Here is a 288358-nt window from a genome sequence, read left to right on the forward strand (position 1 = left end):
ACATTGTGATTAAATTAAGCAAGAGGTAGGGTCAAATGAGAAGGATCAGAAAAAGGCCATTGCAAAGCAGCAATAATAAAAGTGCACAAATAGGATTAGCAATAAGATTAATGCAGACTGGAATTCAACTAAAGTGACAGGCAGATTGAGGCAAGATTAGGGACAAGGATAAATACTACGTAAGTGAATAGGAACTGAAGCATGGTTCAGACCCCATTTACAGATAAGCTCCAGGCATGGGTTGTAATTCTAAGGTGATTGTGGATAAAGATTAGAAGTACCAGAGTTTGTCTTTACTTTGGAGAGAAGTATGGAGGGTGAGCTGGAGTAAAGATGGGGAGTAAGGGATGGAGACTGTGGAGTGGGAGGCCTACTCAGGGACTACTGCTATTCCTAGATCTGTGCTCAGGGGTCACTCCTGGCAGTACTTGGAGAGATGAGAAGTGGTATCCAGGGTTGATCTAGAGACAACTGCTTCCAAGGCAAACAAATCCTCTATATTCTTTTTCTGTATTCTCTGTATTAATTATTTAAAATTTAACATTTTAATTGCAAAAGTCTTTCCACATCATTTCTGTCCACATATTTATTTAAAGGCTCTTAAGTTCTTAAAGTGATCCTCATTCACCCAGGTTCATCTTCATAAATATGACTAATACTAGAGCTAATTTTTAGAGAATGAAAAATATAATCACTAAGAGAACAATACCAATTTTCTTTTTTTTGGTTTGTTTGTTTTTGGTTTTTTGGTTTGTTTTTGCTTGTTTTGGGGCCACACGTTGAAGCACTCAGGAGTTACTCTTGGCTTTGCTCTCAAGAATCACTCCTGTCATAGTTGGGGAACCGTATGGGATATAGAGGATCAAACCTGAGTTGGCAGCATGGAAAGCATGCAAGGAAAATGCCCTACCTGCTGTGCTATCACTCTGGCTCCAAAGCCCAGTTTTCTAAAGGTACCTGAAAATTTCTATATGGAGTTTGTATTTTAGAACTCCCAAGAGTTGGGCTTTTGACTAGAATAACAATAACTGTGTCCTTTCATACTAACTAAAATGTACAGTCTCTAGATCTTGTGTAATTGCAGATATATACAAAATGTCTGCCTGTCTCTCTCTCCCTCTCTCTCTCTCTCTCTCTCTCTCTCTCTCTCTCTCTCTCTCTGTGTGTGTGTCTTTCTCTCTGTGTTTTTCTCTCTTTTTCTCTGTCTCATACTCTTAAACTCTAGAGTAGTGTTTCTTGAGCTTTTCAAGTTGTGACCCCATTCTAACCTGCTTCCTTCCTGTTGTGTATGTAAACATTTTTATGGGATTATGTTACTGACCCTACCCTGATTGGTGATTGTGCCCTACCCTAGGGTGTGACCTGGCATTCTGCTCCCACCATTGGGTGGTATCTGATCCCACCATTGGGTGGTACCTGATTCTGGGGCATAAAAGAAAGAGTCTGTGGAAGGTGAATGGGCTTTTTTCTGGGGCCTATTCTTAGGCCTTTTGGCTTCGTCCTCTTCACGGAATAAAGAGCTGTTTTCTTCAAACCTCAGAACCTCCAGCTGAACAAAGTAACAGACTCCTGGTCCAAGCTGGAGAAGAAAGGCCTCACCCTCCATCCCTCCATCAGTCAACCTTACCAGGGGCTGATTTGCAACACCTTCCTATGACCCTTTTCCTATGAATAAAACCCAGTCTTGTGCCAATGGCTCCCCATTTACGTGATTTTTATCTGGAGTCCTCTTGCAATATCCTAGGGGCCCATAGAAAAAGATGGTCTAGTTGAGAGACTCTATATAGAGGGTTCAGATCTCATTTCACTATTTGCTTTTTTCTCAGTAGTAGATAAAGAGGAAGAGAAGAAATATGTGTTGGAATAAAAGAGATTTAGTAGTAGAAAGAGGTCTGAGTTTCCTTTATTTTTAAACATGGTGACTAGTTAGTTTTCCCAGCATTATTTGTCGAAGAAAAACTTTCTTTGTTCCACTTCATTCTTTCTCTCCTTTATTGGATATTAATTTACATATACCTGTGGATCTATCTCTGGACTTTTCATATCTATTCCACTGATTTGAGTCTATCCTTATTCAAATACCATGCCTATTCAATTACTATCAATTTATAGTATAATTTAAAATTGCGGAAGAAAGGGCTGCCATCATCTTTCCCTAAGATTACTTTGACTATTCTTGAAATATAATTTCAACATATATTTAATTTATAATTATAATATTTAAAAACTACCATGGACATGTTAGCACCAGGTCATATTTAAAGATGCACTCGTTTCTCAAAAGAGATATAAACTCAACTGCTAAAAATCATGGGAACTGGGCCCGGAGAGATAGCAACAGCAGCGTTTGCCTTGCAAGAGCAGCCAATCCAAGACCAAAGGTGGTTGGTTCGATCCCGGTGGTCCCATATGGTCCCCCGTGCCTGCCCAGGAGCTATTCTGAGCAAACAGCCAGGAGTAACCCCTGAGCACCGCCGGGTGTGGCCCAAAAACTAGAAAAAAAAAATCATGGGAAATCTGGCCATGCAGCTAAAAGCTGGCAATCTCAGGAGGAGAGGATGAGACAAGGGCAAGCCAAGACCTTGCCCTACCAAAGTCACATCTGCTGCATTCATCACCACAATTGCCACTTTGCCAATGGCCCTACTTCACTACTCCTCTACAATTCTCTGAAGAGACACCAATCTGACCCATCCCAGATATGCCAGTATTTGGGCTAATATCACTAGAGTTGTTTTTGGAGTGAATGTGGGCACCCTCCCCTTCCACATTCTCCTACTTCTGAGAGATCTGGCAGTTGAGAGAACATGCCCAACAAAAGCTCCAGTATCAGTAACAGTGCTTTATATTCCTGGACAATTTCATTTGTTTGATGCTGTCATCCCCATAGGAACATGCCTGTTTAGATGCTACTATGTAGCAGAGGTCACTAAATATTTGAAAACAAATGAAATAACAGAATGGTCTGCTAGCAACTAGAGCCTACTAAACCTTCTGCCAATGTCTTCATTACCTCATTGGATAAATAATAATTTTCTCAAATGTGCTTGTCACTGTATTTCTTCTTTTAAATTTTTCTTTCCTCTATTCCTTTTTATTTTTCATTTCTATTCTTTTAAAAAGTTTTGCTCTCATTTATATGTAAACAGATGTATTAAAGTCAATTATATTAACTATGGGATGCATATGCTTTAAATAAAATCAATATAAATAAATAATACTTTCTACATTTAAAAGTTGCTAACAGAAATATAGCATGCTTAAAACATAAAATTTAACATTATTACTTTTAGCATTACTACCATATAAATTTTAACCATTACTACTATATACCCTCAATAAAATTAATGAAATGTCACTAAAAGAGTAGATATAAGAAGCTCTCATCACAAGAAAAAATGTAACTATGTGTGACGACATATATTAATTAGACTTACTATAATGATCATTTTGTAACTATGCATATGTCAGAGCATTATTTTAATACATAAAATTAATGTTATCTGATGATTATATCTCAATAAAAATATTTTTGACAAACTTCCATGGATATGTTTATAGTTATTGCATTGAATCTGTATAGTGCTTTGAGCAAGACCATCATTTCAACAATATTAATCCTTCCAAACCATGAACAAGAGACATGTTTCCATTTCCTAGTGTCCTTCTTTATTTCTTTTAGTAGTGTTTATGGTTTTCTTTATATAAGCCTTTCACCCCTTTTGGTTTGGATTTTTGTTTGTTTGTTTTGTTTTATTTTGTGTCACACCTGGCAGCGGAGTCTGTCCAGGGTTGGCCGCATGCAAGGCAAACGCCTTACTGCTGGTGCCATTACGCCAGCCCTTCACCTTTTTTGTTAAACTCATTTCCCAGGTACTTGATTTTTCTAGGCATAAAAGTAAAATCAGGGGCCAGCGAGGTGGAGCTAGAGGTAAGGTGTCTGCCTTGCAAGTGCTAGCCAAGGAAGGACTGCGGCTCAATCCCCCGGCGTCCCATATGGTCCCCCCAAGCCAGGGGCAATTTCTGAGCGCTTAGCCAGGAGTAACCCCTGAGCATCAACGGGTGTGGGCCTGATAAAAAAAAAAAGTAAAATTAAAATGGAATAAAAACCTAGATTTAAACCTGAATCTTTAAAATTACATTGAGGTAGCATAGCAGAATACTATCATGGCATTGAAGCGAGCAGTATTGTCAAATCATTGATTAGCAAACAGGACAGAGAATTACAAATGAGACTAGATTGACTAAAAAGGCTTCAGTTACTAGCACAAAAGAAATTTGTGGCCAGAATAAGAAGACACCCCCAAAGACTGGGAGAATATATTTGCTCACTATTTATCAAGTAAAGGTTGATGTTCTGCATTAATTATCATCTGCATTGCTTAAATGCAAATCAAAAAACAAGAAGCTATCACTTCACACTTGTGAGACTGGCACTCATAACAAAGAACAAAAACAACCAATGCTGGCCCAGATATCTCCAGAACAACAGGACTGGAGCAGCCTGGCATCTTCAGGTCCTCACACTGAACTACTGGCCCAGGGGTTCAATGATCACCAATGGGTCTCATGACTCTGCCTCCTGAGTAGAATTTAGGAACCCATGCCACCACCCCCCCCCCACACACACACACGAAAGGAGTGATGCAGGTGGGTAGAGTGCTTAATAATTAGTATGCCTTGGTACTGCGGTTTATCTACTTCCAAATTATTTCCCATTTGCAGGTCATCGGCCTCTTGATAATTCAATTAGATTTTTTTTTAATTAGAGGGACTGCAAAGAGCTTGGGTCTGTAGGTAAAAGGTCTTTTATAGGGGCCGGAGAGATAGCATGGAGGTAAGGCATTTGCCTTTCATGCAGAAGGTCATCGGTTCGAATTCTGGTGTCCCATGTGTCCCCCGTGCCTGCCAGGAGCAATTTCTGAGCATGAAGCCAAGAATAACCCCTGAGCACTGCCGGGTGTGACCCAAAAACCACAAAAAAAAAAAAAAAAGGTCTTTTATATTGCTTTTATATTGCTATCATTTAGATCTTCTTGGCCCCTGAATCAGACACTTAATTTTCTTTTTTTCCTTATTATTATTTTTATTTTTGGGACACACCTGGCAACACACTGGGTTACTCCTGGTTCTGTGCTCAAAAATCACTCCTGGCAGGCTGGGGGAACCAAATGGGATGCAGGGATAGAATCCAGGTTGGGTTGGCCACGTACAAAGCAAATGCCCTCCTTTCTCCTTTAAATAACTGTTGAATTTATCATCTTAACAATACTAACACCACTATAATAAAATGCTAAAAAAATTTATAATAAAAATTGGTAATATCTTGATAGAAGGTAGTATCTTAGAGTAAATTAGTTTACCCAAACCAAAAGAAACCATCAATATTACCATAAATCAGTGTGATGTGCTTAATTTTAATATCTAACCATATTTTAATTACTGTACAATTTCTCTCCAGATTGGAAAAAAAGTGTGCAGACTTCATAACAAATAGTTTAAGTGTGCAGACTTCATAACAAATAGTTTTTTTCATGTAAAGATCAAATAATGGTCAAGTCATAACAATGCAGCAGGCAGAGGATTAAAAAATAATTCATACCCATCAGGTACTGAAAACAAGTGCTAATCAGGACAAAGTAAGGCAGGATTTTAGGGGAGGGGCATTGAACGGATGGGCTTGCTGAGAGAAATTAAGAAAAACCCAGTTTGGGGGCAGAAAGATAAAACAGTAGGTAGAGCATTTGTTTTGCATGTGGCTTACTCAGGTTTGATCCTCAGCATCCTATATGGTATTTTGAGCACCTCCAGAAGTAACCTCTACACATCATTGGCTATGATCTGGAAAAATAAAAAAAGAAAAGGAAGACCCAGATAATGGAGAGATATTCCTAAATCATGAATTAATTAATTTAGTGTGATTGAGATGTCACTGTTATCTTGTTTTTGTTTGTTTTTAGGGCCAAACCAGGCAGGGCCTACTCTTTGCTCTGCAATCAAGAATTACTTCTTGGGGCCGGAGACATAGCACAGCGGTGTTTGCCTTGCTAGCAGCCGATCCAGGACCTAACGTGGTTGGTTCAAATCCCGGTGTCCCATATGGTCCCCCGTGCCTGTCAGGAGCTATTTCTGAGCAGATAGCCAGGAGTAACCCCTGAGCGCTGCCAGGTGTGGCCCAAAAAAACAAAAACAAAAACAAACAAACAAAAAAAGAATTACTTCTTGAGGTGCTTGGGGAACCATATGGGATGCTGAGGATTAAACCTGGGTACACAGCATGCAAAAAAAAAAAACAAAAAACAACCACCTTATCTGCTGTGCTATCTCTCCTCCCTTCCTCCAATGTTATTTGTAATCAAAATCTATGTGAGCTTTATTGTCTCAAGCAACAAGTTAATCTTAAAATTTATATGTAAATGTAAAATACATAGAATGATTATATCATATTTGATAAAGAACAAAGTTGGAGGATTCACACAATCTGATTTCAAGATTTTTTTAAGCTTTAGTGATTAAGTCAGTGGTATCATAAAGATAAATAAATAGGTAGGCTAAATATGGAGTTCAAAATAGACCCCCACACACACACATAGACAACTTGCTTTTGATAAAAGTGCACAAAGGCAATTCAGTAGAAAGATAATTATTTGAACAGATGTTGCTGAACAGTTGACTACAAAATTCCCAAATTGTAAACAGCCTTTATAAATCAATGTAATATTATTAAAGTCTTGAATTGGTAAAACCTTAATTTCAATAGAGAGAATCATTAAATAAAGTGTTTTACCTATAGATAGATAACTATCACCAGAATACTGTGTCATTAAAAGCTAAGGACTTAGCTCAAAAGATTGGAGTGAACGTCCTGTGCCCAGGCTACAATTTTCCCTACATTACATGGTCTTCCTAGCACCACTGGATGTAGTCTTGGTGGCCCTTAGCACTCCTGAGAGCCCCCAGATGAAAAGAAAACATGTCTGTCATTGAGCTGTATATGTTCTGACATGAAAAGATATTTATAATATGGTGAATTTTTTTTAAAAGTCAATTTTCACATGATTATGTGTAAGTCAATTTTAAAATTACTTTGTAAAAATATCCTGGAAGTACATACATCAGAGTCTTAACAATAACTTTTCTAAGACATGAAATAATAGGTAGAATTTTCTAGCTCTGAATTTTTGTATTGCTTGATTTTTCTAATAAAAAGCATTATTGCTTGATTTTACCATCATAATTATTACATAAAGTATTACTCATCATACTTTATTATTAAAAGACTATTATTCTAGGTGTTATTAAAGTTTTAAAGCGCTAAATAACAGTAAAAAAAGTTTCCATTCAGAGTAAAATTAACCAGTAAATTTATTTAATCAGAAATCTTTATAATAAAGCTATGAAAAAGCCATTCGTACCTAGGTTTTAATTTGTTCTAATTTGTTCGTTGAAAGTTTTCAGAAAGTTTCTTCTGCCAAAAGGTCATGAATAATATTTCTGGATTGGAATTTCTAAATAGTTACAGGCAATGGTTCCTAAGCAGCTTTGAGTATATGAAAAGTACAAGATGTTGGACTTGTATAACCAGTCTGAGTAAAATACATCCATCATCACTTGGTAAGATGACTTCCTACTAAACAAACACCTGGGCAAAGAAAATTAATGGATAAACCAATATTGCAAAGCCTGGGCTACATTCATATATATTGGATTAGTTTTCATTCACATCATTTTTTCTTGTTGAAAAAGTATTCCATTAAAGCAGTTTAAAATTCATTTTTCACAATATATTGTCACATTGTAATATATACTGGAAAAACTATGAATAATGTTATCACAAAAAACTAGGGTTGCCTAGAATCAGTTTTGAAAAGATACAACTATAATAAACGTAAAGTTGCAAAAACACATATAAGGAAATACTAATTCAATTACAAAAAATGTGTCTCAAAATAAGCTATAGTTACGATTTAAGAACTTTATGGAATAATAAGACTGGGACAATAGTACAGCAGTAAGGCACTGGACTTGAACCACAGCTGGACCTGGGTTCAATCCCCAGCATTCCATATTAGTCCCCTGGAGTAACTCTTGAGTGCATTCAGGAGTAATCCCCCTGAGCATCGCTGGATGTGGTGATGTAAAACAAGTATTTTACATAAAAATATTGGGAAGATCAAGAAATAATTAAAATAATAATTTAAATGAATTACTTACATGCAACAAATGTTATCACTATTGTCTAAAACCAATTAAACAAAAATCCCTAAACAATTATGAATTGCACCCTTACACATGTGATCAAACAAAAACATCTATAATTAAATTAAAGCAAGAGTAGAGATTTATTAGTTTGTAGCTGTTCCTGTTTATTTGAATTTTTTTGTTCAGTAGCATAATCATTCAAGAGCACATTTCAGTCTTGGGCAAATAGATTAAATAATTACTAAAGTGACCTGAGAAAGAATGTACTAAATCAGAATTTCAGGACAAAGCAAAATGTTGTCAGGTATTACATTTGATTCAAGAATACAAATATTGCTCAGTCTTTGCCATGATCTAGAAATTTTGCTACGTATAGGAGGCATAGTAACATTGAAAGTAATCATATGGAAATAGGGGCAACATAGAGCAAAAGGGATAAGATTTATGACCTTCAATTATTTTTGCTAAAAACGCTACTCAGGGCACAGGCACATAATATATTGTATTTTCCATTACCTTGTGTAAATGTAAAGTATATCCAAAAAGCACATTTCATGTATATAACATATTAAAAGAATAAGTTGAATATCAATGCATAACTTGACAGATGGGCTGTCTTTTAACAAAGTTGTACATTAGTTAACAAAAACCTAATATCATAATATCCAATTTTATAGAAGTGGTCAAATTGGAAAAAGTTTTCCAGTAAGATATAATAGATTTGTTTACTAGTCTGATGTAGCAAAATAGCTAAATTTATGCAAATTTAATCCACATATAATATTTCAATAATACTTAAAATGTCAACTACTGGTAGAAAATTTAAAACTATGATCTTAATTATCCCCCTTTACTAGGAATTGATTTTTTTTTTTGGACAAGTTTACTGGTACTTTATGAATTGACTCATAAAATTTTTCAGCATATTGTCCTCAGTTTATTATTACCATCCTTACTGTTTATTAAGACTAGTATCTTTTCATCAACACCAGCTGTGAAGCAAACCCAAGTGACAGAGTAGATTCATGATGAATCATAGAAAAGAAAGCAAATTAGAGCGACATAAATTTAATTTCATTACACTTTGACATCGAAAGCCACATTTTATGTCTCACTGACCACAAATGACTTCTCTATTATAAAACAATCGATCTATGCAAGTCTAGTAACAACACTCACCAAATGAATGGTCATTTTAGTTTAAGGACTTAATGTTTCCTAAAATAAATTTAACAGCATCAGAATATATAAGAAAGTGATTTATTCCTTTTATTTTATTTTATTTTTGCTAATTTGCTTTTGTAGGTGTTTTTCTGCTAAAATCTCTTTATCTAATGTTCAAAGGGGAGGAACTAAAGAGAAAAGAAAACTTTCAGCCTGTCAGGTTTGAATCAAAACATCAGCCTAACAATTACTTGGTTCTTGGGGCAGAAGTCGGTAAGGTCGCAAAAACATTGCTTTAAACCTTTAGAAGCCACATTGTAGGAAAACATAAGATAGTAATGCTAGAGCATTAAATAGCCCGTCTCTGTTTGAAAGGAGCTATAATAACCTTTTTTTTAAAAAACAAAGGAGCTATAATTTCTTGATGAAAGCAATGAAGCTTTCACTTCTGAAATCTGTTTTCAGAAATAATTGTATAAAACTTGAGGAGTGAATTTACATGTTTTTTGTTTAAAACTTACAAATTCCACCTCCTTTGAGAAGCTAACTCATTCCATACCAATATCATATGACTTCTTTTTCCAGTTGTCTTATATATGCTAATTCAGAACCCTCTCACTGGATTTTGTGTTCTTTGAAAGCAAAGAACAGGTCTTAAATGTCCTCTTATTCCCTTTATAAGCAGAGCTTTAAGCACATAATATGTACTCAATAAATACTTGATTATGAAACTCTAGCAATGTTTATCTGCTAAAAAATCTAGATGTATTTTTACCCCTAAAATTCAATTTTATTAGAAAAATCTGCCTGCCTCTTCTTTATAAATTATGTAAGCTTCATTTTTTTCCTCCATTCTACTTGTTCCACCCCGTTTCCCCTTTCTCCCTTTACTCCTAATCCATCCTACAGTAAGCATTATCACATTCTTACAGAAATCTTAAACTTGAGGATTTTAGGATATATTCTAAGGTCTGCAGCTCAATGATAGAACTTTTCATGTGTGAGCTTCCCTGGGTGTGATCCCCAGCACAGCTAAAAAGAGCCAAAAACATTATAAGTTTATGTAATTTATGACTTTTAGTTTTATGAATAAGTAGATTACTTCCTTCCTATTTTATGCTTTAATAAAAATTAATAATTATTTCTAAAGTTGTCTTAAATTTATCTTTCTCACTGAAATCTCTGGCTCTCCCTTCTATCAATTGGCCTATCATTGTTTAAAACAGCAGTAATTTCATTCACACATCATAGTTGCTTTTAATAAAATATTTACTTTTGCTCATTCCTTGGAAACAGTTTGTGCTGTATTTGCTTATCATATTTTTGAGATATATGATCATTTAAGTGAAAGAAAGAATATTTAATATAATAACTCATGCACAAATGCCAAACTTAGTAACTTGGAACCAGAAATCAAAATTTAGTTCCTGTTCTTTAAAATATAAAACTTCATTGCTGCTCACTATTGTTGTAAAACTTGCATGGTGTCATTTATATGGTGTCATTTCTTTTTTTTGTTTGTTTGTTTTTGTTTTTGTTTTTGGGCCACACCCGGCCGATGCTCAGGAGTTAATCCTGGCTGTCTGCTCAGAAATAGCTTCTGGCAGGCACAGGGGACCATACGGGACACCGGGATTCGAACCAACCACCTTTGGTCCTGGATCGGCTGCTTGCAAGGCAAACACCGCTATGCTATCTCTCCGGGCCCATGGTGTCATTTCTTAAGGAAATCTATTTTCCATTGGAAGCAATGTTAACAAAAGGATAAATAAGATCTAATAATGTAACACATTGTGATATAATGCAATTATTATATTATCATTAAGGCATCATTTTATAGAAAATTTTATTTAAATAATTTTAATTATATGGATAGGCAAGTTGAACATATTGACTTATGAGATGCCAATGATAATATTTGAACCTGTAACCTATTGAAAAGTAAATTGTTTGTGTTAGCAAACTGCAGTGACATGGATATTATAAACACAAAACTAATTATAACATTTTTAATATTATTTTATTCTCTCTTATTCTTTTGTTTGTTTTTGGGCCACACCATTGGCACTCTGCCACTCAGGAGTTACTCCTGGCTCTGCACTCCGAAGACGCTCCTGGAAGGCTCAGGGGATCATATGTGATGCTGAGAATCAAACCCAGGTCCAGCCAGGTCGGCCACATGCAAGGCAAATGCCTTACCACTGTGCTATAGCTCTGACCCCTAATTATAACATTTTATAGAGGATCAAAACTGCGTATTTCAAGTTATCTGAATGGTGTTTGGCATTTACTTACAAAACTTTGTACAAGCTTTGGCTCTTTAAAAATATAAAACAACCAAGATGCCCTTCAACAGATGAATGGCTAAAGAAACTGTGGTATGGGGCCCGGAGAAAATAGCACAGTGGCGTTTGCCTTGCAAGCAGCCGATCCAGGACCAAAGGTGGTTGGTTTGAATTCCGGTGTCCCATATGGTCCCCCGTGCCTGCCAGGAGCTATTTTTGAGCAGACAGCCAGGAGTAACCCCTGAGCACCACTGGGTGTGACCCAAAAACCAAAAAAAAAAAAAAAAAAAAGAAAAGAAAAGAAAAGAAAAGAAAAAAAGAAAAAAAAGAAACTGTGGTACATATACACAATGGAATATTATGCAGCCATCAGGAGAGATGAAGTCATGAAATTTTCCTATACATAGATGTACATGGAATCTATTATGCTGAGTAAAATAAGTCAGAGAGAGAGGTAGACACAGAATAGTCTCACTGATCTATGGATTTTAAGAAAAATGAAAGACATTAATGTAATAAGGCCTAGAGACAATAGAGTTAAGACAATTTGAAGCTCACCACAAAGAGTAGTGAGCGCTGTTAAGGAAATAACTACACTAACAACTAGCATGACATGTTAAAGAATGAAAGAAGGGGCTGGAGCGGTGGTACTAGTGGCAAGGCATCTGCCTTGCAAGCGCTAACCTAGGACGGATCAAGGTTCAATCCCCCAGCGTCCCATATGGTTCCCAACGCAAGGAGTGATTTCTGAGTGCACAACCAGGAGTAACCCCTGAGCATCACAGGGTGTGGCCCCAAAACAAAACAAAACAAAAAGAAATGAAAGAAGTAGAATGCCTGTCGCGATACAGGCAAGGGTGAGGCATTGGTGGTGGGAATGTTGCATTGGTGAAGGGGGGTATTCTGTTTTGACTAAAACCCAACTTAATCATGGTGCTTAAATAAAGATTTATATATATATATATATAAAACATGGGCCCGGAGAGATAGCACAGTGGCGTTTGCCTTGCAAGCAGCCGATCCAGGACCAAAGGTGGTTGGCTCAAAACCCGGTGTCCCATATGGTCCCCCATGCCTGCCAGGAGCTATTTCTGAGCAGACAGCCAGGAGTAACCCCTGAGCCCCGCAGGGTGTGGCCCAAAAACAAAAAAAATTAGATAGATAGATAGATAGATAGATAGATAGATAGATAGATAGATAGATAGATAAAACTTAAGTCAGATTTCTTTTCTTGATTTGGTCTCAAATGAATAGCCAGATATTATATATGTGATATATATAATATTATTATATTATATATTATATAATTTTTAATCAACTTTAAGTGTGGATGAATAAAGAAAAGAAACTATAATTCCCACATTTCTAACCAGTATGTCTGCTATTAAAATATTATGATATCTGCATAAAAATTCCACGAAACTTATTTTCCTAAGTGTTTTGCTGGTTGTGATCTCAATGACAAATATTTATGATTATAAGCCTTATAAAAAAGCAATGTGGTAAAATTAAAAGTTAAAAAATAATAATTGTCCTTGGTTTAAGCACAGAGTTTTAAGATCCTTTGAAGTTTCTCTTTTTTTTTTCTTTTTGGTTTTTGGGCCACACCCGGTGACACTCAGGGATTACTTCTGGCTATGTGCTCAGAAATCCTCTTGGCTTGGGGGATCATATGGGATGCTGGGGGATCGAATCGCCGTCTACCCTAGGCACACCTTATGCCCTGTGCCACCACTCCATCTTGATGATAGGACTATCCTGATTAAAATACTGAGGTTCGGGGCTGGAGAGATAGCATGGAGGTAAAGTGTTTGCCTTTCATGCAGAAGGTCATCGGTTCAAATCCTGGCGTCCCATATGGTCTCCCATGCCTGCCAGGAGCAATTTCTGAGCATGGAGCCAGAAGTAACCCCTGAGCACTGCCGGTGTGACCCGAAAACCACACACAAAAAAATACTGAGGTTCATGAGGCTGTAGTGATGGTGCAGCTACTAGTAGGGTGTTTGCCTTGCACACGGCTGACCCAGGATGGACCTAGGTTCAATCCCCAGTGTCCCATATGGTCCCCCAAGCCAGGAGCCATTTCTGAGGGTATAGCCAGGAGTAACCTCTGACCATCACCAGGTGTGGCCCAAAAATCTAAATAAATAAATAAATAGATAAATAAATAAAATAATTCGGTTCTGAGGTTGGGTGTTAGTTGTCCGTCATCATGACGAAAGAGTTGAGACTTTGGGCCAGACTAATCTTGAAAGCTCAATCCCAGTTGTCTACAATTCTGGCCTATGTGAGAAAACAATCAGAATATTTATTAGATCCAAGAGAGCTTTTGGGATTTTGAAAACATAGTGCTTTCCAGGTGGTATACCCTGCACCCAAGGGACAAAAACTCCTGCACTCTTCCAGACCTTGCTCTGTTTCTTCAAGTGACAGTTCGTTGCATCCTTTAAAAATAAAATAGCAGGCCCGGAGAGATAGCACAGCAGTGTTTGCCTTGCAAGCAGCCGATCCAGGACCAAAGGTGGTTGGTTCGAATCCCGGTGTCCCATATGGTCCCCCGTGCCTGCCAGGAGCTATTTCTGAGCAGACAGCCAGAGTAACCCCTGAGCACCGCTGGGTGTGGCCCAAAAACAAAAAACAAAACAAAACAAAAATAGCAATTATAAGCAGACCATTTCCCTAAATTCTGTGTCATTCCAGTAAATCAAACCTGAGGAAAGCCTTAAATGTCTCATTGGCAGGGTGCTAAAGATGTGTCATGCATCTGGAGTGGGGGCAGTTTTATAAAGAACTTCCTCCTAAGCTTGTGGGGTGTCAAAATTGAAATGAATTGTACAACATGCCGGATAATTGATATTAGAATACAGCAACGCTTTTTTTTTGGTCTAAAAAACAGAAAATAGAGTAAACTTTAGATTATTTCTAACCTCCCCTATAATATATAAAAGCAATTTAAGTATTTTATTTTGGGGGAGGGGCCACACCCAGCAGCACTCAAGGGTTACTCCTGGCTCTTTGCTCAGAAATCACTCCTGGAAGTCTTAGGAGACCATATGGGATGCTGGGGATTGAACCTGGGTCCGTCCAGGTCAGCTGTGTGCAAAGCAAATGCCCTACCACTGTGCTATCACTCTGGCCTGATTTAAGTATTTTTTTCTTTTGGGGGGGGCACACCCAAAAATCGCTCAGGGGTTACTCCTGGCTCTTTGCTCAGAAATCACTCCTGGAAGGCTCAGGAGACGATATGGGATGCTGGGGATCGAACCTGGGCTCGTCCCGGGTCGGCTGTGTGAAAGGCAAATGCCCTACCACTGTGCTATCACTCTGGCACGATTTAAGTTTTTGTTTGTTTGATTGTTTTTGTTTTGGGGCCACACCCAAAAAACGCTAAGGGGTTACTCCTGGCTATGCGTTCAGAAATCGCTTCTGGCTTGGGGGACCATATGTGAAGCCGGGATTGAACAAAGTTTGTCCTGGACCTGGGTCAGTAGCGTGCAAGGCAAATGCCCTTCCACTGTGCAAGCGCTCAGGCCACCGATTTAAGTATTCTTAAAAGATGCTAAAGGATTAGCACAGCCATTACCCTAGCTGTTTTTCTAAATGTTATTTCCATCTTAATTAAAAAGTAACAACAAGGGCCCGGAGAGATAGCACAGTGGCGTTTGCCTTGCAAGCAGCCGATCCAGGACCAAAGGTGGTTGGTTCGAATCCCGGTGTCCCATATGGTCCCCCGTGCCTGCCAGGAGCTATTTCTGAGCAGACAGCCAGGAGTAACCCCTGAGCACCGCCGGGTGTGGCCCAAAAACCAAAAAAAAAAAAAAAAAAAAAAAAAGTAACAACAATAAAAACCCCAACAATTACCTATGACATAAATAAAATGCACAGAATATCAATTATAATAATTTTTTCTTTAATTTTTTAGGCCATGCTCGATGGTGATCAGTGTTGACTCCTGGCTCTGTGTTCAGGAATCACTCCTGGCAGGTTCAGAAGGCCATAGGAAATGCCAGGGATCATACCTAGTTTGGCTACATTCAAGGCAAACACCCTACCTGCTACACTATTATTCTGGCCCTAATTATAATGATTTTATAGAGTCCAAAAGTATTATCAAATGAACTTGATTTAACAGAACAGCAAGAACCATGCAAGAAGTACAAACACTAGGGAAAAATTAAATTATTTAAAGTAAAATTTCATTAAATCCTAGAGAAAAAGCACTCTGCTTGGGGTTTAGGAAGATTGGAGAGTTGGTATCAGGCAGTGCTCAGGGGGGCGCATAAGTGATGCTCAGCTCACCAGGTCAGATAGTCCAGCTCACTTGTTGTTGATGTGGCACTGCTCATAATCTGGCATTTCTAGAGGCACCAGTCCTGGAGGTTTCTAGGGCCACACCTGGCAGAACACAGGTGCCATTTTGTGTTAGAATTCAGACAGATTCCTGAGCACTCAAGGCATACATCCCAGATCATAGAAAATCCTCCCTGCCCCCTAATTTTTTGGAAAAAGAAAAAAAGAATAGTCATTAAAATTATAAGACAACTCAGGTATAAAACTATACTGACAAAAGAAGTCTTGGTAAATATTGGTGAATGTCATGTGTTTCAAAGAATTATCAATTTTAGAAATTGATGAGAAACAGATGAAGTATCCCTTAAAACTGCCACAAGGGCTAAGTGAAATTCCTGGCCACTATTTTTATGCACATTTAATAGTCCATAACTCTACAACATTTGTTAAATGTCCTTGAAAGATGAAGGATGTGAAGAGTTAACTTATAAAGAGAAAATGCAAAAAAAATTCAGAGAGATGTCAATTTCTTTATGCTGCACTGTTTTTCACAATTAAATAATTCATCGGATGGTAAAATCTGAACTATACATCTCTAGCACACCATATCCACTTATCATAGTACGGGAAATAAGTGAATTTCAATTTGGTGATTTAACTGTAGCTTTAAATCTTTACTAAACAAAGTTGAAATTCCAAACTTTAATCATGAAAAGGCCATAACTGAAATGATGTCAACCCTGAAGCTGAATCTCTTACTAACACAATGAAAGCCCTACTTGTAGAGCTGCACCTCTGCTTAGCAGCTGCATTTTTGTTTTAATAAAAGGAGAAAGGGTGCCAGCACACCAATGCAATCCAAGACTTCATTGCTACATAAGTTGTAGAATTAATTGCTTTTCCAGAAAGCTGGAGCAAACTCTCCTTCCACTGTCCCATCAGGATCAGCTTCCATAAAATGAGTGTAATAAGATAATGTATTACATACGCTAGTAACTCCTACCAGCAGTATTCAGCGGAACAAAGTCATCCATATTTATACCAATCAATAAAAACTTCATTGTTACTTATATATCAGACATTGCATTTTAGCTATAGTTTTAAGATAGAGATAAGGTAGGTAAAAAGAGAAAAAAGAAAAATATATAAGAAAAGTAAGCCAAGATGTATGTCTTTACTTCCTGATGGATCTGTCCTTTTTTTAATATCTTTCTTGGCTAATGAAATGAGAAAAAAAAAAACATGTATTAGGGATTCAGAAAAATAACTACCAATATGAAGTGTCTTATTCGCACATAAAGAACTATAAACATTTTAATTGGGCCAAAATGGTCATATTATGCATGATGAGTGTGATTTTAAAAAGAGATTTTAGAGAGATAATTTGATTAGTTCTCAGATGGCCACGAAAGACACATAGTTGAAATATATCTTGATGACTTTATTGGCTAACACTATCCTTTCCAAGTGAGCAAAAATGGAGAATATTATTTCTCAATTTAAGAAAAGCACAAAAGGAAACATGACAAAGGTCACACTCCAACCAGAAAAAAGAACTCTTTTCTTCTGGTTGTACAGTCTGGAGCATATCCACTAAATCATTTGGATTTCCAGACCACAATCTAAATGTGCCTACTCATGGCTATATATAGGATAATCAAATGATCTTTCCAAAACTCATCAATCATTTTGGAAACTATTAAAGGCTAAAAAAACATAGGTTCAAGTCTGCTTTAATGGCACAAAGTTCTGACTTATGTTTAAATGTTTTGACTATTTATGAAAATGATATACTGTCAGAACCTAAACTTTTCCCTTATTTTTTTAAATCCCAAAGATAGGTCTTTAGTAGATGACTGTCATCTAATGATGTCTAAATTAAATCTAAGAAAGTCTCTTTCTTCGAATGGATGCTGTTTATCGAAATTATATAAAGTATAATTTAGATCTCTGCTTCAAATTTTGGTAAGAAACAAAAGCAAAATTATGGTACTAAATTAAATATTTTTCATCTTCCATGTCTTCTTAACCTATGAGTTCACATGTGTATAATATGCATGCAATGTTGAAAATAGGTAAAAAGTAAAATTCTCTACTTAGAAATATCCTATGATATTTAAGGAACAAGAAGATGTAGAATAATGTCATTTTCAGAACAAGTTGTCACATGCTTAGAATGTTTTAACAACATCAACCTGGCAGTTCCTAAATTCTTAATAAAATAATTTTTGTAGCCTTTACCTATCCGGAGAAGAAATACAGTACTATCATCCTTTATTACGATGTCTCTGATGACTTCCAAATGTTTCTTTGCTATGCAGCAGAAGTATATGATTTCTGATCCAGATGCTTTAAAAAGCAATTCTAACAAAGAAACTTAATCTGAGCTGAACTTGGCACAGATTCTAAAAATCTATAGGATGATGTTTTGGAAGCTGCTCAAACAAAAGCTAAAAGAGAAATATGCATCCACAATCATATATCCCTGGCTGGTAGTAATAAATGAAGGATGCAGACTTTTTCCATAAGTGTGGATGAATAAAAGTTAATGCTTATGAAACACAGTGTAAGTACCAAAACAGTATTTGAGATGGATGCTTCTTTTCTTAAAGCCAAACATCCATTTAATTCACTGGAAGATATAAGTCAAAGATAGATGATATCTATTCTTTAGAACATTATTTGTATGGTATGCATCTTAAGTAGGGAGTGCTTTTTTGATATGCAATAACATGGCATTCTAAAAATATTAACATAAAGGAGTTAATTTGATTCCGTTTCTCACAGTAAGCATGGAATAAGTTGGGTGCAGAATTCCTGAGTTTGCTTTTTAATTCTGTAAGAAGAGGGAGATAATAGGAAATCGAGGAGAGAGGTGACAATTTTCCAAAAGCTATCAAAATACGCACTCAAAAACCACTATATCTTTTCAGGAATAACAAGTACATTGAAAAGGTACTACAGAAGCATCCTAACAAAAGTACTAAAAAACTGAAGACAATAAAAATCATAGAGATAACCAGAAAAAAGAAGGGACAAATGGCTTTTCAATAAAAACAGTGCAAGTTCGAAGACAATAATAAATTGATATTTTCTGAGAGATTAAAGGAAATAACTCCAATTGAGAATCCTATACCCAATGATAATATCCTTCAAAAACAAATGTGAGAGGCTGGAGCGATAGTACAATGAATAAGGTTGCATGCAGCTAACCCAGGCTTGATTCTTGGCACCCCATATATCCTCCTGAGCCCCACCAGGTATAATTCCTAATCATCACTGGCTGTGGCTCAAAAATAACAACAGAAACAAGTAAAAGAAAAACTTGTGACTCTAAACAGTATAAATAATTCACTAATTAACACTTAAAAGTGCTACTATAGGCTGTCACCATGTCTGCACCCAGCCAGCTCTAGACTCACTTTGTTCTTGAAAAATATGTAAATCAAAATGTGAAAAATTATGAGTACACAGGATACACATAGCTGAAAGCAACAATCTCAGAAGAGGGTGGGCCACAAAAGTTGCAGTATCTGCTATGGTATTTGGAATTCCTGAACAGCTCCATTTTTGTTTAATACTGTCATCCTCATAGGAGCGCACCAATTAGATACCAATGTGTAGCTGAAATTACTTAATGTTCAAAAACAAATAAAGTAAAAGAATGGTTAGCTAGCAGTAAGAGCTTACTAAACCTTCTGACAATGACTTTATGACTTCCTTGAAGGTACAATAATTTTCTCAAACTTGCTTGTTGCTATACCTCATTTTATTTATTTTTATTCTCTTCCTTCTTTTGGATTTTGGGTCACACCAAGCAGCACTCAGGGGTTACCCCTAGTTTTGCACTCAGAAGTCATTCCTGGCAGGCTTGGGGGACCATATGGGATGCCAGGATTCGAACTGTGATCCATCCTGTGTTGGCTGTGTGCAAGGATAGCACTGCTGTACTATCGCTCTGCGCCCCCCCCTTCCTTCTCTTTTTTTTTTAAAAGTAATTTTGCTCCCACTTATATGGAAACAAATGTGTTATGAATCAACTATGTCAACTATGTGATACATGTTCTTTAAATAAAGTAAATTTTGGAAATATTACTACGTAATGTAATGTTTACTTTTTACTTAGACCTTATATCCTGGAAACATTTTAGATAAAAAATTTTTTTCCTAGTAACCTCTTTTGGCAGGTTATTTAGAATTTTCTACATTCTCATCATAGAGTCTATAAATTTAAGGTTTTACTTATTTCTTTACAATATTCATGTCTTTATGTCTCCCCTCTTTTCTTTTCTTTTTTATTAATATATTTATTTAAACACCTTGATTTACAAACATGATTGTAGTTGGGTTTCAGTCATGTAAAGAATACCTCCCTTCACCAGTACAAGATTCCCATACTATTGTCCCAAATCTCCCTCCTCCCCACCCCACCCCTGCCTGTACTCTAGACAGGCTTTCTACTTCCCTCATTCATTCACATTGTTATGATAGTTTTCAATGCATTTATTCCTCTAACTGCACTCATCACTCTTTGTGGTGAGCTTCATATAGTGAGCTGGAACTTCCAGCTCCCCTCTATTTCATGGAGTTTTGGCTTCCAGTATAATGTTGAATGATAGTGGTGAGAGCATATATATCCTTATTTGTTTCTGACCTTGGGAGTGAAAATTAATCTTTCACCTTGAATACTGTTGGGATCATTTAAAAATATATGTAGTTAGGGCTGGAGAGATAGCACAGTGGTAGGGCATTTTCCTTGCACACAGCTGACCCAGGACCTCTGGTAGTTCAATTGCCGGCATGCCATATGATCTCCTGAGCCTGCCAGGAGCGATTTCTGAGCAAAGACTCAGGAGTAATCCCTGAGCACCACCAAGTGTGACCCAGAAACAACAACAACAACAAAAGTATATGTAGAGACTATTTACTTATAGTTTAGGTAGTTTATGGTATAAATATACAAAATCTCTATACCCCCTTACCACCAAAGTGCCCACATACTCCACCACTGTCCCTGTGTTACTTCTAGTTTGGTTTTCTTTCTTCCTTTCCCTCTTCCCTCTTACCATTGTTTACTGTTGCCATGGTTTGGTAATTTTATTTTTGTATTCCAATGACCCAGGTTTGTTCAATACTGTATTTACTCTTGCCTTGACTCTCTCTATTCCACAAATAAGTGAGATCACCCTGACTCCAGGCCTTCCCTGGGTGTCAGCTCAGATGGCCAGAAGTGGGTTCAGGTGGACTCTTAGTGGTCCTCAGGTTCCCCCTCCCTCCATACTCCAGGGGGGAGGTGCATGGGGAGGAGGGCAGACATCTGGCTTCCGGTTTCCTCTTTGATTCTGGAGACCAGCTCTTGCCAGGTATGGGGTTTGGGGAGGCCCCATACCAGAGCCTTTCTCCCTAGCCTGGGGAGTGCTGGGAGGCTTGGCAGGCCCCCAGCCGTGCTTGTCTTTTCCCCCTGACTCCAGGCCTTCCCTGGGTGCCAGCTCAAATGGCCAGAAGTGGGTTCAGGTGGACTCTTAGTGGTCCTCAGACTTCCCCCCTCCCTCTGTACTCCAGGGGGGAGGTGCATGGGGAGGAGGGCGGGCAGCTATTTGGCTTCCAGTTTCCTCCTTGATTCTGGAGACCAGCTCTTGCCAGGTACAGGGTTTTTCTCCCCTGGACTTCAGTCTTTCCCTGGGCACTGGTCTAGGTGGACTCTATAGGGGTCAACAGGCTTTTCCCCTATCTCTCCCTACACTAATGGCAATGTGCTCTGGAAGGAGGGCAGGCTGTTCTAGCACTGGTTTATTTTGGGACAGTCAGTGGAAATTTTTTCTCTTTGTTTTCATATTGATAGTATTGTGTGCATATATTTTATATATCCATAATATTCATCTTGTATTGGGACCTTGATACTACCCTACAAAGCTCATTTCTAATATTTTACTGCCTCAGTCCCAACCCTTACATCCCCCCACCTTCCCATGTAGGTGCAGCTAATGACATGAAGCTCACCACATAGAGTGATAAGTGCAGTTAGAGAAATAACTACACTGAAAACTATCATAACAATGTGAATGAATGAGGGAAAAAGAAAGCCTGTCTCGAGTACAAGTGTGGGTGGGGTGGGGAGTAGGTAGATCTGGGAAATTGGTGGTGGGAATCCTGCACTGGTGAAGGGGGGGTGTTCTTTACATGACTGTAATCATACAACTACAATTATATTTGTAATCACGGTGTTTAAATAAAGATAATTAAAAATATTTAAAAAATTAAGTGAGATCACTAATATTTATCATTAAAGACTTTGGGCCACACCCAAAGTGTGTGCTTAGGTGTTACTCCTGGCTGTCTTAGGTGTTACTATGTGCTTAGGTGTTACTCCTAAGTTACTCCTGGCTGTCTGCTGTGCTATCTCTCCAGGCCCATTTAAAGACCTTCTGATTTGGGGTTTGGGCCACACCTTGGTGATGCTCAGGTTGTACTCCTGTCTCTGAGCTCAGGAATGACTCCTAGTGGTACTCTGGAGACTAAACAGCATGCAGAGGATTGAACATTAGTTGGCTACTTGCAAGGCAAATATCCTGCTCACTGTACTATCTTTCTGATTATTTTGCATTTTTTACAACTTTATGTAATTTTTCACTCATATGTGTAAAGTACTTATCTGTAGACTCAAATTGAACTCTCATAAAATGATCACAAGAGTTCTCATAGTCGTTCACTACTAAATCAATGAAAGACATAAATTGGAAACATAACTTGTATGTTAGCAATACAAGTAAGTGTAAAAAAAGCTAGCATCTCTATTAATATATAAAGAACTCTTACAAACCAATAAGAAATATTTACCTATGTAGATATACGTATAGAGAGATCTGAATAGTCACTTCCCCAGAGAGAAATTCAAATAGCCACTAAAACCTAGGGAAAGGTGTTCAAACTCATTTGTCATTATGAATATACAAGTTAAAACCACAAATTACATACCACCACATACACGGAAGAAATACCTAAAATTAACAGGCTGGCAATGCCAGCTATATAGGTGAGAATACAGAGCAACCAAACTTTCACTCACTATTTGTGGGAGTATAAATAGAAGCACTCTGCATTTTGGTATATTCATTGAAATTCAACATATCTTATAGATCAGAATTCTTTATCTACAAAAATATCCAAATTAAATTTATAAACACATTAAAATGTTAGAACTGCATCACATGTAATGTTTAAAAAGCTACAAATAACACAGATATCCATCAGAATAAAAAATGGATAAGAAAGTGATATAGTCATATTAAAATATATGCAGAAATAAAATAGATGAATTCCTAATTTATACAAGAAGATAAAAAAATTTACAAACATAGTCTTGGATGAAAGCCAAGCACTAAAGATTACATACTGAATCACTCCATTTATGTAAAGTTTAAATTTTTAAATAGAGCTCTGGCTTATAGTTACCCTTTATGGAAAAGAAAAGACAAGAGTGACTCGGAGGAAACATGTTGATAAAGGGGAGGGTTGTTCTGGAATGCTGGCTATATTCAAGATTGCCTATTATTGTGTACTTATTTAATTTAATTCATTTAATGCTTACACTAAAGCATGTCAATATACCTATAATTTAAAAGTTCTAAAAAGCTTTTATTGTGTTCTCTATTTAAAGTGTGATGTATTGATAAACATCAGCACAAAAGTTGTAACAACTGGATTCACTCCTTCCTCACACCTGCAACCCCCTGAGACTTTCTGTTCAGAAATGAAAAATGGAACAAAAAGCATTCACAGACTGAAGGTATTGATACTGTTAAAATGATTATACTACCCAAAACATTACACCAATTTGATGTTACCCATGTAAATAAAAATCCTAATGGCCTTCTTCAAGGACAAATACTACTAAAATTCATAAGGAACCATAAAACCTACTTAATAGTCAAAGCAATTTTGAGAAAGAATATGTTAGACACTGCTTTCCCTGACTTTATACTATAAAACTACAGTAATCAAACAATGTGGTACTAGAATAAAAGCAGATACTCAAACCAAAGAAATAGAATTGAGAATCTTGAAGCAAGCTCTCAAATCTGTTAGTTAAGACAAAGAATCCAAGAGCATAAGTTGGAGAAAGGAAAAAGCCTTTTCCACAAATGGTAAAAACTGATTAGCCATATAGAAAGAAAGGAAAGAAGGAAGGAAGGAAGGAAGGAAGGAAGGAAGGAAGGAAGGAAGGAAGGAAGGAAGGAAGGAAGGAAGGAAGGAAGGAAGGAAGGAAGGAAGGAAGGAAGGAAGGAAGGAAGGAGGGAGGGAGCAAGGAAAGAAGAAAGGAAGGAAAGAAGGAAGGAAGAAGGAAGGAGGGAGGAAGGAAGGAAGGCAGGAAGAAAAGAAAAAAAGAAAGAAAGAAAGAAAGAAAGAAAGAAAGAAAGAAAGAAAGAAAGAAAGAAAGAAAGAAAGAAAGAAAGAAAGAAAGAAAGAAGAAAGAGAGAGAGAAAAAGAAAGAAAGAAAGAAAGAAAGAAAGAAAGAAAGAAAGAAAGAAAGAAAGAAAGAAAGAAAGAAAGAAAGAAAGAAAGAAAGAAAGAAAGAAAGAAAGAAAGAAAGAAAGAAAGAAAGAAAGAAAGAAAGAAAGAAAGAAAAAGAAATTTGACTACTATCTCAAGTAAGCACAAAGGTGCACTGGAGAATGGTGTTACACATCGTATGACTAAAACTAAATCCTGGACAACTTTGTAATCATGAATCTTATGATAATTCAACTAAATAATTTATTTATATAAAAATATTTTTCCTAAACTCATTGATCAGAAAATAGAAAGGACAAATGCCCAAATCAGTAAAGCCAGTTAATACATTAAGACCATCTAAACTCATAATGGGTGAGGATTTCATTTCAAAGGCTGCCATAAATTCATATGCGGCCAAGTCCCAGCTCTTGGAGCAGACAGATTATCAAAAATGTTCTGGAGATCAGTATGAAGCACATTCTACTTAAACCAATTAAGATGTACCCCTGAAAACACAGCTAATTGCCAATTGCAGCATTCTTATCGAGCAAATTTACTTGATCATAATAGTAACATAAGTAAAGTAAAAATAATATCACTTTATATATATTTCTTTTGGGAGAAATCAAAACAGATTAACATTTTATAATAGAATTCTAAGAGTTAGCAAAAAATTACTTAAAAAAATTTTTTTTTGTTTGTTTTTTTTTTTTGGGGGGGGGGCCATACCCGGCGGTGCTCAGGGATTACTCCTGGCTGTCTGCTCAGAAATAGCTCCTGGCAGGCACGGAGGACCATATGGGACACCGGGATTCGAACCAACCACCTTAGGTCCTGGATCGGCTGCTTGCAAGGCAAACGCCGCTGTGCTATCTCTCCGGGCCCACTTTAAAATTATTTTAAGAAAAAATGTAATAAAAATAAAATGTTATGAGGAAAAGTAGATTTATGAACATATTGTTTAAAAATTACTATACTTCCGGGCCCAGAGAGATAGCACAATGGCGTTTGCCTTGCAAGCATCCGATCCAGGACCAAAGGTGGTTGGTTCGAATCCCGGTGTCCCATATGGTCCCCGTGCCTGCCAGGAGCTATTTCTGAGCAGATAGCCAGGAGTAACCCCTGAGCACCGCCGGGTATGTCCCCCCCCCAAAAAAAAATTATACTTCCAGGAGCTGGAGAGATAGGATGGAGGTAAGACTTTTGCCTTTCATGCAGAAGGACGGTGGTTCGAATCCCAGCATCCCAAATGGTCCCCTGTGCCTGCCAGGGGCGATTTCTGAGCATAGAACCAGGAGTAACCCCTGAGCACTGCCGGGTGTGACCCAAAAACCAAAAAAAAAAAAAAAAATTATAATTACAGAGTCAGAAAGAGAGCTCAGAAAACTGGAACACATGCTTTGCATGCTGGAGCCATAAGTTTGAGCCATATCATGGTTCCCTGAGCTCCATCCAGTGTAGCCCCCAAATAAAGCAAGACGAGAATAACACTTTAATCATTATTTTCTATTTGTTTCTCTTATTTTCTTTAGGGAAAATTATTATATAAATTTAAGTAGCTTGTTCAGTACTTTTTTTGCCCAAATGGTGCCATTTCATTAATAAAAGTGGATAGTAAAATATATTAATATAATATAATATATATTATATATAATATAATGATGCTTAGAAATGGCTCATTTTTTGTACATTTTTTCAACTCAAGAATTTTGAATGGCATGCCATACATAATATATACAAAAATAATTAACTTAATTAGCAATTATTTCATTCATCCTTCAGCATAAAAGCCTAAACTAAGTGGAGTTCATAATGAGCTTTTTCTAAGACAGTTCCTTATAATGTGTTTGCATAATAATGAGGACCAATCTGTTAGAAAACAAGTAAAGAGCAAATTATTAAGGTCACGATTTTGGTCTAATAATTCTTAATGCAATTTTGGCAATCTGCTCAGGACAAAACGTGGCCACTCAGACATAACCAATTATGCATTTGTGTGGCAGATGAAATCTTTAATGATGGATCTGATTAACATTCAATAATAAACATAAAGACTAGAAATGACTGAGCTACTGCCTGCAAACATCAACTAAGGCTTTGGTCAGATTGAGGTCAGACTGGTATTTCAGAAAGGCGTATTAAGATAAAAGTTTATCAAATGTTAACAAGGATCCCCTTAAAAAAAAAAAAACAACAGTACAAAATCCCTATTACAGAAAGGTCACCTTTTCAGTAGCTACTTGAGGGAAATAATAGACCGAACTTTTTTATTCTGATTCTTTGTTTGATCTCTACTCTTGAAAACATGATAATATGGCACAAGAGATTTCACAGATTCATTGTTTTTCTAATAACTTGCTGTTCTTCAAGGTCATTCTTGTCTAAATAAGTACTAATCAATAAAGTATGGGACAGGTTAGATGAAGATATCATAGACTGTATTTTGAAAACTTTTTATTGAAGAAAATATATTGGCCTGGAGAGCATGCCTTTCATGTGGGAATTCCAGGTTTAATTCCTAACACAAGAATGGTCCTGAGCATTGCTGAGAGGTCCCAACCATCAATCTGGAAGTAGACCCAATACTACTGGATCTATTCTCTCCTCAAAATATTTAATAAAGGGCCTGGAGAGATAGCACAGCAGTGTTTGCCTTGCAAGCAGCCGAGCCAGGACCTAAGGTGGTTGGTTCGAATCCCGGTGTCCCATATGGTCCCCCGTGCCTGCCAGGAGCTATTTCTGAGCAGACAGTCAGGAGTAACCCCTGAGCACCACCGGGTGTGGCCCAAAAACCAAAAACCAAAAAAAAAAAAAAACAAAAATTTAATTAAAAGGAATGATATCTATAAAAATATTAAAGTAAGAGTTCAGTGAATTTTTACAAAATAAACAAACCCATCAACCAATAAGCAGATTTAAAAAAGCATCAAAAAACAGCATCAAAGAAGCCCCTTTTAAGCCTTGGTCTCTCTTCATCAGTCTATTCATTTGATTTTAGCCACTGTATATTAGTTTTGTGTGTCTCTGAATTTGTGCCTGCTATTCCCAACATTGTGAGATTTTTCAATGCTTTTGACTGAATTTATAGTTCACCTATTCTCTTTGTGTGAACATACTAAAATATACATTCTTCTACTGCTGATAAAGATTTTGAATTATTTATCCATTCAAATAATAGATCAATTATTCTATTACTGTTACCACTTTATGGCTCCTATGAATCATGCTGCTACAAACTTGGATGAACAAACTTTTGGTGAACAAATGTACGTATTTTTTTTCTGGCTGTGCAAATATCTTGGAATATTTCTGAGACTTGGGATAGACATATGTTCAGTTATCAGATACAGTTACCAGTATCTTAGAATTTTACACCAAATTCAAGCTAAGGTATAAAGAAAGTACTGAGTACTTAATATGTTTACTATTATTTCTGTTAACGTTGAAGCCATTCTGAAGGTGTAGAGTAGTATTGTATTATGCAGTCCTCTGTGGTTTCTGAAGTATATGTCTTCATACAAATGTATTGGCCATTTGAATACCCTTCCTTTTGAAGAAATTATTCATCTTTGGTTGACATTTTATCTCACGAGACAAATTGTATCACCCTCTAAAAGTGGTCAAATTTACCATAATGTAACTAAACTTTGAATTTATAGCCTATTTTTAAATATAGAAGGAATGTACTATCTTTGGGAATGTTTCCCAAGGAGTATTTTGGATGATGGCCCAGGGATCAATCTGAGCTATCTTTAGTCAAGCTATATGGACATGATGGTTCTATATTGAGGGCCACTATAATCATGATGGATAGTAGTCTGGGGCCAGTACCGTGTGGTATTCAAGGGGCAAATAGTGCCAGGTTAGCTTAAGGCCTGATGCATCCAACCCTCTTTGAGCTAACTCCCCACTCTAGAAAGATATTTTTTCCTTTAAAATTAATTTATAATTGGTTTTAGAATATTATAGGATTTCAGAGGTATAGCTAAAGACCCCCTCCCAAAAGCATACAGGGCTCACTGTACTCACCACCAAAGTTCCACTGTCATCCCCACAAAAAAATACCTTCTTTGTCAATTCCTGTGGCCTCTCCTTACATTTCCCCTATAACTATTATGTCTTTTTTTCTTTTTTTTACTGAGTTTAAGAGTCAGTTTTGTTAGTATTTGTCTGTTTATTTGCTTTAGGTATTTATATCCTACCTATAAACAAAACCATCTGGTTTCATTTCCTTATTTCACTTAATGTAATCACCTCAAGTTTTATTCATTTTTCCCCACAAGGTATGATTTTATCTTTTTTCACAGCAGAATAGTATTTTATTGAAAATACATACCACTTGGGGCTGATGAGGTGGCACTAGGGTGTCTGCCTTGCAAGCGCTAGCCAAGGAAGGACCGCGGTTCGATCCCCCAGCATCCCATATGGTCCCCCCAAGCCAAGGGCAATTTCTGAGCGCTTAGCCAGGAATAACCCCTGAGCATCAAATGGGTGTGGCCCAAATAAAGAAAAAAGAAAAAGAAAAAAAGAAAATATATATCATAACTTCTTGATCCAGGCCATGTGCCAGTGGGCAGTTAGGTAAATATATTGTGACTATTAAGAATAATGCTCTGGGCCTGGAGAGATAGCACAGAGGGGGGCATTTGCCTTGCAAGCAGCCAATCCAGGACCAAAGGTGGTTGGTTCGAATCCCGGTGTCCCATATGGTCCCCTGTGCCTGCCAGGAGCTATTTCTGAGCAGACAGCCAGGAGAAACCCCTGAGCAACGCCAGGTGTGGCCCAAAAACCAAAAGAAAAAAAGAAAAAAAAAAAGAATAATACTCTATTGTCGGGGCCGGCGAGGTGGCGCTAGAGGTAAGGTATCTGCCTTGCAAGCGCTAGCCAAGGAAGGATGGTGGTTCGATCCCCCAGCATCTCATATGGTCTCCCCAAGCCAGGGTCAATTTCTGAGTGCTTAACCTGGAGTAACCCCTGATCATCAAACGGGTGTGGCCCGAAAAATAATAATGCTCTATTGTCAAAGGAGTTAATATATCTTTTTTTTGTTTGCTTTGTTATTTTGTTTTTGGGTCACACCTGGCAGCACTCAGAGGTTACTCCTGGCTCTACGCTCAGAAACCGCCCCTGGCAGGCACAGGGGACCATATGGGATGCCGGGATTCGAACCACCGTCCTTCTGCATGAAAGGCAAACGCCTTACCTCCATGCTATCTCTCCGGTCCCATTAATAAATCTTCTGAATTATTATTTTCATAGCCTTCAGATAAATACCAAGGAACAGGATCATAAGATATTTTCATTTTATTTTTTAAAAGAATCTCCACATTGGTTTCACAGAGACAGCACCAATTTAGGCATACTGCAGTTCCTTTTTCTCTACACCTCACCAACATTTTTTTCTCCCAATCCTTTTGTTCTTTCGTTTGTTTGGGGGGCTTCACTCAGCAAGACTCAGGGGCTGCTCCTGGCTCTGTGCTGGGGATAGGGATAGGAAAATGGTGTCCATGAGTTGCTGATGAGGAGTACAATTAGATAAATATAAAACCTCACAATAAAATTAGTTATCCATTTTTTCTAGCCAGTACATCATATCCAGGTTTTTTAAAAATTTACTAAACACACTAATAGGACTTACTACATTGATGCTGCTCTGAAATCTGCTCTTAGTTAAAACATATTCAAGTGTAAGAAATTGGTGATGTGTGCCAGTATCGTTGTGTTTAAACACACACACACACACACACAAACACAAACATTTGGGTTTGGAAAGACAGTTTAAGAATTGAGGCACTTGCTTTGCATGTGGTCAACACCAGTTCGATCCTTGGCACAACATGGTCTCTAGAACACAGCTGGTAAGTAGCTCCTAAGCATTTCCAGGTATGGCTCAACCGCCCACCCCCAACCCCCCTCAATGTAAAAACTAAAGAAAGTCAAAACATTTGAAGAGACAGCATCACAAGCAAACTCACATAAGGCAGTGATATTGAAATTATCATATGGGAAACTTAGAATATATACTAATAACTATGGTGAGGGTCCCAATGTAAAAGTAAACACCATGCAAGAATGAAAAATAGGGGGCCGGAGAGATAGCATGGAGGTAGGTTATTTGCCTTGCATGCAGAAGGACGGTGGTTTGAATCCCAGCATCCCATATGGTCCCCTGAGCCTGCCAGGAGCCATTTCTGAGCATAGAGCAAGGAGTAACCCCTGAATGCTACCAGGTGTGACCCCAAAAAAACAAAATCAAACAAAAAAGAATGAATAAATAGGACTGGAGTGATAGTACAGTGGTAGTATCTTTTTTTTTTTTTTTTTTTTTTTTTTTTTGCCTTTAATGTGGCTGGCCTACTTGAGTTCAATCCCTGAGCACTACCAATATTAATTCTTGAGTGTAGTCAGGAATAAACACAGTTGGGTGAGGCCCAGAAAAACAAACAAACAAAAAAAGACGATGAATAATTTAAGTAGCAAGATTAACATGATGGTGTGGTATTGAAATTATGCCCATGAGAAACCATTATTAATAGTATTGTAAACCAAAAAAAATTTAAATGAAGTTTAAAAAAACTACTGGATAAATAAACATGTTATATAAAATATCAAAATGAAATGCCAGAAATTATAAATGTTATGACCCCAGGTCAGCTTAGTGGTTTAGACCAATTGTTTTGCAAGTATTAGTTTGGGGATTCAAGCTCTGGTGTCAAGACATGAGTTAAGTGAGTTCTTGTGGTTATGTTCTTAGTAACTGACAGCTCTGCTCCTGTAATCCCTATAGTTGCAAATGAGGTTCTGGGCACACCACTGTCATGTTAATTGGATGTTTTTTACACCACAAAGATTTCTTTTTTAAAATCATACAGTCAAACATTTAGGGTGTTGACCTTGCATGCAGCTGACCTGGGTTTAAAACCCAGCACATTATATGGTCCCCAGGAACAGTCAGGAATGATCCCTGAGCACAGACGGGTATGCTATCCCTCCACAAATATTAAAAATTATTTTTTGCACTAAGATATATTTTTAAAGTTCATCAGGACCTACCTTCCTGAAACACCACCAAGACTGAACAATCCCTGAATGCAGAGCCAGAGTTGAGGCCACAAGCTTACAACAGTGTTGGTATTTATGCTTTGGGTAAAAAGTTACTGTTCCATCACCATACCAAAGTGCCCCCCCCCAAAAAAAAACCCTTTATCAATACCTTTATGGTATTGATATACAAATTTATTACACCCACCACCAGCAAAGTGTCTTTGACCCTCCACTACTGTCTGTTCATCTCTTCTAGTCTGGTTCTTTCCCCTCCCTTCCTTGTCACTGCTCCCTTTTGGTAATTGTATTTTTTTTAATATAATTTTTATTTTGATCATAGTGGCTTACATATTGTTGACAATAATATTTTAGGTACATATTTACATAAAATCAGGGGGGATTCCCAACACCAAATTGTCCTCCCTACACCTCCGTTTTTGTCCTACCTCCCATATCCTCTTCCCTCACCCCCAGGGTTGCTAGAATATGTGGTCTCCTCTGTATCTAGCCTATTGCTTAGTAGTCTTGCACCTGTTTGGTAGTGGTATTTTTAACTTTAGTTTCTACATATTTATTACAAGTATATAGAAAAATAGTACATTTTAATGTTTACTTTATACTTTCTGGACCTGTAGAATGGTTTTTGTTGTTGTTGTTTTTGGATCATGCCTGGTAGATTACTCCTGGCTCTGTTCTCAGAAATCACTCTTGGCAGATTCAAGGAACCATATGGGATGCTGGGGATTGAACTCATGTCAGTAGCATGCAAGGCAAATGCCTTACCTGCTGTGTGATCTTTCCAGCTCTGCCCCCTATTTCTTTTCTTTTTTAACCATTATTAATGTAAGTCATTTTTCAGCCCCTGTGCTTCTTTTCTCTTAGGATTTTCATTATACACCTGTTGTTCTATTCAATGATGCTAAATTGGTTTCAAGTCTCTGTTAATTTTCTTTATTCTTTTTGTTTTCATCCTAGAATCTATTATCTAGGACCTAGATAATCTTTATTGCTTCATCTCCATGTTTGCAGATTCTTTCTCCTGCCAACTCAGATTTACTATTAAGTCCCTCTAGTGAATTATTCAACTTACTGTTCTTTTCAACTCCAAAGTTTAAATTTTATCTTTAAAAAAAATATGAGCAGGATATATAGTACACAGGTAAGGTGCTTTCCTTGTATCTTATCTGGTCCCCCCAAACACTGCCAGAAGTGGTCCCTGAGCACTTAGCCCAGGAATAAGTCTTGAGTTTAGTCAGGTGTGGTTCAGCACCACCAATAAAAATATAACAATAATAATAATAATACTTTGGGCAGGGAATTTGTGGGATAAAAAAAGAAACATATTGGGGCTGGAGCGATAGCAGAGTAGTAAGTCGATTTGCCTTGTATGCAGCCAACACAGGATGAATGGTGGTTCAATTCCCGGAAATCCATATGGTCCCCTGAGCCAGCCAGGAGTGATTTCTGAGTGCAGAGCATTTTCCTCTGCATGTGTTTCAAAACTCACCTTATAAAATCCATAGCAGCATAGCATTTCTATAGCTAAGGGACTATGGTACTACTTCATGATGTGAAAACAAGAAAACCTTGCTATCATCAAACAGTTTAAATACTGAAATGGGGGGCCAGAAAGATAGCATGGAGGTAAGGCATTTGCCTTTCATGCAGGTCACTGTTTCGAATCCTGGCACCCCATATTGTCCCCCGAACCTGCCAGGAGTGATTTCTGAGCGTGGAGCCAGGAGTAACCCCTGAGCACTGCCGGGTATGACCCAAAAGCAAAAATAAATAAATAAATAAGGAAATGGATAAAATGCATTTATAAATGCATATATAAATTGCATTTAATATTGGGATAATGAATGATCTTCTACTTTGGGGGCTGGTCATACCTGGTTGTGCTCAGGGCTTACTCTTGGCTCTGCACTCAGAGAACACTCTTAGTGGGAATTGGGGAATCATATGGGGTTCCAGGAACCTAACCTGAGTCAGCTTATTATAAGGTACCGTATGTGCCGGCGTATAAAACGATCGAGCGTATAAGATGACCCCCTAATTTTGTAGTTAAAGCATAGGTTTAGGCCTATATTCGCTGTATCAGACAGAACGTTCCTGTGCTGCAACTGTATGTACCACAGTGAGCCAATCACAACAAGCAAAGGTTCAAAGGTTATACTGTAGTAGACTTCCTCTCTGACTCTGGCCCATCTGAACAGGCTTTTGACAGTGTAGATTCGGTACAGAACATTGTCTAATTTGCATGCATAAAAAGCCTGCTTGGATTTTACCTTCGTACATGATGTTAGCTGGGGGTCTAAGTTCAATTTTTTGCAAGTGGCTACCCAGTTGTGCCAACACCACTTGTTGAAGAGGCTTTCTTTGTTCCATTTAGGATTTTTTGCTCCTTTATCAAAAATTAGGTGATTGTATGTCTGGGGAACATTCTCTGAGTATTCAAGCTTATTCCACTGATCTGAGGGCCTGTCCTTATTCCAATACCATGCTGTTTTGATAACTATTGCTTTGTAGTAAAGTTTAAAGTTGGGGAAAGTAATTCCTCCCATATTCTTTTTCCCAATGATTGCTTTAGCTATTCGAGGGTGTTTATTGTTCCAAATAAATTTCAAAAGTGCCTGGTCCACTTCTTTGAAGAATGTCATGGGTATCTTTAGGGGGATCGCATTAAATCTGTACAGTGCTTTGGGGAGTATTGCCATTTTAATGATGTTAATCCTGCCAATCCATGAGCAGGGTATGTGCTTCCATTTCCGCGTGTCCTCTCTTTTTTCTTGGAGCAGAGTTTTATAGTTTTCCTTGTATAGGTCCTTCACATTTTTAGTCAAGTTGATTCCAAGATATTTGAGTTTGTATGACACTATAGTGAATGGAGTTGTTTTCTTAATGTCCATTTCTTCCTTATTAGTATTGGTGTATAGAAAGGCCATTGATTTTTGTGTGTTAATTTTGTAGCCTGCCACCTTGCTATATGAGTCTATTGTTTCTAGAAGCTTTTTGGTAGAGTCTTTGGGGTTTTCTAAGTAGAGTATCATGTCATCTGCAAACAGTGAGAGCTTGACTTCTTCCTTTCCTATCTGGATTCCCTTGATATCCTTTTCTTGCCTAATCGCTATAGCGAGTACTTCCAGTGCTATGTTAAATAGGAGTGGTGAGAGAGGACAGCCTTGTCTTGTGCCAGAATTTAGAGGAAAGGCTTTCAGTTTTTCTCCATTGAGGACAATATTTGCCTCTGGCTTGTGGTAGATGGCCTTAACTATATTGAGAAAGGTTCCTTCCATTCCCATCTTGCTGAGAGTTTTGATCAAGAATGGGTGTTGGACCTTGTCAAATGCTTTCTCTGCATCGATTGATATGATCATGAAATTTTTATTTTTCTTGCTGTTGATGTTGTGTATTATGTTGATAGATTTACGGATGTTAAACCAGCCTTGCATTCCTGGAATGAAACCTACTTGATCGTAGTGGATGATCTTCTTAATGAGGCATTGAATCCTATTTGCCAGGATTTTGTTGAAGATCTTTGCATCTGCATTCATCAGCGATATTGGTCTGTAATTTTCTTTTTTCGTAGCATCTCTGTCTGGTTTAGGTATCAAGGTAATGTTGGCTTCATAAAAGCTATTTGGAAGTTTTCCTGTTTTTTCAATTTCATGAAAGAGTCTTGCCAGGATTGGTAGTAGTTCCTCTTGAAAGGTTTGAAAGAATTCATTAGTAAATCCATCTGGGCCTGGGCTTTTGTTTTTGGGCAGACATTTGATTACTTTCTTAATTTCCTCAATAGTAATGGGTGTGTTTAGATATGCTACATCCTCTTCATTCAATCGTGGAAGATTATAAGATTCCAAAAATTTATCCATTTCTTCCAGGTTTTCATTTTTAGTGGCATAGAGTTTCTCAAAGTAGTTTCTGATTACCCTTTGAATCTCTACCATATCAGTAGTGATCTCTCCTTTTTCATTCCTAATACGAGTTATCAAGTTTCTCTCTCTTTCTTTCTTTGTTAGTTTTGCCAGTGGTCTATCAATCTTGTTTATTTTTTCAAAGAACCAACTTCTGCTTTCGTTGATCTTTTGGATGGTTTTTCTGGTTTCCACTTCATTGATTTCTGCTCTCAGCTTTGTTATTTCCTTCTGCCTTCCTATTTTTGGATCCTTTTGTTGAGCACTTTCTAATTCTATGAGCTGCGTCATTAAGCTATTCAGGTATGCCCCTTCTTCTTTCCTGATGTGTGCTTGCAAAGCTATAAATTTTCCTCTCAGTACTGCTTTTGCTGTGTCCCATAGGTTCTGATAATTTGTGTCTCCATTGTCATTTGTTTTCAGGAAGGTTTTGATTTCCTCTTTGATTTCATCTCGGACCCACTGATTATTCAGTATGAGGCTATTTAACTTCCAGGTGTTAAAATTTTTCTTCTGTGTCCCTTTGTAGTTTATATATAATTTCAGGGCTTTGTGGTCAGCAAAGGCAGCCTGCAAAATTTCTCGATATCAGCCCCAAAACCATAAGATATATAGAACAATACGTAGGTAAAACACTCCAGGACATTGAGGCTAAAGGCATCTTCAAGGAAGAAACTGCACTCTCCAAGCAAGTGAAAGCAGAAATTAACAGATGGGAATATATTAAGCTGAGAAGCTTCTGCACCTCAAAGGAAATAGTGCCCAAGATACAAGAGCCACCCACTGAGTGGGAGAAACTATTCACCCAATACCCATCAGATAAGGGGCTAATCTCCAAAATATACAAGGCACTGACAGAACTTTACAAGAAAAAAACATCTAATCCCATCAAAAAATGGGGAGAAGAAATGAACAGACACTTTGACAAAGAAGAAATACAGATGGCCAAAAGACACATGAAAAAGTGCTCCACATCACTAATCATCAGGGAGATGCAAATCAAAACAACGATGAGATACCACCTCACACCACAGAGAATGGCACACATCACAAAGAATGAGAATAAACAGTGTTGGCGGGGATGTGGGGAGAAAAGAACTCTTATCCACTGCTGGTGGGAATGCCGTCTAGTTCAACCTTTATGGAAAGCGATATGGAGATTCCTCCAAAAACTGGAAATCGAGCTCCCATACGATCCAGCTATACCACTCCTAGGAATATACCCTAGGAACACAAAAATACAATACAAAAACCCCTTCCTTACACCTATATTCATTGCAGCACTATTTACCATAGCAAGACTCTGGAAACAACCAAGATGCCCTTCAACAGACGAATGGCTAAAGAAACTGTGGTACATATACACAATGGAATATTATGCAGCTGTCAGGAGAGATGAAGTCATGAAATTTTCCTATACATGGATGTACATGGAATCTATTATGCTGAGTGAAATAAGTCAGAGAGAGAGAGAAAAACGCAGAATGGTCTCACACATTTATGGGTTTTAAGAAAAATGAAAGACATTCTTGCAATAATAACTTTCAGACACAAAAGAGAAAAGAGCTGGAAGTTCCAGCTCACCTCAGGAAGCTCATCACAAAGAGTGATGAGTTTAGTTGGATAAATAACTACATTTTGAACTGTCCTAATAATGAGAATGTATGAGGGAAATTGAGAACCTGTTTAGAGTACAGGCGGGGGTCGGGTGGAGGGGAGGGAGACTTGGGACATTGGTGATGGGAATGTTGCACTGGTGATGGGTGGTGTAAAAAAGGAGAAGAAGAAAAAAAAAGAGAGAAAAAAAAAAAAGCCTGCTTGGATTGGCTGAGTTAGAGAGGCGGTCCGAGCAGCCTTGCACTGATTGGTGCAGGATGGAGTTGGAAAATTCGTTTTGTGGCAATATTCAGACAATTTTCGTTTAGCGGCATATTGAAATATTTTTCAGGATATACTCAGCGTATAAGATGACCCCTGATTTTCCGTTGACTTTTTATTTTGTTTCAAAAGTCGTCTTATATGCAGGAAAATATGGTAATCAATCACCTTGCCTGCTCTACTATCTCTCCATCCTCTAATCTTGTGCTTTAAATTTTTTTCTACTCCCACTCTGTTCTTGTGCCTTTTAAAACCAAGATCTAACTGAAGAGACTTACTATTAAGAAAAACATAGGGCCCGGAGAGATAGCACAGCGGTGTTTGCCTTGCAAGCAGCCGATCCAGGACCAAAGGTGGTTGGTTAGAATCCCGGTATCCCATATGGTCCCCCGTGCCTGCCAGGAGCTATTTCTGAGCAGACAGCCAGGAGTAACCCTGAGCATCGCCGGGTATGGCCCAAAAACAAAAACAAAAACAAAAAAAAGAAAAGAAAAACATAGCATTATATCATTATTATTGTTCCATAAGCTCTTCATCATACCAGGCATTATCCTGAGATTTATAAAAATTAACTCATTCAGTCAGGAGAAAGACAGACGTAGAATGATCACACTCATTTTACTGCTATAAAGAAACATTGTAGGAGAATAATGCCCAAAGACAGTAGAAATGAAAAGCAGAAGAACTGACCTTTTGTAGACAATATACCACAGTTGGGGAGAGGGGTTAGGACAGGAAAGAGACATTGGTGGAGGGAAGACCACACTGGAGAATAGATTGGTGCCCAATTATTGTATGCCTGAAACTCAAACATGAATAATTTTGTAACTTGGTAATTCACAGTGATTCAATACATTTTTTAAAAAAGAATTAAACTAATTTAATTTTCATAACAAACAACACTATAAGTTAAAATATTATTTCTTAAAAAAATAAAATATTTTTTAATGCAAAACTAAACCAAAAGCACGGAGAAGTTAAGTAATTTGATCTAAGGTCACAGACCTATAGATGAGACAGAGTAGATTCTAATATGTAACCAGTCTCACTGAAACTTTCCCACTTACCCACCATAATATATTTCACTGAGTTAACATTTTCTCACATATTATACTGTTCATTTAGTTGGCACTTGATTTTTTTAAATAGTGTTATTCTAATTACCAAGAATATGCTGTCTTATTCATTGAACATATCTGCTGAAAATAGTATCATTCTCTGATGAAACTGTATTCATTATCAAATTGTTTACATTTCCATTATAATATTAAATATCTTGTTTTAGGGATATGCATTAACAGTTTACATTGAGTTAGAAATCTGATCCTTATTTTACAAGGATAATTTTGGGTCCTGGAAAAAATAAAAAACAAAGAGATAAAACAATACAATGCAATGCAAGTTTTTAAAAGTATAATTTCACTGCAGTGTGGAAGCATAAAACAATGTCTAATTTTTTAATGCTGGCACACTAAACAGTTTTTTAATTCTGACTCCAATACTTCAGGATTAGTGCTAAACTTACTAGAGCTTGGCAAAATATCTAGAAATAGTTATTCGTTAATAACATATTCTTTTTTATATCAAGTCTGGCAGTATAAATCATATTTATCTGTATAAAAGCAATTAACTGTACAACTTCATAAAAAGTTATACTAGCTCCATATTAAATGTGAAGTACAATGTACATAAACTTACCTTTGATTCAGCAATTTTCTAGGGTCACTTATGTCAGCCCCAAATAAGAAACATGGCAAAGTGGGGGAGCAGAGAGATAGCACAGTAGTAGGGCGTTTGCCTGCAAGCAGCCAACCCAGGACTCGCATTGGTTCGAATCCCGACATCCCATATGGTTCCCCGTGCCAACCAGGAGTGATTTCTGAGCCCTAAGAGCCGCCAGGAGTGCCCCTCTCCCCCCCAAAAAAACCCATGGGAAAGAGACTAGTTGACACATTTTCTACAGTATACATAGCTGATTAAAGAACATTCTTTCATAGTCCAGATGGCATCTAAAGATAAACGAGTCTCCAAGCCTACAAAAAAATGAGGCCTTTCATAAACCCTGAACTACCAAATTGAACATCTCATTTTCACTTATAAAGCTCTAATAGAAAGTGGATTAGATGTTAAAGCTGGATAATGTTTTTGAAAGCCATTCATTTAATATATTTAAAGAAAAAATAGAAAATTCTAAAGTTATTAGTTTTTATTTTAACAGAAAAATAAGTATAGGGAACAATACACTTATTTGCTAATGCCTATATACCTTTACTATTTCATTTTACTCTTATTGAGCAACTCTATGAGGCATTGTTCTCATTTTATGAATGAGGAAACAGAATTTAGGGAATAGAAGTTTAAAGGGGGGAAAAGTAGCAAACTAGAATTTAAAAATGTTCAAACCCCAACTAATACTTTCCTCTAGTCCCTTGGTTACTGTCATCCTGAGACTCAAAATTATTTTCAAAAGAAACATATAAGTCTTTATTTGTAAGTAAAATTATGTATAATTGAAAACCTTTCAAAAGTTTAACATTTAATTTTCAAACAAATTTGATTTTATATAAAATCATGAAAATATCATCTTTCCCACCATTTAGAGATTAAAAAAGGAATTAATGAAAGATTAAAGTTCTTTTTGGGGGTGTTTGGACCATACCCAGCAATGCTCAGACATTACTCATGGCTCTTCACTCAAGTGAAGTGTAGCTTAGCGGACAATATGGGATGCTGGGGCTGGAATCCAGGGCATCTGTGTACAAGGTAAACACCTTACCTGATGTACAATTGTTCTGATCCTGGAAGATTTACATTCTAAGGCTAGTTTTTAAAAATGTAAATGTTTCCTCAGTAATTAGAAGTTCTCAAAGTAATTGTGATCTCAAAGTAATTAGTACTTATAGTGTGAGAGCTTGAGCACAATCACTGAGAATTTCTAATTACTGTGGAAACATTTATATTTTTAAAATGGTTTCAGGAGAGAGCCCGGAGAGATAGCACAGCAGCGTTTGCCTTGCAAGCAGCTGATCCAGGACCAAAAGGTGGTTGGTTCGAATCCCGGTGTCCCATATGGTCTCCCGTGCCTGCCAGGAGCTATTTCTGAGCAGATAGCCAGGAGTAACCCCTGAGCACCGCTGGGTGTGACCCAAAAAACAAAACAAACAAACAAAATGGTTTCAGGAGAGAAAGAAAACTTCCATGTTCTCTCGTTGAAAAGACCACCAAATCAACATCAAATATGCAAGATTTTCCTTTCTTTGTTTTGACTTTTGTATAAAATGAATAAACTCTAAGTTTTCATGTAAGAAACGAGAATACCAGGTGTTGAATGAGCACTAGTTACATTCTGTAGAAATTAATGGTTTTATAAGCAGAGGTGCTCACTTGTGGCAGAGGGAAGACGAAAGACCAAGAGATAATCTTTTACACTTCCTCACCAACAACCCCCTGGTCTTCAACCTCCTCTGGGATTGAACTGTATTTATACTTCGAAGTCTGTAAGAAGTGGAGAGAAAACTCAGAACAAGGAAACATTGGATGATGCTGCTCAGGGGGGAATAAAATGACACCTAAGTCTTCAAGTTCAAGGGTATACAGTTGAAACAGAAGAATCTCTGTAATAATAATAACAACACATATATTGCAAAGTTGTGGGTCACAAGAAACCTAAAAAGGCACCTTAAAGGCACATTTTCTTTTTTGATAAATGAGTGAACTCCTACAAGAATTTCCATTGGTAGCACACACACACACACACACACACACACACACACACATTTTCTCTCTCTCTCTCTCTCTCTCTCTCTCTCTCTCTCTCAAAAACCTTAGAGTGGTTGATACTGTAAAGTACAAAAGAGAACATTATTAGAACCATTAGACTGAACCATCTGTTCATTCAGACAAGTGTAAACAAAGTAAACATTCAGGATTGTCATGAATGGCCCACTCTTCAGGGAGTAGCAGCAGAAAAAAAATTATAGTTTGAGGCACCTTTTATACCTTAGTAATGAATAATAAATATTATCATAAAACTTACTACCCTCAAGCTTTTAAATGGGTAGAAAAAGATTTGAATGAACTATTAATATTGCAAATAGGAAAAGAATAGATGCTGAGTATTTTATGTTAGTCATTTGGAACATAAGTAATATTCTTCTCAGTCATACTTGCACTGAAAGTATCTGGAAAATTGCAAAAAGGAGAAAATAAAAGGCACAAGGTAACCTAAGATCAACTCACGCAAAGGAAAAAAGACTTGAGCTTGTAGGTCATGTTAGAACCTAATAACCCATTGACTTACATTAAAAAAAAACAACAATAGATTTTAAGAATACCTGCTAAATTTAGTTCCCTTTTTCCTGTATACAAGTATACAGCCTAACTTTGCTCAAGTCAGGTCTGCTATAGCATGAGATTTGGATTTGCCCTCTTTGGAAATGTTTATTTTTTTTAGAGGTCAACTCCTCATTTATCCCAATGTAGCATTTCTTATTTATATACAACTTTGTTTTGAACAAATTGAGTTTGAGATTCACTTTCATTTGTAGTAATTTAACAAGACGTGCTTATATATGTATAAATATATAGAAACACACATATATGAGTAATTCTTTACAGAATTGTCAAACAATATAACTTGATAGAGAATTATTGTACATAGTAACAACATAAAACAAGCAAATATATTATTTAGGGGGTTCCATAGTGATGCTTAGGAGGCCATACAGTGCCAAGGATCAAATAGAACACTGAGCATGCCAGGCACACAATTACAGACCTTTGAGCTCTCTCCTTAGCCCCTAATCAAGTAAAGATATTTTAATATTAATTCTTGCCAACATGTATTGCTTTTCACAATAAACTCAGTCATCATATCTAGTTGCAAAGACTATGATTGAGAGGCTTTTATAATGATCTTATTTCACTAACTCTTGGTAACTAAAATTATATTTCTTTCAGAATGCCTTGATAAAGAGACTGAGCCAAGTTAATGTGAACTGAACTACATTTAAAATAGTATGATGTGTTGCTAGCAATTTGACCTTGATGTAGTCACTAAATCTCTCTGGGTTCCAGTTACCTCATACTTAATTTAAGAGTAGATGACTTCTAGAGTTTCTTCTACTTATGTAGTAATAAACAAAAAATACATAAATCAAAGCAGCTTAAGTAAAACTAATCAGTTTCAAAAAAGCATGGTTCAGTTCAATTTTTGGAACAGAATAGAGAAATATATTGGGTGCTTACTATCTTAAAAGTATGTATCAAACCCAAATGTCCAGGGATGAAGAGATAGTACAAAGCTTACAGCCCTTGCCTAACAACTGGCAGAGTTGTAATCCCTGACACCACTCGGTTCTCCAGGACCACAGGAGTGTCATGAACAAAACTAGGCATTTCCCTGAGCACTGCTGGAAATAGCCTCTTAATATTCTCTCCATACCCCCAAAGAAACTCACCAAAAGCCAGAATCTATCTTTATATAAACTTATAGCTGTGATACATAAAATAGCACCCACAAGCAATATGTTGCAGTTCTATGTTGACAATATGCAGTGGGGTGAGGGAGGGGCAAGAAATGTCAATGAAGTAGTTATTGTAGATGTGAAGGCAGTAAGTTTTCAGAGGAATAATACCTTACTTTAATTTCTGAGGATAAGCGGAAGTTAAAGGTGAGGAAGGAAAATAAGCTCTAAAGGAAGAGCATTGGCAAAGGCATTAAAGCAAAACAGGGTCTTATTTTAAACTGTTCTTACCTATAAAGTGAGCACAGTCACAAGAAATGAAGTTGAAGTTTCAAAAACCAGTTCACGCAAAACCTGATATGTCTTCCTGCAGGACTTTTTTTTTTTTTTTTGGAAGTAAAAACAAGTTTTATTGGAAAGTATGGAGGAAGGGCAGAAGAGGATAAGAAAGGGGGAGCATAGAGTAGAGTAGAGTAACATATTTGAGAATTGCAGGCTTCTCCAAAGATGGAGAGCCCTTGTAAACAAATCAGCATGAAAATAGTTAAGTACATATCTCAAAAGGGGAGATGCAGGCAACATGTGCCATCCTATGCAGGCAGGTGAAATGGTCAATTTGTATTTTAGACTCACTGGCATAAAAGTGGAAGATTACAGGCAGTAATCAATAATTAACATTTGTCTAGGCTAGAGAAATAGTAAAGCGGGTAGGGCATGTACCTTGCACACCACTGACTGGTTCAATCTCCAGCATCCCATATGGTCCCCTGAGCCTGCCAGAAGAGAGTTCTGACCAGTAGAGCCAGGAGTAACCCCTGAGCACTGCCAGGTGTGACCTCCCACCCCCCCAAAAAAAAAAGTAGTTTCATGAGAGATGAACTCCAGTTCAGATCTGTCAAATAAAAGGCTTTGTTGACAAATACAAAAACTGTACTCTTGGCTAATGATTCTATCAAATGAAAACATAAAGTGGGTGCCAGAAAAATAAGGTGTTTTCCTTGCATGTAGCTGACCCAGGTTTGAGCCCAAGCACCCCAGATAGTCTCCTGAACCTGCCAGGAGTAACTCTGAGCCTGGAGCAAGGAGTATCCCTGAGCAAAGCTAAGCGTGTCCCAAACTTCCCTCCAAGTCACCCCCCAAAAAATATATAAATAAGCTTAGGTCATTTATATTTTTATTTTCTGCAGTGATGCTCTTTCATTTGTTTATTATTTGCAGATATTTCATGTTACAGTTGTATTCTTAGACATTCATTGATGTAATCATAAATGTTTGTATTATGAAAAATTCAATATGAATACTGCCTTCCATTTATAAATACTGACTGCATTTTCTCAAGGAACCCTTGCTCCCAAAAAGACCAATTCCATAAATTTACAAAGGTTAAGATAGAATCTTGAGCAACTCATTGATATATCTGAAGTTAAAGAGCATGAGCAAAAATAATTAAATAGTAACAAAATATTAAAAAGATGTTATTATTTAGGGGCCGGCGAGGTGGCGCTAGAGGTAAGGTGTTTGCCATACAAGCAGTTCGATCCCCCAGCGTCCCATATGATCCCCCACAAGCCAGGGGCAATTTCTGAGCGCTTAGCCAGGAGTAACCCCTGAGCATCAAATGGGTGTGGCCCGAAAAACAAAACAAAAAAAAAAAAGATGTTATCATTTAGAGATTTATACTACAATAACCAGTGCTTCAAATGGTTTTACAACAGGCAATTTGGTTTTGTGATTTCATAAACTTTTATAAGCAATCCTAAATAACTATATACTTTGGAGCTGGAAATATGGCTCAAATGATTGAAGTGCATGCTCTGCATGTGAGAGCCCTGGCTTTCATTCTGACACCACATGGTTTTCCACCACCACAAATAATAGACTCTGAACACTGACAGGTGAGACCCAACACCATCCCCGACCCCCAAAAATATTTTGAATGTTTTACTATGAAAAGCATCATAACAGTCTTATTGTAGACAAACAGTATGGGAAAGTCTTTTAAAGTGTCCTAGATAGGGGCCGGAGAGATAGCACAGCAGTAGGGCATTTCCCTTGCATGTAGATGGATGGTGGTTTGAATTCTGGCATCCCATATGGTCCCCCGAATCCACCAAGGGCTATTTCTAAACACAGAGCCAGGAGTAACCCCTGAACACCACCGGGTGTGACCCAACAACAACAACAACAACAAAAAATTCACCATATCATAAATATCTTTCCATGTCAGAACATATATACAGCTCAATGACAGACATAAAGTTAAAAGGGATATGAGTGAATTTTTTTTTTGGTCTGTTTGTTTTATTTTGGTTTCTGGGTCACATCTAGTGGTGGTGCTCAAGGCTTACTCCTGGCTCTGTACTAAGGAATCATTCCTGGTAGTGGTCAGGAGACCAAAAGCAGTGCATGGAATCAAATTCAGATAAAATGAGTATAAGGCAAGAACCTTATCCACTGTACTATCTCTTTGGCCACACAGGATTTACAAGCTTTTAAACCATCTGATCTTGCTTTTCACCAATACAACAGACACTTTTATTGTCAACATGACAGCAAGTTAGTTTAGAGCCAAAAATAGTCGTTTCTCTTGCATTCCTCTTACCTGTGGATTAAAAACTGCATCAGAAATGAGAAATGTTTTCAGCCCTTTCAAAACTTTCTAAGTTAGTGCTTGTAACTACTCACATATCAACTGAAATTTATACTAAGTAGGATCTAATATGAATGACTTTTTTTAACTGGTAAAGTATTAAGTTCCTTGAACTATGCTTAGAGTTGTAATATTCAAATCAATTGAAACAAACTGTTTTCAATCTAAAAACCATTAAAATCAAAGTAAACCTATATATTTACAATCAATCTATCCAAATGACTATAAAATATTGGAAATTTTGACTTAAAAATATGAAACCACATCTACATCTAGAATAGGCCATAGATCACTCACAACATACCTATCCATAAAATAATGTTTCTTAGAAAAAGAACAGGTGGGGGTGTTCTTTACATGATTGAAACCTAATCACAATCATATTTGTAATCAAGATGTTTAAATAAAGATATTATAAAAAAAGAAAAAGAACAGGAAATGCCTTAAGTGAATGATATCAAAGAAGAGCAACTTTTATAAATATTTTGATCAGAAATAATTCACAAATAACTTAAATAAAAATTAAATAAAAACTTAATTCACAAATAATCAACACAGAAAGACTTACTCAGTTACATAATAACATTTTATTTTATTTTGGGTCTCCCAAACAGTACTCAAGAGCTCCTAGGGCTACCTGGCCTGGCTATGCAGGTCTGAAGATTCAGTGTTCAGTGAGCAATGCAATGCTGTTAGTCCAGCAGTGCCAAGGGACCAGTAGAGTTACACTCAGCATTGCTTGGGGGACTAAGTTATTCTGAAGGGTCAAGTATGAGTTCTCTACATGCAAAGCATGTTCTCCAGTCCTTTCTTGGTGGTATTTCCCTGGTCCTTGGGCAACATTTTAAAACCACAATTGTATATTTAGATTTTCCTAATGAACTTATATAATAACTTTTCAATTTTATCTCAATTCTTTTTGGTTTTGGGGCCACACGATATAATGTCAGTGATTCAAACTGGGGCAAGGCGATCAATCACCTTACCCACTGTCTTTCTGACCCCAACTTTTCTATCTTAATAATTTCATAATTACTTTATGCTAGACGATCTCATACTTTTTTCAAACAGGACTTAACTCCTAGCTCTTGTTCATGGATTCTAAGTAATTAGAATAGAAAATCTGATACTTTCCTGACAGAATTTTATTTTAAATGTTGAGGCTGGAGAGATAGTACAGCAGAAGGCACTTGCTTTGCACATGACTGACCTGGGTTCAATCCCCCAGAATCTCATATGGTCCTTAGAGCACTAAAGGAGAAATTCCTGTGAGCAAAGCCAGGAGTAACACCTGAGCATCTCTGGGTGTGACCCAAAATCCATAACCAAACTAAAAATACTATTTAATTTTATTTAATAAAAATAAAATCCCAATTAGAAATCATGCAGACTTCTTCTTTAATTTCTAAAAAAAAAAATCCCAGATAGAACTGAAGAAAAATCTAAAGTGAAACACAACTGAACTGTAACCACAGTTCATCAAACCAAATGGAAAAGGGTCATAAAACACAAATATTTATATAAAATTGGTCCAGAAGGCAAAAGTATTCATATTGGATGCAGCTGGCTTGAGTTCAATCTTCACTACTGCATATGGTCCCCCACGTACTGCCAGAAGTGATCCATGAACAAGAGCGAGGAGTTAAGTCCTGTGCATCACATGTGGCCCCAAACCCAAAAGAGAATTCTAGGAAACTTATTTTTCATGGTGATTACATTTAAATTTTATTTATCTAAGGAAGATTTGTTGTAGAAGATAACTTTTTTTATTTTGGTTTTGGGGCCATACCTGGCAATGCTCAGAGCTTATTCTAGGCAGACTTGGGTGAACATATGGGATGATGGGGATCCAATCCAGGTTGCCTGTGTGCAAGGCAAATGCCTTACCCATTATACTAACGCTCTGATTCTGGAGAAAATATTATGGTATACTTTACTTTATCAGCACTAAGAATAGTAAAAATGAACTTTCTATCTGAAAGAAACTATTAAAAGTCTGATAGGCTGAGGTATGGATTATCAGTGGCAGAGTACATGCCTTCCATGTTTGAGTCTCCTTGATTACACAGTGAACATTGTCTTGAAAAAACTAAAGGTAAAGAATTACAGTGAAAAATAAATCTCAAATTAAAATAAACTAAAATCCATATTAATGTACAAATTAGTATAGTCACTAAAAGTATACATATTTTTAATAGCTGAAACAACATCAGAGAACACATCTTTATTTTTTGGGAGGTTTATTTTTATTTATTTGGTTTTTGGGCCACACCCAGTGACGCTCAAGGGTTACTCCTGGCTATGGCTCAGAAATCGTTCCTGGCTTGGGAGACCATCTGGGATACAGGACCGCTGTCCAGCCTACATTAGCCATGTGCAAGACAAAAGCCCTACCACTTGCGCCACTGCTCCGGCCCCTATTTTTGGAAGATTTCTTCAAAAGTTTTTGATATTCAATCTCATAGGTTTTTCTTAGTTCTAATTATGTGTTGCTTTTACATTACTAACAATGTCATTCATTTTAATATCCTTACTATGCACCACACTCTTCAATCTTCTGTTTGTGCATTCCTCAGCTTTAACTTCTCTGAATTCCCTTTCTTCCTCATTCAAAGAGATCTTCAACCAAAATACAATTTGAATTATTTGGTGATTTTTCGTCATTGTCAGTTCCAATGAGTTCATTTTTTTCTTCATTTGTATCGATAGGATCATAAAGTTCAGGTGTAAAATAGATAGATTCATCTTCTGCGTTAGAGTCAAAAGATCCCCTGGAAGTGGAAAGAGAGTCTTCTTCATGTACTAGAGGCAATTCAATGCCAGCATTCAGGACTTCTTCACTGCAGAGCTGTTGACCAGAATGATTCTCTTTGGGAAGAGAAGCATCAGTTTTTATTAATGGAATGGTTTCTGGTTGAGAACATGGTTCAAAGGATGTGTTTTCTGTCAGAGCTGAGGATTCACATTTATCAGTGACAGATAAAACAGTTTCACATCCCTTTTCTATTTCGGAAGGAAAAGTAAAATCCCCTGATGCTGTAGATGTTGTAGAAAGAATTTTACCAGTAAAATATGGTCCTGAAGAATTAAACTTAGTCCATTTGAATCTTTTTAATCCTTTCTCAAATGTTGGGCTTGTGGATCGGGAAATCACAATTTTTTCTGCTTTCATTGCTAGGGTAGACTCTTCCACTAAGTCTGGATCATCTATGAATGTAAAAAAATTTTTTAAAGAATTTTAACTTTCTACTCCTAATAAATATAAGAATGGCTACTTTAAAATTAACTTACTAGAATACCTAAATAACTGGGTACATGATTAGATCTATAATTTAGAGCTTCCATCTTATAAGACTTCCATCTTATAATGTAAAGCACAAAATGAGAGAAATCATATGTTTCTATTGATTCCAAGACCAAGTTGTAATGCTGTCAGTTAAACTATCAAAGTGGTGGGAGAGTGGGAGGGAAACTATGGATATTGGTGGCAGAAAAAGTGCACTGGTGAAGGGTGGTATTCATTCTATGACAGAAACTCAATCATGAACAACTTTGTAACAACAGTGCTTAAATAAAGTAATTATAAAAATAAACTGTCAACTTTCACATCAGGTGAAAGAAGAGAGGGAAAAGGAGAAAATGGACTACAAAAACTTGCCTTGAAAACCCACTAACTAAACCCACAAACTCATCAATGAGATAGAGAAAAACTGACCTACACAAATTTCAGTAAAAAAACTTAACCACGAAAGTTACTATTTATATAAAGTTATAAAACTAGACCTGAACTAAAATCTAGGCTTCTTTTTTGTTTGTTTGTTTGGTTTTGGTTTTTTTTTTTTTTTGGTCACACCGGCAGCACTCAGGGGTTACTCCTGGCTCTGCACTCAGGAATCACTCCCGGCAGGCACGGGGGACCATATGGGATGCCGGGATTCAAACCTCTATCCTTCCTGGATATGCTGCTTGCAAGGCAAACGCCCTACCACTGTGCTATCTCTCTGACCCCCTAGGCGTCTGATTATCAGTAATAATGTCTTTATTTCACAGTGACATTTATTTAAGATTAAAACACAATTAAAATATTTAAAACTTGATGTATTAACTTGTCACAATATATGAACTAAAAACAATTAAAATTATATAGACAGAACAACACCAATCACAGTTTGGCATTTTTTCCCTAATAGCCCAAGCAAATATTTTAGGCTTTGTGTGTGTCATGCCCTGTCTGTTATAACTAGTCAGTTATACTGTTTTAGTGCAACACAACTCAACGTGTATAATAGGTACATGACTAGGCATGAATGTATCCCATTAAATATTATTGATAAAAATAAAAAGCAAACAAAATTTGATCTATAGGCCAGTTTGTCAACCCTTGATATAGACCATTATATTAAAATAAACCAAAATTATATCTAAGGCTATTAATCTAAAGAACATGATTTCATTATCACATACATATATAATTAAGTATATAAAATAACAAAAATGCAAATATGTATTAATAATTCTTAACAAAACTTTTCTATTAGATGTAAATGAGCAGAGATTGACATACTTTTTTCCTCTCTAGAGTTGATGCCACTTGGTGGTGACAGACTTCCCATGGTAGGACAATGCAGTTCTTGGACACACATTTTTGTTTCATTTTCCTTTGGGTTTTCTAATGACAAATGACATTCTGCTTCTAATAAACAAGTTGAGGTACTGTCCTTTAAACAGGCCGCTTCAAATGTAGACTCACTGTCTTCTTTGGATACATCAATGATCTTTTGGTGCTTTTTGGAAAATTTAGCCAAGGAATGTAGTGCACTGTCAAAGGTTGAATAGTGATGAATCTGCTGCCTTACCCATTTAGAAAGTCCTAAGAGAAAAAGTAAAACCAGGGAAAGAATTTTGGTTACTTAGTTAAGGTAATACCAAGTTTAAAAAGAAAAAAAAAACACTTTTTAAATAATACTTTTTCTAATCAAGTAAGCTACATGGATTTCAGATATATCAAATGTTTCTGCTTCCTGGTTTTTACCTTCACAAGTACAATATGCTCAGGTATCAGCAGTATTTCTCTTCACATGCAATGCTTATCAAATAGAATGAAGGGGCAATAGAAAGGAGGAAAATAATTATAATCAAAATAAAAATTATAAAAAAAAGAAAGGAGAAAAATAGTAAAGTTATTTTAATAAACTAAGGGGAAGAATGCTGGGAACAGGGGTGGAGGGAGGTCAACACTGGTGATGGGAATTGCCCTAGTTCACTGTCACTGTGTACCTTAAATATAACTGTGAAATAACCTTTCACATTTATATTTAATTTACATTGGTCTCAATAAAAATTATTTTAAATAAAAGGGGGGAGGCTGGATAGATAGCACAGCAGTAGAGCATTTCCTTGCATGCTGCTGACCCTGGAAGGACCCGGTTCGATTGCTGGCATTCCATATGGTCTCCCAGCCTGCAAGGGTAATTTCTGGGTGCAGAGATGGGATTAACCCTTGAGCGCTGACAGGTGTGGCCCAAAACTAAATCAATCAATCAATCAATAAAGTTTAAAAAATTATTTAAAAAGTATATAGGAATGGAGCTAAAAAAAGAATTTAAATTAAATATTTTAATTAAAATTAATGCTTAAAATAATCAGCATAATTTCTCACAAAAAACTGCCAATCAGGGCAAGAGAGATAGCATGAAGGTAAGGTGTTTGCCTTGCATGCAGAAGGATAGTGGTTCGAATCCAGGCATCCCATATGGTCCCTTGAGCCTGCCAGGAGCGATTTCTGAGCATGGAGACAGAAGTGACCCCTGAGCGCTGCCAAGTGTGACCCAAAAACCAAAAAATAAAAAAAATCACCAATCTTTTAAATATAGGAAAAGCTGCAAATAATACAACCTTTCTATATACTTCATAAACTAACTCACTGTGAGATAGTTACAAAATTGTGATTTTGTTTAAGTTATACCCATTCCTTTCCAAGTGCGCATTTCCCACCACCAATGTCACCAGTTGCCCTCTGGCTCCCTGCCTGCCTCTATGGCAGATAATCTCTCTCTCTCTCTCTCTCTCTCTCTCTCTCTCTCTCTCTCTCTCTCTCTCTCTCTCTCTCTGTCTCTGTGTCTCTCTCTTTCTCTGTGTCTCTTTCTCTCTGTGTCTCTCTCTCTCTCTCCCTCCCTCCCCCTTTTTCCCCTCTTCCCCCTCTCCCTCCCCCTTTCCCTCATACACACATTTCTTTGAGTTCTTTATTTTGGTTTGCTTGCAGCCAAAATAATCATACCAAATTAAAACTTTTCAAAGCTAAAAAATTACTAATTGTCTCTTTTATTTAGGCCATTTTACAATCAAAGAAAGCCTTTTTCTGTAAAATGCTATTATATATATTTGCTTTCGAAAACTTGAAGGAATCTGAGATTCACGTGCTGACTAAATATTAACACTTTTTTTTGTTTTGTTTTTGTTTTTGGGTCACACCCAGCAGCGCTCAGTGGTTAGTCCTGGCTCTACTCTCAGAAATCGCCTCTGGCAGGCTCAGGAAACCATCGTCCTTCTGTATGTAAAACAAATGCCCTACCTCCATGCTATCTCTCCGGTCCCAATATTAGCACTTTTTAAGAGATTTTGCTTTTAGGGTCCAAAGCAATAGCACAGTGGTTAGGTAGGGCATTTGCCTTGCATGTGGCCAACCCAGGTTTGATCCGAGTATCCAATATGGTTCCCCAAGTCTGCTGGAGTAATTTCTGAGTAAACAGCTAAGAGTAAACCCTGAGCACTGGTAGGTGTGGACCAAAGAACAAAAACAAATAAATATAAATAAATAAATTAGATTTTGCTTTTAGTTATGGCTTTTTATTTTATTTTTTATATTTATTTTTGGACCTCACCCAATGGTGCTTAGGGGTTACTTGTGGCTCAGCACTTAGGAATCATTCCTGGTGGACTTAGGGAACCACATGTGATGATGGGGATCAAACCTGGGTCAGCCACGTGCAAGAAAAATGCCCTAGCCTCTGTACTATCACTCTAGCAATAATATAATATCTTTTTTTTTTTTTTTTTTTTTTTTTTGGTTTTTGGGTTCCACCCAGCAGCGCTCAGGGGTTACTCCTGGCTCTACGCTAAGAAGTTGCTCCTAGCAGGCTCAGGGACCATATGGGATGCTGGATTCAAACCACTGTCCTTCTGCATGAAAGGCAAATGCCTTACCTCCATGCTATCTCTCTGGCCCCAATAAAACAATATCATGTCCTAAATGCCCCAGCTTCTTTTACATGGAAAGGCAAAACTAATAAAGGAGTATTTAATGCTTAATCTAGATGAATACATTTTAATACAAAACCAAGCCTAATTCAATTCTGAAGTGGAAAAAGTACATACCCATAGACAGCTAATCTGAAACAAATGTGCAATTAACATATTTTTATTACAGTATGGCATACACTTTTTAGATTTATTTACTTATTGGACCTCCCAAATAGTGCAGAGGAGGCCCAGAACCCACCCTTCACCTTGTCTCTGGTGATTCTTGCCAAATTGTTCAATGTGAGGACTCCAGGACACTGTGATAATAAATCCTGAATTAATTCTGAAAGGACTGTTATTTCTGTTTATCTCTCTGGGGCCTGGGAGGTAGTACAGAGGATTAGGGCACTTGCCTTACACGTAATCTTCGGCATCCCATTGTCTCCACCTCCAGCACTGCCAAGAGTAATTTCTTAGTGCAGAGCCAGGAGTAACCCCTGAGTATCACCAACTGTGGTTAAAAAACAACAACAACAAAAAAAAAACAAACCCACAAACAATACCCTCATTCAAAAAAAAAATCCACTATAATTGCATCTTTGCTTACTTTGATAGTTAAAAAAAAAAGATCATTTACTTGATCTTGCAGCACACAGTATTTTTTTTTCCCTAGTTCTCTCCCCTCTACTTTTTACATTGACCATAGCCATACAAATGCTTAGTTGGGATCCTTGTAAATATGGTTTGGGGGCCAGAGCAATAGCACAATGGGCAGGGTGCTTGTCTTGCACACCGTCAACATTGGGTTTGATCTCTGGCATCTCACATAGTCCCCCAAGCCCACTAGGAGTGAATCCTAAGTGCAGAGCTTGGGCTAACCCGTGAGCATTGCCAGATATGGTCCAAAAACCAAAAAAGAAATAAAATATGGTTTGCTTCTTGCAAAGGGCTCTACTCTTAAAGTGTCTGTACACTGAGCATGACACACTGGACAGAGCTCCACACTTCAGTTGTAGTATTCGAAAACTGACTCTGAGGTATCAAAGATTGCACACTTTGCTGGGGCTTACAGGGGCAATTTTAAGAAGCAAAGCTACTGGCTGCTGTCTGAATACAGATGGCACCATGGGTAGAACTTGCTCTTCATGCAGCATGGCAGGTATTTTTTGTCATTGAGTCATTCCTGGGCTCCCTATTTGTCTTCTTATAGAAAATACGAGCTCTGAATACTTATACTCTTGAAATTGAACAACTGAAGCATATGCAAACAAGCAAACATCAACATAAATCAAAATGAAAGATAAGGAATCCCAAGGTACCGAGGAAATATACTTAAAATATAAAACTTTGATTTCATTTTTAATTAAAAAAGTTTGGGCCGGGCGGTGGCGCTGGAGGTAAGGTGCCTGCCTTGCCTGCGCTAGGACGGACCGCGGTTCGATCCCCCGGTGTCCCATATGGTCCCCCAAGAAGCCAGGAGCAACTTCTGAGCGCATAGCCAGGAGTAACCCCTGAGCGTCACAGGGTGTGGCCCAAAAACCAAAAAAAAAAAAAAAAAAAAAAAAAAAGTTTGGTAAGAGTGACCCCAAGCAATCCTCAGGGGGCCTGGAGATGGGGGGTGTTACTCTTGGTGATACTCAGCTAAGGGAACTAAAGGTTCTGTGCTAGGGTCCAAGGATGTGGTGCTGTTTGGAATCTGTTGGACTGGGGACCAACAGAGCCAGCATGGTAGTACTTGAGGACATCCCGGTGCTAGGAAGGCTATATATGCCGGGAATCTAACCTATGTTGGAAGCATGCAAGGCATACACTCTAATTCCTTGTACTATCTCTCTAGTCCCTAATATTTCTTGGTAAATTCATTTCTGTGGAAGAACCTTTTCCTCTACAACATTATGTACTTGCTGTTATTAAATCATATCTCGTATTCCATGAAAATAAAGGATCTGGATTAACACTTTGTTAGTGGGGCCGACGAGATAGCATGGAGGTAAAGTGTTTGCCTTGCATGCAGAAGGATAGTGGTTCGAATCCCGGCATCCCATATGGTCCCCCGAGCCTGCCAGGAGTAATTTCTGAGTGTAGAGCTAGGAGTAACCCCTGAGCGCTGCCAGGTGTGATCCAAAAACCAAAAAACAAACAAAAAAAACCTAACAAACAAACAAACAAAAAAGCACTATGTTAGCAACTAACAAACATGAATATTTTTGTGAAAACAGAGCATTAGAAATAAAATGTTATAGTGAATGTTAATTTTTCTTTATTTCGTTTTCATTCCTACTCTTTCCCTTTCCCTTTCTCATCACGGTGATTGATGATATTGCACTGATGGCCAGGGGTAGCACACATGCCTGGCTCTAGTGCTAACGCATTTTTTCAGGCTCTAGGGTTCCCTAGGGTGGGGGTGGGGGAGCCTGCAGTGATGTTCTCATACTTGGTCTTTGTGCTTAGTAATGTTCAAATCCTTTAGTTGTAGTGCAAGCAAACATGCTTGCTGAGGGTCACACTCTTTTTTTTTTTTTAAGAAACTTTATGATTGATTGATTGATTGGTTGTTGGGCCACATTTAGCAGTGCTCAAGGGTTACTCCTGGCTCTGCACTCAGATCACCCCTGGCAAACTGGGGGACCATATAGTATACTGGGGGGACCATATAGGATACTGGGAAATGAACTGGGTCACTCCTGGGTCAGCTGCATGCAAGGCAAATGCCCTATTGCTGTGCTATCTCTCCAGCCCCTGAGAGTCACACTCTTAGTTGAAGCACACAAGTATGGCTCACAATATGTGAGTCCAAGCAGGACTCACAATACTCTTCTGAGGTTGTACATTTTCTGGCTGTGGTGCTCACATATCATTTTTTATTGTGGTAGTGTTCTCTGGAGGTTCCACCCCTTACACCTTGGTGTGGTGTGGCCAGAAATCACTTCTGGCACCAGGGATTAGAACTGCCAAGCTTGCACTCAGCAAGTACACCGGATTGTGATCTGAAGTAATGACTACATGTTTAGAGGCATGTGCTGTTAGCCTTTTTGCTAGTCTGCCAGATCCCAGCATACACCTTATTGTTTGCTTTGGGAATTTAAACTCTGTGTCCAATACTTTGTCTTAAAACTTCATTAAGCACCCAAAATAATTTGTCAATGATTTTTCACTCTAGGTTCAACTGAGAATCTTACCAGATATATAGCGATCTGGGTTACTCCTGAAGCGGTCATCCACTAGAATAAGAGCTCCCCAGTCATTTTTGTGTCGAATGCATCTATTTAAAAATTAGGGAGAAAGAAAATAATTTTAAAATAAGCACATTTCAAGTGGAACAGAGAGGGCTGAGAAAATCAATATGTCAATTATGCAGTTCTTAATTGAACTTGTGGTAGAAAAATATAAGATGGCAGAAGCAATTCAATATGATGTACCTAAATGGGTGTGTGAAAAAAAAAAACTCTTGCTGGTGCTGGAGATACTTTAGTAGGTAGGCATTTGCTTTGCAAATGACCAATTCAATTTTATCCATGGCATCAGAGCGTATGCCCCATCAGGAGAGATCACTGAAACAACTGGATTTAGTCATTCTTCTTCTTCATCTTCTTTTTTTTTTCTTTTTAAGATTTCTACTTTCAAGGGCCGTTGAGGTGGCGCTAGTGTCTGCCTTGCAAGTGCTAGCCAAGGTTAAATCCCCCAGCATCCCATATAGTACCCCCAAGCCAGGGGCGATTTCTGAACGCTTAGCCAGGAGTAACCCCTGAGCATCAAATGGGTGTGGCCCGAAAAACCAAAAAAGAAAAAAGAAAAAGATTTCTACTTTCCTTTTTTGAAAAATTAATTACTTTATTTTAAACAAGTGGGTACAAAGTTGTTCATAATACAGTTGTTATTTTCCCACAGATACAAAGTTATTCATCACTGAGTTTCAGTCATACAATGAACACCACCCTTCACCAGTGCACATTTCCCACTCCAGTTTCCATCCTTCCTCTCCACAGCCTGCCTCTGACAATAATAGTTGAAAATTATCTTTCTGTCTTTTTCCTACATACTTAAGGTAGAAGGCTGAATTTTTGTTTTGTTTTGGGGTTACACCTTACCCACTGTGATATCACTCTAGCCCCCAGAAGACTGAGATATTGACTGTATGTTTTCCTTTCTTTTCTTTTTCTTTTTTTTTTTTTTTGGGGGGGGCCACACCTGGCAATGCTTTGGCAGGCTTGGGGGACCATATGGAATGCCAAGGATCAAACCTGGGTCAGCCACATGCAAGGCCCTACCTACGGTGCTATCACTCTGGACCTGATTGTAGATTTTTCTTATTTTTTCTAACATGAGCATTTTCTTTATGCATTCATTATGTCCTCAAAAAATTTTAATGCCTTTTATTATCAAATGTAAGTAATTTCCCTTGTAATTTCTTATATAATTCAGTGGTTTATAAGTTTTTCATTTCTACCTTTGTTATTGATGTCTAGTATCAATACAATTATATTAAAAATATTTTTATCATTTAACCACATAAAATTTACTGGCTTCATAAAGGGGTTTCTATGAAGTAAATTTGGGGAATTTCCCACTTTAATGCCTCATTAAAAATTTCCCAGATATGGAGGGAGGTCAATACTGGTGGTGGGAAAGGCCCTAATTCACTGTCACTATGTAACTGAACTACACCTGTGAGAGACGTGTAATTCACATTGTCCTCAACTAAAAATCAATCCCCAAATATGTAAGCATATAGATTCATTTACTAAAACTGCAAAGGAGACTATACTTAATAGTTATTGCAATTTCCTATATATTTCGGTGAAGGAAAGTGCTTTCAAGAAAATTATTTACATAAAGTTTTAAAAACATAACTTTTCACATATATTGGTATTATATAATGTTATAGATATCATATAGTCTTTTCTTTTTTGGTTTTTGAGCCACACCCAGCTGTGTTTAGGGGTTACTCCTGGTTCTGAGCTCAGGAATCACTTATTGCAAGATGTAAGGGCCCATATGGGATGCTGGGGATTGAACTGAGTTTAAATGAGCAAGACAAGCATCCTACCTGGTGTACTATTGCTACAAAACAAAAAATGTACCTAATGTCCTAAAAAGCAATTTTTGCCTTCAAGTCTCTTGTGTCTGTTACTAGTGTAATCAGTCATACCCTCTTTTAGTTACTTTTTGCAGGTGCATCTTATCCCAACTATTTACCATACCTGTATGGTTTTATTTGTTTATCAGTAGTGATCAGAGGGGCTACTCCATATGGTGTTGTGGGAAGTTAAGAGTGATGTGGAGGGGCTGGAGAGATAGCACAGCAGAGTTTGCCCTGCAAGCAGCCGACCCAGGACCTAAGGTGGTTGGTTTGAATCCCCGCATCCCATATGGTCCCCGTGCCTGCCAGGAGCTATTTCTGAGCTGATAGCCAGGAGTAACCCCCTGAGCACCGCCAGGTGTGGCCCCCTCACCCCAAAAAAAACCAAACCAAAACAAAACAAAAAAAAGGTGATGTGGATGGAGTGTTGTATCAAACTTGAGCCTTCAGTATGCACAATAGCCCTTTGAAGTTAAATTTTGTTTTGTTTTGCTTTTTGGGCCATACCCTGTGATGCTCTTGGTTGAAATGTTTAACTCTATTTACACTTAATGTTATTGTTAAGTAAGGTCGTATTTACTTAGCTATTATGTAAATATGCACTCCCATTCATTTGCCCTTTCCCTTGTCTCTTCATTATTGCTTTCTTCCATATGCAAGAGATATTTTAATGTACCATATTAATTATTTTGTCATTCCTTATTTTACTAAATAAGTTATTGTGAGGTCACTCTAGAAAATACACAGGAATCCTACTCCAAGTGATGCTTGCGGACTAGTAAATAGACGAAGCCAGGCAGTGTTCAGAGGCTAACACAATCACACCCAGCAGTACTTATAAGTCAGCAAAAACTACACCCAGTAGTACCATGCAGTGTTAGGGATCCAATTTAAGGCCTCACATGCAAGGTAGGTGCTTTAAAACTGAATCACAACCCCCACATTCCCATGGTTCTTTTATTTCATTTACTATACTTTAAAGTTATTATACGCATGGTAGGTTTCTTCACACATAGTAGGTATACTCTACCACTTGAGCTATCATCGATGGTCTTTCCTTTTTTTTTAGTTTAGGGACCATACTGATGGTGCTTCAGGGCTTATTTCTGTCTCTGTGCTCACAGGGGCCATAGGTGGTTCTGAGGATCAAACTCAGATCAGTGCCTACAATGCAAATAAATAAATCCTCAGTAATTTTGTGACCCTAAGTCCTTGACTTTTAAATGGTGCATTTCTTGGCCACAAGTTGCTACTTGTTGATATTGTTTTCCTGGAAATTAGTAGAAGACTAATTAGGCTATCCATTTTACTTATTTTTATTTAATGAAATGCTAAATTTATAATATTATATGTCAATATTACAAACATGAGTTTTATGAGACTCCTGAAAAAGTATTTAAGTCTCTAGAAGTTCACTGGCCAATATGGTACATTGAGAAACTCAGTATTCTTTATTATTTCAACAAACATTTGTTTATTGTGCATCTATGCCCCAGGAGTGACAGAGTTAGTTGTTGAGGATGCAAAAATGTATATGAAATATTTAGGAAGGGACCTGAACAGGTAGAACAGGTAGGGGATTTGCCTTATATTTGTGTTCCAGTTTGATCCCTGAGCACCAGGAGTAATTCCCGAGTGTAGAGCCAGGAGTAATCCCTGAGAGTCACCAGGTGTAGCACAAAAAAAAGAACAAAAATGTTCAGGGAAGGAGATTAAGAGATATAAACAGGCTACTCAACACAATGTGGTGGATATAATATATATGCTATATATATCATCAACATCATAGTAAAATTATATCTGAGGCATATACTACCGTAAGAATGTGTATGGTATCATCATCGTCGTCATAGTAATAATAAAACTGTTATGAGTTTCTTGTGGAATGAATTTATTTGAAAAGAAATGTTTAAGTCTTCATAATGAGGTTTTGGTTGAAATTTGTCAAATAAACTGTGTTTAGGCCAAGTCAGAAAGTAGTGAGAAAAAATCATATATTTAATAGACTAAAAGTAAGATACTACTGTTTAATAGTGAGAACTTATTGGATAAAGTTAGGGGTAAAGATGAAAAAGCAAACTTTAAGTGACTGGAAGTCAAGAATCTTAAATATGTAATCTGTCTCCCCTAGAATTATGTTATATTAAAATTATATTAAATTATATTAAAATCCAATTAAACACAATAAAATGGGTCACTCAGTAGGCAGAGAGAAAGTTACCAGAAGAAATGCTTCAAGAACAGTTTGTTGAAGCAATGGGATGCTAAACGTTCTTTCTAGGCAAAGAGGCCTTAGTTTAACCACATCAACAGATAAAGTTAGAACTGGAACATTTCAGTTTGAGGAGAAACACATGTAGAAAGATCCTTGCAGGTTATATTTTATTTGTTAGTTTTGGGACCAGACACAGTAATGCTGGGTTATACTCCGGGTGATGCTTAGCGACTGCCTATGTGGTGCTCTGAATTGAACCAAGTGTTTCAGTAAGCAAAATATGTTTCAGTCTCTGATCCATCTCTTTGGCCCCATATTCTAGGGTTTTTTATTTTTTGTTTTGTTTTGTTTTGAGGTCACAGCTGGCAGCGCTCAGGGGACCATATGGGATACTGAGAATCGAACCCGATTCCATCCAAGGCTTGGTGCATGCAAAGCAAATGCCCTACTGCTGTGCTATCGCTCTGGCCCCGCCTTTAAACTCACTTTCATGCCATTAACGGTATAACAATCTGAACTCAAGTCATCTCATGTGTAGATGAACTAATGTGAGTGAAAAGAGAGTTGATAAAAGTCTAATTCTGAATTGTGACTGATCAGATGATCCTTAACTATGGGTCTTTAGCTAAACTGAAGATATGTCAAATGGTCTTGTTGGGCTGTATTGCCAGTATGGAATCTAGGGCTTCACACATGAAAGGCAAATGCTCCACTGCTGACCTACAATTCTGGACCCAAATGGTCAGACTTTTATGATTTTTACTGTTAACCTGTGTTCTTTTCTTTTTGAATTATCTGAATTCTTTAATACTTCACAAGGAATTACTACTTGGCTAAAAAATTCAATTTCATAAAAAGGATATAAAATTGCATATTAAAGGATAAAAATATAGTGTTATAAGCTGATAATCTACAATATGAAATTATGGTGTAAAGTAGTCATTTAAAACTAGTGCTAAAAGCACAAATCTTTTTTAAAAAAATTTCTCACAAGCCAAATCTCAATGGATTAAAAATCCTTTTTAGTTTTTTTAGAAAGGAGTATTACAATTAAAATTTACTCTTAGTTGTTATTCATTCTTTAGTACCATGAGCATAATTTTTTAGTATGTGTATGGGGAAAGGGTTTGAACCATATCTGGCTGTGTTGAGTTCTTATTCCTGTCTGCTTCAGATCATTACTAGTGGGCTTTGGGAAGCTAGATGTGATTCCGAGGATCAAATCCATGTTGGCCACATGCAAGGCAAGCGCCTTGATAATATTTCTCCAATCCCAAGCATAATTTTCTTTGTTTTGTTTTGGTTTGAGCTACACTTGACAGTATTCTGATCTTACTCTTGGTTCTGTGCTCAGGAATTACTCCTGGTAGAGCTCAAGAGACTGACTCTTATGAAAAGTCAGGTATTAAAATCAGGTTAGCCATGTGCAAGGCAAATACCCTACTCTCTGAACTATATATCTCTGGCTCTCCAAGCATGATTTTCATAAGCTCTTCTTTATTCATCTGTAACTATAAAATTTTGAGATATCCTATAAGAGAAAAAATTTAAGCTTCATAAGACTTCCATAAACATTTACTGAACACCTTTGTATGAGTCTCATTCTTTGACCATCATACTTAAATCTTTAAACTTTAGCAAATTTAGGGTTTCATTTATTCTACTGATACTTTAATATTCACTGTGATGTCTGTCATTGAAATGATGCCAGTTTTTAAAGCTCTAGTGAATAAAATTTTACTAAATTAGTTGCAAAGGTAAAGTAGCAGAACTGGCTATACACAGCTGTAGTCACAGCTATTACATTGCATTAAATTTCATTCCACTTACCTACCCAGGGCCTGGTTCAAGGCCCTATACGCTTGAATTTCATACCAGTGACGGCCAGGTAAAAGACCTCTTGATTTTGAATGCTGATCATTATACTGTCGCTTCAGCTCAACCTACAATTTAAAAATATGTTCAAAATATGGTAGACAAAGCGCACTTACAAAATTATATTAACTTCTAACATGTGAAGCATCATTTTATTAAGATATAAAGGCTGGGGCCCGGAGAGATAGCACAGCGGCGTTTGCCTTGCAAGCAGCCGATCCAGGACCAATGGTGGTTGGTTCGAATCCCGGTGTCCCATATGGTCCCCCGTGCCTGCCAGGAGCTATTTCTGAGCAGACAGCCAGGAGTAACCCCTGAGCAATGCCGGGTGTGGCCCAAAAAAAACCAAAAAAAAAAAAAAAAAAAGATATAAATGCTGTTTTCAGTATGATCTTTTTCAATTCATTTAAAACATACCTAATTATATATATTCTGTAAAATCACTCCAAATGCATTAAGTTAGCTGTGCATATCAACATTTGTTTTGGAAAATTATTACTAAGATGAGCATCTGAACTGTCTCAGTTGAGACTAGACTATAGGGTTAAAAACTCGGACTCTGGGCACGGAGAGATAGCACAGCGGCGCTTGCCTTGCAAGCAGCCGATCCAGGACCAAAGGTGGTTGGTTCGAATCCCGGCGTCCCATATGGTCCCCCGTGCCTGCCGGGAGCTATTTCTGAGCAGACAGCCAGGAGTAACCCCTGACCACCGCCGGGTGTGGCCCCAAAACCAAAAAAACAAAAAATAACTCGGACTCTTTTTGGAATGGAGATAGGATGAGCCCCCCTACACCAACCCCACCAACAGAAAACCCAGCAGCCTCCACCCACACCTGCCATACTCCCAGGGAAAAAAAGGCCCAAGAAGATGGTGGGTCCTCCACCAAGCTTCAAAAAAAAAATATAGGTTACTAATACTTCCCAGATAGTTGGTTTGGGCTGATGCCTCTGTGGAATTCTCAGAATGAGTGGAGGCAAATTCTCCTTTCTGCAGAAACCACAGCAGCCTAGTACCACACCCTATATTCTCTGACAGAAACAGCCCAGCTCCTGGATTTAACATTATCAAGCCAAGCCACTAAATTTGTTTCAGATCAATAAATCCTGGACCACATGGCTGCAAGAATGTCAGTCCAGTAGTACCACAGGAAATATGATGAAAAAATAACATAGTAATTCACCGAGCTCCATGAGCCTAAACAGTAATACAGAAGGCTCAACTAGCACAAGTAAAACCTTAAGACACTGACTTTAGTAACCCCCACGAAGAGATAACAATTATTGTTGATCAAATTTTGATAATTCTACTTGCCTTTGAGTTGTAACAAAGAATATGAAGTAAATCTGTGTTGCAAAGAGAGAGGCTAGGGTGATGGAAAATTGGGGCACTGTTGAAGAGAAGCTCATACTAGCGGTAAGATTGGTATTTCAGTATTTAATGCCTGAAACAACTGTATTATGAATGATTGGTAAATCATGGTGTTATAAAAATTTTAAGTACACACACTCATATATATTGATTGCAAAAAGAGTTAACTCTGATGCAAAAATAGCAACTCAGTTTTAAAAATTTGAAAAATTACATAAAAAGTCTCAAATAAAAAGATAAAAAGCCTCTTCAATAAAGCTTATAAGAGGTTATTTTGGGAAATAGTATAGAGATAGTATAGGGGTTAAGGCACTTGCCTTGCATATGGTCAACCCTGTTTGAACCTCTTCAGACTGCCAAATATGTCTCCATAAATTAATTTTGCCTCAAAATAATCTGTTTAAATTTTGTTCATTTGCTTCTGGGCCAAATCCAGTGGTACTCAAGGCTTAAACCTGGGTTTATATGCAGAAATTACAGCTGGAGGACTTGGAAAACCCTATGGAATGCCAGGGATTGAGTTCAGGTTGGCTATGTGCAAGGTAAATGTCCTACCCGCTGCACTATTGTTTCAGCTTTTCAATTTTTTATTAAAACTTTGTAACTGAAATATGAAAAAACTGACCTTTCTTTTTATTGGTAATTTTCCCCTTTTATCTAAATACCACAATCACAAAGTTGTTCATGATTTTCAGTCTTACAATGTACACCATCCTTCACCCATGAACATTTCCTACCACCAATGTCCTTGCTTTCCTCCCCCTACCTACCTACCTCTGGAATAAACATCTAACTCCTCTCTCTCCCTCTCTCTTAATTTTTCTTTTTAAACACTGTGGTTTGCACTATCATTAATGGAAGGGTACTGTGCATATCATATTATCTCTGTCCAACACCCAGTTATTGTCCAGAGTTATCAGTTATAACTATCATTGTCATAGTGGTCCCTTATCTAACGTAACTGCACTGCTTAACTATTTGTGGCAAGCTTCCCACCATGGACTGTTCCTCTTGGCACTCCTCTCTATTGTCTCTGGATATCATTACCATACTATCTTTTATTTTTCTTAGATCCCATAAGTGTGATTATCCTATGTCTACTCTTCTCCCTTTGACTCATTTCACTCAGCATAATACTCTCCATATCCATCCAAGAATAAGCAAATTTCCTGACTTTATTTTTCTAATAGTATTCCATTGATTAGATGTGCCATAGTCTTTCGCCACTCTGTCCTCAGGCACTTAGATTACTAGATTTTGGCTATTATTAGTAGTGCTGCGATGAACATAGGAGTACAGAGAGCTTTTTTTTTTTTTGTATTGTTCTGTGTTCCTAGGGTATATCCCTAGGAGGAGTACCGCTAGATCATATGAGAGATCAATTTCTAAAAAATCTGACCTTTCTTTTTTTTTAATGTCTTTATTTATACAATTTGATTACAAACATGATTGTAGTTGGGTTTCAGTCATATAAAGAACACCCATCTTCACCAGTGCAACATTCCCATCACCAATGCTCCAAATCTCCAACCTCCCGCCTGTATTTGAGACAGGCTTTCTACTTTCCTCACTCATTCACATTGTTATGATAGTTGTCAGTGTAGTTATTTCTCTAACTGCACTCACGACTCTTTGTGGTGAGCTTCATATCGTGAACTGGACCTTCCAGTCCTTATTCCTATTGTCTCTGAGAATTATTACAAAAATGTCTTTTATTTTTCTTAAAACCCATATATGTGGTAGTATTTTGTGTCTATCTCCCTCTGGCTTATTTCACTCAGCATAATAGATTCCATGTACATCCATATATAGGAAAATTTCATGACTTCATCTCTCCTGATGGCTGCATGATAATCCATTGTGTATATATACCACATTTTCTTTAGCCTTTCATCTATTGAAGGGCATCTTGGTTGTTTCCAAAGTCTGGCTATTGTAAATAGCACTGCAATGAATATTGGTGTGAAAAAGGGATTTTTGAATTGTATTTTAAGTAAAAAAAATTTTTTTTTTTTTGGTTTTTGGGCCACACCCGGCGGTGCTCAGGGATTACTCCTGGCTGTCTGCTCAGAAGTAGCTCCTGGCAGGCACGGGGGACCATATGGGACACCGGGATTCGAACCAACCACCTTTGGTCCTGGATTGGCTGCTTGCAAGGCAAGCACCGCTGTGCTATCTCTCTGGGCCCAGTAAAATTATTTTTTATTGAGCTACATCTGGCTGGACTTAGGACTTATTCCTGGCTTTGTGCCCATTGCTTAAGGGATCATATGCTATGCTGAGGAACACACTGGATTTGGTGTCACACAAGGCAAGTACACCATACTATTTCTTTCTAAATTATGATTTTTTTAAAAGCGGGTTTTGGGAGGAGTGGTACTGGGAACCAAAGGCCTCACACATGCAAAGCAAGTGCTCTATCAATGAGGTAAATACATTACCACTGAGCTACATCCCAGCCCAAATGTTACGTTTCTGAAAGCAATAAATAGCGAGTAACATGGCATTATAGGAAATATTAGATAATATGTTTACAAAATTCAACAAAAGTTTAACATTTAGATATCAAAAGAAAGATCTAAAGCTGAGAAAAACACACAATGGCTACTCCTCATAATATAATTAAATCAGTTTCTCCCTCCCTTTTAAACATTTGCTTGCCTTATTACCTGGGGGGGGGGGGGTGCATGCTCCAAAGTAGTGCTCAGGAGGCACAGAGCCTCTCAAATAATTCTTTGCCAACTGGACCAGTTTCTCAATGGGAGAGTCTGAGGATGTGGTGCTACTTAGACCCCACTGTGCCAGAAATGACCATGACATCTTGGAAATGTTTGAACACCCACACATGGTAGTGCTTGGGGGCCTCCAGAGCTGCAACAGGTAATGCTGCAGGGACAATGTGGTGCTGGAGATCTGACTGGGGTTGGCTTTGTGCAAAGTATATACCATAATACTTATACTATCTCTCTAGCTCCTCTATATTTTTAAGTAATATTTCACTTATAAAATTTGGCATTCTTTGTCAGACATAATAAGTCTTAAAAAAAAAAGCCAAAATCCTACACTATATTCAAACAAGTACTCAATGATTTTAAATGATTTGGGGTGGGTGTACATCTGGCAGTGTTCAGATGCTGCTCCTGGCTCAGTGCTGTGGGCCATGCAATACTATATATGAAACCCAGGGTTCCCATATGCAGACTGTGTTCCAGCCCTTCATATTATCTTGGCCCTCAAATAAATGCTTGACGATGATCATTCTTTCTATGGTAACAGTTGCTCTATGAAAAATTCATTATATTTACAGATAATGTAGCAACCTTTAGATTTAAATATGCAAGATGGTCATGCTTTTACTTTTATTTATTTTGAGGGTAGTTTGGGCCACACTTGGCAGTGCTTAGGGGTTACTAAGAGATTTTGCGGCAAAAGCTGGCTCCCTGTGTGTGACACCAGGCGGGGAAAATCCGCGAAAGTACACCGGCCCAGTGGGGCTCAGCTGTGAAAGACTGTGAGTGTGACCTGTCTATGTCTGTCTACTGTCCTCTTGCGTGAAACTCTTGCGAGTGGGGCAAAAAGAGGCTCAGAGGAGCACGGCCGCTCCACTTCGCTACGCGGCCGTGCACTCTTTCTAAGGAAAGAACTCCATTGCAACAAGAAGGAAAAATCACACTAAGAACGGTGCTATATCACAGAAGCAAACATTTCTCTCCAGACTGTCTTCTCTACTGCGTGCTCGGGCCTAAGATTTGACCCAGTGTGAGGCTTCATCCACGGAGGACTCCCCTCCCTTAGAGGCAAGTCAGCCCATCCAGAAAGGGAGGAGCCAGAGGAGTGTGCTGCCTACATCATATAGACAATGAATACCACTACAACACGTAGAAAAACCCACAATACAAGTGTGACAATGGGGAAACAACGCAGGCCAGCATCAGACATAGAGAATGAAGATGACAATTCTGAGGACCAGATAATGACTGAACAACTAATCAACCTCTCAGATAAGGACTTTAGACTAGCAATATGGAAGGTGCTCAACAGACTCCAAGAAACCATGGATCGAGTTGAACAGAACACTAATAAGAACCAAGAAAATATGAAGGCAGAAATGACAAAACTCCAAACTGAAATAACATGTCAACTAACAGGACTGAAAAAGTCAGTAAACGAAGTGAATGACAAAATGGATAAGCTCTGGGACAGGGTATCAGAAGCTGAGAATAGACTTGGTGCTGTGGAAGATGAGATACATAACAATTCCATACAGCAGGAGAGATTGGACAAAAAACTTAAAGCAAATGAGCAGACAATGGAAAAATTAGTCAAAAAATGGGAACAGACGAAAATAGAAGTCTATGATAAGATCAACAGAAACAACTTAAGAATCATTGGAGTCCCAGAGACCCAGGAAGAAAATTTCCAGCAAGAATCAATGGTCAAGAACATCATTAAAGAGAAACTTCCAGAGCTAAAGAATATATGTGATCAAATCCTGCATGCCCGAAGAGTACCAACCAAAAGAGACCACAGAAAAACCACCCCAAGACACATCCTAGTCACAATGACAAATCCCACAGACAGAGACAGAATTCTGAAAACAGCAAGATCAAAAGGGGAAATCATGTTCAAGCAAGCTTCCCTGAGATTTACAGCAGACCTGTCACCAGAAACGCTCAATGCCAGAAAGCAGTGGTGGGATATTGTGACAAGACTGAATGAAATGAATGCTTCACCCAGAATACTATACCCAGCAAAACTCACTTTCCGGTTTGATGGAAGAATACATGGTTTCACAGACAAAAAACAGCTCAGAAACTTCACAGACACAAAACCAGTCTTAAGAGAAAAACTGAAAGACCTAATCTAAGACAAGACTACCCAAAAGACACACCAAATTTTGAAATAAAGATGGCGTTAAATCCCAGGACAATTCTTTCTCTCAACGTCAATGGACTAAATGCACCAGTTAAGAGACACAGAGTGGCTAAATGGATCAAAAAACTCAATCCAACCTTCTGCTGCCTACAAGAAACGCACCTGAATAGTCAGAACAAACATAGACTCAAAATAAAAGGCTGGAGAAAAGTTATCCAAACAAACAACACCCATAAAAAAGCTGGAGTGGCCATACTAATATCAGATAATGCAAACTTTATACTCAGGAAGGTTGTAAGGGACAAAGACGGACATTTTATATTAATCAAGGGGTACGTAGAGCAGGAAGAATTCACTCTCCTAAACATATATGCACCGAATGAGGGGCCAGCAAAATATTTAATACAACTGTTGACAAATCTGAAAAATAGTATCAACAACAACACAATAATTGTGGGGGACCTTAACACGGCTTTGTCAACACTGGACAGGTCAACCAGACTGAAACCCAACAAGAATATACTAGACCTGAGGAGAGAAATGGAAGAAAGAGGCCTAGTGGATATATATAGGACACTCCATCCCCAGAAACCTGGATACACATTCTTCTCCAATGTACATGGGACATTCTCCAGGATAGACTACATGCTGGCACATAAAACATACCTCCATAAGATCAAGAGGATAGAAATTTTGCAGACTACCTTCGCTGACCACAAGGCTCTGAAATTATTTGTGAACTCCAAAGGGACTCAGAAGAAACACTTTAACACCTGGAAGTTAAACAGCCTCATGCTCAATAACCAGTGGGTCCGAGATGAAATCAAGGAGGAAATCAAAAGGTTCCTGGAAACAAATGACAATCAAGACACAAACTCTCAGAACTTATGGGACACAGCAAAAGCAGTACTGAGAGGAAAATTTATAGCTTTGCAAGCACACATCAGGAAGGAAGAAGGAGCTTACCTGAGTAGCTTAATGACACAGCTAATAGAACTAGAAAATGCTCAACAAAAGGACCCAAGAATAGGAAGACAGAAGGAAATAACAAAGCTGAGAGCAGAAATCAACGAAGTGGAAACTCAAAAAACAATCCGAAAGATCAACGAAAGCAGAAGTTGGTTCTTTGAAAAAATAAACAAGATTGATAGACCACTGGCAAACCTAACAAAGAAAGAGAGAGAGAGAAACTTGATAACTCGTATCAGGAATGAAAAAGGAGAGATCACTACTGATATGACAGAGATTCAAAGGGTAATCAGAAACTACTTTGAAAAACTCTACGCCACTAAAAATGAGAACCTGGAAGAAATGGATAAATTCTTGGACTCTTATAATCTTCCACGGTTGAAGGAAGAGGATGTAGCATATCTAAACACCCCCATCACCATTGATGAAATTAAAACAGTAATCAAATGTCTGCCGAAAAACAAAAGCCCAGGTCCAGATGGATTCACTAATGAATTCTATCAAACTTTCCAAGAGGAACTACTGCCAATCTTGGCAAGACTCTTTCATGAAATTGAACAAACAGAAACACTTCCAAATAGCTTTTATGAAGCCAACATCACCTTGATACCTAAACCAGACAGAGACGCTACCAAAAAAGAAAATTACAGACCAATATCACTGATGAATGCAGATGCAAAGATCCTCAACAAAATCCTGGCAAATAGGATTCAATGCCTCGTTAAGAAGATCATCCACTACGATCAAGTAGGTTTCATCCCAGGAATGCAAGGCTGGTTTAACATCCGTAAATCTATCAACATAATACACAACATCAATAACAAGAAAAATAAAAACCACATGATCATATCAATAGATGCAGAGAAAGCATTTGATAAGGTCCAACACCCATTCTTGATCAAAACTCTCAGCAAGATGGGAATGGAGGGAACCTTTCTCAATATAGTGAAGGCCATCTACCACAAGCCAGTGGCAAATATTATCCTCAATGGAGAAAAACTGAAAGCCTTCCCTCTAAATTCTGGCACAAGACAAGGCTGTCCTCTCTCACCACTCCTATTCAACATAGCACTGGAAGTACTTGCTATAGCGATTAGGCAAGAAAAGGATATCAAGGGAATCCAGATAGGAAAGGAAGAAGTCAAGCTCTCACTGTTTGCAGATGACATGATACTCTACTTAGAAAACCCTAAAGACTCTATCAAAAAGCTTCTAGAAACAATAGACTCATATAGCAAGGTGGCAGGCTACAAAATTAACACACAAAAATCAATGGCCTTTCTATATACCAATAGTAATAAGGATGAAATGGACATTAAGAAAACAACCCCATTCACAATAGCACCACACAAACTCAAATATCTTGGAATCAACTTGACTAAATATGTGAAGGACCGGGGCCGGGAAGGTGGCGCTAGAGGTAAGGTGTCTGCCTTACAAGCGCTAGCCAAGGAACGGACCGCGGTTCGATCCCCCGGCATCCCATATGGTCCCCCCAAGCCAGGGGCGATTTCTGAGCACATAGCCAGGAGTAACCCCTGAGCATCAAACGGGTGTGGCCCAAAAACCAAAAAAAAAAAAAAAAAATATGTGAAGGACCTATACAAAGAAAACTATAAAACTCTGCTCCAAGAAATAAGAGAGGACACACGGAAATGGAAACACATACCCTGCTCATGGATTGGCAGGATTAACATCATCAAAATGTCAATACTCCCCAAGGCATTATACAGATTTAATGCCATCCCTCTAAAGATACCCATGACATTCTTCAAAGAAGTGGATCAGACACTTTTGAAATTCATTTGGAACAATAAACACCCTCGAATAGCTAAAGCAATCATTGGGAAAAAGAATATGGGAGGAATTACTTTTCCCAACTTTAAACTGTACTACAAAGCAACAGTTATCAAAACAGCATGGTATTGGAATAAGGATAGGTCCTCAGATCAGTGGAATAGGCTTGAATACTCAGAAAATGTTCCCCAGAGATACAACCATCTAATTTTTGATAAAGGAGCAGGAAATCCTAAATGGAGCAGGGAAAGCCTCTTCAACAAGTGGTGTTGGCACAATTGGATAGCCACTTGCAAAAAATTAAACTTAGACCCCCAGCTAACATCATGTACAAAGGTAAAATCCAAATGTTTAATCCATATAAGACCTCGATATCAGCCCCAAAACCATAAGATATATAGAACAGCACATAGGCAAAACACTCCAGGACATTACAGGCATCTTCAAGGAGGAAACTGCACTCTCCAAGCAAGTGAAAGCAGAGATTAACAGATGGGAATATATTAAGCTGAGAAGCTTCTGCACCTCAAAGGAAATAGTGCCCAGGATACAAGAGCCACCCACTGAGTGGGAGAAACTATTCACCCAATACCCATCAGATAAGGGGCTAATCTCCAAAATATACAAGGCACTGACAGAACTTTACAAGAAAAAAACATCTAACCCCATCAAAAAATGGGGAGAAGAAATGAACAGACACTTTGACAAAGAAGAAATACGCATGGCCAAAAGACACATGAAAAAATGTTCCACATCACTAATCATCAGGGAGATGCAAATCAAAACAACGATGAGATACCACCTCACACCCCAGAGAATGGCACACATCACAAAGAATGAGAATAAACAGTGTTGGCGGGGATGTGGAGAGAAAGGAACTCTTATCCACTGCTGGTGGGAATGCTGTCTAGTTCAACCTTTATGGAAAGCGATATGGAGATTCCTCCAAAAACTGGAAATCGAGCTCCCATACGATCCAGCTATACCACTCCTAGGAATATACCCTAGGAACACAAAAATACAATACAAAAACCCCTTCCTTACACCTATATTCATTGCAGCTCTATTTACCATAGCAAGACTCTGGAAACAGCCAAGATGCCCTTCAACAGATGAATGGCTAAAGAAACTGTGGTACATATACACAATGGAATATTATGCAGCTGTCAGGAGAGATGAAGTCATGAAATTTTCCTATACATGGATGTACATGGAATCTATTATGCTGAGTGAAATAAGTCAGAGAGAGAGAGAAAAACGCAGAATGGTCTCACTCATCTATGGGTTTTAAGAAAAATGAAAGACACCCTTGTAATAATAATTTTCAGACACAAAAGAGAAAAGAGCTGGAAGTTCCAGCTCACCTCAGGAAGCTCACCACAAAGAGTGATGAGTTTAGTTAGAGAAATAACTACATTTTGAACTGTCCTAATATTGAGAATGTATGAGGGAAATGTAGAGCCTGTTTAGGGTACAGGCGGGGGTTGGGTGGGGAGGAGGGAGATTTGGGACTTGGGTGATGGGAATGTTGCACTGGTGATGGGTGGTGTTCCTTTTATGACTGAAACCCAAACACAATCATGTATGTAATCAAGGTGTTTAAATAAAAAAAAAAAAAAGAGATTTTGCATTCAGGTATCAGTCAGGTGGACTCAGGGGGATCATATGAGACACTGGAGATAGAACCCAATTCAACTGCTGCACGTAATATAAACACTCTATTTGCTGTCTCTCAAACTCCTATCTTTTTTTTTTTTTTTTTTTGTGGTTTTTGGGTCACACCCGGCAGTGCTCAGGGGTTACTCCTGGCTTCATGCTCAGAAATTGCTCCTGGCAGGCATGGGGGACCATATGGGATGCCGGGATTCGAACCGATGACCTGCATGAAAGGCCTTACCTCCATGCTATCCCTCCGGCCCCCTATCTTTTATTTTTAATTAAATCAATAAACTTTACCCAGCACCTTGGGGGTAGGCCCCCCAAACAAAAGCACATGCATTAACTTATATGGCGACATGATTGGAATATCTTGTGAATTTTCAAGTATTTCTTACAATGTAAATGACTATAACATACTGTCAATATTAAACAAAACACAAACATATAAAACAAAGAAAATAAATAAATCACCAGTATTTCTTTTTTTTTTTTTTTTTTTTTTTTTTTTAATTTTTTTTTTATTTAAACACCTTGATTACATACATGATTGTGTTTGGGTTTCAGTCATAAAAGGAACACCACCCATCACCAGTGCAACATTCCCATCACCCAAGTCCCAAATCACCCTCCTCCCCACCCAACCCCCGCCTGTACCCTAAACAGGCTCTACATTTCCCTCATACATTCTCAATATTAGGACAGTTCAAAATGTAGTTATTTCTCTAACTAAACTCATCACTCTTTGTGGTGAGCTTCCTGAGGTGAGCTGGAACTTCCAGCTCTTTTCTCTTTTGTGTCTGAAAATTATTATTACAAGGGTGTCTTTCATTTTTCTTAAAACCCATAGATGAGTGAGACCATTCTGCGTTTTTCTCTCTCTCTCTGACTTATTTCACTCAGCATAATAGATTCCATGTACATCCATGTATAGGAAAATTTCATGACTTCATCTCTCCTGACAGCTGCATAATATTCCATTGTGTATATGTACCACAGTTTCTTTAGCCATTCATCTGTTGAAGGGCATCTTGGTTGTTTCCAGAGTCTTGCTATGGTAAATAGAGCTGCAATGAATATAGGTGTAAGGAAGGGGTTTTTGTATTGTATTTTTGTGTTCCTAGGGTATATTCCTAGGAGTGGTATAGCTGGATCGTATGGGAGCTCGATTTCCAGTTTTTGGAGGAATCTCCATATCGCTTTCCATAAAGGTTGAACTAGACAGCATTCCCACCAGCAGTGGATAAGAGTTCCTTTCTCTCCACATCCCCGCCAACACTGTTTATTCTCATTCTTTGTGATGTGTGCCATTCTCTGGGGTGTGAGGTGGTATCTCATCGTTGTTTTGATTTGCATCTCCCTGATGATTAGTGATGTGGAACATTTTTTCATGTGTCTTTTGGCCATGCGTATTTCTTCTTTGTCAAAGTGTCTGTTCATTTCTTCTCCCCATTTTTTGATGGGGTTAGATGTTTTTTTCTTGTAAAGTTCTGTCAGTGCCTTGTATATTTTGGAGATTAGCCCCTTATCTGATGGGTATTGGGTGAATAGTTTCTCCCACTCAGTGGGTGGCTCTTGTATCCTGGGCACTATTTCCTTTGAGGTGCAGAAGCTTCTCAGCTTAATATATTCCCATCTGTTAATCTCTGCTTTCACTTGCTTGGAGAGTGCAGTTTCCTCCTTGAAGATGCCTGTAATGTCCTGGAGTGTTTTGCCTATGTGCTGTTCTATATATCTTATGGTTTTGGGGCTGATATCGAGGTCTTTAATCCATTTGGATTTTACCTTTGTACATGATGTTAGCTGGGGGTCTAAGTTTAATTTTTTGCAAGTGGCTATCCAATTGTGCCAACACCACTTGTTGAAGAGGCTTTCCCTGCTCCATTTAGGATTTCCTGCTCCTTTATCAAAAATTAGATGGTTGTATCTCTGGGGAACATTTTCTGAGTATTCAAGCCTATTCCACTGATCTGAGGACCTATCCTTATTCCAATACCATGCTGTTTTGATAACTGTTGCTTTGTAGTACAGTTTAAAGTTGGGAAAAGTAATTCCTCCCATATTCTTTTTCCCAATGATTGCTTTAGCTATTCGAGGGTGTTTATTGTTCCAAATGAATTTCAAAAGTGTCTGATCCACTTCTTTGAAGAATGTCATGGGTATCTTTAGAGGGATGGCATTAAATCTGTATAATGCCTTGGGGAGTATTGACATTTTGATGATGTTAATCCTGCCAATCCATGAGCAGGGTATGTGTTTCCATTTCCGTGTGTCCTCTCTTATTTCTTGGAGCAGAGTTTTATAGTTTTCTTTGTATAGGTCCTTCACATATTTAGTCAAGTTGATTCCAAGATATTTGAGTTTGTGTGGTACTATTGTGAATGGGGTTGTTTTCTTAATGTCCATTTCTTCTTTATTACTGTTGGTGTATAGAAAGGCCATTGATTTTTGTGTGTTAATTTTGTAGCCTGCCACCTTGCTATATGAGTCTATTGTTTCTAGAAGCTTTTTGATAGAGTCTTTAGGGTTTTCTAAGTAGAGTATCATGTCATCTGCAAACAGTGAGAGCTTGACTTCTTCCTTTCCTATCTGGATTCCCTTGATATCCTTTTCTTGCTACCAAAAAAGAAAATTACAGACCAATATCACTGATGAATGCAGATGCAAAGATCCTCAACAAAATCCTGGCAAATAGGATTCAATGCCTCATTAAGAAGATCATCCACTACGATCAAGTAGGTTTCATCCCAGGAATGCAAGGCTGGTTTAACATCCGTAAATCTATCAACATAATACACAACATCAATAACAAGAAAAATAAAAACCACATGATCATATCAATAGATGCAGAGAAAGCATTTGATAAGGACCAGTATTTCTTAAGGGTTCCAGGACCAAACAGTCGTATGAACATTGAGTGGAAGTAAAAAATAATCAGATTCAAATACCAAACCCAAAGTCAAGGACAACAGAATCGATACCCAATCCACAGCAAGCTGCACACAGAGCGGAGCAGTTACACTAGCATTCCGGGAGCAAATGAGGGAGATATGGGATGCATGCTGGCTGGGATCAGGAGTGGAGGGAGGACAATGCTGGTGGTGGGAATGGCCCTGATTCATTGTCGCTATGTACCTTAAATATTACTGTGAAAAATTTGTTATTCACTTTGGTTACAATAAAAATTATTTAAAAAATATATTACCAATATTTATAGTAATTATTTTAGATAAAAAGGAAACAAGTTGGGGCCGGGCGGTGGCGCTGGAGGTAAGGTGCCTGCCTTACCTGCGCTAGCCTAGGAGACGGACCGCGGTTCGATCCCCCGGCGTCCCATATGGTCCCCCAAGCCAGGAGCGACTTCTGAGCGCATAGCCAGGAGTAACCCCTGAGCGTTACCGGGTGTGGCCCAAAAACCAAAAAAAAAAAAAAACCAAAAAAAAAAGGAAACAAGTTGAACGCTTATAAAAGTTAATTTTTACATATTTCATTATATGAAGAAACAGATTACTTTAATAAAAATGAAAGTTCTCTTTAGGGAATACTTTTAAACAGGGCAAACTGAAGCAAACTGAAGGTTAAGGCTGAACACTTACCTTAATTTAGTAATATCAGAAAAGATTAAGTAAGCAGTTTATTAATATTTATTATATTCTAATTTATTAGATTTATAAATGTTATTTTTTAATTTATTATATTCTAACTTCTTAGAATATAACAAATTCAAGAATATTTAACATTTGGGAATCACCTAGCATTAAAACTAATATCCAATTTAAAATGATATAAAGCCTATATAAAAAAGCCAGTTTCTCCTACCAGCAAATAGCCTAAATGTTAAGTAAACCAAAGACTGAAAGAATTCATTGAAATGTCAGAAGATAATCTTTTACTTTTACCTGTTCATTCTTAAAAATACAATCTCATACCCCAGGCATAATTTCCAAATAAACAGCTTCAATGTGTAGCAGCTAAAGGCCCATGGCAATTTTGCCATCTTATAACTGACAAAGAGATTAGTCTTTGATCTATTTGGGAGGTCATATCCACATTCACAGTAAATATAAGGCCTAACCACACTATACCTGTTGACTTGTTTAAAGCCAAACTAGATAGATACTGGTCCTCAAACTATGGCTCGCGGGCCACATATTGTATTTGTATCTGTTTTGTTTCTTCATTGTAAAATAAGATATATGCAGTGTGCATAAGAATTCGTTCACAAGTTTTGTTTTTACTATAGTCAGACCCTCCAATGGTCTGAGGGACAGTAAACTGGCCCTCTGTTTAAAAAGTTTGAGGACCCCTACGAGTGTTTTCTCTAAATCTTGACATAAAGTAAACACCATAAATTGAGCCCAAGTACATATGAAAAGATGATCTTTCAGATTTGTTAATAATACTTTTCAAATACATTTTACAAATCTTTACCAATATAGAAAGCAATTTTACACTCTGAAATGCATTTAAAACACTTTCTTTCTCCATTTCCCCAACTTAATGTACGTGCAGGGTTAAAGATGTAGCTCAGGCCGGAGAAAAAGCACAGCCCACCCAGGACCTAAGTGGTTGGTTCGAATTCCAGCGTCCCATAGGGTCCCCCGTGCCTGCCAGGAGCAACTTCTGAGCAGATAGCCAGGAGTAACCCCTGAGCGCCTCGGGGTGTGGCCCAAAAACAAAACAAAACAAAAAAAAGATGTAGCTCAATGGTAGAGAATTTGCCTTGCATAAGTAAGGCTCAGGGTTTAATTCCTGGCATTTCAAAAACAAAAAACAAAAAACCTAGTTGATTAATGTTTATATGTATAATTTTGGAGGAGTATGTGAACAGCAGATAGAAGCAACAGAGGATACAAATTGAAGGTCCAAAATTGTGCTTTGTGTGGCCTTAACTGCAGCTTAAATAATTTTATTTATCAACTTTCAACTAACTGACCTTTTATATTATTTACAGGAAATATAAACTAATCCATTTCCCCTATAGGAGCATGAGGCTGCAACCTTCTGGTTCAGATACTGCCCTGACTTAGAAAATACTTCTTTGATAATTGGAGTTTAAAGGTTACACAATATGAAAAACATTTTAATGTGGTAGTTTCTAGACAAATTAAAATATGTCTGCATCAAAGCTAACCTGAATAAAATTAAAAGAGATGTGAAGAGCAAAGATAGTCAAGAGTGGTACAGAATTTCTATGAAACACCCAGAGAGCCATGCATGCTGAAATTTTAAGTTTTAGATTCCGACTTTACCATTACAACTCACTTGAGATCAAACAGAAAGTTTCTTAAGCCCACCACCGACAGCTTTACTAGAGACATTTTAAGTGTATCTACTAATAGCAATACTCTCTTGCTCGCTCATTCTCTCTATATATATATACACACACATATACACATATATAAAATAAGTGAAAGGATTATGTTGTATATGTCAGCAAGAAAGTTAAGTCACAACTTTGAACTTTAGATTATTTTTCAACTTAGTAAACCTAACAATGTTGCCTTTAAATAGTTCTGTACAAAGGAGCCTTTAATAATTTTCAGAAGTAGCTTCTGAAGAAATAAATGGTGTGATAAATATGAAAGGAACCATAAATGAAATGTACTGAAGCATGTGAAAAGTGATGAAACTGTTTTCAATTTGTATAAATGTATATTATGACTTCAATAATACCTTCCTAAAGGTAATTAACGAGCAGAATATTCTTTTTATCTTATATATAAGCTTTACGACAAAAGTTTTAACCTTAAAATAAAATTAAGTACAAACAACTGGCGAAAATTACTAATAAAAATATTAAAAACTTTGCCTTACAAAAATAAACACATTTGTCTAGCAAACACTCAAGAAAAGTTTTATCTCCAGCCAAAGTATAGAACCTAAAATATAAACATTTATAGCAAACCAAATGTGGAAGACAAAGACTGTGCATTAGAGACATTTGCTGCTCTATATCATCACAGTATAAACATTTTTAATCCTGGTATCACAATATAAATTCCAATGATTAGAATTCTGAACTTAGCATAAGATGTTGTATGTGAAATATTTTAACTAGATAAAAGGAATATCACTGGTTTTTATTTCATCTGGAATATTTTCAAGATTTCTAAAACACCAATTTAACCAACTATAGTATACATATTTTTAGTGGGTAAAAATGTGCTTATGCCAAGAGTTAATAAGTCATGCTCCCTTTTAGATTAAAAAAAAAAAGACACATTAGAAAAGACTTCTTAATTGTTACTTGCATTAGATATTGACTACAATAATCTACCAAGAAATAAGTATCAAGACACAGCAAGAAAAGATAATAAAAATGCCTGGGAATAAAAATAAATTTTGTATTACAGAGTAAAAAGTGTTAATACTTTAAGAAATGCAAGAAAATTTAAGATGTAACGTGTTTATTCAGTAAAGATTTTATTAATAGGTTTTTGGGACTTTAGCAAGTCACAGCACAGCCACTTAACTACCCTGCCAATATTTTCTTAGAGAAGGCAAGGAAAACAAATGACAATGACTACAAAAAAGCAAGGACCGGGGCTGGAGAGATAGCATGGAGGTAAGGCATTTGCCTTGCATGCAGAAGGACGGTGGTTCAAATCCTGGCATCCCATATGGTCCCCTGAGCCTGCCAGGAGCGATTTCTGAGCGTAGAGCCAGGAGTAAGCCCTGAGCACAGCTGGGTGTGACCCAAAAACCAAAAAAAAAAAAAAAAAAGCAAGGACCATATATTAGAGGTAGGTGTGTTAGAGGGTCATTATTATTCATTATCCATATTTTAAAACTCAGTATAGGTTTAGGTAGACATTACATTTTTCTTACTAATATTGTAGGAAGTATTTGGGAAAAGACAGAATTAACAGGTAAAATGTATGCTATCTACAATAATTATCTGTTTTGCTCAAATCAGGATCTTCAACAATTATATCAGGTATTTAGAGTGATAGAACAATGAGCAGGGGGCTTGCTTTGTATATGACTGAAAATGGATTGGATCCTTGACCTCCACATGTAGTTCCCTGAGCCTGCCAGTGATCTGTCTTGCAAGCAGAAGCTTTGAGCACCACTGTATGTTGACCCAAAACAAAACAATCAAAAACAAAAAATAAAAACAAACAGATCACTCTCAACACATTTAACTTTTACTATATAATAGGAACATTATTTTTGGTGACAATATTTAGGAGTGGCTGATTCTTCCATAGAATATCAATGAAAACTTATATTGGCATGACACAGAGACCAGCATTCATTTTTGAAATATAACCTTCTAAATAATTTCTATAATTAATCAGAGAATTATAGTATTAGCATTCTTTAATATCTTTATTTTATATATATAATATATATAGGTTTTTGGGCCACACCCGGTGACGCTCAGGGGTTACTCCTGGCTATGCGCTCAGAAATGGCTCCTGGCTCAAGGGACCATAGGGGATGCTGGGGACTGAACCTAGCTCTGTTCTGGATCATCTCTGCGTAAGGCAAACACCCTACCACTGTGTTATCACTCTGGCCTCGATATAATGTATTTTTATCATTTTTCATCTATGAGCAGTGTTTGAAAGCAGAACTACATTCAAAGTTAGTAGTAAGATCTAAAGAATGAAAGCATAATTGATTCCCTACTAGTCTAAATATTGTTTCATTTATACATCTTAGAATCAATGTAGACAATATTGCCACATGAGCTGTGCCACAAAGATCCAGGGAGGTAGTAATAATCTCTAGCACACGAGGAGTGACTTTCACTTAAAGAAGGGCTTCACAGGAAGATGTTCAATAATATTTTTTATTTCAGAAAAGGGAGCGATGAGTGGATATCTTTGGGAACCTCTGAATACAACTACCTTTGTTAAAGTTTTCTTAAAAATAACAACAAACAAAATTATTATTTTACATAAGCAATATTTAAAAAGAATTCCAGACTGTTTTTGTCTTGTTTTGGTTTTAGATCACATCAGTGATGTTCAGGAATTACTCCTGACAGTGTTCAGGGGACCATATGTATTTATTGCCAAGAATGGAACCTGGGTCAGTCACATGCAAAGCAAGAGACCTACCTCCCTGCCAATTGTACTGTCTCTCTGGACACAAATTTCCATATTCCTAATGGAAGAAAATACTATTCAGAGGCTTTATTATGTGAACTTAGTGGTTCATTCAGCAAGTGACAGAGATCTGAATCTATTCCTATATAATTATGGAAGGAGACAAGCTCTGTCATAGAAAAGGACTACGAATGCTAAAAGATACAATATTCAGTACTACACATGGTCCTAGCAAAGATGAAGGAAGGTGGCAATGGCAGACATAGAGCAGGAATTACACGCTCAGCTCACACAACTACGATCTGCTACATTTAAAAATAAATATATGGGGCCCGGAGAGATAGCACAGCGGCGTTTGCCTTGCAAGCAGCCGATTCAGGACCAAAGGTGGTTGGTTCGAATCCTGGTGTCCCATATGGTTCCCCGTGCCTGCCAGGAGCTATTTCTGAGCAGCCAGCCAGAAGTAACACCTGAGCATCTCTGGGTGTGGTCCAAAAACCAAAAAAAAAAAAAAAAAGAAAAAAAGAAAAAGAAATATATGAGGCTGAGTGAAAGTACAGTGGGTAGGGTGCTTGCCTTGCAAGTAACCAACCTGGTTTTGTTTTGCTTTGTTTTGTTTTGTTTTGTTTTGTTTTGGGCCACACCCAGCGTTGCTCAGTGGTTACTCCTGGCTATCTGCTCAGAAATAGCTCCTGGCAGGAACGGGGGACCAAATGAGATGCTGGGATTTGAACCAACCACCTTTGGTCCTGAGACGGCTGCTTGCAAGGCAAATGCTGCTGTGCTATCTCTCCGGTCCCAACCAACCTGGTTTTGATCCCTGATATCCCATTCAGTCTCCCAAGCTCTGCCAGGACATGTCTACATGTCAGTAGAAATTATGACTTTCCACTTTTACAATATTACTTAGAGAAATCTGATTCAGAACTTAAGGTTTTCTGGGAACACAGAACTATAAAGTCTCATGCTTTATCTTGAAAAGTAATAAAGGCTTCTATATTTCGAAAGGAAAAAAGAAAAAAAAAAGATGTTTCTCATCTTTCAAAACTGTCCTCAAATTAAAAAACAAATGAGGAAGTTTCCATCCTTGATTATACTAAGAATAATCTTATATCAAGCCCAAATATGATTATAAAAAACACATAAATAAGGGTAAAAGTTTAAATATAAGTATACATAGAACTACTGATGAGAAAAGGTCTATCTATTACTCTGTTAGTTTACATAAGCCCAAAGAGGCTGAAAGGATAGCACAAGTGGATAGTGTGCTTGCCTTGCATGTAGCCAACCTGGATTCGATCTGTGGCATGGTATATGATCCCCTGAGCACCACCGGGACAAATTCCGAGTGCAGAACCAGGGTTACCCCCTGAGCATTGCCAGGTGTGCCCCTCCCTCCCAAAAAAAAAAAAAAAACACAACAGAAACAAAACAAACCAAAAAAAGAACACAGAGAAACATAGGAAATGGAGGCAGAGGGAAGTCGGAGGCTACGCAATACAAAGAAGAAACAGTAAGCAAAAACAATGACACAGGAAACTTGGAAGCTAACACAGAAGACAGGTAAAACTCAGATTTACAGGGCTTAAAAAGCAACTTAGTTCTGAGAAGTAATCAACAGGCTCCAGAAAGGGTGTTTTCAGGAGGGGACAAAATAAACTGATGAACTGACAAAAATCTGTATTAAGAGACACTGTTCAGGGGATGGGGGGGGTGGGGGAGGATGAGATTTTATTCAGATTTATGGTTGGATAACAGAATATTTACTTCAATATAATTTTTTAGTTTCCCTGTTTTGAGGCCACACCTGGGTTTGCACTCAGAGATCAGTAGACTCAGGGAACTATATGAAGTGTATGGAATCTAACTCAAATTGGAAGTATCAAGTATTAAACTTATTATTAAACTTAAAAGAAACTAAAATGCCACTCTTAACATTTTGCAGGGGCGAACATACCCAGCACCACCCACTCATGGCAAGATTAGGAGCATGGAGGTAATCAGAGATAGCATCAAGATTTTTAAAATATAAAAATTCTAGTCACATGTCACAGCTTTATGAGATTTTCCATAAAGGAATAAAATATGTATGATGAAAGAATATTTTTTTGTTTTGTTTTTGGGCCATATCTGACTGTGCTCAGGGAACCAAATGTTGCTAGAGATCAAATCCAGCCTCCTCACATTGAAAACATTACATTCTAAGTCCTTTGAGTTATCTTTTAAAGAAGATGTGGGGGGATGGCAGGTGGCATACCAGGTGACACTCAGAGGTTATTTCTAGCTATGCACTCAGAAATTGCTCCTGGCTAGGAGGACCATATAGGATGACGCGGATCGAACCAGATCCCTCCTGGATTTGCGCATACAAGGCAAACGCTCTACTGCTGTGCTATCATTCCGGCCCCTAAGCAAGATATTTTTTTTTATTGTAAGAATTTATTCAAGAGACAAAACTGATTAACATATTGAGGTAAACTGACATAATATAGTAACATAACATAAAATTAATATAATAATACATGTAAGTCAAAGAACATTTCTAAATAAAACACAATTTTTTATCATAATGACTTACATATCTTTCACAGTAGTATATTAGGTACATATTAACATTGAATCAGGGGAATATCCATCAACCCCAGTGTTGTCCTCCCTTCATCCCTGTTCCCAAGCATATATCCCTTTCTTCCTCCTTTATTCCCCAGAATGCTAGTTTAACTAAAAGCATATATGTTAACACTAATGTAAACCATCTTTTTTGCAGTTCCAGATATTTTTACTAGTGGTTTCTTAATGGTTTAGAGTCAAAGGAGCACTGTATAAATAATGTTAGAGTGGCAATTATCATTTGCATGGGCCCACCAAAGTATGGGAGTCTAAGTACAAGGAGACCTTATCCCTCAAGTTTCCTGACATAAGACTATTTCTAGGCTCCAGGCGAAATAGTTTGTCCAATCCTGGTCATTGTCTGTAGTGCCCATACAGTTATATTTTTCACAGTCTCTGTTGTTGGTATCCTGTTTCTGTATTTAAGGTCCTGGAATCTGTATATCCTACACTGAAGTCAGGATGGTGCAGAGCGGCATCTAATTTCAACTCAGAATTAAAGGGCAATGCAGAAAGCCCTGTCCAGTACACAGGTCATTGTTGTTGTTTAAATCTTCTCAGTGTCAAGGGAAGACTCTTTTGAGTAAATCGATGTCAGAGCAGCAGTAGGGTCTTCCCTGGTAGAGAATTGCTTCCAGGTGATGACTTAGACAACTTTGGATGTTTCATAGATGGCTTCCCTGGTTCAGGGGTGACTGGAAAATGCCCAAACCTCTGCGGCCTGTACTAGGTCATCATGTCAATGTTCAGGGTGTAAGGTCCATTGCACCACTAGATTTGTGTGTTCCTATCTCTATTAGATAAGAACTTATTTGTATGTATAGTATTTTCCATTTTAATGTGCCCATGCAAGGAATAATGCCACCTGGCGTTATCAGCGTATAAGGGGGCCGCAGGAACAAGTCCAATAATCCCCGTGACCTGGTTCAAACATAAGCATTAAACTGGGGGACTCTTTCACCGCATTCCTCATTGAACAGTTCACAAAGAGAAAAAAAGAAAAAAAAAAGAGAAAAAAAAGAAAGTGGGGAAAATAAAGACAGTGGGGAAAACTTAAGACAGTGGACACAATTGTCACTGTTTAAGAAAATTTGTGTGTTCCTATCTCTATAAGAACGTGTTTGTATATAATTTCCCATTTTAATGTGCCTATGCAAAGGGAGAACAGTATCACATGGCAAGATTGGTGCCTATGGGGATGCTAGAACAAGTCCAACAATCCAATTGACTTGATTCTTATATAAACATTAAATGGAGGGACACTTCTACAAACTTCCTTATTTAACAAATAACAAAGGGAAGGAAAGATGGAGAGGGACTCTTTCACCAAAATACCTTATTGAACAGTTCACAAAGAAAAAAAAAAGATAAAGAGTGGGGAAAATAAACAATCTAGCTTAAGACAGTGGACTCAATTGTCACCGTTTATAGGAACTAATCAGAAACCTAGTATGGTAGCAACCACAGTTACACAATAAAAGAAGGAAGAGGCCAAGAGGCCGTTGAGAGTAAATAAGTAGGTAGAGTCCTGGCCTGAGTCCATCCTCTCATTTTTATCTTGAAAATATATGGTACCCCCACCCGAAATGGTCTCTTCCCAAACTAAAAGTCTATCTTCCCATTTTATTTTAAATATATATGATATTTTTGAAATGGAGACCAATGAGAAAAAAAATACCAGTGAATGTCACGACGTAATGTCCTGTGCTGCATCGGCCACCATCCACCCCATGTGTCCCCCACTTAGTGTCAGGAGAGAAAGGGGGAAAGCCTACGGACCACGATTGAGTTCACCCTTCTCCCACTCTACTCCCTCTCTCCCCTCCCTCCGTCTCTTCTCCTTTCCCCTCCCTCCCTCTCTTCTCCTTTCCCCTCCCCCTCCCTCTTTTCTCTATCCTTTCCCTCTCTTCCTCTCCCTCTAAATAAATAAATAAATAAAAACCAAGAGGCAGAGCAATAACATAGTGGGCAGAACATTTGCCTTACACACAGCCAACCTGGGTTTGATGCCCTACATCCCATATGGTATCCCGAGCCTGCCAGGAGTAATTTCTAAGCTCAGAGCCAGGAGTAACACCTGAGTGCTGCCAGGTGTGGTCCAAAAACCAAACCAAAACAAATAAACAAATGAAAAGAAAACCAAAAACCTAATAAACACAATGAAAATTCTATATATACAGATTATATCTATGCCACAAATTCGAAATATGGAGACTTGAATTACAAAGTTAAAGGCCTCTGTAGATTTTATTTTTAGAGGAGGGACTGACCAAATGATTTACTTTAGATGTCTATTAAACAGACTTGTTACACTACAATTTAAATAGGTTAAAAGAAAAACACTTTTCTTTTAGTTATACCTATATACTGACATCTAATCATATAAATCATATTTACTTACAGAAAGTTGTCTTCTTAGCTATTACATGATTAAGTATGTCCTTATGAATGACCAGAAGCACCTGGGAAAGGTGGAAGTGAAAAAATACTCTCGCTGGGAAAGTTAGCTTAATGCTTGGCCCTCAGAGTGGCCCATTATCAACATTTCATAGTGGGTTTCTTTATTTCAGGTCCCTGAAGTATGTGCAATAAATTATGACTTGAACTAAACAAGTCACACTTGGCTCCAAAATGAAATTTTCCTACCTTCAACTTTCTAATCCCTAAGGTGAAAAGAGGAAATCCTGGTCACAGCCAAAGAAGTCATATTTTTGGCTCTAATATACATTTCCCTGCTTTTCTAAAAGCCAAACACTACAGTTGAGACAAAAGTCTTAAGTTAGTATTTAAATTTTTACTTTCATAATCCATGTCAGAAATTTAAAGAAAAATTAGCATTATAAAAATCAATGTCATTGCCCTCTTTTTAACACTCAAATCACTTCTCTAACACATATATCAATCATATCTTTTTAAAATATTAATCAGAAAAGCAGGAAAACAACATATAGAACTAGATGGTTTCATTTTCCATAAGACAGAATGTTTAAAGTTTTCATTTTATATATAAATTTTATTTATTCCAGGTGATAGAATGAGTATGATGTAAAAGAAAATTTTAAGGGGCTGTAGAGGTGGCACAGTGGTAGGGTGTTTGCCTTGCATGTGTCTGACCTAGAACGGACCACGATTTGATCCTCCAGTGTCTCTTATGGTCCCCCAACCTAGGAGCATTTTCTGAGTGCATAGGCAGGAGTAACCCCTGAGCATCACTGGGTATGGCCCAAAAAACAAACAAACAAACAAACAAACAAACAAAAACAAAACAGAAAATTTTAAGGTCCTAAACTATGGTCTAGTAACTTAAACCAATTTTAGTTTTGAAGTTTTTTCTAGTAATTTTAGTTTTTAATAGTCCTCGATGTAAGTAACTTCTTTTTCTTTTTTTGGGAGGGATTTTGGGAGGGATCTCGCACTCAGGGATTACTCCTGGCTCTATGCTCAGAAATCACTCCTGGCTTGAAGGGCCATATTGGAATCAGGGACTCGAACCAACATCTGTCCTGGGTCAGCTGCATGCAGGGCAAACACACTACTGCTGTGCTACCACTCCAGCTAAGAAGTAATTTTTTTTATCATCTCACTTAGAAATAATTTTATTGTTTTATTGTTTTTTATGAATGTCATTAGGGTTAACAATTAATTTTATCAACAGGAGGACCACTACTGAGGAATGTCAGATTAGGTCAACAGGTATCTTTTTTGATACCAGAGAGATAGAACAGTGGGGTAAGGCACTTGCCTTGCATGTGGACGAGGGTTCAATCACAGAGATGCATATAATCCCCCAAGCAAGCACTGCCAGGAGTATTCCCTTAGTAGAGAGCCAGCAGTCAGTCCTGAATTCTACCATATGTGGTCCAGACACACACTCACATACATACACAAGCAAGTATATATATTTTTTGTATAACAGAATGAGATTTTGCTTTGTAATAACTAATCTGAGGGGAAAAATTAAGAACTTAAGATTGATATAATAACAAAACCCAGAACACAGTTGAGCAGTTAAGACAATGACTATAGAAGGCAAATGTAAATTTTCTTTATGAGTAACAATTTATTGGATTTTAAAAAATTTTCAAAGTATAATAATAATAAAAACATCCATGTTCTCAGTTTCCTTGAAAGTCATTTTTAGCTAAAGTATAATAGAAAATGCTAATTCCTTTGACTACCAACCTCCAATATCATTTTCTCTTTTCCTCATATGAAAGTACTATTATGAGCTTGATATGAATCAGGCCTTGTTACTTTGAAGTGCTGTATTTAGTAAACCTATTGTTAAACATAAAGCTGTCTTTTTCTTGGGGAAAGGCCACACTCAGCAGTGCTCAGGGATTACTCCTGGCTCTGCACTCGGGAATTACTACTGGTGATGCTCAGAGGATCATATGGGATGCCAGGTATGAATGTAAGTCTGTTGCATACAAGGCAAATGCCCTACTCACTGTACTATCACTCCAGTTCCAAAGCTCATATATTTAAATATCACCAGGTCTCATATATATATATATATATTTTTTTTTTTTTTTTTGGATTTTTTTGGGTCACACCCGGCAGCGCTCAGGGGTTTTTCCTGGCTCCAGGCTCAGAAATTGCTCCTGGCAGGCACGGGGGACCATATGGGGCGCCGGGATTCGAACCAATGACCTCCTGCATGAAAGGCAAACGCCTTACCTCCATGCTATCTCTCCGGCCCCCATGGTCTCATATATTTAAATCCAAAAAAAGATTCACAATACGAGCAAAAATTTAAGAAGACCTAGTATAGGGAGGAAACAATTCTATTTTAAATATAAATATAAAATTTTTATTTTGGATATATAATACAGCAGTACACACATCATATAGAGTCAAAGTAAAAATAGTAATATATCAAATGAGAAAGTACTACTACCCAAAGTGAAACAGTCAGCAGCAGCACTTAACTGCAATGGAAAGCAGCACTAATACTGCTGGTAGGAAATCGAACAGTATTTTTTTGGGGGGATTGGGTTTTTGGGTTTTTGGTTCACACCCAGCAGCGCTCACGGGTTACCCTGGCTCTATGCTCAGAAATCGCTCCTGGCAGGCTCAGGGGACCATATGAAATGCCAGGATTCGAACCACTGTCCTTCTGCATGCAAGGCAAATGCCTTGCCTCCATGCTATCTCTCCGGCCCCCCAACAGTATTTTTAAGTAGACATCAACTATTTCATCAGTAGCAGAAGTGAGAATGAGCATTTGCTATTTAGAATAGGACTTCTAAGCATGTTCACACAATTATGGGTCCAGAAACCAGTATTCATTAGTGGCACTGGTGATTTGAGGGAGTAGAAGTCACCAAAGGTACTTGTGGATTTTCAGGAATCTTGAAGAGGTCCAGAGTTTAAAAAAGAGAGACTATTCAGAGAATGATACATATTTCTGTAAATCTTATATCATTCATAATGTCTAGTGCTAACAATAAAGAAGACAATCATCTAGTGAAGGAATTCCTACTCTGATATGAGATCCTAACAGGTTGTATCATGAGAGAAGAGATAGAAATTACAAATATCCAATGGAGAAAGTTCAGTGGCCACAAATTTTCAAGTATTAATTAGTCTTCAATTGCTAGAAAATTCAAATGTGTCTAGAAAATAAATAAAAATCCTCCCTAATGTAACATAATATTATTTTAGGCTTTACATTATTTCAGTAAATATTTTCTTCAAGTATAATGTTTAGCACACTACCAGTGTTCATAAAGCAACACTCCTACTTCTGGCCACATCAGAATAACTGGCTTTTTGAAACTATCACTCCACTATTAAGTAACTGTAAAACTGAAAAATATAGATTTAAAAAGCTACTTGTGAAGATTAAAAACCTAACAACATATAATGTCATAGTCAATGACATAACCATAATCACTGAAACTTAACCAAAATCATAACTGAAATCATAACAACCAAAATCACAGAAACTTCATTCAATGAGCACTATGACTGTTCCTTGTTCCTAAGTTCCCTTCCTTGTCCTAATTTCTTTTCTTTTTTTGTACTAATTTCTTTTTTTGTTTGTTTTTTTGGTTTTTGGGCCACAACCAGTGGTGCTCAGGGGTTACTCCTGGCTGTCTGCTCAGAAATAGCTCCTGGCAGGCACGGGGGACCATATGGGACACCGGGATTCGAACCAACCACCTTTGATCCTGGATTGGCTGCTTGCAAGGCAAACGCTGCTGTGCTATCTCTCCGGGCCCTGTCCTAATTTCTTAACAAGGGCACAGTACACTATCCTTGCAATGTTTGAAGATCCTGATAAAATGATGTGGAAGATATTACAAAGTGGAATAAAGCAATGTAGAGAAAATGGAAACATGAAAATCCCTGAAATAGAGAAGTGTGTATTTCTAGCAAATACTCAGATAATACTGTTACTGACCCCAGACCACACTTGAAAATTATTTGTTGAGCAAAAGACCTACTTAAGTTAAAAACTATGAAAAAAAAAAAAAGAATTAATCAGCCTCATAATTTGAGGGGGGGGAAATGGATGATACCAAGACCAGACAATCATATGTTCATTTGGTGGAAACAAAAACATGAATATCAAATCCAAAGTCAATGACAACAGAATCAATATCCAATGTACAACAAGCTGTACGAGGGGGGAACAGTTGTACTAGCATTAAGGAGGGAGATATGGGATGCATGCTGGGAATAGGGTTGGAGGGAGGACAACACTGGTGATGGGAATTCCCCTCATTCATTGTCACTATTTGCCTCAAATATTACTGTGAAAGAATTGTAATTCACTTTGACCACAATAAAAATTACAAAAACAAAAAATAAAACTAAACGAGGGAGCCGAAGAGATAACATGGAGGTAGGTCATTTGCCTTGCATGCAGAAGGACGGTGGTTCAAAATCCTGACATCCTATATAGCTCCCCAAGCCTGCCAGGAGCGATTTCTGAGCGTAGAGCCAGGAGTAACCCCTGAGCACTGCTGTGTGTGACCCAAAAATCAAACAACAACAACAACAACAAAAACCCTAAACAAATATCTATTTAAATCTTTCTCACTCTTAGTTAACAAATAATTAAAATAAAAATATCTAAAGATACAAGAAAAACATATACTTAAGAAAAACTTTATATGATGAATAAAATGTCTAGGCTTTGATGGCCTACCTGTAAATCTTTCACATTTGGGAAAGGAATTCCTATCGTTATGACAGCACGGGCATTGTCATCTGAGAAATCCAGACCCTCGCTCACTTTACCACGACAAACTGCTATCAAGAGGGCTCCATCTTAAGAAAGAGAAAAATAGGGATTTTTAAAAGCACATTCAAAATTCTCAAAAATTGCTTACTCTTGTCATTTGGAAAATCTGATTAAGTAATGATAGCAAATTTGAAAAAAAAATCAAAATAAAATTAATTTTTACAGTTTAAAAAGCTATAATTTTATAGCTTTCATAAGATAGTTTTAAAAGCCCATTACTTTTATATATAGAAAATAAAATTCTATTTACATGTAACATCGTAATAAACCAATTTACAAATTGTATATATCCTTTTATTGCTATCCAGCAGTAAAATCACATCAAAGAATTAACTTAAATATAAACTAAGCAGCTGTGAATTAACTGTTTTATCATTAAAATTTGTTCATTATTTATTTAAATTTCTTTTCATTATTGGAGCTGGCGAGATATTATAGTAGGTAGTTGCTTGCCTTGCATATAGCTAACCCGGGTTTGAACCCAAGCATACCATATGGCCCCCTGAACATTTCCAGGAGTGATTCCTGAGTGCAAACCAGGAGTGAACCCTGACCATCATTAGGTGTGACCCAAAAACTTAAAAAAATTTATTGCGACTATTACCTTAAAAACTAGATGTAAAATGTGGGGGCCGGGCGGTGGCGCTAGAGGTAAGGTGCCTGCCTTGCCTGCGCTAGCCTAGGACGGACCGTGGTTCGATCCCCCGGTGTCCCATATGGTCCCCCAAGCCAGGAGCGACTTCTGAGCACATAGCCAGGAGTAACCCCTGAGCGTCACCGGGTGTGGCCCAAAAACAAAAACAAAAAAAAAAAAAACTAGATGTAAAATGTTCAAGATGACCTAAATGAATTTATTTATATCCTATTTAAACTATCAAAGACTTAAAAACATATGAAACACTATAATATTATACAAAACATTGACAAGTATATTGTAGCACCTTTATGATGATACAATGACCATAAATTACTGAGTCCTTCCTATAAACACATTGTATAGATATTCTCAAACTTTGAAATTGAGTCATTGGTTATGCTTTACAAATCAAATTTATTTTATGTAGCGAATATTAAGGACAAAGTACTTATTTGAACTAATGTAGGATTCATTTGACTAATAAGGAGAATATTTTTGTTCATTTGACCTACGTTCATCCACAATATAAGAAGACTGAAACTGCATGCTGTTTTTTAAAGTTAAATTGTTATTCAAAAAAGAATAACTGAATGTAATAATTACCTTATTTAAATCATTCTCTTTTCATAAGATTATAAAATATTTTTCCTGTACGTATAATGAATTTACAAAGAGACCACAAAAAACTCTATCAGTAACAACTTCTTACATTACAGTAAAAAGGAATTTGACCATCAAATAATATCCAGTTACCTTTCCCTCCTTTATACTTGATTGCATCATAGTATACCTGCAGTAATTCATCAAAATCTGTTTTCTCTCCTCCTTGTGGTTCAACAATGACTGTCTTCACCAATTCCAGATTATGCCATAAACCAGTGTAGAACCAACGGTCTTTTAATTTTTCTAATAACTGAAAATGGAAAATTAAAAAATATTAATTTTGTGTGAACAGCTCAAAAGACTTACCTTGGTTTGTTTCAAGTCAATATGATTATAGGAGTCAGAGAGACAGTACAGAGATTAAAATGTCTGCCTTGCATGCCAATTGATTCCCAGGCACCTCATGACTCCAAAGCACCGCTGGAAGCAACCTCTGAACACAGAGCTAGGAACAGACTCTGAACACTGCCAGGGATGGCCCCCCCCCAAAAAAACGAATAAATAATAAAGCCAATAGTGTGATGATGTCATAGTGAAACTCCAGTTGAAATGACAAGATCACTGATAAAGATAATAATATTTAGAATTATTTATTTGATCTTGGGTATACAATGATATATTATTTTCTATCATTTGAAAAGATAACATTTCATCTTTGATTGCTTAATCATGAGAAAACAATAACTTTTTGTTGTTGTGTTTTGGTCAAACCTGATGGTATTCGGGGCTTACTCCTGGCTCTGTACTGAAGAATCACTCTTGGCTAGATTCACAGGGACCATATGTGATGCTTGAGATAGAACCCGAATCTGCTGCATGCCAGGCAAGCACACTGATCACTATACTATCTCTTTGGCCCTGAAAAAATAATAAAAATATGTTTTGAACTTGCCCTCAAATAAAATTCCTCAAGTTTAAGAAATAATAGGAAAAAACTGGTTCAATGCCCCAAATTTCTCTCCAAAGAAATTCAGTAAATATTTTCCCCATTATATAGAAATAATATATCAAATATATAATTTAGAAAACAACTAAAATTGGACTTTGTTGGGGCTGGCGAGGTGGCGCTAGATGTAAGGTGTCTATCTTGCAGGCGCTAGCCAAGGAAGGACCACGGTTCGATCCCCCGGCATCCCATATGGTCCACCCAAGCCAGGGGCAACTTCTGAGTGCTTAGCCAGGAGTAACCCCTGAGAATCAAAAGGGTGTGGCCCAAAAAACCAAAGGAAAAAAAAAAGACTAAGAATATTTAATGTGATTATTTGAAAATGTGTTACATTAGATAAAGAAAAAAATTTTTCTTTTGTCTTTCAGGCCACAACTGGCGGTGCTCAGGGGTTACTCTTGGCTCTTCACCCAGGAATCACTCCTGGCAGGCTCAGGAGACCATATGGGATGCTGGAGATCAAACCTGGGTCAGTCATATGCAAGCACCCTACACACTGTACTATTATTGCTCTAGCCCAAAGAAAGTATTTTTTCCACTGATATTTGGACTATAAGAGTTTTAGAAATGTAAAGACAATGGCAACAGTCACAGATTTATAAATGAGTAATGAGTATTATAGTTTTATGTTAAATAGGAAACTTTTGGACAGTTCACTAGAAATTAAAAAAATGGTAACTGGTTGCTGGGAAAATTTTTAGCACCCCTGCTCCCCATTCCTCAGGGAGGAGATGAAATTGGTTCTGAGTAAATTGCCAATAATCAAACTTTCATCAAATACATCTCCATAATTTTTATGAAGTCCCCATTTTAAAAAAGTAGAGTTTAGAGAGCTACTTAATTTGTAAATGCATTCATATGCCAGAAAGTAATATATTCAAGTTTGATGGAAACTGAATCTCCTGTGCTTGATTCTTCTAAAACTTACCTTAAATTTTACAACTGGCTGCTCCTCTGTGTCCCTTGAGACAGTGGTTTTGAATCTTTCTATACCTACATAATAGTGGTTGAAAACCAATGCCCTATAATATCCTTTATAATAAATACAAAAGCAAAAATATATTCTCTGTATTCTATGAAATGCTCTAGCAAATTAATGAGATATGAGAAGGGAACTTAAAGTATCTCCAATGTATAGCAGTCAGGTAACAAAACTGGATCTGAGATTAGTAGTCATGTAGGACAGACCCTTAAACTGTAAGATCTGATATTATTTCTAGATTTGAGCTGAGTTAAGCTAGGAAAACATCCAAAAGTTGCTAACATATAGAAACCCATTCATATATTATCCAAAATGTTTTGTAAAAAAGTATTGTCACATGACTTACTTTTTTTTATTTATTGAGTCTCCCTAGTAGTTTAAGAGGGCCTATCAGTGTTTTTTTTTGGTTTGTTTGTTTTGGCTATTCTAGCTGACAATTCAGTGAAAGGGCCAAGGATATGATGTTGCTTGAGCCATATAGTCCACGAATACCTGAGTCAGTCTCGTGATATTGGGGGCTTCCAGGCTCAAGGACCTCCACTGGAACCTGGTGATGGTCCAGGAACCATGGGCTATTGCTATATGTACTGAATTGTATGTCTGTATTGAAATGTCTTTTTACCTGACCCATTCATGTAAGTTATTAAGGATCCATACTCATGAGGTTAATTTCCCATGCAAAAATCAGCACAATCCAAGGACAAGAGCAATAGTACAGTGAGTAGGGCTTTGGATACAGCCAACCTGGATTCAATCCCTGATGTCACATAAAGTCCCCTGAGCTCCGCAGAAGTGACTTCTGAGTGCAGAGACAGGAGTGACCCCTGACCATTGCTGGATGTGGCCCAAAGAACAAACAAACAAAAAGAAGTCAGCACAATTCTTTTTTAAAACTAAGTTTAGGCTGAGAGTGATAGTACAGGAGGTAAGGTATTTACCTGGCTTGCAGAGAACCTCAATTTAATCAGAGAGCTGCATATGGTTCCCCCAAGCATTAAGACAGAGCCAAGAAAAATCCTCAAGCACATCAGGGTGTATATCACCCCCTTGCCAAATTTAAATGAAAAAAAAATAGTAAGTTTAAAACCATCAATGGCTTCCTATTGCTTTTAAAAAACCCATATTCTTACTTTGGCATGATTTTGCTCCAGCTCCTTCGATTATTTCTTTCATCAGACCTATACTGGGCTACAACCACAGCAGTCTCTTGAGAGGCACCTTCCTACCTCAAGATTCCTTTATCTAAACATCCCCTCAAAAGAGTTTGCCTCTCCACTCCATTTGGGCCTTTATTTAATATCACCTTCTTTGCTAGGTCTTCCAGAGATACCAGATAGAACACTTTCTCCCAATTTCTGGTTGCCACTTCTCTGCTCAATTTTTCTATTGCAGCACTTAGATTTAGTCCTGGTAAAGAAGTACAGGCTAAATATGTAGGAATTGAGTGACTATGAGAAGATCTTTCCATAAAATACAATTTACTTATTTTAATCTTTTTAGTGAATGTTTCATTAAGTTTTGCTTGTTTGGGGGCCACACCTCACAGTGCTCAGGCTTTACTCCTGGTGGTGCCCAGGGGACCAATCGTATGGGATACCAGAGATGGAATCCAGGGTAGCCACATACAAGACAAACACCCTATTCTCAGTACTATTGCTCTGGGCCCTAGGGGAGGCTTTTTAAGTATCTTAAAAATCTTTCCTTAGTGTGCAAACAGCTGACCTAGGACGAACCGGTGGTTCAAATCTCAGCACCCCATATGGTCCCCCAAGCCTGCCAGGAGCAACTTCTGAGTGCAGAGCCAAGAGTAACCCCTAAGCGATGTCGAGTGTGACCCAAAAACCAAAAACCAAACCAAAACAAAAAAAATCTTTCCTTAATGATTAAATAAAAAAAAAAAAAAAGGCATGAAAATGTGCTAGAGCAAAAATGGACTATTGGACTATTTCGATGAAAATTATCAAAAGCAAATTTCAGGGCCCGGAGAGATAGCACAGCGGCGTTTGCCTTGCAAGCAGCCGATCCAGGACCAAAGGTGGTTGGTTCGAATCCCGGTGTCCCATATGGTCCCCCGTGCCTGCCAGGAGCTATTTCTGAGCAGACAGCCAGGAGTAACCCCTGAGCACCGCTGGGTGTGGCCCAAAAACCAAAAAAAAAAAAAAAAAAAAAAGCAAATTTCAAATTTTAGATAACAGAATACTTAGGTATATGTCTTTCCCATTCTCACTGCAGGTGACCTCACTGTATATCTTATATCCCCATGTCAGAGAAATCATACAATTGAACCACACATATAACTCACATTTTATGCTATCTTAAACATCCCAATTACACAACTAAAAATAAAATTACTTAGAACTATACTCACACTGAGCCATCTCTTAAGTTTTAATAAACACAACTGGAAAATGTGAGATATCAGTTATAAAACAGTTTTATAAGTTTCTAAGGAACAAATACTATCATATGTAGAGACTAGTCCATGACAGTGAGAAAGATGATTTGGTTTGTTATTACTAATTAAGTCACATCTCTTGGATATAGTAGCTGTTCTAAGTTATTTTTCAGTCTCAGAAATTAAAGAACAATTGATATGTTTTTATGCCTTATCTGGACACTGTCATTTTACTTTTTCAAACTTCTTAAAACTGGTATCTCACTGGAGAAGCAATAAGTTTGAATGCAAACTAGTGAAGAAATTCTGCATTTGCTCAATGTCTACAGCTTTTACATAGTTCCAGATGTTCAGTACATTAATAATGCTCTAACTCAAAGCCTCTTTTTGAAACTTTAGAAAGTGAAAATTGCATTAAAACCTCTTTGCCCTCATTAATGGTATTGTTACAATCCTAGTCCTCTGGAAAATGTTTTTTGGCATGTGTTTAACTTTATAATATTGCCATTTACTCACTTTAATAGCCAGTACTTGAGTCTTAATGCTTTTAATAGGCTTGCATAAATAGACTACCATCTTTCATGAATCTTATTCACATAATTTATTTCATAGTAAAACTTGTCTTATGTTTCTATCTGAAGATTCTTTACTCTTCATTTCATGAGGTATTAATATTTAAGAAATGCTTCTTTCATTTGACTGATATGTACTTATAAGTGGCATATGTTAATGATAAAATGTCATAGCTTTTAAACAGTAATAAAAATGAATAATTAAGTATCAATGTGTTTTATAACCTTAAAGTTACAGTAAAATGAAAATATCCTTAATTCTTTAATATTTCACATTCAAATGTGAAATACAAAAAAATAAAATGCTAATTTCTATTGAAACAACTACTCACAATTCTAATAACAATATTTTTCTAGCAACATATTCCAAATAGTATTCCAAATAGTTTACTCTGCTGATATCTGACTAAGCATCTTTAATTAAGGAGGCTGAGTCAAAATATTTCTGGGTCAAAATTTTAGCAAATATAGATGCAAATCAGCCAGAACAACTAAAAGAAAATAAGACAGAAATTCTGTCCTGAGGTAGAAATATTAGCACTTGTAATAAAGGGAAATGTAAGGCCCAACAGTGTCTGAAAAGGAGTATTCCCTCTAATGAGCATGTTGAAAGATTGAGGACTTAGAAACCTAGGCAAAGAATCCTAAATATCAGGGCTGGGAAGACAATTCAACAATTAAGGAACTAGCCTTGCCCTTGCTCACAACCAACCAGGGTTTGATCCCTGGCTACAATATGGTCCTCCAATCCCCACTAGAAACAATTTCAGAGCACAGATCCAGGAGTAAACCCTAAGGTCCACTGGGTGTGGCTCAAAAACAAACAAAACTCAAAATGAATGCCAAATGTGTTTGTCTTTTCTTTAACGTGAAAATATATAGTAAATTAATCATAAGTTCAAATTACCATATTTTTCATATCATAAGACTCACTTTTTTTCCTCCAAAAGTGTGTCTTATGGAGCAAATGCCACCTAGAGCTGAAGCCTGAGTGCAAGGGAGGAGAGCATCTAAAAACTATGTGCATCATATGGTCAGGTGTGTCTTATATAGCAAAAAATATGGTCATTAAAATAAGGGTGCTGGAGAGAGTACAGCAGGAAGGGCAAAACCCTGTCAGGAGTGACTCCTAAGCACAGAGGTAAGACTAAGTCTTAAGTACCACTGCGTGTGATTCTCCCAAAAGATATTAAAATAAGGAAGAACCCATGAGATAGAGGTTAAGAGAACTACCTTGCATGTAGTCAACCCTAGCCGAATTGTAGCAGTGCATAGTTCTCCAACTTCCACAAAGAGTGACCAAGTAAAGAACCAGGACAGTAGGGCCGGAGAGATAGCATGGAGGTAAGGCGTTTACCTTTCATGCAGAAGGTCATTGGTTCGAATCCCGGCGTCCCATATGGTCCCCCGTGCCTGCCAGGAGCAATTTCTGAGCACGAAGCCAGGAAAAAACCCTGAGCACTGCCGGGTGTGACCCAAAAACCAAAAAAAAAAAAAAAAAAAAAAAAAAGAACCAGGACAGTAGAGAACAGTCTCTGTGCACTGCTAGATGTAGTCCAAATCCCATCACCAAAAGTTAAATCTCTAATTTATAGAAGATTCAACCAACTAAATAAGAAAAAAGTCTTAAATAAAATTACATGGTTTAAATGTAAAATAATACCATTTAAATATGAGAAAATATAACAAAATAAAAGTTGCAAGCAATTCCCAACATAAAAATACATTTAAATACCCATAAAAATTACAACTTAAGACTAAACAGAAACATTTTAATTTTATTCCTTTACTGATATTCATTAGTAAATGCAAAATGTTTCCTTAGAAAAAAATGTATGCACTTTACTTAAAAGGTGTAAAAGAAAATCCATCTTCAATGTACAAATTAAAAATTTCAAGTTACTACGTTAGCACTCGTCTCTTTTCAAAATAATTTAATTTAATAGAAACTTTTCTGTCCATAAAAAGGCTTTAGAAAGTCTTCTATCCATAAAAATGGAGTCTCAGTTTCAAAGTAATGACACTTCTAATCAAATAACAATAGAAAGTCAAAATCAAATTTATCTTAGTGGAGGGGCAGTATTCTTCATGAAACGACTACAATTTCTAGTAATTTTTCTCTGAAAGAAATGTGCGGGAAAACCGAGAAAGTACTTTCGCACTTTTATCTTTACAAAAACTCTCCTGGTTATAAGAAAAGGAAATTAGTATCATTTTTCTCACTAAAGAATTTTGATTAAATCTAGACATTCTAATTATCTAGATATACAGAAGAAAAATCTACTGAAATGTGTGGTTTGAAAATTTTAGACTTATATGTTTCATTTATTGTTGTTTCTATTAGTGGTTTCAGGATTCGCACGTAGCAGTGCTTAAGTACCAGCCACTCCAGATGATACTTGGAGTTTTCCCTTGTGCTTGGAAGTCACCAGAGCTACTCCGGGTAGTGCTTTGGAGTTCATGGAGTGCCAGGGATTGAGCCCATAGATTCACATGCTACATATGAATTCACTATGTTTCTTTTTTTTTTTTTTTTTTTTTTTTTTAATTTTTTTTTTATTTAAACACCTTGATTACATACATGATTGTGTTTGGGTTTCAGTCATAAAAGGAACACCACCCATCACCAGTGCAACATTCCCATCACCCAAGTCCCAAATCACCCTCCTCCCCACCCAACCCCCGCCTGTACCCTAAACAGGCTCTACATTTCCCTCATACATTCTCAATATTAGGACAGTTCAAAATGTAGTTATTTCTCTAACTAAACTCATCACTCTTTGTGGTGAGCTTCCTGAGGTGAGCTGGAACTTCCAGCTCTTTTCTCTTTTGTGTCTGAAAATTATTATTACAAGGGTGTCTTTCATTTTTCTTAAAACCCATAGATGAGTGAGACCATTCTGCGTTTTTCTCTCTCTCTCTGACTTATTTCACTCAGCATAATAGATTCCATGTACATCCATGTATAGGAAAATTTCATGACTTCATCTCTCCTGACAGCTGCATAATATTCCATTGTGTATATGTACCACAGTTTCTTTAGCCATTCATCTGTTGAAGGGCATCTTGGTTGTTTCCAGAGTCTTGCTATGGTAAATAGAGCTGCAATGAATATAGGTGTAAGGAAGGGGTTTTTGTATTGTATTTTTGTGTTCCTAGGGTATATTCCTAGGAGTGGTATAGCTGGATCACTATGTTTCTTTAATGAAATTCTGCAACCTCTAGTTTGATCTTTGTATTAAATTCTTTCATGCAAGATATGCTGAACTCCCTGATTAAAATTATTTCCTAAACACTGTAGAAAGAATTAAATATGGGGCCAGAGAGATAGATAGTGCAGCTGGTAGAGAGCTTACATGTGGTCAACCTGGGTTCAATCCCTGCAAACATTAATCCCTCAAGTCCTGCCAGGAATGATTCCTGAGTACAGAGCAAGGAGTAAACCCTGCGCACCACTAGCTATAGCACAAGGAAAAAAAAAATGAAATCTTAAGACTGGAGAGAATACATAGCATGTAGGCACCTGCCTTGTATATGACCAACCCATTCAATTTCCGGCACCCTCTATGATCCTAAGTCTTACCAAGAATGGTCATCAAGAGGATTCCTGAATACAGAGCCAGGAGTGAGCCTTAAGCACTGTAGGGAAGGGTAGTTTTAATTTACTTAGGTAAAAGTCCTTAAAGATAAGCGATCCCAGGGCCGGGCGGTGGCGCTGGAGGTAAGGTGCCTGCCTTGCCTGCGCTAGCCTAGGACGGACCGCGGTTCGATCCCCCGGAGTCCCATATGGTCCCCCAAGAGGCCAGGAGCAACTTCTGAGCGCATAGCCAGGAGTAACCCCTGAGCGTCACAGGGTGTGGCCCAAAAAACAAAAACAAACAAACAAACAAACAAAAAAAAAAAAAGATAAGCGATCCCTTCCTGAAGATACTTTGTTGACTTGAAAGAAGTGAGCTGCTACATTGAAAGAACTGTCTAATTAGAATCTGAGAAGAAATAAAAATCATCTCTAGCCAAAATTGGTAAGAAACTGAGTCCTACCACTAAAGGACATTCTACCTAACACAAAGAGAACCAGTCCCAGTCCCAGATGAACCTTAAAAACCCTAAAAACACTGTAAAGTTTGGAAGTAAAAACCCAGTTAAGCTAAGCCTAGATAACAGACTCACCTGAAGAATGAGATATGTATGTGCTGTTTTAGGGTGCTAGATTTGTGTTAATTTGACACACAACAATAGAAAACTTTAAATAGTTCTTTTACATTTCCATCCTTGTCTCAAATTTTCCCCTGAAAAAAAAATTAATGTAAGCTCTCAGATCTTCTACAAGTTTGTTCAATGTTAAACTCTTCAACACAGTTGAAAGAAGTAAACAGAAAAATTAAGAGAAGTAAATAAAATTTAAAAATACTTGGTGCTGGACAGATAGCACAGTGGTAAGGCGTTTGCCTTGCATGCAGAAGGATGGACGGTGGTTCGAATCCCAGCATCCCATATGGTCCCCCGTGCCTGCCAGGGGCAATTTCTGAGTATAGAGCCAGGAGTAACCCCTGAGCGCTGCCGGCAAAAATCTGCATTCTGAAGCAGCCCAGAGAGCGAGTGAGTAAGAATTGGCTGGCTGTGGGGGTTGCCAGGCAGAGTGCTGATCGCTCTACCTGTGGAGACTCTGCCCTGCTGTGCTTCTTCTGAGGACCCTGAGGACCTTAAGGGAACCCTTTCCTGTGCTTCTCTGTCTTTCCTGAATTCTTGAAGCTCTCCTCAGAGGCCTGGGAAGTGAACCCCCAAAAAACTGTCACCTAGAGGCCCCAGAAGAGCGCGGCCACTCCGCTTCACTTCGTGGCTGCGCACTCTTTCTAACCAAAGAACCCCACCATAAGACGCAGAAAAAAATCACACTACAAGCTTGACAATAGGGAAACCTCGCAGGCAAACACCATGCACAGAGAATGAAGACGATAGCTCGAATGACCCAAAAAATTCCAACCATCTGATTAACCTCTCAGATAAGGAGCTTAGAATAGAAATATGGAAGATGTTCGTAGAACTCAAAGAAAGCATAGATCGATCTGAACAGAACACAAAGACAGAAATCAGAAAACTAAACTGAAATAACAGATCTGAAAAACACAGTAGCTCAACTGAAAAACTCAGTGGATAACCTCTCCAGCAGGTTATCAGAAGCTGAGGACAGAATCAACGTGCTGGAAGATGAGATGCAGAAAAACTCAACACAGCAGAAGAAATTGGCAAAGAACCTTAAGACAAACGATCAGGCAATGAAAAAAGTACTCAAGGAATGTGAACAGATGAAAATAGAAGTCTTTGATAAACTCAACAGAAACAACATAAGAATCATTGGAGTCCCAGAGGCCCATGAAGGAGATCCCCAGGAAGAATCAACTGTCAAAAACATCATCAAAGAGATACTCCCAGAGTTAAAGACTACATGCAATCAAATCCTGCATGCCCAAAGAGTACTGGCTAAAAGAGACCCAAAGAAAAACATCCCAAGACACATCCTTGTTACAATGACAAATCCCACAGATAGAGACAGAATACTGAAAGCAGCAAGATCAAAAAGGAAAATACATTCAAAGGAGCATCCTTAAGACTCACAGCAGACATGTCACAAGAAACTCTCAAGGCCAGAAGACAGTGGTGGGATATTGTGACAAGACTGAATGAAATGGATGCCTCACCGAGAATACTGCACCCAGCCCGACTCACATTCAGGTTTGAAGGAAGGATACATAGCTTCATGAATAAACAACAGCTCAGAAACTTCACAGATGAAAAACCAGCCTTAAAGGAAAAACTGAAAGGTCTACTTTAAGACAAGAGAGACCAACAAACACAGCAAACTTATCTACAAAGATGACATTAAATCCTATGACAATCACCTCCCTCAATGTCAATAGACTAAATTCACCAATTAAAAAACACAGAGTGGCAAAATGGGTCAAAAAGATGAATCCAACCTTCTTCTGCCTACAAGAAACACACCTGAATAATCAGACTGAATAATAGACTCAAAATCAAAGGCTGGAGGAAAATCATCCAAGCAAACAATAACCTTAAAAAAGCTGGGGTGGCCATATTAATATCTGATGACACCATCTTTATACTCAGAAAAGTGGTAAGGGACAAAGATGGACACTTTTTACTAATCAAAGGATATGTACAAGAAGAAGAAATCAGACTATTAAACATATATGCACCCAATGAGATTAACAAATCTGAAAGAAGACATCAATAATAACACAATAATTGTGGGAGACCTCAACACGGCCATGTAAACACTTGATAGATCAATCAGACTGAAACTCAAAAAAAAACATACTAGCCATGAAAAGAGTAATGGAAGAAAGAGGACTAGTAGATATATATAGGACACTCCACCCCAAAAAACTTGGATATACATTCTTCTCCAATGTACATGGGTCATTCTCCAGGATAGACCACATGCTGACACATAAAATATACCTTCATAAAATCAAGAGGATAGAAATCTTGCAGGCTACCTTTGCTGACCACAGGCTCTGAAATTAGATGTGAACTACAAAGGGACACAGAAGAAAAACTTTAACAATTGGAAATTAAACAGCCTGCTACTGAACAACCAGTGGGTCCAAGATGAAATCAAAAAGGAAATCAAAACTTTCCTGGAAACAAATGATAATGAAGACACAAACTGCCAGAATCTATGGGACACAGCAAAAGTGGTCCTGAGAGGAAAATTTATAGCTTTGCAAGCACACACCAGGAAAGAAGGGGCATACCTGAATAACTTAATGACGCAGCTCATAAAATTAGAAAATGACCAACAAAATGAACCAAAAATAGGGAGAGAGAAGGAAATAACAAAGCTGAAAGCAGGGGCCGGGTAGGTGGCGCTGGAGGTAAGGTGTCTGCCTTGCAAGCGCTAGCCAAGGAAGGACCGCGGTTCGATCCCCCGGCGTTCCATATGGTCCCCCCAAGCCAGGGGCGACTTCTGAGCACATAGCCAGGAGTAACCCCTGAGCGTCAAACGGGTGTGGCCCAAAAACCAAAAAAAAAAAAAAAAAAAAAAAAAAAAAAAAAAAAAAAGCTGAAAGCAGAAATCAATGAAGTGGAAACCCAAAAATCAATCCGAAAGATCAACAAAAGCAGAAGTTGGTTCTTTGAAAAAATAAACAAGATTGATAGACCATTGGCAAAATTCACAAAGAGAGAGAGAGAAACCTGATAACCCGTATTAGAAATGAAAAGGGGGAAATCACGACAGATATTGCAGAGATCCAAAGGGTAATCAGAAACTACTTTGAGAAACTTTGTGCTACTAAACATGAGAACCTAGAAGAAATGGATAAATTCTTGGACACTTATAACCTTCCACAGTTAAGTAAGGAGGATGTATCATATCTAAATACCCTCATCACTATGGAGGAAATTGAAACTGTAATCAAACGTCTGCCTAAAAAGAAAAGCCCAGGCCCAGATGGATTTACTAATGAATTCTTTCAAACCTTTCAAGAGGAGCTACTACCAATCCTAGCCAAGCTCTTCATGAAATTGAAAAAACAGGAACACTCCCAAACAGCTTTTATGAAGCCAACATCACCTTGATACCAAAACCAGACAGAGATGCTGCCAAAAAAGAAAATTACAGACCAATATCACTGATGAATGAAGATAAAAAGATCTTCAACAAAATTCTGGCAAATAGGATCCAATGCATCATCAAGAAGATCATACACTATGACCAAGTAGTTTCATCCCAAGAATGCAAGGATGGTTTAACATCCGTAAATCTATCAACATAATACAAAACATCAACAACAAAAAAAATAAAAATCACATGATCAGGGGCCGGAGAGATAGCATGGAGGGTAAGGTGTTTGCCTTTCATGCAGAAGGTCATCGGTTCAAATCCTGGCACCCCATATGGTCCCCTGAACCTGCCAGGAGCGATTTCTGAGCATAGAGCCAGGAGTAACCCCTGAGCGATGCCGGGTGTGACCCAAAAACAAACAAACAAAAAAAAAATATCACATGATCATATCAACAGACGCAGAGAAAGCATTTGATAAGGTCCAACACCCATTCTTGGTCAAAACTCTCAGCAAGATGGGAATGAAAGAACCTTTCTCAATCTAGTTGAAGCCATCTACCACAAGCCAATGGCAAATATTATCCTCAATGGAGAAAAATTAAAAGCCTTTCCTCTAAATTCTGGTACAAGACAAGGCTGTCACCACTGGAAGTACTTGCTATAGCGATGAGGCAAGAAAAAGACATCAAGGGAATCCAGATAGGAAAGGAAGAAGTCAAGCTCTCATTGTTTGCAGATGACATGATACTCTACTTAGAAAACCCTAAAGACTCTACCAAAAAGCTTCTAGAAACAGTAGATTCATATAGCAAGGTGGCAGGCTACAAAATTAACACACAGAAATCAATGGCCTTTTTATACACCAATAATGGTAGAGAAGAGATGGACGTTAAGAAGGCAATTCCATTCACATTAGTGCCACACAAACTCAAATATCTTGGAGTCAACTTGACCAAAGATGTGAAGGACCTATACAAAGAAAACTACAAAGCCCTGCTCCAAGAAATAAGAGAAGACACACAGAAATGGAAACATATACTCTGCTCATGGATTGGCAGATTAACATCATTAAAATGGCAATACTCCCCAAAGCATTATACAGATTTAATGTGATCCCTCTAAAGACACCCATGACATTCTTCAAAGAAGTGGATTAAACACTTATGAAGTTCATCTGGAACAATAAACACCCTCAAATAGCTAAAGCACTCCTAGGGAAAAGGAATATTGGAGGCATTACTTTCCCCAACTTTAAACTGTACTACAAAGCAATAGTTATCAAAACAGCATGGTATTGGAATAAAGACAGACCCTCAGATCAGTGGAATAGGCTTGAGTTCTCAGAAAATGTTTCCCATTCATACAATTACCTAATTTTTAACAAAGGAGCAAGAAATCCTAAGTGGAGCAGGAAAAACTTCTTCAACAAGTGGTGCTGGCAGAACTGGTTAGCCACTTGCAAAAAAGCGAACATAGACCCCAAGTTAACATCATGTATGAAGGTAAAATCCAAATAGATTAAAGACCTTGATATCAGGCCTGATACCATAAGGTATATAGAACAACACGTAGGTAAAACACTCCATGACACTGAAACTAAAGGCATCTTCAGGGAGGAAACTGCACTTTCCAAACAAGTGGAAGCAGAGATAAACATGTGGGAATACATGAAGCTGAGAAGCTTCTACACCTCAAAAGAAATGTGCCCAGAGTATATAAGCCACCCACCATGTGGGAGAAGCTGTTCACCCAATACCCCTCAGATAAGGGGCTAATATCCAAAATATACAGGGCACTGACAAAACTTTACAAGAAAAAAAAACTTTACAAAAAAAATCCCATCAAAAAATGGGGAGAAGAAATGAACAGACACTTTGATAAAAAAGAAATACAAATGGCCAAAAGGCACATGAAAAAATGCTCCTCATCACTAATCATCAGGGAGATGCAAATCAAAACAACGATGAGATACCATCTCACAATACAAAGATTGGCACACATCACAAAGAATGAGAACAATCAGTGCTGGCGGGGATGTGGAGAGAAAGGAACTCTTATCCACTGCTGGTAGGAATGCCGTCTAGTACAACCTCTATGGAAAGCGATATGAAGATTCCTCCAAAATTGGAAATTGAGCTTCCATTCCACTTCTAGGGATATACCCTAGGAACACAAGAATACAATACAAAAATCCCTTCCTCACACCTATATTTATTGCAGCACTATTCATAATAGCCAGGCTCTGGAAACAACCAAGATGCCCTTCAACAGACGAATGGCTAAAGAAACTGTGATACATATACACAATGGAATATTATGAAGCTGTCAGGAGAGATGAAGTCATAAAATTTTCCTATACATGAATGTACATGGAATCTATCATGCTGAGTGAAATAAGTCAGAGGGAGAGAGATAGACGCAGAATAGTGTCACTCATCTATGGGTTTTAAGAAAAATAACAGTCACTTTTGCAACAATCTTCAGAGACAATGAGAGGAGGGTTGGAACTTCCAGCTCACTTCATGAAGCTCACCACAAAGAGTGGTGAGTGCAGTTATAGAAATAACTACACAGAGAACTACCATAATCATGTGAATGAATGAGGGAAGTAGAAAGCCTGTCTAGAGTACAGGCGGGGGTGGGGAGGGGAGGAGGGAGATTTGGGACATTGGTAGTGGGAATGTTGCACTGGTGAAGGGGTTGTTCTTTACATGACTGAAACCTAATCACAATCATATTTGTATTCAAGATATTTAAATAAAGATATAATAAAAAAATACACACATATCATTGATAAAACTAAGAGCTATTTTTTTTATCATTCTGGAGAAGCATGTGTTCTCTACTGAACTCATCCTCTTTCTCTTTGTCTTTTTTAAGTTCCAATAAAAACAAACAAACAAACAAAAACAATACAAGAGGCCGGGCGGTGGCGCTGAAGGTAAGGTGCCTGCCTTGCCTGCGCTAGCCTAGGACGGACCGCGGTTCGATCCCCCGGCGTCCCATATGGTCCCCCAAGAAGCCAGGAGTAACCCCTGAGCGTCACAGGGTGTGGCCCCCCCAAAAAAAAAAATCTATTTTGGGCCGGGCGGTGGCGCTAAAGGTAAGGTGCCTGCCTTGCCTGCGCTAGCCTTGGACGGACCGCGGTTCGATCCCCCGGTGTCCCATATGGTCCCCCAAGCCAGGAGCAACTTCTGAGCACATAGCCAGGAGTAACCCCTGAGCGTTACCGGGTGTGGCCCAAAAACCAAAAAAAAAAAAAAAAAAAAAAAAAACAATACAAGAGCTGGTTTTTGAATAAAAAGTGAAATAATCCAGTATTTGAATTTTTCCTGCTGATAATCCCCTCAAGTTCAGTCCATGTTGTTTGAAGATGATAATATTTTATATTTATAGATGTAGATTGCATATTCCTCTATTGAGATAACTACTGGTGAAGAATTAGGATGCAATTTTTTGCTTATTTAAATAATACTGCTATGAACACAAGGGTGAAATATTAATTTTATTTTAGTGTGTCCCTATTTTTTGAACAAATCAACTTTGAATTAACATTTTTGGATGGTATAAGGTATGGTGCCCAAAAAATTAGGGAGGGAGTGATGGTGGAGGGATGTGGCTATCAAGTTTTCAAGTACCATTTGTTGAAAAGGCTTTCTCCCTTTTTCTACTTCATATACTGAGCTCCTTTGTAATAGGTTAACTCTCCATATAGATGAGGTTTTACTTCTGAGTTCTCAACTCTATTCCATTAGTCCAGGAGTCTATCCTTATTTTAGTACCATAATGTTTGGTACTATAGTTTGATTAAAAATCAGGGAGTGTGATGCCTATTAACTTATTTTTCTAAGAATTGCTTTGGCTATACAGCTAAAATGTTTTTTATGGCAAAGGAAACGCAGGCTACAATTAAGACATGCTACTGAATCAATTGGAGAAAATATTTGTATATAATACATAAAATTAAGGGCTAATATTCACAATATATAAAGCACTCAAAAGCTCAAAAGCTAACAAAAAATATCCCTATCAAAACATGGAAAGGGGAAATGAACAGAACTGTCCTATTCATCTGAAGAGGACATATGATCTGCTAGTAGATCTATGAAAAATGTTCATCAGCAGAGTAAGTCAGAGGGAGGAGATATGTAGATATATGTAGATATATGTAGATATGTATATATCATATGATCTCACTCATCTGTGATCATGGAGAAACATTAGAAGGAAGTATACAATATCAAATGAGGATAAATTTTGTCTTTTGTTTGCAAAACTGAGATTACATACCAGATAGTAAGAAGAAGGAGGAAGGAAGAAGCCTAGGAGTTAAACAAAGGCAGTGGTGGAGGATCTTAGGCACTTTAGTGGTGATCAAGCACAGTAACTGTTCATCAAGACCATTATTATAACCATGTCACCTACATTACAATAAAAATATTTTAAAAATATTTTTTCAACTATGAAAATATTGAGTTGTCTTTAAGAATAAAAGATCATATATGCACAAATAAACCTTTTTATAGTTAATACTACTTGAAGATTGTTAGTCTCTTAGACTTTCAAGTAGAAGAAGAAAAACTAGGCAGTATGTTAATCAATAAGTAAAACCATATATGTGGAGAAAACTTTAAAATCACTGTGTTTTTAAAAGTAAGAAGCTTCTTATAATAATCACATAATCTTTTAAAGTAAAAATAGCATTAAACGGGGGCCGGGCGGTGGCGCTGGAGGTAAGGTGCCTGCCTTGCCTGCGCTAGCCTAGGACGGACCGCGGTTCGATCCCCCGGCGTCCCATATGGTCCCCCAAGAAGCCAGGAGCAACTTCTGAGCGCATAGCCAGGAGTAACCCCTGAGCGTCACAGGGTGTGGCCCAAAAACCAAAAAAAAAAAAAAAAAATAGCATTAAACAGGGCCTGGGAGATAGCATGGAGGTAGAGCATTTGCCTTGCATGCAGAAGGACAGTGATTCAAATCCCGGCATCCCATATGGTCCCCTGAGCCTTCCAGGAGCGATTTCTGAGCATAGAGCCAGGGGTAACCCCTGAGCACTGCTGAGTGTGACCCAAAAACCAATAAATAAATAACAGTAAACATTTCCTTACCTTGTAAGATGGCAAGAAACACAAAATTCCTTGGCTCACAGTCTGGCAAACAGATAACAGAAGTGCTCCCACTTCATCTTGGAACTCAAAGGTTTCCGTGTGTTTGAAGGTAGCACAGAGATTCCGACCCTTAGGGCCTGTCCCAATGGTGCCAACCCAAACCTATAATAAAGTATGACTGAACTAAGAGATATATCTAAATAAGCATGCAAATTTGCAATTAGTCAGCTACCTCGTTATGTACACACAGAAGGAAGATCAAGTTTAGAGGAAATCTAATTATTCAGTTATTTCTTCCTAATTAATTATAGATTTATTTTCTTGAAGTTTAGACAAATGAATTTGTGAGTCACTAAAATGAATACTAAACCAGAAATTATTCCAAAAATTTTAAGTGAAGGCAGAATTATCTACAAGCAGTAAGTTTAAGTTGAGTTTAAGATTCAACTATATAGGAACTACTCATTTATAAATTTATTGATTCTCAAACATCTCTAGGGATAGAAAAATAAGACCACTAAAATTTAGTTCTTTAAAGTTTTGCTGCATTCAGAGAAACTCAGTACATTTAGTTACTTTGACTAAGAGAAATACCAACTTTTCTAAAGATAAGACAATATGACACAATGTTTAAACTGAGTAATCCTGAATTTTGCCAGAAATATGATATTGAGGTGTATTTTTGTGAGATAATATCTGAGGAATATTACATAGATCAACTTTAAATTAAATGATTGATTAGTAATCAGATTTTTTTTCGGGGAGGGGGGTCCACACCCGGCATTGCTCAGGGGTTACTCCTGGCTGTCTGCTCAGAAATAGCTCCTGGCAGGCAAGGGGGATCATATGGGACACCGGGATTCGAACCAACCACCTTTGATCCTGGATCGGCTGCTTGAAAGTCAAACGCTGCTGTGCTATCTCTTCGGGCCCCTAGTAATCAGATATTATATATTTCCTGATAAGATGTGATATGAAGAAATAGCATCTGTATAATAATGCTTATCAACAGTTTAAGTCCTTTTTGTTTCTTTTGTCTTGTTTTGTTTTGGAGCCACGCCTGCCTGTGCTTGGGTTACTCCTGGCTCTGTGCTCAGAAATCACTCCCGCAGGCTTGAGGGATCATAGGGGAAGTTGTGTATCAAGCATGGGTCAATACTGAACACAGGTCAGTTGCATGCAAGGCAAACACCCAACAAACATGGGTCCATGTTGAAACCAGGTCAGCTGCATGCAAGGCAAACACTTAACCCGTTGTGCTATTGCTCTAGCTCCTAACCTAAATCTTTTAAAGAAACAATTACACAAATCCAGCTTATATGACATACCTCAAGGGGACCAGAGCAATAACACAGAGGTCTAGGGCATTTGCCTTGCATATAGCCAACTCAGGACTGACCCAGGTTTGAACCCCAGCATCCCATGTAGTCTCCTGACCCTGCCAGGAGTGATTTATGAGCACAGAGCCAGGAGTAACCCCTGAGTGCCACCAGGTGTGGCCCAATGCCCTCCCCAAAAGGCATATCTCAAAAAAACTGGTTTGAATTTGAATTTTATTTATTCATCCATTTATTTTAATAGAGACCACATAAAGTAGAGCTCAAGGAGGGAACACTCATAGGCCATTCCCAGTGATACTGGTTTAGTGTTTAGGGCTCAGTAATACTGGGGGCGACCAGGGCTAACACTGGGCCACAGAAATACTACAAGAATGATATTTCTATCAGTTTCTACCTGGTTGTTGGTACTTCAAGTGGTTTTTAATTTGTTTCTACAGATTTATACTGAAGTAGGAAGATGAATAACTGTTAAAATTAATCTAACCTGTGAGTCATTAATGACATGATTAGCTTCCAGTTGGATAGTAAATGTAACACCAAGTTCTGAAGAGAAGGATTTCATTGGTGATAACGTGCCAGATGTTAAAACAATTGTCCGAACTTTTCCATTAATATCTGAAAAGGCCTATAAGAAAACAACATTAAGTATATAAAATCATCTTTAAAGGAGTCTAACACATTCATTTAATTGTTAGTACTGACAGAGGTAGAGCAAAAGTACAGCGGGAAGGGCATTTGCCTTGCATGTGGACAGCCTGATTTTGATCCCTGGCATCCTATATCACACCAGGAGTGATCCCTACATGTAGAGTCAGGGGTAAAGCACTGACTGAGCTCAGCTGGAAGTGGTCCCATTAAAAAAAAAAAACAACAAAAAAAAAAAAAACACCTCAAATAATTGTTCATATTGAGCAATGAAAAGCTTACCACAGCTGGATTTAAGCACCAGAAGTTTAACACATGAACTGCAGTTTTCTGTCGTGAACGTTTTTTATTTTTTGGTACAACGAAAAACCCATTTTTATCTGAAGTATCATACTGGTTTGTCCAACAGTAAGTTTGTTGAATAGCAACTTTATAATCATCTGCAAATCTAGAGAAAAATAAAATGCAAATTAAGTTAAAAAATTTATAATGTAGGGAGAGAGATAGACGCTGTATAGTCTCACTCATCTATGAGTTTTAAGAGTAACGAAAGACATTTTTGCAATAATTCTCAGAGACAAAAGAGAGGAGAGTTGGAAGGTCCAGCTCACGACATGAAACTCACCACAAAGAGTGATGAGTGCTGTTAGAGAAATAACTACATTGAGAACTATCTTAACAATGTGAATGAATGAGGAAAGTATAAAGCCTGTCTCATGAACAGGCGGAGGTGGGTGGGGAGGAGGGATATTTGGGACATTGGTGATGGGAATGTTGCACTGGTGAAGGGGAGTGTTCTTTACATGATTGAAACCCAACTATAATCATATTTGTAGTCATGGTTTTTAAATAAAGATATATATATATAAATTTATAATGTATAACATCTAATATAAAATTTGATTATATAAAAATGAGTTGAGGGAGCCAGAGAAATAATGGGTTGTTGAGGAAGGGTTTAAGGTTCTTGCCTTGCTTAAAACTATTAGAAATTTCAACACTACTCTTTTCACCTCCTGATAAATAAACTACACTAAAACTCAGAAAGGAAATGGCTTTCAAGAAAGAAATGAATGAGAGGGGCTTAATATAGAGAGAGAGCTTTTCATCCCCAAAAGCCTAATACACATTCTTCTCCAATGCACATGAGACATTCTCCAAGGTAGATCACATGCTTACTTAGAAATATGTGTTCAGGGGCCAGAGAGATAGCATGGAGGTAAGGCATTTGCCTTTCATGCAGAAGGTCATTGAATCCCGGCATCCTATATGGTCCCCTAAGCCTGCCAGGAGCGATTTGTGAGTGTGGAGCCAGGAGTAACCTCTGAGCACTGCTGGGTGTGACCCAAAAAAAAAAAAACATGTGTTCAATAGAGAACACAGGCTTCTCTAGAGTGAAAATAGGTAGTAAAGAAACATAGAGACAAGCAAAGGAGATACATGTGCTAGGGAGAACACAGGCTTGCAGAGTAAGCTTGTGCCTGATTTAAGAAGGACAGATATAGAATGATTCCACTGATATGTGGGGGATATAAAGAAACATAATTGGCAAATAACTGAAGTCCAAAGGCAAATGGAAATGAAGAGCAAGAGAACTGATCTTAAGTAGGAAGCTTGCTTCGAAGAGTGGGGAGGAATGGGAGGTGGAACAGGTCAGGGAGGGAACCATAACAATGAGAGAGGAAAGTGGTCACTCTGAACCAGGACTAGGTAGTGAAGGAGATAAAGTGGCATGCATGATACCCTGTAAGTAACAATACTAAAACCACAGTGCCTAAGTGGTGGTGGGGGGAGGGAGAAGTGTCTGTCTTTAGAAGCCATCTAGAGAGAGAGAGTAGAAGGTAAACTGGGAACAAGGGTAGAAGAAAGTAGATACTGGTGAAAAGATTGGTGTAGAACATTGTATGCTGGAAACAAAATCATGGTTAACTTTTTTTAACTTTTTAATTCAATGAAATTTTAATTTTTATGTATGTGGATTCTACCATAAGAAACAGTGAGGGGCTGGAGTGATAACACAGTGGTAAGGCATTTGCCTTGCATGCGGCCGACCTGGGATGGAGCCTGGTTCGATCCCGGGCATCCCATATGGTCCTCCAAGCCCGCCAGGAACAATTTCTGAGCACAGAGCCAGGAGTAACCCCTAAGTGCCACGGGGTATGAACCAAAAACAAACGGGAGGAAGGGAGGGAGGGAGGGAGGGAGGGAGGGAGGGAGGGAGGGAGGGAGGAAGGGAGGGAGGAAGGAAGGAAGGAAGGGAGGGAGGGAGGGAGGGAGGGAGCAAGGAAGGAAGGAAGGGAGGGAGGGAGGGAGGGAGGGAGGGAGGGAGGGAGGGAGGGGAGGGAGGGAGGGGAGGAAGGAAAGAAGGAAGGGAAGGAAGGAAGGGAGGGAGGGAGGGAGGGAGGGAGGGAGGGAGGGAGGGAGGAAGGAAGGAAGGAAGGAAGGAAGGAAGGAAGGAAGGAAGGAAGGAAGGAAGGAAGGAAGGAGGGAGGAAGGAAGGAAGGGGAGGGGAGGGGAGGGGAGGGGAGGGAAGGGAAGAGAAGGGAAGAGAAGGGAAGGGAAGGAGGGAGGGAGAGAGGAGGGGAAAGAAAGAAAGAAAGAAAGAAAGAAAGAAAGAAAGAAAGAAAGAAAGAAAGAAAGAAAGAAAGAAAGAAAGAAAGAAAGAAAGAAGAAAGAAAGAAGAGAGAGAGAGAGAGAGAGAGAGAGAGAGAAGAAAGAGAAAGAAAGAAAGAAAGAAAGAAAAAGAAAGAAAGAAAGAAAGAAAAAAGAAAGAAAAGAAGAAAAGAAAGAAAAAAAAGAAAGAAAGAAAAGAAAGAAAGAGAGAGAAGAAGAGAGAGAGAAAAGGAAGGAAGGAAGGAAGAGAGAGAAAGAAAAAAAGAAAGAAAGAAAGAAAGAAAGAATAAAGAAAGAAAGAGAAAAGAAAGAAAGAAAGAAAGAAAGAATGAAAGAAAGAAAGAAAGAAAGAAAGAAAGAAAGAAAGAAAGAAAGAAAGAAAGAAAGAAAGAAAGAAAGAAAGAAAGAAAGAAAGAAAGAAAGAAAGAGAAACAGAGTAAAACATGACCAAGAGTAGAATATAGGGAATTAATTACCTTCCAGTTTCATATTATCTAAGTAGATACAATGCAATAGGAAAGAAACTTTCTGACATTGAGTATGAGGAGACAGCTCAAGGGGTAAGAGCATATACTTAGTATGTACAATGTTCTTAGTTTGATCTGTAGCATTTCTGGGTATAGCCCTTAATTAATTTTTTATAAAAAGCTTAAGTATAGTTCTAGAACATTATAAACTTAATGCTGAATTAAATAATCATTTTAATTAAAATATTTTTATTTAAAGTTTGTGATTTGGGGCAGAAAGATAGCACTGTGGTAGGGCAGTTTGCCTTGAATGTAGCCAACCCGGAAAGGACCGGGTTTTAATTCCCGGCATCCATATGGTCCTCCCAGCCTGCCAGGAGCTATTCTGAGCACAGAACCCGGAATATACCTCTGAGTGAAGCTGGGTGTGGCCCCAAGCCTCAAAATTAAATAAATAAATAGTTTATGACTTACTAAGATATAGACATGCAATATTATATTTCAGCACCAATCCTACCACCAGTGCCAACCTTTTTCCACCAATGTTTCCCAGAGTCCTTCCCAAACCTTCTCTCCCACTCCTCAATCCTGCTATCATAACAGAATACCTTTTTAAGTTTGGCTGTTAAAGTTTGGGGTCTTATGATTTCATTGTCATTGACTCAGAGGTTTGGTTTTGGGGCCACACCCGGTGACGCTCAGGGGTACTCCTGGCTATAAGCTCAGAAATCGCGCCTGGCTTGGGGGACCATATGGGACGCCGGGGGGGATCGAACCACAGTCCATCCTAGGCTAGCGCACAAAAGGCCCCAATTCTTTCTTAACACCATCTATGTACCTGAATCACCTTGGCTCATGTCCCCCATTATTTCACATATGTCTTTTTCCTCCTCTTCTGAATTTCTTTCAATCTTCTCACAACAATTTGGGTACAAGAGTGTTCTAAACAAACCCCATTTAAAGCATTGCTACCCTCATGCAGTTATTCTAAATGCCATAACCATTTGCTAATTTCAATACTCATTTTCATTAATAAAACTATTTTCAATGGATCTGAGTCTGATTTAATAAGTAAAAGCAATATTTATGCCACTTGTTAATGATTTTCCTAAGTGCTTTCACTAAGTTAGTATTATGAAACAAACATCTAATAAATATAATATCTCTAATATCCTTAGAGAAAAAATACAGATCTGATACGTTTACCTACCTGCTATTTTGCCTAAAGAGATAATCGAGCACCATGAAGAGTCCTTTGAGCATTATCTGAGTAGAAGCACTAATAATTGGAACTTCTCTTGACTCTTCTTTACCATAAATTGGAAAGATTTTTTCTTCTTTTTGAAGTACAGCAGAAAAATGTCCCTACACAAAATCATAACACTAAGATCAATGAAAGCCAGTAGTTGGCAGGATTCCAGAGGAGAAAGAAGTGTGTTGATGAAATGAAAAGATTTTTAAAACAATGAAAGTATCTTGCTGATTATTGTCATATTCTAAAATGTATTATTTTATGCTTTTATTAAATTTCATAGAACCAGGAGGCACAGGGATAGTATGATTTCACAAATTTCAGTTCAGCTAATGCCCCACAGACAGTTTAATTCTGGTGGCAGTGCCAATGTGATCCCAAGGACCACAAGCCAAGTGTGAGATCCCTGTCACTGTACAATAACAATAAAGGAAAGAGTGGACATGGGAAGGGAATGGAGGGAAAAGAAGTCTTTTGGAAGCAGGCAACACAGAATGAGCACTAATGTAAACTATGGACTCAGTCAACAATGATGTAAAGATATTAGTTCACCAATTACAACAATTGAACTACACTACCACCAGATATTAATGAAATGATAGAATGCATGTATATGTATGCATGTGAGTGGGGGTGGGTATAATAGAATTCTATTATTTCTACTAAATTTTTCTGTAAACCTAAATAAAATCACTCTTTTAAAAAAAATCTATAAATTAATTTGGGTTATAGAGGTGTGAACCACATCCAGGAGTAATCAAGGGCTATTTCTGTGTCTGAGCTCAGGAGTAACCCTGGTAGTAATCAAAAGGACCATATGTGGTGCCAGGAATCAAGATGGGATCCATGAGTTATCTCTGTGCTATTGCCTTAACTAAAATTATAGATGCTGGACTGGAGAGATAGCACGGTGGTAGGGAGTTTGCCTTGCAAGCAGCCGATCCAGAACAGATGGTGGTTCGAATCCTGGCATCCCATATGGTCCCCCGAGCCTGGCAAGAGCAATTTCTGAGCTCAGAGCTAAGAGTAACCCCTGAGCACCGCTGGGCATGACCCAAAAACAAACAAACTAAAAAGAAGTTATAGGTGTCACGTCCAGTAGAGGAGGGATATTGAGGTCACTCACCCCAATGGTTGATCAGGTGGTATGTGCCTAATATTTCAGTGTTACTTGGGCCCAGGGCTGCTTGAATGCCACTAGAATCATTTTGGCAATGTTATCACAGGGTGTGGAGACAAGTGCTAGAAATCCAATTCAGGGCCAAAGTGATAGCACAGCGGGTTTGCCTTGCATGTAGCCAACCCAGGTTTGATCCCCAGCATCCCATATGATTGGTTCCCCGAGCCTGCCAGAAGCAATTTCTGAATGCAGAGCAAGGAATAACACCTGAGCACTGCTGGCTGTAACCCAAAAACTTTAAAAAAATAATCTAATTCAATGCCTCACATAGGCTAATCATGTACTCTACCATATGAGCCATCGCCTCATAAAAAATAAAACACTCATCTGCATAAAACAAAACTGAAAAAGTTCTTTGAGATATGGTTGTGAAATCTCTCCAGATATGTACAAGAGCAGATATTTAAAATCTAAATAGCATTTCAAAAAGTTTATAGTAGTCCATAGAATACTCACATCTCTAAACACCCAAGTTTACAAATAGTAAATTATGAAAATATGAATCTCCTTTTTTATTTTATTTTTTATTTTTTATTTTTTTTGGTTTTTGGGCCACACCTGGTGGTGCTCAGCGGTTACTCCTGGCTGTCTGCTCAGAAATAGCTCCTGGCAGGCACGGGGGACCATATGGGTGGGACGCCGGAATTCGAACCAACCACCTTTGGTCCTGATCGGCTTGCTTGCAAGGCAAACGCTGCTGTGCTATCTATCTCTCCAGGCCCTAATTTTTAACTTTTATGATTAAGAATTACTTGAAACCTAAAATTACTGACAGCTTTAAAAAAATAATCCCTTGAGTTCTATTTCCTTCATAATGTTACTTTTACATTGACAATTTACAGCAAACATAACAAAATTAAAGTTTACAATTAAAGTGCAACATTAGTTTTTTTCACAGGATAAACTTTTTCATGATTACATTACTAAATGAATTTCACAAGTGAAAAAAATCTTACCTGCAAAATGGGAAAGGTAGCAGTGGTAATGCCCATTTTGTGAAAATATAAGAGCATTTCACTTCCACTCCATATTTTACAGGATGACTCATAATCCCTTTCTACAAGATGTTCAGAATTTGCTTCTAACCAACTGTAATAAGTTAAAACAATACCATCAATCAATATCATCTTTCTATGTACTACGTCAACAGAAAAAATATCACTAACCTGGACTAATCTATTTTTTAAACATTTAGCTATTTCTCAAGTAGCCTAGTCAAAACTTTTAAAATAGTCTAGCATAATCAATGTTTTAATTTAATAATTTTTTGTGGTGGTTAGGAATTTGAACCCAAATCATTCACACTGACCCACACCCCCAGTCTCACAAACATGTTTCTTAATAAACAGCAACTGAGAGGCAAATCATCTTACTTAATGAGGCTATAGCACACAGCTTGTAAGGGTCCATGGTCTTTTTTCCTTATATTATTGTTGACCATTACTATTCCAGTTCATCTCGAGCAAACCGAAGCTGAACTTCTGTTATAGTGAAACTTGCTGACTCGCGAGCACACTCCTCAATGTTATGGGCTTCATCTAAAATGACAACCTGTTCTTTCAGATTGATATCCATCTACAAGAGAAAATAGTTTTCCTGTAAAGCATTTCAACAAAATGGATTCAATAACAGTAAGAAGTAGGCAAGATATTTCATTTTAAAATTCATACTAGTGGACGATATTACCAATGTATTATATAAGCAACTGATTCTAATCAATCTCTTAAATAAAACTGAAGTGGGAAGGCCAACCAAATATCAGCTCTACATAACAGAGTGTGACATTTTTTACTCCTAAAGCTTTGCAAATTTATCAACCAAAATAATTCTTGTTAAGTCATCCAATATCAACGTATGGTTGACCATACGAAGACATATAAAAATTCCCAGTATAAAGGAAACTTTTAAACTTTTAAACCCTTAAAAGTAGATTTAAAAGTTAAAAATAAAATAATAACAGATTTAAAACATTGTCAAAACAGCAACACTGTATTTAGCTGTTTTATCTAAGTTACCTTTTTGAGATTTGCTCTTGTCTAACTCACATGTGACAGTGGGAATATTGTTATCAAAAGATGTCACTATTCCTACCACAAGAGCTGACTTAAAATACAGACCCATAGGGCCTGGAGAGATAGCATGGAGGTAAGGCATTTGCCTCTCATGCAAAAGGTCGGTGGTTCAAATCCCAGCATCCCATATGGTCCCTGAGCCTGCCAGTAGTGATTTCTGAGCATAGAGCCAGGAGTAAACCCTGAGCACTGCCGGGTGTGACCCAAAAACAAAAACAAAAACAAAAAACAGGCTCATAGAGCAATTTCATCTCTTTGCAGCTTCAGTGAATGAAATGCATAATCCTGGCTAGGGCCATTCAGAGAATTTAGAGGAAGAGAGAAGCATGAATATGAAATCATGCTATCTTCCCCAGTTTAGTTAACTAATTATGATTATATTTATTTTCCCAGGAAAATCTGCTAAAAATAAAATCATTACAATGAAGAATGAATCAAATATTTTTTAAGTTCTTAAGTTTCTGTCACTTGCAATTCAGAGTTCTGATAGAAAATGCCAAAGAGTTATTATGAAGAAGTAATAATATATCAATAATACATAATAATATAAAATATAATATATGAAGATAGCTGGAAAAATAACCAAGAATAGGGTAAATAATTGTAATTTAAAAAATTAATAGGATCAGGGCCAGAGCGGTAGCACAAGCGATAAAGGCATTTGCCTTGTGCACGCTAGCTAGGATAGACCGCAGTTCGATCCCTCGACGTTCCAAATGGTCCCCCAAGCCAGAAATGATTTCTGAGCGCACAGCTAGGAGTATCCCCTGAGCGTCTCTGGGTGTGGCCCAAAAACCAAAATAATAATAATAATAATAATAATAATAATAATAATAGGATCTAACTCTAGATAAAGTATAACATATTTAACAGAAGTGTCATATATTCAGAGATGTAGGAAAGGAACAAAGTATATCCAGGGTCAATTATGTAACTTTTGAAGGGTGAAGTTGAGAGTTTGTGGCAGAAAAATTGAAACTACATATAATATGGGTCAGACTAACAAGCATCTTGAGGGACTTAAGTAAGGCGCTATTCTAATCCAGGTTCATTCCCTGCACCACATATAGTTCCAAGTACAGTAAAGAGTGACCCTGAGCATAGCTGGGTGTAGCTCCCCAATACCCCAAATAAAATTAAATAGGTGTCTTGAGTGCAAGCTTAACAAATATAGATGTTTTCCTATGAGCAAAGAGAACCATGCAAGATTTTTAGAGATCAGAGAGATGAATAGTGATTGCCTTGCATGTAGCCCAACCAGACTCAATCCCAGGCATCCCATATGATTCTCTGCGCTTCCTAGGAGCCAAGTTGGTGTCTCTAAGAACACAGAAATAAACACAAATGCTGCCTACATAAAGTAATTAACAACATGCTATGCATATTTCCCCAATATAACTTAAAAATAGATACTTTAAAAAATTTTATTTAGGGGCCGGGCGGTGGCGCTAAAGGTAAGGTGCCTGCCTTGCCTGCGCTAGCCTAGGACGGACCATGGTTCGATCCCCCGGTGTCCCATATGGTCCCCCAAGCCAGGAGCGACTCCTGAGCACATAGCCAGGAGTAACCCCTGAGTGTCACCGGGTGTGGCCCAAAAACCAAAAAAAAAAAAAATTTTATTTAAACACTGCGATTACAAGGTTGTTGTATTTCTTTTTTCACATAAAGTTGTTCATGATTGAAAATTTCCCACCCCCACTGAGAGAGAGAGAGAGAGAGAGAGAGAGAGAGAGAGAGAGAGAGAGAGAGAGAGAGAGAGAGCAGGGAAAATGGATGGGAGGGAAATTGGGGACATTGATGGTGGGAAATGTGCATTGTACAGCAAACCAAAGTGTCTAAAGGAAAAAGGGGGGGAGAGAGAGAGAGAGAGAGAGAGAGTTTCCCTGTCACCCTTCTAGATGCTCACTCTCCTTCCTGTCTCTCTTTCCTGTCACCCTTCTAGATGCCCTCTCTCTTTCCTGTCTCTTTTCCCTGTCACCCTTCTAGATGCCCTTTCTCCTTCCTGTCTCTGGAGCATACATTTTTCTTCTCTCTCTCTCTCTCTCTCTCTCTCTCTCTCTCTCTCTCTCTCTCTCTCTCTCTCTCTCTCCCCTTTTTTCCTTTAGACACTTTGGTTTGCTGTACAATGCACATTTCCCACCATCAATGTCCCCAATTTCCCTCCCATCCATTTTCCCTGCTCTCTCTCTCTCTCTCTCTCTCTCTCTCTCTCTCTCTCTCTCTCTCTCTCTCTCTCTCTCTCTCTCTCTCTCTCTCTCTCTCCCCCTTCTCTCAATACTGGTTTGCATTATTGTTAATGAAAGGGGTGCCATGCATGTCATATTTTTATATTTTATCTAAACATTGTGGTTTATTATTTTATTTTTAATTTTTACATTTTTACAATTATTTTATTGTCACCGTTGAATGTTTTTAAGTAATTCTGACTATTCAAAAACAGAGAGAGTGATAGCTATTTCTCAAATGGAGACAATTTGCCCTCCCTCATGGAATATTTGGCTAAGACTGAAATATTTTTATTTTAAACATAGGGTGCTACTGGCATCTAGTGGATAAAAAAGAGACACTACTAATATCCTACAAAGCACAAAACAGTCCACCAAAGAATTTATCCAGCCTATAATACCATCATTATTCACAGCTAGAAACTCTTCTAAAATCCCATGTTAGTATCAGGTCCTTGAAAGTACTTATTGCCTTTAATTGCATTTACATCTAATGGCATTTTTTATTTTAATACTTTATATAAAAATGATAAATTCTGTGTAATCATTATATATGTCCTGAATTAACTTTATTCTCATATATGCAAAATAGATCTTATAAAACTTTGGACAGATAGCTTCTGTTAATCTATATGACTATTATAGCATAGATAAATGTAATAAATTTTAATTGATAAATTCCAATTTTGTTTTTATAAACCTTCAAATGTACTTTCAGTTCTATAAATAACACAAGGACTAAATATAAATCTAAATAAAATGCATTATGGGGCCAGTGAGGTGGTGCTAGAGGTAAGGTGTCTGCCTTGCAAGCGCTAGCCAAGGAAGGACCGTGGTTCGATCCCCCAGTGTCCCATATGGTCCCCCCAAGCCAGGGGCAATTTCTGAGCGCTTAGCCAGGAGTAACCCCTGAGCATCAAACGGCTGTGGCCTGAAAAACCAATAAATAAATAAATAAATAAATAAATAAATAAATAAATAAATAAAATGCATTAAAATATCCTGAAGGTTTTAAAATTATCAATTACATCACAAAAATGGGGAGAAAACAGTTATTCTGATTTTTCACATATTTACTCACAGTTTCCCTTATCTGTGCATCAAGAAGATAGTTGTATGGACAAAAAATTATATCAGCAGTTTCTGTTAGTTCTCGTGCTGTGTAATATGGGCATGCTTTTAATTTTTTTCCTAAGCTGACGAGTTCTTCTATATCCCATGCCTTATGCATCCCATGGAGATTCTGTAATGTGTACTGATCACTAATTTTATGAATTCCATGATAAAGATAGCAGGATTTGCCCTAAAAAACAAATAGGAAAAACTGAAATGTGACTGCTGAAATAAAAAGAATCAAAATAGCTATTTCAAAATGTTAAAACATTTTAATTTTGTCATAAGGTAAAACTTTTTCAAAAGGAGACATCTTTTACTGTATCTATAATCACAGCCTTTTTTTTTTTTTTTTTTTTTTTTTTTTTGTGGTTTTGGGTCACACCCGGCAGTGCTCAGGGGTTATTCCTGGCTCCAGGCTCAGAAATTGCTCCTGGCAGGCACAGGGGATATGGGGCGCCGGGATTCGAACCAATGACCTCCTGCATGAAAGGCAAACAAACGCCTTACCTCCATGCTATCTCTCCGGCCCCATAATCACAGCCATTTTAATCAAACCACATTAACTGATTTAAGTGGAACAACAGATCAACAGAGTTCCAGATAACTCAAGTTAGGACCAGGTATGTCAGTGGTGAAAACTTATAACATAATCACCTTAAGACTAAAGCAAGGAGAAGGCCCCAAGTATCATTGAGTGTGACCAACAAACGAAAAAGCAGGTTTCACCAAATTAACTTGCTTTATATATTTTTTAAATTATGTTTATTGTACCTTTCTCTCCAAATAAAACTAACAATAATAAGTTACTTTATTTCCAAATAAGTAACAATAAGTTCTGGAAGGACATACAAAAGCAAGATGAGAACTTATGAGTTGGGAAAGAAATGAAAATAACTTTTTCTCTATACATCATTTTGTACCTTTACAATTTAGGCCATGGAAAGTATTACTAAAACAAAATTAAAGAAGGAAGATAAAAAGGCAGAAAAAAATGGGGAAGATGAAGAGTAAAGGTAAGAAGAATGGAAGAGGGGCCGGAAAGATAGCATGGAGGTAAGGCGTTTGCCTTTCATGCAGGAGGTCATCGGTTCAAATCCCGGCACCCCATATGGTCCCCCGTGCCTGCCAGGAGCAATTTCTGAGCCTGGAGCCAGGAATAACCCCTGAGCACTGCCGGGTGTGACCCAAAAAAAAAAAAAAAAAAAAAAAAAAGAAGAATGGAAGAAGAAAAAAACAGAAAGGAAAAATGAAAGGGAGCAAGAGAACAAATGTCTTGGAAGGGGGCAATATAGTTCACTAAAAAGTATTAAAAATATACAAAACACACAAAAAAAGAACACCAAAACTTAAATTGTATAGAATTATCACACAAAGAATATACTATTAATATTCTGATTAATTTTATTTTGTATTTCTTTTGCTTGTTTTGGGTTTTGAGCCACACCTGGCAATGTTCAGGGCTACTCCTGGTAAGCTCAGAGAACCATATGGGATACCAGGGGTTTAACCCAAAGCAAGCCCCTGACCCAGTACTATCACTATGACCATTATTTCTTTTACACATATATAATTATAACGTGGCCACATAATTTTATGATTACAAAGTTTTTCCCTGAAAGGAAGGTTTTAGCCATAATACATTTTACAAAAGAAGAATCATATTTCCCCTCTAGAGCTCTATTTTTTATTATTATTTTATTTTATTGAAGCAATTATGATCTACAGTCCTTCATAGTCGAATTTCAGATATACAATGAGTCAGGGCCCTTCCCACCACCAGCGTCAACCACCAATGAACTCACACTGCACCCTATACCAGCACTCTTTGCCCCCTGGCCTACCAGTAAAACAGGCCCTTTAAGTTTAGATGGTTATGGTTTAGGTTTTTGATTAGTTCTGTCCTTATTTATTTCCCCACCAAGAACACTTGGCCCCTGGCCCCCCAGCCTTTCTTTATTCCTTTCTTCTTAGTTTTATAGATAAATGTGGGAATATATGGTAAAATAATCCCTGTTCCAAGGTTCTATGAAAAAGGTGGGAGCCCCCAATTTAAAAGATAAGAGAAAAATACAATAAATAAAAAATTTTAAGAAGGTGTATGTATTGTTTTATTTTGTTTTTAGCTCTTCTATTAAAAATCCTACCAAGGGCCAGATCAATAGCGATAGCACAGCCTTCCTGGTTTTGATCTCCATACGGTCCCCAAAGTCTACTAGGAATAATTTCTTAGCACAGAGCCAGGAGTAACCCCTGAACACTACCAGGAGTGGTTCGAAAACAAACTACCAGGAGTGATCCAAAAACAAAAACAAAAATCCTACCAAAAACATTTTTTATATTACTAGTATATTTTCATTGTTGCCCATATATATGAACTGAATAAACCATAGCTGATGAACCTGCTTCATTATTTAAAGTGATCATTTAAGATTATATTATCTCTTGTCTTATAAATGTTCATAATAATTTTTGCCAATTCTAAATACTTAAATTGAAAAGTAATCTGTAATTATGTATCTCTGAGATAATTTACAGTACCAACATACTTATTTTTATTTTCTGAATCTTTGTTACCAGTAAAATACCACATTAGTCTCAATTTTAGAAATGATATAATAAAATAAGAGAAAGTTTCTTAAAAACTACAAATTGGGGGCCCGGAGAGATAGCACAGCGGTGTTTGCCTTGCAAGCAGCTGATCCAGGACCAAAGGTGGTTGGTTCGAATCCCTGTGTCCCATATGGTCCCCTGTGCCTGCCAGGAGCTATTTCTGAGCAGACAGCCAGGAGTAACCCCTGAACAATGCCGGGTGTGGCCCAAAAATAAAAAACAAACAAAAAACAAAAAAACAACAAAGGCGTTTGCCTTTCATGCAGAAGGACATCAGTTCGAATCCCATGTGTAACCCCTGAGCAATGCTGGGTGTGACCCAAAAACAAACAAACAAACAAACAACTACAAATTATCCTTCAAAAAATGTTTTTTGACACCTGTATCAACTTAATATCTTCTGATTTTAAAAAGAGTAAGAAATAGAATCTTATTTTGTTTTGTTCTTCTCTAGCAAGATTTAACACCATATTATATGAACATTTACCAAGTTTCCATAGTAACTTACATTTCTTCTTTCATATATTATACATTAATATGTTCTATATTATATTACTAAGAGTAAAAGACTTTATAAACAATAATTAATTAACTAAAAAAGTGTTTGATAAAATCCAGTTCCAGCAAGAGTATATACTACTAAAAAATGTATAAAATTAATATAAATATAAATAAATTGTAAGTAAACTATTGAAAATATCAAATTATACTTGTATAATGCAATTTAGTCCATGGCTATAAGAATTTGTAATTTCACTATTAATGTGAAAATTCACACTATCACAATAAAAAATAGGAAACAAATAAGATAACTTTGTTAAATTCATACAAAACATATAATGCTTATAGAATAATACTAATCTGAATTCTGTATTTAAGCTTTAGAGAATATATATATACATATTCAAAGAAAATACCTATTTGATCTGTTTTGGAAGAATACACATAAATTTCATAGCAGTTTCATTGATGGATTAAGAGGATTAGGGGAGTTGAAAAGAAAGAGCTTCTCCATTTTATGACTTTCTGTAACTCTGAGTCTTCTAACCACACAGATGTCATCTTTTACTTTCTTTTTCAATTGTCATTTTGGACTACGTGATGAAATAATGGGCCATTTTTATTTTCATCAAATCTATGTATTCATACAAAAAGTGACTCTGAAAATCCAAGTATTTATCTTTCCTAGTTACTGTCCTTAACAAGTGAGAAACAATTAAATAAAAACCAAGTGTGTTTTTAATCTTTTAACTTATACAAATTATTTAACCTACAAATTTTAATCTTTTATCCTACAAATTACTTTATGACATCTAAAAAGAGAATTTTTTCAAACAGTATATGCATCAATCACATACACAAATGTACCTAGAAATTGTTAGAAATGAGGTAAGTGTAAAAAGTTCATAACCTATAAAAGAATGTAAACAAATGAAAGAATAAGGGTACTATTTCTTTCCTTTTTTGCTAATTAGTTGTGTGACATTGGGAAAACTTTTTTCTCCTGACTAGGCATCAAAGGCGTGGCTAGCCAGAAACCTTTTAAAATTCCTTTAACTTGGGGTCCGAGAAATAGCATGGAGGTAAGGCGTTTGCCTTGCATGCAGAAGGACTGTGGTTAAAATCCCGGCATCCCATATGGCCCCCTGAGCCTGCCAGGGGCAATTTCTGAGTGTAGAGCCAGAAGTAGCCCCTGGGTGCTACCCGGTGTGGCCCAAAACCAAAAAAAAAAATTCCTTTAACTGACTATACCATATCTTAGACTCTACTTTAAAATTCTGATTCATGGCTAGAGTCAAGTGAAGATGTGTGTCAAGTATCTTTCATACTGAGCTTGATACAGACTGGACTTAATAATATGAAATTCACATTTCTTTATTTCAAGTATCTGACCTGCACAATTACTAAAAGTTCATATTTGTACAAAAGCCTAAAACACCTTTAAAATCTCTCATTGTAAACTGTTAATCTCATTTTAACAAAAACTGGTGTTTTTGTATACCTAATAATTTTTACTTATTTCTGGAGTTAGTTAGGATTATGTGTTCTTAATTAAAATAGTAACTTTTAACAAAATAGTTAAATTATGTTTTTTCCTAGATAGGAGCATTTTAGTAAAAGAAACCTTTAAAAAAAAAAATCCACACACAATTGTTCCTTGCGATCAAGCCAAAAAATCAGAAAGTTTACACTTTAAGGGCACTCAGAATGACACTCCAGTATAGGCTGATAGCAAAACCAGAAAAAGCTCATCCATTTCAGCAGTGTAATACAACCCTGAAGGGAGTCTGTCAGTGCAGCGTTATCACACTTTAAACTCTTTTTCACTCAAACTGTCAGCTATCTATTTATCATTTCACTTTGGTAATTCAGCCACAGTAAACATAGACACCTCTGGTGACTTTGTAATTGGCCCTCATTACAATACCAAATTACCCTGAGGGACTGGGAACAAGAAAAAGAATGATCTGGTCTGCCTAGGAACTCGGCAGTGAGGCACAATTCCATTCAAGACAAACAACTACAAGCAAAAGTCATCTATTAAATGAATATTCAAAAATTAAATAAATTGTTACTTTAAGCAGAAATGAAAAACAATAAAAATTCTGAGCATTCAATAAATGTGTTAACTTTATTTTTACAAGATTCAGATTTATAACTATCAAAAAGAACTAGCAATGGGGGCTGAAGTGATAGCACAGCGGTCAGGCATGTGCCTTGCACGCAGCCAATCTAGGTTCAATTTTCACCATCCTATATGGTTGCCTGGGGCAATTTCTGAGCGCAGAGCCAGGAGTAACTCCTGAACGCCACTGGGTATGGTTCCCCCACAAAACAACAACAACAACAAAAGAACTAGTAATGGAGAAATTCTAGAAAATTTCATAAAATAGGACTATTTAAATATACAATCTTAAACTTTAAAACTGATTCTACCAGTGAAATTACAAAAAAACAGAAATAAATCACATGACTTTCCCAAAGACAAATTGTAAAATGTTAATGACAACCTAGCATAAATTACATAATACCCAAAAATTTAATTTCAAGAGTTCAAAGGACTCTTTCTAAACATGAAGCCATGTGTTCAATCCCCAGTACTGCAAGTACTGTAGTCCTGAAGATATTTAAGTATCAGTAGGTATGACCCAGTGTTATTCAATCAGATTGGTCAAGTATCACTGCAAGTAACAATCAGGTCCCTCAAACTTGGATTAAGACTCCCAAATAAATCCAACATCAAGCCTTTGAAAAACTTGATATAATGGTTGGCCACTTAGGAAAAGAAGTTTCTTTAAACACAGATTTATAAAGTTTTATCAGTCTTTTCTATTTTATTATTTTGCAACATTTAACTTTTTACATATTTTTATCTTTTAAAGAAGAGAATTTTAAAACATACAGAGTTGGGCCAGGGATGTGGATTAGTGGTAAACCACAGTCTTACATCTAGAGAACTTGGATTTGATTCCTAGCAACACAAAATAAAAAATATACTGAGTGGAGCCAGAGCGGTATCTACTGAGTGGAGCCAAAGAGGTAGTATAGCAGGAAAGGAACCTGTCTTGCACACAGTCAACCGGGGTTTGATGTTCAGTCCTCCATTTGGTCTCCTGAGAGCTGCCAGGAATGACCAGAGCCAGGAGTAAGCCTTGAATACCACCGGGTGTGGCTCAAAATCAAACAGAAAACCAACAACGATAACAATACAAATTTGTTATTGTATGCACATATGTACTTAGTGAAGGGATACCACAGGTTCTCACACAGTTAAAATTAACACATACATCATAATCTGATGAGTGACTATCTAGCAAACTATATTTTTAACTTCCCTAAATAAGGTTTAAATCAATTTCTCTCTAACAACGAAAAGCATTGAGAAAAGCATAACAGAAAATAATGTATTCACATTACATGGTAGAAGGACATACACAATAAAATAAAATTCTACAAACTATAACTTAAATCATTTTTTTTCTTTTTTTTTTTGGGGGGGGGGGCCACACCCGGCGTTGCTCAGGGGTTACTCCTGGCTGTCTGCACAGAAATAGCTCCTGGCAGGCACGGGGGACCATATGGGACACCGGGATTCGAACCAACCACCTTACCTCCTGGATCGGCTGTTTGCAAGACAAACACCGCTGTGCTATCTCCCCGGGCCCTAACTTAAATCATTTTGTAGAACCAATCCTGTTAGACAAAAATACTACTAAAAGAAAATCTTCTAAAATATAATATTATCTGTTATTTTATGTAGCAACTTATGATTCACTGATAGGTTTCTGGTTATAATACCAGGCTTATAAGTCATTCTTAGAGTGAATTAATTATTAAATTGACATGGAAATTAGTAAATGAATACTGTCAAAGATCATCTAAAAATCATGTTTCTAGTAAAGAATACTTCTCATTCCATTTTCACCTAATCCAAATTCATATTTAGATTTCTCTAGAAACTTCCAAAACACCAATATCATATGATTGAATTTAATACTTTAAATTTTAAAGAGAGGTTTGAACTAACCAAACTTATAAGAATAATCATATTTCTTATTTAATTAAAAACTTTTCTTAGTTACTCACAAACTTTTGGATTTTATGATCAATGAGTAGTTACCAAAAAGGAACAGGGCGGGGCCGGGCGGTGGCGCAAGAGGTAAGGTGCCTGCCTTGCCTGCGCTAGCCTTGGACGGACCACAGTTCGATCCCCCGGCGTCCCATATGGTCCCCCAAGCCAGGAGCAACTTCTGAGCGCATAGCCAGGAGTAACCCCTGAGCGTTACCGGGTGTGGCCCAAAAACCAAAAAAAAAAAAAAAAAAAAAAAAAAAAAAAAAAAAAGGAACAGGGCAATGGAGAAGAATAAATAGAAACAAAAAGATTGATTTTCAGTGATGCACACCAAAAATAGTAAGTCCAATAATAAGTAAAAATATCTAAATGAGACTTGCTACTTTAAATTTTTTAAATACGGGCCCGGAGAGATAGCACAGCGGCGTTTGCCTTGCAAGCAGCCGATCCAGGACCAAAGGTGTTTGGTTCGAATCCCGGTGTCCCATATGGTCCCCCGTGCCTGCCAGGAGCTATTCCTGAGCAGACAGCCAGGAGTAACCCCTGAGCACCGCCGGGTGTGACCCAAAAAAAAAAAAAAAAAAAACCCAAAAAAAATAAAGTAATTCTCTAAAAAAAAAAAAAAAAAAAAAAAAATTTTTTTAAATACAAAAAATATGATTGTTAAATCTGATTAAACTGACTTTTCTATTCAGATACCATTTATTTTGGACAATTTTTGGTAAAGGATTTAAAAGAAGATAAAAAAGATAACAGACTTAAACTTAAATAAAGTTTATTTCAGTAAATTAAATATCCCAACATTTTATGATCAAAACCTGTAATTTTAAACTTGAATTAAGATTTTCTCTTAATATAATTATTTTTGTTAAAAATCGATAGCAGCAAGTAATCTGATTTTCCTGTGAACTGACATAACTAGAAATGTACATATAAATATAATTAAGATATGAAAGTAAAGCAATTTTTATTTCAACCTTTTGTCTTCTAAAACAAAGCAAAACCATTTTACTCACATTTTTTCCATCCAGAAATTCCATACACTTTTCATTTCTGTTAAAGTTACCTACTACTTCAGGGTGAATACAGGTATGATCTCTGCTGGAAAGAATAGTCATTGGGACCCCTGAGTATGCTGTCTTCCGGAGCTCCCTAGTAATCTGAGCAATCTGCTTGTGCGTGCGAGTCCCAAAATATATTTTGGGTATCTTGGATTTCCCCCCTTGGTCCTTTTTAATGGTATCTGAAGAATCTTGACTGTTTCCTTGTTTAGTAGAACAATGGCAGCTAGAACAGATACCAGAAGGCTGTAACAAAGAAAAGAAAAGAGAACTAATGTCAGGACTACCAAAAAAATCTTATCACACCTCACATAAAATAAAAATCTAAAATAATGAATCAAAACTATCAAATAAAAAGAAATTTCAAGATATTAGTTACCGAAACTCTTATCAACAGAAAAGTAAACCCCATATCAAATTAGTTCTTTCCCACTCTTGTTATAAATTTATGCTTTCTTATGTGTTTTCTAGCAAACCACTCCAATCCTCAAATTCCAAATGTTTTAAATACATTTGACTCTTCTCTTTCCTAAGTTATAAAAATGTCAGGACAAAATGGAAGACAATTTTAAGTTTTTTGGTTATATCTCCAAGTAATATTATAGTTTAAAGTTGATAGGTACAATATTTGTTTACAGCATAGCCCATTCAAATATTTCATGATAAACCAATGCTTAAAAGAACATTTAAAATACAGCTTACAAAAGAAATAAAGTTGAATCTTAAATATTACTAATAAACAAGCGGGGAAAATCATTCTCTACAAAAGGCTGAAAATGAATGCAAATTAGAAGACAGGGTTACTTGTGCGGAATATACATATCTGAAATTCAATTACCAATCTTTAAATGCAAATCCATCAGTTAAATTATAATTTGGAAAACCTTTCCTGGAAGATTTGATTTGTAATTCAGTTTCATAATTTAAATAGATGAATGCATCCTTAAATATCCCACATACTAACAGAAATATAGTTTAGCATTTACCTGATTTTTCTCTATTTCCAAACTCTCAGAAAAACCTAATGCTATATATTAGGATCCATAAGCTCTTAACTACTCCCTTCTCAACTTCAATTACTGTACAGAATGCAGCCTCATTTTTTTTTAAATGCTGTAAAATTGTTTATAGTAGTTACTGATGGCAAGGGTAGGGAGGAGGCTAAAAGCGCAGTAGCATAAGGGAATTTGTACTGGAGAGTTTTAATTTAATAGAACAAACACACCATTTAACTTTAGATTTTTTAAAATTATAATCAGTAAGATTAGCCTTCATAAACAAAAGCTAAGTCATAGTATGTTACACCACAACACTGGGTATCAAGCTGTCTTTTAGCCTCAACTCCGTGGAAAAGCAAGTTCAAATTACTCCCAGTCTCGCTCAACCTTGTCCACCATTAAATATTACAATACTTGATAGAATGGATGTAAATGTGACCCTTCTGGAGCTGTCACTCACTGGGATAAAAGGTTCACTGATGTGCCAAATAAACAGTCGGTCAAAGCAGATGAAGTTACAGCCATGCTGGAATTGTTACATTCCCCTCTCAGGTTGCCAGTAACAGCAGATTTCATTACAGAGTGCTGCCACATTAAATAGCCAGTTCCAAATATCCTGCCTTCTATATTGAATAATTACTTATTCACTGAAAGGATAAAAAGAAGAGTTATGAATGGGGCTCTTGTCAACAGTGAGGCAGGAAACAGCTGACATGTGGTTTATGTTACATATGTTGCAATATCTAACAATTTATGGTCACAGAAAATGGAATGCAAATTATATAATGATATTTTTTACTAAATCCCTTTTGGGGCTTTCACAAAGTTCACATAATTAATAAACGATAATTAAAAAATTAAGAAAACTCCAGGTAGCAAAATTACTCTTCAAACCTTCAATCTTTGAAATAAAACTTTCTTTTAATTTCATACATTCTGATTAGAATGCCAAGCCCAATATAATAATATTGAGATAAATACATGGCCAGGTATAAAGTAATTCAATAAAGAAGTTTTCCGCAAGACCTATAAAACTATTTATTTTTGTTTGTTTTTCTGCTACACCTGGCTGTTCTCAGGACTGCTCTATTCTTGGGGGTCTCTTCTAGTGGGTCTCAGGGGACTATGATATGAGGTACTAAGGATCAAATCCAGGTAACTGCATGCAAGGCAATATAATATAATATAATAATAATGCTATATAATTCTCCCCAACCCCTAAAACTACTTTCTAATGTCATACTTTTCTTTTTTTTTGATGTCATACTTTTCAATACCAATTCCACCTAAAAACTTTCCACTGTAATCCCTTTATTTTAATTCCACTTCTTTCCTAACCAAAAATTCAAATACAGAAATATACAAGTCAACCACAAATAATGTAGAATTCAAACATATACAAATATTTCTTCACTACAACATGATACAATATTTTTGTTTGTTCTTGGGCCCACCCAGTGACGCTCAGTTATTCCTGGCTAGGCGTTCAGAAATCATTTCTGGCTTGGGGGACCATATGGGATGCCGGAGAATGAACCGGTCCATCCTAGGCTAATGCGTGCAAGGCAGATGCTTTACCCCTTGTGCCATGGCACCAGCCCCAACATGATACAATTTTTAAAAGTATAACTTACCGGGCCCGGAGAGATAGCACAGTGGTGTTTGCCTTGCAAGCAGCCAATCCAGGACCAAAGGTGGCTGGTTTAAATCCCGGTGTCCCATATGGTCCCCCGTGCCTGCAAGGAGCTATTTCTGAGCAGACAGCCAGAAGTAACCCCTGAGCATCGCCGGGTGTGGCCCAAAAACCAAAAAAAAAAAAAAAACAAAAAAAAAAACAAACAAACAAAAAAGTATAACTTACTGCTTTGTATTCCAAATTTAAATTTTTTTTATTTTCTTTTTTTGCAGTGCTGGCAGTTAAATTCAGGACCTCACATCTGAGAGGCATGTGCTCTACTCCTAAGCCATATCCCTTGCTACTCAAACTTCATAGTTTTATTTAAAAATTTATTAAAAGGGATCTGAGAGATAATACAGCAGGTAGGGCATTTACCCAGGAAGTGGCTGACATGGATTCGATCCCCAGCATCCTATATGGTTCCCTAGAGCACAAAGCCAGGAGTAACCACTAAATACTGTCAGGTATCTCCCCACCCAATAATAAGAACAAAAAAAATAAAGAAAGAAAGTTTATTTTTTCCTTTACAATATTACAGAAAATTTATTCAGAAGTGATCTTTTGTGGTTTCTACTGAGAGATTTGATAAAAGCTCATGTGGAAGACTGGAAGACTGAAAACAATGAATATGGCAATAAAATAGACTTCAAAAATATATCAATTCAATAACAAAACAGAATAATTCATTAAAAATGATAGTACAGGGCCCGGAGAGATAGCACAGTGGCGTTTGCCTTGCAAGCAGCCGATCCAGGACCACAGGTGGTTGGTTCGAATTCCTGTGTCCCATATGGTCCCCTGTGCCTGCCGGGAGCTATTTCTGAGCAGATAGCCAGGAGTAACCCCTGAGCACCACCGGGTGTGACCCAAAAAAAACCAAAACCAAAACCAAAACCAAAAACAAAAAAATGATAGTACAGTGGGGAGGGCACTTGTCTTGCATGTAACCAACCTAAATTTAATCTCTAGTATCCCATATGGCCCCTTGAGCACTACCAAGAGTGATTCCTGAGTGCAGAGCCAGGAGTCACCCGGGAGCACCGGCAAGTGTGGCCCAAAACAGAAAAGGAGAGAGAAAAAATCCTCAACATACAAGACAGCAATCCCCAACAAGAAATATTCTCCAATACAATAAGCTAACACTTTTTGTCTTCTCTATGAGTCCTTTTGATATAGAGGTCTTGAAACAGATGAACAAATCAAATAATGGTGTATATTACATTAAGTATTTCTTCTGCAAATAAATGATCAAGTTTGCCTTTCAGAGAAATGATTTCTTTTTTTCATTTGCTCCTTAAAATTACAGACTGTATTAAGAAGCTGGAATATAAAATGTAATTATTTACTATATCTGAATGTCAAGAAAAATAAAACACATGGACTTCCTTTAACCTCATAAGACTGGAAATGAGTTGGTTCAAGGGCTGTGTGTTATTGTTAAGCTGTTTAACATTGTCTCCTGCTCACACCCAAATTTGACTAACTGGGAAAAAAAAAAAGACCGGAAATGGAGGGGGCAGAGCGATAGCACAGCAGTAGGGCGTTTGCCTTGCACAAGGCCAACACAGGACGGACCTGATTCAATTCCTGGACCTGATTCAATTCCTGGCATCCCATATGGTCCCCCGAGCCTGCCAGCAGCAATTTCTGAGCCAGGAGTAACCCCTGAGCATTGCCAGGTGTGACTCAAAAACCAAAACAAACAAAGACTGGAAATGGCCACACTGCGTGGTAGAATCAGGAGCCACAAACACAGATCTGCCCTACAACTGCTACCACACAATGGCCCAGCTTCACCTCTTCACCACTTCTCCACTCATCTCTGCAAAGACTCCTAGCCACAAAACACTCAAGGTATACCAGTTTTGTGGCGGACATCTCCAGGGAGCTTTAGAACCAGGTCTGGTCACATCCCCTCTCCACCCTGTCCACACCCCACCACTGGTCTCTATTTCCAGAAGCCCATGGAAGCCACTACCATGAACCAGAGCCTTCCAACATGTGTGCACAAGCAGTCAATGCCACAGACTCATGGAACTTTCGAAGGAGAGACCCAACTAGCAGGAAAAACTCATGGACATACCGGCCTCACAGCTGATTGCGCTGGGTCCCTCTTAAGTGGCAAACCACTGCTGTGGCCATAAAAGCTCATCAACCCAGTGCTGCAGATCCTCAAATTTATGGCCACTTATGTAATTTTAGTTCTGATTTGCCAGTAGTAACATACAAAATATTAAGTAAATTATTCCTACCTGCCAAAGGGTAGGCTTCAAGGAGGTTGAAAATTTGACGATCAAATTGGAGGGAATGTTACATTAGTGGTAAAATATTAAATGCCAGAAATAACTGTATTATGAACAACTCTGTAAACCACATGTCTAAAATATTATTTAAAAATAAGCATAAAAAATACATGTGGACATGCCAGTTGTATTATTTTCATATGCAGCTATCAACTGTTTAAAAATATTTTAATAGCCTGTAACTACCAAATGAATAATAACAAAAACTTAGCTTAACAACCAAAGATTTTCTTAACTTATTGAACCATTCCTGAAATAAAAAATTACTATTCCTAATTACTTGAAATATAAAAATGAGCAGGTAGTTAAAAGTTTGTAAGAAAAAATAATAATGTTCTGTTCAGAGCTATTTCATCATCAGAAAAGTTTCCTTTTTTTTTAACTTTATTTAATTATTGATTGATTGGTTTTGGGGCCAACCTGGCGGCACTCCAGGGCTACTCCTGGCTCTGCACTCAGAAATCATCCCTGGCAGTATGGGGGACCACATGGGATGCCAGGAACCAAACTAGGTCCCTCTCAGGTCAGCAGCATGCAAGGCAAATGCCCTATCAGTGTGCTATCTATCTCTCCAGCCCCAAAGAATTTTTTTCTAATTCACAAATCCAGGGAGTTTCTTGAAGCTATAAAGTGTGTGAGCACTGAAACCTATGCAACCTTCAGTAATCATAAGCACGGCAATAAAGAAAAAGGGGAATTTTAGAGGTATAGGACCACACTGGTGATGGTCAAGGGTTACTCCTGGCTCTACACTCAGGAATTACTCTTGGTGTTGCTCAGGTGATCACATAGGTGCTGGAAATTGAAGCCAGGTTAGCCATGTACAGAGCAAATGCCATACCCACTACTAATCTCTCCGTGTCCAAGAAGTTTTTAAATTAAAAATAAAATGAGGGCCCGGAGAGATAGCACAGCGGTGTTTGCCTTGCAAGCAGCCAATCCAGGACCTAAGGTGGTTGGTTCGAATCCCGGTGTCCCATATGGTCCCCCGTACCTGCCAGGAGCTATTTCTGAGAAGACAGCCAGGAGTAACCCCTGAGCACTGCTGGGTGTGGCCCAAAAACCAAAATAATAATAATAATAAAATGAGGTTCTAAATTAAATTCTGGATAAATCAACCATAAAAGGATACATTTAATATGAAAAATAAATATATAGGAAAAGATAACCAAAAAGAGGCTTATTTATTTAAAATAAAGAGGAAACTAGGTCAATTAAAATATAAAATACTTTTTAAGTAACTGTCCACATATGCATGTGTTATCATCCAACCATGCTGCAAATTCCAGGAGGAGGTAATGACTCACATTTCTTTATGTAACTCACTTATTGATTTAACTATAACTTAATTTTTTTCATTGATGGATTATAACTAATGCCATAATTGCCCTAATTTAAAGTTCTTCACGTATCAGAAAGTTACTTATGAAAAAAAAAAAAAAAGAGGGTCACTTTTGAGGCTAGAAAACATTTAGGGTGTGAAGATTCATGCTCACATACCTTAGAAGTGGCAGATCTGGTTAGATCCCTGGTACCATGATCTCCCTGAGCATCACTGGTCTGGAAATCTCCAAGCACCACCATGGCGGCTTTGGTGATCTAGGCACCAAAGTACCCAAGCAGCTCTGCACCCTTAGACCCTTGCATTGAACCACCAGTCCACTAGGATGAGAATTGCTGAGTGACACCCACACACACACAACACCTCCTGAGCACTGCTTGGGAGACCCAATCAGTCAATGAATCAATAGGATAAAATTAAAGGGATACTTTAAAGAAGTATGGGACATTTTGTTATTTTCAAGGCCCAAATGAAAAATCATCTTACTATGCTAATATCTGAACTACTTATTTTATTCATTATTAATGCTAATAATTATTAAAATTGCCTGGGTGCAAAGCACTTTGCATGTGCTATCTCATTCATTTGTTCTCTCATTTACTAAAATAAATTGGAATTTTTGATAAACGATGTCAAAAAAGGTTTCCTCCTTTCATTAACTCAGTGTTTTTACTCTTTAGTCCATGAAGTATAATTCTGAGAGTTTAAAGTACCAATTGTGCTCATCTAAAGAACTATTTATAGGGGCCGGAGAGATAGCATGGAGGTAAGGCGTTTGCCTTTCATGCAGAAGGTCATCGGTTCAAATCCCGGCATCCCATATGGTCCCCCGTGCCTGCCAGGAGCAATTTCAGAGCATGGAGCCAGGAGTAACCCCTGAGCACTGCCGGGTGTGACCCAAAAACCACACACACACACACACACACACACACACAAAGAACTATTTATAGCTGGGGTTCTAGGTATATTATTTTCTGAATGAAATTTACTCCTAGCGTAAGCTATAAATTTTAATTTAAAAAAAAACTATGTTTTTAGTATTAGTAGACAGTAGATAAAAAAAATCTTCCAATAACATTCTTATTAGAGGGGGCTGGAGCGATAGCACAGCAGATAGGATATTTGCCTTGCATGTGGCCAACGTAGGCTCAATCCCCAGCATCCCATATGATCCCCTGACCTTGCCAGTAGTAATTCTGAGCACAGAGCAGGAGTAACCACTGAGCCACTGGGTGTGGCCCAAAAAACAAAAACAAGATTCACATTCCATTCCATGAAGAAAATAAAATAAAACAGAAAAAAAAAAAAAAAAAACCTGGGCCCGGAGAGATAGCAACCCCTGAGCACCACCGGGTGTGGCCCAAAAACCAAAAAAAAAAAAAAAAAAAAAACTCTAAATTAAAGAATCTTTAGAACAAGTCATCAACAAACTTTTCCTGCAACGGGCCAGAGAATATTTTAGTTTTTAGTTTTTGTGGGCCATAATCTCTCTCTACACAGGGTATTTTATAACATGACCCTAAAGAAGAAAAGAATTTCTTTAAAATATATCAAAATAGGGGCTGGAGAGATAGCATGGAGGTAAGGTGTTTGCCTTTCATGCAGAAGGTCATTGGTTCAAATCCCGGCATTCCATATGGTCCCCCAAGCATGCCAGGAGTGATTTCTGAGCTTGGAGCTAGGAGTAACCCCTGAGCGCTGCCAGTGTGACCCAAAAAACAAAAATAAATAAATAAATAAATAATAATAATAAAATATACCAAAATAAAAATGATAATTTAATTAAAGTGTTAAATTTCTTCAAACCAGTAGTACAGTGAGTAAGATGATTGCCTTGCTTTCTTTTCTTTTTTTTTGGACCACACCCAGTGGTGCTCAGGGGTTACTCCTAGCTCTGTGCCCAGAAATCGCTCCTGGCAGGCAGAGGGACCATAAGGATCGGCAGCATGCAGGGCAAATGCCCTACCTCTGTGCTATCTCTCTGACTCCTACTTTCTTTTCTTTTTTGATTTTGGGCCACACTCAGCTTTGCTCAGGGCTTACTCAGAGTAGTTCCAAGCTCAGGCTTTTTGCAGTGTTAAGGGATTAAACCCAGACAAGCTATATGCAAGACAAACAACTTACCCACTGTACTACCTCTCCAGGCCCATATTTTCTTTATGTTGTTTTTTGACCATACCCTGCACTGCTTGGGTGTTACTCTAAGCTTTGCACTCAGGAAATCACTCCTGGCAGACTCGGAGAACTGTATGGATCAACTATGTGCAAGGCAAGTACCCTACTTACTGTACTATCTCTCTAGCTCTCATGCAGGTCCTTGTTTGCTTCTTTCTTATTAGATCATATCCATTGGTGCTAAAGGGCTTGGGGACCACTCCTAGTAGAATTCAGTAACTATACGATCAGTGCCAATAATTTAACCTGGTTTCACCCTGTTGAGCAATCTCTCCAGACCACAAAGCAAAAGCACTATTTAGAAAGATAATCTCCTTAAAAATGGGAGGCATGGGGATAGAAGCAATCAACAGAGGTTAGTACTGAAACATATTAAAATTATAATAAAATTATAATATATGTAAATACATTATATTATCATAAATAAATTATAATAAATCCGGGGCCAAAGCAATAGCACAGTGGTAAGGTGTTTGCAAACCCGGGTTCGATCCCCGGCATCCCATATGGTCCCCCAGCCTGTAAGGAGCAATTTCTGAGTGCAGAGCCAGGAGAGACCCCTGAGCACCACCCAGTGTGGCCCAAAAGCAAAAACAAACAAAGAACTATAACAAATCTATTTCAAACTCAATCAATGGCTAAGAAGAAGAAAAAAGATAAAGGCCAACTAACATATGAAAAAGATGTGTATCCCAGCGGTGTTTGCCTTGCAAGCGGCAGATCCAGGACCAAAGGTGGTTGGTTCGAATCCCGGTGTCCCATATGGTCTCCCGTGCCTGCCAGGAGCTATTTCTGAGCAGACAGCCAGGAGTAACCCCTGAGCACCGCCAGGTGTGGCCCAAAAAACAAACAAACAAAAAAACAAAAACAAACAAACAAAAAAAAAAAAGATGTGTATCCTACTACTCAAGACTAACTAGGAAAATGCAAATAACCGTAACTATGGGGGTGGAGAGATAGCATGGAGGTAAGGCGTTTGCTTTTCATGCAGAAGGACTGTGGTTCAAATCCAGACATCCCATATGTTCCCCTTGCCTGCCAGGGGCGATTTCTGAGCATAGAGCCAGGAATAACCCCTGAGCTCTGCCAAAAACCAAAAAAATTTAAGAAAATTTAAAAAAATTAAAAATAAAAAACCATAACTACATTTCATTTCACAAACATTAGAGCAAGTATTAGAGAAGATTAGGAAGCAATTTTCATACATTGTGTATCCAAAAAGTGAAACATCCACTTTGGAGAGCAAAATGGTGCTCTTAGAAATTAGGTATGTTGGCTCTTTAAGTCCAACTGTGAGGTCCCCCGTGCCTGCCAGGAGCCATTTCTGAGCATGGAGCTAGGAGTAACCCCTGAGCGCTTGCCGGGTGTGACCCAAAAACCAAAAAAAAAAAAAAAAAAAAAAGAAAAAGAAAAAAAAGAAACACAGAACCTGTCCGAGAAATAGCACAATGGTAGGGAGTTTGCCTTGCCTCCGACCCAGGATAGATGTTGGTTCAATCCCCGGCATCCCAGCTAGCCCCCCAAGCCTGCCAGGAGCAATTTCTGAGTGCAAAGCCAGGAGTAAGTAACCCCTGAGCACTGCTGGGTGTAACCAAAAACAGAAAAAAAAAAACAAAAAAAAACCATAGAACCAAAAATATACTCTATTTTGTTTCATCCTCCATTATTTACTATTAGCATAATAGCTTTCACTTTAATCCCTCCTGATCAATTTTTTAGACCTAATTTGGTATGACAGTCTTATTTAGAGCCCTATATTATTACAGATGGTTTAAAATCAACCAGAAACTACAGACATATTTTTATGTGTTTCCAAAAAATAAGTTTGTAACTTTCATAAAGTGCTCAAAGAAAATGGTAACATATTTGGGAGAGGGCTTTATTCCAGAATTTATTTTTAATTTTATAATAAAAACAAATGAAAAGCCACTTTTTTATAACTAACAGCCAAACACATTTATCCCGTAAAGGAATAGACAAGTCAACTGTGCAAAGAAGATAATTTTATAAAGATTATTTCTGTGATTACAAGCTTTTATTAATTACCAAATATCATAGTTCTAAAATAGTTGACAAATGTTTATTTCTAACTCCATTTTACAGATGAAAAGTAATGGAATCCTTCAAATTGCAACAAAATAAGTGAAAAATGTGTTGCAAAGTTGGAATTCCTAACTTGAAGTCTTAACATTTTAACAGGATCATTTTCACCTTCCACTTAATTTGGCCAAAAAAGAAAAAAACAGAAAATACTACTCTTTAAAAATGATATGCAGATAAAGAGCTACTAAAAAAAAAGTCATAAGCATATAGTAATATTACCATCTTTGAGACATTAAAAAAAGGAGGCATCATTGTTAATTTTTATCGACTTGTTGTTGTCCAAGTCATCTAAACAGGTAATGAAAGCCTGTTGTGCAAAATCTCGCATAAGCACACACTCTAGCAAGATAGCAAAAGCGACAAAACTATACCTTTTCAACTACTCTTTTTAAAAATTTCAAACAGTAGTAGTTGTCTACCGCCACCGTTTCATGATTAAGCTGCACAAAGCAGCTGTTTATCCACTCACAGCAACCAGCAGGTGAACCTGATTCAATATTTATCACAGGCTTTCACAGATCACTGCTAACCAAGCAAACGTTTTAATTAAGCTGGAACTTGCTTCAAAGAGCTCATTCAAGATGTCAATCAGCAGGTAAGGGATCAGATACAGTGTCAGGTGAGAGTCTGTAATACAAATCCACAACTTTCTTCATCCCATCGCTGTAAATTAGCCTGCTCTAAAGTTCAGACTCTGATTGTAACAGACTGCCAGTCTCCTGGAATGTGTAACTGAAGTCACTCAAATTCTATTGTGAAGGTTGTAAGCAATATGTTAAACTGCAATGGGCTAGCACATTAAGACAGATCCTTTTCACGGTTGTTTTTTGATACCATAAGTGTTTGTTACCCTACTCTCCACTTACTGTTTACTTTCTTGCCTCGTATAAATGGGAATTCCTTAGCACAGTTGCCCCAGTTTCTAAAAAGTTTGTGTTCGGTAAATTATAAGGACCCCAAATGGTATAATTTTTATCTAAATGAATACAAGAATCTTACTCTATAAGAATTCTGTTTAGAAAAAAACATATTGTAAAGATGAGGAACTTGCTAAGAAACAAAAATTCTCCACTTGACACAGATGTGACGGTATTAATGAGTCTCAAAATGTGTGTGATGAATCATACAAGTTATAGGAAATACCTGGGGTGTTTACAACAATAGCAACAATAAAAACAAGAAAGAATTCATGGAGAACACAGGGGATTTGGGTGGAGGAAAGGTCTTTACGAGAAGCATGCTAGCTAAAAATTATAAATGGAATGACAAGATTTTAAATAAGTTGGGCAAAAAGTTACAGAATAAAATAGTCTTAGCCTCCAAGTATTACCCATCTTATAAGTAATAAGATCATTATCTTATGAGGTTAACAATTACCAAAAAAAAAAGGGGGGGAGACATAGTACTCACATGATTTTAAGTAGTCTGAGTTATTAATAACAGTAATGAGACAAGTAGGTAGCATGTGATAACTATATTGTTGGATTACTGGTTCCTACCCTACTCATTAGTCATTCTCCACCTTAGAGTGTGATCTGGCGATTGGATTACTGCATTACTACATTACTGTATCACATTTACTTCCAGACTCTAGTTTTGGAGCCTGAGGCTTCCTTCACTATATCATCTTCGTTAACAAACCTACATGATTATGACAACCAAACTATCAAGATATCAGTCATAAAGAACTCAAGAATAAAAAAAGTGTTGCAACTAAAACGATAGTACTGATAGAGGGTAAGGAGCTTGTTTAACATGTGGCCAACTAAGATTTACTCCCTAGTACCCCATATGGTCCCTTACTGATCCCTGAGCAGAGCCAGGAGCAAGACCAGATGTAGCCAAAAGAAAAAGAAAAAAAAAAGACAAAGTTAAAAAAGAATAAAGATATGATAAAAGAGACAGTTGTGTATTAGTTGGTGACATTGACTCATATATGCACTGTATATTGTATTTCATGAAAGCCTTTTAAAAAACTTATCTCGGGCCCGGAGAGATAGCACAGTGGTGTTTGCCTTGCAAGCAGCCGATCCAGGACCAAAGGTGGTTGGTTCGAATCCCGGTGTCCCATTTGGTCCCCCGTGCCTGCCAGGAGCTATTTCTGAGCAGATAGCCAGGAGTAACTCCTGAGTAACGCCGGGTGTGGCCCAAAAACCAAAAAAAAAAAAAAAGAAGGAATTCACTTTAAAAAAAAAAAAAAAAAAAACTTATCTCTGAAGACTAGGAATATGCATGTTTTGCATGTATGTGGCCCTGAATTCAATCCCTAGCATGGAAAGTGGAAAGAGGAGGGGAGGGGAAGGGAAGAGAAGGGGGGGAGGAAGGAAGGAAGAAAGGAAGGAAGGAAGGAAGGAAGGAAGGAAGGAAGGAAGGAAGGAAGGAAGGAAGGAAGGAAGGAAGGAAGGAAGGAAGGAGGGAGGGAGGGAGGGAGGGAGGGAGGGAGGGAGGGAGGGAGGGAGGGGAGGGGAGGAGGAGGGAGGGGAGGGAGGGGAGGGGAGGGGAGGGAGGGGAGGGGAGGGAGGGAGAAAGGAAGGAAGGAATCCCTTTGCCTGCATGTTTTAATTTTCTGGTATTTTACTATTTTTCAAGCTTGCTTCAGCAATCTTTTTGTTTTGTTTTGTTTTGTTTTGTTTTTCGGGCCACACCCTTTTGATGCTCAAGGGTTACTCCTGGCTAAGTGCTCAGAAATTGCCCCTGGCTTGGGGGGACTATATGGGATGCCGGGGGATCGAACCGCATCCTTCCTTTGCTAGCGCTTGTAAGGCAGACACCTTACTTCTAGGGCCACCTCACCGGCCCCACTTCAGCAACCTTTAAATGAGAAAGCTGTTCTGAGATTATCTCTTCCCCATATAAACCAAAATATTTTACTTTTTTGTGTGTGTGTGTGTGTGTGTGGTTTTTGGGTCACATCCGGCAATGCTCAGAGGAAACTTCTGGCTCCATGCTCAGAAATTGCTCCTGGCAGGCACAGGGGACCATATGGGATGCCAGGATTCGAACTGATGACCTTCTGCATGAAAGGAAAATGCCTTACCTCCATGCTATCTCTCCGGCCCCAAACCAAAATATTTTAAATAAAACCTATATAAATAGAGGTTTGTGTTTCTTTTACAGACATTACAAATTAAACAAGGCTGTTGTCAATATAAAATATTCTGAGCAAGTACTACACAAAAGAATTAGGGGGGTATTCTTTATATGACTGAAACCCAACTACAATCATGTCTATAATCAAGGTGCTTAAATAAAGATGGGGAAGGGGCCGGAACAATAGTGCAGCAGTAGGGCATTTGCCTTGCACGTGGCTGACCCAGGATGGACCTGTGTTCAATCCCCGACATCCTATATGGTCCCCCAAGCCAGGAGCGATTTCTGAGCGCATAGCCAGGAGTAACCCCAGAGTGTCACTGGGTGTGGCCAAAACAAAAACAAAAACAAAAACAAGAATTGTGTTGTGTGTGCAATGATGAACTGTTCTATATTCACATTAGCCAATCCACATGGCTAAAGTCACTAGTGACTACTGACCAAAGGAAATGTGATTAGTGTAAGTGAGGAATGATCTTGTCAGGCAGCATAGTTTTAAAATATGAAAATTACTAAAATTAATTGGGAAATTGAATAACAAATGTTTATATTTTATTATAGTTTAGGTAGTATGGTTACAAAAATGTTTTAAGTTTAGAATATTACTGTACAAAGTCAAACCACCACCAAAGTGCCCATGACTTTCTCCACCACTGTCCTTATACCAACTGTGGTCTGATCTTCATTTCTTCACACTCCTTTCCTTTTGGATCCCAATCACTTCTTTGTTTTCTTTGTGAATCCACAAAGAGCTCCCAGAATGAGAAATTGATTCCCATCCCCTTGTCCCCTTTTGGGGGGAAATCTTGGTAATATTTATCCGCAGCAAATAATCTACACAGACAGGAGGGTTAAGGGGTAAAAGGTTGGGCGAAGAGACTCCTTTGTCAGCCTGCTGCTAGCTTCAAAACATACCTCGAGCCAGCCAGCCAACTCTGGCAAAAGACTCTAAACGCCTAGTACCCAAGCTATTTATCTGGCTCTCAACAGCGCCTCCACCTGGAAGGTCAAGGTGGGACAATAGGCAAAGGATAATCTTATGGAAATATTTTCATATACAACACTTTCCCATGCTTGTTAATGAGTTTTGGAATCGAAGGCCAAGGGTTTTATATCATAGTTTGTTATTTGTTTATTCCGATTTTGTCACTATATATATTTTGGTTTTGTGGCAACACCCAGTGGAGCCCAGGAGTTACTCCTGGCTTTGCATCAGAAATAGTTCCTAGCAGGCTTCGGGAAACATATGGGATGCCAAGGATCATACCCAGTCCATCCCGTGTCAGCCACTTGCAAGGCAAATCGCTCTGGTCACTCTTTATTCTAAAAATGAATGAAATCATCTGGTTTTTGTTCTTCCCCCTCTGATTTACTCAGTTTAACCTGATACCCTCACAAAAAAATAGGGACAAGAATGAATTATATTCAAATCTACAATAATTTAATATATAACTAAGTACTTCATTAGACATATGTCTAGCCACTTATTTTTTAAAATAACTCATCACTGAAATTCCTGCTGAAAAATATGAACTTGATATCTACATTACATGATCATGCCCAAACACACTCCCAAGCATAGAAAAAAATTATATTCACTTTCTAAGAATTTGTTTTTTTTATTTTTTTTTTTTTGGTTTTTGGGCCACACCCGGTGACGCTCAGGGGTTACTCCTGGCTATGTGCTCAGAAGTCGCTCCTGGCTTGGGGGACCATATGGGACACCGGGGGATCGAACCGCAGTCCGTCCAAGGCTAGCGCAGGCAAGGCAGGCACCTTACCTCTAGCGCCACCGCCTGGCCCCCAATTTTTTTGTTTTTTTTTGGGGTTTTTTTTGGCTTTCTAAGAATTTATATTTGCAATATTTAGACAGAGAACATACCAGAACATTTCAAAGACTTTTGAGAATATTCCCATTTTGAGAAGTCTTGTATAGTAATACAAAAGTGGAAAACATTTTTAAAAAATTCAGTTGGGAAAAAAATGCAAGAATTCTATAGAAAAATTAAAAATAATAAAAATGAGATTCTAAAAAAAATAGAAGCTGCCTAAAAACTTTTGAATTTCAGTAAAGGCAGTTTCTGGGTTGGAAAGCAGGTAGGGAGTTTGCTTTGAACGCAGCTGACCCAGATCTGATCCCCGGCATCTAATGTGGTCCCCCAAGCCTGCCAGGAATGATTTCTGAGTACGGAGCCAGGAGTAACTCCTGAGCATCACCAGGTTTGTCCCCAAAAACAAAAACAAAATAAAGACAGTTGTATTTCCTGTTTTATCTTCCTTTGTGTTTGTCTCTTCAAAAGCAAATCACTCCTGATTAAGTCAAGTGGCCTGAGGTCTCAAACTGGAAGCCCACCACAAATCGCTAATCATATTTTGAATGGCTACACAGTTTTATAAAGTTGAACAACTTTAAATGAAGAAATAAGGGGCCAGAGCAATAGTACAGAAAATTTGCCTTACACACAGCCAACTCGGTTTCAATCCTAGCATCCCATATGGCTCCTAAACCCTAACAAGAGTGATCCCTGATCATAGAGCCATAAGTAAGCCCTGAGCATCACCATGTGTGACCCAACATTCCCCTCGCCCCGCCTTCCACTGAAATGATTATAGTTCTGGCTTCTTGGGGCCGAAGAGATAGCATGGAGGTAAAGCATTTGCCCTTCATGCAGAAGATCATCGGTTCGAATCCTGGCATCCCATATGGTCCCTGAGCCTGCCAGGAGCGATTTCTGAGCGTGGAGCCAGGAGTAACCCCTGAGCGATGCCGGGTGTAACCCAAACTCCCCCCCCAAAAAATAGTTCTGGCTTCTTTTGGAAAGATGCACAATGATTCATATTGCGTCTACATTTCTATAGAGCAGCAATCAATATTCAGAAAGCTGCCATAATTATTTCTATAATTATAAGCTAAAAGTGATACAAATATAAAATTGAATGACTTTTATATTAATTTAACATATAACTTGCACATTTATAAATTTTATATATACATGTAAATATTTTACATATAATTTTGAAATATCAGTATCATGCATAATGAGAAAAACACTAGAAACATTCTCAGCAAATCTCAAAACAAAACAAGGCTATATTTCCAGTGTGCCTGGAACAATCCCCGATTATATCTGCTGTTTCAACTTAATAATAATGCCCACCGAAAAAGAAACTGTGGCACTGGAATGTTGCTAGTGCTAGTAGTATCCATATAGGTATGTGAAACTAAACACCTGGGATTCTATAATACAATAAACTAAGCATAAATTAAAAAATTAAAAATAAGTGGCTGGGGAATCAGGTTGGCAGACAGATTAAAGTGTTAAAAACTTGGAAAAAAATAAAAAATAAGGAAGTACAGCAGAAGGGCATTAGACTTGCATGCAGCTGACCCAAATTCAATCCTCAGAACCTTCTATGGTTTCCTAAGCCCACCATGAGTGATTCCTGAGTGCAGAGCCAGGAGTAACCCCTGAGCATTGGTGGGTGTGGCCCCCATAAAAAATAAAATTAAAAATATGTTTTCAGAGGAAAAAAAAAACGGACTAACTAGCCCTGTTGGGGGCACTGTCAGCAATGGGGAGACATCCTTCCCAAAATTAGAAAAACTAAAATACTACTAGTGGCAAAAGGAAGAAAAAGGGGTATGGTATAAAATAAACAACATAACATAATCATAAAGAACAAGTATAAAAAAATCAATTCTCAAGACCAGAGAAACAACTCAAGAGACTGAACAGTATACTTTGTATGTGAGAGTCCCAGATTAGATCACTAAAAATATGGTCCCCCAATATTCCCAGAATGGTCCTCAAACACTGCACTAGCAGTGGCTCAAGCATCACCAGAGTATTCCAATATATTTTAAAAATAAGAATAAGTCGGGGCTGGAGAGATAGCATGGAGGTAAGGCATTTGCCTTTCATGCAGGAGGTCATCGGTTCGAATCCCAGCGCCCCATATGGTCCCCTGTGCCTGCCAGGAGCAATTTCTGAGCCTGGAGCCAGAAATAACCCCTGAGCACTGCCGGGTGTGACCCAAAAAACCACAAAAAAAAAAATAATAAGAATAAGTGGGGCTGGAGCGGTGGCACAAGTGGTAAGGCATCTGCCTTGCGTGCACTACCCTAAGAGGGAATGCCATTCGATTCATCCCCCCCCCCTACGTCCCATATGGTCCCCCAAGCCAGGGCCGATTTCTTAACACATAGCCAGGAATAACCCCTGAGTGTCACAGGGTGGGTCCCCAAAACAAACAAACAAATAAATAAATAAGAATGAGAGAGGCACCACAATGTCTGCAACTGGTCAGCTCCATAAACTCATTTTATTCTAGAAAGAGATGAAAACCAAGCTGCAAAAACTTGTGGTTACACTGGCTTCATAGCTGAAAACTGGGGCACTCTCAGGAGGAGAGGCAAGCCAAGTTCCCACCCATCCTGCCAAAGCCTCACCAGCTGCACCCACTATCCACAATCATAGCTTAGCCAATGGCCCAATTTCACTACTTTACTACTGATCTCTGCAGAGATCAACCAAATTCCAGGTAAGCTGCTATTTGGGCTAAGATCACCAAGATTTTGTCAGAGTGAGTAAAGATATCCTCTTCCCCACCCCCACCTTCATCTTCTCATATTTCTGGAAGATCAGGCACATACCATACAGCCACTGCTGTTACCAGTGACAGAGCTTGGAATTCCGAGATCATGCAGCCGTATATGCAGCCATGACATCTCCAAATTTTTTAATATTCTTATCCCAGTAGGAACACACCAAATTAAATGTCAAAATGGCATAGAAGTCACTAAACATTAAGAAACAAAACAAGGGGGCCGGAGAGATAGCATGGAGGTAAGGCGTTTGCCTTTCATGCAGGAGGTCATCGGTTCAAATCCCGGCGTCCCATATGGTCCCCCGTGCCTGCCAGGAACAATTTCTGAGCCTGGAGCCAGGAATAATCCCTGAGCACTGCCGGGTGTGACCCAAAAACCACAAAAAAAAAAAAAAAAAAAAAAAAAAAAGAAACAAAACAAGAGGGCCGAAGAGATGGCATGGAGGTAGGGTGTTTGCCTTGCATACTGAAGGACAGTGATTTGAATCCCGGCATCCCACATAGTCCCCCAAACCTGCCAGGAGCGATTTCTGAGTGTAGAGCTAGGGGTAACCCCTGAGCACTGCCGGTGTGACCCCCCCCCAAAAAAAAAAAAAAAGAAAGAAAGATCAACTAGCAACAAATACCCTAGTAAACCTTCTGACAATTACTAAATGACCTTATTGCTAGCTCTTTTTTTTTTTTTTTTTTGGTTTTGGGGTCACACCCGGCAGCACTCAGGGGTTACTCCTGGCTCTATGCTCAGAAATCGCTCCTGGCAGGCTTAGGGGACCATATGGGATGCCGGGATTTGAAACACCAACCTTCTGATTGCAAGGCAAATGCCTTACCTCCATGCTATCTCTCCGGCCCCTAAATGACCATATTGTGAGATATAACAATTTTCACAAATTTTCTTTTGCTGTACTTTTTTCCTTAATAATTTTATCACCACTTACCTGTAAATAAACAACATAAAATATATCATTCCCCCCCAAAAAAGGAGGGGGGCCAGAGAGTTAGCACAGCAGTAGGACATTTGCCTTAGCTTAGACACAGTAGGATGGTGGCTTGAATCCTGCAGTCCCATATGGTCCTCCGAGCCTGCCAGGAATGATTTCTGAGCTTAGAGCCAGGAGTAACTCCTGAGTGCAGCTGGGTGTGACCCAAAAACAAACAAAACAAAACAAAACAAAAATAATATAAAACAAAATAAATAAATAAATAAATAAAACAAAAAATAACATATGTATATAATTTTGTGCTTGCCAAAGGGGCATGCTGGTGGAAATTCAGGTACAATGGTGGAGGGAATTTTATACTGGTGGTGGATTGGTGTTGGAATATGCAATAACAGAGACAAATGTATTATGAACAACTATGCAAATCAGTGTTTAAATAAAGTAATTTAAAAAATAATAAAAAATTTTAAATATTAGTAGTCAATTCTCTTCCATATACTATCATGGATTTTTAAACTAAACAATTGTAAAATATACATGTATATTTAAAAGAGCAAAATAGTACAAATATTTTTAAATAAGGAAGAACTAGGCATGTAAAATATTAATGATCAATAATATACAAAACTGTATAGGTCAACAAAAAATAAAGTCTAGAAATAGAAATTCATTCATTAAGAAATTTAATTTTGGGGTTTTTCCAGAGTTCAGGGGTTACATCTAACCTTGCACTCCTGAGTCACTCCTGATGGTACTCAGGGGACCATGTGGAATTGAGCACAGGTCAGTCTTGTGCAAGGCAAGCACCCTGCTATACTATCTCTCCAGCCCTTTGACTTTTTTTTTTTTTTTTTGGTGATGATGGGGAGATTTTAGGGTCACCCAGTGGATCTTAGGACTTATTTCTAGCTCTGTGCTCAGGGATTACTACTAATGGGCTTGAAGAAACCATATGAGGTCCTGGGGATTGAACCCAGGTTAGCCATGTATATGACAAGCATCCTAATCACTGTAATATTCCACCAGTCCCATATTAAGGAATTTAGAAAATTATAAAAGCATAATGATCATCTCTCAAATAAATATGGAAAAATGTAATCAATTAGTGATGTTGAACAACTGGGTGATAATACTGAGGAAAAATTATATGTCCATAATAAAAAATTATGTGTTCAAAATTTATTTATATACATTTAGAAGTTTTACTAAATGTGGCTGAATCCCAAATGTAAAAATAACTCAGAAATCTAATAACATTAAATCAAAACTTTTGGTGCCAGACCAACAGTACAATAGGTACACCACTTGCCTTGCACAAACCCAAGGATTCATTCCTAGAATCCCATATGGTCTTTATGCCCACCAGGAATGATCCCAGAGGGCAGAGCCAGGAGTAATAAACCCTGAGCACAGCAAGCGTACCCCCTACTCCACCAAAAAAAAAAAAAAAAAGGCAAAACCTTTTACATAATAAAAATCATTATTATGGATCAAGTGGACATTTGCCTTGCATTTGGATGATCAGGGATCAATCCCAGCATCTTATATGATCCCCAGAGTCCACAAGGAGTGATTCCTGAGTACAGAGACAGGAGTAACCATTGAGCAGGATGTGCCCCCTGCAAAAAAAAAAATCATTATCAACCAATCTAAATACCAATAACTAGTAGAGAAAAATGTTTACTATGTATTTGTATATTTAAGGTTGTGGGGCACCAGGGGCAATTCTGTGCTTACTCTTGGCGTTGTATTCAGGGATCACACCTGGAATACCTGGGAAACCATATGGGATGGAACCAGGGTTGGCCATGTGCAAAGCAAGCACATTATCCTCTGAAAAATGGCTCTGACCTAAGTTTTTACAATTTATAACACAAATATGGCACTAATACTAAAGAACCCATGTGAGAAGCTGAGGTGAGAATTCAGCAAGTAGGGCAAACACCTTGCACACGGTCAATCTGGGTTCTCTCCCCAGCAACCTGTATGTTCCCCCAAGTGCCACCAGGAGTGATTCCTGAGTGCAAAGCCAGGAGTAACTCCTGAGCATTGTGGAGTGTGACCCTCCCCCAACAAGAATTTATGAAATAAGAAAATAACCAACATCTACCCGGCAAAAAATACACTTCATTCAAAATAAAAATAAATAAAAGTTCAACTGGATAGCATTTTTTTTTTTTTTTTTGGTTTTTAAGCCACACCCGGTAACGCTCAGGGGTTACTCCTGGCTATGCGCTCAGAAGTTGCTCCTGGCTTGGGGGACCATATGGGACACCGGGGGGATCGAACCGCGGTCCGTCCAAGGCAGCGCTGGCAAGGCAGGCACCTTACCTTTAGCGCCACCGCCCGGCCCCAACTGGATAGCATTTTTAACCAAGATCAAAAGTTCAAAGATTCCAATAACACATCTACTTGTTAGAAGCAGGGGAAAGTAGTATTCGTGTATGTATAGATAGATGCACATGTGCGTGTGCATCATATATTAAAAAAGGAATGCAGACTTAGATAGTTTTCTAATTTGATGGAAACTAAAACCCCACAAATCCAAGAAATTCTATGAAATCCAAGGACTGTAAACACACATGCAAGTACACACAAATGCCAAGATATCTCTTAATTGATACCTGAAAGCTAAACAAAGATAAAATCTTAAAAGCTATAACACAAGGTCCTCTTTAGAAGCTTACAAAATAGGAAAAAAAAATCCCAACTTTTAAATACTACATGAAAGAAAATATAATCTAAATATAAATATTTGTGCAGTCTTTCAAAACTAAATGTTATAATCCATATCAAAATTACTAAAACATTTCTTGCAGAAATTTAAAAAAAATTCCATTCTAAGACTCTTGGAATGTCAAGGGATCCTGAACAGTTAAAATAGCCTTAAAAACAAAGTTAGTTGAGGCCGGAGACATAGCACAGTGGTAGGGCATTTGCCTTGCAAGCGGAAGCCGACCTAGGACCAACGGTGGTTTGAATCCCGGCATACCATATGGTCCCCCAGGCCTGCCAGGAGTGACTTCTGAGCAGAGAGCGCCTGGGAAACCATATGAGATGCATGGGATGGAACCTGGGTTGGCCATGTGCAAAGCAAGCACATTATCCTCTGAAATATGGCTCTGACCTAAGTTTTTGCAAGTTTTATAAATTTATAAAATTTATAATTTATAAAAAGCGCCGCCGGGTATGTACCAAAAGCAAAAGAACAAAAACAACAATAACAACAACAAAGTTAGTGGTCTTTCAGTTCCTGATCTCAAACTGTACTGATATTTCAGAGTACATACAAGCATATAACCCCAAAAGAAGAGGAAGAAAAAAATTCTACAAATATAGTATGATTACTCTTGACCAGAATGCTAAGACCATTCAATGTGGAATCATCTTTTTAACAAATGGTCATATATCTTGGAAAGATATATGTTTACAAGTAAAACTGGACTGTAGCCTTATACTATATGCAATAACAAACTAAAAATAAATCAGAGATAAAACTATAAAAACTACTTCAAGGACCAGAGCAGTGGCGCAGCGGTAGGGCATTTTCCTTGCACATGGCTGACCTAGGACAGACCTCGATTCAATCCCCAGTATCCTATATTGGTCCCCCGAACCAGGAGTGATGGCACCCATATGGTCCCCTAAGCCAAGAGCGATTTCTAAGCACATAGCCAGGAATAACCCGAGTGTCACCAAGTGTGGCCCCCCTCCAAAAAAACTAATTAGCAAAAAAACTACATTGAGAACTATCCTAACAATGTGAATGTATGAGGGAAATAGAAAGCCTGCCTAGAGTACAGGCAGGGGTGGGGTGGGGAGGAGGGAGAATTGGGACACTGGTGATGAGAATGCTGCACTGGTGATGGGGGTGTTCTTTACATGACAGAAACCCAACCACAATCATGTTTGTAATCAAGGTGTTTAAATTAAAAAAAAGTGGTAACGCTCAGAGGTTACGCCTGGCTATGCGCTCAGAAGTCACTCCTGGCTTGGGGGACCATATGGGATGCCGGGGAATCGAACCACGGTCTGTCCTAGGCTAACGCTGGCAAGGCAGACACCTTACTTCTAGCGCCACCACACCGGCCCCAAATAAAATATTTAAAAAAAAACTTTTAATGATTAACCTTGTGAATATTTAAAATGTGGTCCTTTGACTAGAATGATGTGCATTAAGCATAATAAAATATACATTTAAAGGGACATAAACATACAGTAAAAAAAACTACTTCAAAACAATGGCAACAGGGGCTGGCACGGTGGCACTAGAGGTAAGGTGTCTGCCTTGCCAGTGCTAGCCTAGGACGAACCAGGGTTCAATCCCCTGGAGTCCCATATGGTCCCCCAAGCCAGGAGCGACTTCTGAGCGCATAGCCAGGAGTAACCCCTGAGCGTCACCAGGTGTGGCTCAAAACCAAAAAAAAAAAAAAAAAGGCAACAAAAGTAAATATTTTAAATTATCCTATGAAAATTAAAAATTTTTGTCAAAAGATACCATAAAACCAAAGAAAAATGAAAATTCATAAAATTGAAAAATATTTTCAAATAACATATACATTTAATAAGAGACATATCCAGAATATATAAGGAACACCTATAATGCAATAACAACAAAATAACCCTACCCAAAAAAAAGGCTAAGAATGTTTTAAATAAACAAATATTAAAAAGTCAATAAAAACATAAAAACATTGATAATCATTAGAAATTTTTTTTTTGGGCCCAGAGAGATAGCACAGCGTTGTTTGCCTTGCAAGCAGCCGATCCAGGACCAAAGGTGGTTGGTTCGAATCCCGGTGTCCCATATGGTCCCCCGTGCCTGCCAGGAGCTATTTCTGAGCAGACAGCCAGGAGTAACCCCTGAGCAACGCCGGGTGTGGCCCAAAAAAAAAAAATTTTTTTTTTTTGAAAAGTCAAACACAGGACCAAGAGATAGCTCAGTAGAAAAAAAGAAAAAGTCCTGCCTCACATATGATCCTTGCCCATATGCACAAAGTACACTCTCAGCAATTCTATTGGTCAGGGTCTCTGTTCCTGTAACAATGTATATCAGGCACACAGCACTCATCTTTAAGTAAGCACTTGGAGTGTCTTTACCATTCAGCTATTTGAATATACATTCTCATCCTTAATACTTGTCATATACATGGATCATACTGGAGTTGTGCTGCTTGCAATTAATGTTTGGGGTGTCACATTCCTTTCATTGTGATTTTTGTACCCATTCTGATTGTTAGTGCTTGTGGGGCTGGGATCATGGTAGTGCTCACACGTTCTCAACAAGGGTTTGCACTCCTGGCTGAGAAGCTTGCCTACATTTTAGTTATGGAATTTTCTAGGGATTTATGGTCTTTAGTCTTTTTTCTTTTAATGCATAATTTTTTTTTATTTAAACACCTTGATTACATACATGATTGTGTTTGGGTTTCAGTCATAAAAGGAACACCACCCATCACCAGTGCAACATTCCCATCACCCAAGTCCCAAATCTCCCTCCTCCCCACCCAACCCCCGCCTGTACCCTAAACAGGCTCTACATTTCCCTCATACATTCTCAATATTAGGACAGTTCAAAATGTAGTTATTTCTCTAACTAAACTCATCACTCTTTGTGGTGAGCTTCCTGAGGTGAGCTGGAACTTCCAGCTCTTTTCTCTTTTGTGTCTGAAAATTATTATTACAAGGGTGTCTTTCATTTTTCTTAAAACCCATAGATGAGTGAGACCATTCTGCGTTTTTCTCTCTCTCTCTGACTTATTTCACTCAGCATAATAGATTCCATGTACATCCATGTATAGGAAAATTTCATGACTTCATCTCTCCTGACAGCTGCATAATATTCCATTGTGTATATGTACCACAGTTTCTTTAGCCATTCGTCTGTTGAAGGGCATCTTGGTTGTTTCCAGAGTCTTGCTATGGTAAATAGAGCTGCAATGAATATAGGTGTAAGGAAGGGGTTTTTGTATTGTATTTTTGTGTTCCTAGGGTATATTCCTAGGAGTGGTATAGCTGGATCGTATGGGAGCTCGATTTCCAGTTTTTGGAGGAATCTCCATATCGCTTTCCATAAAGGTTGAACTAGACAGCATTCCCACCAGCAGTGGATAAGAGTTCCTTTCTCTCCACATCCCCGCCAACACTGTTTATTCTCATTTTTTGTGATGTGTGCCATTCTCTGGGGTGTGAGGTGGTATCTCATCGTTGTTTTGATTTGCATCTCCCTGATGATTAGTGATGTGGAAAAAGAATATGGGAGGAATTACTTTTCCCAACTTTAAACTGTACTACAAAGCAACAGTTATCAAAACAGCATGGTATTGGAATAAGGATAGGTCCTCAGATCAGTGGAATAGGCTTGAATACTCAGAAAATGTTCCCCAGAGATACAACCATCTAATTTTTGATAAAGGAGCAGGAAATCCTAAATGGAGCAGGGAAAGCCTCTTCAACAAGTGGTGTTGGCACAATTGGATAGCCACTTGCAAAAAATTAAACTTAGACCCCCAGCTAACATCATGTACAAAGGTAAAATCCAAATGGATTAAAGACCTCGATATCAGCCCCAAAACCATAAGATATATAGAACAGCACATAGGCAAAACACTCCAGGACATTACAGGCATCTTCAAGGAGGAAACTGCACTCTCCAAGCAAGTGAAAGCAGAGATTAACAGATGGGAATATATTAAGCTGAGAAGCTTCTGCACCTCAAAGGAAATAGTGCCCAGGATACAAGAGCCACCCACTGAGTGGGAGAAACTATTCACCCAATACCCATCAGATAAGGGGCTAATCTCCAAAATATACAAGGCACTGACAGAACTTTACAAGAAAAAAACATCTAACCCCATCAAAAAATGGGGAGAAGAAATGAACAGACACTTTGACAAAGAAGAAATACACATGGTCTTTAGTCTTGGTGCTTGCACATAACTGCTGTGTGCCTGAAATACATCCACAACAACAAAAATATAGTTAAAATGGTACATTTTGTTACATATGTTAAGGCACAATTTTCTCCCTTTCCTTCTCCTAGTATTACTACTAGGAGGGCCATATAGATATCTATATGCTTTAGTTGTAGTGCTCACCAGTGACCACATGGGCAGTACTTACTGGAGGTGGCATACTTTAGTTGTGATGCATTTACAAACTTGATTGTGGTGTACTGGAAATCACACACTTTGTTGGGTCCTAGTTTGGGGATCACACTCAGCATGTGCGATAATGCTAGAGGGCAAACTCTCAACCTCATGCATAAAGGCAGGAATTTTTCTTCTGTATCCTATCCCATGGCCCCGTATGACTTTATTATTATTTGAAATAAGATGGGTAGGATGATTGGTAACTCTTTTGCTTTTAAAATCCCTTTGGTCACATCTAGTGTTGCTCTGGACTTATTCCTATCTTCATTCCTATATTGATGCTGGGGAGGCTGTTGTGCCAGAGATCAAACTTAGTACCTCACACATGCAAAGTAAGTACTCTACCACTAAGTCACAACAGCCCAGTAACAGTTCGGTTTTAAAGATAAAACTTTAGGGACAGAGTGATAGCACAGCGGTAGGGCATTTGCCTTGCATGCAGCCAACCCAGGATGAACCCAAGTTCAATCCCAGGCATCCCATTTGGTCCCCCGTGCCTGCCAGGAGGGATTTCTAAGCACAGAGCCAGGAGTAACCCCTGAGTGTCACTGGGTGTGGCCCCAAAACAAAACAAAGCAAACAAAAAAGAGATAAAACTATAGCAGAGAACATGTGTTACCTGCATTATAACAGTTGAATATTGAAGTTCTTAAAGCTGAAGAAAAATGTATACAAGATAGAAAATAAAATCAATAAAAAATTGAAAGACATCAGTAGCTTAAAAAACAAAACAAAACAGGGGGCTGAAGCAGTGTTGCTAGAGGTAAGGTGTCTGCCTTATAAGTGCTAGACTAGAATGAACCTTGGTTTGATCCGCTGGCGTGCCATATGGTCCCCCCAAGCCAGGAGCTATTTCTTTTTTTTTTTTTTTTTTGGTTTTTGGGCCACACCCATTGACGCTCAGGGGTTACTCCTGGCTATGCGCTCAGAAGTTGCTCCTGGCTTCTTGGGGGACCATATGGGACGCCGGGGGATCGAACCGCGGTCCGTCCTAGGCTAGCGCAGGCAAGGCAGGCACCTTACCTCCAGCGCCACCGCCCGGCCCCCAGGAGCTATTTCTGAGCTCATAGCCAGAAGTAACCCCTGAGCGTCATGGGTGTGGCCAAAAAAGAAAAACCAGGAACAAGAAATTATTTTCTGACTTTTTTAATCTCTAAGAGGTAGCCAAAGCTGACTCCAGTTTCCACTTCCAAATCTAAGCAACTTGGAAGTCACCGTTGAATCCTAGAAAATTAAATGGAGAAAAACTGACAGCATCTCTTGGGTTCACAAGTGAGAGAAGAGGCAACACAGGGAACCAATGAGCCCAATATTGGAGAGACATGCAGATGAATATGGGAAATAATTTATAGGAACTAAAAGACATGGAAACCAATAAAGGAACCAGTGACAGGCTGGGAAAACTTGAACTGTAAGTGAAAAACTACAGAGGGCTCAACATACACAACGCTTAGAGTTAAAAATTCCAGGGATACTCCTGAGGAAACCCCGATAATATGAGATTTACCTCCTGGAGCCAGATTCTCACACACACACACACACACACACACACAAAAAAAAATCGCAGGAGAAATGGGAAGGATGGGAAAGACCCATTTTGAAACATGCCAGAGCATTCTACTTAACAAAATCTACCCTCGGGAAAACAAATCAACGGGAACCTAACCTGCTGGAGTGTAGTGTGAACTCAGCAAGTTGAGGAAATACCCAACTCTAGCACTTCTGGCCTTCTACAAGAGAAGAGAAACAACAACTCCAGTCCACTCTAGCCATCCTGAGCCATTAGGGCTGGGGGATGGGGTGGGGTAGGAGACTGAGAAAATCTTGTAAAGTTTACAAACCAGAGATGAAGGATCATTAAAAGACTATGGAGGATTAGCAGACAATTCCCTTTGTACTGGACTACTCACCATCAAATTACTAAGGACCTACTGGCACTGTTTACTTTATCCACTGTATTATGTCTGGTTATCAAAATGTGGTTTCAGTACTCGTCCTTTCTCCAGCCTTGTCAACATTCATTCTATTTTTTTTTTCCTCTATGGGTTTGACTATTGTACATATAAGTAGAACCGTTCAGTGTCTGTCCTTTCGAGTCTGGCTTGTTTCACTTAGCATATTACTTCCAAGACACATCCATGCTGTAGCATGTTAGAATTTCCTGTTCTTTAATGACTAAATTGTATTCTGCTGTATATACTGCCTAGTAAGCAATGAAGTCATGTGTACAAACACTGCAGTACAATGTCTGACCTTAGCAAGCACCAGAAACAAGCATATTTGTGTGTGAGACCATGTTCATTGCACTAACCATAAAGGAAAGGGAAACACATAATACACTTCATACATTTCATAATATAAAAAAGAAGAAATTTAAAATGAACCTCCGATGCTGAAGTAGAATTGAATATATTGTTGTAAGTACATAATTTTTTTTTTGTGTGTGGTTTTTGGGTCACACCCGGCAGTGCTCAGGGGTTACTCCTGGCTCCATGCTCAGAAACTGCTCCTGGCAGGCACGGGGTACCATATGGGACGCTGGGATTCGAACCGATGACCTCTTGCATGAAAGGCAAACGCCTTACCTCCATGCTATCTCTCCAGCCCCGTAAGTACATAATTTTTGTGTATAAAATAAAATATAAATATTTTCTGTGCATTTCTGCAACAGAAAATAATCCAATTGATTATGATAAAATCCAAAATCTGAAAGTTAAGGAAATACTGGGGAAATGCTGCAGACTAAAGATAGCAACAACAACAAAAAAAACTAAATATTATACATGATCCTGAACTCAACCCTCTGTCCTGAAATTTTAGTAAAATGGTGCTAAGTACAAAGTGGTATTAAATGAAAACAAGTCAACTTTAAATTCCAGATTTTTATAGTTATATGGTTCTATAAAGCTATATGGTTATTGTAAACATACAGAAAAATGCATTACTGATTAAGAGGTGAATCCTAGCCCTTGAATCTTTTTGTTTTGTTTTGTTTTTGGGGTCACACTCAGAAATGCTCAGGACTTACTCTTTTTTTTTTTTTTTTTTTTTTTTTGGTTTTTGGTTTTTGGTTTTTGGTGCACACCCAGCATTGCTCAGGGGTTACTCCTGGCTGTCTGCTCAGAACTAGCTCCTGGCAGGCACGGGGGACCATATGGGACACCGGGATTTGAACCAACCACCTTTGGCCCTAGATTGGCTGCTTGCAAGGCAAACACCGCTGTGCTATCTCTCCAGGCCCAGGACTTACTCTTGACTGAACTCAGGGATCACTCCTATCAGGACTCAAGGGACTATTTTGGGTGTTGGGGCCTGAACCCAGATCATCCACAAGCAAGAAAGCTCCTTACCTGCTCTACCATCTCTCCAGTCCCTGAATCTTTGTTTTTAACTTTAATTAAAACTATGAGTTACAAAGTTGTTCATAATACATGCATTATTTGCTTTCAATGTTCCAACATCAATCTTACCACCAATGTGACCTTCCTTCCACCACTATTCCCAGTTTCCCACCCATCCTCCCAAGTTTGTCCCCTTAACAGACACAAAATATTTTACTTTATCGCTTGTAACAACAAAATAACAAATTATATTATAAAAAAATATTTCAGTAAAAGAAAATGTGTAAAATAGTAATAATTCACAATGGTGTTATTAAAGTCACTGTCTGAAGATTTACTAAGCTACTTGTTGCTGGTTGAGCCTTTTGTTTTCACTTTTTTTTGTTTTGATTTGGTTTTTGGTTTTTGGGGGGCAACACCCTGTGATGCTCAAGGGTTACTCCTGGCTATGCGCTCAGAAATTGCTCCTGGCTCTGGGGACCATATGGGATACTGTGGGATTGAACCACGATCAGACCTAGGTCAGACACATGCAAGGCAAACGCCTTACCGCTGCGCCACTGCTCCGGTCCCTGTTTTCACTTTTGAGCATGATGGGCTTCTATGCTACTTCTACCTTTAACTTGTGCTCTTACTAGGCTGTCAGTATTATGGAATTCAGAGCTGTTGTGTGGATTGTCTGACTTGCTTTGATGACTGGAACATTAGCAAATATGATATAAACATAGGTTTCAGTAGTATTTACACTATGAGTTTGTTCTCTTGTTACTCCCAGAAAATCAAGTTACTATACACATATGTCAGAATTAGTTTGTTAGACTAGGTGTTCAGAGCAGTAATACAGCAGGGAGGGGGCTAGTCTTGCACATGGCTCCCTTTATCTCCAGCATCCCATATAGTCCCCTGAGCACTGCTAAGAGTGATCTCTGAACACCGAGCCAGGAATAAATCCTGACCACTGCAGGGTATGGCCCAAAAACCAAAATAAAAAGAAATTTGGGGTTAGCACCATAGTACAGTGGTTAGGGAAGGAAGGAAGGAAGGAAGGAAGGAAGGAAGGAAGGAAGGAAGGAAGGAAGGAAGGAAGGAAGGAAGGAAGGAAGGAGGGAGGGAGGGAGGGAGGGAGGGAGGGAGGAGGGAGGGAGGGAGGGAGGGAGGGAGGGAGGGAGGGAGGAAGGAAGGAAGGAAGGAAGGAAGGAAGGAAGGAAGGAAGGAAGGAAGGAAGGAAGGAAGGAAGGAAGGAAGGAAGGAAGGAAAGGAGGGAGAGAAGAAGAAAGGGAGGAAGGAAGGAAGGAAGGAAGGAAGGAAGGAAGGAAGGAAGGAAGGAAGGAAGGAAGGAAGGAAGGAAGGAAGGAAGGAAGGAAGGAAGGAAGGAAGGAAGGAAGGAAGGAAGGAAAGGAGGGAGGGAGGAGAGAGAAAGAAAAATAAGTTTGCTAGACTAAGAGTACCAGCAAACTTCAAAACAACCCCTTAAAGCACGGCTGCCTTGCTGACTTGCAGCTGACCTACAACCAACCACAACAGCATGTATGAGTGGTCCAGCTGAGATCAGCAGAAGAAATGCCCAGATGAACTCAGGCAAAACTGCTGAGCCCCTAAATACTAATAAGCTAAATAAATGGTTGGTTTGTTACACAGCAATGGATAACTAGTTGTGAATGTTAGATAGAAAACAAGGAAAGTATCACATGTTGATACTTAGTTACATTTTGGTGGCTTCCAATTTTTCTTTTAAGAAAAAGGGGCCCGGAGAGATAGCACAGTGGCGTTTGCCTTGCAAGCAGCCGATCCAGGACCAAAGGTGGTTGGTTCGAATCCCGGTGTCCCATATGGTCCCCCGTGCCTGCCAGGAGCTATTTCTGAGCAGACAGTCAGGAGTAACCCCTGAGCACCGCCGAGTGTGGCCCAAAAAAAACAAAACAAAACAAAAAAAAGATTATTCAGGACTGAGTGACAACACAGTGGTAAGGCATTTGCCTTGCACGCGGCTGACCCAGGATGGACCTGGGTTCGATTCCCGGCATCCCATATGGTCCCCTAAGCCAGGAGTGATTTCTAAGCACATAACCAAGAGTAACCCCTGAGCACCATCGGGTGTGGCCCAAAACAAACAAACAAAAGAGATTATTCAATGTCATTAGAAATATAATATCAAATCAACATAATGTTTGTGATTATTTCCACGGATAATGAAAATCTAAAAATATAGTTTTGACCAAAGGCATTTGAATGAGCTGGACTAGGCAAATAACTAGATGAGACAATTAACACTAGAAAACATAAAGCCTGGGGCCAGAGAGAGATAGCACAGCAGTAGAGGGCATTTGCCTGGCAAGAGGCTGACCCAGGACAGACCTGGGTTCAATTCCCAGCATCCCATATGGTCGCTCCCCCCACCACTGCCTAACAGGGGCGATTTCTGAGTGCAGAGCCAGGAGTACCCTTGAGCACTGCTGGGTATGGACCAAAAATCAGATCAATCAATTAATAAAGTTTAAAAAAAAAGAAAACATAAAGCCTGATGTAAGGAAAGAACTAATCTCACTTAACATTTGGCATTGTATGAATATTTACATAATTAAAATAATATAAACATCAGACAGTGGGATATTTTATAGGCAACAGATATTGAAAAAATGGGTTATTACTAGGCAATAAAAGTATAGAAAGTATCTAAAACCAAAAATAGAAATAAAAGCAGTAAAAATACATTAATTAAATATAAGTATTATGAATAAGCTATATTAACTTCAGAATTTGTGGAGAATAGAAGTAGGGGCAGAGGTCTGTATTTTTTTTTTACTAAAGAAATGCAGGACTCTGTTTCTGACTATAGATGTATTAAAAATAACTTTAAAGAAAAAAAGTGGCATGGGGGAAATGAACTTAAGAGAGATTAAGACAAAAAGAGAGAGAGAGAGATTAAGGCACTTGTCTCATAGGTTCAGAAGAAATGAACCTGAGCGCAGGGACAGTAGAGTAGCCCCAAAGCATATGAATATGTCCCCAAACCACCATTAAAAAAACAAACAGAAGGGGCCGGGCGGTGGCGCTGGAGGTAAGGTGCCTGCCTTGCCTGCGCTAGCCTAGGACGGACCGCGGTTCGATCCCCCGGTGTCCCATATGGTCCCCCAAGAAGCCAGGAGCAACTTCTGAGCGCATAGCCAGGAGTAACCCCTGAGCGTCACAGGGTGTGGCCCAAAAACCAAAAAAAAAAAAAAACAAACAGAGAGAAAAGTAAAAAAAAAAAAAAAAGAAAAAGAAAGAAGAAAGAAAGAAAAGAAAGAAGAAAGAAAGAAAGAAAGAAAGAAAGAAAGAAAGAAAGAAAGAAAGAAAGAAAGAAAGAAAGAAAGAAAGAAAAAGAAAGAAAGAAAGAAAGAAAGAAAGAAAGAAAGAAAGAAAGAAAGAAAGAAAGAAAGAAAGAAAGAAAGAAAGAAAGAAAGAAAGAAAGAAAGAAAGAAAGAAAGAAAGAAAGAAAGAGAGAGAGGGCCGGGAGGTGGCGCAAGAGGTAAGGTGCCTGCCTTGCCTGCACTAGCCTTGGACGGACCACAGTTCGATCCCCCGGCGTCCCATATGGTCCCCCAAGCCAGGAGCAACTTCTGAGCGCATAGCCACAGGATTACTCCTGAGTGTTACCGGGTGTGGCCCAAAAACCAAAAAAAAAAAAAAGAAAGAAAGAAAGAAAAAAAGAAACAAACAAACAGGGGTGGGAGAGGAAACCATTCCAAGCATCAATCATAATTTTTATGCTAATAACAAAATTTAGTGTTGCTTTATACATGAACAACCTGGGTTCAGTTCCTGACATTGAATGAGAATCCTGAGCATGAAAGGAGAATCTCTGGCATTGAATAAAGGGTTGAATTGAGGGGGAAAAAATAAATTCCTTGGTATAAGCATAAATTCAAAGAATTATCACAACACCATCATTAACACTTTATAAAATATGGCTTATTCTTTCAAAATGCCTGGCATATGACAATCTTCAAAATTTTTTCTTACTTGAATATTACTGGTAATATTATTTAACATGGGAGAAATTACTAGATGTGGAACCAGTATCATGGAAGTAATTACTAGGTGTAAGGCCAGTGCCTGTAAGTGGTTACAAGAAAAATAAAGGGGAGTGATGGCACAATGGTAGGGTGTTTGCCTTGCACACAGCTGACCTAGGACAAGCCTGGATTCTATCCCTGGCATGTAGTCCCCCAAGACTGCGAGGAGCGATTTCTGAACACAGAGCCAGACGTACCCCTGAGTGCCATCGGGTGTGGCCCCCCCAAAAAAGAGAGAAAAATAAGTATGCTTATTTTTAAGTATACTTATCTTGATGAATAGTATAGTAAGGAGGCAAACAAAAATAGTTAAACCTCTAAATGAATATTGTACAAAAATTATAAGCAAGAATAAAAAAAATGAGCATTGTAGCTAGAGAGAAGAGAGTATGGGGAGCTGGACTAGCATGCAGCTGACCCAAATTCAATCCCCAGCATCTCATATAGCCTCCTGAGCACCACCAGGAGTAATCCTGAAGTGCAGAGCCAGGAATAACCCCTGAGCATTGGTAAATGTGGCCCCCAAACAAAACAAAGAAAAAGAACAGACTTTTGACAATACATAAAACATGGAACCAGGGGTCAGAGTGACAGCACAGCAGCTAGGGTTCTTGCCTGTGTGTGACTAAAATGAGATCTATTCCTGGCACTCTGGGGAATTCCTAAGTACAGAGCCAGGAGTAACCCCTGAGCATTGTCAGGTGTGGCCCAGAAACAAAGACAAAAAAGAAACAAGGGGCCAGAGAGACAGCACAGCAGACAGGATGTTTGCCTTGCACACAGCCAATCAGGTTCAATCCCCAGCATCCCATATGGTCTCCTGAGCCTGCCAGGAGTGATTTCTGAATACAAGAGCCAAGAGTAACCCCTGAGCGCTGCTGGGTGTAGCCAAAAAATACATACATATACATACATATATATATATACACACATATACATATATATATATATATATATATGGAATCAGCCAAAATGCCTGCTGATAAATTACTGAAAAAGTAGTTATTGGGGCCGGAGAGATAGCACAGCAATAAGGCATTTGCCTTAGACGCAGAAGGACGGTGGTTCGAATCCCGGCATCCCATATGGTCCCACGTGCCTGCCAGGGGCGATTTTTGAGCGTAGAGCCAGGAGTAATCCGAGTGCTGCTGGGTGTGACCCAAATACCAAAAACCAAAAAAAAAAAAGTAGTTATTAGATATCATTGAAGATAACAATGTTTAAAGTTATTAGATAAAGAATATTATTCTGGGGGCCAGAGAGATAGCATGGAGGTAAGGCGTTTGCCTTTCATGCAGAAGGTCATCGGTTCGAATCCCGGCATCCCATATGGTCCCCCGTGCCTGCCGGGAGCAATTTCTGAGCATGGAGCCAGAAATAACCCCTGAGCACTGCCGGGTGTGACCCAAAAACCACCAAAAAAAAAAAAAAAATATATATATATATATATATTATTCTGCCACTAAAAATGATGAACCTGCCTTTTAAGACTAAATGAAAGTATCCCAATGTGATTCTGATAAATGATATGAGTAAGAAGGAAAATTACTCATACATGATATACAAACAAAAACAAACATAATGACAAAAAACTAATTCTCAGAGAAGGTGAAAAGTTGGCGGACTACCATATGGAAAAAGGAGTAGATGAGGAAAATACTCGAGTAGAGGGTTTTGTTTTGTTTAGGGGGCCCACATCCAGCAGTGCTCTGGGCTTAGTCCTGGCTCTGAGCTCAGCAATCACTCCTGGTGGTGCTTGACAGTCACATGCTGTGCTGGGGATTAAACCAGAGTTGGAAGCATGCAAGGCTGCTGTTCTCTCTTTCCAATTAGAGAGGTCTTTATCGTGGTAGTATGAATAGCACTAGAATTTTAGTGGAGAAAGTAGTGACAAGCTAAATCCCTGTAATTCTTTAATATTGAAAAACAATTATGTCAATTTTTTAAAAATAAAACAAATGAACAGTAATTAAGGAATAAACTCAAAGGGCTAGTCAGATGCCTTGCTATGCTCCACATCTGACTCCCTGTGTCCATAATCTGCACCATCACTCCCAGATGTACAGTCCTGGTGACCCCCAGGACGACCAGATATAGCCACAGGCTTACAAAAATGTTGGATATCACCAAGAATGGCACCCGGGTCCTCTATGCATTCTTTGGTAGCTGCCCTCCCAATACACACACAAATAAAAAGATATTGGGACACTAAAAAGACAAGCTAAACTTAGATGAATTGACTATATGTTATTGCATCTCCTAATGACCTGTAACCAAAAAAAATGAACAATCTTTCACCCAAATGTCATCTGGAAAAGTTTATTCAAAGGGAGATCATTGAGCAGCTCGAACAAATCAATTATTGAACAGGTTTCCTGAGTGTTCAATTATCCTCTATTCATCAGTTTTGTCACATGAGCAAACTAAAGTTCTCTGTAACTTCCATTCTCTCATCTATTACTGAGAAAATTATAATAACTTTTTATAGGAAATGAGTTAAACTTTTTTTATTTTGATAATTGTCAAAAAAAGTCTAAACAATTTGTATTAACTCACATAAATGAGTATCAATATGTGAATAAATATTTCTGAAGTGCATAGAAAAATTTCTAGCATAAAGTAAAAGTAAATTAAAACCATGAGAATATGCTAATAAAAATCAGTCATTTTATCCTGAGAACCTAAAGGACATCTTTAAAGTATGGGAGGAAGAGAGAAGAAAAAAGGAGCAGTGTGAAGAGAAAAGTGGGAAAGGACTGAAGGCAAAGAAGAGAAAGGAGAGCAGAAAATTTTTAAAAAGCAGGAGTTTAAAAAGGGAAAAAGGAGATAAAACAGTCTGAAGTTTTACTCTGCACTTATCTGAAGGTCAACAGCGCACTCTGCTGGACCTACTTCTTTTCTACAGGCTGGGTAAAATAAAATAAGTGATCAGGGTCAGGATGATGGCTCAAATGGCTGAACCACATACTTTGCATATAGGAGTCTCAGGTTCTATCCCTAGTACCCCATGATACCCTGAGCACCACTAGGAGCAAATTCAGAGCACCAAACTTGAAAGAGTACTAAATGTAGCCTCCCAAAATAAATGAGAGGCCGGATAAATAGTACAGCAGTAAGGCATTTTTGTTACATATGGCTGACCCAGGTTCAATCCCCGTTCACATGCTTAGCTTGTTAGGAGTTATCCCTGAATCAATGTCACCACTGGATGTGTCCCAAAAACCCAAAATTAAAAAACAGAAGGAAAAAAAGCCTTAGCTGTATGCTTATAAAACAGGTGCTCTCTGGGACCAGTGAGATAGCATGGAGGTAAGGCGTTTGCCTTTCATGCAGAGGGCCGGTGGTTCGAATCCCGGCATCCCATATGGTCCCCCGAGCCTGCCAAGAGTAATCACTGAGCGTAGAGCCAGGAGGAACCCCTGAGCGCTGCTGGGTGTGACACAAAAAAACAAAAACAAAAAACCAGGTGCTCTAAGCAACTGAGCTGGGACTCCCAACATGTTTTCTTAATAAGTTGCTAAAATGTATTAAATTTACCAACAATTTACTATAATACAAAATGAAAAATCTAAATATTCACTATAACTTTACATTTTATACTGAATATATTTCTCCTATAATTTAATTCTGTTTGTTATGAAGAAAAATGAATATTGAATCTATAGATCATTTTATCTATTTTTTTCTTTCTTTTTTTTTGGGGGGGGTGGGGGAAGGATTTGGATCACACTCAGGGCTTACTACTATATAGGGGTCACTCCTGACAATGTTCAGGGAACCATATGCGATGGACAGGTATCCAGTTCAGGCTGGCCACATGCAAGGCAAATGCCTACCTGCTTTATATCACTCTGATCCATCTGTCAAATTTTCTTCCTAAACTCAAAAGGTATCTAAAATCATATATTCATCCTTTTCATATAAACTAAAAATACCCACGAATAAATACTAACTGATTTTGCAAAAATATTTTCATATGGGGCTAGAGAAAGTACAATGAGGAGGGTGTTTGCCTTGCGTGCAATTGACCCGGGTTCAATCTCCATACCTCAGATGGTTCCCCAAACCCTAAGGAGAGATGCCTGAACTCAGAATCAGGAGTAATTACTGAGCACTGTGGCTCCAAAACAAACAAAACACAAGAGTAGTTTGGTATCTGATAAGCTTATTTTAAATATATTAAATTGGCACAATATAAATACATGTCTTCTTCCAAACATAACAATGAATGTTATCATACGGTTTACTAGAAGTGAGATTTTACTTATTTAATATATCTTCAAACTTACAAAAAACTGCCAGAAATTTCTACCTTCAACATCCTGAGCAGAAATAAATCATCCACCTATGAAAAATCATTTTATTTCTAAAGAAATAAGGAATTACACCTTAATCTATCAAAGAAAATGCATAAAACAGATATTTTTTTCAAATACTCAATGAACCACATAACAAAAAAAAAATCAAGAATATCTGAAAACTGGGCCAGAGTGGTGGTGCAAGCAGTAGGGCATTTGCCTTGCACTTACTAACGTACAATGAACTGCAGTTCTAGTCCCCGCATCCCATATGGTCCCCCAAGATAGGAGCGATTTCTAAGCACATAGCTAGGAGTAACCCATGAGCGTCACCGAGTGTGGCCCAAAAAGAAAGAATATCTAAAAACTGAAAACTAAGTCAGCACTATAGTTTTGCTTATGAATAAATATTGACTCTATAAGCAGAATCAGCCATAAGAAACCTTAATAGATTTTTTTTTATTGTTGTTATTTTTGAGTCACACCCACCTAGGCTCAGGAGTTACTCCTAGCTCTGAGCTCAGAAGTCACTCCTGGCTGGTTCAGGAGACAATATGGGATGCTGGGATTCGAACCGGGGTCTGGCCTGTGTTGGCCGCATGCAAGGCAAATGCCTTACTGCTGTGCTATTGCTCCAGCCCCCATTTTTTAATATTTACTAATTAACAATAAACCTAAATCCTCAAAATTATTAAAGCACTGGAGGGAATGACTCCTGAACAATGCCAGATGTGACCATAAAACCAAAAAAAAAAAAAAAAGATAGGGGCCAGAGCAATGGTACAACAGGGAGGATTGTTTCCCTTAAACGAGGCCAACCCAGGCTCGATCCTCAGCATCCCACATGGTCTCCCAAGCCTGCCAGAAGTAACTTATGACGCAAAGCCAGGTGTGACCCTTGAATGCCACTGGGAGTGGTGCCCCACAAAAATAAAACCCAAAAGGTTTTATTCCCAGGGGAAGGGTGTTGGACTTTGACTGAAACTCAATGAACAAATTTGTAACAGTGTATCTCATGATGATTCATTTAAAGAATTTATCTTAAAGAGAGTACTGTAGAAATGCTTAATACCTAACGAAGTAATATAAACAACATCCAGAATTAAAAATGACCAGGGAGGAGCAGTGGCGTAAGCCTTGAGCACTAGCTGAGGACCGACTGCGGTTCGATCCCCTGGCATCCCATATGGTCCCCCAAGCCAGGAGCAATTTCTGCACATAGCCAGGAATAACCCCTAAGTGTCACCAGGTGTGGCCCAAAAAAACAAAGAAAAAAGAAAAATGACAAGGCAGAGGCCAGGGAGGTAGCTCAAAAGGACTTGAGAATAGTTCTATTACAGATAACTACTCTGCCCTACTTGGTATAACCCCACTGGGGTTGTTCTAATAAACCCCAGTCCTGCTGGGCCCAACTAGACCATATTACTAGACTTAAATATCTAACTACCAGGCACACCAGACCACAAATCATCAGGGGTGGCAACTGATCTCGAGTTCAGAGTCCAAAAACAAATAAATATAAAATGTCCTTAATAATTTTAAGTGTATTTAGCAAAACCCAGATTTTTCTTCTTTAAACTGAACAATGAGAAAACTACTTACATTCTGTGAAGGAACGGAGTTTGTCTTTCCTAATGGAGAACTGGGGTTTGTGATATTCCCTGAAGCAACTTTTGTATCTGAGAGGTGTACCTCCTTTTTAACAGAGTGCCGCTTTCTAATCTGTAAATACAAAATCAAAATGAAGAGCCAGAGATATCACAACAGTAGGGTGTTTGCCTTGCACGCAGCCAACCCAGGATAGACAGTGGTTCAAATCCCAAGCTAGCCAGGAACAATTTCTGAGTGCAGAGCCAGGAGTAACCCCTGAGTGCCACCGAGTATGATCCAACCCCCCCCCCCAAAAAAGCAAAATCATAAACAAAAACAAAAATCTGGGCTGGAGAGATAGCACAGCAGTAAGGCCTGTGCCTTGAATGCAGCCAACAGAGGACAGAACCCAGTTCGAAATCCTGGCATCCCATATGGTCCCCTGTGTCTGCCAGGAGCTATTTCTGAATGCAGAGCCAGAAGTAACCCCTGAGCACAGTTGGGTGTGGCCCAAAATCCCCCCAAAGAAAAAAATCAAAATGAATTAATGAAAACTAAAGATAGAGGGGCCAGCGTGGTGGTGCTAGAGGTAAGGTGCCTGCCTTGCCAGCACTAGCCTAGGACGGACCTCGGTTCGATCCCCCAGCATCCCATATGGTCCCCCAAGACAGGAGCGACTTCTGAGTGCATAGCCAGAGTAACCCCTGAGCGTCACTGGGTGTGGCCCAAAAAACAAAAAAAACAACAAACAAACTAAAGATAGAGCAGGATAGTTGTTCTTCAAAGCTAAAATAGCTAATGTGTTTTCAATACTAAAAAAATGACAAGGGCCAGAGATATAAATAAGATAGCATGTAGGGCACTTGTCTTGCATGAAGCTAACCTGAAGTCAATCCCTGGCCTCCTACAAAGACTCTCCCAAGTACCACCAGGAGTGACCTATGAGCAAAGAGCCAGGAGTAAGAACTGAAAACAGTGATGTACAGCCCAAAAATAAAATAAAATAAATAAAAATCTTTAAGCAACAATTTCTAGGGACCCAGTGAGATAGCTTAAGTAGAACATACACCTAGCATATACTGGACCCTCATTCAATCCTCCAAAGCCAAAAGCCTTTTCCCTACTTCCAGCACTGCCAGGACAGAGCTGGTAGCTCCTAGATACCTCCCAGCCTGAGCATGGTACTGGGTACACTCAACAATCAGGCTGGCAGGTCTATAAAAAAAAAAAAAAATAAAATAGCTCAAAGGTTCTGAGAAGTAAGCTACTTGCTTTGCACACAGACAGCTTAGGTCAATTACTGATATCCCATTTGGTCCCTGGAGTACCTCCAGAAGTGATTCCTAAGTGTAGAGCCAGTAGTAAATCTGAGTATTGTCAAAATAAACAAACAAATTAATAATAATAATAATCCCATCTAATTGAAAACAAACAAGTTGGGCTTTGGGGGTGTGTGCAAGAGGAGGTGGACTACACCTGGATATGCTTACTCAAGCTTACCCATGGTGATGCTTCAGGAATAGAAGTGGAGTCCACTGCCTGTAAGGCAAGTACTTTATCCCCTGTATTAGCTCTCTAGTCCTTTAAATAAGTTGTGTGTATGGGGGAGGGGAAGTGTTGGTGCTTTCTTTCTTTCTTTGGGCCACACCAGCAGTGCTCAGGATAAACCATATGTAGTACTGGGAATCAAAGCTGGGCTGGCCACATGCAAGGTAGTCTTCCTACCAGTCATATTACTCTGACCACTCTAATATTTTTTTAAATAAGCGCCTCATTACAAAATCAAATGACAGAGAATACAGCAATATCCCATATATCCTAACTAAAGTTGCTTTAAAAAGCGACTTTCCAAATTACTTTTTTTTTTTTTTTTTTTGGTTTTTGGGCCACACCTGGCGTTGCTCAGGGGTTACTCCTGGCTGTCTGCTCAGAAATAGCTCCTGGCAGGCACGGGGGACCATATGGGCACCGGGATTCGAACCAACCACCTTAGGACCTAGATCGGCTGCTTGCTAGGCAAACGCCGCTCTGCTATCTCTCCGGGCCCTCCAAATTACATTATTATAAGATTATTTCCCATTAAATACTCCTACCATATTGACAGTAAGTATATCTTTAAAACACACAGCTCTAAATAGAAAAAGAAGAAACTAAAAACAAAAAAAGTCAGAATACAGAGGTCCTCGGATGCAAAGTGCCTTGCACATGTAAGGACCTGGATTTGATTCTTAGCATTGCCCACATTGCAAAATGCAACCACTGCACCACAATGATGATCCCCTGTCAGTACCAACACCACAACTACCAACCACAAAAACAATGGAAGACAAAAAAAAAACCTAACAACAACATAACTATCACCAACAAAACAATATAAGAACAAATAAATAAAAATTCAGAATAAAAATCTTTAATGTGAATATTCATGACTTCCTACAGAGCAGAATAAATTGGTGAATACCACTTTCTAGTATACAATTAGTATACAATTTTCTAATATACAACAATACAGTTGTATATTACTGAATTTTCTTTATTAAAGCTACTAAGTCGACTTTCCAAACTGTCTACTTTTTCTCTACTTGTCAAAACCTGTTTACTTAAATTATAAAAAAGGAGAAGTACTGAGGATATGACACAAGCTGACATAGACAAGGCCCAGAGTTTGAACCCTGATACCACATGCCCCACCAGGACCAATATGTGTAGTTTTGGTGGTCTCGTTAGCATTGGTCTGAAACTCTGATCCAGGAGGAGATCCTGGTCTCCCAATACCACTGACTGAGACCTCTATTATGAACAACCTTGTAACCATGATGTTTAAATAAAAAACTATATTAGAAAAAGAAAATGAAAAAGAAAGAAGGAAGGAAAGGATAGGAAAGAAAGAAAGAAAGAAAGAAAGAAAGAAAGAAAGAAAGAAAAGAAAGAAAAAGAAAGAAAAAGAAACAAAAAGAAAGAAAGGAAGAAAGGAAAGAAAGAAAGAAAGAAAGAAAAGAAAGAGAGAGAAGGAAGGAAGGAGAGAAGAAGAAAGAAAGAAAGAAAGAGAAGGAAGGAAAGGAAGGAAGGAAGGAAGGAAGGAAGGAAGGAAGGAAGGAAGGAAGGAAGGAAGGAAGGAAGGAAGGAAGGAAGGAAGGAAGGAAGGAAGGAAGGAAGGAAAGAGAGAGAAAGGAAGGAAGGAAGGAAGGAAGGAAGGAAGGAAGGAAGGAAGGAAAGGAAGGAAGGAAGACAGAAAGAAAGAAAGACAGAAAGAAAGACGAAAGAAAGAAAGACGAAAGAAAGAAAGAAAGAAAGAAAGAAAGAAGAAAAGAAAGAAAGAAAGAAAGAAAAGAAAGAAAGAAAGAAAGAAAGAAAGAAAGAAAGAAGAAAGAAAGAAAGAAAGAAAGAAGAAGAAAGAAAGAAAGAAAGACGAAAGAAAGAAAGAAAGAAAGAAAGAAGAAAGAAGAAAGAAAGAAAGAAAGAAGAAAGAAAGAAAGAAAGAAAGAAAGAAAGAAAGAAAAGAAAGAAAGAAAGAAAGAAAGAGAGAGAGAGGAGAGAGAGAGAGAAAGAAAGAAAGAAAGAAAGAAAGAAAGAAAGAAAGAAAGAAAGAAAGAAAGAAAGAAAGAAAGAAAGAAGAGAGAGAGAGAGGAGGAAGAAAGAGAAGGAAAGAAAGAAAGAAAGAAAGAAAGAAAGAAAGAAAGAAAGAAGAAGAAAGAAGAAAGAAAAGAAAGAAAGAAAGAAAAGAAAGAAAGAAAGAAAGAAAGAAAGAAAGAAAGAAAGAAAAGACAAGAAAGAAAGAAAGAAAGAAAGAAAGAAAGAAAGAAAGAAAGAAAGAAAGAGAAAGAGAGAGAGGAAAGAAAGAAGGAAAGAAAAGGGGGCCGGGCGGTGGTGCTGGAGGTAAGGTGCCTGCCTTACCTGCGCTAGCCTAGGAGACGGACCGCGGTTCGATCCCCCGGCGTCCCATATGGTCCCCCAAGCCAGGAGCGACTTCTGAGCGCATAGCCAGGAGTAACCCCTGAGCGTTACCGGGTGTGGCCCAAAAACCAAAAAAAAAAAAAAAAAAGGAAGGAAAGAAAGGAAAAGAAAGAAGAAAGAAAGAAAGAAAGAAGAAAGAAAGATAGAAAGAAAGAGAAAGAAAGAAAGAGAAAGGAAAAGAAAGAAGAAAGAAAGAAAGAAAGGAAAAGAAAGAAGAAAGAAAAAGAAATAGAAAGAAAGAAAGAAGAAAGAGAGAAAGAAGAGAGAGGAAAGAAAGAAAGAAAGAAAGAAAGAAGAGAAAAAGAAAGAAAGAAGAGAAAAAGAAAGAAAAGAAAAGAGAAAAAGAAAGAAGTAAAGAAAGAAAGAAAGAAAGAAAGAAAGAAAGAAAAAGAAAGAAAGAAAAAGAAAGAAAGAAAAGAAAGAAGAGAAAAAGAAAGAAAGGAAGAGAGAAGAAAGAAAGAGAGAGAGAGGAAAGAAAGAAGAGGAAAGAAGAAAAGGAAAGAAGAAAGAAAGAAAGAAAGTAAGAAAGAAAGAAAGAAAGAAAGAAAGAAAGAAAAAAGAAAGAGAAGAAAGAAAGAAAGAAAGAAAGAAAAGAAAGAAAGAAAGAAAGAAAGAAAGAAAGAAAGAAGAAAAAAAGAAAGAAAGAAAAGAAAGAAAGAAAGAAAAGAAAAGAAAGAAAGAAATAAAGAAAGAAAAAAGAAAGAAAGAAAGAAATGCAATGACCCCAGTTTGAGCCCTGGCACTGCATATATTCCTCTGAGCACTGCCATTTATGACCCCTAAGTACAGCCAGGAGTAGCCCAAGAGCACAATCAGGTGTGGCCCATTGTCCTACTAAAAAGTATGAACTTGCCATATTACCTACATCAAATTCCATTCATATCAGAAAGTACCATACTCTCACTTTAACATGTTATCATGAATCATCTCCTAAAACAAACCCTTTTGTGCAGTCACTGTTTTAAAAGGTGCAATAATTTGCTATATAATTAACCCCAGTGATACTGGGTTAATATCTCTACAAGGGCCACTGAAAACCTGATTGATCCTTAACTACTTTGTTCAGCTCTGATAAGATTATTTCACTAACAATAAATTTTCTTACCTCCTGTGTGGTTTCCAAGGTACGAATTCTTTTTTTCTCTACTTGAAAATCATCATTTTCATCTCTATAAGCAGAAGCTTGTTTCTTGGCAGACAACTTTGCAGCCAGTGAAGTTCTTTTGGGCGAGTCTTACATAAGAAATTATTAAAAATCAGCATAAATTATGTACACATAGGCAATTTTTAAAGAAAGATGAAATCAAGATAGCAATATTTTTATTCAAAAATTGTCAAGACAGTTTGGCACTTGTCTTGCAGACAGCTCAACCTGGTTAAATCAAGGGCACTATTTATATACATTAGAACCATCTCTCCCATTTCTTCCATTAAGGGCAATGTTTCCTTGTTGCGTTTTTGCCTAGATAATCTATCCAGCATTGACCATGTAGTGTTAAAGTTCCCTACAACTGTTGTGTTGCTGTTAATATCTTCATGTCTGTTAGCATTTGTTTTAAATATCTTGATATTCCATCAGTAGAAGCATAATTTTATTTTTCTGTTTTTGGGCCACACCCGGCTGTGCTCGGGGGTTATTCCTGGCTATCTGCTCAGAAATAGCTCCTGGCAGGCATGGGGGGACCATATGGGACACCGGGATTCGAACCAACTACCTTAGGTCCTGGTTCGGCTGCTTGCAAGGCAAACACCGCTGAGCTATCTCTCCGGGCCCAGAAGCATAATATTTATAAAACTGAGTTCTTCTAGAAGTATTGATCTCTTGATCATTCCCCAGGCTGGAACAATAAGTACAACAGGTAGGGTGCTTGCCTTACACAAGACTGACCCGAGTTCAATCTCATTGTCCCATATGGACCCAGATGCCTGCTAAGAATAATTTCTGAGTGCAGAGCCAGGAATAACCCATCAGCGCTGCTGGATGTGGCCCAACAAGCAAAAAACAAAAAAAAATGACCATTCTAGGCTAGAGCAACAGTGCAGTAGGTAGGGCAATTACCTTCCCTGCAGCCAACCTGGGTTCAATTCCCAGGACCATACTTCCCCTAAGCCCATCAGGAGTAAGCCCTAAGTACAATCATATGTGATCCTAAACAAAACAAAATGACCATCCCCACTTTTTATAGTCTTTTTAAATCTGATATTTATGTTGTCTGATAAAAGTATGGCGAGTCCAACCTTTTTTTTTTTTTGGTTTTTGGTTTTTGGGCCATACCCGGCGATGCTCAGGGGTTACTCCTGGCTGTCTGCTCAGAAATAGCTCCTGGCAGGCACGGGGGACCATACTGGACACCGGGATTCAAACCAACCACCTTAGGTCCTGGATCGGCTGCTTGCAAGGCAAACGCCGCTGTGCTATCTCCCCAGCCCGAGTCCAACCTTTTTAAGGGACTTGCCTGTAAGACCCAGACTTTGACTTGAGCACATGTTTACCAAGATTGTTGAAATGTGTCTCCTCTTCTAGGCTGCAGAAAGTTGGGTTCAGTTTTCTGACCCAACCTGCCATTCTGTCTCTTGATTGTCTAGTTCAGACTATTGACAGTGAATGAAATTATTGAGATGAAGAGAATGTATTACTATCATTTTGTAGAAGTTATATTTGTGAAGTCTGTTTTGTCTTAAAACTCTTTTAATGTTTCTTATAAAACTGGTTTCTAACAATGCTGTTCATTCATGAAGACTTGTATTATTTCTTCAAATCTGAATAATAATCAAGTTGGATAGAGTATTCTTGGTGAGGTGTTCATTTCAGGTAAGTTTTTATTTTTATTTTATTTTATTTTTTTATTTTTTTGGTTTTTGGGCCACACCCAGCAGTGCTCAGGAGTTACTCCTGGCTGTCTGCTCAGAAATAGCTCCTGGCAGGCACGGGGGACCACATGGGACACCGGGATTCGAACCAACCACCTTAGGTCCTGGATCAGCTGCTTGCAAGGCAAACGCCGCTGTGCTATCTCTCCGGGCCCAAGTTTTTATTTTTATTTTGTTTTGTTTTACTCTATGTCACCATTCTCTTCAGATCTGTAGTGCCATTTAACAGATATGCTATTGTTGCTATGGGAGTTCCTTTATATGTAAGTTCCTTCTTTGATGTTGCTGCTTCCAATATTATCTTCCTATGTTTGGCTTTTGTCTGATTACAATGTTTCTTGGAAATTTTGGATTTATGCTATTTTTCACTTGGACTCTTTGGGTCTCTTGAATCTGGATGCATGAACTCAATTCTGGGAAATTCTTACCTATGATTTGTTTGACTATCAATTTTTCACTGAATTCACTTCCTTGTTCCTCAAGGATTACAATGATTTATATATTGTTCCTCTTGAACCATCCCATGGTTAACTAGCATACTCTTTATTTATTTCAGATTTTTTTCCATTTTCCATTATTTTCTAGGTTTCCTAAATCTCATCATTTTTTTTCTTCAGCTGTAACAGTACTCTGATGCTGAGGTCTACAACTGAGGTTTAATTTTATTTCTCTCACTTCTAATTATTGTTTCTTCATTTCCATTCTCATATTTTCTTATGCTTTACTTACCAAATACTTGTACCTTTTTTTTTGTTTTTTGGGCCACACCCGGCAGTGCTCAGGGGTACTTTTGGCTCTATGCTCAGAAATTGCTTCTGGCAGGCTCGGGGGACCATATGGGATGCCGGGATTCCAACCACCGTCATTCTACATGCAAGGCAAACTCCCTACCTCCATGCTATCTCTCTGGCTCCTGTATCTTTTTATTTTTTTTGACTCATTAAACATCTTCATTATGGTGTCTCTATAATAAATATCTGAGAGGTTACAGAGCTAGTTTGTGCCGGTAGAGCCTTCTGTGCTTCTTCATCCCTGAGCTTGAAAAGCTTCTATACAACTTGTCCACTACGTCTGCTGTGCTCTGATTGTAAATCTTTGTAGCTTGTTCCTCTGGAAGCTCTTCTGAGGGATGAGCCCGAGTGTTTCTCTTTTCCTACCCTCCAAGTCCTCTCTTGACAACTTTTTTGCTGTTTCTGGTTTAAGACCTTTTTTTTTAGGCCCACACCCAGTGATGGTCTGGGATTTCTCCTAGTTCTGCACTTGGGAATAACTCCTGATGGGCTCAAGGGACCATATAGGATACCAGGGATAGAAACAGGTTGGCCATGTACACAGCAAGTGCCCTATCCACTGTATGATTGCTCTAGCAATAATAATTCTCATGTAGGATACTGGTCTCAAATGCTCAGGCTAACTTATGAGAAAAAAATAAGGTTAATCAAGTTTATCTAAATTAGTTCAAGAACCAAGGTAAGAACAACAGATCCAAGTAAAAAAATATATAAGTTACCTTGACAAGCTGATGTGTCGATTCTTTCAGAAGGTGGCGTACTAGGGATGTTAAAATGATGTGAAGTTCCTTGGTTCACATCATTGTTTGAAAATTTCTTTGAATGGCATGTACAACAACAAGACAATGGCACTTCAGCTTTCTTACTTGATCCTTCATCAACTGGCTTCTCTGGAAAAAAAAATTTCTGTTTAAAATTTTTGGATATTAAAAAAAAAAAATTTTGGATATTAGGGCCAGCATGGTGGCGCTAGAGGTAAGGTGTCTGCCTTGCCAGCGCTAGCCTAGGACGGACCGCGGTTCAATCCCCTGGCTATGGTCCCCCAAGCCAGGAGCAACTTCTGAACGCATAGCCAGGCGTAACCCCTGAGCGTTACCAGGTGTGGCCCAAAAACAACCAAAACAATAAAATTTTGGATATTGGGGCCGGAGAGATAGCATGGAGGTAAGGCATTTGCCTTGTGTGCAGAAGGTCGGTGGTTCGAATCCTGGCATCCCATATGCCCCACCCCCCCAAGCCTGCCAGGAGCAATTTCTGAGCCTGGAGCCAGGAGTGACCACTGAGCGCTGCCAGTTGTGACCCAAAAACCAAAAAAAAAAATTTTTTTTTTTGGATATTTTGGTTTTGTTTCTGGGTCACACTCAGCAGCGCTCAGAGAATTATATGGGTTGTCAGAGATTGAATCCAGGCAAGTCATGTGCAAAGCAAGTGCCCATCAGCTGTCCTATTTCCTCAATCTCTACTTAAAAGTTTTTTTGTTTTTTTTTTTTTGGTTTTTGGGTCACATTTGGCGGCACTCGGACATTACTCCTGGCGGACTCGGAGGACCATATGGGATGCCAGGATTCAAACCGGGTTCTGTCCTGTGTTGGCCGTGTGCAAGGCAAATGCCTTATTGCTGTGCTATCACTCCAGCCCCTACTTAAAAATTTTTTTGGTTTTGGTTTTGGTTTTTGGGTCACACCCGGCAGCACTCAGGGGTTACTCGTGGCTGGACACTCAAATTGCTCCTGGCAGGCTCGGGGGACCATATGGGATGTCAGGATTAGAAACACTGTCTTTCTGCATGCAAGGCAAACTCTCTACCTCCATGCTATCTCTCCGGCCCCCATGTACCCTGAAATTTATTAAAATACAAAGCTTGGAAAATTAAAAGCCTATAGGTTATTCTTCTTTTAAAGCATTTTGTTAACTTTATTGATTAATTGATTGATTGATTGGTTTTCGGTCCACACCCAGTGGTGCTCAGGGGCTACTCCTGGCCCTGCACTCAGAAATCGCTCCACACCCCCCTTGGGGGCCAGAGAGATAGCATAGCAGTAGGGCATTTGCCTTGCACGCAGCCAATACAGGAAGGTGATTCAAATCCCAGCATCCCATATGGTACCCTATGCCTGCCAGGAGCAATTTCTGAACACAGAGCTAAGAGTAACCTCTGAGCACCATGTGACCCAAAAAACAAAAAAAAATTAAATTAAAAAAAAGACACATAACTTGGGGGTCAGAGTGGGCCGGAGTGATAGCACAGCGCTAAAGCATTTGCCTTGCATGTGGCCGACCAGGGATGGACCTGGATTTGATCCCTAGAATCCCATCTAGTCCTCCAGGTCTGCCAGGAGCAATTTTATTTTTTTATTTATTTTTTATTTTTTTGGTTTTTGGGCCACACCTGGTGATGCTCAGGGGTTACTCCTGGCTCTATGCACAGAAATTTCTGTGCACAGAAATCGCTCCTGGCTTGGGGAACCATATGGGATGCTGGGGATCAAACCAAGATCCTTCCTGGGTCAGCCTCTTACAAGGCAAATGCCCTACCACTGCGCTATTGCTCACATAGGAGCGAGTTCTGAGAGCACAGCCAGGAGTAACACTGAGCACTGCTGGGTATGGCCCCAAAACAAAATAAAACAAAAGAAGATTAAAAAAAAAAAAAAAAAAGGAAGATATATAGCTTATTATAATGAATCTTTTTTTTTTTTTTTTTTTGGTTTTTGGGCCACACCTGGTGATACTCAGGGGTTATTCCTGACTATGCACTCAGAAATCACTCCTGGCTTGGGGGACCATATGGGACACCGAGGGATTAAACTGTGGTCCATCCTAGGCTAGTGTGGGTAAGGCAAATGCCTTACCACTTGCGCCACCACTCCAGCCCCTTATTATAATGTATCTTAACAGAAGATATTGCAGGGATAAGAGAAAATAACTTTCTTTTCTGTTTGTTTTGTTTTGGGTTTTTGGGCCACACCCAGTGGCACGCAGGGGTTACACCTGGCTCTGCATTCAGAAATAGCTCTTGGCAGGCTTGGAGAGACCATCTGGGATGCCAGGAATGGAATGCAGGTCCTTCCTGGGTCAGCCGCATGCAAGGCAAACGTCCTAACCGCTGTGCTCTCTCCAGCCCGAAACTAACTTTCTTTGATAGATTCTAGGTTCCATCCCCAACACACAGACATAAAAATCAAGAAACATCTTAAAGGAGAAAATTAGCTAGAACATGGTTGAACCATTCTAGGCAAAAAGTTGTTATTGATAGCATTTTTCACATAGATTTTTCAGGCCCAAATAAGCAATAAAAATACCAGTCAGCTACTTACCACTTAAAGACTGTTGCCATGCTAAAGCAGAACAAAGTAAAGCTAAGCTTTTCCCACTTCCTGTGGGGCTCTCCAACAAACAATGTTGTTTACTGTTTAATCCTCTGACGATCTATGACCACAAAAATAAAAATAAGTTCATCATTTACTTCAATAGGGATTCTTTTTATCAGAACTATAAATATAACTAAGAGAAGTAAGGTTATACAATTCAGGAAGTATGGGACCAGAGAGATAGGACATCAGGTAGGGCATTTGCTTTGCACTCAACTGATCCGGGTTCAATTCACATGGCATCCCATATGGTCCCCTGAGCCTGCCAGAAGTGATGTCTGAGCACAGAGACTGGAGTAACCCTTGAGCACTACTGGGTGTGACCCAAAAGCAAAAACAAAAATGATTCAGGAAGCACAGCAATAAAGAACTGGAGTTGGGGGCCGGGTAGGTGGCGCTGGAGGTAAGGTGTCTGCCTTGCAAGCGCTAGCCAAGGAAGGACCGCGGTTCGATCCCCCGGTGTCCCATATGGTCCCCCCAAGCCAGGGGCGATTTCTGAGCACATAGCCAGGAGTAACCCCTGAGCGTCAAACGGGTGTGGCCCAAAAACCAAAAAAAAAAAAAAAAAGAACTGGAGTTACATTAAATTTAGGCTTTTATTCCTACTACTGTGCTCTGAAATTACATGGCCATATGATCCAATACAGTGGGCAGGGATGTGGCTCAGTCATCTAGCTCATGCCCTGCATGTATAAAGTCTTGGATTGGATCCTCAACACACTGACCCTCAATACTCCCACTATACATATACATATATATGCACACAAGTCTATCAAACACACAAAAAATAGTTCATGCATTAATTATGCAAGCATAGCATCATCAATTTTATAAAATTAGAATACACTAGCAACTTAATGAAAAAGTCATGGTGGATACTAGTGGCAACATAAACTGTTGCACTCACTTACTATAGGAAGGAACAATTTCTAATTAAATCCTAGATACCCAAATTCAATAAGTTCAGTCCTATGTAAATACCTATTTCAAGGGCCAGAGCAACAACCCAGTGGGTAGAGCTTTTGCCTTGCACTTGGCTGATGCTGGTTCTATTCCCAGCATCCCATATAGTCCCCTGAGCCTGCCAGGAGTGATTCCTGAGCTACAGAGCCAGGAGTAACCCTTGAGCACTGCTAAGTGTGCCCCCCCCAAAAAAAATACCTAATTCATTTGTACCTGAACATAAGAAACCATGCATAAGAAAGCTCATAGAAAAGGGATGGGTGTTAGACATTGTATGACTGAAACTCAATCAGGAACAACTTTGTAACGATATATATATATATATATATATAGGTTTTTGGGTCACATCCAGCGGTGCTCAGAGGTTATTCCTGGCTCTGTGCTCAGAAATTACTCCTGGCATGCTCGGGGGACCATATGGGATGCCGGAATTCGAACCACCGACCTTCTGCATGCAAGGCAAACGCTTTACCTCCATGCTATCACTACGGCCCCTTTGTAACTATATTTTATGGTGATTCAATTAGAAAAGAAAGATAGCTCTTTTTGTTTTGTTTTGTTTTGGTTTGTTTTTTGGGCCACACCCGGTGACGCTCAGGGGTTACTCCTGGCTATGCGCTCAGAAGTTGCTCCTGGCTTAGGGGACCATATGGGAAGCCGGGGGATCGAACTGTGGTCCGTCCAAGGCTAGCGCAGAAAAGGCAGGCACCTTACCTCTAGCGCCACCGCCCAGCCCCAGAAAGAGAGCTCTTAACTCACGGCTAAGAGTGATCCCTGAGTATAAAGCCAAGAGTAAATCTTAAGAAGAAGTAAGCATGGCCCAAATATACCAAACATAAATTAAAAAGTATTTTAAAAGTATGCAGTGTAAATGGTAGTCAACAGAAAACAAAATTCTGGGGTTGGCAGGGTGCTTGCCTTGCACACAACCAATCTGGGTTGGATCCCCATCATCCCACATGGTCACCTGAGCACTGCCATTGAGTAATTCCTTAGTGCAGTCAGGAGTAACCCCTAAGCACAGCCAGCTAGTGCTCTCTCTCTCTCTCTCTCTCTCTCTCTCTCTCTCTCTCTCTCTTTCTTTTTTTTTTTTTTTGGGGGCCACACCCGGTGGTGCTCAAGGGTTACTCCTGGCTGTCTGCTCAGAAATAGCTCCTGGCAGGCACGGGGGACCATATGGGACACCAGGATTCGAACCAACCACCTTAGCTCCTGGATCGGCTGCTTGCAAGGCAAACGCCGTTGTGCTATCTCTCCATCTCTCCCTCTCTCTCTTAACACAGCCAGCTATCTCTCTTTCTCTCTCTCTCTCCATCCCTCTCTCTCTCACACACACAAATTTTGGTATTCATACAAGTAATATAAATATTAAAAAATATTTAAGATTGATCAACAATCAAAAGAGTTACTTCTTTGGGCAAGACAGGGGAAGGGAACAACTCTTTGGTGCTTAGGGGATCATACACAAGTGCTTACCTCCTTTACTCTGTACTATCTCTCTACCCCAACATTTTAAAAATAACATTAAACAGGCCCAGAGATAATACAGGGAATAAGTCACTAAGCATTGCCAAGTGTGACCCAACCTCTACAACAACAATAAGTGATAAGTAAATAAAATGAGTTCTCAGTGTCTGAAGAGACCTAGAACAACAAGCAAAGCCCATATTTTGCATGTGGAAACCTGTGTTTGATTCCTTGGACTGTGTGCCCCCATAGGCACCGTCAAAGTGATCTCTGAATACAGAATCAGAAGTAGTCCGTAGGCCTCACCAAAGGTGAAAAGAAAAATTAAGATAGGGGCCAGAGGGGCCGGGTGGTGGCGCTAGAGGTAAGGTGCCTGCCTTACCTGCGCTAGCCTTGGACGGACCGCGGTTCGATCCCCTGGCATCCCATATGGTCCCCCAAGCCAGGAGCGACTTCTGAGCACATAGCCAGGAGTAACCCCTGAGCATCACCGGGTGTGGCCCAAAAACCAAAAAAACAAAAAAAACAAAAAAAAAAAAAGATAGGGGCCAGAGCAATAGCACAGCAGTAGGATGTTTGTCTTGCATGTGGCAGACCCGGGACAGACTCAGGTTCAATTCCCAGCATCTCATATGGTCCCCCTAACGTCCTAGGAGTGATTTCTGAGCGCAGAGCCAGGAATAACTCAAGCACCACTGGGTGTGGCCAAAAAAAAAAAAAAACAAAAAAAAATAAAAGGATGGCGCCGGAGAGGTGGCGCTAGAGGTAAGGTGTCTGCCTTGCAAGTGCTAGCCAAGGAAGGACTGCGGTTCGATCCCCCCCACGCCCCCCCGGCGTCCCATATGGTCCCCTCAAGCCAGCGGCAATTTCTGAGCACTAAGCCAGGAGTAACCCCTGAGCATCAAATGGGTGTGGCCCTCCCCCCCAAAAAAAAAGAAAAAAAGAAAAGGAAAGAAAAGAAGAAAATAAAAAAAAAAAGAAACTAAGGTAAGCAAATATATTCCTATGAATTTTAGGCATTGTAAATTATCATGTAAAATTTAAAAATATGTAAAGGATGGGACCAGAGTGATAGCACAGTGGTAGGGCATTTGCCTTGTACGTGGCTGACCCAGAACAAGACGTGGGTTCAATTCCTGACATCCCATATGGTTCCCCAAGCCGGGAGCGATTTCTGAGCACATAGCCAGGAGTAACCCCTGAGCATCACCGGGTGTGACCCAAAAACACCAAAAAAAAAAAAAAAAGGAAAGAAAAATACATTAGGGCCAAAGATATAGCACAGGAGTAGGGTATTTGCATGAAATGCAAAGTGAAGGGGCCTGCGAGGTGGCGCTAGAGGTAAGTTGTCTGCCTTGCAAGCACTAGCCAAGGAAAGATCACGACCTCGGTTCAGCGGTTCAATCCCCCGTGTCCCATATGGTCCCCCAAGCCAGGGGCAATTTCTGAGCGTTTAGCCAGGAGTAACCCCTGAGCATCAAACGGGTGTGGCCCAAAAAACAACAACAACAACAAAAATGAAATACAAAGTGAAGCAAGAAAACTCTCTTCAACAAGTGGTGTTGGGAAAATTGGTCAACCACAAACAAATAAATGAATTCAAACCTCTCTTTATCACCATGCACAAAGGTCAAATCAAAATGATTAAAGACCTTGATATCAGGGGCTGGGCGGTGGCGCTAGAGGTAAGGTGCCTGCCTTACCTGCGCTAGCCTAGGACGGACCGCGGTTCGATCCCCCGGCATCCCATATGGTCCCCCAAGCCAGGAGCGACTTCTGAGCGCATAGCCAGGAGTAACCCCTGAGCGTCACCGGGTGTGGCCCAAAAAAAAAAAGACCTTGATATCAGACCCAAAACCATAAGGTACACAGAGGAAAATGTAGGCAAGGAGGAAACATCACTCCAAGCAAGTGGAAGAAAAGATAAACAAATGAGAGTACAAAATGAGACAAAATGAGAACCTTCTACACTTCAAAGGAAACAGTGGCTAGGATATAAAAGTCACCCACAAAAAAGGAGAAACTATTCACCCAATACCCATCAGATAAGGGGCTAACATCTAAGATATACAAAGTACTACCAGAACTAATCATCAGATAGAAATCAAAACAATGAGGTATCATCTTACACCACAGAGATTGGCACACATCACAAAGAAAAAGAACAATCAGTGCTGGTGTGGATGTGGAGAAAAAGAGACTCCCATTCACAGCTGGTGGGAATGCCATATAGTGTAGCCTTTCTGGAAAATAATATGGATACCTCTCAAAAAAAGAAAAATGGACCATATGATCCAGCAACACCACTCCTAGGGATATACCCTAGGAACACAAAAACACAATACAAAAATTCCCTGTTCACTCCTGTGTTCATTACAGCACTATTTTCAATAGCCAGAATTTGGAAACAGCCCAGGTGCCCAACAACAGATGAGTAGCTAAAGAAACTGTGGTATATCTATACAATAAAATACTATGCAGCCATTAGGAAAAATGAAGTCATGAAGTTTGCTTATACATGGATAGAAATTATTATGCTGAGTGAAATGAGTCAGAGGGAGGGGAATAAATATTAAATAATCACACTCATTTGCAGGATATAAGAAAAATTAAAGGTAGTCAAGTAATAATATCCAGAGACAATAAAAATAAGGATCAGGAGGACCAGTCCATGGTAGGAAGCTTGCTACAAAGAACTGTGAGCTCAGTTAGGGTAAAGACAACTATGAAAATGATAGTTGGAACTGATCACTCTGGATAAGAACAGGGTGCTTGGGCCCGGAGAGATAGCACAGCAGCGTTTGCCTTGCAAGCAGCCGTTCCAGGACCAAAGGTGGTTGATTTGAATCCTGGTGTCCCATATGGTCCCCCATGCCTGCCAGGAGCTATTTCTGAGCAGACAGCCAGGAGTAACCCCTGAGCATCGCCGGGTGTGGCCCAAAAAGGAAACCAAAAAAAAAAAAAAAAAAAAGAACAGGGTGCTTAAAGATGATAAAGTGATATGCATGATACACTTTTGTTAACCACAAAGATGATACCCCTTTATTATCAACAAACAAAGTCAGTGTCAAAAAGGAAAGAGAAAGAGAGAGTAAGAGAGAGAGAGAAGTAAAATTCCTGCCCCAGTGGCATTGGAGCAGGAGACTGGAGACACTGGTGGAGAGAAATGTGCACTGCTAAAGGGTGGTGTATATCCTATGCCTGAAAGTCAATCATAAACAATTTTGTAACTAGGATGCTTAAATAATTGTTTAAAAATTTCAAAAAGGGGGCTGGAGAGATAGCATGGAGGTAAGGCATTTACCTTTCATGCAGAAGGTCATTGGTTCGAATCCCGGCATCCCATATGGTCCCCCGTGCATGCCAGGAGCAATTTCTGAGCGCGGAGCCAGGAAAAACCCCTGAGCACTGCCGGGTGTGACCCAAAAAAAAAAAAAAAAAATTCAAAAAGAGGGGCCGGAGAGGTAGCATGAAGGTAGGGCGTTTGCCTTGCATGCAGAAGGACGGTGGTTCAAATCCCGGCATCCCATATGATCCGCGAGTCTGCCAGGAGCGATTTCTGAGCATAGAGCCAGGAGTAACCCCTGAGCGCTGCTGGGAGTGGACCCCCCCCAAAAAAAAAAAAAACTAAAAAAACAAAAAAAAAAATTTCAAAAAGAAAACCTATCAATTTAGTAAATAGAAGTTTCATGAAATAACATTTTCCAAAATATTTTCCTTTAGCCCATAAACACACATATATCTATTTATTAGCAGTGATCAGTATTATTTTCCCAAAGGTTAGATGTTCCTTAAGGAATTCAGCAAATATTTGCTGTTATTTTTGTTTGGGGTCAAACCCAGTGGTGCTCCTTACTCTAACTCTGTGCTCAGGGATTACTCCTAGCAGGCTACGGAAACATATGTGGTGACAGAGATCAAACCTAGGTCAGCAGTATACAAGGCAAATGCCCAAACTGCTGTATCATCACTCTGGACCCAAACCCAGCAAATACCATTAAATGATTTACTAAATAATAAGATAAATGAAGCCACAAATGCAGTATAAGTTGTGAATTATAAACTTTTGAATAAGGACTTAAAATAACTGGAAAATACTTACAGAATTCATCATAGCAAGCTGTGATGGATATGCTTTACAAGGAAAATTAATCTTCACCCCACCAATTGTATATTCAGATCTTACTGAAGACATGTTTCTTTTTTTACTTCAGAATTCTATCTGCAATAGAAAAAAAATCAGTATAGTAACAATGAAAGGAAATCAAATTTTCAAAACTACAACAAATCTAAAAGTAAACACTGGAATTAATAAACACCTAAATATAAGCAAAAAACTTCCTGGTCTTATAAAGCACAGTGGTTGAAAGTATGTCTTAAATTTGAATGTGACTGGAAAATAAGATGCAAATGTAAATCTATATACCTATACTGTTAAATATGTAGCTGTGTGACTCTGGGCAAATCCTTAACTTTTCTAGTACTCAAGGCTTTAGTATATTTGCTTGGAAAATAATCATAATAATAGTATTTAACTTATAAGATCTTTGTAAAAATTTCATGAACAAAAGATATAAAGGGGGCCAGAGAGATAGCACAGCAGTAGGGCGTTTGCCTTGCACACAGCCGACCCAAGACAGACAGACAGTAGTTCGAATCCCAGCATCCCATATGGTCCCCCAAGCATGCCAGGAGCAATTGCTGAGTGCAGCGCCAACTCCTGAACACCACCGGATGTGACCCAAAAAAACAAAAACCAAAAGCCAAAAAAAAAGGTACAAGAGGCACCAGAGTGATAGCAGTACAGGTAGGACTTTTGCCTTGCACATGGCCAACCTGGATTCCCATATGGTCCCTCAAGCCTACCAGGAGTGATTTCTGAACACAGAGTCAGGAATAACCTGAGAATTGCCAGGTGTGGCCCAAATAAACAAACAAAAAACAATATTTAAAAAAAATTTAAAAAGAGGGGCAGAAGAAACAGCACAGTGGTAAGGCATTTGCCTTGCATGCAGCCAACACAGGATGGATGGTGGTTCAAATCCTGGCGTCCCATATGGTCTCCAGGAGCGATTTCTGAGCACAGAGCCAGGAGTAACTCTTGAGCGGCGCTAGGTGTGACCCAAAATCCAAAAAAAAAAAAAAAAATAGATACAAAGGTCCAGAAAAAATGTGAGCTCCTATAAAAATTTAGATTAGATGTAATCAATCTATAATTAACAAGATTACTCCATAGTACCACCTTATCCTTTTAGTCTTCACCTTTCTGTTTCCTTTCTACAATCTCCCATTTGGAAGGAAATAGCAAGAAAGTAGTTAGGAGGTTCAAGTCTAGATCAGGTTAACAGCCTCTCAGACAAATCCCTTGAATTTGCTTCTTAAGTTAAGATCCAGCTTAAGGGGCTGAAGAGAGCACAAGAGGCTAAGTGGCCTGGGAAGACACAGTTCATCTCAGGCAAAGTGGAGTAACCCCTGAGTACTAGGTATGACCCCCAAGCAAAAAGATCCTGCTCTGTAATACCTCTAAGCTTAAAGAGACTACACCTTGGCATTGAGTAGATGTAGAATAATCCCTATTTAAAGGTTGATAGGGTATAAAGGAAAGAAAATGGACATTGGTAAATGGAAGTCTGAATTCCACGGTGTGACTCGTGACTCGGGGTGGAATTCTCAGCACATGTCTTCAACTGTGGGATGGAGTTTCCTATCTACCAGAATGTTTTTATAAAAGCAAGGCACACAGGGGCCAGAGAGATAGCATGGAGATAAGGCATTTGCCTTTCATGCAGAAGGTCGGTGGTTCGAATCCCGGCATCCCATATGGTCCCCTAAGCCTGTGAGGAGCAATTTCTGAGCGTAGAGCCAGGAGTAACCCCTGAGCGCTGACAGGTGTGACCCGAAAACCAAAAAAAAAAAAAAAAGCAAGGCACAAAGCTAAGCAATAAGATAATGACCCATGTAAGGTGCCTAAACTCCACTATCTGGCAGAAGCAATCCGCTTTCCTCTCCAACTCTTCATCACCTTCTAGCCCAGACCCATGAAACTGGTGTAGCCTCTTGATACTGCAAGAAACTTCCTGAAGAGTTCATAGGACAGTTATCAACTGGAGATTTCTGTATAATGGTAACAAAATAGTATTCAATATGGGAGACTGAAGGAATACTTAAAATCACAATCTAATCATGGAGCTGATAATCATCATCATTGTGTTCCAAAATTGTGTTTCAACTAAGAATCACTATTTAGGGGCTGGAGTGATAGCACTGTGGGTAGTGCGTTTGCCTTGCAGGTGGCAGACCCAAGTTCGACCCCGGGCATCCCATATTGTCCACGGAGCCTGCCAGGAGTAACACCACGTGAGCACCATCAGGTGTAGCCCCCAAACCCCAAAATAAATAAATGAATAAATCATCACTATTTAAGGTTATTTTCCTATCCCAATACTTTGTGCTTCGTTCTCAGAGCTGAGACTTGAAGACTGGACACTTCCCCAGGCACAATACTACCCCTAAAATCAAGGAAACCCACGCACCCCCACAGAAATGATGCCTTTTCCTCACACAGCAAATCACAGGAACTCCTACCCGCCAGCATTCAGCTCACAAAGCGAAGACAGGCTCCCAGCACGCCAGGTTTGCTTCCCCCATGCCTCCCTCCCTCCCTCAGCTGCGAACCCCAAAACTCTGGAGGTTCGAGGAGTTAGGTGAGAGAGAGAGAGAAGCCTTGGGCCCAGGCAGAAGACAAGTCTGGGGCAGGCTTGGCAGACTAACTTGCAGGACCCAAAGCCACCAAAGCCACGTTGACTCCGTGTCCTGGAAGAAAAGGAACCAGATTTCTGAAAGCCAAACTGGAGCGTGCAGCAGTCGCAGATTCCTTCCCACCTGGACGGATGGATGGATGGATGGATGGATAGACACTCTGCGCGGGCACCGGTCTTGGCCTTTGCTTTAGCTCCCCGCCGACAAATTCCCGCCTCCCGCCCCTTCGGCTCTGGACATCCAATCACGGGGCGAGTTCAAACAGCCAATGGGCTGCTGAGGCTAAAAGAAAAATAGTTCAATTAGCCAATCCTAGTTCCAAGCTCGGAGGGGAGAGGCGGGGCTAATATTCGGACACCCAATGGGAGTCTGGGAAGTCAGAGGGGCCTCTCGGTGCTTTGGTGGTACCGGAAGTGGCAGCAGGTTGACTTCTCAGTGAGCTAAACAAAGTTCTCTTCTGGGTTTTGAAAGCAGTGGGTTGGTCCAGTGCATCAGTGTTCTTGAAAATGAGGAAATGTATTACAATAATAAATAAATAATGATCAATTTATTATTCATGTATTATCATTCATTGGCATGCCTTCCCTCGGCGTTCTCTGAACGTTTAAAAGGTGCCCCTCAATTTAAATTTCCCAGCTTGGGAAAGATTGAGGCGGGAATTCCCGAATTATGTTTTTTTTTTTTTTGGGGGGGTGGCACATCCCTGCCGCGCTCAGGGGTTACTCCTAGCTCTGCACTCTGGAACCTCTCCTGGCAGGCACGGGAGGGGGGACCATATGGGATGCCGGGATTCGATCTACCGTCCGTCCTGGATTAGCTGCATGCAAGGCAAACGTCCTACCGCTATGTTATTGCTCCGGCCCCCTAGGATAGCAGTTTATTTTAAAATATTCTTAAATTTTTGGCCATACCCAGACGTGCTCAGGGTTTATGTGATTCTGGCTCTTCAGGAATCACTTCTTGGCAGTGCAAGGGAGACTATACAGGACGATGTAATTTTTCTCTTTTTGCATTGCTGGTATTCATCTAAGTGTTTTACACATGTGCTCTATTGCTGAGCTATATTTAAACTTTATTAATAATTTTCACACTGTTGGGTTGGACAGCAGCATAAAGAATCGGAACACATACTTCACAAGTAGATTCCAGGTTGGATCTGAAGCACCAGGGACATCCCCATCACCCAGTGCAGTGAGTGCAGATTCAGGCTCTTCCAGTTATCATGCAAAGTTGAAAGCAAGGGACAGGAGAGCAAATGGCTGACTTTGAGGAAACCAAAAAATAGGGAGAGCAAGGCAGGGAAGCTTCCAGACTGCTTCACTTGAGATTAGAAAACTAGGTGCTGGAGAGATAGGATAGGGTACTTGACTGGCAATTTGCTGTGACACAGGATTTTGTGATCTCTGGTACCCCACCCTGAGCCCTGCCAGAAGTGATCCCTGAACATAGATGCATCCTTCCAAAACAACGCACAAAGGATTAGCTACTAAACTAAGCCAGGCCCGCCCTGAGTCTTACATCAGTATTTAAATGTCCTGCCTTCAGAGACTAAACAAGAGCTTCTGATTGGCTGTCGGTCCACTGTAGGGTAATTAAGGCTGAAGTGTTTCCAAAAAGTAAATAAAACATATTCAAATTTTACTTTAAAACTACACGAAAAGAAAATGGATAGGTGCATTTAAGTGATATTTCTGAGAATAACCTAAAAGATTAGGATTGTAAGGACATGTTGGAGAAAATATCACCATTAGTAAAATGTGAGTGGCTGCTATTGGCCCAGGAGCGACAGCACTGTGTTAGCTAAGACTATACTTTCAGGGATCATTTCTATAGTATGTTACTAGGGAAGTTTCTCTGATCGTGTAGAGCACCCGAACCCACGAGGAGGAGTCAGAGCGTCCTCTCCTGAGCGTGAAGCCGGCTCTAGGTGTCGCTTCTGCGGTTGCCTTTTGCCATTGATGATCGTTCTCCCTTTCCTCCGGATAGGGCAGAGGGAGAGGATGCAGTCTGAGTGGTTCGGCTAACAGTACATGGCAGTACCTCGCTATGTCTATAATTCTAGTTCAAAGTAAGCTGAGGTCACATATAATATCTTGTATCTCTGCAATTCATCAGCCTGGAGACTTTGGAAATTTACTGTTTTGGCTAATATTTTTTTGGGGTACTAGGGGTTTAACGGTGTTTTCTGATACTACTTTCTTTTTTTTTTTCTTTTTTTCTTTTTTGGTTTTTGGGTCACACCCGGCAGTGCTCAGGGGTCACTCCTGGCTGTCTGCTCAGAAATAGCTCCTGGCAGGCACGGGGGACCATATGGGACACCGGGATTCGAACCAACCACCTTTGGTCCTGGATAGGCTGCTTGCAAGGCAAACGCCGCTGTGCTATCTCTCCGGGCCCGATACTACTTTCTTTTATAACTTTAGAATTTAGAGTCAAACCTTCGCCGTTTCATTCTTGAAGGCTGGGCCATACCGGATAGCGCTGAGGTTTTTTTCCTTTGTTTTTTTTTTTTTTTTTTTTTTTTTTTTTTTTTGGGGGGGGGGGGTCACACCTGGCACCGCTCAGGGGTACTCCTGGTTTCACGTTCAGAAATTGTTCCTGGCAGCTTCAGGGAATCATATGGAATGCCGGGATTCGAATCTCCAGCCTTATGCATACAAGGCAAACACCCCACCTCTATGCTATCTCCAGGCCCCAAAACTCTTTTCTGAGAAAAATAAAATTTACATCCTGGAATAAAATTTACATCTCTGGAAGCGGTAGAGGGAGAGGATGCAGTCTGAGTGGTTCGGAGCAATAGTATATTGCGACTTTTCTTCCTTTTGTTTTTATACATTTAATTTCTTGTCTCTTGAGTTTCACCTAGTGGTTCTCAGAAGTCATTTCTGGCAATCTTGAAGAACAGTATGGGGTACTGGAGTTGAACCCAGGCTTATTAATCTATCACCCTACTGCTATGGTGTCAATCTGGCACAAACCTCCTCTGTTGTATGAGGTTTTGATTAGACCTTGGGGCATTTAGAGATGCCAGATATTAGTAGGTTTGGCCATCTGTAAGAAAAGTGGCAATAGCTGCTCTGATATTTTCCCCCCTTGGTATAATGTTGGTTACGTGGTGGTAGATATGTGGGGTTCATAAGGATTTTTTTTTTTTGGAGGGGAGCCTACAGCTGTTTATTCAAAGTCTGGTATAAACCAAAAAATATGGAACGCTTCACGAATTTGCGTGTCATCCTTGCGCAAGGGCCATGCTAATCTTCTCTGTATCATTCCAATTTTAATATATGTGCTGCCAAAGCAAGCACGGTTCATAAGGATCTAATTAAAAGGGTTAAGTAGCCTGAGTGAAGATGTAAAGAATAAAGCATGAGAAATTGTTATGTCCTAATAAACTCATAAATTGAGGGATTTCCAAAGGATGGTCAGGAGACTCCTAGAGTCTCCTGGATAAGTCATTTATCCAAACTGATAAGTAACTCCAAATGATGGTCAGGAGAGGTAGGACGACAGGTGAGATGCTCGGAACTAAAGAAAATGGGGGAGATATTTTGCCTAAACATTTCTTTGCATGTGTGAGGTTTTGAGTTTGATTCTCAGTACTTTTAAGAAATAACTAAAAAGGGGCCAGGAAGGTGGCGCTAGAGGTAAGGTGTCTGCCTTGCAAGGGCTAGCCAAGAAAGGACTGCGGTTTGATCCCCCAGCGTCCCATATGGTCCCCCCAAGCCAGGGGCGATTTCTGAGTGCTTAGCCAGGAGTAACCCCTGAGCGTCAAACGGGTGTGGCCAAAACAAAACAAAAAGAAATGACTAAAAAGGGGCCGGAGAGATAGCATGGAGGGTAAGGCATTTGTCTTTCATGCAGAACGTCATCGGTTCAAATCCCGGCACTAAAAAGAAGGAATGACAATTCTGTTTAGCAAGTAAGGAAAAAGTTTCTCCTTTCTAATATTGAAACTCTGGGATTGCTTGCTGGTCTTCAAAACACCTTGCCAGATTGCAGTTTTAAGGCTTTTTATTCCCAGCTAGCTGTTTATCATGTAGTTTCTCCTGAATTTCACAAACCTTATGTGTCTGCAGTGGATAAACTTTCCAGTGAGCCTTTTATTGTCCTCTTGAAAAATTAGTATTAGGGAAGCACTCTCAAGTTGACACCTACTTCTATTATTTTATTAGTTATGAGTTCTCTTTTTTTTATTAATATTCTCTAATTTGGGGTGGGGGAGGTTACACCCGGCTGTGCTCAGGGGTTACTGCTGGCTCTATGCTCAGAAGTCACTCCTGGCAGGCTCAGGGAACCATATGGGATGCCGGAATTTGAACCGGTGTCCGTCCTGTGTTGGTTGTGTGCAAGGCAAACACCCTACCTACGGTTCTGCTATCTCTCCGGCCCCCTTTTCTAATTTTTTAATGTATGGCTACAAACATGTTTATAGCTGGGTTTCAGTCATAAAAAGTACATCACCAGTGCAATCTTCCCGATACCAATGTGCCTCACATCTGCCTCCTCCCAGTGGTAAGCTTTATATCATGGGCTGATCTTTCTGGCCCTCATATCTTTAGTCTGGGTATTATTACCATACTGTCTTTTATTTTGCTTAAATCCCAGAAATAAATGAGACTACTATGCTTCTATCTCACTCCCCCATTTCACTCAACATAATAGTTTTCATATCCATTATGTATAGAAAAATTTTATGACTTCATTTCTCATAATATTCTTTTTTTTGGGGGGGGGCACAGCCGGCGGTGCTCAGTGGTTACTCCTGGCTATCTGCTCAGAAATAGCTCCTGGCAGGCACTGGGGACTATATGGGACGCTGGGATTGGAACCAACCACCTTAGGTCTTAGGTTGGCTGCTTGCAAGGCAAATGCCACTGTGCTATCTCTCCGGCCCCCATTTCTCATAGCATTCTAATGTATATATGTACCAGTTTCTTTGGCCACTCATTTGTTGCCGGGCATCTGGGTTGTTTCCAGCTTCTGGCTATTGTAAATAGTGCTGGAGTGAATATAGGTGTGCAGAGGACATTTTTGTATTGTGTTTTTGTGTTCCTAGGGTAAATCCCTAGAAGTGGTATAGCTGGATCATAGGGGAGCTCAATTTTCATTTTTTTGAGGAGTCTCCATATTGTTTTCCAGAAAGGCTGGACTAGATGGCATTCCCACCAACAGTGAATGAGAGTTCCTTTTTTCTCACATCCCTTCCAGCACTGATTGTTCTTATTCTTTGTGATGTGTGCCAGTCTCACATGGTACCGCATTGTTTTGATTTGCATCTCCCTGATGATTAGTGATGTGGAACATTTTTTTCATGTACTCTTTGAGGAAGTGTCTGTTCATTTCTTCTCCATTTTTTGATGGGGTTAGATGTTTTTCTCTTGTTCTGTCAGTACCTTGATATTTTAGTCAATTAGCCCCTATCTCTTGGGTACTTATGTGTTCTTTACCTTAGTCATTTTTGTTGTTGTTGTTGTTGATTTGTTTTGGGGTCACACCCGGTATCTCTCAGGGGTTACTTCTGGCTCTGCAGTCATGCAGGACTACATGGGATGCCAGGATTCGAACCACTGTCAGTCCTGGATCGGCTGCGTGCAAGGCAAATGCTCTGCCGCTGTGCTATCTCTCCTGCCCCAACTTTACCTGAGTCTTAACTGAGGTCCTTAACATCAGTCTATCTCTCCAGCAAAGTAGGTAGTTGTAATAGTATTAACCTCACCCACGTGGGCTTCTGCTTATTTTATGACCACACCTGGCATGCACAGGGCTCACCCCTGGCAGGGCTGAGGGACCATCTGGGGTGTCGGAGAACAAGCCCAGGTCAGGGGCATGCAAGGGAAATGCTCTACCTGCTGTACTTTATATGTCTCCATCTCACAAAGAATTGTAAGGTTTGAATTAGAAAAAGCAAATGTGGGACTGGCAAGATAGCATGGAGGTAAGGTGTTTGCCTTCATTCAGAAGGACGGTGGTTCAAATCCCGGCATCCCATATGGTCCCCAGTGCCTGCCAGGGGTGATTTCTGAGCATAGAGCCAGGAGTAACCCCTGAGTGTTGCTAGGTGTGACCCCAAAACAAAACAAAACAAACAAAAAAGGAAATGTAGTTGTTGAATTCTCCAGTCTCTCCATTTTTCCTTAATCAGTATTTCCACTAGATTGATCCAGGCATGTTTGTCAGTTTTCTTACCAGCATGTCATCTTTGAGGCCTCACTGTTATCTCCTAGTGAAAAGTTCGAAAGTCCTAATTTAGTTACCCGGCGCAGAGAAATGAAGAGGCTTATGAGTTCCAGCAGATGCTTTGAAAAAGTGCTTTAATACTGACCAGTCAAATGGCCAGGGTCAAAGTTCCCCTAGAATAGAAAGGGGACCAAAGACCTCGTGGGTCCCTCGTCACCCCCTTATATAGGATGGGAAGTGGGAGGGGAAGAAGAGTCCTTGAGGGCTGGACTTCCGCTACGATAACACCAATGATTCGTGAGGTAGGGGTAGAGGTGGGGCCGAGGCAGTGACGACTTCCTTAAGGGTGGGGCCAAAGCCGTGACAACTTCCCTAAAGGGCGGGGCACCCACCAAGGTTGGTGGGGGGGGGCTGATTTCCCTTTTCAATCCCCACTTCTTGTACTGGAGGCTTCTAATCCTAGAAGCCAATGTGATTTTGGGGCCTTTACTTTCTGATATTACTGGTCATAATTATTTGCATGAGCTAACCCTGCATGGGCCAATGGCTACCAGAAGTAAAAAGGCTTAGGAGGGGCCCCAGTAGGAGTATTAGATAGGGGAGAATTCCATGCCATAAAGACCATAAGGGACCATTTAATAGCTTTGTATCTTGGCCAGCTACTCTTGATGGTGCTTGATTTTGTTTTACACATTTGAAATTAACTTTTGTGAGAGTTTGTTATTTCTGTTTAGCCCTGCTAGTTTTGCTTTTCCAGTTACCAATTTTCCTGCAACTTCTGAGCCCTACCAGTAGAGTGCTCAGACCTAGGAGTGCCTAAGAAATGTATGCTAGGCAGAGGGATGGGCTCTGTTCCTGGGATGATGTTAATGTTGGGGAGCACTAATGCTGGGATGCATAAGCCAAATTTTTACCACATATTTATATCCGTTTCGGAGGTAAATACCCTGGGCTAGAGGGATCAGGCAGGACTTTTGAGCACTGAGTACCTTCTACCTGACCCAGGTTTACAGATTTGGTGCTGTTATGAATAGCAAACAGAAGATTTAAAGCTAAACGGGATTACCTTTTGACATAAGTACAGCTAGAAGAAGCAAAGGTTAGATTACCTAGTGAGACAGGGACAGCCAGAGGCCAATTTCCCCCACCCCCAAGAGGGAGTTAAAGGCTGAGGTTTTGCTTTACACACCCATTCCGGCTCCCCCAAACCAAGAGAAGCATAATTTTTGCTACCTGCTTTAACCTCTGGGATAGATAGGCATAATGTTATTCTTAGTAGTTAACTTGGCTTATTAATTTCTGCGGCCTTTATTTTCCCCTTATAGTTTTTTTTTTTCTTTGATGACCATTTTGCTTTAGAGATTTCATTACCCTAGAAGTTATTAGAGGGAACGTGGTCGAAGATCAATCTTCTGTAGCTACTTCAGGCTGACAGGGGACTGCAGTTTCAATCTCTAGATAGGGTGAAATCTTATATTTCCCTAAAGGAGCAGTTAACTGGTTTACTTTTACAGTTTTAACACCTGAAAAGGATTAGATTAATTATACAGGGGAATATTACTTAACCCACTCAGGCCTTGGAGCAGTAAATAGCACAACTTGAATGGCACAGCTGTTCTTATTGTCTGTAATGATAGCACAAATTAATTAACAGAAAACAAAGCATTATAGCATTATGAATAAACACAGTTTTGAGTTACTTCAGTTAGACTAACATTTGCATTTACAATTTATGATTTGGTTTAATACAACTACTAAGAGCATTTTTACATAAGTTACTTCAAAGAAGTGGGTTTTAAATTAGGCCCACTAGAATTTTAATTAGCTACCAAAAATGGTTTTTCTCTCCACCTTTACCTTGTACCTTACCCGGTATTTGAATAACTTGGCTTTTTTCTTTGCACATATACAGCACTGTTGGAGAAATCTCCATCTGGGGCACCCCCATTACTTACAGAGCTTTTCTGAGGATAGGTTGTGGACACTGCAGGTTTTTCACAGTCACTCAGGTTTGGCTGATGAGTTGGTCGGTTCAGCATGAGGTTCTTCTGGCTGGGCATCTCACCCTCTGCAGGAATTTTTAGAGGTGACTTGTCTGTTCCACTCCTCTCCAGGTTTGGAAGAGACTGACCTCGAATTCTCTTCTGAGCTTGAGGGAGAGAGCAGGGCCCACAGGCTGTGATAATCTTCTAGGAAAATCTTCAATTTCCTTACTCAGGCCATTTATTTCAGTTTCTCGCCGGTGCCTGCTTGTCACACCGCCTCAACTCCAATTATTCCTCTGAAAGAGGGCTTTGGGGTTCCCTTACTAATTTTTTTGATTTTCTGTTTGCATGAGGACTATTCCCCATGCAGAGAGAAAAGCCATTTGCTTGTATTCTGTGCAAAGCAACATGATGCCATGACATAAATGGTACTAAAAGGTTCTGGGAGAAGAGAAAAAGCAAATATTTCTTAAATTACTTAGATAATTTTAGAATTTTTTTCTGCAACGAAACATTTTATACATTTTTAAATAAAACCATGACCAATTTTATAAAACCTCCTGTGATACAAATATTAATGTTCTTGGTAACATATAATGAAAAATTGCAAAATAATATTTTAATTATGCTTAATTCTAAATATAGAAATTCACTTAGTTTTCTAAACAGAAAACACCAGGAATTTACGTTACACAAATTAATGTTGAAAACCAGAAAGAATGAATACTTACTACTTTTGGTAGAACATGCTTAAAAACATTTACATTTTTTTTTAACCTAGAGACATATTAATAATTATTTAGATTGATTATACACATTTTTTATTACACATTTTTAATTTTTTTTACACCACTTTCCTTTTTGCATGCAAGGCAAACGCCCTACCATTCGGCTTCTTCTTTTTTTCCTTTCTTTTTTTTTTTTTTTTTAAGCTTCGCCACTCATTCTTTTGCAGTGGTTCCGCTGCTAAAAATTTTCACGTGCACCGAAAAACAAACAAAAATAACAACAGTAATTTGCAACATTTTCTTATTAATTTTTTTTTTTTTGACTTTCAAACCATTTGCTAGATTTTTCTTTGATATGTAAATGACCTACATTCCTCAGCCAGGTGAGGCTAGGAGGACAATAGTTTGCCCTGGGGCGTGGTGAATTTCTTCACCACGTGGTGAGTTAAAAAGCATTTTTTTTTTTTTCGGCTAGAAAAAGAACGGCCAGTTGCTCTTTTTGGCCTGAACGCATGGCAGGATAGTTGGGGAATTGCAAAGTTCAGAAATTCTCCAGGAAAATTTATTCCCGATGGCCATTTGAGAAATCTGGGATTTGCAATTTCCAACACCCCCCCGCCAAGTCCCTAGCGTGGACCTTGTATGCGCCAGCTTCCTGGTTGGGTGGGGAGCGGGTTAGGCGGGTTTCGGGCGCCCTCTCGCCGCGCCGCGGGCGGCGGGGGTTGCGCGTTTTGCTGCTGGGACGACTGACGGGCGAGGGAGACGCGGGCTCACCGGCGGTCGGCCCCTTTCCCCAGGGGTCGGCCCTTGAGAGGGGGTCGGGCTTGCGTCCCGTGGTCAGACCAAAAAAAAACATAGAACACACAGACAAGAAACAGACAGACAAACAGACAGCGTGGCGCCACAAATAACCAAGCAAAATGCGTTCAAGTAATCTCTGCATTCCACAATAAATCCTAGACAGACAACTATGCCAATGACCAAGTTCTTGAGCTCCAAAAATCACAGACAGACAACCTCTTCAGCAGCTCGGAACGTCTTCCAGCTGCTCTTACTAAACCCCTGGGGTACCACCAGGGTCGTGACCTAAGCAGCCAAAGTTCGTCAACCTCTTGCCCATCTGGTATACGCATCAGATGGGGAACCACACACACCTGGAAACGCATCAGGTGGAAGATTCCTTAGTCACCCGGGGGGACTCTAACCCCCCTATGAAACAAAGTCTGCTTCTACTCGGTTTCCACATCGAGCAAAGAGCTCATAACATTTGCCAAACCACCACAAAGTCAGCTTCCCGCTGGTCACAGACACGGAGCAAAGCGCGCGCTCTCACACACACACATACACATCAGAACTCACCAGACACCTGTTCATAACTCCATGCCGGGAATGAGGACTCCTGGTGGCTCGCCAAAATGAAAAGTTCGAAAGTCCTAATTTAGTTACCCGGCGCAGAGAAATGAAGAGGCTTATGAGTTCCAGCAGATGCTTTGAAAAAGTGCTTTAATACTGACCAGTCAAATGGCCAGGGTCAAAGTTCCCCCAGAATAGAAAGGGGACCAAAGACCTCGTGGGTCCCTCGTCACCCCCTTATATAGGATGGGAAGTGGGAGGGGAAGAAGAGTCCTTGAGGGCTGGACTTCCGCTACGATAACACCAATGATTCGTGAGGTAGGGGTAGAGGTGGGGCCGAGGCAGTGACGACTTCCTTAAGGGTGGGGCCAAAGCCGTGACAACTTCCCTAAAGGGCGGGGCACCCACCAAGGTTGGTGGGGGGGGGGGCTGATTTCCCTTTTCACTAGCATATCTCAGTGAATGCTTGGACTTGAAGTAAATGCAGGTCATTGCCCAGATACCACACAGTGGCTTCAGATCTAGGCTCTAGTCTAGACCTTTATACTTCATGCTGGCTTTCCTTCACAATTAGAAATTCGACTCCAGGGCCTGGAGAGATAGTACATCAGGTAGGGTGCTTGCCTTGCATGTGATTAACTGGTTCAATCCTCCAGCATCCTATATGGTCCACCAAAATAATACAGGAGTATATAGCCAGGAGTAGTCTTGAATATCACTGGGTGTGACCCAAAACCCAAAAACCACACACACAAAATAATTCATACTCTGGGCCTAAGTGATAGAATAGGAGGTATTTGGATAATACACTTACTTGCTTTCTATGTAGTAGAACCTGGACTAAATCCTGGCACCCTGAGCATCACCAGGGCATATACTGTATAAGCACAGAAACAGGAATAGACTCTGAGTACTGGTGAGCCTCCCACCCCCCAAAAAATTCAGACTTGAGGTTCATGGATGTGGCTCAGTGATGATACAGCTTCTTACATGTGTGAGACTCCGTTCAGTCCTCAGACCTGTAAAAACAATTGTAAAAGCAATCAAGACTCCTCTAGCCTTGTCCTTTTCCTCACACTCTGCACTGTTTAGCCTTAAAATGCCTGGAGGAGGGCGGGATAGATAGCAGAACATGGAGGTGCTGTAGGTGTCTTGGAGTCCTTCATGTAGGAAAACAGGTAACACAAGCGGTCGAATATGAAATATGAAATAATGATACCACGCACAGTGTATGTGGGGTCAACACACTTCTGGCAGGAGTGCGACAAATTTAATCTTTAGGCAAGGGAGTATATAAAGGGTAAGGAGACAATCATATCATGAAAGGAATGTCCACATTTGTTTCTTTCAAAGTACAGGAACTATTAATGTACATTGATTTTAAAACGAATACACATAGTTTTAGGTGGTTTGTAACCTTAGAATAGAATAGGTTTCAGTTAGGAACCAGGGGATAAAGGAAGGCTAATTTCTTACATATCAAAGTAGTTCCTGGCCCTAAGTGTCAATGCTGATGTAAATTAAGGGATAGCAGGAATCCTGGTTTTCTCCAAATAACAAATATCCTTAACCTGAGGGAATATTTTAGCTAGGGGCTAAGATCCACTTCCTATGATCTGGTAATAGAAAGAGCTAAAAGTTATGAAAGGGGTACAGAATTATACCTAGTAAAATAGTCTAATTCTTGGGCTGGCGAGGTGGAGCTAGAGGTAAGGTGTCTGCTTTGCAAGGGCTAGCCAAGGAAAGATCGCTGTGGTTCCATCCCCTGTGTCCCATATGGTCCCCCCAAGCCAGGGGCAATTTCTGAGTGCTTAGCCAGGAGTAACCCCTGAGCATCAAATGGTTGTGGCCCAAACAAAACAAAACAAAACAAAACAAAAAAATAGCCTAATTCTCCACTGGCCAAACCTATTTGTTAGCAGGTATTCAAAGTGACAGGGAAAGTCCCTGAGGCAAAGTCATTCTGCTGTGGTGCTCAAAGGCAAGGAGAGAAGACCATTGTCTTGAAGATGTTTTGACTTGGCCTTTGGAAGTAAATAGGCTGACAGAAAGAGAGGTAGCTGGCTAGACTTTGAGTTGCAAATATACATAGCCAGTGGGGAACTTTGGCAGTCTTTGGTGCTGAAATTTCTTAAAGACTGTAGGATAACTGAGGCTGAATATCTGTAGTATTGCAAGGAAGACAAAGTCAAATAAAAGGAAAAGAGAAATATAATGTCACAGCCATGTCAGAAACATAGCCAGTAATCCACGCAGGGGTTATGATTGACTTCCACTGATGGGCCTTCTGGCTGAATTACTTCTTGGGGAAAATTAGGTACTTCACCAGGAAAGCCAATAGACACATCTGGAGTGTGCTTTCCCTTTATAATGGAGACATGCATGCTGCATACCTTGACATGGAGGGGCTTTCATGTGACCAACTTGGGTTTGATCCCTGGCATCCCATATGATCCCATGCCCACCAGGAATGATTTCTGAGAGCAGAGGCCCTAAGTGCCTCCTGGTGTGGCCCCCCCCCAAAAAAAAACAAAAGCAAAGTGCTGGAATGTGCCAACCACCTCCTTCCCAATACAAAGAATGGAGTCTATGTGTTTGTAACTGTTGTCTTAATATAAATTAAAGAGTCCTACTGTTGGTGTGGGGGTGATAGGGCCTTTCTGGGCTCAATCGGGCTCCGCAGCCCCTATGGTCTGGCAGGTATGAAGGTTGCAAGGTGAGGGTAGAGAGGTTCACAAAGCTGTCATATAAAGTTCCACGAATCAGCCAGTTTTATTTCATGGTCCTAACCACCATGTACCCCTCCTCACATAGCCTCTATACTAAGCCTTTTCCTAGTAGCTACTTCTCTACTCCTTCTGGCTCTCTCAGCCTCTATCTCCCTTTCAGCTGCTTTTTCCAGACTTCCTAACTGGCTTCCAGGCTGACTAACTCCCTTTGGTGATGTTACTACTGCTGCTTCTTTGATGATGCTTAAGTGATAATACTGAATCTGATGCTGAATCTCTGATGATGATGCCTCTCATACACTTATCTCCTTATCCCCTCTCTATCCCCCCATGCAGACTCCTCTACCGCCCATTCCAGGTGTGGGCAGTTCTGATCATTCAGGTGAGATAAATAAAAAGTTGGGGATGGGATATCCACAAGTAACCTCTAAAGAAAAGCTGTCAGGGACTGACGGTGGCGGTGGAGTGGTTGGTGGGTGGAAGGATAGGCCTGTAGCAAGCAGGGACTCCTAAAAATTAAGCAAAAAGACAAAAGAAAAGAAAAAACATGGGAGCAGGTAAGACTGAGAGCAGCTGCCCTTCACATACAATATTGCTTAGACCAGTAATCATCTGTAGAACGAAATTCTTGCCTAAATGCCTAGTTGAGTTAGTCTGTCCGGGCTAGGGATTTACACATCTGGACTTTAGTATATGGTGCTTAAATAAATTTTTAAAAAAAGAAAGAAAAAAAGAAAATCATAAGTTTTTATAGTCTTTAAGATTATCTGAATTATCTTCGTTGGTTTTTTGTTTTTTTCTTTTTTGGGGGGGTCACACCGGCGGCGCTCAGGGGTTACTCCTGGCTCTGTGCTCAGAAATTGCTCCTGGCAGGCAAGGGGGGGGGGGACCATAGGAGATGCCGGGATTCGAACCACTATCCCTACTGGATCGGCTGCTTGCAAGGCAAATGTTCTCCTACCGCTGTGCTCTCTCTCCGGCCTCATCTTCGTAGTTTTTTGGGGGGCATACTCAGGGAACTTAGAGATTACTCCCAGCTAGTCCAAGGAACCATATGGGGCGCCGGGGATCGAACCATGGTCGGCCAGGTTAAAGTCAAGCAGCCTACTATCCCTGTACCGATGTACCATCCTCCACCCTTCAGCTCACACTCTGGCCTCCAACTTTTCCTTCTAGCTTCCCGCAGAGGCTTCAACGCAGGCGCGTCCGGGCACAGCGGCGCACTTTGCTGTCGTCACGGCTGCTCGAAAATGATTGGCTCCTCGCGCTCGTATGCTAATGAGGACGGCCGGGCGGTGGCTTTGAAATTAACTAGACCACCGATGATGAAATTTACGAGACCGTTTAAGGTGTTTGGGGGCGTTCTGTCACTGAGAATGATCGATAGGAAATAGCTGTTAAATCTGTGAATCTTTAAGGGAGCAAGTAGCCGGCAAGGAAAACTCGCCGGAAGCAAAACGTGTATGCGTTGCGTACACTCCGGAAAGATGCTGGACGACAGGTTAAGACTATACTTTCAGGGATCATTTCTATAGTATGTTACTAGAGAAGTTTCTCTGATCGTGTAGAGCACCCGAACCCACGAGGAGGAATCAGAGCGTTCTCTCCTGAGCGTGAAGCCGGCTCTAGGTGTCGCTTCTGCGGCTGCCTTTTGCCATTGATGATCGTTCTCCCTTTCCTCCGGATAGGGCAGAGGGAGAGGATGCATTCTGAGTGGTTCGGCTAACAGTACATAGCAGTACCTTGCTATGTTTACAATTCTAGTTCAAAGTAAGCTGAACTCGCATAGGGAGTATCTTGTATCTCTGCAACTCATCAACCTGACGATTAACATGGTTGGCAATTTACTGTTTTGGCTAATATATTTTTCGGGGTACTATGGGTTGCTAAGGGTTTAACGGTTTTTCTGATACTACTTTCTTTAGTAGCTTTAGGATTTAGAGTCAAACGTTCACCGTTTTATTCCTGAAGGCTGGACTATATCGGATAGCGCTGTGATTTTTTTTTTTTTTTTTTTTTTGTGGTTTTTTTGGGTCACACCCGGCAGTGCTCAGGGGTTATTTCTGGCTCCAGGTTCAGAAATTGCTCCTGGCAGGCACAGGGGACCATATGGGGCGCTGGGATTCGAACCGATGACCTCCTGCATGAAAGGCAAAAAATGTCTTACCTCCATGCTATCTCTCCAGCCCCGCTGTGAGTTTTTTTTTATTTCTTTTCTTTTCTTTTTTTTTTTTTTTTTCTTTTTTGGTTTTTGAGTCACACCTGGCATCGCTCAGGGGTACTCCTGATTTCACGTTCAGAAGTTGTTCCTAGCAGCTTCAGGGAATCATATGGGATGCCAGGATTCAAATCTCCAGCCTTCTGTATACAAGGCAAACGCCCCACCTCTGTGCTATCTCCAGACCCCAAAACTTTTTTCTGAGAAAAATAAAATTTACATCCTGATAATGACTGGAAAAATTTATTTAAAAGGTAAGAAAAAAAGAGGGCTCGGAGAGATAGCACAGTGGCGTTTGCCTTGCAAGCAGCTGATCCAGGACCAAAGGTGGTTGGTTCGAATCCCGGTGTCCCATGTGGTCCCCCGTGCCTGCCAGGAGCTATTTCTCAGCAGACAGCCAGGAGTAACCCCTGAGCAACACTGGGTGTGGCCCTAAAACCAAAAAAAAAAAAAAAGTAAGAAAAAAAGATGTATAGCTGGTAGAGCACTGCCTTACATATGGCCCAGCAGGATTTCTACCCCACTCCAAATTCCATATGATCCACTGAGTGATTTCTGAAACAGTCTGGGATGACCCAGAAAACAATAAAAAGGTATAAAATGTTTTATAAGTTAAAATGAGACAAAAAATAATTAGTTCAAGCTGTAAAGAATGTTTATAGGAGCCGAGAGGTATATAGGTTAGACTCTGATCTCACCTGTGGAACCCTAGTTGGACCCAGCACCACTGCATAAGGCCCCTTTAGAGTACAACAGAGGGTCATTCCTGAGCTCAAGGCCAAGAATAGCTTCTGAGCAAAAATGTATGCGAATAAAACTCATAACAAAAACAAATCCACTACATTAAAAAATGTTTTTGTACTTCCTAGTCTAGTAACAAAATTATGAAATCATCATCATTGACAATGATTTTTCAAAAATGTAAACAACTTAGAAGAGAAAAGATGCCCAGGCCGGAGAGATAGCATGGAGGTAGGGCGTTTTTTGCATGGTGGTTCGAATCCCGCCATCCCATATGGTTCCCTGAGCCTGCAAGGTGCGATTTCTGAGCATAAAGCCAGGAGTAAGTAACCCCTGAGCACTGCCAGGTGTGACCCAAAAACAAAGCAAAACAAAGAGAAAAATAAAACATGGGCCAGAGGGCACTTGCATCCATTACACTTAGATTCAATCCCTGGCACCCCATAAATCAATGCCCCCCCCCAAACCCCATCAGGAGTGATCCCTAAGCACAAAAACTGGGGGCCCTGAGTACTCTCCGGTGTACCCAAACAACCCCCCCCCCTCAGGTGGGAGGAAAAACAAAGATAAATGAAAAAACTCCAGGACTGGAGCAGTAGGGCCTTTGCTTTGCATGCAGCCGAACCAGGACAGATGGTGGTTCAAATCCTGACATCCCATATGGTTCCCCTTGCCTGCCAGGAGCGATTTCTGAATGCAGAGCCAGGAGTAACCCCTGAGCGCTGCTGGGTGTGACCCCTCCCCCCAAAAATAAACAAACCAAAAAAATTCCAAGTATGCAAAGATGAAAAAAAATTACAATGAAATTAAAAATAAATCCAAGAAAAAGAAAATCCTTAAAAATGCTTCCAAACTATTATTCTGCTTTACCAAAATTGTATTTTTAGTTTTCAGTGTTTTTAAGTAAATGTTCCAGGGTAATCTTTCTGATTTCTCACTCTTAATTCCTAAAGCTCTCAACTGACTCAACCTTGTTTGCCTAAAAGGGGGGCTGGAGCGGTGGCGCTAGAGGTAAGGTATTTGCCTTGCAAGCACTAGTTTAGGACGAACCATGGTTCAATCCTCCAGAGTCCCATATGGTCCCAAGTCAGGAGCAATTTCTGAGCTCATAGCCAGGAGTAACCCCGGAGCATCAACTCGTGTGGCCCAAAAACAAAAGGGACTAAAAGGAACACTCTGAGCTTGCCAGGAATAATTCCTTAGCTCAGAGACAAGAATAATTCTTAACACCGCCAGGTGTGGTCTAAAACCCGAAAAATAAATAAATTGGGGGGCCATACCCTGTAGCGCTCAGGGGTTATTCCTGGCTCTATGCTCAGAAATCACTCCTAGTAGGCTCAGGGCACCATATGGGATGCCAGGGATACAACCAGGTCTGTCCCGTGTCAGCCACCTTAAAGGCAAACACCCTACCGCTGTGCTATCACTCAGGCCCCAATAAATACTTTTTGAAAACAAAAGGAAGGAATGAAGATAGGTTCTGGAGTTCCAATGAGGCGAAGTTCTTTTCAAATTACTAGTAGTGGAATGAAACACAAAACACACGTTCATTTGATAAAGAATATGAATGTTTATGATCCAATATTCAAAATAGCTGCACACATCTGTTTTTAACTTGAGTTTTAAAAAATCACATTGTGATAGATTTTATAACCTTAACTTTTATACATGAATATTAACATTTACTAATATATTTACATGTCTTATGTACATCAACAAATCTGTTGAAAACAGCATGTTATTATTTTAACACAGCAGGTTTTGACCAGTTTTAAAATTTTGATCCAGGAATGTGCACTGCATTCAGATGGAAAACATATTTTAATCTTTTCTGAATTCCTATAGGTTGCCTACTCACAAAATATCCCAAAGCCTCGATTTGAAAAAACCAACAAGACAAAATAAAAACAGGAGCAGTTACATTTCATTTTCAAAAGTTACTTGTTTGAAATATAAACATGTTATGGATTTTTTTTGTGTGTATGCTTTTATATTTTGTTTGTTTGTTTTTGGGTCACACCCAGCAGCGCTCAGGGGTTACTCCTAGCTCCATGCTCAGAAATCACTCCTGGCAGGCTCGAGGGAACACATGGAATGCTGGGATTCGAACCACCGACTTTCTGCATGCAAGCAAACGCCTTACTTCCATGCTATCTCTCTGGCCCCAATGCTTTTATATTTCACTTCAAAACTTTTTGAAAATTAAGCATCTAATAAAAGTTATATTGTGGTTTTGTTTTTGGGCCACACCCGGTGACGCTCAGGGGTTTGCTCCTGGCTCGGGGGATTCTATGGGATGCCAGGGATCGAACCCACGTCTGTCCTGGGTCAGCCACATGCAAGGCAAACGCCTTACCTCTATATTAGTCCTCTGGCCCCTAAAAGTTATATTCTATGATTTTGTGCACTTCATGATTTGAAACATCTAAAAATTAGTTCTTATTTAATACCCTTACATGTGCGGCATTAGTACTCCCATTTTACAAAGAAAGAAAATGAGATGTAACTATTTAATAGTGAAAATGGTGAAACTAAATCTATTTTTTGGGGCCAGCGAGCATCAAATGGGTGTGGCCAAAAAAAACAAAAAAGGGGCCGGAGAGATAGCATGGAGATAAGGTGTTTGCCTTTCATGCAGGAGGTCATCGGTTCCCTGCGTCCCATATGGTCCCCGTGCCTGCCAGGAGCAATTTCTGAGCCTGGAGCCAGGAATAACCCTTGAGCACTGCTGGGTGTGACCCAAAAACCACACACACAAAAAAAAAATCTATTTTTATAAAAATCACACTTTATTAACTTGCCTTAGGAGACATCTACTTCAAGTGAGAATTGTGAGAAAATGTGTGTATGATTTCAATACATCTCAAAAAAGCAAATAGAAATTTCTGCATTGTATTCTTTTTTTTTTTGTTTTGTTTTGTTTTTGGGCCACACCCGGTGACGCTCAGGGGTTACTCCTGGCTATGCGCTCAGAAGTCGCTCCTGGCTTGGGGGACCATATGGGACGCCGGGGGATCGAACCGTGGTCCGTCTCCTAGGCTAGCGCAGGTAAGGCTTACCTTACCTCCAGCGCCACCGCCCAGCCCCTGCATTGTATTCTTAAGGGGAGAAAATTAAGATTACTGGTTACCTATACGCATTACATTACTTAATAAATGAAACTTAAGGACAAAGAATTGAAAATCCTTTAACAATATGGATATTCCTGTATTTTAATCTTTCCTGAGGTCCAAACACTATATACTATGTTATTCAAATATCTCTTTAGCTCTTTAGCCAGTGGGTTTACAGCTCAAACTTTAGATACCAATGCATTTCACTTCTGATCATTAGATAAGTTAATAAAGCATTATAAAAATACACTTAAAAAAACTAAAGGAGACCTTTTTTCAGGTTCTCTTCTGAACAATGTTTCTGTAAACACTTTTAAACCAGTATTTTAAAATTCCAAATTATTCAAGTATCTCTTTAAACATATGGCTTCATATATTAGTAAAAGTTGAAGCAAATATGTAAAATATGGAAACTCCCATCTAATTCCATGGAAAATCATTTTCCTGTCATAAGCTTTCTCAGTACTGTTTATTGAGAACTGGAATTACATCATTACGTGCCTTGCAAATTTTTGCAATTTCTATTCAGATATCTCCTTGTTTTTCCTGAATTCTTCTCCCATTCCTTTTTTCTCTCTCATCGCTGCATCACTGTCACATTGTTATAAACTGTGACATTTAAATCAGAAGATGGAGGCATGACAATATTTATTTACCTCCAGAGAGCTAAGTTAAAGACCAAATTCATTCTCCAGGAATGAGTTTCTTGCATGTGCTCCCAACCAGAAAAAGAAAAGCTCAGCTACAAAATAAACATACTTGCAAAATATATTCAAAGGACCTTCAATCAATTACAACCAAGCATGATTCTCGAGAGTTCCAAACTTGTATTCATTCATGATGAACTGATCATTTTAATGATTCCAAGATGCTATTGTTCCCATTCAGCTTAAAGTTCTTATAAGATATGGGTGGGTATTCTCATCAAAAAGCTTCATTTCTTGAAGTTTTTTTTTTTAAATTCCACTAACACTCATGTTTATTATTTCAATTATTGTGCTTTCAATGCAATGGCAAAGCTGTACATCAGGATCCATGCTTCCAGTGTCTCTGGATCCATTTTTATAAGATAGCTCTTTACAGATTTCAGACCACCCACTTGGCTTCTCCTTTATTTGTTGAAGGCCTAAAACATAAGAGGGAAAAAATTTAAGGTAATTTGTAGTGTCACGTTTTCTAGGAGATTGCTTGAGGTTTGATTCCCACAGAGCTCCCACGGAGGGAAGGCGATTCCCATTCCCCTGTCCACTTAGGACAGGGGAAGCAGTTCCGGTTTTATAGATTTGCTGTAAATAATTCACACAAACAGGAGGGTAAAGAGACAAAAAGGTCAGACACAAAATCCTTTGCCAACCCGCTAGCTGCTCCAAAACTCTAGAGCGCACTAGCCATCTGTAGAAGAACCCATGGGCCCGGAGAGATAGCACAGAGGTGTTTGCCTTGCAAGCAGCCGATCCAGGACCAAAGGTGGTTGGTTCAAATCCCGGTGTCCCATATGGTCCCCCGTGCCTGCCAGGAGCTATTTCTGAGCAGACAGCCAGGAGTAACCCCTGAGCGCAGCCGGGTATGACCCAAAAACCAAAAAAAAAAAAAAAAAAAGAAGAACCCCATCCTCCCAGCAAAATTCCTATTTATTCAGATATAAACAGCGCCCCCTACCTGAAAATTCGTAGGTGGGAAAGCAGGCAGGGAAACATACACCAAAGAGAAGAAATATTATGAAAGCCTCTAAATATAAATCTGAGCTATTTTTGGAATTTGGAGAATTGTTAGAATAACTTAAAAATACATTACTAAAAAATTACATTACTACTTACGTGTAATAATTGGATCAATGTCTCTTGTCTGGGTGGCAACATCAGATGCACAGATTTGCCCGATTTGTATCAATAAAGACATAATGTCCTCATACAGTGGAGGAAATGCTCGACAAAAAGAGACTAAACTTGGTAGAGTTGGCATGAAAAAAGAATATCGTTTAGCCTGTGTCAATACTGTTGGAAAGAAATAAAATACAATTTTTAACTTCACAGATTAAGACTGCTGGAAAGACATGAAACACTATTTCTGCCTTTACAGACATCATTTAATATCAATTAATAAAAACATGGCCTTACAAAACACTATGATGCATTGTGCTAAAGATACAAAAGGCCCACACCTGGTGATGCTCAGGGGTTACTCCTGGATCTGTTTTCATATATTACTCCTGGCAGGCTTGGGGGAACACAGAGGATGCCAGAGATCAAACCCAGATCAGCTGCATTCAAGGACACTTTACCTTTTATGCCAGGGGTCTCAAACTCGCGGCTCACGGGCCGTTTGTGACCCTCCATACAACATTTTGTGGCCCACAGCCGGCCTTCAAATATCGCAGTATTCGCGATTAGTGGGGGCCGGGCGGTGGCGCTGGAGGTAAGGTGCCTGCCTTGCCTGCGCTAGCCTAGGACGGACCGCGGTTCGATCCCCCGGCATCCCATATGGTCCCCCAAGAAGCCAGGAGCAACTTCTGAGCGCATAGCCAGGAGTAACCCCTGAGCGTCACCGGGTGTGGCCCAAAAACCAAAAAAAAAAAAAAAAAAAAAAAATCACATTAGTGGGGGCCGGTTAGGTGGCGCTGGAGGTAAGGTGTCTGCCTTGTAAGCGCTAGCCAAGGAAGGACCGCGGTTCGATCCCCCGGCGTCCCATATGGTCCCCCCAAGCCAGGGGCAATTTCTGAGCACATAGCCAGGAGTAACCCCTGAGCGCCAAACGGGTGTGGCCCAAAAACCAAAACCAAAAAAAAAAAAAACAAAAAAAAAAATCACATTAGTGGGGCTGGAAGGTGGCGCTAGAGGTAAGGTGTCTGCCTTGAAAGCGCTAACCAAGGAACAGACAGTGGTTCGATCCCCCAGCGTCCCATATGGTCCCCCCAAGCCAGGGGCGATTTCTGAGCACATAGCCAGGAGTAACCCCTGAGCGTCAAACGGGTGTGGCCCAAAAACCAAAAACCAAAAAAAAAAAAAAAAAAAAAAAAATCGCATTAGTAAGAAAAAAATCGCATTAAACATTCACATACCCCGATCAGTTTCATTCGGGGTATGCAAATGTTTAATACGATTTTTTGTGATTTTTTTCTTACTAATGCAAATTTTTTTTTTTTTAATTTAGTTTTTGGGTCACACCCGGCAGTGCTCAGGGGTTACTCCTGGCTGTCTGCTCAGAAATAGCTCCTGGCAGGCACAGGGGACCATATGGGACACCGGGATTCGAACCAACCACCTTTGGCCCTGGATCAGCTGCTTTCGAGGAAAACGCTGCTGTGCTATCTCTCTGGGCCCACTAATGCGAATTTTTATTGCGAATATTCAGTAAGCGAATAATCGCGAATACTTTGCGCCTAGTGCAGATGTCTGCCCGCTGTCGTGTGTGTGTGTGTGTGTGTGTGTGTGTGTGTGTGTGAAATCCCTTATTCGGCCCTGCCTCACCCCGACTTTGCCTCCTGCAGCCCCCAGGTAAATTGAGTTTGAGACCCCTGTTCTATGCCATCACTCCAGCCTCAATACGAAATTTTCTAAGACACAATCAGTTCCTACAGTTTCAGGGAGCTACAATCTAGTAGTCAGCTATCAACTAACATATAAATTTTATTTTGCCCAAGCACTGTGATAAGTGTATTTCACATATCATTTAATTCTTATAATTTTACAAATGACAAAAGTAGAATTATGATACCAATTGCACATTTAAGAAAAGTCATGGGGCCCGGAGAGATAGCACAGCGGCATTTGCCTTGCAAGCAGCCGATCCAGGACCAAAGGTGGTTGGTTCGAATCCTGGTGTCCCATATGGTCCCCCGTGCCTGCCAGGAGCTATTTCTGAGCAGCCAGGAGTAACCCCTGAGCACTGCTGGGTGTGGCCCAAAAACAAAAACAAAACAAAAAAACAAACAAAAAAGAAAAGTCATGTAAACTTTTGAGAGGCTAAGAAATTTGTTCAAAACTAGCTAGCTTTGAAAAAAAAAACTAGCTAGCTTTGTATTAGCTAGTGGTAGAACTGGGACTGAACTCAGGTAACTTAAAATCTTAACCATTATGAATTATTACAACGTGAGTTGAATATAATGGAAAGAGAAACGTATGGGGCATCATGAGAGCAAAAAGAAAAAAATACACTATGAAAGAATGAACTAAGCCATTACTTTGAAAGACTGAATTCTTATCTTTTAGAGTTTATTTCCATACCATTTACTCAATAAACTAGAAGATACTGTTAAGTATTAGATATGTTTTAGAACTTAAGGAAACAATGAATAGATTTATTATACATATACATATTTTCTGGGGCTCTAAATTTTGTGATTGCAACTTGTTTCCTTTGACATTATTACATTTGAAATAGATTTGATTTTCATTTGTAAAATGTATAAAGCTTAGTTCTATTAGATATTTGTTGGTTTGGGAGTATTCAGAGGTGACTCCCAGCTTTGTGCTTGGGGAATCTTGGTGCAAGGAATTGAGCCTGTCAATCAGCATACTATGCTCCAATCCTTTGAGGTATCTCCTTGGCCACAAAAGCTTTTTTTTTTTTTTTTTTTTTTTTGTGGTTTTTGGGTCACACCCGGCAGTGCTCAGGGATTATTCCTGGCTCCAGGCTCAGAAATTGTTCCTGGCAGGCACAGGGGACCATATGGGACGCCGGGATTCGAACCGATGACCTCCTGCATGAAAGGCAAACGCCTTACCTCCATGCTATCTCTCCGGCCCCACAAAAGCCTTTTTTATCATACATTTACATATAGCCAATCACAAAATGAAAAATACAATGTCTTGCTTAATCATTTCTTTTACAAGTAACATTTATAATAGTTAATAGTATGTCTAAAGAATATTTCAAATGACAGTATATACTGAACATGTGTGTCACAGTGACACAGAAAATGTTAGCAAATTCAGAGAAAATAGTATGTACTAATTATGAAAGAAGTTAGGTGATTTCATTTTGTCGATGTTAGCTGATTACACACCTGTTAGCAAAGTTCCCATGACATTGACAGCTAAGCGGGCCACACTGAGGGATTTTGGTAGAGCATACTGGATACACAAATGAGAAAGCAACTGGATAGCAAATATCTGCAATACAAAACCCAAATAAACACATTTCTGAAGAATAGGTCTTACGTATTAAAAATCATCGAACTTTCTATAATTAGCATGAGTTGGGGAGTAAAAGAACAATCTCTAAAATTCCCAAATGAGGGGCCAGAGAGATAGCACAGTGGTAGGGCATTTGCCTTGCACGTGGCCAACCCAGGACAGACCCCGGTTCAATTCCCGGCATCCCATATGGTCCCTTGAGGCTGCCGGGAGTGATCTCTGAGTGTAGAACCAGGAGTAATCCCTGAGCACTGCCGGGTGTGACCCAAAAACCAAAAAAAAAGTTCCAAACTGCTTTTTACCTGTTTTTCAAGTTCTGGCTGTGCAATAAGCTCAGGTATGAAATCCAGGCAGATGTGCATAGATGGAATGCCTGCTACAGTCAGAGGCAAAAGTTCACATGGATAACCCTATTTCAACAAGAAAAGGAGGGAAATAGAATAATGATATTAAACGCTTATAATAATACAAAGAAGAAATCCACTTTCTCAAAAAGTCCTACGCACAGTGCAAAGGGTGGTGGTATAGGATGCATTCTGGGAACACTGGTGAAGGGAGATGGGCACTGGTGGTGGGAAGGGCCCTGATACACTGAAATATCTGAAATTCAACTATGTTCAATAATTCCATTACCATTAGTTGTACAAACCATATAAAGTAAATGAGTTTGTGCCTACCAAGGGGATATTGGATGAGAAATGTGACAATGATGGTGGAGGAAATGTTGCACAGATGATGGGATGGGTGGTGGAGATGAAAGGTCATAAACAACTGTATTATAAACAACTTCGAAAGTGACATTGTTTAAAGTAATAACATTTAAAAAATTATCTTTAAAATGAAATTCAACTATGAAGGACTTTGTAGATCACAATGGTTTCAATAAAATAAAAAAAATTTTATTTTAAAAAGTCCTACATTTATATTGGCTTTTCACCTTTCTGATATATGAGAATAAATTATCTGGAAATGTTTATAGGTTGAAATAGAATCTTAAAGGATCAGAGAAATAGTAAAGCAGGTAAGGCACTTGCCTTGCATACTGCACACCTGAGTTACATCCCCAGCAGCACATAAGTTTCCTCTGAGCACCACCAGGTGTGATCCCTGAGCAGATTCAGAAGTGAGCCCTGAGCACAGCCAGGTGTTGCCAAAGGGAAAAAAGAATATCTTAAAATAATCTGGATTTTTCTCCACGTTGTAAAAGAACTTAATCATTTTTGTGGAATCTCCAATTTCTAAATAATCTCTATTAAATAGATCGTGCAGGGGGAAGGGGCAGAGTGATAACACAGCGGGTAGGGCTTTTGCCTTGCACACGCTGACCCGGGTTCAATTCAATGACCTTGGGTTTCCCCAAGCCTGCCAGGGGTAATTTCTGCATTTAGAGCCAGGAGTAACCCAAGCGCCACCAAGTGTGGCCCAAAAACAAAACAACAAACAAACAACAACAAACAAACAAAAAATACCGTTGTGCAGGCAAGGTGTTTGTCTTGTCTAAAGCTGACTTGGGTTCGATCCCCAGTACCCATTATTACACCTGAGCACTGCTGGATATGGTCCAAAAGCCAAAATAAATAAATAGGTTGATATTTAAAATTCCCAAAAAACATAAAGTTTAACTAAAGTACCTTTGAGAATACAGACCTGAAAGTGAACAAGCTTAGCAATGTTGGGATCTGCAATGTACATTTGATGCAAGAGGCAACAGATAAGACACTGAACTTCTCGAAGATTACAAAGCAAATTATCTTCGCCTTCCTCCGTTCCTTTATTTGGTGTGCTGGTAGTAATAACACTTTGAGCATTCTTTAGCAAAGTGTCAGAATTGGCACCCTTGGCTTTCTCCTCTTCAGTAGGTAAGCAAATCTCTAAGAGAATCTGGACAGCTGCACTATCCTACAACCAAAAAAAATAGAGTGAATATAAAAGTTTCTGAGAAGTCTGCTTAAACTATATTTGAGGGGGGGTAGCTGAAAGGACTTGTGTACTTGCTTTGTATGCAGGAGACCCTGGTTCAGTCCCTAGCATTGCATGGTCCCCCACATATCAAGCAGGGAGTACCCCACAGTACTTCCAGATGTGGCCAAAAATAAGTCTAAAATATAAAACAAGGCCAAAGTGATACAACAGTAGGGAAGACATTTGCCTTGCACACAGCCAATCAATGTTTGATTCCGGCATCCCATAGGGTCCCAAGCACCAGCAGAAGTAATTCCTGAGAACAGAGCCAGAGGTACACCTTGAGCACTGCCAGGTGTGACCCCAAAATATAATTAAATATATATGTATATATAATAACAATATTTTATTTTCAGGTGACCGGAAATTTTATACCACATTTTATAACATTTTATTTCCAGATAACCAGAAGTGATAAAAATGACTTCCTTTTAAAAAAAAAAAAGAGGTACTTTTTTTGTTTTTGTTTTTGTTTTTGGGTCACACCCGATTGCACTCAGAAGTTACTCCTGGCTCTGCGCTAAGAAATTGCTCCTGGCAGGCTCAGGGGACCATATGGGGTGCTGGGATTCGAACCACCATCTGTCCTGGATTGGCTGCATGAAAGGCAAACCCCTTCTGCTGTGCTCTCTCTCCGACCCCTAAAATAGAGATACTTTTAAGAGCAAAGTGAGCAGTCTATAAGGTAGTTGTTATCACCTTTGTGAGTCATAAATCACTTTAAGAATCTAAAGAAGGGGGGCCTGGAGAGATAGCACAGCAGCGTTTGCTAGCAAGCAGCTGATCCAGGACCAAAGGTGGCTGGTTTGATTCCTGGTGTCCCATATGGTCCCCTGTGCCTGCCAGGAGCTATTTCTGAGCAGACATCCAGGAGTAACCCCTGAGCACCGCACAAACAAAAAATAATCTAAAGAAGGGGGGCCAGAGAGATAGCATAGAGGTAAGGCGTTTGCCTTTCATGCAGAAGGATGGTGGTTGGAAACCCAGCATCCCATATGGTCGCCCGAGCCTGCCAGGAGTGATTTCTGAGCGTAGAGCCAGGAGTAACCCCTGAGTGCTGCCGGGTGTGACCCAAAAATAAATTTAAAAGAAGAATCTAGGGTCCAGAGAGATAGCACAGCGGCGTTTGCCTTGCAAGCAGCTGATCCAGGACCAAAGGTGGTTGGTTCGAATCCCGGTGTCCCATATGGTCCCCCGTACCTGCCAGGAGCTATTTCTGAGCAGACAGCCAGGAGTAACCCCTGAGCACCGTCGGGTGTGGCCCAAAACCCCCCAAAAAATAAAAATAAAATAAAATAAAATAAAAGAAGAATCTAAAGTAGAGAGTCTGGGTTGATACAGTACAGTGAGCAGAGTGCTTGCCTTTTATGTGGCTGACCTGGGTTAGATCCCTAGCATCCCATATGTCCTCTAAACAATGCCAGGAGTAAAAATTTATAGTTATAAAACTATCCTAAATTAAAAAAATGAACTACTTATGTATCATATATAAGTTCCTGATACTTGATTCTTTATACACATGGACACACATGCACATATACTTCTTGTTTTGTCTCCACAATCTCACTATTTCTCATCACTTGATTTTAAGAAATAAAGGGCTCAACTTTTGATAAAATAGTAAATCATTTTTTTTTTTTGGACACACCTGGCAGTGTTCAGGGGTTACTCCTGGCTCTGTGCTCAGAAATCGCTCCTGGCAGGCTCAAGGGATCATAAGGGATGCCGGGAACTGAACCCGGGTTTATCCTAGATTGGCTACATGCAAGACAAATACCCTACCACTGTGTTATCACTCCAGCCCCTAGAATAGTGAATTTTATTTAAAATGATTATGTTGACATTTTACTAAAAGGCATAAGATTCAAACAGAGGAAAAAGCTGGCTCCCTGTGTGTGACACCAGGCGGGGAAAATCCGCGAAAGTACACCGGCCCAGTGGGGCTCAGCTGTGAAAGACTGTGAGTGTGACCTGTCTATGTCTGTCTACTGTCCTCTTGCGTGAAACTCTTGCGAGTGGGGCAAAAGAGCCTCCAGAAACCTCGCTCGCCCAGACGCCATTTTCAGGGAGGGACTTCAGAGCATAAAAACCGGCTATCCTTTGCAAAAGCTGGCTCCCTGTGTGTGACACCAGGCGGGGAAAATCCGCGAAAGTACACCGGCCCAGTGGGGCTCAGCTGTGAAAGACTGTGAGTGTGACCTGTCTATGTCTGTCTACTGTCCTCTTGCGTGAAACTCTTGCGAGTGGGGCAAAAAGAGCCTCCAGAAACCTCGCTCGCCCAGACGCCATTTTCAGGGAGGGACTTCAGAGCATAAAAACCGGCTATCCTTTGCAAAAGCTGGCTCCCTGTGTGTGACACCAGGCGGGGAAAATCCGCGAAAGTACACCGGCCCAGTGGGGCTCAGCTGTGAAAGACTGTGAGTGTGACCTGTCTATGTCTGTCTACTGTCCTCTTGCGTGAAACTCTTGCGAGTGGGGCAAAAAGAGGCTCAGAGGAGCACGGCCGCTCCGCTTCGCTACGCGGCCGTGCACTCTTTCTAAGGAAAGAACTCCATTGCAACAAGAAGGAAAAATCACACTAAGAACGGCGCTATATCACAGAAGCAAACATTTCTCTCTGGACTGTCTTCTCTGTTGCATGCTCGGGCCTAAGATTTGACCCAGTGTGAGGCTTCATCCACGGAGGACTCCCCTCCCTTAGAGGCAAGTCAGCCCATCCAGAAAGGGAGGAGCCAGAGGAGTGTGCTGCCTACATCATATAGACAATGAATACCACTACAACACGTAGAAAAACCCACAATACAAATGTGACAATGGGGAAACAGCGCAGGCCAGCATCAGACATAGAGAATGAAGATGACAATTCTGAGGACCAGATAATGACTGAACAACTAATCAACCTCTCAGATAAGGACTTTAGACTAGCAATATGGAAGGTGCTCAACAGACTCCAAGAAACCATGGATCGAGTTGAACAGAACACTAATAAGAACCAAGAAAATATGAAGGCAGAAATGACAAAACTCCAAACTGAAATAACATGTCAACTAACAGGCCTGAAAAACTCAGTAAACGAAGTGAATGACAAAATGGATAAGCTCTGGGACAGGGTATCAGAAGCTGAGAATAGACTTGGTGCTGTGGAAGATGAGATACATAACAATTCCATACAGCAGGAGAGATTGGACAAAAAACTTAAAGCAAATGAGCAGACAATGGAAAAATTAGTCAAAGAATGGGAACAGACGAAAATAGAAGTTTATGATAAGATCAACAGAAACAACTTAAGAATCATTGGAGTCCCAGAGACCCAGGAAGAAAATTTCCAGGAAGAATCAATGGTCAAGAACATCATTAAAGAGAAACTTCCAGAGCTAAAGAATATATGTGATCAAATCCTGCATGCCCGAAGAGTACCAACCAAAAGAGACCCCAGAAAAACCACCCCAAGACACATCCTAGTCACAATGACAAATCCCACAGATAGAGACAGAATTCTGAAAACAGCAAGATCAAAAGGGGAAATCATGTTCAAGCAAGCTTCCCTGAGATTTACAGCAGACCTGTCACCAGAAACGCTCAATGCCAGAAAGCAGTGGTGGGATATTGTGACAAGACTGAATGAAATGAATGCTTCACCCAGAATACTATACCCAGCAAAACTCACTTTCCGGTTTGATGGAAGAATACATGGTTTCACAGACAAAAAACAGCTCAGAAACTTCATAGACACAAAACCAGTCTTAAGAGAAAAACTGAAAGACCTAATCTAAGACAAGACTACCCAAAAGACACACCAAATTTTGAAATAAAGATGGCGTTAAATCCCAGGACAATTCTTTCTCTCAACGTCAATGGACTAAATGCACCAGTTAAGAGACACAGAGTGGCTAAATGGATCAAAAAACTCAATCCAACCTTCTGCTGCCTACAAGAAACGCACCTGAATAGTCAGAACAAACATAGACTCAAAATAAAAGGCTGGAGAAAAGTTATCCAAGCAAACAACACCCATAAAAAAGCTGGAGTGGCCATACTAATATCAGATAATGCAAACTTTATACTCAGGAAGGTTGTAAGGGACAAAGACGGACATTTTATATTAATCAAGGGGTACGTAGAGCAGGAAGAATTCACTCTCCTAAACATATATGCACCGAATGAGGGGCCAGCAAAATATTTAATACAACTGTTGACAAATCTGAAAAATAATATCAACAACAACACAATAATTGTGGGGGACCTTAACATGGCTTTGTCAACACTGGACAGGTCAACCAGACTGAAACCCAACAAGAATATACTAGACCTGAGGAGAGAAATGGAAGAAAAAGGCCTAGTGGATATATATAGGACACTCCATCCCCAGAAACCTGGATACACATTCTTCTCCAATGTACATGGGACATTCTCCAGGATAGACTACATGCTGGCACATAAAACATACCTCCATAAGATCAAGAGGATAGAAATTTTGCAGACTACCTTCGCTGACCACAAGGCTCTGAAATTATTTGTGAACTCCAAAGGGACTCAGAAGAAACACTTTAACACCTGGAAGTTAAACAGCCTCATGCTCAATAACCAGTGGGTCCGAGATGAAATCAAGGAGGAAATAAAAAGGTTCCTGGAAACAAATGACAATAAAGACACAAACTCTCAGAACTTATGGGACACAGCAAAAGCAGTACTGAGAGGAAAATTTATAGCTTTGCAAGCACACATCAGGAAGGAAGAAGGAGCTTACCTGAGTAGCTTAATGACACAGCTAATAGAACTAGAAAATGCTCAACAAAAGGACCCAAGAACAGGAAGACAGAAGGAAATAACAAAGCTGAGAGCAGAAATCAACGAAGTGGAAACTCAAAAAACAATCCGAAAGATCAACGAAAGCAGAAGTTGGTTCTTTGAAAAAATAAACAAGATTGATAGACCACTGGCAAACCTAACAAAGAAAGAGAGAGAGAGAAACTTGATAACTCGTATCAGGAATGAAAAAGGAGAGATCACTACTGATATGACAGAGATTCAAAGGGTAATCAGAAACTACTTTGAAAAACTCTACGCCACTAAAAATGAGAACCTGGAAGAAATGGATAAATTCTTGGACTCTTATAATCTTCCACGGTTGAAGGAAGAGGATGTAGCATATCTAAACACCCCCATCACCATTGATGAAATTAAAACAGTAATCAAATGTCTGCCGAAAAACAAAAGCCCAGGTCCAGATGGATTCACTAATGAATTCTATCAAACTTTCCAAGAGGAACTACTGCCAATCTTGGCAAGACTCTTTCATGAAATTGAACAAACAGAAACACTCCCAAATAGCTTTTATGAAGCCAACATCACCTTGATACCTAAACCAGACAGAGACGCTACCAAAAAAGAAAATTACAGACCAATATCACTGATGAATGCAGATGCAAAGATCCTCAACAAAATCCTGGCAAATAGGATTCAATGCCTCATTAAGAAGATCATCCACTACGATCAAGTAGGTTTCATCCCAGGAATGCAAGGCTGGTTTAACATCCGTAAATCTATCAACATAATACACAACATCAATAACAAGAAAAATAAAAACCACATGATCATATCAATAGATGCAGAGAAAGCATTTGATAAGGTCCAACACCCATTCTTGATCAAAACTCTCAGCAAGATGGGAATGGAGGGAACCTTTCTCAATATAGTGAAGGCCATCTACCACAAGCCAGTGGCAAATATTATCCTCAATGGAGAAAAACTGAAAGCCTTCCCTCTAAATTCTGGCACAAGACAAGGCTGTCCTCTCTCACCACTCCTATTCAACATAGCACTGGAAGTACTTGCTATAGCGATTAGGCAAGAAAAGGATATCAAGGGAATCCAGATAGGAAAGGAAGAAGTCAAGCTCTCACTGTTTGCAGATGACATGATACTCTACTTAGAAAACCCTAAAGACTCTATCAAAAAGCTTCTAGAAACAATAGACTCATATAGCAAGGTGGCAGGCTACAAAATTAACACACAAAAATCAATGGCCTTTCTATACACCAACAGTAATAAAGAAGAAATGGACATTAAGAAAACAACCCCATTCACAATAGTACCACACAAACTCAAATATCTTGGAATCAACTTGACTAAATATGTGAAGGACCTATACAAAGAAAACTATAAAACTCTGCTCCAAGAAATAAGAGAGGACACACGGAAATGGAAACACATACCCTGCTCATGGATTGGCAGGATTAACATCATCAAAATGTCAATACTCCCCAAGGCATTATACAGATTTAATGCCATCCCTCTAAAGATACCCATGACATTCTTCAAAGAAGTGGATCAGACACTTTTGAAATTCATTTGGAACAATAAACACCCTCGAATAGCTAAAGCAATCATTGGGAAAAAGAATATGGGAGGAATTACTTTTCCCAACTTTAAACTGTACTACAAAGCAACAGTTATCAAAACAGCATGGTATTGGAATAAGGATAGGTCCTCAGATCAGTGGAATAGGCTTGAATACTCAGAAAATGTTCCCCAGAGATACAACCATCTAATTTTTGATAAAGGAGCAGGAAATCCTAAATGGAGCAGGGAAAGCCTCTTCAACAAGTGGTGTTGGCACAATTGGATAGCCACTTGCAAAAAATTAAACTTAGACCCCCAGCTAACATCATGTACAAAGGTAAAATCCAAATGGATTAAAGACCTCGATATCAGCCCCAAAACCATAAGATATATAGAACAGCACATAGGCAAAACACTCCAGGACATTACAGGCATCTTCAAGGAGGAAACTGCACTCTCCAAGCAAGTGAAAGCAGAGATTAACAGATGGGAATATATTAAGCTGAGAAGCTTCTGCACCTCAAAGGAAATAGTGCCCAGGATACAAGAGCCCCCCACTGAGTGGGAGAAACTATTCACCCAATACCCATCAGATAAGGGGCTAATCTCCAAAATATACAAGGCACTGACAGAACTTTACAAGAAAAAAACATCTAACCCCATCAAAAAATGGGGAGAAGAAATGAACAGACACTTTGACAAAGAAGAAATACGCATGGCCAAAAGACACATGAAAAAATGTTCCACATCACTAATCATCAGGGAGATGCAAATCAAAACAACGATGAGATACCACCTCACACCCCAGAGAATGGCACACATCACAAAGAATGAGAATAAACAGTGTTGGCGGGGATGTGGAGAGAAAGGAACTCTTATCCACTGCTGGTGGGAATGCTGTCTAGTTCAACCTTTATGGAAAGCGATATGGAGATTCCTCCAAAAACTGGAAATCGAGCTCCCATACGATCCAGCTATACCACTCCTAGGAATATACCCTAGGAACACAAAAATACAATACAAAAACCCCTTCCTTACACCTATATTCATTGCAGCTCTATTTACCATAGCAAGACTCTGGAAACAACCAAGATGCCCTTCAACAGATGAATGGCTAAAGAAACTGTGGTACATATACACAATGGAATATTATGCAGCTGTCAGGAGAGATGAAGTCATGAAATTTTCCTATACATGGATGTACATGGAATCTATTATGCTGAGTGAAATAAGTCAGAGAGAGAGAGAAAAACGCAGAATGGTCTCACTCATCTATGGGTTTTAAGAAAAATGAAAGACACCCTTGTAATAATAATTTTCAGACACAAAAGAGAAAAGAGCTGGAAGTTCCAGCTCACCTCAGGAAGCTCACCACAAAGCGTGATGAGTTTAGTTAGAGAAATAACTACATTTTGAACTGTCCTAATATTGAGAATGTATGAGGGAAATGTAGAGCCTGTTTAGGGTACAGGCGGGGGTTGGGTGGGGAGGAGGGTGATTTGGGACTTGGGTGATGGGAATGTTGCACTGGTGATGGGTGGTGTTCCTTTTATGACTGAAACCCAAACACAATCATGTATGTAATCAAGGTGTTTAAATAAAAAAAAAATTAAAAAAAAAAATAAAATAAAATGATTATGTTAATATCATAAAGATTATTCTAAGTTCATGGGGCTGGAGTGGTGGTGCAAGTGATAAGGCATTTGCCTTGAGCACGCTAGCCTAGGGCAGACGGTGGTTCGATCCCCTGGTATCCCATATGGTCCCCCAAGCCAGGAGCAATTTCTGAGTGCATAGCCAGGAGTAAACCCTGAACAACACCGAGTGGGGCTAAAAAAAAAAAGCAAAAGATTATTCTAAGTTCAGTCTAATATTCAGAAGCAAAGGTAGTAGTAACACTAAAATATATTCTTTTTTTTGTTTTGTTTTTGGTTTTTGGGTCATACCTGGCAGCACTCAGGGGTTACTCCTGGCTCTATGCTCAGAAATCGCCCCTGGCAGGCTCAGGGGACCAGATGGGATGCCGGGATTTGAACCACCGTCCTTCTGCATGCAAGGCAAACACCTTACCTCCATGCTATCTCTCCGACCTGGACACTAGAATATATTCTTTAATAAAAATACACATTATGTCATTTTTATACATTTAGGACAAGTATTTATTTAATTATATAAACATAAAAGCTCTTGCCCTTTTGACTAAATTTTACTTCATTACCTGTGCTGCCAGTAATGCATTCTTCAGTTCTTCTCTGGTAACTTCTGGGCCATCAGTTTGTCCAACTAAACCAATTGTATTATTCTGGGATGGTCTATCTTGCTCTGCTGTTTCCTTCAGATGAGCACTAAGGTAAGCTTTGGATGCCAGAAGATAACCATTCAACATGTGTAGAGTGATGTCCATCAGTGGAGGGCATCTAAACACAGAAAGAAGGTAGTAGTATAGAAAGGAATGGAGAGATAGTCAAGCAGGTGAAGCACTTGTCTTGCAACAGCTGACCCAGATTTAAACCCCAGTATTCCATATGGTTTCCCCAAGCCCACCAGGAATGATGTGAGCAGAGAGCCAGGAGTAAACCCTAAGCACAGCTGAAGGTAAAACAAAACAAAACAAACACCTCTTTAATATACAAGGTCCTCTCCTCTATAGTCTAACTCTAAATCAACCTGGCATTCCAATTCTAATGTATGTTTTTCTCAAACACCTAACACCTTACCGCTCTGCACCACCACTCTGACCACGCATTTTATATATTTTTCATTCTTTTTTGTGGGGAGGGTTGGGTCACACCCAGCGGTGCTTAGGGGTCATTCCGGGCACTGTGCTCAGAAATTACCCCTGGCAGGCATGGGGGACCATATGGGATTTTAGGATTTAAATCACTGACTGTCCTGGGTTTGAAAAGCAAATGCCCTTCCTCTGTGCTATCTCTCCAGCTCCATCTTTTTCATTTTTCTGTACTTTTCCTCACAACATATTTCTACCCAAAATACTTTTCCAACTCTAACTCCCATCACCAGTAACTATATAGTTTAGGGCACCATATGGAGTGCCAGGGATTGAAGCTAGGTCAGTCACATGCAAAGAAAGCCCTTACCCACACTATACTATGGCTCCAGTCCCATTTTCTGATTTGGGGGTGGGGAGCGGTGAGCCACTCCTGGTGACTTTCAGGAGTTACTCCTGGCTACACAGTCAGAAATCGCTCCTGTCTTGGGGGACCATATGGGATGCCACGGGATGAAACCGTGGTCCGTCCTAGGTTAGCACGTGCAAGGAAGATGCCCTACCACTTGCACCACTGCTCTGGCCCCATCATTTTCTGAATTTTTAACAGCATTTATTTATTATGCCATTCATCTGCACATGACATTATTACTGTGTGTGTGCCTTATTTCCCTCAAGAAGTGATAATCACTTTCTTTGAAAATATTTAGCATAGGGGCCAGAGAGATAGCATGGATGTAAGGCATCTGCCTTTCATGCAGAAGGTCATTGGTTCATTGTGGCCCCAAAACCAATCAATCAATAAAGTTATTTTTAAAAAACAAAAAAGATAAAACTGAAATGACACATACCTGTGTACACTCTGATCACATCTTAGGACAATGAGAGGATCTATCATCAGGTCATTCTGAGTATATTTTTGTTGTCGAACAAACTTTATTGATGGTTGAAGCGCATTAACTGTCATTACCCATAGCCTGATTTAAAAAAATAATCACATGTTCAAAAACCAATTTTATTACCCTTGAAACCTAGACCCATCAAGTCCTCCCTTTGCTAGAAAGATATATCAGAGAGACTAAATAAATATGAGCCAGAAAGGAGCTCAAAAGGTGGAATCTCATGCCTTACATGCAAGGAACCTTGTATTATTTCCAGCACCACATGATTCCCCCATGGACTTCCTGGATTGACTCCAGGAATAGTCCTTGAATAGTGCCAGGTATGACCCCAAAATAAATAAAATTGGGGGAATAAAGTATACATGGGCTAGTAAAATGGCTCAATGATAGAGTACTTGTCTTACAAGCCCTTTAGGAGCTCCTTGATTCAATAATCGCTACCATTTGGTTCCTCAAGCACTGCCAGAACTAGCTGGAGAGCACTAAATCAGAGTAGCTCATGAGTTGGGGGAGTGACATAATGAATAAAAAGTGGTAAAAGAAAATGAATACAGGGGCCAGAGCAATAGCACAGCAATAGGGCCGTTTGCCTTGCACGCGATTGACCCAGGACAGACCGGGGCTTGATTCCAGGCATTCCATATGGTCCCCCAGCCTGCCAGGAGCGATTTCTGAGTGCAGAGCCAGGTATAACCCCTGAGTTCTACCGGGTGTGGCCCAAAAACAAAAAAAAAGAAAAAGAAAAAAAGAAAGAAAATTAATCCATTCAGTCAGGTTATTGCTCAGATTTAAAGGAAGAACAAAGGTCTTTTAATCAGTTAAAGAAATCCATCAACAAGAAACTGGTCTCCAAGAGATAATTAAGGGACCTCTATAAGAAGAAAAGAAACCCCAACTGTAAGGTGTTTTTTTTTTTTTTTTTTTTTGTCTTTTTGGGCCACAACCAGCAGCGCTGCACTCAGAAATCGATGCTGGCTCTGGGGACATTATGGGATGCAGGGGATCTAACCAAGGTCCATCCTGGATTGGACGTGTGTAAGGCAAACACCCTACCGCTGTGCTGTACTATTGCTCTGGCCCTGATAGTAAGATTTCTAAAAAACATAAAATGGGGGCCCGAGAGATAGCATGGAGATAAGGCGTTTGCCTTTCATGCAGAAGGATGGTGGTTCAAATCCCGGCATCCCATATGGTCCCCGGAGCATGCCAGGAGTGATTTCTGAGCATGGAGCCAGGAGTGACCCCTGGGTGCTGCCGGGTGTGACCCAAAAACAAAAAAAACAACAACAAAAATAAAATAAAATAAAAACATAAAATGTGGGAGAGGAAAATAATGGGCACTCTTTTAACAAAAAAAAACCCTGATATTTACCTTCTCTATTTTGCTAAGTTTAGAGAATTTTAAGTTTCAGATAATGTACTTTTCAGTTCTACAATTTGTTACTGAGGAACCAGGGAGAAGGTTCAAAGGGATGGAATACATGCTCTGCATGCTAGAACACCAAGTTTCTTTCCAGAAAAGAAAGTACAGGTGGGAGGGAGCAATAAGCTGTAAACTGGGAGTAAGTACCCAAGCACTGCCAGCTGTGACCCAAAAAAATGAAACAAAAGTAAAAATGAGAAGGAAAAAATAAAATACATTTGTAGAAAAGCTGACAGAGGATCCCACACAGTTGGACTGTACAAAACAGAAAGGAAAGACACACTTTAAAGAATTTCTCAAGATAAAGGCCAAAGCGGTGGCACAAGCGGTGGCACAAGCGTCCTGCGCTAGCCTAGGACGGACCATGGTTAATCCCCCGGTGTCCCATATGGTTCCCCAAGCCAGGAGTAATTTCTGAGCACATAGCCAGGAGTAACCCCTGAGCATCACCTGGTGTGGCACAAAAACAAAAACAAAAAGAAAGAATTTCTTGCGACCGGAGAGATAACATGGAGGTAGGGCTTTTGCCTATCAGCAATAGCACTATATACCACAGGGCAAAAATGTATTTGAATAAGAAAATGCCTCTTGTAGAAGTAGACTGGTGGGTTGGAGGCAATTGGAGCTGGTGAAGCACTGACGGATAAGGGTACACTGATGGAACAATCAGTATTGAAGCACCATACTCCTGAAACCCAATCAAGAATAACTTTGTGGACCGGAGCAAAAGCACAGCGGTAAGGCATTTGCCTTGCAGGTGGCTGACTCAGGACGAACCTTGGTTTGATCCCCAGCATCCCATATGGTCCCCCGAGTCAGGAGCAATTTCTGACTGCATAGCCAGGAGTAACCCCTGAGCGTTACAGGGTGTGGCACAAAAAAACAAAAAAGAAAAAAAAGATTAACTTCGCAATTTCACAGTGATTAAACAAAAAAGAAATAATAATAAAAAGAAAATGATTCTTGGACTGGAGCAGTGGTGCAAGTGGTAGGGCATTTGCCTTGGACACATTAACCTAGGACAGACCATGGTTCGATCCCACGGCATCCCATATGGTCCCCGAGTCAGGAGCGATTTCTGAGTGCATAGCCAGGAGTAACCCCTGAGCGTCGCCAGGTGTGGCCCAAAAAACAAAACAAAGCAAACAAAAAAAATGATTCTTGAATTAGCAGTTTCCAGGGAAAGTCTTAAATTGTCAAATAAATACTCAATAATAGATCCCAAGTTTTTGTCATCGCATATAATTGTTGCTATATATTTATCTATTACAAGTAACAATACATTGAAATTACCTTCTAGGCATCACAGTATTGAGGACCATCCATAATTTATTGACTGTTTGAAGAATTCTTCGCGGAACACCTGAATTCAATAGCTGGTTCATATTGGATGTTAGTACTTCTGCATATGGTATAAGTTCACTGGCAGAGAGCAGAGTCAAATGTTCTAGAATTTGCATCACTTGCGTGTGATTTACTGGAACAGCTGAAAATGCTAAAACAAAAATTTAGCAGTCAAAACCTAAATCCTAATAAAGTTAATAAAATAAAAATTAAAACAACGTGGGGCCAGAGAGATAGCATGGAGGTAGGCCATTTGCCTTGCATGCAGGATGGTGGTTTGAATCCCAGCATCCCATATGGTCCCCTGAGCCTGTCAGGAGCGATTTCTGAGTGTAGAGCTAGGAGTAACCCCTGAGTGCTGCCGGGTGTGATCCAAAAAAAAAAAAAAAAGAATTTAAAAAAGAGAAAACTTCATTTGGACTGTAAAGATAGCATAAGGAGCTTGCCTTGAGTGTAGTCTTTGACACCACATATGGGCCCTGAACAGAACCCGGAAGAGCCCCTTAGTGCCACAGCATGTAACCCAAGATCTTCCACCAAAACAAAACACACACACACACACACACACACACACACACACTTAATTGCATTTAATTTTTTTGATTTTTTGATTTTTGGGTCCCACCCGGGAGCGCTCAGGGGTTACTCCTGGCTCTATGCTCAGAAATGACTCCTGGCTTGGAGGACCATATGGGACACTGGAGGATTGAACTGCAGTCTGTCCTAGGTTAGCACATGCAAAGCAGATGCCTTACCACTTGTGCCACCACTCTGGCCCCAATTGCATTAATTTTATTTTACTTATTTATTTTTGCTTTGGGGCCACCCCCGGTGATGTTCAGGGGTTACTCCTGGCTATGCGCTCAGAAATCGCTCCTGGCTTGGAGGACCATATGGGACACTGGGGGAATGAACCGCAGTTCGCCCTAGGTTAGCGCATGCAAAGCAGATGCCTTACCACTTGTGCCACCACTCTGGCCCCAATTGCATTTATTTTATAAAGAGGAATACAATCCTCATTTTATAAAATTACATTAATGACATAACTTGTTTTCTTAATGTTTCACACTGATGACTTTAAAACAAAATGGAACACTAAATAAATAAATGGTCTTAAACGGAGCCTGAGAGATAGTCCTGCAAGTAAGGCACTTGCCTTGCATGCAGCTGATCTGGGCAGATAGTGTCCCTGGAGCCTTCTTGAAGCGACCCCTAAGTGCAGAGCCAGGATTAAGCCCTGAGCGCAGCCAGATGTGGCCCCAAAACAAGATTGAATGAGACAGGAAAATAAACCCAAGTACTCCTTTTGGAAATAGGATTCATTTGAAATATTCAAACATCTATTATGAGGGATCCACACACAGTTGTGCTCAGGGATCACTCCTGGCAGAACTCAAGAAGACCACATGCAATGCCAGGGATTAAACCTGGGCCAGACACCTAAAAGGCAAGAAGAGTACCTGCTTTACTACCTCTCCTGCCCCAAAAGACTCAAAGTTCTCAATCTTTTTCATTCAGGTGGTCCTCTATATAATATGCTAGCACTAAGCAGATTGCTATAAGAAAAAAAAAATTGAGGGCCCGGAGAGATAGCACAGCGGCGTTTGCCTTGCAAGCAGCCGATCCAGGACCAAAGGTGGTTGGTTTGAATCCCGGTGTCCCATATTGTCCCCCGTGCCTGCCAGGAGCTATTTCTGAGCAGACAGCCAGGAGTAACCCCTGAGCACCGCCAGGTGTGGCCCAAAAACCAAAAAAAAAAAAAAAAAAAAAATTAAAACTATGCTCATCAGATACTGGCTGCTTGCTTTGCACATGGCCATCATAGATTCAATTCCCAGCACTATATGTCAACCTGAGTACCTCCAGAAGTGATCCCTGAGCTAGGAGTAAGCCCCGACAACTATTGATTGGGTGTGGCCAGAAAAAAAAAACAGACAAAAATGGGTCAGAGCATTAGTACAGTGGGAGAGTGCTTGCCTTACACATCCTACTCCAGTACCATATATGTTTCCCTGAGTTTGTTAGGTTGGCTCAGAGTATCATCAATTATGGGATGGACCCGTACCCCCCCCAAAAAATCTACATTTCTATTCACATGATGGAATATTATATTAGATATATACTGAGGAAAGTAGTGTAAAGAATAGAATTGGACTTTTTTTTTTTTTTTTTGGTTTTTGGATCACACCCTGCAGTGCTCAGGGGTTACTCTTGGCAGGCTCAGGGGATTATATGGATGCTGGGGGATCGAATCTGGGTCTCTCCCAGGTTGGCTGCATGCAAGGCAAATGCCCTACCATTGTGCTATCACTTCGGCTCCCAAATTAGACTTTTAGAGGTAAACTTTACACAGTACATATAGACACATGTTGATTTTTAATTATGTACAACTGAAATTTCAATGTTATCTTTGGGGATCATGGGTGATAGGGATCAAACTTGGGGCACATGCAAATCAAATGTTCCACTGCTGAGATCATTCCCAGCCTGTCTGTCTACTTTATTAATGTGGCCATATAAAACTTAAAACTGGGGGCCGGAATGGTGGCGCAGAGCAGTAGAGTCTGCCTTGCTTGCTCACGCTAGCCTAGGACAGACCAAGGTTCAATCCCCGGGCGTCCCATATGGTCCCCCAAGCCAGGAGTGATTTCTGAGTGCATAACCAGGAATAACCCCTGAGCATCACCAGGTATGGCCCAACCCCCATCCCTCAAAAAAAAGCTTAAAACTGTATGTGTAAGGTATAACTGGGGCCAGAGAGAGAGCCAGGAGTAGCCCCTAAGCACTACCGGGTGTGACCCTCCCACCCAAAAAAAAAACCTGTATGTGTAAACACTCTTTTCTTCCGATCAACAAATTTTAGCTCTTTTAAGTAAAGGGTTGTAGGTAAGTGGTAATGCAATTATTTATATATATATGAGACCCTAGGTTCAGTCTAAGTATAGCAAGGAAAAAAAAAGAATTTTTAAGTTTCTGTTAGTTTTTTTAAATTATTTTATTTAGAATTCTTCTTGGGAAAAAATTAAAAATTAAATTTAAATTTTAAAAATGTGGGGCCGGAGAGATAGCATGGAGGTAGCACGTTTGCCTTGCGTGCAGAAGGAGGGTGGTTCGAATCCCAGCATCCCATATGGTCCCCTGATCCTGCCAGGGGCAATTTCTGACCCCTGAGCACTGCCGGGTGTGACCCCCCACCAAAAAAAAATTTTTTTAAATGTTTTGGAGAGGGGGCTGGAGTGATAGCACAGTGGTAACGCATTTGCCTTGCAAAGGGCCAATACAGGACAGACCCCAGTTCAAATCCTGGTATCCCATATTGTCCCCCGAGCCTGCCAGGAGCAACTTCTGAGCACAGAACCAAGAGTAATCCCTGAGCGCCACCAGGTGTGATCCTGCCTCCCCAAAATGTTTTGGAGGCCAGAGCAATGGTATTGCAAATAGGTCATTTGTCTTGCATACGGCCAAAACAGGTTCCATCTCTGGCATCGGCATCCCTTATGGTACCCAAGCATACACCATGAGTAATCTCTGAATTCAGTGTCAGACGCTCTGAGTACAGCTGGGTGTGGCCCCAAACGAAACAACAACAATTTTTGTTTTCTTCTTGAGATAATGTTTTTATTTCAAATTGTATATGTTTTAGGGTATAATTTCATATTTCACTAAAGTAAGCTAATATTAAAAATAAAAGTAGTGGGAAAAAATAATAGTACAATGGATAGGTGCCTGCATGTACCTGATTTGGGTTCAATCTTATATAATCCCAAACTTGCCAGGAATAATAACTGAGTGCAGAGCCAGGATTAACCCCTGAGTACTGGCCAGGCATAGTCCAAAAACAAAAAACAAAAAGTTCATTGTGGGGCAGGAGCAATAGCACAGTGGGGAGGGCGTTAGCCTGGCACATGACAAACCCAGATTCCATATGGTCCCTGAGCCTGCCAGAAATAATTTCTAAGCATAGAGCCATGAGTCACTTTTGAGTGTCTGCTAGGTGTGGTAAAAACCAAACAACAAACAAACAATAACAACAACAACAAAAATTTAGATGCGTGGTTTCTATTATTGAATTTATTTCTATTTGCCAGTGCTGATCTAGAATATTATCTAAATATATCAGGCATGTTGCTCTATTCCATTGCATTTACTTCTGACCATTTTATGAGCATCCTCAAACCATATAAATTGTTTATTTACATAACATAGGACCTTGAAGGAAACAGATATTAAATGTGTGAGAAAGAAATAGTTAAAAATGTGGAGCCAGAGAGGTGGCACTAGAGGTAATGTGTCTGCCTTGCAAGCGCTAGCCAAGGAAGGACCACGGTTCGATTCCCTGGCATCCCATATGGTCCCCCAAAGCCAGGGGCAATTTCTGAGCACTTAGCTGGGAGTAACCCCTGAGCATCAAACAGTGTGGCCCAAAAAAAAAAAAAAAAAAAAAAAAAAAACAAACAAAGAAGAAATAGTTAAAAATGTGTTTTAGGGGCCAGAGAGATAGCATGGAGGTAAGGTGTTTGCCTCGCATGCAGAAGGTTGGTGGTTTGAATCCCGGCATCCCATATGGTCCCCCGAGCCTGCCAGGAGCTATTTCTGAGTGTAGAGCCAGGAGTAACCCCTGAGCACGGCCAGGTGTGACCCAAAAAACAAAAAACAAAAAACAAAAACAAATGGGGCTGGAATGAATAGTGGTAGAGTGTTTGCCTTGCATAAGGACAACCCGAGACAGAACTGGGTTTGATTCCTGGCATCCTGTATGGATGGTCCCCCGAGCCTGCCAGGAGCAATTTCTGAGCATAGAGCCAGGAATAACCCCTGAGTACTTCTGGGTGTGGCCGAAAAACAAAGAAAAAAAGAAAAAGAGAGAAAATTTCTAAAGGTATTATTTAAAATATACTCACAAAAACATTGCTGTAATTTCAAAAAAATTCTGCATAATTTTGGATTTTGTGATTTTAAGCTCTGACTAAAGGAGATAAAGAATCTCTGTAGAGATAAAGATATCTCTATCTCTGAAAAAAGGTGATAAAGAATGATCAGTTTACCATACCTTCTTGTAGCTGTTTCGGAGAATGGTTTTTGGCATTACTTGTCAAGAGCATTCTCCTTAACAAGGCATCAGTACCTGTGATTTCCTCTTCACAAATCCAGTCATCCACAATACACAAATGTGGGTAGTTAGTTGCCAGGAGACGTAGTAAAGCAGAATGCAATCCTTGAAAATGTACAGAAATCAAATTTTAGGAGGTTTTTGTTTGCTTTATAGTGATTTTACAGAAACAAATCCAGACCATCACGCATTTGAGGAAATTAAGTGCTCAACCCCTATGTTCCATTCCCAGACTCTGAATTTGTAATTCTTAAACTTTTTGAGAATTTTCAATTTTGTTTGTTTTTGGACCTCAAATAGTGACCCTGGGGGTTACTCCTAGCTCTGCACTTAAGAATTACCCCTGACAGTGCTTGGGGGGATTTAAGGGATTCTAGGGCTCAAATCTGAGTTGGCAAAAAACTAGGCAAGTGCCCTGTTACTATCTCTCTGGCCCCCACTTGAAAATTTTCGATTTTTTAAATATTCTCTCTCTGTTCTCTCCCTTTCATTGTTACCCAAAGGAATTCAGAGGGTGGAGAGTAATAGTACAATGTAAAGCACTTTTTTTTTGCATGCAGTCAATATGGGTTCAGTCCCTGGTATGCCTACATGGTCTAAGTTCCACCAGAAGTGATATCTGAGTGCAGAGCCAAGCCAGGAGTGATTTCTGAGCCAGGAGTAACCCTTGAGTGTCACTGGGTGTGGCCCAAAAACCAAAAGAAAAAAAAAGGAAAGACTTGCTGTGGTGCTGGAGCGATAGCACAGCAGTAGGATGTATCTCTAGCGTGTGGCTATCAGGAACGGACTCTGGTTTGATCCCCAGCATCCCATATGGTCCCCCAAAGGCTTGGGGCAATTTCTGAGCACAGAGAGAGGATTAACTCCTGAGCAGCAGCAGGTGTGGTGAGAGAGAGAAAGAGAGAGATAGAGAGAGAAAGGAGAGGAGAGAGAGAAGAGAGAGAGGAGAGAGAAGAGAGAGAGAGGAGAAGAGAGAGAGAGAGACCTGATGTACTTGGAAACTACTTTGATTACAAATCCAAGTTTCTGGGCTCGGAGAGATAGCACAGCGGCGTTTGCCTTGCAAGCAGCCGATCCAGGACCAAAGGTGGTTGGTTCGAATCCCGGTGTCCCATATGGTCCCCTGTGCCTGCCAGGAGCTATTTCTGAGCAGACAGCCAGGAGTAACCCCTGAGCACCGCCGGGTGACCCTGCCCCCCCCCAAAAAAAAAACCAAAAAAAAAAAAAACAAATGCAAGTTTCTCTCTACCCTATTTAACAAAAATATCTCCCATTTGGAAAAGTTATTTAACACAGAAAATACATCAAGAGTTAAAGGGGGGGGGGCGCGTGGAGATAGCATGGAGGTAAGGTGTTTGCCTTGCATGCAGGATGGTGGTTCAAATCCTGGCATCCCATATGGTCCCCCAAGCCAGCCAGGAGCAATTTCTGAGTGTAAAGCTTGGAGTAACCCCTGAGCGCTCCTGGGTGTGACCCCAAAACAAAACAAAACAAACAAAAAATAAAATAATATAAAAGAGTTAAAGGGGGAGGGAGGTGAGTGGTAGTAGAGTGGTAGGGCATTTTATTTGCCTTGCACACGGCTGACCCAGGACAAACCTGAGTTTGATCCCCAGCATCCTATATGGTCCTCCAAGCCTGCCAGGAGTGACTTCTGAGAGCAGAGATAGCAGTAACCCCTGAGTGCCACCAGGTGTGGCCACCTCTCATAAAAAAGAGTTAAAGGGGTTTCATATATGGTCTGATAAAGGTCTCACTCAGAATAGTGAGTTACAGAATTCATTGTAATAGCATTCCCTTTCCTCCACCCTGGTAGAGGATTATGGCACTGATGGGTAAAATTTAAATTGCTAATTTTTTTTCTTTTTTTTTTTTTTTTTTTTCGTTTTTTTGGGCCACACCCGGCATTGCTCAGGGGTTACTCCTGGCTGTCTGCTCAGAAATAGCTCCTGGCAGGCACGGGGGACCATATGGGACACCGGGATTCGAACCAACCACCTTTGGTCCTGGATCGGCTGCTTGCAAGGCAAACACCGCTGTGCTATCTCTCCGGGCCCTAAATTGCTAATTTTAAGGGCTTAAAAGGTCTCAGGCACTTTTGATATAGTTTGTCATTTCACTCTAACATTCTTATAAAGTTCTAAAAATTGTCTTCATTCATTTTTGTTATTTTTCGGTCACACCCGGCGGCACTCAGGGGTTACTCTGGCAGGCTTAGGGGACCATATGGGATGCTGGAATTCAAACCACCTTCCGTCCTGGATCAGCTGCATGCAAGACAAATGCCCTACCGCTGTGCTATCTCTCCATCCCTGTCTTCATTCTTCAAAACCTAAAACTTTTTTGTGGCGTGGGGCAGGTTAGGGCCACATCCAGTGATGCTTACGGGTACTCTTGACTGTATTCAAGAATATCCCTTGTGGTGCTTCTGGGACCACACAGGATACCAGAGATCAACCCCAGGTCGGCCACATGCAAGGCTACTTCCCTACCAGCTGTGCTATCAATTCAGCTCCCAAAAGAAAAAAAAAATTTTTTTTTTTGGTTTTTGGGTCACATCCGGCAGTGCTCAGAGGTTACTTGGGTGACCATATGGGGTGCCGGGATTCAAACCACTGTCCTTCTGCATGCAAGGCAAATGGCCTACCTACATGCTATCTCTCTAGTCCCCAAAAGAAACTTTTTAAATTACCAAAGTCACAAAGCTATTGACGTCACAAAGTGAAGCCATAGGGGGCTGGAGCGAAAGCACAGAAGTAGGGCGTTTGCCTTGCACAAAGCTGACCTAGGATGGACCACGGTTTGATCCCCTGGTGTTCCATATGGTCCCCCAAGCCAGGAGCAATTTCTGAGCTCATAACCAGGAGTAACCCCAGAGCATCACAGGGTAATGCTCCGGCCCTAATGCTGCTATTCTTAAGAGGGGTTTGCAGGGAGTCAAAGAATATATGGAAAGTAAAAAGAAATGTGTGATTTATTTGAATTTTAGCAATCAGCACCTAATAGCCCTTTAACAGTATAACAATAACTATCATTTAAAAGCAAGGAAAATAATTACCTCCCAACTCTTGCTGTAGTCCTTGAGCCTGTCGAATAAGGAATTTTATAGGAATTTGATCCATTAAAGAAGAAGAATATGATTTGGGCTTTCTCTGCATGGCAGCTGTCAAAGATTTAAAAAAAAAAAGTAAAATTAAGTGTAAAAAAAACAGAAAGCTTAATTAACCCACGTGAAATATAAACAATGTTGAATTATTTGCAATTGACTTTTACTTGTGAATACAAGATGAAAAGTAAAAAAACAATATCAAAATAGTAAAAACATATGGGGGTGCAAGATGATACCTAAGAGTAAAATCTATGAAAATGTTCCTAAATCTAAAGTAGAGATAAAAGTCAAGAAAAGCCATTTGCAGAGTGTCCTGCACTGATATAATACAGCAAATGTATTGAAACATTCCCAAATCCAATTAGGAAGAACAAATATATTCATGGCCACATGGTTCAGTGCTTTATGATTCCAACAGACTTATTTTAGTCATCACAGGCATACTAACTTTTTAATGGAAGTTGGGCTATATTATTTTTCATTTTTTTCTCTCATGATTCTGAACTCCAGCCAGCTAAGTAATATATCTATTGTTTCAACATCTTACTTTTCTCTTTAAAATCACAACCACTTTACTAATATAATTGCAAATATTATATTACCTACAACAAGCCACCTAAAACCATCAGCTCAGATTTCCACCTAAATCTTACTTAATTTGTCTAGATTATTTGACAGAGGTGAACACTCACTCCTCCTGGAAACAGTCTTCTCTAAAGCATCAAGGACTTCATATCATCCTTTTCTCCCATACTACATTCCTTGGTGACTTTAGTATCTTTTGTTTGTTTTGTTTTTGGGTCACACTCTGAAGCGCTCAGAGGCTATTCCTAGCTCTACGCTCTGAAATCCCTCCTGGCAGGCTCGGGGAACAATCTGGGATGTCAGGATTCGAACCACTGTCCTGCATGCAAGACAAATGCCCTACCTTCATGCTATCTCTCCGGCCCTGACTTCAGTCATCTTGACCATGACAGATACATAGATAAATAGAAAGAGAGAAAAAGAAAGATAGATGGAGATGGATGGATGAATGAATGGTTGGATGGGTGGAGGGATGCTGAGGGGCCAAAAGACAGTTCAGTGGCTTAAGCATCTGCTATTCAAGCATAAGGTCATGAATTCAATTTCTAGTTCTGCTACATGCATCATATGTTACCCCACAAGTTCTGCTTTTTCTACCTCTTGTGCCTGACAGCTCTGCTGTCTGTGATTTCCCAATATAGCGAGCAATTTCCAATCACACCACAGACAAGTGTCTGCATGCAAAAAAAGGAAGTGGTCCTTGGTAAGCATGCATCTAAAATAGCGAAGTGTGAACAGTGGGGCCAGGAGTATGACCCCAAAAGATTTCATGTGTAAGAACACACCAGTCCTCAGCACACATGACAATCAAACTAAGTAACAACACTACAGTTAAAGAGTGGATTCCGGGCTGGAGCAACTGTACAGTGGGTAGGGTATTTGTCTTACATGCAGCCAACCTGGGTTTAATTCCCAACATCCCATATGGTGCCCCAAAACTAGCAGGGGTAATTCTGAGCAAATAGCTAGGAGTAACACATGAGGACCATCGGGTATGGCCCCCAAACCAAAAATGCAAACAAATAAAAATGGAACATCTTGTTATCATGTGTGAAAAGTCTAGCAAGTACCACAAGTACATGTACATGCGACTACAACAAAGATTATGTGCGAATTCAGTCATCAAAACATCAGCAATACTTCCTAGAGCATTTACATATTTAATGGGATATCTATAATGGTAATCATACCATTTTTCAAAGAAATAGATTGAACACTTCTGAAATTCATATGGAGCATTAAATCCATGAACAGTAAACCAAACCTTGGGAAAAGATGGAGGCATCACTTTTCCCAACTTCAAACTGTATTATAAAGCAGTAGTCATTAAAAAAGCATGGTACTGAAATAGACAGATCCTCAGATCAATGGAATAGACTTGAATATCCTGAAACAGACCCTCAAAGATATGATCAATTAGTATTTGATAAAGGAGAAAGAAAAGTAGACAAGGCAGAGCAAGGAAATTCACTTCAATTACTGGTGTTGATGGGGCCAAAGAGATAGCACAGCAGTAGGGCATTTGCCTTGCATGTGGCCAACCCAGGATGGACAGTAGTTCGATTCTCAGCATCCCATATGGTCCCTGGAGTCTTCCAGAGTGGTTTCTGAGCGCAAAGCCAGGAGTAACCCCTGAGCACCTCCAGGTGTGACCCCCCCAAAAATAACTGGTGTTGGGAAAACTGGTCAACAACATGCAATAAAATAAACTCAGACCTCAATTTAACGCTGTGCACAAAAGTCAAATCAAGTGGATTAAAGGCCTTGCTATCAAACCTAAAACCAAAGGTGCATGGAGGAAAATGTAAGCAGAACTCTCCATGACAATGAAGGTAAAGGTATCTTCAAGGATGAGACACCACTGTTCATGCAAGTGAAAGCAAAGATAAACAAATGGGACTACATTCACCTAAGAAGCTTTTGCACTAAAGGAAACTGTCACCAGCATATGAAGATTGATCTTGAAATGAAAGAAACTATTCACCCAATACCCATCTGATAAGGGGTAAATATCTAAGACATATAAGGCACTAATCCCATCAAAAAATGAGAAGAGATGAACAGAAACTTTCTCATAGATAAAATACCAACAGTGGTTCAATTCCCGACATCCCTATGGTCCCTCGAGCCTGCCAGGGGCGATTTCTGAGCACAGAGCCAAGAGTAGCTTACCCCCTGAGTGTTGCCAGGTGTGACCCCCCCACCCAAAAAAAAAAGACTATACAAAGCTAAAATCCAAAGACTAAATAGAATGATGATGATACTGGAGCCTGGAAATTTGGTCCTATTTTCTCATATAACAGTTTACAATGTAATAAACTACAATGTAATAAATAAATTGTAATAATTGTGAACAAAATAAAAATGAATTGCCACTAGACACAATCTCCTACACACAACTTACCTAGAGTCTTTGTGTTTGCTAGAAGAGCTTCCTCATAGGAGAGGATATAGTAAAGCACCAAAAGCTGTGCAGTGATACTGAAACGCTGATTAAGGCGGATGTTATCACCCTAGAGGTAAAATTACAAACACTTAAAATCAGGTTTAATCCCTGAAACTAGATAGAGTTGCTCCAGAACTGACAGGAGTATACCCAAGTTATGAACAGCCCCTGAATACCTTGCGTGTCTTGCACGAAGCTACCCTGAGTTCTATGCCCAGCACCCCACATGGTATTCCATCAGGAGTGATCCTTCTAAGCAGAGCTAGGAGCAAGCTCTGAGTACTACCAGATATGGCTCCAAAAAACAAAACAGAATCAAAAAATGTTTAAAGACCTAGGTTTGCTGCTGGCCCCCATATGTACAGCAGGTAGGGAGCTTGCCTTGTACACAGTCAATCTGGTATCATGTTTATCTCTTGGGAAATTCTAATTCTGTGAGGACATGGTTGCTGTTGAAGTGTCATAGGCTTTGCTCTGTGTTTATATCTTAAGTGCTATATAAGTATATATTTCAATATATATTATGTATTCTGTATTAATATGAAGAATCAATTTTTTAATTAATAGAAAAGATCTGCTATTTTGTAAAAATAAACCACAGAAGTCTGAATGATCCTTGAGTATCCTACTCCCTGAGCAGAAGTAACCTCTGAGCATCACTGGTGTGGCTCGAAAAAAGAAAAACCATTTAAAAGTTTTAATCACAGAGAAGTATTCTAGTAATCTGGGGCCGGAGAGATAGCATGGAGATAAGGCATTTGCCTTTCATGCAGAAGGTCATCGGTTTGAATCCCGGCGTCCCAGGAGCAATTTCTGAGCATGGAGCCAGGAGTAACCTCTGAGCACTGCCGGGTGTGACCCCAAAACCACACCCACACACAAAAAAAGAGAGAAGAGAGAAGTATTCTAGTAATTAGAAGAAACAGAAAGAATAAGTCAGAATAAAATTAAAGAAAAACAGACTAATAATTATGAAAGAATCCCTTTTACCCCAATGACTCCTTGAAAAATATTGAGTATTTCTTGCTCTGTTACTGGTTGATTTGTGGCTTCTGGATTAGATTTAGAAGCAGGAGTAAGTACAGAATTTATGTACACATCAATCAGAGGGAGTAACTGAGGATGGAGTGGAGTAGAGGTTTCACATAGCTGTCTGTAAATCCAGTCCTAAAAAAAAAAAAAAGGTTATGGGTTATAAGTCAATTATGGCAATAAGAAAAAGCAAGCAATCTTTAAAAAGCCCATGATTTTATGGCTTTTTAACCAGTGAAACTATTAACTTTCAGCAGCTAAGAATGAATTGTCTAATGCACAATACCCTTTAATATAAAAAATATGAACTACTTTTATGTCCTAGCCAAGAATCTTGTCCAAGGCCGAGGAACTAGCTCAAAATGCTAGAGTGCATGCCCCAGGATCAATAGAAGGCTTACCCTCATAAGCATTCACAGCCCTGTTGGCCTGCAGAAATCCCAGGGAGGCACAAAAAGAAATAAAATACAAATGCTGTCCAGAGCCAGAAAGACAGTAGTTAAGACACTTGCCTTAAGCACATGTATTGTCTGCCTACATGCTGCTTGAGCACATGTAGATGGCTTTTCCCCTCCTGAGATGTGAAGGTTCATACTTTAACTCTGCAACATGTACTGGAGCTATCAACCTTTGAAGAAGCCTGTGTCCTCCCATGAGTGCCTTTCTCTCTCTCTCTCTTATACTCTCTCTCTCTCTTACACTCTCTCTCTCTCTCTCTCTCTGTGACTCTCTTACTCGCTCTCTCTTCCCCCCCCTATTTCTCCCTCCCATTCTCAGTACTTCCAAATAAAATTTGTTTTTATTTGCACTTGCCTTGAACATCATCTGGAGTCTATCCTCAACACCATATATTTTCCCTTGAGCACTGTCAGGAGTGGTTCCTGAGCACACAGTCAGGTGTAAGCCCTGAGCAGAGCCTGAGGTTCAAATCTCCAAGAAGAATAACACCCCAGGATTGGATAGCAGTATGGTCCCCCAAGCCCAGTCAGAAGTGATTACTGAGTAGAGCTAGGAATAACTCCTGAGCATCATTAGGTATGTTGACTCCCAAAAATGAAAAACAATCACTTATCTACATAGATGGAATATAGGCAGAAAATTTCAGTATATACTAGACTTAATTCTAACCTAGTTGACTTACCAAAAATATGTAACAGAAACAAAAAATGCAATTTTTCTAGAAAATAACCACTAAGGGCAGAGTGCTTGTACAACGGGTAGAGAGAGCACTTGCCTTGTAAGCAGGCCAACCTTGGATCAATCCCTGGCACCCCATGTGGTTCCCAAACACTGCCAAGAGTGACACGTGAGTACAGAGCCACACAGAGCCAAGCAGAGGTTGTTTACTGTTCTTTAGAAATAAAGAAATTTGGAGTGGAAAGATAGCACAACCGGGTAGAGCATTTTCGAGGCAAGCAGCCAACCTGAGTTCAATCCTGTGGGTTTTTTTTTTTTTTTTGGTTATTGTTTTGGGTTTTGGGGGGGTTTGGGGCCACAACCGGCAGTGCTCAGGGGTTACTCCTGGCTCTTCACTCAGAAATCGCTACTGGCAGGCTCAGGGGAGCAGGATGGGATGCCAGGAATCAAACCCAGGTCCGTCCTGGATCAGACACATGCAAGGCAAACACTCTACTATTGCTCTGGTCCCCGTTCCTGTGTTTGATCCCCAGAATCCCATAAGGTTCCCTGAGCCTGCCAGGAGTAATTTCTAAATACAGGGCTAGAAAATAGCACTGCTAGGTGTGACCCAAAAACAAAAAAATAAAAAAGGAAGAAGGAAGGAAGGGAGGAAGAACCGCAAAAAAGAAGTACAGATTTCTATACCTCCTAGAACTAAATCTTTTTTTTTTGGGGGGGGGGGGCACACCTAGCATACTCAGGGATTGCTCCTGATTCTGCACTCAGGGGTTATTCCTGGCACTGCTTGGGGGATGGTACAGGATGCTGGCTGCATACAAGGCAACCTACTCACTGTGTTATCTATCGCTCTAGTCCCAGGAGTAATTTCTGAGCACAGAGCCAAGAGTAAGCCCTGAGTGCTGCCAGGTATGCCTGCTATCCCTCCAAAAATAAAATTACATAGATTAATCATTTTATAAGTTATACTGTTTCAAAATTTTGAAATATGGACCAAAGTGTTAGTATACAGTAAAGCACTGTCTTCCATGCAACTGACCCCAGCTTGAATCCCTGCTCTACTATACTAAGTATGGTTAGGGGTCACTCCTAAGCACAAAGCCAGAAATAGCTCCTGAGCATCACCAGGTGTGGCAAAAATAAATAAATAAATAAATAAATAAATAAATAAATAAAATCCCAGTGTTTTAAAAAATAAATTCAGGCCAGGGAGATAATACAGTGGACAAGGAGCTTGCCCTTTTATGTAGCAAACTGGGTTCAAGCCTTGGAAAATATGGTCCACTAAATTCTGTCAGGAATGATCCCTGAGCAAGCCAGAAATAAGCCCTGAACACAGCTGGGTGTGGCCCAAATACCATCACCACCACCACCCAAATTTTACTAATTAGAATCTAAAATTTGGAGCCGGAGCTGTGGCGCAAGCCATAAGGCATCTGCCTTGTGCGCGCTAGTCTTGGACTAACCACAATTCAATCCCCCGGCATACAATTGGTCCCCCAAGCCAGGAGTGATTTCTGAGCGCATAGCCAGGAGTAACTCCTGAGTGTCATCAGGTGTGGCCAGAAAAAAAAAAAAAAAAAAAAGAATCTAAAATTAGGTTTTTATTACCTAGCCACATTCATAAAAAAAAATTAGCATCTAATCACATTTCTTTTTATTTTGGTGGTGGTTTTTTCTTTCTTTTTTTTGTTTTTGTTTTTTTGTTTTTTTGTTTCTTTGGGGCCACACTCAGAGGCACTCGGGGGTTACTCCTGGCTCTGTGCTCAGAAATCACTACTGGCAGGCTCGAGGGACCATATGGGATGACAGGGATCAAACCCAGGTCTGTCCCAGGTCAGCAGTGTGCAAAGCAAATGCCCTACTGCTTTGCTCTCACTCTGGCCCCACTAATCACATTTCTGATACAAAATTCAGTTAAGATCTAAAACCTGAAACAGAAATGGCAAAAAGATTTAAGTTAAAACTTTAAATATAGGGGCCGGAGAGATAGCATGGAGGGTAAGGAGTTTGCCTTTCATGCAGAAGGTCATCGGTTGGAATCCCGGCGTCCCATATGGTCCCCCGAGCCTGCCAGGAGCGATTTCTGAGCACAGAGCCAGGAGTAACCCCGAGCGGTGCCGGGTGTGACCCAAAAACCAAAAAACAAAACAAAACAAAACAAAACAAAACAACTTTAAATATAAATGTATATGGCCAGAGTGAGACAGATCTATATGATGAGCACATGCTTTGCATGCAGGAGGTAGGTTCAATCCTGCACCATATGGTTTCCAAAGCAGTGCTAGGAGCAACTCCCAAACATAAGCTAGGAGTAACAGCTGAGCAGCATACAAGGATGGCCCCTGCCAAAAAAGAAAAGAAACATAAATGTACAGTCATACCTTTATTGAAACTTTGTGCTTAGTGAAGGAACGACTCCTGAGAAGCTGGTAAATACAATGAATAGGTAAAAATCCAGTGATGTTGGCACTCAGATTGCTGGTGACGGGAACCCGAACTGCATGAGCTGTAACAACCTGAAAAGGAAAATAATGTAAATACAGAGGACATTTTTTATGAGAGGGACTATTTTTTCTTTTGGTAAGGGAAGGAATTTTTTTTAACAAGACATCACCCTAAAGTTGAATAGGACGTTTTGATATGTCCTGTGCCATGCAGAAGAAAACTATAATTCTTTCAAGATCTGATCCAGAGTTCTATTCCAGTCATTTCAAACTAATCACATAAAATATAAAAATAACTTGGGTATGGGCCGGAGAGATAGCATGAAGGTAGTGCATTTGCCTTGCATGCAGAAGGACAGTGGTTCGAATCCTGGCATCCCATATGGTCACCTGAGCCTGCCAGGAGCGATTTCTGAGAGTAGAGCCAGGAGTAACCCCTGAGCACTGCCGGGTGTGACTCAAAAACCAAAAACCAAACAAACAAAATAACTTGGGTGATGGGGTTGGATGACAGCACAGTAGGTAGGCCTTACACATGGCCAAGGTTTGATCCCTGGCATCTCGATGGTACACCTGAACCCACTAAGAATGATTACTGAGTAGAGAACCAGCAGTAACTCTTGAGCACTGCCAACTGTAGCCAAAAACCAAATAAATAAATAAATAAATAAATAAATATCTAAGAATAAATTTAAAAGAAGTACCTGCTCAGTGAAAATCTCCTGTGTGAAAATAGTTTTCATCCTGCTCAAGGAACTTGGCTTAATGACAATCTAAAACAACAAAAGCATGTATGAGACCTTTGTTTAATCACTGGTTACAAGAAAAATGAAACCATCAAAATAATTCCAATAGCATGAGAAAATATATGAAGCCCAATTGTATCTTGTAAATTTTATCTAAAATGATTATTATTAAATAAATGTTCAAACAAATATTCAATGCCAAAAGTGACTTCTCAAACCTACTTCTAAAGTATATTTTTTGGGCCAGAGAGATAGCACAGCGCTAGGGCATTTGCCTTGCATGCAGTTGACCCAGAACTGACAGTGGTTTGAATCCCGGCATCCCATATGGTCCCTCATGCCAGCAAGGAGCAATTTCTGGGCACAGAACCAGGAGTAACCCCTGAGCACTGCTGGGTGTGACCCAAAAACCAAAAAAGAAGTGTATTTTTCTTTCTTTCTTTTTTTTTGATGTGGGACAGATTTGGGTTACAAAAGTAGTACTCAGAGCATACCCTGGGTATGTACAAGTACAAGGACTAAGGTGCACATCAAGCCTGTGGCAAGAGCACTGCCAGAAGCAACAGCAAAGCAAAGTCAGGAGCAGTCTCATTGCACTACCAGGTATGGTCTCAAAACCCCAGGCAAATAAACAAGTGAAATTAAAGGGAAAAAAATACTAGATTTCAACATATCACTGATCAGCTTTTCAAGAAAAAAATGAAAGGGAACACCATCACCGTAACATTATATAGCAACTAACCCAAATTTAATACTGGGTAAAATATAAGTCCTGAAATCAAGGAACAGTGATATAATAAGGTATAATTTCAAATTATGTCGGCCAAAGCCAAAAGTATAAATAAATTTTATAAAAAGAACAAAAACCATAATGAGTGGGCAAAGAACTATACAGCAGGTAAGGTGCCTGCCTTGCAAACAGCTGACACAAGTTCAATCCCCAGAAACCCATGATTCCCTGAGTATGTCCAGGAGTGATCATCTGTCACAAACCCACTAGTAAGCCCTGAGCACCATTGGGTATGGCACAAAAAAAGAAAAAAAAAAAAAAAAAACCAGAAAGCTAACAGTAGGGGCCGGAGTGGTCCCCCGAGCCAGGGGCGAATTCTGAGCGAATAGCCAGGAATAACCCCCTGAATGTCACCGGGTGTGGCCCAAAAAGAAAAGAAAAGCGAACAGTAAAATAATTGGAAATTCTGAACATAAAAATTATATTTTCTGGGGCTGGTGAGATAGTGCAGCAGTAGGATGTTTGCCTTGCATGCAGCAGATCCAGGACGAACCTGGTTTAATCCCCAGCGTCCCATATGATACCCCTAGTCAGGAGCAATTTCTGAGCACATAGCCAGAAGTAACTAACTAACTAACCCCTGAGCATCACCAGGTGTGGCCAAACAAAACAAAACAAAAACCAAAAATTATACTTTCTCTTATTTTCTATTCCCCCCCCCGCTTTGGTTTTGGGGCCACACCCAGCAGCGCTCAGGGGTTACTCTTGGCTCTGTGCTCAAAAATCGCTCCTGGCAGGCTCAGGGGACCATATGGGATGCTAGGAACCAAACCCGGGTCCTTCCTGGGTTGGCCACATGCAAGGCAAACACCCTGCTCTTGTGCTATTGCTCTGGCCTTCTTTTCTGTTTTCTAGGTTTTCTTCTATTATTGACCATCTATTATTCCTATAAATTAATGTTTTCAAAAGAAATTTTTCTGGAGGTGACAGATAGCACAGGAATTAAGGCAAAACTAGGCATGCACCCAACCCAGTTTTGATCCCCAGCATCTCCTGGCCTCCTGTTCATCACACTGGAGACTCATCAAGCACCACACAGCCTGAGACCTTTGGGCCACCAAATAATCCAACATTACAAGTAATCCAACATTACTAGGTCAAAATAGCACTGCATTTAACCTTCAGCTCAACAGATAAGTATCACCGGGAGAGACCTTCTATATACTCTGAATATTGCTTCAGGGATACCTCACATTTTTTTTCTAAGATATCTGATAAATTTTCAAAATATTAAAGTGTTGGGCTGGAGCAATAATATAGTGGTTGCACCCTTGCACCACCTGGCCAACCTGGGTTTGATCCCAGGTATCCCAGATGGTCCCCTGAGTACTGCCAGGAGTAATTCCTGACTGCAAAGCCAGGAGTAACCCCAAGCATTGCTTGGTGTGGCACAAAAACTAAGACAATAAAAACCAAGAACAAATAAAACCAAACAAAATATTAAACTAAAGTTACTTAAGCCTTGACTTTATAATAAAAAGAAAAAGTAATAATAAAATTAAATTACTTCACAGTGTAATCAACCAAGTTACATACTTTACAAAACGCCCAGCTTAAAATTTCATTGAGAAAATAAAAGAAAATTACCTTCATCCCCAGAGTGGAACAGACCAAATCAATAATAGCACTGAGTTGGTTGCTATGAAAATACATAGCAACCAATAATAACATCTCCCCGAACGAAGCAGAGACACCAGAGGTACTATTGAAACAAAAAAGAATGTAAATTTTTGAAAATAGAATATGAAAAACTTACTCAGCAAACTGAAGAAATGAAGTCATCTTACCTTTCAAAATAAGCTTCTTCTTTTATCATCCAACTTAGCCATATAACCATTAGCTGCTCTTGTTCAGGCGTACTATATAAAACAACCAGAATTCAGTGTTTTAAGCAAATATTCTAGCGTAAGTATACATTTTAGAATTATTTTTGGTAGAAATTTACATTGATCTTCCCCATTCTGAAATATCAACTCTATAACTGCTTGTTAACTTGTCCAAGAATTGTCACTGAGATGGAGTAGTTTAAAGACCAAGAATGGAGTAGTTTAAAGACCAAGAATGAGGCCCTGTGACAAAGATAGTGCAAGAGGGCTGAGTAACATGTTTTATAAGTAGAAAGCACATGTTCAATGACCCAGCATCACAGTTTCCCCTGAATACCCCTAGAAACAATTCAAGCACAAAGCTAGGAATAGCTTCTGACCATTTTCAGTATGACCCCAAAGCGAAAAAAAAATGAGGACCACTGCTTTATATCATTACCTTGTAAAGAGTCAAACTCTCTCATATGCGTATTTACCATAAATGCAAACTGAAAAGAATATATAGATAATCAAAGTATATCACAGCACTACATATGGTCCCAAGAACCCCACCTGAGCAATACAATGAGTGCCTCAAAATTTAAAAATTACCAAACAAACGAACAACAACAACAACAACAAAACACCTATTATACCACTGACAGCTGAACTGAAAGAACTAGAATACAACTTTGCATGTGGGAGGACCAGTTCGAACCCAGGCACCACAAATATAAGTACCACTAGGAATAACAATGATGTCAATAATAAGATGTAACAAGATTAACAAGTCAAAAACAAGATGTAACCCCCCCCCAAAAAAATCCCATTAATACTTGATAATTCTGGGGCCGGTGAGATAGCATGGAGGTAAGGCTTTTGCCTTCCATGCAGAAGGACGGTGGTTCGAATCCCGGTATCCCATATGGTCCCCCATGCCTGCCAGGGGCAATTTCTGAGCATAGAGCCAGGAGTAACCCCTGAGCGTGCTGGGTGTGACCCCCCCCCAAAAAAAATACTTGATAATTCTAATACATAAATGCCAAAAAAAAAAAAGCAACCCAAACAGCTATAGAAAAAAAGATTTATTTTCTTGTAGAAAAAAAATCTATAATTGGGGCTAGAGCCATAGCACAGCTGGAAGGGCATTTACCTTGCACTTAGCTGACTCAGGTTTGATCCCTGGCATCCCATATAGTTCCCCAACCACTACCAGGAATGACCACTGAGTGTACAACCTGAGTGCCACCAGGTGTTGTCCAAACCCCCAGCCAAAGTTTTATTATTAAAACGAAGCATCAAAAAGTCACAAACATGGGTAAGAGAGATAATAGAAAGGTAAGTTTGCCTTGCACACAGATGACAGGGGTTCAATTCCTGGTATTGCCAGGTCCCCAAGCACCACCAGGAGTGATCCCCAAATACAGAGCTAAGAGTCCTGAGCAAAACTGGGGATACTTTCATTTTTACTTAGAAAATAGATATGAGGCCAGAACGATAGACAGCAAGTAGGATATTTACCTTGCCCATGGCCTACCTGGATTCAATCCTTGGCATCGCATGTGATACCCTGAGCCTGCCAGGAGTGGATTTCTTTTTTTGTTGTTGTTGTTTGGGTTTTTTGTTTGTTTTAGAGCCACATGCAGCGGTGTTCAGGGGTCATTCCTGGCTCTGCACTCAGAAATCGCTCCTGGCAGGCTAGGGGGACCATATGGGATGCCAGGAATGGAACCCTGGTCCATCCCAGGGTACAAGGCAATCTCCCTACCCACTGTGCTATTATTCCAGCAAAACAAATATCATATTAGCAAGGTGCAACTCAATTTTGGGGGGGGGGGTTGTCCTGAATCTGCACGCAGGGGTCATTCCTGGTAGTGCCTGAGGGACCATATGGGCTGCAAGGTTGGATCAAACCAAGTCAGCCACTTGCAAGACAAATGCATGCTCCTGTCCCTGCAACTCAATTTTAACTTGGGAAAATAAATTTCATTAATATGATTCACTAAAATGCAATATCAACTGAAAAGCCAGCAAGAAAAATTAAGAAGATTTTTTCCTATACTAAAATCACTACATGAAAATTAAAAAAAAAATAATGGTACACTGGAGATAGTACAGCAGTTAAAGCTTTTTCCTTGCTTGTAACTGACCAAGGTTCAAGCCCTGGCACCCCCTATGGTTTCCTGAGCAGGCAAGAGAGATCCCTAGCAGAGAGTCTAAACTCAGAGCATCCCCAGGTACAGCTGATCCTAGTTCAATTCTCTATACCACATATGGTCCCCCCAGCATCAGCAGGAATAACTACTAAGTACTGTCTGGTGTGGCCCAAACCAACCCCTGAGAAAAAAATTTTTAGAAAACAAGAAAATATAGTAACATTTAGAAAGGTACCTGACAAGTGTAGAAAAGGCCAGAAGCATACAAAAGGAAAGTGAAACAAAGCGAACTCCTGCTGGTGTGGCAGGAGGGCGGCTTGTCATCAACTGCAGTAACTGCTCAGCTTCTTCTTCAGTTGGTCTGTAAAAAGAGTACATATTTAGTTAGGACATTTGCCTTGCATGTGGCTGACCCGGACTCAATCCCCAGCATCCCAATCCCCCAGGAGTGATCCCTGAGCATTGCCAGGTATGGCCAAAAAAAAAAAAAAACAAGAGGAAAAATTGGGGGCCAGAGTGATAGCACAGCAGATAGGGCAGCATTTGCCTTGCACAATGCCAACCTGGGATGGACCCGGGTTCAATCCCTGGCATCCCATATGATCCCAAGCCTGCCAGGAGCCATCCCTGAATGCAGAGGAGTTATCCTTGAGTGCTGCCAGGTGTGGCTCCAAAACAAACCCACCCCCCAAAAAGGAAATATTGGATATTAATCCCTTGGTGAGTGTAGATCACATTCCAATACATTATCCTTCCCACTTTCAGTCATAAAATATCTTAAGAGTTCTCTTAATGTATTTTATTTTGTTTGTTTATTTTTGGTTTTTGGCCCACACTTGGTGACTGACACTCAGGGGTTACTCCTGGCTATGTGCTCAAAATTACTCCTGGCTTGGGGATCATATGGGACACCAGGGGATCGAACTGCGGTCCATCCTAGGTTAGCGCATGCAAAGCAGACGCCCTACTGCTCTGGCCCCAGAGTTCTCTTAATGTTAAGATCTTTGCCAACATGGGGCCAGAGAGATAATACAGCAGGCAGGGCATTTGTATGGCACACACCCAATCTGGGCTCAATCTGCAGAGTCCCATATAATCCCTGAGTGCAGAGCAAGGAGTAAGCCTGAAGCATAACTAGATGCTTTCTTCCAAAAACAATCTTATTTTTTGTCAGCATTACTTCCTCTTAAAACTTCATCCCTTTCGTTACAATTATTTTCTTTTTTAAGTCGGCAAGTCACCTTCACTACATTTATCTGGGTTTCTTAAATGACAGCACAGTCCACATTCTCCACTAATTCTCTTTATTTGGTTAAATGTTACATTCAGGGTTATCATTTTTCTCTACTAAATGCTCATCTTCATTAAACAATTCCCCCTCTTTCAATGATCCGTATGTGCAAAAATGTCACATAGGTTTAGCACTGAGAACTAGACAATATAACCACCCATTTTTGCTTGCTCACTAAATCTAGCAACGGCTGTGCAAACAGACTTTAAAAGAAATTTAAGTAACTGACTGTGATCATACGATGCACCATGCACTTAGGAATTTTCATGATCCCCAACAAAGTTTGTATTTTATATAATTATTCAATTAATATTTTGTTTGTTTTATAGTCCAGACCCAGAATGTTCAGGAGTTACTCCTGGCTCTGTGCTCAGAAATTACATCTTATGGGGCTCAGGGAACAATATGGAATGTTGAAGATCAAACCCAGGTTAGATTCATGCTGGGCAAGTGCCCTACCCACTCTACTACCACTCCAGCTCCTGTTAATATATCTTAATTGCTATATAAGTTATTGTGGAAGAAGTGTTTTTATTTCAATGTGACAACTAAAACCATATTTCTGTTTGTTTGTTTTTTTGTTTGTTTTGTTTTGGGCCATACCTGGCAGTACTCGGGCCTTACTCCTGGCTCTGTGCTCAGGGATCACTTCTGATGGGCTCACAGGATTATACAGAATGCTTCAGATTGAATCTGCATCAGTAACATGTAAGGCAAATGTCCTACCTACTGTACTTTTGCTCCATTCCCCCTAAACTCATATTTAACAGAAACATGCAAAGTGAGAACTGTACATGTAATAGTTGAGGACATTATTCAAAAGGACAAGGTCCAGTGACTAAATAAAAAATCTTGTGTTTAATAATTAGATCACATTTAAACCATTCATGGTCTCAGTTTACAAAGGAAATTTATGTCAATTAGGAGGGAATTATGTCATCTAACTGCATAGACCAGAGAAGACTCATTAGAGTCGTTGAGTGGCAAGAAAACCACAGGTGTTCATAAACTTCTCTGGCTATATCCACATATAAGTGATCCTGTTAATATTAAGCCAAACTAGTAGATATTTATCACAGCTAGGGATATTTGGTCTTAGGACTTCATTCTTGATAGAGGCCAACCTACTGAGTCCAATGAAAAACCCAAATCTAACTAGAAGGTCCTCTGACTAAAAGGGCTCACTTTCTTAAGATTAGAAATAAGAAAGTCTGATGTAAGAGCAAAATATCAAATTATTGAATACTTGAGTCCAGCGATCCCCATCAAAGCACAGTACAGACGTAAAAGTGCACTGGCTTTCACCACATGTTCTTCTTTCAGCCCCGAATACACAGACACATTGGGTTCCATCTCCACATCAGCTTCTTCCACAATACGGGTACTTCTTACTGTGGGAAGAATGCCCATCAACTCCAGAAGAAGCTGCCTTCTCATTTGCCAAAGGACAGAACTACTGGTCTCTCTTTTTCTCTGTGAGAAATATGAACCATAAAAGAAAAATAAAAAACTATGTTCAAAGGACAAACCAAGTTCCCTGATGAACACTTTAAGTCATCTCATTCAAAGAGACCGTCTTAACAGGAGGATCTCATTATACACTGGTTCAGAGTAATCTATCTACCCTAGTTTGAGTACAGGAAATACTAAATAATTAGCAATCAATGGGTACTCAGGGTTTGGAGAGAGAAGATCTTGGGTTTAACTGAAAAGTCTGGAATGAGACAGATAGTAAAAAGATTAAGGCATTTGCCTATCATGAGGCTATGGCCACAACTCTGACGAAATCCAGGTACCATGTATAAACCCCTGTGAACAACCAGGTTTAGCCCATATGCCCAGACCTAGTTGTAGCCCTAGTTACACACCATAGGATATGGCCCCGAAATAAGTAATTTCTATTAGATAATTATGTACCTTTAAATACATTAATCTCTGAACTTCAAGTTTCATAATGACTAGAAAATAAATGTTTTATTGATAATATTTCATGTGTAGAGCTACTCTGGTTAAGAGTTTACAAGTCAGGGGCTGGAGAGATAGCATGGAGGTAAGGCATTTGCCTTGCATGCAGAAGGACGGTGGTTCAAATCCCAGCATCCCATATGGTCCCCTGTGCCTGCCAGGGGCGATTTCTGAGCATAGAGCCAGGAGTAACCCCTGAGTGCTGCCGGGTGTGACCCAAAAACAAAACAAAACAAAAAAAAAGAGTTTACAAGTCGGGGCCGGAGATATAGCATGGAGGTAAGGCGTTTTGCCTTGCATGCAGAAGGTCAGTGGTTCGAATCGTGGCATCCCATATGGTCCCCCAAGCCTGCCAGGAGCAATTTCTTTTTTTGTTTTTGTCTGTTCAGAAATAGCTCCTGGCAGGCATGGGGGACCATATGGAACACCGGGATTCGAACCAACCACCTTAGGTCCTGGATCGGCTGCTTGCAAGGCAAACGCCGCTGTGCTATCTCTCCGGGCCCCAGGAGCGATTTCTGAGCATAGAGCCAGGAGTAACCCCTGAGCACTGCCGGGTGTGATCCAAAAACCAAAAAAAAAAAAAAAGAGTTTAAGTAATAGTATAACAGGTACGGTGCCTTGCACATGGCCAACCTGAGTTCTATCACCAATACCCCCATATGTTCCCAAAATTCTTCACAGAAGTGATCCCTGAGCAACACCGGGTATAGCATCAAAAAAGAGGGGCTGGAGCAGTGGAGCAAGCAGTAAGGCGTCTGCCTTGCCCACACTAGCCTAGGATGGACTGCAGTTTGATCCTCCAGCAGCATCCCATATGGTCCCCCAAGCCAGGCATAACCCCTGAGTGTCACTGAGTGTGGTCCAAAAACCAAAAAAAAAAAAAGAGAGAGAGCAGAGAGAGAGAGAGAGAGAGAGAGAGAGAGAGAGAAAGAGAGAGAGAGAGAGAGAGAGAGAGAGAGAGAGAGAGAGAGAGAGAGAGAGAGAGAAGAATTTACCAGCCAGAGACGAGAAAACAGGAATTATTAGCTTGCATCATCTAGCATTGAGTACAGGTTAGAGTCCCTGTACTACATGGTCTTCAGAGCATCACTGGGAGCAGCTGTAGAAGCCCCCCAAAACTGCTGGTGGCCCAGGTAACCCCCATATGGATGGAAAAGAAGCATCCCATCCTACTAATTAATTGGCTAAGAATCACTGTGAGACCCAGACCTCCTGAGCTCCCCTTGGGAGGATCCTCAATCCCAACCTCTCAAAAAAATTAAAGTCTGGGTTCAGGAGAGAGTACATACTTAGCATGTGCCTAGCTTGGGTTTGATTTCCAGCAGTACTTCTGGTTGCAGTCCTGGAGACCCCCAAACACTGCCTGATGTGGCATTAGATTTTCTCACTGAGTGGTCAGGGTAGCCCTTGTACTATAGGATGTGTGCAGCCTTGCATCTGCACTGAATCTGTCTTGGTTTGCCAAGAAATTCTAATGGGATTACCAGACCTCCTGAGCACAAAGTGGGAGCTCCTCCACACCCAAAAATTAAAGTTTACAAATCTATAGCACTCTCTGTTATTCAGATGGTGACATAGTCATCACTTATTCATTATTGTCTGTCACTATACCTGACTTAATATAGTTAGCACTCAATATCTATAAAACAGATGAATGAACAAATAAGTATAAAACTAGTTTTAGGGGACTGGAGAGATAGCACAGTGGTAGGGTATTTGCCTTGCATGAGGACCTGGGTTCAAGTCCCAGCATCCCATATGGTCCCCTGAGGCTGCCAGGAGTGATTTCTGAGTGCAGATTGCAGAGCCAGGAGCAACCCGAGTGCCATCGGATGTGGCCCAAAAACCAAAAAATAAACAATATATATAAAAAATTTAAAAAGTGGAGCCGGAGAGATAGCAAGGAGGTAAGGTGTTTGCCTTGCATGCAGAAGTATGGTGGTTCAAATCCCGGCATTCCATATGGTCCTCCAAGTCTGCCAGGAGCAATTTCTGAGCATAGAGCCAGAAGTAACCCCTGAGCGCTGCCAGTTGTGACCCAAAAACAAAACCAAAAAAAAAAAAAAACAAAAAACAAAAAATTTAAAAAGTAGTTCTAAACTTGTAATGGCTTAGGTAAATGTTAGGGGCTTCAGGTTTTTTGGGGTTTGGTTTGGTTTTGCACATCTAGTATAATTTAGGGCGTTACTCTAACCAGTATTTGGGGGCCATATGAAACTGAATACTGAACCTGTGCCTCCCATATAAAAAGCATGCATTCGGGCCCGGAGAGATAGCACAGCGGTGTTTGCCTTGCAAGCAGCCGATCCAGGACCTAAAGTGGTTGGTTCGAATCCCGGTGTCCCATATGGTCCCCCGTGCCTGCCAGGAGCTATTTCTGAGCAGACAGCCAGGAGTAACCCCTGAGCACTGCCGGGGGTAACCCAAAAACCAAAAAAAAAAAAAAAAAAAAAGCATGCATTCAGCTCATTGAACTCTCTCTCTAGCCCACAAACATTAGTGATTAATTTCAGAGTATTTTCAAGAATAGGAAGTACTCTGCTTTTACAGTAACCCTGAAGTAAAATAAATAAAATGTATCATACACCAAGGACAATTACAAATAAGATAACATACCAAATGTGTCATATGCTTAACAGTACCTCATATATAGAAGAATACAGTAACTACCATTTAATAAAGTTAAACAAGGACTAGGAGACAACTCAAAGGGGTGAACATATGCTTTTGGCAGAAAGATTATAGGTTCAATCATTAGAACTACATGATCCCCTGAAGCTGCCATCATCACCAAGGATCACTATATGCCCCTCCCAAAAAAATGGTTGCAGCACATAACATATATTCATTAACACATGATAAATGGAATGTACATAATTATTATTATGTACAAAATATTGTCTTACAAAGAAAATTCTTATATATACGACAAGATGCATAAACCTTGAAAACATTATTCAGCATCAGAAAAAGATCACAATATGCTGAGAACATCATTTGCATGCAAGACCAAGATTGATCTATGGAAATTACGGGCCCCCTGCACCCATCACGGGAGTAGTTCTCTGAGCACCATCAAGTGCTCAAAAGCAAATATATATACATATATATATATATGTATATGTATATGGTGTCATGACATCTGAAAGTAGTTCTTCTCTGTCAAAATACCCTCTTGATCCTTAATCTACACAAATATTTATCCCTCACCTGCTGTCCATTTCGGATAAAAGTTCCAAACCAAGTGCGGACTTTTGCATTTGTTCCAAGAAGCAAACCACTAACAAAGCAAACCAAGTCACTCACTCCATCTTCACAAGTTTCAGTTTTTGTATGATCCAATGTCAAAGCCACTCCAAGGCCTGGCAGGTGGCATTCTTCCACCTGTCACAACAAAGAAAACAAATTAAACTCAGTAGGATGTGGTCAAGATCATTTAAAACCCAAAGAATTAAGAATTTAGATGAATGGGCCCAGAGAGATAGCACATCGGCGTTTGCCTTGCAAGCAGCTGATCCAGGACCAAAGGTGGTTGGTTCAAATCCCGGTGTCCCATATGGTCCCCCGTGCCTGCCAGGAGCTATTTCTGAGCAGACAGCCAGGAGTAACCCCTGAGCACCGCTGGGTGTGGCCCAAAAACAAAACAAAAAACAAAAAACAAAAAAAGAATTTAGATGAAATTTAGAAGAAATACCATTAAATATAAAAACCCAGAAAAGGCTGGAGATACAGTACCAGGGTTAAGCCACTTGCCTTGTATACAGGAGACCATGGTTACATAACTCTCACCCTACAACAATCTACAATCATCTTTAAAAAAAAAATGGGCCAGAGAGCTTATCTTTCTGTTCTTTCTGTTCTTTGTTTTGTTTTTGTTTTTTTGTTTTTTTTTTTTTTTGGGTTTTTTTGGGCCACACCTGGTGGTGCTCAGGGGTTACTCCTGGCTGTCTGCTCAGAAATAGCTCCTGGCAGGCACGGAGGGCCATATGGGACACTGGGATTCGAACCAACCACCTTTGGTCCTGGATTGGTTGCTTGCAAGGCAAACACTGCTGTGCTATCTCCCCGGGCCCTATCTTTCTGTTCTTAATATAAAGGTTATAGTCTCAGAAAAATAATAAGGTTTCTTGGGGCTGGAGCTATAATATAATGGGTAGGGCATTTGCCTTGTATGAAGCTTACCTGAGTTCAATCCCCAGCATCCCATATAGTTCCCCAAGCACCAATAGAAGTAATTCTTGAGTGCAAAACCAGGAGTAACCTCTAAGCATTGCCAGTTGTGGTCCAAACCCCAACTTCCAAAAAAGAATAAAGTATCTTACCACCATGCCTCGGACTTTGAGAGCCTGAGAAGGATTCATTGTACATAAGAAGCGTAAGGCATCTGTCCTGCGCCTCCCTCCAAGACTTTCTTCATCTTGTCGTTCTCCATTTTTAATCAGGCCCCTGCAAACTAAATATTTAAGAGCCTGTTACTCAAAGGTTTGTAAGTAAGATGTTAAAAAAAAATGTCAACCTTAAGCCAGAGTGATAGTAAGGCTGGTAAGGTGCTTTGACAGGCATGGCAACCCAGGTTCAATCCCTTGCATCCTATATGGTTCCCTGAGCCAGCCAGAGTGACCACTGAGAGAAGAGTCAGGAATAGCCTTAGCACTGCTAGGTGCTGAAAAAAAAAAACCAAAAAAAAAAACCGATAAGAAGCTACATAAAATAAGGATCAGGGATAGAGACCAATAGGCTGAATGCATGCAAAGCACACTTTGCATACATCCAAACCAGAGTAATCCAGCTGCTCGTAAATAAAATCATATCTATCTCATACTATTCTTATTTGGGGTGGGGGGATCACACCCGGTAGCCCTCAGGAATTACTCCTGGCTCTACGCGCAGAAATCACTCCTGGCAGACTCGGGGGACCATATAGGATGCCGGGATTTGAACCACCGTCCTTCTGCACGCAAGGCAAACACCTACCTCTATGCTATCTCTCCGACCCCATATCTCAGACTATTCTATGGATATTTCTGTCTTTTTTTTTCACTTTTTAAAAAAATCGGAATTTTTTTTGGAGGAGAAAGTCTTGGGGACACACCCAGTGGCACTCAGGTAATACCGGCTCTGCACTCAGAAATTACTCCTGGAACATTTGGGGGACCTCATGAAATGCCAGGATTGAATCTGGGTCAGCGGCATGTAAGGCAAATAATTTGCCTACTATGCTATCACTCTGGTCCCTCTTTAGTATTTTTACTATGCTATTATAACCCTGGTGAATAATAGTTACCAAAAAAATTTTTGTTCCATACTCATTGCAATTAAATATGCAATCTTAGGGGCTAGAGCAATAATATAGCAGGTAGGTCATTTGCCTCGCATGCTGGTCTGGTCCCCCCAAACTCACAGGGTGTGATCCCTGAGTACAAAGCCTGGAATAAACCCTTAGCTTGACTAGGTATGATCAAAAAAATAATTTATAATCTTGAAACAATTTAAGAATGGGTTGCTCATGGCTCTGTGCTCAGAAATCACTCCTGGTAGGCACGGTGGACCTGGTTGGTTAAAATCCCGGCATCCCATATGGTCCCCTGTGCCTGCCAGGAGCGATTTCTGAGTGCAGAGTCAGGAGTAACCCCTGAGCACAGCCGAGTATGACCCAAAAACTAAGAACCAAAAAAATAAATTAAAATAAAATAATAAGATCTTAAGAGGGCAGAACAATAGCACAATGAGTATGGCATTTGCCTTGCACATAACCAATCCGGGTTCGATCCCTGACATCCCATATGGTCCCCTGAGCCTGCCAAGAGCTATTTATGAGCACAGAGCCAGGAATAACCCTTGAGAGACACAGGATGTGGCCCTAAAACAAACAAACAAAATAAATAAATAAATAAATAAATAAATAAATAAATAAAAAAGAGTAAGATCTTGGGCCTGAGCAGTGGCACAAGCAGTAAGCATCTGCCTTGCCTGAGCGCATAGCCAGGAGTAACCCCTGAGCATCACTGGGTATGGCCTAAAATCTCAAAAAAAAAAAAAAAAAAAAAAAAAAAAAAAAAGAATAAGATCTTAAACAAAGTCCCTTAAATGTTGTTTTCTTTTGGTTTTGGTTTTTGGGCCACACCGGGAGGCAGTCAGGGTTACTCCTGGCTTTGTGCTCAGGCATTATTCCTGGAAGTACTTGGAGGACCCTACAGGATGCTGAGGAATCCAACCTGGGCCAGCTGCATGCAAAGCAAACAACTCACTGCTGTGTCAGGTTTACTCCTAAACTGGTTATCAATGGATCCTCAAAGAGCTCCAAGACTGAGAAATTGATTCCCATTCCCCTACCACCTAGGAAGGGGAAGCGATCTACGTAATAGTTATCCATAGCAAATAATATAAACAGACAGGAGGGTAAAAAGGCAAGAAGGTCGGATGCAGAATCCTCTGTCAGCCTGCCAGTTAGCTGTCCCCAAAGACCCTGAGCACCTTGCTCCAAAACTATTAGGGTCTCAAGAGCGCCCCCACCTGGAAGGTAGTAGGTGGGACAACAGACAGAGATAAGGATTTTATAGAGAAATATTATAAAGGCTTCCATATATATCAACCCACCTGTTGTGTGCTATTGCTCCTGTCCCCACCATGACTATTTCTTAGTTTAAAATATTAACTTCTACATGCCCAGAAAATCTCTTCAATACCCCATTTTTTAATTCTATTTACCTTCATTAAAACTATCAGGAACATTGGCCACCATAAGACATAAGAACCAGGCACCATTTCTAACATGGAGCAAGGCTTCTGCCACATCGACTATAGGAAGCAGAGAAGGGAGCTCTAAAAGAAATAAAGTTAAATCAAGTATTACAATGAAGAAGTGATATTTCAGTATATTGAATATAATGCATTGCATTAAAGTTAATGAAAATCAATTAAATTAAGCACTTTTTGTTTGTTTGTTTCTGGGTCACACCCAGCAGTGCTCAGGGGTTATGTCTGGCTCTGTGCTCAGAAATTGCTCCTGGCAGGCATGGGAGACCATGTGGGATGCTGGGATTCGAGCCAGGATCCGTCCTGGATTGGCTGCATGCAAGGCAAATGCCCTATCGCTGTGCTATCTCTCTGGCTCCATAGCACTTTTTTAAACAGTCTAGTACTGTATTATCTAGCAAGACAGCCAGAAGTCACATGCAACTATTTAAACTCTAATTAAATAACATTTAAGATAGTTCAGGGAGATGCTCACAGAAAAGCATGCTTAGCTCTTTTTGGGTGGTCTTTTGGAGGGTGTTTGAGCCATATCTGAGGAAGTTCTCCAGGTTTACTACTGAATTTGAGCTCAGGGACCACTCAGGGCAAGGCTGGAAGATCATATGGGGTACTAAGGATTAAACCCAAGCCAGCCACATTTAAGGCAAGAGCCCTACTCACTGTATTATCTCTCTGGTCCCCTGTAGAAAGTATGTTGCATGTGGGAATCTCAGATTCAATCCCCTGCACTGTATGATCCCCTTAGCACCACTGAATATGCCCCCCCCAAATAAAATTAAATGATTCAATTCCTCACTCACTCTAACTAAATTTCAAGTAAATACTATTTATCATACCAGACAACACAGAGAACTGTCATCACTGCAGTACATAGTTTTCTGCATGAAACTCTTTGCCTTAAATATATGTAAATATTTATATGTTTACATATAAACACACACACTTTTAATTCTGACTAGGTAAACCTATTACAAAGGAACTGGAAAATACAAAAAGTTGCAAATAAAAACAAAATCATCTCCAGTCCCCAGTAGGTAATTCTTTTTTTTTTGTTTTGTTTTGTTTTGGTTTTTCAGGCCACACCTGGTAACGCTCAGGGGTTACTCCTGGCTATGCGCTCAGAAGTCGCTCCTGGCTTGGGGGACCATATGGGACGCCGGGGGATCGAACCGTGGTCCGTCCAAGGCTAGCGCAGGCAAGGCAGGCACCTTACCTCTAGCGCCACCACCCGGCCCCAAAACTATGTTCTTTTTATTTGTTTGTTTGTTTGTTTTGGTTTTTGGGGGCCACACCCAGCAGTGCTCAGGGATTACTCCTGGCTGTCTGCTCAGAAATAGCTCCTGGCAGGCACGGGGGGGACCATATGGGACACTGGGATTTGAACCAATCACCTTTGGTCCTGGATCAGCTGCTTGCAAGGCAAACGCCACTGTGCTATCTCTCCAGGCCCTTGTAATTCTTAAACTCTGTTACTCTATTAGTTATAATGTATCTGGCGCCAATAGTACACTCCCACACTGCCAATCGGGTTTCAATCTCTGGCAACCCGTAACACCACCTGGAGTAATTTCTGAATGTAGAACCAGGAGTAATCCGTGAGCACAACCAAGAACAGCCCAAAACATAAAACAAACAATAAAAGTCATATTGTACCATTTAAGCTGAAAATATATTTGAAACATTTAGCATTCATGATAATACCTGCTTGTAAAATACAAAGTACATCTGCAGCTTCCTCCAAATAGACTGGACTCTCAAAGAGTTCAGAAGATTTAAAAAAGAATTCTCCATTGGACTCTGAAACCTTTTAAAAAGGAAAAAGCAAAAAAGAAACAAATTCGTAACTAGTATAGATAATTAATCACTCACAACTTTTGTACTAATTTCTTGTGCTTACAGACCATGTATCTCAATACAATACTAGTACACTACAGAAGAAAATGCAATATTCAATGAATTTTTAAACATTTAACTATAGGGAGGCCAGAGTGATAGAACAGTGGGTAGGGCATTTGCCTTGCATACACCCAGCATCCCAAGCTGCCAGGAATGATTTCTGAGCACAGAGACAGGAATAACCCATAAGCACTGCTGGGTGTGACCCCAAAACTAACAAACAAATAAAATAATTAAATCATCAGGCTGGAAGTTACAGTGGGTAGAGGGCTGATTCAGATTCAATCAATCCCTGACATCCTATATGGTGTCCTGAGCACTGCCAGGAGTTAACTTTCGAGTGCAGAACCAGTAGTATGACCATAGTGTGACCCAAAAACTAAAACTAAAACAGTCTAAGCACAAAGGGGCTAAAGAGAGTACAAAGAGGTCACTTGCCTGGTACATGGTCAACCAGGGTTCCATCCCCAGCATCCCATTTGGTCACCCAGTACCCCTAAGAATAATTCCTGACTGCAGAGTCAGGAGTAATCCTTGAGCATTGCTGGTGTAGCCCCAAACACCAATAAGTAACAAAATAATTAATTAATTAATAATTAATAAAAATAATTAAACATAAAAATTAGCATTAGGGGGGGGGTCGGTGAGATAGCACAGTGATAGGGCGTTTGCCTTGCAAGCAGCAGACCTAGGACAGGTGCTGGTTCAAATCCCGACATCCCATGTAGTCCCCTGTGCCTACCAGAACAATTTCTGAGCAGAGAGCCAGGAATAACCCCTGAGCACCACTGGGTGTGACCCAATCCGCACCCCCCAAAAAAAAAATCACTTCTTATAGACATCAGTAAGGTTTTAAGAAAAAGACAGAAGGGGCTGGAAAAACATTACAGTAAGGAGCTTCCTTGTTGGGGCCGGAGAGAGCACAGCAGTAAGGCGTTTGCCTTAGGCTCAGAAGGACGGTGGTTCAAATCCCAGCATCCCATATGGTCCCCCGTGCTGCCAAAAGGGACTTCTGAGCACAGAGCCAGGAGTAACCCCTGAGCACTGCCAGGTGTGATCCAAAACCAAAAACCAAAAAGAAAAGGAGCTTCCTTGCACAGGGTCGACCCAGGTTCAATCCCCAGCAACCTCTATAATCACCAAGCCACTAGGAATGATGCCTAAGTACAGAGCGAAAAGTAACCCCTGAGCACCACTAGGTGCTGAGAAAAAAAGAAAAAAAAAAGATGTAGAAAAAAATATATTGGGGCCGGGCGGTGGCGCTGGAGGTAAGGTGCCTGCCTTGCCTGCGCTAGCCTAGGACGGACCGCGGTTCGATCCCCCGGCGTCCCATATGGTCCCCCAAGAAGCCAGGAGCAACTTCTGAGCGCATAGCCAGGAGTAACCCCTGAGCCTCACAGGGTGTGGCCCAAAAACCAAAAAAAAAAAAAAAAAAAGAAAAAAATATATTGAAATTAAGAGCAATATAAGGCAAAAAGAAAAGAAAAAAGTTATTTTTAGGGAGGGTCCTACCAGTTCTAGCTTGGAGCTACTAAGTATACATTCTGTAGTGCTAGAGTCATGTGTGCAGGTGATTAAACCCAATGCTCTGGGCAAAGCGTAGACTCATCTCTGAGTTCTCTCCTGAGCCCCAGAAATCACTGTTTACAAGAGAGATCTTCTAATGATTTTAAATGATTTTTCCCCCCCTGGGTTTTGGGTCACACCCGGCAGCACTCAGGGGCTACACCTGACTCCACGCTCAGAAATTGTTCCTGGCAGGCTCCGGGGACCATATGGGATGCCGGGATTAGAACCAATGACCTTCTGCATGAAAGGCAAAGGCCTTATCTCCATACTATTTCTCTGGCCCCCTTAAATGATTTATAATATAACTTGTAAACTGAGTTGATTGAAACACTTTTGCTGCTATTTACTTTGGAAAAAATAGCTTTTGCCTACAATTTATAAAAGTATATACTATAGGGCCCGGAGAGATAGCACAGCGGCATTTGCCTTGCAAGCAGCCGATCCAGGACCAAAGGTGGATGGTTCGAACCCCGGTGTCCCATATGGTCCCCCGTGCCTGCCAGGAGCTATTTCTGAGCAGACAGCCAGGAGTAACCCCTGAGCACCGCCGGGTGTGGCCCAAAAACAAAACAAAACAAAAAAAACAAAAACAAAAACAAAAGTATATACTATAAACTAAGTGAATATGAAGTTTCCATAGTAAATAAAATTCTGGGCATAATCTCTTATGTCATCTGTGTGATAGAGCCTTAACATTCACAAATTCAAAATCAGAGAAAAAACTTGAAAGGAGGGGCCAGAGCAATAGCACAGCAGTAGGGCGTTTGCTTTGCTCGCAGCAGATCCAGGATGGATCTTGGTTCAATCCCCGGTCTCCCGAGCCAGGAGCAATATCTGAGCGCATAGTCAGGTGTAACCTCTGAGCATCACCGGGTGTGGCCCAAAAAGAAAAAAAAAAAAAACTTGAAAGGAATTACAATGTCAGTAGATGTTATTACATTGTTTCACTTGATTTGAGGGCCAAAACCAGCTGTGCTGAGAACTTTCTTTTGGTTCTATGCTCCAAACTAGGGTCAGCAGCATCCACAGCAAGAAACAAACTTTTGGGGCCGGATTGGTTCGAATCCCGGCATCCCATATATATGGTCCCCTGAGCCTGCCGGGGTCAATTTCTGAGCGTAGAGCCAGGAGTAACCCCTGAACGCTGCCGGGTATGACCCAAAAACAAAAAAGAAAAAAAAGAAACAAACTTTTGTACTCAAATTCCAGCTCTTATTTTGAACTGTGATACAAGTAACGCACCTTGTTCATAATTGCTAAAAGCTCACTGAGCACAAGACGTAACCTACGAGGCGAATCACTATGTTCAAACTCTAATGTGAGTCCATGCTGAAGCTGTGACACCAGGATACTTTCTCCACTGCCACCTCCCAGTTTATGCCTAAAAAAAAGCACAATCAAGAAAAATACGTGAATGTTGCATAGAAACAGTAACATAAAATGACCTTTCACTGACATTCTTTTCATACATTTCAGCAATGTATGTAGCAACTTAACTAAATACTAGTTGGCCCATCTATTAAAGGAACTCCCACCTAGGTAACGTCTTTATCACACAGTTAACACCCACTTCTCATAACAGCAATGGCTCACTTTGGATTCACATTGGCAGGGAAAGACATAACATCTGCCCAAATGGAAATCAGTGAAAGTATAAAATGCCTCCCAGATGACTCCAATAAATCCTTGTTCTCTAAGCTGCTCTTGCCTACTACTGCACAGGGCAATCGGCCTCATCAGTTTAGTCTAAATATCTAACACCAAACATCACGGCACCTTTCATAACACAGAAGTAAAACTCTAGAATTTTAACTAGCGGGAAATCAAAGTTGAGATTTTACTCATTCTCAACAAAGTTAGGATTTAATTTCTTTTCTAAATCCAAGTATCTTTAAAAAAAAAAACCTTTCAAAACTCCAAATATAAGATCGATTCCCTTTTTTTGGCGAATCCAACAAAATCCCAGTTGGCATAGTATAGAAGATAACATTACCTAAGCTGCTGCTCTTTGTTGGCATCCTGTTCTAAAGCATGAAAGTCCACAGACAACAAGGCAACAATGGAGTTGACCGCTTCTACTCCAGACAGAAGACGAAGAATCAGTTTTTTATCCTGAGCCCAGCTTTGGCTTTGGTCAGCAGGGGCACAAAGGGCCATCCGCACCAAGCAGGGCAGGAGCAGTCGCAACTCTGGATCACTTAACGATGCCAATCTCACGACATCCACCTTCTGCATTGCCTCAAAAGCAAAAGGACTCACAAACTGAAGACTCGCACACTCAGTCATTGTCACTGTTGAGCCTGACGAGAAAAAAAAAAAACAAGAAAGAAAAGAAGGGGTATAATTCCCACATCTATCATCTATGACTGCTCCCTTTTAAAAGCCCTGGAAACTGTTGTCTGTCTTTAATATTTCCCAATGTAGCCAATATTCCTAGTATAATTAAAGGATCCCTATGTTTCTGCCAGTGGATGGATGAGAAAGAAAATGGAATAATTATATCAATGAATCTCAAGGATTTTAATGTTCTCATTCATTTTTTACCATGTGGGGATTGAACTTAGGGTCTCACCAAGAAGGCACCACCAGCAGAGTCATATGAAGTCCAAAGAAAATAACAGACCCATTGTAATATAAAGGCAGAATCCTGTTCAAATTATTAATTATTCCCACTCCAACATTTCTTCTACTATGTCAGTTAGTTATGTTTGGGTCACAGACCATTAAAAAAAAAAGTAACAAAGAGGGGCCGGAGTGATAGTGCAGTAGGGCCTTTGCCTTGCACGCGGCTGACGCAGGACAGACCTGGGTTCGATCCCTGGCATCCCATACGATCCCCCGAGCCAGGAGTGATTTCAGAGTGCATAGCCAGGAGTAACTCCTGAAGCATCACCGGGTGTGGCCCCAAAACCAAAACAAACAGGGCCGGAGAGATAGCTCAGTGGTAGGTGTCTGTCTTGCAAGCAGCGGACCCAGGACCAATGGTGGTTGGAATCCCAACATCCCATATGGTCCTCTGTGCTAGCCAGGAGCGATGTCTGAGCACAGAGCCAGGAGTAATCCTTGAGTGACGCCGGGTGTGGCCCAAAAACCAAACCAAACCAAAAACAATAAAAAAACAAAACAGGATATATAAAAAAAAGTTAATGATCTCGGAGCCGGAGAGATGGGGTGTTTGTCTTGCATGCGGCCAATCTAGGGCAGACAGTGGGTGGTTCGAATCCCAGCATCCCATATGGTCCCCCGTGCCTGCCAGGAGCGATTTCTGAGTACAGAGCCAGGAGTAACTCTTGGCAACTTCCAGTTGTGCCCCCCCCCACAAAAAAACAAAACAAATAAACCAACAAACAAAAAGCATCAAAGAAAAGCAAAGTGAAGAATGCTCTTCTTGGGTATCTCTTTAATTTCACGAATCTACCCAACAGGTTTTATAAAACGAGTTAAAAAAAAAAAAAAAAAAAGAGGCTGGAGAGATAGCATGGAGGTAAGGCGTTTCCTTGCATGCAGAAGGTCGGTGGTTCGAATCCCGGCATCCCATATGGTCTCCGAGCCTGCCAGGAGCGATTTCTGAGCGTAGACCAGGAGTAACCCCTGAGCTCTACCGGGTGTGACCCCCCCAAAAAAAAATATCCAAAAAAAAAAAAAAGAGTTAAAAAAATTCTCTTTCCTACCTGCCACAAGTCAGTGGAAATATCAGAAAATCCCGATTGCCTAGTTTTAGCTATGAAAGCTAAAACTCTCCCAAAGTCCTGTATTGCCTGGTCAAAATAAATAAATAAATAAATAAATAAATAAATAAATAAATAAATAAATAAATAAAAATACAGTGGTGGGTGTGCAAACGAGCTAGGGGATCAAGAGTCCACTGGAGCATTTCTGTCTCAAGTCATCCCAACCCCATTCTCAAAAACGGGCTTAAGGAAATTGGCCGGCAAAGCCTATACACCGCCCTCCCCGCGAAGACCCCCCCCCCCCCGCAGTGGCAAAGGACTTCTGCAGCACACAGCCGCTGCTTTGCAGCTTCGCAGCCCCAGGAGCTGCTGGCCTTTGCCCAGGGGGCGGGCGGGAGGGCTGCGGGGACGGAGGCGCCCAGACGCCCTGCGTGTCGTGTTCCTAGGTCTCAGCCCGGGGTTGTAAGAGCCAAGCGGGGGAACGCGCTAAGCCTCGGCAGAGCCTGCTTCATACCTTCCAATGTACCCTCCGACCTCCCGGGACCCCACACCCGGGTTCCGCGCCCCAGAGGCGGCACGCAGTAGCACTCGAGAGCGCGGCCTCCAACTGGGCCTAGGCGAGCATCCGGATGCCCCGAGCCCTAGAGGTTCCCTAGTTGAGCCGCCCCGGGCCACCACGAATCCAGGCGCCGGCACCAGTCGGGTCGGCGGTGAGAGGCGGTCTGGCTGGGGGACACCGGACCCAAGCAGAGGCCGGATCGAAGGGAGGGAGAGCGGAGACTGTTTTCAACCTGCACCCAGAACCTTCATTCATCCCCAGCGTCTTGGCTCCCGTCGGCCACCGTACTGGACCGGGCAGGTTGACGGCGAGAGGAAACTTCTCCAGGGCTGCAGCGCGCCTACCGTGACGCGCACGCGCGACTCCACCCCTTCCTCCCCTGCCATTTGCCTGCTTGGGCAAGTTCATCCCTCATGGTTGAGCCTCCTGCTTCCAGGCCCTGCCCAGAGTCGAGCTAACTCACTCAGCCCTTGAGAGCGGCTGTTTCACGATGGTTTAGGGTTGTCGTGGTATTCCAGGGAGAGGAAAAAAATGATAGTTGTTCCCAGTCTTCTCTGCTGGATTGTACTCATGCACGCAACTCATTGAACTAATGGAACCAGATTGTATTCTTTCCATTTATGCACATGCCATCCATCCCAGCACCAAAATTCTGGAATCCAAAGATGAGTAGAATTTTTAAAAAGTCATCTGATGCTGTACCCTTTTCAGCTCTGGACTTTAAGGGAAGCTAACATGTTTAGTTTCTTAACTTAGGGTACATAGGTCTTAAGAAGGGTTCAGGGGGACATATAGGATGCCCGGGCTCAAACTCAGGTCACCTGCATGCAAAGCAAATGCCCTACCTACCTACCTACCTACCTACCTACCTACCTACCCACCCACCTACTTACCTACCTACCTAGCTGTCTTGCAAGCAGCTACTACAATACCTTATAGGATCCTCTGAGCATTGCCAAGAATGAGTCGAGTACATCCTGAAGACTGCCACGTGTGACCCCAAAGTATAATATTTTTTGGGAGGTTTTAGGTCACACCCAGCAGCACTCAGGGGTTCCTCCTGGCTCTGCACTCAGAAATCGGCCCTGACAGGCATGGGAGACCATATGGGATGCCGGGATTCAAACCACCATCCTGCATGCAAGGCAAACGCCCTACCTCCAAACTATCTCTCTGGCCCCGGAAATGTGCTTTTCTTTTTTATAAAATATATAATTATAAAATTATTTATAAAAATAAAAAATAAAAATTTTATAAAATTATATATATATATATATTTTAAACTTGATTGATTGGTCTTTGGGCCACACCCGGCAGCGCACAGGGGCCACTCCTGGCTCAACACTCAGAAATCGCCCTGGCAGGCTGGGGGCTATAAGGCATAGTGGGAATCGAACCAGGTCCCTCCCGGGTCAACGCATGCAAGGCAAACATCCTACCACTGTACTGTCTCTCTGGCCCCTATATATTATTATTATTGCATTTCACTTAAAAATGTTGATCACAGAGCCAGATAGATACAATATAATAGATTCAATCTTCAGTCCCACAGATGGTCTTCCGAGCTCATCATATGTGAAACCCTAAAGAAAGAAAAAATACTGATTACTACAAACTAAAGTAATTTCAAAATCTGGAGTATGAACTATACAATACTGTTACTTTCCAAATACTATTAAAAGCATCTATTGATATTTGCTACACATCAGTTCAATATAAAATTACCTGATTTAATACTCAGAGATAGGTAATATTCTCCATTTTACAATTGTAAAAATTGTAAAAAAAAAAAAAAAAGGGGGGGGGGCAGCGAGGTGGTGCTAGAGGTAAGGTGTCTGCCTTGCAAGCGCTAGCCAAGGAAAGGACCGCGGTTTGATCCCCCGGCGTCCCATATGGTACCCCCAAACCAGGGGCAATTTCTGAGCACTTAGCCAAGAGTAACCCCTGAGCATCAAATGGGTATGGCCCGAAAAAAAACAAAAAACAAAACAAAACAAAAAAAAAAACAGTGCTCAGGGATTACTCCTAGCTCTTCACTCAGGTTTTAGAGGACCATATGAAATGCCATGGATTAAACCCACGTTGGCCACAATCAAGACAACGGCCCTACCCAATGTGTACTGTTTCTCGGTACTCCCACTTTTTATTTTCTTAAAACCTCTATCAGTGTTCAACCTGGGAGTGTGGATCTAATAATTCAGTGCTCAGCATCTCAGATATATTTGAAGACAACCAAGACAACTCCCTTCCATGGATTGGGGGCACATGGAGTAGGGAATAAAAACTCAGGGCCTCACACATCTCAGTCATGTGCTCTGACATTTGAGCCATCTTACAATTCTTTCAGTGATTATCCCTACAGCTTAGCTGTTCAAGCCAAATACTTAGAATCTATCCTAGGTTCTGTCCTCTTCTAAACATACCTTCTTAACAAATCTCTCAGAATACATTATAATGTTGGCTTTCTATAAAACTCAAGCACCTTAGGAACAAAGGATTTACAAATTAGGAGGGTTTCTAGTTTGGTTGATTTGGGGGCCTCATGTAGCGATGCTCAGGAGTTATTCCTGGCCCTGCATTCAGGAATTACTCCTGGCAGTGCTCAGGGGGTCATATGAGATGCCAGGGATTGAATCTGAGTTGACTGCGTACAAGAGAAGCACCCTATCTGCTGTGTTATCACTTCAGCCCCTACAAATGAGCTTTGCCTTTTCAATTATGTCCTGGAAGCCAGCTTCAGAACAAAACCAAAACCAATTTTAAATACTTGAAAATAAAATATTTATACATATTCATAATTAAAATAATTAAAATTTATAGTTATTAATCACACTAACAATTATATTAACAAAGAAATAATTATTAATTATATTAATTAAATATTAATGGTAATTAATGTCCAAAGTTGCCCTAATATTTAGTTACCTATACATCACATCTTTTTTTTTGGGGGGGGCCCACACCCGGTGACGCTCAGGGGTTACTCCTGGCTTGGGAGACCATATGGGTCGCCGGGGGATCGAACCTCGGTCCCTATTAGACTAGCACTGTCAAAGCAGACACCTTACCTCTATCGCCACCATGCCAGCCCCACAAATCTTTTTTTGTTTTGTTTTGTTTTTGGGTTATACCTGGTGGTGCTCAGGGGTTACTCCTGGCTCTGTGCTCAGAAATCACTGTATCCCTTTTATAGATTTATCAATATTGCTTCTGTAGAAATACAAAAAAGGTGGAGAATGTGGGTATTCCCTCCCCCACCTGAATGATCCGAACTGCCCACACCTGGAATGGGCAGATAAAGGAGGCTGACTTGGGGAGAGAGGGATTAAGGAGAGTTAGAGAGAGAAGTGTAGGAGAGGCGTCATCAGAGATTCAGCATCAGATTCAGCATTATCACTTGAGCATCATCAAACCAGCAGCAGCAGTAGCATCATCAAAGGGAGTTAGCCTGGAAGCCTGGAAAAAGCAGCTGAAAGACAGAGGCAGAGAGAGCAGAAGTAAAGAGAGAAGTAGAGAAGTAGCTGCTAGGAAAAGGCTTAATATGGAGGACATGTGAGGAAGTGTGCATGGTGGAAGGGACTGTGAAAAAAAGCTGGCTGGGGCCGGGCGGTGGCGCTAAAGGTAAGGTGCCTGCCTTGCCTGCGCTAGCCTTGGACGGACCGCGGTTCGATCCCCCGGTGTCCCATATGGCCCCCCAAGCCAGGAGCAACTTCTGAGTGCATAGTCAGGAGTAACCCCTGAGCGTTACTGGGTGTGGCCCAAAAACAAAAAACAAACAAAAAAAAAAAAAAACAAAAAAAAAAAAAAGAAAAAAAGCTGGCTGATGCCTGAAACTTCATCATATATATATATATTTGGGGGGGGTTGGGTCACACCCAGCAGTGCTCAGGGGTTACTCCTGGCTCTATGCTCAGAAATTGCCCCTGGCAGGCACAGGGGCCATATGGGATGCCGAGATTCAAACCACTGTCCTTCTGCATGAAAGGCAAACGCCTTACCTCCATGCTATCTCTCCGGCCCCTTTATATATATATATATATATATATATATATAGGTTTTGGGGCCACACCCGGCAGTGCTCAGGGGTTACTCCTGGCTGTCTGCTTAGAAATAGCTCCTGTCAGGCATGGGGGACCATATGGGACACCGGGATTCGAACCAACCACCTTTGGTCCTGGATCGGTTGCTTGCAAGGCAAACGCTGCTGTGCTATCTCTCCGGGCCCTTATGCATTTTTTTTAATAAAAAAAAAATTTTTTTTTTTTTGGTTTTTGGGTCACCCCCGGTAGTGCTCAGAGGTTACTCGTGGCTCTAAGCTCAGAAATTGCTCCTGGCAGGCTTGGGGGACCATAAGGGATGCCGGGATTCGAACCACCATCCTTCTGTATGCAAGGCAAATGCCCCACCTCCATGCTATCTCTCCAGCCCGATGCCTGAAACTTCATCTGACTGCCTTGTGAATCTTTCCACCTTCACACTTCAACCTTCAGACCTTCCAGACTTTAAGGGCTGCAGTCGAGTCCAGAAAGGCCTCACCATCCCCATACCAACACTAGGACTCTTTATATTAAAACACTTGTAGGCTTGGGGGACCAAATGGGATGCCGGGAATTGAACCCGGGTCTGTCCCAGGCATGCTGTGTGCAAGGCAAATGCCCTACCACTGTGCTGTCTCTGACCCCCATATCACAAAAATTTTGATTATCAAAGGTACAGGTGCCAACCCTGCAGTGCTGAAGGGATCACTGCTGGCCTTGCTTAGAGGACTAGTTGCAGTGCCGTGGATAGACCTGGAATTGCTGTATGCAAAGTTAAGAGGCATAATTTTGGGCTATCTCTCTAGCACTCCAAAGGTTTTTTTTTTTTTTTGAAGGGGTGGGCCACAAAGAGCAATGCTCAGGGCTTACTCCTGCATCTGTGTTCAGGGATTGCTTATGGTAAGGCTCAGGGTACATATATGGTTCTAGTGACCAAATTCAGGTCAGTCTGATGCTACAACACAGAGTACAAAATAAGCACTGTACCTACTACACTATCACCCCAGATTCATCAAAGGTATTTCTTTTTTTTTTTTTTTTTTTTTTTTGGTTTTTTGGTCACACCCGGCAGTGCTCAGGGGTTATTCCTGGCTCCAGGCTCAGAAATTGCTCCTGGCAGGCACGGGGGACCATATGGGACGCCGGGATTCGAACCGATGACCTCCTGCATGAAAGGCAAACGCCTTACCTCCATGCTATCTCTCCGGCCCCCAAAGGTATTTCTTATATAGGTATACCACTCAAGTATAAAGTGTTTGAGGAAAATAACCTCTCTTTTTAAGACTAATATTATACTGCCACTTATTAAATTTAATTTTTCTGATTTAATTATTATTTATATTTGTTAGGAATAGTTATGTAAGACTTGGTAATGTTTTTTGTTTTTCTGTTTTTTTTTTTTTGGTTTTTGGGCCACACCCGGTGACGCTCAGGGGTTACTCCTGGCTATGCGCTCAGAAGTTGCTCCTGGCTTGGGGGACCATATGGGACGCCGGGGGATCGAACCGCGGTCCGTCCTAGGCTAGCGCAGGTAAGGCAGGCACCTTACCTTTAGCGCCACCGCCCGGCCCCAAGACTAGGTAATGTTTTTTTTTTTTTTTTTTTTTTTTTTTTTGGGCCACACCCTGTGACGCTCAGGGGTTACTCCTGGCTATGCGCTCAGAAGTTGCTCCTGGCTTCTTGGGGGACCATATGGGATGCCGGGGGATCGAACCACGGTCCGTCCTAGGCTAGCGCAGGCAAGGCAGGCACCTTACCTCCAGCGCCACCGCCCGGCCCCATGACTTGGTACTGTTTTACTTCATTTTGGGGATACACACTGTGAGTTCTCAAGCATAGTGATCAGGGAACACTCTCAGCAATGCTAGGACATCCATGCAGTATTGGGGATCAACTCTGGGCCTCCTAAACACATCTATTCCTTTGAGCTATCTCCTAGACCACTGTTATTTATCTTTAGAGCAACATATAGTTATAAAATGTTTTAAGGTAATGAAGTAAAAACCCCATGGTACGTAGAGACCAAGTTGGGTTATTATAGTTATCTACCCAGGTAAAACTTTTATCCAGGATCCTGTAATGTCACTGAATAAAGTTAATTTAGACTGGCCAAGCAAATAGGGAAATAAATAAATATATTTGCCAGTAAATAAACAAGACTGACACTTTGTTTTTCGGAGTTGAGGGATGTACCTGATGATGCTTGGGGTTGCTTCTGGGGGTGCCCAGAGGACCATATAGAGGCATGGATCATATCTGAACCTCTCTTATACATAGCACACACTTCAATCCTATGAGCCATTTCTGCATCTTGGTTTTTGGGGGAGGAGAGTTTAGTCATACCTGGCAATGCTTAGGTGTTACACTGAGCACTGCACTCAGGAATTACTCATGGCAGTGTCCAGGAATCATATAGGATATTGGAGATAGAACTGGAGACAGCCATGTATTTGCAAGGCAAGTACTCTACATGCCATGCTATTTCTCCAACTCCTAAGTAGCTTGAATTCTTTGCTGCTCAGGAGTTACTCCTGGCTCTGCATTCAGGAGTCACTACTGGTGGTTTCAGGGAACCATATGGAATGCCAGAGATCTAACCCAAGTCAGTGGTGTGCAAAGCAAGCACCCTACCTATTTTGCTATTGTTCCGGCTCTAGATGCTTGGATTATTAACAAGTACCAATACATTGTGAAAAGAACAAAAAGGCACAGGGCTGGAGAGGTAGGTACTAAATAAGTAGAGCACTTCCTCTGCACACGACCAACCTAGTTCAACCCCCATATGGTTCCCAAAGAACAACCAGTGTGACCAAAACTAGGTAAAATAACCGAGACAGAAAGCAAGACAGTTTCCAGCAACATATATCTAATTAAAAAAAAACCCTCTCTCTATATTAATAAGTTTATTGGGGAATAAAAGCAAAGGAGAGAGGTAACATAAGTGTTTAAGAGAGAACACAGGCTTCTCTAGAGTGGATAGAGATGGTCCACATCCCAGCAATAAAGTAGGAAATTTCACATCTCAAGAGAGATGTAGGCAGCATGTGCTTGGGTACCATTTGCATGGCTTTGACAACATACATATGCCCATACAACTAATTTAGTTTTATTTATATATATTTTTATTTATTTATTTTATTTTATTTTATTTTTTTGGTTTTTGGGTCACACCCGGCGGTGTTCAGGGGTTACTCCTGGCTGTCTGCTGAGAAATAGCTCCTGGCAGGCACGGGGGACCATATGGGACACCGGGATTCGAACCAACCACCTTTGGTCCTGGATCGGCTGCTTGCAGGGCAAACACCGCTGTGCTATCTCTCCGGGCCCTATTTATTTTATTTTTATATTTAGTTTATTTTTATATTTATTTATTTAGTTTTATTTATTTATATATATATTTTATTTTCTGGGCCACACCCAATGGCACTCAGAGGTTACTCCTGGCTCTGCACTCAGAAATTACTCCTGCCAGGCTTGGGGGGGGGCACATGGGATGCCAGGAATCGAACCTGGGTTGATTCCATGAACGTGCAAGGCAAACTCCCTACCACTTTGCTATCGCTCTGGTCCTATGCATCTTTTTTTTTTTTTTTTTTGGTTTTTGGGTCACACTCGGTAGCGCTCAGGGGTTATTTCAGAAATCGATCCTGGCAGGTTCAGGGGACCATATGGGATGCCGAGATTCGAACCATGGTCCTTCTGCATGTAAGAAAAACGCACTACCTCCATGCTATCTCTCCGACCCCTATATCTAATTTTTATTTTATTTGTTTTTGTTTTGGGGCTACACCTAGTGACACTTACGGGTTGCTCTTGGCTATACGCTCAGATATTGCTCCTGGCTTGGGGGACCATATGGAACACCAGGATCAAACCAAGGTCTGTCCTGGGTCAGCCACATGCAAAGCAAATGCCCTACTGCTGCGCTATCGCTATAGCCCCTTTTAAAAATTTTTATTTTGGGGGCCCAGAGAGATAGCACAGCGGCATTTGCCTTGCAAGCAGCCGATCCAGGACCAAAGGTGGTTGGTTCGAATCCCGGTGTCCCATATGGTCCCCCGTGCCTGCCAGGAGCTATTTCTGAGCAGACAGCCAGGAGTAACCCCTGAGCACCACCGGGTGTGGCCCAAAAACCAAAAAAAAAAAAAAAAATTATTTTGGGGGCCGGTGAGGTGGCGCTAGAGGCAAGGTGTCTGCCTTGCAAGCGCTAGCCAAGGAAGGACAGCGGTTCAATCCCCTGGCGTCCCATATGGTCCCCCCAAGCCAGGGGCAATTTCTGAGCACTTAGACAGGAGTAACCCGGGCATCAAATGGGTGTGGCCAAAAAATATACTTTTGTTTTCATACATCTAATTTTAAAAACTGTTTTCTTGGGGCCGAGCAATAGATTGGGTAAGGCATTTGCCTTGCATGCAACCGACCTTGGTTGGGTCCCCGGCATCACTCTATGGTTCCCATTTTCTTTTTCAGGGGAGTGGAGAATGGCTTGAGCCACACCAGCAATGTTCAGGCCTATATGACTACCTCTGTGCTTAGGCATCACTCCTGGTAGTGCTCAGGGATCATATGTGATGCCTGGAAACAAGCCAGGGATGGCCAGTGCAACAACAACAAAAAGAGACCTCAACCTTGTACTACCAAAGAATTTTTTGTTTTGTACCACATCTGGGTTTGGTCAGGTTTTGGTTTTGAATCACACCTAGCAGGCATCAAGGGACTACATGGGGGTGCCAGGGATCAAGTGCAGGTCAGCTGCATGGTAGGTGAGTGTTTTATCCACTGTACTAACTCTCTGGCCTGCAAAACTAGTGTTTTTTAAAATGTGCTGGCAGAAACTATTATATTGTATCTTGTTTGTTTTGGACCATAACCACCCAGAGCTCAGGGGACATATGGGATGCTGGGAATGAAACCCAGGTCAGATTTGTGAAGGCAAAAATGCCCTACTGGCTGAGCTATTAGCCTGGCCCAATTTTGTATTTGGGCCGCCCTCAGTGGTGCTCAGGCTTACTCGTTGCTATGTACTCAATATCTGGCAGGGCTCAATATTGCAAAGGTCAGAAAACAAACCACAACTAACATCATCATCCTTAAAGAGGAAAACTGAAAACCTCTCCTTTAAGGTCAGGCACAAAACAAGAATGTCTTTCATTACTTTTTTTTTTTTTTTTTGGGTTTTGGGCCACACCTGGCGGTGCTCAGGGGTTACTCCTGGCTGTCTGCTCAGAAATAGCTCCTGGCAGGCACAGGGGACTATATGAGACACCGAGATTCGAACCAACCACCTTAGGTACTAGATCGGCTGATTCCGGGCCCATTACTTTTTGTTAGTTTGGTTGGTTGGTTGGTTTTGGTTTTGGGACTACACCTGGCAGTGCTCAGAAATCACTCCTGGCGGGGCCGGCGGTGGCGCTGGAGGTAAGGTGCCTGCCTTGCCTGCGCTAGCCTTGGACGGACTGCGGTTCGATCCCCCGGAGTCCCATATGGTCCCCCAAGCCAGGAGCGACTTCTGAGCGCATAGCCAGGAGTAACCCCTGAGCGTCACCGGGTGTGGCCCAAAAACCAAAAAAAAAAAAAAGAAATCACTCCTGGCGTGTTCAGGGATGCTGAGGATCAAACGCGGGTCTGTTCCAGGTAGGCAGTGTGCAAGGCAAACACCCTATCACTGTGCTACCTAGTGTTATTGCTCTGACCCCTTCACTACTACTCTTTTATACTCACAGAAATCAGGCAAGAGAGAAAAATTGTAGAAATATTAAGATCAGAGCAATAGTACAGTGAGTTGGCAGCTTGACTTTCACATACCTGACCCGGTTCGATTCCGATCCCTGGCACCACATCTGGCCCTGGACCATCTCAAAGGAGTGATCCTGAGTACAGAGCCTGTGTATAACCTTAAAACTAAAACATGCCCCACTGACATTGAAACACATAGAAGTAAAACTATTATTAGGCATTCCAAATCCTGAGCCCAACAGGAGTGGCAGCTGAGCCTACTGAACAGAAAAAAAATAACCAAAATGATCCTGAGAAGCTGGGGGGCAGAGTATCCCCTAAACAATAATCGAAATTGTACAGTATACTGGAATAAAAATAGACTTTCATTCCAATGGTATAGAATTAAGAGCTCAAAGAGATAAACTCTTACTTAAATGTATTGACAGTTAATTTATGATAAAGGGATTATGTTCATAAGTGGAGCTAGGAGTCTCCCTCCAACAAACAGTGCTGGGAAAACTGGTTAACCACAAACAAAAAAACTAAAATTAAACTTGGGGCAAGAGATAGTACATTATGTATGGGCAGTTGCTTCACACTTGCTTCTGAGTTTTATCCCTGGTATCCCATATGGCCTCCTAAAACTGCTAGGAATTAATTCCTGAGTACAAAGCCAGGAGTAACCCAAGTTTTGCCAGGTGTGCCTCCCACAAAAAGCCCCACATATACAAAAATACTTGTTAAACTCCTAAGCTCACAACATACATAACTGTTAATTCAAACTGGATTAAAAACCTTGATATCAAAACTTTTTTTTTTTTTTGGTTTTTGGATCACACCCGGCGGCACTCAGGGTTACTCCTGGCTATACACTCAGAAATTGCTTCTGGCATGCTGGGGGGACCATAAGGGATGCTGGGATTCAAACCACCATTTCTCTGCATGCAAGGCAAATGCCCTACCTCCAGGCTATCTCTCTGGCCCCTGGTTTGTTTTTGTTTTTGGCCGCACCCGGTGATGCTCAGGGGTTACTCCTGGCCGTGTGCTCAGAAATTGTTCCTGGTTTGGGGGACCCTATGGGACACTGGGAGATCAAGCCGCATCCGTCCTAGGCTAGCAAGCACAAGGCAGACAGACGCCTTACCGCTTGTGTCAATCCTCTGCCTCCAAAACTTTTTTTTTATTTATATAAAATGCTGAGAAAAACATAGGCAAGACTTCAGTAATGCAACCACATCAAGAAAAGAAAAGAGAATCAGGTCCCTGGTTCAAATCTGGGTGCCCCTTTGGTGGCTTTGGGACGGTGCAATGGCGCAGTGGTAGAGCGTTTGCCTTTCACACAGTTGATCCAGGACAAACCTCAGTTTGATCTCGGGCATCTCATATGGTCTCCCAATCCAGAAGCGATTTCTGAGTGCATAGCCAGGAGTAACCTGATGAGTATCACCAAGTATGGCCCAAAACCAAAGCCAAAACCAAACAAAAAAAGAGAATCAAACAAACGAAACCCAAACTACAAAGGGTCTGCACTAAAAGCAAAAGATATGAGGCCTAAAATAAAGAGACTCCACAGACTGAGAAAGAATACTTTAAAATCATACATCACACATATGGCTAATGCTCAAGATAAAGCTTAACAACAAAAGACAAGCAACCACGTCAGAAAATGGAAAAGATACTTGTCCAGAAGTGAGCAAGTTGGTCAAACAGGAGTTATGAGAAAAATGTTCATTATCACGTCAGGGAAATGCAAATTAAAACAATATGCTATTATCTCATACCAGTGAGAATGGTTTATACTGTAAATTGTGTGAAAGAATGCTAGTAATATACCTACACACACACACACCTCCAGGAAACTGTTAGGCACAAAGTTAATAGAATGTACAGCAGTTATGGCTGATTTGATTTCCAAATGGCATATGACCCCCTGTCCACCAGCAGGAATGTCTCAAGCACAGAACTAGAAGCCTAAAGCGCTGCCAAGTGTGACCCAAACCCCTCTCACACAGACACACTATACTCTCTCCAAAGAAACTCACTCACTTTGGCAGATATGTTACTTGAATTGGCCTCTTTTCTCTTCTAAAAAATGGTTTCGAGAATTCTCAAAAAAAAATTAAGACTAGAGGGGCTGGGATGATAGTCCAATGCATCCTCGAAGTTCTCGAGTGCAGAGCCAGAAGTAACTCTGAACATGGCCATGTATTGCCCCCTAGAACAAAACAAGACTAGAGCTTGAATATGACCTGTGATTGCACAGAGCCACATCTGCCATTGCCTGGGGGTGGGGTAATATGTAGTGCCAGGTATCAAACTGAAGTCTATTACATGCAGGGAAAGGATACCTTCCTTATCTCTGTATTGATTCTCCAAACACAAAAAACACCAATATAAAAAGGACATGGACACACACACACACACACACAGTCACACTATTTACCAAGATGAGTAAACAACCCAAGTGCCCAACAAATGAATGGATATAGTAATTCTGGTCGATATACAAAAAGGAATACTCACCTATGAAAAAGAGGAAATCCTGCAGTTTGCTGTAAACTTGGATGAAACTGAAAAAAGCCATGCTGTGAAGGTAATCAGATAAAGAAATACCAGATGATCTCACTCATGCAGCATCTGAATAAATAGATTAGATGAAGTTCCATGGGAAAAAAAAAAAAAAACACAAATCCTGAAATATGGTCAGGAGAGCTGTAATCTGAGGATGCAGAAGGGTCGGAGGAGGAAATCTTGAAATAATAGACTTGGCATCTGGTGGTGGTCATGATGCTGCAGTATTGCAACTACAAAACAGTCTTACTGGTATTATGAAAAATGTATAGGTAATGTAAGGATTAAGGTGGCGATTTTGGTATTTTGGTGACAGTGGAGATGAAGTAAGATTTTATATTTCAAACACTAAATACCTCTGCAATAATGTTGCTTCAGCTATAATAAAATGAAAATGAAAAGGATTAGTATACATAGACCTCCAACAAAAACCCATGGAAAGTAGCTAAAGACCTTAAGGACTTTAGACAAACTCCTCTAAGGGAAACTAAAACAAATTATACTTAAAAAAACTTTCATAGACATTGCATTTATAAATGCAAAAAATATTGGGGGGGTTTGTTATACTTAGCAGGGTTCAGAAAACTAAATGGAGTGCTCGAAATCAAATAAATCATGACAGTCTTTACAGTTGATTTAAAAAAATAGGCATTTGAGGGCTGGAGCAATATACAGTGGGTAGGGCATTTGCCTTACATGCAGCCAACTCAGATTTGACCCCTGGTTTCCCATATGGTCTCTCGAGCCCGCCAGGATGATTCCTGAGTGCAGAGCTAGAGTAACACCCGAGCAGTGCCGGGTGTAACTTAAAAACAAAACAAAAATGCATTTTGTGGGACTTTTATATAAAAGTACTCAAGACAAAAAGGTTGCATATACATTAATCAGTTTCTAGGTTCCTCATTTCTATTATGAAAAAATTACATGGGCTGGAGAAATACGGTGTTTGCCTTGCACATGGCCAAAAATGAGTTTGATCTCCAGCATCCCAAATGATCTGAATTCTGCCAAGAGTAATCCCTGAAAATAGAGCCAGGAATAAGCCCTGAGTACAGCCAGGTGTGGGCCAAAAGATAAAAAAGAGGGGTCGGAGAGATAGCATGGAGGTAAGGCGTTTGTTTGCCTTTCATGCAGGAGGTCATCGGTTCGGAGTCCCATATGGTCCCCCGTGCCTGCCAGGAGCAATTTCTGAGCCTGGAGCCAGGAATAACCCCTAAGCACTGCCGGGTGTGACCCAAAAACCACAAAAAAAAGATAAAAAAGAGAAAAAGAAGGGACAGAGTGATAGTACAAGTGCTTTGCACTCGGCCAAACCTGGACAGACCCTGGTTCGATTCCCGTCATCCCAAGCCTACTAATGGCTCCTACATTTGTGAGTGTAGAGCCAGGAGTAACCCCTGAGCATCGCCAGGTATGACCCCAAAATTAAAAAACAAAAAGATATTATGTGAGGTAGGAGAGGTCATACAGAAAATAAGACTCTTGTTTTAGATACAGCTTACAGGAATTTAATCCCCAGCACTACATATGGTCCTCCAGGTGTGGCATCCCCAAAAAACAAATAAAAAAATAAATAAAACAACCAAAAATATACACAATCCAACAATACCATTACTTAATTTTTAAACAAATTTAGAAAATAATTAACAGAAGAGACACACAATGAAGGCTTCATGAATAATTTATTCCATTTGAAGTTTTTTTTTTTGTTTTTGTTTTTTTTAAAAGTATAAACCTTTTCATTTCCTCAATCACAATTTGTACAACTCAGTGTTATGGCATTCGGCAGCAATAGTGTTTGTTCCTTATTTCTTATTTTGTCACGTTAAAAAAAAGCAATTGGACCATATTAAATGTCACTGCTAAACAACAACTTTAAAACGCCCCTTCATAAAGTGACCAAGCTATTTTGAGAGGGTTGAAGCTGACATGTCCAGTAATGACGTTACAATTTGTAGTTTAAACTCAGTAACTTTAAGGTCCACAAATCCAGTTTACTTTGAAAACTAATGCGTGAATACATCAACCTGAGGAGTATTTTAGGTCCCAAATCCAGTTTTTTAAATTAATACTCCACAAAAAGAAAACATATGTCTATATAAAAATTTAAACCACAGTTCTGGGCCCTTAAAACACCAAGAAAAACCAAAAGGTTAAGATTCCAGCTGATTGAGGGGTGGGGTTGGGAAGAGGGAGAAGACAAAAATTCATGTAAAAAACATTTTCCCTTAATTTAGACAAACTAAAATTTAAGAGGAAAACCAGACCAAAACATCATTCATGCAACACTAAATGTATAACAGACTGATATGCAATGCCATTGTGGATGAACAGCAAATTATATGATGCAACAGCACTTAAAAACTTTCTTTTAATGTATTCAATTTGAACATTTTAAATAATGCAACATACTATTTTGATATTACAGTATTAACATAGTGCTTGATTAAAGATCTGCAAATCTTTGTAGTAACACATTAAGTTAAAAATTACCTCAGAAGGTAAATATGAAGACGAAAGGAGAATATTTTAATACAGTAATCTGTGCCATACTGACAATTGAGTACGAATACAGTTGAGGATAATTGACTAGTAAGAGCTTAATTTTAGTGGTTTAAGAAAAGTTTAGAAAGATTTAAAAATTACAGCTACTTTAAAATTTAAGGATTACATATAAGTACACTTGGTGGCCTTCTGGCCAAACAATAAGGTGTACAGAAATTTATTCATACAGTGTTAATTCACAGTCCTGATAACTGAATGGCTTGCATAAGAAAGGTATGGCTAGATGTTTCTCACTGGCTGGAAGCAGACATTATATAAAAAAAAATTATTCTAACTGCCCAAATACTGAAATTCCACCCTGCTTTGTAATGGATAACTGCACAAAAAACAGACACTAGCAAGAATTAAAGTGTTGGTGATCAACTGGTATAAAACATATTATTTTGCTTACCTATTTAAACAAAACCAAACAAAACTACCCATACTTGTCTGTGACAGTATGTTAGTAAGTCAGATCCATCATCCTGCATAAAGGCTTGTTTTAATTTTCTAAGTCTCCTGACCTTTTCTAATGACTATGTAATAATTTTATATTTGAATGGGAAGTTATATTCAAAGAGAAAATAATACTAATAATAAATCCTTTATATTTGAGAGTATTCCCTGATTCCTAGAAAAAAGGAATTATATATTATTTTCCTTCCATATGGCTCCATGTAAAAGAAACTGTCAGGGAATAATTATTTTAAAATCTATCTCAATCCAAGATATGGTTACTATAGGCTAGTGATTTTAAACAATTGGGGATATAGCTTTTATTTTTTTTAAAGTCACTATGAAACTAAGTATATAAAAAAGAATACTTTTAATATAAATTCCAATTAAGCAGCTTTTTCCTTCAAATCTCAGACAAGTTTTTTTAAAAGTATATAACAAAACATGCCAACATAATCTTGATGTTAGCATAATTTAAAAATGAACACAGAAATGTGATCTTTAAATTTTACTTTCAAAATATGCTTACTACTGGGATTGCATTATAATTTTGAGGAAGTGATTGAAAAACTTTGCCACCAATTGTGTTTTCTCTATAGAAAAAAGGAGACTCGCTAATGTTTTAATTTACACAATTTGAATGTTATATTGTTCATAAGAAAGTTGATATTTAAGCTAGGCATACAGTATCTACAAAACAAGTTTCAGTTAAAAAATTAGTTTTGCAAATACAATTGATTTGTCTTTTTAGAGAATTAATGAACATACAAATTCAGAATTTTGTTAGACTGCTTCCAAGAAAGACAGGTAGACTTGGTGACTGTGAATTCAAGTCAGCAGCAAAGGTAGGGGGCTAACTTGGACTCTCTGGTGAGCAGCACTGTAGAAGGATTAAAGGGGGTAAAGCTTGCATAAAAGCAGTTATCCTGGCATGTGCAAACAAGAAGGGGGAAGTTGTATTGAAGGAAGGGGTGAATTAAAGTCCCTAAAATTCAAGTCCCTTCTTTAGGGAGGTGAGAACCTCCTTGGCATATGCCCTACCTTAATCTGAGTTGTGTTACAGAAAAGTATAGACTCTGGTGTTTGGGACTGCCATCTCCAAACTGAGAAAATTAAATAAATAAAAAGACAGATTAAGTTTAGGAAATGGTTCATTAACTAGTGGAATAGAATATGAATACCAAAATTCACTGAGAATCTATTTACACCACAGTTTGATTGCACACACACACCCATACAATGCATACTCTCATACATTCCCAATCTTTAATTAAAAAAAATCATCAAAGAGTTACTGCTCTTAAAAATAATTTGTAAAATGCCTAGAGCTGGGCTAAATTTCAACCTTATAGCAGATTCTGAAGATAATTTTCATAATTAATAATATTCCCATGCCTAAATGTGCCACTGTTAAAACTGAAAAAAATTTAAGCATGTAACATTAACACCAAAATTAGTTTAAGCATTCAGTAGCAAATGTTTTTCTTGTAAAACTAAGTTCCTTTCACTGAAAATGGCCTGAAATATTAGTCATAGCCCTAAATCATAGTACAAAATATAACTCAAGAATTCTCATTTTATTCTAAGTTAAACCACCTAACAATATCACTTGTATATTGCCATCATGTTATTCTGTAAAGGTGTGATATATAAAATGCTGTAAGACCCGGTACCTTTTCAATTTATAAACACAGTGAACTTCATTACTGTACATGTACTCTGCAACTACAGCTTAGCTGTAAATCCTCCACACACAATGGTATGGACATTATTCCCCTCTATCCCCTTAAACTGTACATCAAAACAATACAAATTTACTCCCACCCACCCCCTTACAAAAAAATAATACTCTAAAAGCAACCCTACTGCAACTTTTTAATTAAGACGATTACATATATTTTAGACCAATTGCTTTAAAGCAAGAAGGCAGTATAAACCTTCTAGGAAAATTTTTATAAAAGAGGTTAAGAAATATAAGACAATTTATACATTTAAAAACTTACAATAAATAAGAGATGCAGGCATTTTTTGAATACTAGATACTATAATCCGATACAAGAACATCTTGATGTTCTGAAGCCATATGTTGAAATTCATTGTTCCTCATGTTTCCCTCTCCATGCTTTTATTATTCATTTAACATGACTAGGTACTATGGCTTCATTACTTTTTCACAAATACTGTGACTGGGGGAAAAAGTAAATTCTGCTACGAAATGTTATAATATGTTTTGTATAATTAGTCATCAACCTAAAGAGTTCAAAGTACAGTCAATGAAAAATAGCAGGGTTTATAGCCCCTCCTCCAAGTCAAAACAATATTTGTTGAATTAATAAGAATGAGACCCCATCACAAATGACTTTCACTGAGAAGATCATTATAACTTAATCTTGCAGCGAAATATTTTGCTTCTTATTGTTTTTTTTCTTGCCCAGTTCCATCAAATGAAGATCACAGCATATTCATGATAAAGTTATATAACTGATTCAGCACCACAAAATGAATTGGGAGACATGAGCGTCTGTCCTGGGTTGCAGGGTCACAGGTTAGCCAGGAGAGTGCATTGTACTGTTCCAAAACAAACCTGAAAAACAAGTAAATTAGTAAGTCATTCTTAGATCTGGAAGTAGTTTGTGATTATGTCATCTAAGATTCACTAAAATCCAAAATCCTTCATAAAAATGGGAGGTCAGGAAGATAATAGAGAGGTGTTATGATGCAAGCCTTGCCAAGTGTTGTATGTGATTATTTGGGAGCCACCCACCTCTCCCCAATAAAAATGGAAAGAAGGGAGTAAATACAATCCTTAGCAAATAAAGATAATTAATTTTTTTAAATTAAAATACGCATATATTTTTGGGTTTGGGGGCTACACCTTATAGTGCTCAGGGTTACTTCTGGCTCTGTACTTGTGGACCCATATGGGGTGCTGGGATGAATCTGTTTGGGCTGCAATTCAAGGCAACAGACCTACCGCTATTACTGTCTCTCTGGTCCATTAAAAGTATTTTTTAAAGTACACATTAGAAAGAAAGAGAAAAATATATGGGTCCAGAGAGATAGTGTACCTCATATGGTACCCTGAGCCCTCCAGGAATGATCTCTCAGGGAGGGAATGTGTGGGGGTGAAGGGGAGAAAATATGCATTCCAAATTCATCTAGAGACCCGAGGTCACACAACTGTAAACTGCTATTTAAGATCAGAAAAATAAAGACCAACATTATATTCTTTCAAAATTTTAACATAGAACCCTTAATGGAAAAAAGAGCTATACCTGAGGACATCTGAAGTTTGATTTGAGTCAAGTGGGTGGGAGTGTTTACTGTGAAGCAGCTCATCAGATTGCACTGAAGGCACGTGGAGGTGCAAAGAGGCCTATAAATGAAAGATGGAGACTGAATCAGTAATTAATCACCCAAAGGAAAAAAATGTTGCTCTTGCCTTGTATCCCCCCACAACTCTCTTACTTGATGAAACATTCTGCAATTATTAAGACCCTCTATTAAAACGTTACTTCATCTTTGATTCATTCCAGAGGTAAATTTTTAAATGTATAAACATAGTCTTTTTCTTCAGCTTTGTTTTTGAAACAACCATAACAACAAAAAGATTTACCAATTATTTCTAACCTTTATGTATTACACAAATGTTTTAGGAAGCACTAAATTAATGGGCTAACCAAGCTAGTGTTTCAATATAAGGATCAAGAATGTGATACTGCTCAAGCCCTGCAGTGATGAAGATTACTGAGATCACCCCTATGTTCATGAGCCTCTAAGCTCACAACCAGGCATGTGATCAGGGTGGGGGTCTCCAGGACTGAACCTGGTAATGCTCAGGAGATGTGGCCCCAGGGAATCAACGAGGACTGACCACATTGCAAAGCACATTGCTAAACTCCTGTATGGGCTGGACAAGAGTATAGCAAATAGGGTACTTCTTTGTATGCTGCCAACCTGAGTTTGATCTCTGGCATCCGTATCATTTCCTGAGCCCCGTCAGGAGTGATACCTGAGCAAAGAGCCAGGAGTAAAGAAAGCCCTGAGCACCATAATATGTGCAATCCCCCCCCAAAAAAAAAAAACTAACAAAAACAGAGGGCTGGGAAGTGTGGCGCTAGAGGTAAGGTGTCTGCCTTGCAAGCACTAGCCCAATGGAAAGGACCCTGGTTCGATCCCCCGGCGTCCCATATGGTCCCCCCAAGCCACGGTGCGATTTCTGAGCACGATAGCCAGGAGTAACCCCTGAGCGTCAAACGGGTGTGGCCCAAAACCCCACCCAAAAAAAAACCAAAAAACAAAAAACTAACAAAAACCAAACACAACAAAATACCCACAAAACAACAACAACAAAATTAACGTTGTCCCATCTCTCCAGCCTCCACAGATAACTTTTAGACTCACTCAGTTTCATGGGTAGTAGCTTGGTTAACAATCTGAATCATCCAATGAGATATATGTAAAAAGATTTAAAAGAAAGAAATGTATGTGTGTGTGTGGGGGGGGGGGGGGGGAAGAACAATAGCAGAACGGGGTAGTGTTTGCCTTGCACACAGCTGACCTGAGTTCGATCCCTAGGATCCAATATAGTCCCTAAGCATTGCCAATGAATGAACCAGAGCCAAGAAAGAGTAACCCCTGGAACACTGCTGGGTGTGACCCCCCCCCCCCAATAAACAAAAAAGAGGAGGGTACGTGGGTACTCTTTACTCTATAAGATTTTATTCTGTATGCTATAAAAATGTTTTCTACTTAGCTGCTCTCTCCTTTACACTTGTAATTTATTATAAATTATT

The 288358-nt window shown here is 39.7% G+C and overlaps 2 protein-coding genes, 1 long non-coding RNA gene and 3 other non-coding genes across 6 annotated transcripts in view; 2 read left to right on the forward strand and 4 right to left on the reverse strand.

The window, feature by feature from the left end:
• Positions 1-41398: 41398 nt before the first annotated feature.
• Positions 41399-187719, reverse strand: BRIP1 (BRCA1 interacting helicase 1). Its single transcript, XM_049764629.1, is given in 24 exon segments — positions 41399-41454; positions 47795-47872; positions 47875-47996; positions 47998-48595; positions 49953-50258; positions 55807-55889; positions 61753-61865; positions 90294-90415; positions 91780-91939; positions 109281-109442; positions 111105-111245; positions 111548-111713; positions 115556-115710; positions 117734-117866; positions 118151-118221; positions 118224-118352; positions 122156-122377; positions 130390-130717; positions 131893-132017; positions 170120-170239; positions 175167-175294; positions 178443-178613; positions 181041-181152; positions 187627-187719. Coding segments are annotated over 24 exon segments (3894 nt in total).
• A 4366-nt stretch (positions 187720-192085) lies between these two features.
• On the forward strand, positions 192086-192299 carry LOC125995020 (small nucleolar RNA U3). The gene has a single exon (XR_007490704.1). It is a non-coding gene; the product is annotated as a small nucleolar RNA U3 (small nucleolar RNA).
• A 1182-nt stretch (positions 192300-193481) lies between these two features.
• LOC125996340 (U6 spliceosomal RNA) lies at positions 193482-193588 on the reverse strand. The gene has a single exon (XR_007491252.1). It is a non-coding gene; the product is annotated as a U6 spliceosomal RNA (small nuclear RNA).
• Positions 193589-204759: 11171 nt separating this feature from the next.
• Positions 204760-204973, forward strand: LOC125995013 (small nucleolar RNA U3). The gene has a single exon (XR_007490703.1). It is a non-coding gene; the product is annotated as a small nucleolar RNA U3 (small nucleolar RNA).
• Positions 204974-210063: 5090 nt separating this feature from the next.
• Positions 210064-266301, reverse strand: INTS2 (integrator complex subunit 2). Its single transcript, XM_049771334.1, has 24 exons — positions 266000-266301; positions 265249-265387; positions 262243-262345; positions 260494-260607; positions 258108-258238; positions 256996-257169; positions 253064-253290; positions 250762-250887; positions 248353-248424; positions 248153-248267; positions 245734-245802; positions 244967-245101; positions 241404-241580; positions 240372-240480; positions 237332-237436; positions 234214-234378; positions 229113-229314; positions 226346-226471; positions 224985-225183; positions 216110-216361; positions 214765-214872; positions 214333-214438; positions 211145-211321; positions 210064-210453 (listed from the first exon to the last, which is right to left on the reverse strand). The coding sequence occupies exons 1-24, from the start codon at positions 266290-266292 to the stop codon at positions 210284-210286; spliced, it is 3594 nt and encodes a 1197-aa protein (XP_049627291.1). The 5' UTR covers positions 266293-266301; the 3' UTR covers positions 210064-210283.
• Positions 266302-282225: 15924 nt separating this feature from the next.
• Positions 282226-288358, reverse strand: part of LOC126008077 (uncharacterized) — a 10412-nt gene continuing 4279 nt past the window's right edge. The window contains exons 2-3 of the long non-coding RNA XR_007495496.1: positions 286838-286938; positions 282226-286146 (exon numbers count right to left, since the gene is read on the reverse strand). This is a non-coding gene — a long non-coding RNA (uncharacterized LOC126008077). The remainder of the gene's footprint in view (positions 286147-286837; positions 286939-288358) is intronic.

Source organism: Suncus etruscus, chromosome 1 (genome assembly GCF_024139225.1).
Source record: "Suncus etruscus isolate mSunEtr1 chromosome 1, mSunEtr1.pri.cur, whole genome shotgun sequence".
Taxonomy (NCBI): domain Eukaryota; kingdom Metazoa; phylum Chordata; class Mammalia; order Eulipotyphla; family Soricidae; genus Suncus; species Suncus etruscus.

Bases quoted from the DNA above. Each gene is read 5' to 3' on its own strand.
- INTS2 (XM_049771334.1), bottom strand. From the start codon at position 266,292: ATGACTGAGTGTGCGAGTCTTCAGTTTGTGAGTCCTTTTGCTTTTGAG. The intron at 226,472-229,112 runs GTAATTTCAATG...TTTTTAAATCAG, and splicing joins AATACTGTGATGCCTAGAAG to GCTATGGGTAATGACAGTTA. The intron at 214,439-214,764 runs GTAAAAAGCAGT...TTTGTATTGCAG, and splicing joins AGCCAGAACTTGAAAAACAG to ATATTTGCTATCCAGTTGCT.